Genomic DNA, 288,358 nt, shown 5'->3' on the forward strand with positions numbered 1-288,358 from the left:
GGATTGATGCTAATGAATGGATGGTGGTCTTCCAAAGCCAATGGGGCCAGGATGAGCATATAATCAGACCATTTGGTCTGTGCTTTACCATATCTTAAAATGTATAGTCTTTTCAAATCATAGGATAAATATGTAATTACTGCACAGTGTATCCAGACCAGCATAACCATTTTCAAGAAACATCATCTATTCATTTAAATCTAGGAAACTTCTTATTTATGAAGACTGATACTCTTGGTATGTCTGATAAACCAACAAGGGAAAAACGTGGATGTGCAGAAGGTAAAAGCTGCCCTACAATGGGGAGCCACCATCAAGCACCATCGAAAACATAGATGTTTAAGCTTTGCAGGTGTCCTAATGTTGACTAATCACAACATAATGAAAATTGACTAATGATGAATGACAATGCTACTTCTAGCACCCTATTTAAACAATTCAAGAAGCATTATCTATATGGTAGGTCCTTCATTGCTAAGTACCTACTATGTGCAAGGGAGCTAGCATTAGGTGAGAGGAATACATAAATGACAAATGTCATAAGCCTTGACCAAGAAGTTATAGTCTGATAGATGGTTATGGGAGGGGTGAGATAACATAGGTACAATAAAAGGTAGAACATGAAAAAGGCAAAGGAAATATCTAGACAGATGGCTATAAAACAACTGTAGGATATGGAGACATCATGCCTAATCTGGATCTTGAAGTCAGATATAAATTTCAGTAAATATAGATGTGGAGGGAAGACATTTAATACATGAGGATGACCTAGAAGAATATGCAGAAGTAGAAGATGGCAGGAGAGAACTGGAGAACAGATAATAGTTCATTTTGGCTGGAACACAGATTTTGTGAAAAAGATTAGTGCAAAATAAAACTTGAAAGGTATATGGGAGACAGACATACAAGGTCTTAAGTGCCAAGCTAAGGAATTTTAATTTTGTCCTTTGGCAATAGGGTGACAGTGTGAAATAGCAGAAAGAATACTGGATTTTAGGTTAAAGTACCTGGGTTCAAATTTCAGTTCTTTCCTTTATTACTCATGCGTCCTCAGACTTTTAACCTCTCTGGGCCTCAACTTCCTCATTTGTATAGCGAGGGATCTGGAACAAATGTTCTCTTATGACTTAATAAACTCTCAAAGGTTTTGAGATAAGCAATAATATTATCAGGTAGTCTGGCACAGGGCAGCTAAGTGATACAGTGGATAGAGGGCTGGGACTGGAGTCAGGAAGACCTGCACTCAAATCCAGCCTCAGACACTAGCTGTGCGACCCTGGGCAAATCACTTAACCCTGTTTGTCTCAATTTCTTCATTTGTAAAATGAGCTGGAAAAGGAAATGGCAAACCATTCCAGTATCTTTGCCAAGAAAACCTCAAATGGGGTCATGAAGAGTAGGACATGACTGAAACAACTGGAGAACAACAAGTGTAGTATAATGGATAAAGTACTGGATCTGGGTTGAAATCTTGCCTCAGACACTTACTAGCCACGTGACCATGGTCAGATCACTTAACTTCAGTATGCTCATCTAGGAGATGAGGCAGCTAGGCAGCACAGTGGATAGAGCCATGGGCCTAGAGTCAAGAAGACCTGAGTTCAAATCAGGTCTAAGTAGCTTCCTAGCTGTGGACTCTCAGCTACTAATTATCCTCTGTCTGCCTCACTTTCCTCAACTCTAAATTGCCCCTATCTCCAAAGGTTGTGGTGGGGATCAAATGAGATACTATTTGTGAAACACTTAGCACAATGCCTGGCACATAGTAACTACTTAATTAAGGCTCATTTCCTTCCTATAAAACTGAAAGATCATAACACTTGTGCAATCGGCCTTTGGATCGCTTTAAGAAAAGTTCTTTGCAAACCTTAAAGTGATAACAAATGTGAGTTGTTATTAGTAGAAAGATTATTTTGGCAGATTTTGAAGGATGTGTTGGAGAGTAGAAAAACTGGAGTTCAAGAAACCGTTTAGGAGAGGATATCACAAAAGTACAGATGAGAGGTAAAGAGGGCCTTAATGAGAATAATGGACCTTCCTTAGATAATCTACTTGCACTGCACTCTGGGAGGCTTACCATATCAATGCTGGATTTAGGGTGGATACATGAATATATGATCAGTTTTAGCCCATGGCAGCTCAGAGCTCCCAAGGTAAGCAATCCATCAGCCCTAGCCTCCCCAGGCAGCAGGAATTATAGGTGTGGGTCACTCTACCTAGCCTCATTAAATTTTTTTACAACCTTAGGAAATGCATTTTTAAAACCTATCTGTTGACCCAACTATTCTATAAATTGACTATATATTACAAACAGTGAAAAGGAAAATAGTTATCATTCGGAAAATAGTAAAAAGCTGTCAGGTTAAGTAATTGCCTGCAAATTCATGGCCTAATTATTTTTTTTCCTCAATCCTTTTTTTTTCAAAGAAAATTTTAATGCTGAGCTATTTAATTGATGAGGAGTGTCTAATCTGATGATCCTACATGAGCTTCAGTCTCCTGTAATCCTTGGCTCTACAAATTGCAGATATGAAGGAAAATGTCATATATGAAAGGAAAGCATTGACCTGGAGCTCTTTTCTCAATTTCATCTATAGTAGATGTCAAATTGTGGTACCTTATTCAACCTCCTTTTCAACTTGATTAAACAAGGAGCAAATATGTTATTACTGTGTAATGGTGACACAGCCATTCATCACAATGCAATTTGCAATCATGAAATACATTTGTTTATTTTAATAAAATAAAAGCTGCCATGGGAGTTACTAACCTGTTAATTAATATTCTATTAGGAACTTTCAGTGTTGCATTATTAATGTAATTCACAAATATCATTTGGAAAGGTTGGAAATAGTGATTCTTTTCTATAATAGATTGAATTCTGTCTTTTAGTATTAAGAGATTGGAATCACCAAGAAAAGGTGTCACCTATAGTCTTAACACACCTAGGAATGAAAGGATAAGAGCCACAACAATATATAAATTATTTAAGAAGCAAAATAATAATGAATAATAAATTATTAATTAATTTGCCAAGAGTAACTGGAAGTGGTCTATCTCCAGATGGAGCCCATGAAACAGATTTAAAAGTTGCATTATGGATGATACCACATGAACTCAACTAAGAAAATATTGACAAAGCAGTGCCAAACAAGTTGCCGTCATGCTGATGATTTGTTTATGTAAATAGGGAATCTTATGATAGTGATTCAAGATCTGGCCTGACCCTTGGAACACTGCAATATCCTTCTGATTGCTCTCCCCACCTAGAGTCCCTATTTACTCCAATCCACATTTCACACAGCTATCAAAGTAATCTTTCTAATGTGTAGGTCTGACCCCCTACTTGATAAACTCCATTGGTTCTCTGTTACCTCCATGATCAAATAGAAAACCCTCTGTTTTGCTTTTAAAGTTCTTCACAAACTGATTCCTTCTTACCTTCCCAGGCTTTTGACACCTTACACCATTTCATATACTCCATGATCCGGTGACACTGGCCTCCTGACTGTATATCAAGCACAATACTCTGTCTCCCAACTCTGAGCACTTTCATCAGTTGTCTGTCTGGACACCCCCATGTCTGGAATTCTCTCCTTCTTCCTCTCCATCTCCTAGCTTCCTTCAAGAATAAGTTAAAGTCTCAACCTTTTGGAAAAAAGCCTTTGCCACTTCCGCCTTAATCTTGGTTTCTTCCCTCTGAGGTTATCTCTGAAACTCACACTTCCTTAATACCCCTGGCTCTGAGACCTCTTCCCCTTTCTGATTGGGAAGATTGAGAGGTGGACATTGGGAAGCTCTTCCCAGATTCTCCATTTAAGCAAGGGGCCCAGTGTAGACACCTCATCTTTTCCAACCAGGCTGCAAGTCTTCATCATGCCTCCATACTGGGTACCACCCCCCCACTCCCAGCAGATGAGCTCCCCTTCAATTACTGTTATGCAAATACAAAGAGCAGTCTCTGTATTCACTTTTGCGTAATGATAAATATTAAAGAAGAATAAAATAGTGACTTGTCTTCAGTCTTTTCTATATGGATCCCATAAGGAGTGGGGGGAAAGAGACAGCAATGATAAGAGTAATGTCACTAAAACATAATTCTTTTTTAAATAATATTTTATTTTCCCCAATTACATGTAAAAACAATTTTAACATATTTTTTAATAGATTTTCAAATTCTATCCCTCCCTCCCACTTTTCCCACCTCCCCGAGATGCAGTCTCAGGTAAGCAATCTGATATAGGTCATACCTGACTAATACATAATCCCTTTTTCAAGTATTTCATTTTTTCCAATTATATGTAAAAACAATTTTTAACATTCATTTTTACAAAATTTTGGGTGCCAAATTTTTCTCCATCTTTCCCTTCACTCCTCTCTTCCAAAAACTGTAAGCAATTTGATATAGCTTGCATATGTGCAATCACATAAAACATATTTCCATATTAGTCACAATTGTGAAACAAGAAACAGACCAAAAGAGGAAAACCATGAAAAAAAAATAAAGTGAAAATAGTATGCATCTATCTACATTCAGAGACCATCAATTCTTTATCTGGATGTGGATAGTATTTTCCCCTTTGTAATTGTATTGGATAATTGTATTGCTGAGAAGAGCTAAGTCTTTACTGTGTACAGTGTTTTCTTGGTTCTGCTTATTTCACTTTGGATCAGTTCATGCAAGTCTTTTCATATTTTTCTGAAATTTGCCTGTTCATCATTTCTTATTGCACAATACTATCCCATTACATTCATATACCATAGCTTGTTTGCCATTTTCTAGTTTATGTGCATCCCCTTAATTTCCAATTTTTTGCCACACAAAAAGAGTTACTATAAATATTTTTACATGTAGGTCCTTTTCCCTTTTTTATCTCTCTGGGAAATAGACCTGGTATTGGTATTGCTATATCAAATGATAAGTACAGTTTGGTTGTCCTTTAGGAATAGCTAATACATAATTCTTAAAGGTTTTCAAAGGACCTTATGTACATCATCTCATTTGAACATCATGACAGCTCCATGAGGTGTCCCTTTTTTACAGATGGGGAAACTGAGGCTCAGAAAAGGAAAGTGCCTTGTCTGTGGCCAAACAACTCACAAATGCCAGAGATGAGATTTGAACCCAGGTATTCCTGATGCCAATTTCAGCAGTGTATCCATTAGGCCAAGTGTTACTTTTAACCTTCTGTTTGGTTTCAATATTAAAAATTATTATTGGAAGAAAAAAAAAAGGTCATGGCCAAAGAAGTCTTTTAAGCAATTGGGGCTATGAGTGATGTGGTAACAACCTGCTGATGTTACTATTGAATTGAGATTGAATCAGTCCATCAAAAACCCATATGCCAAAGGCACAAAGGGCCCAAATGTTTTTTATAGGAATGTCAAAGTTCTCTTGGTGCCAGTCTCCACCCAATGACAAAAATCTCTTCACTGAATCAGTGGGGTAGCTGATGTCCCCCCAGCTAACAAGTGCCTCGGCCACTGTGTGTCCAAAGGAAGTTTTAATCAAAAACCATTAAAACCAACACCCATCAATCTATTCTACAACAGAGTAATCCAGTAACCTAAAATGTGACAATGTCACAGACATTCATTTTCCCCAAAATTTGCTTACAACTCTAAGATAAAAACTCTTTTTCATAGAGGATCCTCTAAGAGACATTCCCCATTGGACCACCTTTGGCTGGCATGGAATGATATTCTAGAAGGGGCACAAGAAGAGGTAAGACAAAGACCTCCTCTTCAGAGACAGGAGCAAAGGAGGAGAGAATGGTAAGGGGCATGATTTTAAGAAGCTTTGAGATGGAGAAGAGTGGAAAAGTGGAAGTTAGGGAATGTCTTCCTCTGATAAGATGGAGAAGGGAATGGTAAGGGGATGAAGTTTCAAGAGAGTTTTTCAATAAAAGATCCATTTTGGTTTGGGTCCAGACCTATGTTTTCATTGGTGTAGGTAATTCCTAGCAAGAAAATTTCCTCTGCTAATGAAGACTGGCGCTAGGCTACCATCTCAAAGAGCTGCCTGAGACCCTAAGAGCTTATATGATTTGTCCAGAGTCAAACAAACAGAATGTGCCCAATGCAGGATTTGAACCCAATCAGAAAATAAAAGGACTGGCATGTGGGACTCAAGCAAAATAACATAATATAAATACGTAGTCAAGAAGCAGAATGGGATGGCAGCCAGAGAATCAACTTCGGTCAGGACAACCTGGAATCAACTCCTGCTGCTAACACACACTGGCCATGTGACTGGGCAAATCACTTAATGTCTCAGCATCCCCCCCCAAATCTCCCTCAGAATATGTAATAGATGCAGAACAGGTGCTGACCCACTTCTTCATCAAGGGTCCTGAAATCACATATCTTCTGTGGAGAGAGGGAATTGTAGTTTATCAGTTGTTACATTAATATGACTTCTAGTCATGTTCAGTAGCATGATAGAAGCAGAGGAAGTGGATGGGTGGGGTAACCCAGAGTTGGAGCTTGAAAAGGTATAAGCAGAAATAGGAGAATGAGGTTGAAGACAAGAGCAGAGGACAAAGGTACAGATAAACTGACTAAGTAGAACCAAAATTATGATGGAAGAAAAATGAGACTAAAGCAGGATGATAGACTAAGTCAAATGAAGCATGGAGAGTCTGGGTCTTGTGAGGTTTAGAGCTGGGAAGTTTACAGACATGGCTAAGGGGATATTAACATGAGATCTGCTGATAGAGCTGCATTTGTCCATGCAAAATGATATTTCAGTAACATCTCAGAGATAAATGAAAAGTTTAGAGGAGGATTGATCAGTGCCTATTAAAAATCATCACTGATCACCCATTGTGATGAAGCTCATACAACTGGAAGGAAGTTTCTGCCATCGATAGTGTCCCAAAGTCAAAGAGGAGCTCCATAAGCATCTTTTGCCTCCATCACTACCCCAGGTTCCTAACCCAACAAATTGTTCCAAGAAATAAGATGAGAAGGTCTCCAGGGCAAGCAGTACAGTATAACTGCCTGCAGATCTTTAATGAGAGGAAAGACAGCTCTCTTTCTCGATAGTTTTAAGTATGGTATGATGAACTGGATGACCTCTGGGGGTCTCTTCCAGCCTTCAAAATCAGTGAAGTTCTGGAAGAATAATGTATGTCTCCATGAGTTTGATGTAGCCCTCCTGAATGACTTTATTATTCTTTCTTTAAATTATGCATGACTTACTCTTCCAGTTGAATATCAATAGGGAAACAAATCTGAGCCTCCTTTTCCAGCGTTTCTAAGACAGGGACCTGTGCAGTGAATGAGTAGCTTAAAGGTTATAGAGGCTGAAACTGGGATTCCCCCCACCCTCTCCCCATCTTCTTTTAATGAATATTCATGAAGTCTGATTCCTATATATTGATTTTGACCTCTTCAATAAACTACTTTTTTCCATCTTAACTCAAACTTTCAAATCTTCAAAGAAAACTTGTTGTATAGCTGAGGTTTCTCAACTCTTACTCCTTTCTTTTAAGGAATCCTTTTGTTAATCACGTCTTGAGCATGTATTAGCTGCTGAAATGCATGATAACCACCTTTTCCAAGCCCTGTGTATGTGTGTGTTTAAAATTTATGGAATAAAACAAGCATTTCTATAACATAGTACAACAAAAATTATATATATAAGTATAATAAAAAGATGATTGCATATGAAACTGCAAATTTACTATGTACAACTTGCTATTTCTTCTAAATATACAAAGTTACCATGTAAATTTCTTTTTTTTTCTTTTTTTCCCTCCTTACACCCTAAAGATGGCCACAATTAGACATAGTTTTTAATAAATATATGTATATGTAAAATATAATAAATATGTAAATGTACACATACACATGTACATACACAAATATATATGTACACACATGCACATATATGTATACACACATAATATGTATGTGTGTAAATTTATTCTGTACATATTTCTATTTATCTTACTTTTTATCTGTCCTATTTATCTGTCCTTTATAGTTAATTTTGGTATTTATAATATATATGATCTATAATATATGTGTTCACTCAAAGTCATTCTTGAAACAATATTGCTGTTACAATGTTCTCATGGTTCTGCTCATTTCACTTTTCATTATTCCATGTAAATATTTCACGTTTTTCTAAGATCCTCGAGCTCATCATTTTTTATAGCATAGTAGTATTCCATCACAATCATATACCACAACTTGTTCAGCCATTCCCCAATTTTTGGGCATCCCTGCACTTTCTAGTTCCTTGCCACCACAAAGAGAATTGTTTTAAACATTTTAGAACATATAGGTTCTTTTCGTTTTTCCCTAATCATTTTGGAAATAGACCTAGCAGTGGTATTGCTAGGTCAAAGGGCATAGGTAATTTAATAACTCTTCAGGCATAATTCCAGATTACTCTCTGAAATGGTTGGATTAGTTCACAATTCTGCCAACAGTGAATTAATGTCTCAATTTTTCCATATCCCAGATTTTTAATGAAGCCATATTGAATCAAACATAACTTTTTTATTTGTCAAAATACTGTTGCCTTCAATGGAAGCTACTCACATATGCCTTGGATGCGAATAATGCTTGCACAAAAAGATTGGTAGTTTCCCTCCTTTCTTAGCATTGCTGAGTAAGTTACCTAAGTCTGAAAACAACTGATTTTATTTATAAACCTGGTTGTGTGATTTTTTTTCTCTATATAAATTTATTTATTTTCAGTTTTCAACATTTACTCCCACAAGATTTTTAATTCCAAATTTTCACCCCATCTTGCCCCTCCCCCCACCCCAAGATGGCATGCATTCTGAATACCCCTTCCCCCAGTCTGCCCTCCCTTCTATCTCCCCCCCACACTTCTTTTATCCCCTTCCCCTTCCACTTTCCTGCAGGGTAGGATAGATTTCTGTACCTTATTTCCTGTATTTCTTATTTCCCAGCTGCATGTGGAAACATTTTTTTTAAACATGTGTTTCTAAAACTCTGGGTTCCAAACTTTCTCCCTTCCTCCCACCCCACCCACCCTCACAGAAAAGGCAAGCAACTCAATACAGGCCATACATGTGCAGTTATGCCAAACACTTCCATAGTAGACATGTTGTGAAAAACTAACTCTATTTCCCTTAATCCTAACTTGCCCCCCCATCTATTCTATTCTTTCTTTTGACCCTGTCCCTCCTCAGAAGTACTTCCTTCTGATTACCCCTTTCCCAATCTGCCCTTCTCTCTGTCATTCCCCTGCTCTCTTGTCCCCTTCCCCCCCCTATTTTCCTGTAGGGTAAAACAGATTTCCATACCCAATTGAATGTGTATGTTATTCCCTCCTTAAGCCAAATCCTATGAGAATAAGATTCCCTCATTTCCTCTCACCTTCCCCTGTTTCCCCTCAACTGTAAGAACCCCTTCTTGTCTGTTTTGTGCGAGATAATGTACCCCATTCTACCTCTCCCTTTCTCCTCCTCCTAATACAATCCTCTCTCACCCCTTAATTTTATTCTCCAGATATCACCCCTTCATTTTCAACTCAGCCTGTGCCCTCTATTTATCTATCTATCTATCTATCTATCTATCTATCTATCTATCTATCTATCTATTCATACGTATAATTTTTTCCCTCCCACTACCCTAATACTGACAAAGGTCTCATGAGTTATAAATATCATCTTTCCATGCAGGAATGTAAACAGTTCAACCTTAATAAGTCTCTTATGATTTCTCTTTCCTGTTTACCTCTTCATGTTCCACTTGAGTCTTGTATTTGAAAGTCAAATTTTCTATTCAGCTCTGGTCTTTTCATCAAGAATGCTAGAAAGTCCTCTATTTCACAGAATGACCATTTTTTCCCCTGAAGGATTATACTCAGTTTTTCTGGGTAGGTGACTTTTGGTTGTAATCCCATCTCCTTTGCCCTCCAGAATATTATATTCCATGCTCTCTGGTCCCTTAATGTAAAAGCTGTTAAATCTTGTGTTATCCTGATTGTGTTACCACTATACTTGAATTATTTCTTTCCAGCAGCTTGTAATGTTTTCTCCTTGACCTGGGAACTCTGGAATTTGGCTACAATATTCCTAGGAGTTTTCCTTTGGGGATCTCTTTCAGGGGGAGATTGGTGGATTCTTTCAATGTCTATTTTGCCCTCTGGTTCTACTATATCAGGGCAGTTTTCCTTGATAATTTCTTGAAAGATGATGTCTAGGCTCTTTTTTTGATCATGGCTTTCAGATAGTCCAATAATTTAAAAATTCTCTCTCCTGGATCTATTTTCCAGGTCAGTTGTTTTTCCAATCAGATATTTCACATTATTTTCTAATTTTTCATTCGTTTGGATTTGTCCTACTGTGTCTTGATTTCTCATTAAGTCACTATCTTCCAATTGCTCTATTCTAATTTTTAAGGAAGTATTTTCTTCAGTAAGCTTTTGGACTTCCTTTTCCATTTGGCCAATTTTTCTTTTTAGGGCATTCTTCTCCTCATTGGCTTTTTGGACCTCTTTTGCCATTTGGGTTAGGCTATTTTTTAAGGTGTTATTTTCTTCAGTATTTTTTTGGGTCTCCTTTAGCAAGCTGTTGACTTGTTTTTCATGATTTTCTTGCATCACTTTCATTTCTCTTCCCAGTTTTTCCTCTACTTCTCTTACTTGCTTCTCAAAATCCCTTTTGAGCTCTTCCAAGGCCTGGAATGGATTCATATTTTTGTTGGAAGCTTTGGATGTGGATGCTTTGACTTTGTTGTCTTCTTCTGGTTGTATGTTTTCATCTTCTTTGTCACCAAAGTAAGATAATATAGTCTGACTCTTTTTGCGAGGTTTGCTCATGATCCCAGCCAACTACTTGAGTTTTAAACTCTTTGTTAAGGTAAGCATCTGCTTCCAATGTGGAGAATGTACTGTGCCAAGCTTCAGGGGTTTGTACAGTTGTTTTCAGAGACACTTCTAGGGACCTGTAAATTTTCAGTTCTTCCAAGGTGGTATGATAAGGGTCAAGGTGTTTACTCTTTTCCTGGCCTGTGCTCTGGTCAAGTGACCGGCCACAAGCAGTCTTTTCTCTCTTGGAATTGTGAGGACGGTTTTCTCTCCACCACCACTACAATCTCCACCATGCCAGCGCTCCTCCTCACTCCAGGACTACCACCTTGAACTGTGACCTAGATCCAAGCATGGGCAAAGTAAGATATTCCTGCCTCAGCACCAGCAAAGAGATCCCTGCAGTCCCCCTCTGATCAGCCACTTGATTCCCCCTCAGTCTGTGGCCAGAAGCTCAGAATGCAGCCACTGCCTCAGCACCCACACTCTGAGCTCAGTGCTCTGAAGCTGACTCTAACCTAGCTCCGCAGCAGCAGAAACAGACTTTTCCCACTGACCTTCTAAGTTGTCTTGGGTGTTTGTGGATTGAGGAGTCTGGAAACCACCACAGCTGCCTGTGATTTATTCCTCTGAGGCCTGCTCCAGGTTCACTACTGCCTGTGCGCCATTGCTGAACTGCGCTCTTCTACCATCCCATAGCGATATACTTTTCCGATCAACCATCCAGACTCTCTTGGGATGGAAATTTGTTTTACTCTGTCTTTTTGTGGGTTCTGCTACTTTAGAATTTTTTTAGAGACTTTTTTATGGGTATTTGGAGGGGTTTGGGGGAGACCTCAAGCAGGTCACTGCTTTCACGCTGCCATCTTGGCTCTGCCCCCCACAATGTGATTTGTGTACACAATCCTCAGACAGGAGTCGGGGACCTGGTTCTTACCTGAGAGATCTTGAACAAGTTATTTTATCTCCCTTGGCCTCAATTTCTTCGCCTGTAAAACAAGGAAGCTAAGACTGTTGTTATTCTGTGTCTGACTCTGTGGCCCCAGTTGGGGTCAGCAAAAATACGGGAGTGGTTTGCCACTTCCTTCTCCAGTTCATTTTGCAGATGAGGAAACTGAGGCAAACATAACCAAATGACTTGCCAAGGGTCACACCACTCGTAAGTGTCTAAGGCCAGATATGAACTCAGGTCTTCCTTACTCCAGGCCTCGTACCCTGCGCATGGCACCACCTAGCTGCCTCCAATGAGATGATCACTAAGACCATTCTAGTACCAAATCCTCTTAGTTGTATGTGTTCCCAACTCCAGTGGAGAAAGGACAAAGCATAAGACTTCTACAAGTTCACAATTCCACTGGTGATGAAGGGGAAAAGGCTGTAGGGGAAAAGGTACTTCAAATTTTTCCCCATATTCTACAGAAAGGTTTTCCCAGTCCTCTTAATTCTCATGTCTTCCTTGTTTTAATTATTTCCCTTTTTTTTCCTGTCTATAATTTGCACATCTTTGTTTTCTTGTCCCTGCCCCACATTAGACTGCGAGCTTGTTGAGGGCAGGGACTGTCTTGCCTCTCTTTTTTTTTAACCCCAGGGCTGAATACAGTGCCTGGCACACTGGGCATTTAACAAATATTTATTGAATGAATAGCATAATGCTTGCCACATAGCAGGCACTTAAGAAATGATTATTGATGAATTGATTGATTCATTCTGTGTGCTGATCCCTTAACCAATGTTTTTTCACAAATTTTCATAATCCAGGTACCTGACATTAAGTGTTGGTTTGTCTATTTTTAAAGAAGAAAATGTTTCAAGGACACCAACCAGAGCCAAACACCCACAAACCCAGAAAATTCACAAGTATTCATTAAGTGGCTACCCTCTGCAGTAACATGCTCTATTCTCGGTAATACAGTTTATGAAACTGCCCCATTCTTCTTTAGGACCATACATGCTTTTGACAGTAGAATTTGTCATTTTGATATAGAAAATCATGTTCTCCAGTTTTTTTCATTTGATTGAGACTCTTATAACATCAAAAAATTATAATTACAATAAAAAGTAAAATTTCTATTAGGAAAAAGCAACATAAAACTACCCAGAGGGTGTCAGCAGACTGTATCATGTGTCAACAATGATCTGTGGCCTGAGGGACATCATTCACAAAATGTAAGATCAGAAAACAAGGCAGACTAGTCAGGTAAAAGTGAAGTATGAAGACAATCAGCTTGAATGTAGTGATGGTGCCCTTGATTTTAAAAAAAGGACAAAAGGAAGGTTTCAGCATGTTGGGTAGATCCTCTAGGGAATTTATGGAAGGTCATAGACAAGAATTACATAGGATGAAAAAGCTTGGAAGAAAACAGTGAAGAGAGTTAAGCATATCATTGAGATAGATCATTGAACCACTTAAGAATTAAAAATAGAAATGGACATAATCTCAACAAGAGGGTGCTCCTAGGATTACAAATGCTCTGAGGATATAGAACTTGTCTTATCTTTATCTTGTATCTCTCACAGTATTTAGCACAGTACTAGGCACAGTATATAGAGCTGTTCTCACTCTTTGACCCCTTCTCCGTGTAGAGATTGATTAAACACAGAAAATGATTGGAACAGACCCAGAGGGAGTTAACTGATGCACATCTTGGCCAAGTGAAAGAAAAGAGAGAAATGCTCAAGAATATAAAGCGATAGGGCAAGATGGTGGTCAGGACAAAGAAGGAAAGAAGATATCAAGCATTTATTAAGTGCCTACTATGTGACAGGCACTTGGGCTAAGTCCTTTACAAATATTAGCTCATTTTATCTTCACAATAGTCCTGGGAGGTAGGCGACATTATTGTCCTCATCATCAGGTTAGAAAACTGAGGCAAATAGGTTAACTGACTAGCTCAGTATCACACAATTAGTAAGTGCCTGAGGCCAAATTTGAGCTCATATCTTCTTGACTCCATACCACCTAGCTGCCTCTACAAAGATAATGTTACTCAGTGTTTGATCTTCCCTTGCCTACCCTGACCTCCCAGCTCCACTAGTTATGAGCAAGTTAGAAGGAATTATCAGAATCAGTATAGCTACTGAACAGCAAGGAAAGAAGTAGATATGGAGAGAGGAGTAGAGGTTGCTACCTGCAACTATGACTAGCATTGAGAACTACCCTCTGTTCAAAAGTTTTCCACCTCCACTGTCTGCCATTTGACCTACCAATCACTGCCCCATGCCGCAATGAGTTGAACAGCATTTAAGAAATGTGTTTTAGTGCCTACATATTTTTGCTTTTTCCCAGGAGGAACAGGCCTGGTTAGATTAAAACAACTAAACTTGGGTTCTTTCTAAGAACTGTCTGGGGGTTGTTGAGTCTAGGGAAAACTGTAGGGACATAAACTGTACATCAGTTATATATTGTTTACTCTTTTATTAATACTATAAAAATATTAAATTGCTATATAGAATATTCAAGCATACTACTGTATGGTAAGGGTTGACTCGAGTCATATGACAGATTCAGTGAAATATAATAGATTCAGAGATGAAACAGGGTTTCCAATAAGTGAAGGTTCAAGAGATATATCCAATTGTATAAATCTATACTTATAAGTATTATATGCTAATTAAATATACATAATTACATACTGTATTATATACTAAATAGTATACTCCCTGACACTAAAGAGAGGTCTTACCATCCGAAGAGGGGCAGAGCTAGGCAGTAGAAGGCCACCCACTCTCTGAGAACACTTGAGAAGAAATGAATCATTTCCTTAGCCTTCCCTTTAGATCCCCATGGAAAATGTAACTGCCAGCATGAGTATTGGACTTCCTAGGGCCTCATCCTTTTTTGGTGAATAGAATTAGGTTAGCACCTAACAGTGTCACCAGCTGGTTAAAATATCAATCAAAAACTTATGGAATTAAATGGAAAATAGGAAGTGGGGTAAATTGAATGGATCATCTGTGGATCCAAACAAAACATTTACCAAATGTGTTCAGATAGAAACCTTTTTGTCTCTAAGAAACTACTCAAATGATAAATTCACTTTTCTAAAGACTTTTTGTAGAGATTTGACTTAAAAGTACAAGCAGATGGAGAAGCCGTATTACAAGGCTTTTTGCAACAGATGACGAGAGACTAAACTTATAATCAGAAAACCTGGTTTCAAGTTCCAGCCCTGCCATTTCCCAGCTCTGTGACCTTGGGTAAATCACTTAATCACTCTGACCTTAAGTTTCCTCATCTGAAAAAAAAAAAGGATACTAATATACACTATCTACCACACAGTTTCATTTGTGAGGACAAAACATGTGTGTGAAAGAATCTAATCAATTACATATTTTATAGGGTTCAGGACTCATATTCCTTCCTCCTTTTCTATATCTCCATCTCTACCTTCCCCCTAAATGTGAGTGTACCCCAAATATCCATCCCAGTCCTGCTCTTTTCTCTATATATTTTGTATTGGTGATCAGACCAGTTCCTGTGGGTGTAATCTGTCTTACCCTTACTGCTCCTAGATCTGTATATCTATTCCTGATCTGTCTCCAGAGCTTCCTTCCCACCTGACCAAGTGCCTATTGGGCATTTCAAACTCAACAAGGACTGTCTCAGTTTTATCTTCATAACCTCAATGCCTAGAACATAGGAGATAGTTTAAAAATACTTGATTGATTATGGAATAGAAGGAGACAGAAAAATAAAGAGTTCACAAACCCATAAATATATCACTAACTAGCTCTGTGACCTTGAGCATGCTACAGGACATCTCTGGACTTGTTTCTGCAGCTGCAAAATGAGGGAACCATTCTCAGATCTCCAAGTTTACTTCTAGTTCTAAAAATTTAGGTCAATGTAACAAACGTTTGTAAATGTCTACTGTGTCAGAACACTATGCTATATGACATACAAAGTTTAGATAAGACAGGGCTCCTACCCTCATTAAGCTTACCATTTTGATCCTAGAAAAATATTTCAAAACTGGGCTATGTCTTATAGTCAGATACAGGAGTTGGAGGGAGAAAATCCTTGACACGTAGCACTCTTTCCCATCATGGATAATAATTTTATCTACACCAACAACCAAGAAAAGGAGAATGAAGAAAGCTATACCCAGATCCACCTGATTTTATTCCTTGTTTTGGGTTGTTATGCAAGTGTTTTTAAACCACTTCATTATACATTTTCAAAAGTCACTTCAATGCTCTTGCTCACTGAACAGTTCTAGCTGGGCTATGTAAATGAGCTTTTTAAAAATTAAATTTCCCTCCTCAAACCACCCCACCTTATCAAAGAAGACAGAGCATCCAAGCACTATAGGAGATGTCTCCAACTTCCTATAATTTCTCTCTTGCACTCTTGCTATTGCTGATCCTTGGGCCAACCCAATAATTTTTATTCCAAATTCATACTAGATGCTTCATGAAACAACCTTGGAGAAACAATAGTTATGACTCAGAGTTATATTGCCATTTAGATTCTACAAAAAACTCATAGATGTTGTTATATGTGATATGCAAAAGGACTATTTGGAAAGTAATATTTCCCCCACTTAGTTGATGAGGACATACTACTAGTAAGTGGCTGATCTGAGTTCTTGACACAGGGCTTCTAAAACACAAGGCTGGAATTCTTTTTACTATGTCATACTCTCCCGTAACCTTGCAGAAGAGGGGAAAAACTTGTGACCACTGGCCATTGATTTGTAGTCCAATTTAAGTTCCTTCTCCTCCATAAATTTTCTTGAACCTGTCCTTAATACACTTTCCTCAGCTTTTTATTCCTCTGGATACATATAACACATGTTATAGGTACATGATTCAGCGCCTGATTATATGTAGAATCACAGAATCTCAAATGAAAAGGATTTCAGTGACCACGAAATTCAACTTATATCTGAACATATCCCTACCACCATCCTCAAAAGAGAGTGTTCAGACTTTGCTTGATGACTTCCAATGTTGTTGAACTCATATGCCAAGAGATTTTTGATATTGTTGGAAAGTTATTCCTTATATTAAGTCAAAATTTTCCACTTTTTAATTTCTTCCCATAGATCTGCCCTCTTGGACCAAAACAGATAACAAAACCCAAAACAATAATGACAACAACAACGATAAACAGACAAATTTAATCCCACTTCCACGTAACTCTTCCAATACAAAGAGACGTGTCATGCTCCTTCCCAAGTCTCCTCTTCCAGTTCTATAAGGAGTCATTATAAGGCATGACTTCCAGTTATACCATCATGTCTTCAAGTATATAAAGTCCTATCATGTGGAAGAAGATTTTTTTTTCTTGTTCATCTTGGCTCCAGAGGGAACAACAAGGAGCAATGGTTGTGGAAAGAATGATTAAGCATTGGTATAAGGAAAAACTCCCTAATAAGCAGAGCAGTTTATAAATTAAACAGGAAGACATGACTGCCTTATTACTAGCTATTTTCAAATGGATGCTAAAGACCACTTTATTAGAGATATGGAAGAGAAGATTCCTATTTAGATAACAGTAGGATGAGTTTATAGCTGACATCACTTCTAACTTGGAAATTCTGTGATTCTTGGCTTCTTTGAGGTCCTTATATCATCTATCTCCTCATTTGTTATTAGGGTTGAATTAGAAAATGAGGGCAAATGGCTTTGCAAACTTTAAACTGTTACTATTATCAGTTTCTTGAGTTCTGATTCTCATTGGCCATGTTTTGTTTTCCCCTTTCCAGAGATCCCAAACATCATCCTCTTTGGACAAGAAAACATTTGCAAAATGGGAGTTAGGTGGGTTCTTCCTCCTTTCCGTATTCACTATCATCAATTCCTTTCGCCTGAGCAATAGTCCCATAGGTACAACCTTCCTCCTGCCCTCAGCATTAGTAAAAACAAAACAAAACAAAAATGCTTTCAATATTCCCTAACATTCATTGCAAGGTTCAGCTTAGCTTTAGCAATTCTGGTTTTATTACCGGATCATGCCACTCACTGGTTATCCCCAGTTATTTGATTCTGCTTCCATGTTATGCACAATTCATTTTAAAATGTAAGTTGGTCAGGGAGTTCTCTGTTCATCCACATCAGTCTCCTTAGATAATCATTTCCTTTTTCTCTTTCTCACAAATAGTGTCTATATCATCAGAATTTTTTCTTTGATAATGTGTCATCCCATATGGGCCCACTTACCCTATAGAACATTAGTGTCTGGGATCCTACCTATTCTTTCACCTAAATCCATTAGTATGTAAGCTCCTTGAAGGCAGAGGCTGTTTTTGCCCTTCTTTGTATCCTTGGCATGTTGCACAGTGCCTGGCAAATAGTCAACATTTAATATGTTTATTTAATTTTTTTAATTTAATATTTAATTATTCATCTGAAATCTGTTCTTCCAAATCTAAGATCTACATTAGACGAAGCCCAGATTTCCCCTCCTAGTCTATGATGGATGCTTTCTTGCATGAGATTTTAAGGTCCTCAAGGGCAGGGACTACATCTTATACTTTTCTTTATCTTCCTATGGTACTTGACACATGGTGAGAAATCAGTCAATGTGTTCTTCGTTAACATGCCATTTACTTCTTCAAGGGGAGAAATATAAAGGAATCTAAAATATAAAATAAGCTGAAGTCTCCTAACAGGGTAAATAGCTTGAGGATTAGGGCTCTCCCTGTCCAGTACAACTACCACAGAAGCAATGACACCATTGGTGGGGTTCAGTTTCACAGACATTAAAATATATTCCATTCAGTCCTTCTGAGGGTGAGGCACTTAACAATACATGGATTTGTCAGCTGTAAGATGTTTTGTATTGATTCCAAAGAGCTTCCTGGATGAACTTGAAAGCCATTTGCTGAATGTGGGATTTTTGTAGGCCTGCAGTTGTCAATAAATGTGTTTTGCTGTAATTAATAACTATATGTGCTTGCACCTGTGGGGAAGGGGAAGCATCTTTCTAATTTCATGTTCAGCAATAAACATGAGCAACTGTCTGCATGATTCCTCTTTGATTCCAGATGCAAGCAGCATGGGATGCTGTGATCCGCACTGCTCTGTATTCCCTCGTTGCCCTTGGCCCAATTTATTTTTCTGCCCAGATAGGTAGAGAAGTCATTTTGTTTAGTTAATTCTGAATTGTTGAGAAAGATATGTTGGATCAAGGCCTGTCACTTTTTCACAAATCCTAAGGAGAGCTGGGCTTTGGGGTGGATTTGCCATGGCAGGAAGCATGATGTTAAGGGATTGCAGTAAATCGCTGAATTCTATGGACTGGGGAGATATCCTCACTTAAAGTGGGTAATGAGCACCAGAGCTATTGTGGAAGCAATTAATCCTAATCACTTATAAGACAATAAAATTTAATTATGGGTTCTTAGAAAACTAAAAACCTACCAATTATTGTTAATAGGCTTCTTTCTCGATTATAGATAGTGAGCCGAATTTGTTGAGGCTATTTTCCCAGCAGTTAATTTAAAAACTCTCACTTTATTTTTAGTTAAGGGTGCCTTGGTTGAACATTGCCTTGTAGTAACACAGGAGATAAGTCTTCTGCCCCAGCTTTAGATCCTTTAGGATAAGAATATCATCAGTTAAGAACCAAATTTGTGGACATACATTGGTATGATTGCTGTTCTTTGCTCTTGTTTGAGGCCTTAGATCTTTATTAACCATTCACAGAAGTCTATCCCTCTCATCTCTTAACTGCAGGGTGCCTATCTCTACATGGATTGTGAATATGTTGATTCCTGTGAGTACAAGTAACACAAAACACTTCAAAACTTATTCTGATTTTGTCAGAGCCTCTGGAAAGTAAACTGTATGTGAGTGGATTAGTCTTTCTGGGAACTTACAGATGATAAGTTTCCAGTGATTCCCCCTGGCCTCAGACAGTTAAGGTTGTTCATTTATAGGGGGGTTTTTTTGGGGGGAGGGGAGGTTGTTCACCATTGGCATACTGAAGAGATACTGTGGCCCTAATAAGGTATGTATAGCTATAGAATTCATTCTAGGTGCATGCTAAAGAACACTGGAAGGTATAAGAAATAGTAGCACAATCAAAGAAGAAATAGGGTCTGAAGACCCACTAATTTCCTCCCTTGAAAGGAAAACATCCTCCATCCACATAAGCACACGCTTCTGTGCACATAAGCCTTCTCTGACTGTTACACCTCTTGGTTATCATGATGCCAAATGGTATGAATTGACAATTTGGGTATAAAATGAAACAAACAGCATTCAAAGAAACCACTCCCTCTGGGGGTGAGGGGTAGAGAGGGAGAGGGAAAGGAGGTAGAGGGAGAGGGAGAGAAGAAGAGGAGGAGGAGGAGGGAAGATGGAGGAGGAGAAGGAAGAAGAGAAAGAAAAGAAAAGCAAGAAAGAGAAAGAAAGAATCCTATATGAAGTTAATATTCACTATATCGGTTGGAATTTGGCAGGTAACTGTCCATTCCTATTCTGTAGGAGTGCTCTGCCCTGCCTTCCACAAGAAATTCTTCTGGTTCATGAGAAAGGTATTAAATTAAGTCCAAAATCCAGAATATAGGATTAAATGCCTTCCTTGATCTGGGTCCAGCCTACCTTTTCAGCTCTCTCTCCTACTAGCCCTTCTGTGCCTCTGTTGATGTACCTATCATGTCCCAGGGTCCATTTTTTTTTAAATGCTACCAATACCTCAAGGATGAGTTCAAATATTTTCTCCCTTCTCTGAATTCTCATTGTCTTTTGTTTGTCCTTCTCTTTGGCACATCACATTCTCACATGTATTATGTTATGCGTGTATATCTCCCCAACTAGACAATAAACTCATTTAGGCAATGGGCCAGGTTTTATTCATCTTTGTATTGCAACTAGAATAGTTATACATAGTAAAGACTCAATAAATTAGTTATTAAATTGTAAGCTCCATTAAATAGAAACTCCTTGACAGTAGCAACTATATATTAATAAAGACTTTTTCCCTCTCCTAGTGCCTAGGACAATGTTTTATACATTGTCGTTCAGTCATTTTTTTCACTCATGCCAGACCCTCCACAACCCCATTTGGGGTTTTCTGGGCAAAGATACTAGCGTAGCTTGTCATTTCCTTCTCCAGCTCATTTTATAAATGAGAAAACTCAGGCAAACAGGTTTAAATGACTTTACCTGGGGTTACACAGTTAAGGTCAGACTTGAACTCAGGAAGATGAGTCTCCTTGACTCTAGGCCTGGAACTCTATCCACTGTACCACATACCTGCCCTTTGTACAGAGTAGGTGTTTATCAAATGTTTTGTTTCAACCAGGTGATGCATTGGGTAAAAGCTTCTGGACATGGAGTCAAGAAGACCCACATTCAAATTCAGCCTCATATACTTTCTAGCTATGTGACAATGGACAAGTCGCTTAATATTTCCTAACCTCTGTTTCCTTATCTGTAATACAGGGATAATAATAATATCTACCATACAAGTTTGTTGTGAGATCAAATAAGATAGCATAAATGCAGTGCTTTGCAAACCTTAAAATGCTTTCCAAATGTTACCTGTTTTATTATGATTATTGTCATTGTTGCTGTTGTAAGAAAGGCTTATTGAATGAACAAAAACTTGCATAACCACCCTATCATCACCAGTCTTAAATCTGTGAATAGAAAGAAGGGGATATATGTGGAGATCTGGTAGAGGTAGAAATGACAAGATTTGGCAACTGATTGAATGAGGAAGAACAAGGGATGAGAAACAATGCCAAGATTGTGAACCAGGATTACTAGAATAGGGACATCAACAGAAATCAGAAGTTTGGAAGAGGTTGGGTCAAGATGATGAGCTCTCAATGGATGGTTTGAAATGTCCAAATCATAGTTGCTTATGAGGATTATAATAAGCTCATTGAGGGCAGAGATTGTCTTTTTATTCATTGTATCCCCATTGCCTGGCATGTTGTAAGCACTTAATAAATGTTCATTGGATTGTATTGGGTTGAATTGGTACCCTTGGGAAAATCATGTCACCTCTCCAGATCTCAGTGTGTTTGTTTTTAAATGACTCAAGGACTCATAAGGACTTCTTCAGTATCAGTCTTTCCATCCTATGACCTGGATTGATACTTGACAGTTGGGTTGTTTAGCCATGACTGACTGCCCCATCCTTGAAGAGAACATCCAGAGACTATTGGTATCCTAGTGACAGAGCCTTCATATACTAAGTATCTCCAAGCATCTCCATTGCCATTCAGTTTTCCATGAAGCATCTTAGCGCCCCTCTCTAAGAGCATGGGTTAATGGCTTGAGACTTAGTATCAGGAAGACCTGGATCTGAATGTTACCACAGACACTTGCCTGCTGTGTGATACTAAGTCACTCAGTCTCCTAAAGCACTGAGGTGGTACAGCACACCCAGTGCTAGACCTGAAGTCAAGAGGACCTAAGTTCCAATTTCACCCTAGATACTTCTAGTAGGGACAACTAGGTGGCTCGGTGGATGCAGTTCCAGGCCTAGAATAATGGAGAGTTCAAATCTGACCTCAGACACTTCTATGGAAAAGTCATTTAACTCTGTTTGCCTCAGTTTTCTCATCTGGAAAATGAGCTGGAAAAGGAAATGGTAAACCACTCCAGAATTTTTGCCAAGAAAACCCCAAAATGAGGTCAGGAAGAGTCAGACACAATGAAAAAAATGACTAAACAATAACTTACTAGCCAGCTATGTGTCCTAGGCAAGTCACTGCTAGCCTCTGTCTGCTGAAGTTTCCTCATCTATAAAATTAGGATAATAATTGCACCTACCTCCCAGGATTGGTGAGGATAAAAGAAGATAACTTTTGTAAAGTGCTTTGCAAACTCTAAAACACTATAGAAATGCTAGCTGTTGTTAATAATTATGCCTATAAAATAGGAAAAATTGTAACCTTACCTGTTGTAAGGGTCAAGTGAGATAATTCATATGAAGCTCTTTGCAAACCTTCAGAACTATATGGATGTGAGCTATTATTATCATTGTCTGTGGTGGTCACCCTGGGACTCACAGCAGCTTTGGTGGGCCCCAGGAACCAGATCAGATAATCCTCAGGAGAAGTGAGCAGTTAATTTCTGTAATCACAGCAACAGCAGGAGCCACCATGTGAGTGAATTCACCCAGTGAAAAGTAAATTTTCCAGGGGCTTCCTCAGAGTCATAAAGGTCAATTGATTTTTGGTTTGTTCTGGTCTATCAAGCAGAGGAAGTTTAACCCTAGTTTGCACTAAATTTTTTAGGGGTCTTAGTTTTTAGTAATCTGAGCAAATTCCTGTGAACTGATGTGAAACTACATTATATTTCCCCTTTCAGCACTCAATATATTTTAATTAGGTGTTGGAATTGGTTTGTCGAACCTGGAGAATGACACAACATTTTATTCTCTGTTTAATTAGAAAACATTAAGAAGGGTTCTTAAGTAAAGCCTCCTGAATGGGAAGATTGAAACAAATCATACAGTCTAAATTATTCCATGTAAATTGCATTAGGCAGTGTCCTGTGTTTACATGGGTAAAGAGCTAAAAAGTATCAGTGGATAGCACCTGGCAAGCTAGTTGATTCACATTGCAGATCTTGGTGTCTACGGATGTTTTTATCTGTCATATAACATCACTCTTTCCGGTTTTGTACGGGAAGCAGAATCAACACATAGTTGGATTGGACTGAATAGCTCTCCTTCCATTTGTTCTTTCAAATGGAGGGATTAAAAGATTTTATTCCAGTTCCTGGAGGGGAATAAAGGTCCACACCAATCAGTGTTAAGCACCTGCAATATACAAGGTCCTGCCCTAGGTAAGAAAATAAAGACAAAATGAAATTCAGGGCCTTAGCCTCCAGCAGCTGATGGTCTATTGAAGTGGGGGGAATGCAAGATATAAACAGATAAATCCATCAATACTTGATCATTTGAGAAGAAAGGAGAGAATAGTAAGAACTAGGAAGATGAAGAAAAACATCTTACAGGAAATGGAATCTAAATTCAGCTTTAAAGGAAGTGAAGGATTCTAAGAAGTAAGTGTGAGTGAGAAGGGGGTGTATCCCAACCTATACAACGGCACTGAGGAAACCAGTTTCAGTCAACAAACAGCAAATAGGTCAGTTTTGATAGGACAAAAGTCTCTTTTGCAGAATAATGTGAAATGTTTAGGAAAACATTGAAACCAGACTATGAAGAGTTTTAAATGCACACAGAAAGGTGGTTAGTACTTTCTTGTACTCTGCATCCTGTAATGCACTCTTTCATAATGTTTCTGCATCTTTTTATCTTTTTTTAAGGGTGGCATATATGTTATAATCATTCTTTCCTTGACTTTATGAAGTCATATTTCCATCCTGACTGTTTAGCATATAGGAAATTATCTCTTTTGGGGCAGCCTGAGTCTTGGACTTTTTTCTCAGGGTTTCTGCCTCTGTTTTATTCGATGAACAAAGACTCTTTATGTAGTCTATGTGCTTCTTTGGCACAGCACAACTAAAACAAAGTAAGTAGTGAGTGGATATCCATCAGCTAAAGTTAATAACCAACAACTTTCTTTATTGAATCAAAGTTTTATGGGTTGTTGTGATTGTCGCTGTTCAGTGAAAGTTCAAAAATGGGGGAAGGGGGGGAGGGGAACTAATCTCAAGGCAAACAGAGGCTCATAGAAAGAATACTAATTGTCACTTACTGAGAATTTCCCCCCACATCTGCATCGATCCCAACAGCTGCAGGTACTTAAACTCTTGTTACTCAATTGCTGGAACTCTCCATTATGCACGATGGTGCCTGTAGGGACAATCAGCCCCAATTTTTCACAGTTCCCAGGGAGCCACTACAGGGCAGGACGCAGATTCTTCCCCTGAGACAATACCTGAGCTGTCCCCAGCAGGACAGGAGCTGGCATATCATAGTATGAGCCTGTAGGATTCATCACAGGTAATGATGCTTTCCCCCTCCTTTTCTTCTCTTTCTTTTAGAGCAAGAACAAAAAGGAAAAGAAATGAAAAAGGAATGAAAGGAGAGACATCGGGTTGAGCACATTCTTTAAAGCTGAGGGTCTCTCAAATGGCACGTAATGAAAGGTCTTCGAGGGTCTGATTATGTGTGTGTGAGCGTTTGTGGCACCTGTGTCTGTGGGTGTTTGGCACCAGCAACCAAATGGTAACGCTGGTGTATAATTATCAAGCATTTAGCTGTATTCAGCCCCGGTTTGTTACGCTGATAATTTCTACTTTCATTGTTCGAGAGGCTACAGACACTGTAGAAGCTGAGGTTCAAGTACCTGCAGCTGTGGGGTATAAATGACTGTTGTGGCTTTCTGGGTCTGGGGATTATTTTTTTTTAAGTTTCCAGTAGAAGCATTGTTTAAGGAGAAAGTTGACAAATGTACAGTTAAAATGCCTTAGTTCTCTTTCTTTCTAAAGCCGAAGAACCTCCCAATTCACAACTGGATCACTCCCTGTGTCCTCTTTCATCATATTGGTTAAGCATTTTTATTTGCTCCAAAAACTCTAATCTTTTCCTCCCATCTGCTAGGCTTGCTTGATTGCTATTAAGTACTCTGCATGAAGAAGTTCCCCAGGCTTCCTTTTCACTTATTGTCTCTATTCCCTCTTCACTGATTCGTAACAGACTCAGACGCTTCCAAATGCTTTGTTTGAAAAAAAAAATTAAATGTTCCAAATAGAGCAGAGCTATAACTGGGGTGGGACAACTGGGGCATTGTTGCTGGACACCAATTTTTGTGTGTGTGTGTGCTGGATCTGGGATTCCATTGGTATAGGGAACTCCTAATAGGAAAATTCCCTCTATGATTGCAGATTGACATTTTCTCTGCAACTTTTAGTCCTGAGGCAGCATGGAGTAGTAGATAGGGTTCTGCACTCAGGAAAACCTGGGTTGAAATCCGATTGTAAGCACTTGCTATCTGTGTGAAGTCATTCAATTTCTCTGGGCCTTGGTTTCCACATCTGTAAAATGAGGGGGTTGGACTTCACGGTCTCTCAGGTCCCTTCCAGCTCTGAATCTCTGAGAGTTGTCTGAGAACATGGAGACTTTAAGTGATTTGCTTGAGGTCACATAGGCATCTGAGGTGAGAGTAGAATCCAGGTCTTCCTGACTCCATGACCAGTTTTTTGGAGCTGCTCCCACCAGAGGTTAAACATATTTATCTCAAATTAGAACTGTAGGCTACTCCTCCTCCTAGGAGGGGGCCAGTGTCCTGGAATGCTTTTCTTCCCCATCAAGTTGCTTATGTTGGAGTTTCCTTTCTTCCACATAATTCTTTCTTCTTGTTCCAGGCATCAAAATTGCTAGTTATGGCTCTGGGACAGAATCCCAACAAACAAACAAACAATACTGTCCCTCCTTAACAGTTTCTCCACTCTTGTTCCTTTCTCGTAGTCTCTGAGATTCTTTCTAGTTCAATAAATATAATCCAGTGAAAGTATGATCCTTCTTCTACCCCAACTCTACTTTGACTATAGGCCACTAACCATCTCACATTCATCTGTTAATCTTTGAGCATACAGAGGGCAAAATTAGTGCTTTGGTGCAGGTAAATTGCTTTCAATTACATTTGTTTAATCGAATGGTGTGTTAACTGTTATCAGCTTTTACCATTGCTCAGTGGAGTGATTCCTGCTTATTCCACAAATATTTCTGTAGGTTTCAGACATGTTTGTCATGTGTTCTACAAATGTATATCAGTCTTCTTCCTCCTTTTTGTTAAGGAAGACTTAACCTTTCAACAGCTGCCTTAGAATGATGAGATATATTTAATTAATATTATATGAGTTTTGATGAGATATTGTCCAAATCTATTAGGGTTTTTCAACAGTTCAGAAAGAGTACTGTTGCATAGATGTTAATTACTTTAAACATGGTCTTCCTATTTAGCTTTGATTTCAAGATGTTAGTGTCTCTTAATATATCAGTCACAGTTTTATTTTTCATATATTTATATCCCCTGTCTTGCCTAGAGACCACAGTATTTTTAAGAATTGTCTTCATAAATTGGTTCAATTTGATCTTCATATTCAAACTCAGAGTCTTCAGTCTCTATCTTTCCTTGGCATATATTGAGAGCTTTACAATCCTGAAAATTACATTTTAGATTGTTGGGAAAGGATTCCATAAGATAAAGAAGCTGTTAAATGCATTTTTTGGTGAAGCCATATAGCTTGATGACGTTCGTGCGTATAAAGTTTGATAAGATGTTTTGGTCTATATGCTCTTTAATTTGGAAGTCACACTTAGTGGGAGAATGCATTCTTCATAAAGGTTACATAGCAAAAAAAAAGAGTTTTTAAAAAAATATCCCTATTGTAGTATAATGGTTTTGTTAGTTGTATTCATACCATCGAATTTGAAAAGGATTTTTCAAAGTCCTAGTGAAAGTGTGTCTTTGTTGTTTTTAAAAAGCATTTGAGCCACTGGAATCATTTTCTTTGGTTCAATATCTGGAGTTTGCATTAAGTGAAAAATGTTGGTAGCCTCAGGTCCTTTAACTTTCCCTCTTCAGTGTTTTCACAGCCTCAATTACAACACTTACTGCTTCTAATATAAGTTTAGAGATGAAGCTTATTTATTACAATTACCCTGCCCTGGTTGGCAATATATTGTTGTAGAACTTGGAGTTGAGGGTACTTGGCAGGAAGCAATATGGGGCCCTTGTCTATTGCTAGAAAGATTTTCTTTCCCTCTCAATCTTATTATGATCTAGTGCTGGCTCATGATGAAAATATTCATGTCATCAGTCCATTTCATACATATTCATGTTTTGTCCTCTTTAGTGGTCAGTGCCATCTGCACTGAAACATTTCCAGGATGTGGAGTATTGATGTTTTTGATTTGTTCTGGGCTATCTTGCCTTCTGGTGATGCTAGGGCTTGAAGGAGCACCATTAGCTCTGCTGCGTCTGTCGTAAGCTGAGCATCAAAACAGTTTCCAGTTAAGCCAGACAACAACTTTTTGCTGTCCCATGTATTTCTTTGTGTTCTTAGGGCAATCACATCACCCTGACTGGAGTATTGACTCAGTTAGACTTTCCAAGCTGCTGTACACATGAGAGTCCTCACTGTACATCACTCTGACCACCTTTCCCTATTCCCTTCACAACACAGACTTTGTTAGACTTTGAAGGATTTGTAACCATCATCCATCATCTTAATAATTATTATTATTAATTGGTTGTTCTTAACATTTTGATTAAAAACTCCAAAACTTGTAATAGACTATGAATTTATGGAAATAAGAGTAATAATAACTGTTATTATGTTATTTTTATATATTATTGACATGAAATTAATAGTATATTCAATAAATATAATAATAAACACAAAATACATACTATATAATATATCAAATAATATATAACATACTCTTATAAATTATCATAGCAATATAATATACGTAGAAATGGTATAAATACCATATTTATATATCTTCATTATTACTATTTTTCATTATATATATTACTATTAAATCAATGGTCTACTATAAGTTTTTGGTGTTTCTGTCATAATATTAAGAATAACCATTTAAAAATTTTGGTAATAGGGGCACTAGGTGGTGCAGTGAATAGAGCTCTGGCCTTAGAGTCAGAAGGACCTGAGTTCAAGTCCAGCCTCAGACACTTAACACTTACTAGCTGTGTGACCTTGGGCAAGTCACTTAACCCCGATCGCCTCACCAAAAAGCAAAAAAAAAAAAAATTGGTAACATAAAAACAACTAAATTTTGAGTAAGAAGAATAAATTTAAAGCCCTGCTTCACCATATATGATATATGTGATCCCATGTAAGTCACATAACTTTTACAAACTTCAGATTCTTCATCTAGAAAACAAAGGATAACAACACTTATACTATTGACCTCATGGATGGATATGAGGATAAAACAGGAAATGTTTGAAAAGTCCTAAGGCACTATAGGAAATTCAACCTCATCTAGACAAAGAATTATAGCATGGAGGGATGGAAGACTTGGCAATTACTTTCATTGCCAAACAGGAGTTCTGGGAACATCTGTTCCTAACCCTGTGTCCAGAACCCATTGCTCACAGGTGCAGGGGATTATTGGATGCATAGGCAAGAAGAGGCTATCCTTCCATATGTGCAAGACCCATAGGCTATGAAACTCTCTTCATGAAAAATGTTGTTATTTGTAAAGCTCTAACTAGGGCAGGGCAATCAGGACTTTATACAAGCATGCAAAAATGTAAAGATCACTGAGAACACTTGAATAGTTTAAAGCTATTAAGCTTAACATATCATCAGCAAGAAGAAATAGTTAAAATTGGAAGTTACTAGATGACCACTTCCTCCCCATAGCTGCCATGGTACAAGTGACGAGTGAACTTCACTCCTGCTCCGTCATCCAACTTGCCATGCTAGAAGGAACTTCTTGTATCTTGGTGTCTATTTTCTTCCATCTCCCCAGTGAATTTGTCTTAAGAGGCTGATTTCAGGATGGATTTCCTGCTACTTACCTCCAAAACACATCCAGGGACATACTGTGAAGGTTCTCCCAAGCATCACAAATGCTAGCTTTATTTCTACTTGTTATCTAGGCTAGAGAACCCTTATCCTGCTGTTACTCCTCCTTAATACTCTTGACTCCTTTATTCCAATTCCTGGTTTCATTCTCATTCTTGAATTCTCCCTCATTGGATGCTGAGACTCCAGTGACCTGTACCTACTCCCTATTGATCTCCTGTTAGGGTGCACCTTCCAGAGCAACAGAAGTATGTTGATCTACTGGTGTCCTATGAACCTCTTTTGTAGCAACATGGGTGGCCTTGCCACCATTGATATATAGCATATTAAATATCCTTGGAGATTTTAATGCTTGTCATCTCAGTTGCAAGAGAACTTTGAATGGAAGGCTTGAAGCTCTCCCCAAGGCACTACCGCTCTGAAGGGCAGAACTCCTAACAGATGCCATCAGCCTCTGCTCTCAGCTGGCAGCTACTCAAGGAGAAAGACACTGGCTCTTATGGCAGTTGGAACACATTCCCCAGCCTCAGGCCCAATAGTTCCAGCTGTCAGAAAGACATTTTGGATGATTGGAGGTCCTGGGCCAGATAAAATGTGCTTCTGACTCCAACACTATCAATTCCCTAGTGACAGTGCCAAATTTTCTCTGGTCATTCCTCTCTTAGTCGAGGCAGTGCCTATAATGGGTAACACCATTAATAATGAAAGAAAAAGGAGGCGGAGCCAAGATGGCAGAATGAAAGCAGTGACTTGCTTGAGCTCTCCCCCAAACCCCTCCAAATACCTATAAAAATGGATCTAAACAAATTTTAAAGCAACAGAACCCACAAAAAGACAGAGTGAAGCAAATTTCCAGCCCAAGACAATTTGGATGATTGATTAGAAAGGTATATCACACCAGGTGGGTAGAAGAGCTCAGTGTGGCATGGGGGCTTAGGCCACAGTGAACCTGGAACAGGCCTCAGAGGACTGAATCACGAGCAGCCGTGGTGGTTTCCAGACTTCTCAACCCACAAATGCCAAAGACAACTTAGAAGGTCAGTGGGAAAAGTCAGTTTCTGCGGTGAGAGAGGAGCTAGGTCTCAGAGCCAGTTCCTGAGCACAGAGAGTGGTGGCTGCATCCTGAGCTTCCGGCCCACAAACTGAGGGGGAATTGAGTGGCTGATCAGAGGGGGATTGCAGGGATCTCTCTGCCAGTGCTGAGGCAGGAATCTCTTGCTTTGCCCATGCTTGGATCTGAGTCACAGTTCTGGGCGGCAGTCCTGGGGCAAGGAGGAGTGCTGGCGTGTTGGATCTTGTAGTAGCTGTGCAGGGGAAACCTTCCTCATAGTTCTAGGAAAGAAAGGAGGGCTTGTGGTCACTAATAGACCAGAGCACAGGCCAGGAAAGCAGTAAACATCTCGCCCCTTATCATACCACCTTGCAAGAACTGAAAATTTACAGGTCCCTACAAGTATCTCTGAAAACAGCTACACAAACCCCTGAAGCTTGGGACAGTGCATTCTCCACGTTGGAAGCAGACGCTTACCTTAAAAAAGAGTTTAAAACTCAAGTAATTGGCCAGGATCATGAACAAGCAGCACAAAAAGAGTCAGACTATATTATCTTATTTTGGTGACAAAGAAGATCAAAACATACAACCAGAAGAAGACAACGAAGTCAAAGCTCCCACATCCAAAGCCTCCAAGAAAAACATGAATGAGTCCCAGGCCTTGGAAGACCTCAAAAGGGATTTTGAAAAGCAAGTAAGAGAAGTAGAGGAAAAACTGGGAATAGAAATGAGAGTGATGCAAGAAAATCATGAAAAACAAGTCAACAGCTTGCTAAAGGAGACCCCCCAAAAAACTGAAGAAAATAACATCTTAAAAAATAGCCTAACCTCAACAGCAAAAGAGGTCCAAAAAGCCAATGAGGAGAAGAATGCCCTAAAAAGAAAAATTGGCCAGATGGAAAAGGAAGTCCAAAAGATTACTGAAGAAAATACTTCCTTAAAAATTAGAATAGAGCAATTGGAAGATAGTGACTTTATGAAAAATCAAGACACTGTAAAACAAATCCAAAAGAATGAAAAAATAGAAGACAATATGAAATATCTCATTAAAAAAAACAACTGATCTGGAAAATAGATCCAGGGGAGAGAATTTAAAAATTATTGGACTATCTGAAAGCCATGATCAAAAAAAGAGCCTAGACATCATCTTTCAAGAAATTATCAAGGAAAACTGCCCTGATTAGTAGAACCAGAGGGCAAAATAGAAATTGAAAGAATCACCAATCTCCTCCTGAGATCCAAAGGAAAACTCCTAGGAATATTGTAGCCAAATTCCAGAGTTCCCAGTCAAGGAAAAATATTACAAGCTGCCAGAAGGAAACAATTCAAGTACTGTGAAACACAATCAGGATAACACAAGATTTAGCAGCTTCTACATTAAAGGACGCAGGGCATGGAATATATATTCCAGAGGGCAAAGGAGATAGGATTACAACCAAGAATCACCTACCCAGCAAAACTGAGTATAATCCTTCAGGGGAAAAAATGGTCATTCAGTGAAATAGAGGACTTTCAAGCATTCTTGATGAAAAGACCAGAGCTGAATAGAAAATTTGACTTTCAAATACAAGACTCAAGTGGAACATGAAGAGGTAAACAGGAAAGAGAAATCATAAGAGACTTATTAAGGTTGAACTGTTTACATTCCTGCATGGAAAGATGATATTTATAACTCATGAGACCTTTGTCAGTATTAGGGTAGTTGGAGGGAAAAAATTATATGTATGTATGTAGATAGATAGATAGATAGATAGATAGATAGATAGATAGATAGATAGATAGATAGAAGGCACAGGGTGAGTTGAAGATTAAGGGTCATATCTGGAGAATAAAATTAAGGGATGAGAGAGGATTATACTAGGAGAAGAAGAAAGGGAGAGGTAGAATGGGGTAAATTATCTCACAAAAAACAGAAAGAAAAGGTTCTTACAGTGGAGGGGAAATGAGGGAAGGTGAGAGGGAATGAGTGAATCTTATTCTCATAGGATTTGGCTTAAGGAGGGAATAACATACACATTCAATTGGGTATGGAAATCTGTCTTACCCTACAGGAAAATAGGGGGGAAGGGGACAAGAGAGCAGGGGGATGATAGAGAGGAGGGCAGATTGGGAAAGGGGTAATCAGAAGCAAACTTCTGAGGAGGGACAGGGTCAAAAGAAAGAATAGAATAAATGGGGGAGCAGGATAGGATTAAGGGAAATAGAGTTAGTTTTTCACAACTATGTCTACTATGGAAGTGTTTTACATAACTGTACATGTATAACCTATATTGAGCTGCTTGCCTTTTCAATGAGGGTGGTGGGGAGGGAGGAAGGGAGAAAATTTGGAACCCAAAGTTTTAAAAACACATGTTTAAAAAAAAGTTTTCATATGCAACTGGGAAATAAATACAAGAAATGGGGTACAGAAGTCTATCCTGATCTACAGGAAAATAGAAGTAGAAGGGGACAAGAGAAGTGGGGGAGAGATAGAAGAGAGGGCAGACTAAGGTAAAGGGTATTCAGAATGTATGCCATATTGGGGTGAGGGGAGGGGTGAGACAGAATGAAAATTTGGAACTCAAAATCTTATGGAAGTAAATGTTTAAAACTAAAAATAAATCAATTTATATTAAAAATCAAATGTTAAAAAAAATGAAAGAAAAAGAGAGAGCTCCCTAATGAGTGGGAGTGAAATAGCACTGAGCTTCAAATAAGGTTCTTTTAATGGATGTACTAGTGAAAGGGGAACCAACCCCATTCCTTACCCCTACCCTCAATCTTATTAAGTTTAGTCTCCAAAGTGAAGCTTGTCCACTGACCCTACCTTGCTAGTTCCTAGGCCAGTTGTTTTATACCTCTGACCCTGACTAGCCCTCCCATGGCTGACTTGGGGAACCCATGTAACTAAGAATGGCCTACTGTTTTCTGACCCCAACGAGAAACAGGCCAGGCAATTGTGGAAAGGACAGCATATATACTTTAGGTAAGTAGATCACAGCTGGGTCAGCTGCCCTAGCTAAGAGCAGGAAAGGCCTCAAGAATGGGAGTATAGGCAGAGGCCAAAGTAACAGTCACTTTCCTTTGACTCCTTTCCCCTAAACGTTCACCAGTAAAATAAACACACCAAAATCAAGGCTATCGAATATAGACATTGTTGGACTCAGGATGTTCTAGCAATATATTAGACATAGGGTTGACCCAATTGGCAGGTCTCCCTATGCAATTCTTTATCTCTCCTTTAATAATGGAAACAAGTCATGAGAACTTTAGGACAGGCACTTACCATTGACTCAGAAAGTCAATCAGAGACAGATCCAGATACAGTGAGTCCTTTTTTAAAGTAATTCTGAGCATTCAAGAACACCAGAACTCATGCTTTCTTGCATTTGGTGTCCTTGAGAAAGTTCCATCTTCTTAGAGAATATGAGGACCAAAGAAATGTATAACCAACCTGCCATAGCTAGAATACCAGCAGTAGCACCTCACTACTCAACTCTGCCTGCCTTCTCCATGAGAAAACCAGATCTTCTCCATAGAAATAGATCTATTTTGACAGAAATTTCCTATAACTTTATGTTCCTCACAGGAAAGGGAGAATAGAAGGTCTATAACACTATTATATTTGTTAAAATGTCTTAGATTAGATGATGGCATGATAACCACAGATGGGAATAAGGACAACTCTTTATCTTATCACTTAGAAATTTTGGTAGCTGCAGTGAACAGAGCACTGGCCCTGAAGTCAGGAGGACCTGAGTTCAAATCTGACCTCAGACCAAACACTTGATACTTACTAGCTGTGAGACCCTGGGCAAGTCACTTAACCCCAATTGCCTAAAAAAAAAAAAACCCTGAAATTTTGGTAGCACCAAATCTAACATTACATACATTATTAAATCTAAATTTAAATAGTCTGTCTCACTCAAGGATTCTGGGAAGCCGTATATCCGTAGAAGAAAAGTTCTTAGGACTGGGAAGCCTGAAGATTTACCACTATCTCCTATTCGCAATTTGGGGTAAATCAAAGTTCTCATATTGTAAGTATTACATCTAATGGTCTCCCAACTAAAGTTTTCCAATATCATTTGGATCTGTCTGCTCTCCCATTGCTCATTTCATCATTTCAACTCTTCTAATGGTCTCCAGTCTCACGTAGGAAGAAGAGAAATATCATTATATTATACATTTGTCTCTTGCTTTTCGAGATAAGGAAAGAAAACACCACTCTATTACACCACTTCTCCTGCCTGGTCTCCAACTTCCCTAGGGAAGTAAAGGTCATTCTATCACATCAGATCTCCCTGGCTCCAACCCACTTCTCAGTCTTCATTGCCCAGTCCCCTCTTCCTATTCTCAACTCAATTCCTCCCAAGTTCCATTCAAAAGCTACTCACTCCTTTCACTATGCTCTCTAGATTCCTGCTCCATAGGCAACAAAATTTCTTTCATCTTAAATCTTTTCCTTTCCCATATGTATATAGAGAGTTAATGGAGCCCTTCTGGGTCTCATTGAGACTGGGTTCCTACAGACAACTTAAACTCAGTATGACGAAAACTGAACTTGTTATCTTTCCTTCCAAGCCCTTCTTGCTTCAAAAATTCCATATTACTGTTGAGGTTACCACTATCCTCCCATTCACGTAGGCTCACAACCTCAACTATTTACACTCTCTATGTCTCTCTATCTCTCGCTCACTCACTCATTTCTTTTCTCTCTTCTTTTCCCCCACTATCTATTGCTAAGGTTTGTTGATTTTACCTTCCTAACATCTCTCAAATATGTTTTCTGATACTGCAACAACCTCAGTACAGGTTCTAATCACCTCCTATCTGGAATGTTCCAATAGCTCCTCTGTTGACCTCACTGCCATAAGTTTCTTCCCACTACAATCCACCTTTGATTCAACTGCCAAAATTGTCTTCCTAAAGTCTAGGTCTGACCATGTCACCACCCTACTCAAATAAAATCTAGTGGCTCCCTATCACTTCCAAGATCAAATATAAAATCCCTTGTTAGGTATTCATTGAAAACCTTCTTAGTTATTTAAAGCACTTCATAACCTGGGCCAACCCCACCTTTTCAGTAATCTTTTACCTTAAGCTTATGCACACACACACACACACACACACACTGATCCAGTAACTCTTTATTATTCCTCACGCAAAACACTCCATCTCCCAACTCCAACTGGCTATCTCTTATTCCTAGAATTCTCTTCTTCCTCATTTCTGCCTCCTAGATTCCCCAACTTCCTTCAAAATCTAGCAATATGCCACCTTCAACAGTAAGCTGTTCCCAATCCCCTTTAAAACTGATGCCTAGAGTAGATGTTTAATAAATGTTTATTAACCAATTGGAAGGTCCATAAAGACCTTGGTCTTTACCACAAGATTCTACAATCGTTTCTGGCAGTGACTAACACCTAAGTAAGGTTAACGGTGTTAGTGAGATTAGTTCCAATTACTTTTGGACCTAGAAGTTTATGGGCTAGATAATTACATGCTCCATACATATCCCAAAACTGGTATGGGATTTCTACCTTCTATTCTAAAATAAGTATTACATTCAAGACCCAGAGGGTGCTCTCCAAGATTGAGAACACTACCTGGGCCTGACTGGCCTGTCCCTTGAATGAAAACACACAAGGCATAAGTATAGATAGATAATGGAGAATAAAGTGATTTGTAGAGCTGTAAATATTTTGTTATATGTGTGAACTTAATTTGGTGGTTAATACATTAATACAGTAATACAATAGGTTTAGGATAAAACATCAGACCCCAAACCTCACTAATTAATAATAATAATAATAGTTAGTATTTATTTAGTGCTTTTAGATTTGCAAAGTGTTTTAACAAACACTTCATTTTATTCCCATAAAATCCTCGGGATGTAGTGCTATTACTCCCCTCATTTTATAGCTGAGGCAACTGAGATAAAGGTTAAGCAACTTGCCCAGGGTCTCACATAGCTAGCTAAGATTGAATTTTATCTCACTTCTTTCTAACTCCAGACCTAGTGCTCTATGTATGGCACCATCTAGCTGACTCAGCTAAAGCATGGAATCAAGGTATGGGCCTCTTCTGAGACACGAGGTGGTTGTTCATGTAAGCCTGGTAGAATCATGGAATCTTAGACATCATAACCCCAGAGGTCCTTTGCTCCCATTTAGAATTTATAACCCATTCATAATATCCCATCTTCTGCGTGAAGTATTTTCCTTTCCTCTTTATTCCCAGCACTTAGCACAGTGCCCGGCATTTAAGAAATGCTTGCTGGCTGACTGATTGACGCATCTTTCTTCAGACAAAAGGTGGATGCCCACTTGTTCAATGTGTTATATCAGGGATTCCTTTCAGCTTTGGGAATGGGCTAGGTGATTGTTCAAAGGTACTTGTAAACTCTAAAATTATGTAATAGGGTAAAAATGGTCATTCAGCCTCTGCCTGAAGAACACCAGCTCTTCTCATCCTCTCTGAAGTAGTTATCTCTTGGTACAGTAAGATTTCAACCCTTCTTCCTCCAGGACACTCCATGTCTGGAAAGGATTGAAAAGCAACACTTTTTAGTGGGTGGGGAGATGACTGAGAATAAGGATTGCCAAGGTAATTGGGGACTCTGAAATTTAGATTAACATAGTCAGAGGATCACGGTGTATTTTCTCTTACTCCTCTTCCAAGCTGTCAGTAAAGACTCCATGATATTGTGTTTCGGGGATGTTGACCTGATGGACTAACTAGACTGGTCAGAGACAGTATTATTGGCTTCTGGTTTGAGAATTTTATCTCCCCTTTGCTTAGCCTAGTGCCTACTTCCTCACTCTACTAGAAATGCTTCTAGGGCCATGGAATTAGAATACTAAGATCATGTGGACGAGAGAAAGTGAAATAAAAAAATAGAGAATTAAAACAACAGCCTCTGGGGCAGCTAGACGGTGCAGTGGATAGAGCACCGGCCCTGAAGTCAGGAGGACCTGAGTTCAAATCCGACCTCAGACCAAACACTTGACACTTACTAGCTGTGTGACCTTGGGCAAGTCACTTAATCCCAATTGCCTAAAACAAACAAACAAACAAAAAACAACAACCTCAAAGTCCATCATAATATCAGCGTAACTTTGAAATTGCCCAAAGTGCTGCTGTACTATTATGTAAAATGATGGCAAATCCTAACTTGTTACACTGTACTGCTGTTTAGCATATGTGGAGGGATACTTTATATGGTAATGGCCGGTTTAATAAGCACTGAATCAGGCAGAAGTTGGGTTCTATCGATTTCTGTGCCCTTGGTAAGTTTTTCTTTCTGGTTTCTAGTTTCTTTCTCTACAAAATGGTTATAAATGATACCACTTCCACCTATTGCACAGGGCTATTAGGAGAAATATAAGTGAAGTTTAAATTATTATATCTTTTGACTTATTTTTACATATATAACTTAGATTAATATGGTACAAGCTTATTTGAGGGCTAATGGCTATCTTAGAATGCGGATTGGTATAAACAGTAGCCAGCATAATGCATCCTCTGACGGTGATGATTTTTTTTTTGTTTCTATTTGCTATATATCATGTAAACCTTTGAATTTTCCTTTATAATCTACTTGTGTAATTAGAAATAATAGCAGCAGCAAAGAGGATAGTAGGGAAAAACAGGGTGCTATGTAACTCAGCACAACAATATTTTATCACAAGGATAACTAGCAGCTTGGGGAGTAAGCGAACAATCATTTGGAATAGACAACACAAATGTTTATGATCATTATTATTAACAACATTTTGCTCCTACCATGTACTGATCAGTATAGAGAATAAATAAGTGATTTGATCCTGGTCAAAGAAACTGATTTAGTATAAGATGGTAAAAAATACAAAGACACTCTTCTAACTTCTCTTCAATAGCATTTTATTTCAACGTTAACAATCAAAGCAGTTTTAATAATACAAAACGTTTAAAACCCCAAAAGACTGCCATGTGGAAAGGGTTTTTCTGCCCTTTCAGGTTAAGTAGGAGGAATGGAGGGAGACTTTAGGATTAAACAGTGTGTAAGTCACAACACAGCATGGGACTCACTAGGTACATGAAAGGTATAATCTCTAGGGACTGAAGCAGAACTTCAGAAGGATTCCAAAGAGCCGCTATGGCCAGGGAGGCTGAGAGCAGAGGGAAAACCTATAAATCTGTTGATTGCAAAAGAATATACTAGGCCAAGGTTAAAAACAAATAAACAAAAAAAACCCCAGATGCTTTATTTCTGCCAATGCCACCACAAAGGGGCTGCAAATTTGTGTCCTTTAAAGAAATCTATACTTTAAAGACCTCTTGTCACACACATTAAACTCAATACCTTGAAAAGAGATTGTGATATCACTAGATGTGGTAGGTAGGTGGAGAATGATTAGTGTGAGGAAGAAATATACCAACTTTGATATTCAGGAATGATGGAAAGGGACATAGAATAAAATTATATGCCAGGGAAATGAGGTTTGGGTAGCATACTCAATTTTTAACAGACCAAAGACACCTGAGTGTAGCAGAGGTTATTTAAAGATGATGATTCTCAGCCACAGTCTTCAAGTAGGAAAAAAAAAATAAGAGTTAAAAAGATGGAGCTACCCATGAGAAGCATTCTTTTCTCCAGTCATTATGCTACCAACGATTTGGGTTTGCCACATAATGAATATCAGCTGCCAAGGAGGGCGATGGACTGGATTCTGTGTGGACCCCAAATAAGGCATCACTCATGGGGCAGGCTCTCATGAAAAGCAAGAAGGAATTGCAAGGGCTTACTGTCCAAGGACCTGACGGAGTGACTGACAACTATCTAACTAAAAAGATCAAGCTTTTTAAGGACACAACCATGCAAACTGACATAACACAATTGGGACTAAAGAGAGTTCTCTGTCTGGGGATCAGTCTGGAATTCTCTGTGTCCATCAGAGAATGGACACATGGCTCTGAGATTTTACGAGGGTAGGCTGCTCTTTTATACAGTTTTGCCAGAACTGTATTGTCGATAGTGGAAAAGACTCTTGGAGTCCACACTACGAGATTTCTGTACGGCTTCAGCAAAGAGCTTGGTCACCTGGAAACAGACATAGGCAGGCACTTTAGTAACTCCAGCGACATGACAGGGGATGTTTAATGAAGTAAGACTGAAGCTGTCAGTGATACTGATCCAAATTTTTAAAGGGCCATGGAATGAAAGGTACTCAGATTTTTATTTGATTAGAATTTTCTCCTACATTTCAGAGTTCACCATGAATATCTATCCCCCCCCCTTCTACCTCACTCACCATAAGGATTCAAACTGGGTCAGAAAAAAAGTACAATATTATGGGTAGATGGTTTAATGAGTCTTGGGGGAAAAAATCTCCTCTCTGTGATAAATTAGGAACACTGTGTGCAAGTAAAACTAGACATACCTGACAAAATCATTTTCAGTGAACTGAACCTTGTAACGGGACTATGGTTTTGGCTCCAGTTATGACTAATGTAGTTTTTTAATGGTACTGTGCATCTAAAGTTTGTTTATTTCAACACACATCATCCTTTTGTATTTTATGAATTCTTTAAGGTTTGGTAGGCAGGTAGGCATAAGAAAAGGCACTGGAACTATTCTTTCATTGCTATGGGGAACTCTCAGCTGAGGAAATTTCCTTTACCAATTCAGATCAGTACCTTCTCTGCAACTTATAGTCTTAGAGAGCTTCTTAAAAGAGATTAAATTAATTGCCCAGGGTTAGTATGTATGATCAGAGGTGGGGACTAGACCCTGGCTTTGAAGCTTTCTCTAACTGGCAATCTACCAATCACCCAGTTTTGGCCTGAGCCCTTCATTGTTGGCATAATCGCTTCAAAGCCATATTTTAAAATGTCCTCACTGGCCTAAACACTGAGAAGACAGGAAACATATTTACATATATTTTATGATACATGTGATGAAAACATTTTAAAAGAATCATCATAATAAAATGGACACTTGGTCAAAAACAATGTGTTCTATTTGCAATATATTTATCCCAATGGTAAAACATACCTGGAAATTAGTGAGGAGAGCAATTCCACCGTCAACAGCTGTCCTTCGGATTACGTAATTATCATGGACAAACTTGGTGTTATTGTTGGGGAGGTTAATGACAAGGTCATGCTTCCCTCCTTTATCAACCTAGATAGGGAAAGAGAGGGGCAAGAAAATGAGAATCATAGAATGTCAGCACAGGAATGTTAGTACCTGAGAGCTAGACTACCTACTCAAGGGATCATAGTGTTTTAGGGTTGGAAAGGAATTTAAAAGGCATCTAGTCTAATGCCCTTGTTTGACAGATGAAAAAACAAAGGCTTAGAAAGATGAGCTGATTTTCCCAGGGCCCCACAGCTAAAAAGCCAGGCAACATTTCCCATGTGCCAGACACAGAGAGGAAGGACTGAAGCCTAACATTCTAAATTCTAGTTCAATGTTGTTGTGTTTTTTTTATATACCCCGGAAGATACAAGGGACCATGTTTACTTTGCATTTAGTCATAAATTTCCATGGCTAGCAGATTGACCTTTGAAATTAATTTCCAGGGGGGCCCTACTTCCATCCAGAGTCCTCAGTCTCTAACTAAAGGTTGGAATTATGTTTCTTTAAGAATGGTACTTTCATCCTTATGCTCCCAAAAGACACTCAAATGAAAGTTTGACAGGAGTTGCTTTCTGTTTAATGTGCTAATATTCTACAATCAAGTGATCAATAACTTGATGGACAATTCACTGTTTCCCAAGGATATTATTTCTCTCTGAGAAAAGGCCACTGCTCCCCTTTTTAGCATTAGCTTTGCTCCATTGCCTGCTAGTCCAGTGGCTCTTAGCAGATGGCATGAAGAAGCAAGTAACCTGATTTTGAATTAAACTCTCTATTTGTCTGCTCCCTTGATGCCACAGACTGAGACATTTAAATGTCAAATCATATGAAGTTGTGCTAATTATTGTTTGATAAAGTCCTAGCCAAGTGGCACATAGTATCCGGGGAAGGAAACTAAGGTGCAAATACGAAGCCATCCTTTTCTGCCTTTATTTAAGGATGATTTACAGGCTGACTTCTCCACGGCCCTTACTCAAAGCATATCACTCTGTGTACAAAATGGCAGCTCTTCAGCAGGCAGTAATAAAATTGTCTTACTGGATGTATATTCTTAACTAGGTGTGCTGTATCTCTGCCACAAAATTCCATTAACATGAATGGAAATGATACCTCTGAAGGCATGCACACTGATCTGGAAATAATACATCCTATAAAAATCTTACCCTCCCCTAGAGAATACCAATCCTTATAATCAAATGGCAAATAACATTATCACAGCACCTGCAACAATGGCTTATACAACATGGGAGTTCACATTGATACATAGGTGCATACCACTTTAACACATTGCTCAGAGAACAGGTAAACATGGAGAGGCCTGTGACATGCATCAATGGAGGGGTGTGTATATTGATGAGATCACACATCCAGTGATGTATATATCATTTGAATTTCACAAGCACTTTACAGATATTAACTCATTTGAGTCTTACCAAAACCCTGTGAGGAAAATAATAAACATGTTGTCATTTATGTATGAGGAAAGTGAATCCCAAAGGGCTGACAGGACTGGATCACAGAGCCAGTGAGTGTCAGGGGCAGGATTCCAACCCAGGTCATCTGTCTCTAAGCTGCCACATATTGTTGGGGTCTACATTCCTAAGTACACAACAAACATGATTCGATTCACAGTATGATCAAGTCCATAACTGAATAGGATGATTTATAACGAAACTTTATTTACCATGAAATATATGATATTTTAAAAATATTTAATTGGTGAGTTTTCCTCATTTAAAAAGGACCACTCTTCGATCATAAAGAGAAAGCTTCAGATCTTTAGAATGAATCCCAAATACTAATTCCCAGGCCTGACCTCTTCCTGTTTAGGTCTCTAAGAAAACCTTCCCCAACCACTCAAACTCGGCCCAATTCTTACTTTCTGATAGGAGAAAGGCTGGGGTTGTGTCCCTCTTGAGATGGCCACGCTACAGGGGTAGCTGGCACGTTGTTCGCGTTGAGCCAGTCTGAAGTCGCTTCTGTGGCATAGAGCTGCATTTGAAAATAAAGGAAACAGCTCAGACTAAGTATTACAGGTGATCGGTGAACTATTAAGGAGCCCAGATATGATGTGCTCTTAGTGCTAAAATTCTTGCGATTTAGTTACAAAGGGGAAATCCTATATAATCATTAAAAATTTGAGACGTAAGTGGTGATATACCCTAATGGTGCACCCCTAACGATTAGAGCTTTCTCCTGACAAACTCAGCCCTACTCTGATTCGTGTGTGTGTAGAAATCATATTTCTCTAACTCAAATCAAAATTAAATGCATAGACTTTTACAATAATAAGGAAAAATAGCTGGTATTTGTAAAGGCCTCTAAGTTGTGCAAAGTGCTTTCTATAAGTTATCTTATTTGAACCTTACAACATTCCTGAGGGCAATGCTATTATACCCATTTTACAGATATGGAAACTGAGGTCAAGAGTCAAGAGCAGTTAGTAAATGCTTGAGGTGGGTAGAAAAGCCAGGTGTTAACTGATTTCAGTTCCAGGGCTCTTTAAAGGAAAACCACAGTAAGCACTTTTGTAAAGTAATTGATCCTGTAATGAAGGAAGAAACCCCACTCCTTTCTAGGTCTATTCAGCAAGTTTGGATTTTTATAATGTGGGTTTCTTTAATGGAAGTCAGATGTACCAAATCCTCCAAGGGCTGTGGAACTTAGATTAAGTAGGACAGATATACCCTCTAAGTTCCTCATGAGTTATCTCTTATGGTTGTATAATAATTTGCATAAATTAATTAATCTCTCAGAAACTAGAACTATTCCTCTGTGTCAATATTTTCAAGGAACAAAATAACTGTCAGGATGTTCTAATACTAAAAATAGGCTGTTTATTAGTGTAGCTCAGGTCATCTCATTATCCTGAGGGTTTGCTACAACAATCTCTATAGACCATCCTAATTATTTTGTTGTAGTGAGATTTTGTTATAATGAATACACCATATTTTTAAAAAATCACATTCTCCATCTGTGGAGCAGAAAATGAAAGAAACTGCTTATCTCTTGATGGTGAAGTAACAAATGAAATAAGTGTTCGCAGCAGGGTAAGGGAAGGTGACTAGGGTCTTTTAGACTTTTAGGGTTTTATAGGCCTAGGTGATTTGAATGCTAGAGGAAGGTAAAGGCTGAGGATAAATGGAACAGTCACTACTGTTACAGCACAGTCAGAACAATAAAGAAAGCAATAAACAACCCAGATTCAGCTCTCCTCAGTTCTCCAGTTCCTCTCTCCCCCCCTGCTGATAGCACATAATCAGATCCTTTCATAATAGAGAGTGTTTTGGATAAGGAGCAGAGAAAGCTTTTGTTATTTGCTATGGAGAATTCATTGTAATCAGATCAACAAAGCACAGTTGCTGTGGGCCAGCCATGGAAATGCCTTTGCTCCAAAGAGCCTCTTTTTGTGATGGCATCCACTATAATGAGGCTTTGCTTGTAGCTGTAACATCTAGCAACCATTATTCCCTATGTAACCAAGAAAAGGAGAAGTTAAAAAACATATGGAAATGCATTGGAGTTTTATTATTATACCATGTTCACTTGTTTAAATATACGTTTCTGAAATTTTTCAGAGTTTTTAGTCTCCCAACTCTCATTTAGTTAAAGATAACTATTTTTAGAACTTAAAGGCTGCCCCTGCCATTTATTTGAATTTATTCAAGGTTGGGGCATACCAAGATGGTGGTACCAAAGCCCTTCTTCTCTCAGCTTGAAAGGGAATGGCTTGGCCCTGTTGCTTTTCCCTGAGGTTCTCATTACAGGCAGAAGCCAATGTTCTGGTTCCTGGCCAGATTTTCAGTGTTGAAAGAAAGGAGCTTGGAAAAAAATAAATTAAAATAATATACCTTGAAACCTTCATTATATAGTTGTTCAGCAACACCAAGGAATTGGGGACGGAAAGAATGCTGAAAAGAGATTTTAAAAATAAAAGTGACCTATAGCATATCTGAGCTCTCTAGTTCATTATATACAATATAAAGTTTCCCCATATTATCATAAAAGGTAGAGTGGCATAGTAGAAACAGAGACATCTTTGGAGTTATAAAGACAGGGGTTCAAATCATATCTCTGACACATTATGGCTATGTGACACAGTGAGAGTTTGTACCTCTCAGTGATCTTGGCAATTCTCTATGACCATAAGCTGCAGGGAAGTTCCCAGTCTATATTAGTGAGGGAGTTAGTTTCCTTACCCAAGAATTCCCTATGCCTATGAAATCATGCCTCCAGACCCAATCCCTGTAACTGTCATAAAAGTCAATGGCATACAATCCTTCATTATAATTTGTCATGCTATCTTTTCATTCAATGAGTCAACAAACATCTTTGTGCCAGACTCTGTGTACTCCATGTATATAGGTTAAAAAGACCAAAACCAAAATAGTCCTTATCCTCAAGGAATTTACCTTCTATTTAGGGGAAATAACCTTAATGCATATGTTTAAATTTTAAGTATGTACAATGTAAATACCACATCATTTTGGGAGGGGAAAGTGAGCATTAGCTTTAGCAATGGGGAGTATTGAGACAGGCCTCATGTGGGAAGTGGTACTTGAAGTAAGCTTTCAAAGAATTTAGGAATGACAAGAGACAGAAATGAGGAGATGATGCATCCTAATCTTGGGAGACAGCCTGTGCAAAGATATGGGAGCAAGAACTGGAATGCTATGACCAAACAATCACAGGTAGTATATGAAGGGGAATGAGGTTGAATAAGCCTAAGAAAGATGGACTGGAGCCAAGTGCCAAAGGGCTTAAAGGCCAAACAAAGCAGTTGGTATCTTATCCTAGGGGAAATAGGAAGCTTTCTGTAGCTTCTTGAGTAACAGAGTGACATGCTAAGGTATATACTTCAGAAATGGCAGCTGCATAGATGGTGGGCTGGAACAGGGATGGACTTGAATGAGAAAGAACCATTAGGATTACTGTTTTAATCTATGAAGATGACACAAATGACTCAACACCATATGATATCAGTTCTTTTCCAGAAGTTGGGAGGATTCGTTGACACCATCAAGGGTGTCTTGAGGCTACCATGGCCTTCTAGGTCCTTGGGTGCAGCTTTTAACTGAGTCTAAGTTTTACAGAACAAATCCTTTTATTAAGGGGATTTGTTCTGTGAAGTTTGGATTCAAAGGGCCACACCTGAGGACCTAGAGGGCCACATGTGGCCTCCCCACCCCTGGTCTAAACTAACAGATATAACCAGAGTATATATTCACTGGACAGGTAGTGTAGGCAGCAGTAAAGAAAAAGAAGAAAAGAAATATAGGAATCAAAACCATGACCACATCTCCTTCGTGCTCTCATGAAACGAGCAAAGCAAAATAAAAGGTGTTCCCATATAGGCAGGTATTTGTTCACATCCCACTTAAAAGTAGCTTCATGGAAAACCATACCATTTCAATTAAGGTATTTTAATTGGGTTCATTATCTAGGCCTCTATAACAAAATTCTTATACCTTTATAAATAGTCTGCTATCTCTCCATTTAAAAATTGATGTCTTTCACTTTTGTAAATTAAAAAAAAATAACAACTCAGAACTAAAATAGAGGGTCACAGATATTATAATGATCCATTTAAATCCTTGCCCTTACGGTACACTTCACATTTTCTCAGGGGAAGCCATTTAACCCCAACAACTAAGTTCTTCCTTGGCCCACATTACTCCAGGACTATCTTGTCCCTAGTTAAAGAAGATCTTAAAAGACATAGGTCAATGACTCTAAGGTTCAGCTTCAACTCAGCTTTGCTCTGCCCAGTTTACAGTAACCAACCTCATGCCTTACTCTCCCCTGACCAAGCTCAGTCCAGGTAACTGGGTGCCCCATGCCTGAGTCCTTACTGAGAACTCTAGGGGCCCCACCTTCTCTTCCTACTTCTGCCCTGGTTCTTTTTAACAGGGTTTGAAGTCCTACCCTGGAAACCTAATTCCCATTTATTCTCAGTTTCCAAGATGCTTACTTATATCTATTCCTCCTATTTTCTGACTCCTCTTATTCTGTACTTCCTCTATCATCTGAGAAATCTACCTGTTGGCTATGGCTAGACCCATGACACCTTCTGCCCACCTGTATAAACACCCTCCTACTGCCTACTTTTGGCATGCTTATATTACCTGCTCTCACCCTGGGAGGATGTTTGATTTGTGGGTCTTAGCCATCCCTGGCCTGGCCCCTCCTGCCTCTATTTATATCCTCATTATGACAGATAAGCTATTGTACTAGATTGAAAAGCAGGAAACCACATAGTAAAGATTTAAGCAAAATATTTCAATATTTTAGTAATGTTTATCAATTTTACCCTAAAAAATACCCCTCCTGATATTTACTTGTAAAGCCTTTTGAGGACAGCAAAGCTTAGAGAAAGAATCCCCATACTGTCTTCAGATCTAGCTTGCTTACAAACTCTGGAGCTTGTTCAATCCTTAATATGCTTCTTTATGTGATGAAAGACTTGACAAATTGGGTTTGGAAGGAAAGGTTAAAATAGGTGGGCTTCCAGAAAATAAATTAATACTGTATAGGACAATAGCTAGATTGCTATCTGTTTCCATTGAAGATACAGCACAACAAAGTAGGATTAAACCTGAAGCAGGAGGGATTTAGGTTAGATGTAAGAAAAATTTCCTAAGACAAAAAGCTGTTAGAGATACTGGAACAATTTAATGAAGGAGACAGTAGACTAATATTATCTAGAGAGATTTAAAGAATAGGGCAGAGAATTGTCTGTTTGGCAGTGTGGGATGGAGAAATAACATGAAATTCTGAAGACATGAGGCCTAATCCTGACTCTGTTATTATCTAGCTATGTGCCCTTAGGCAAGTAATCGGCTCTTGGTCCTCTCACCTATAAAATGAGGGTGAAGGGATAAGTGATCTCAAAAGTATTTTCCAGCTCTAAAACTTTAGGTCAGATAAAACTGGGGTCTGCAGACCCCAAAGGAGTCTGTGAACTTGGACTTTTTAGTGTTTTGATAACTATATGCCAATATCATTGGCTTCCTTTGCAATCCTTTGTGTTTTATGTTTAAAAATATATTATTCTGAGAAGCAATCCATAGGTTTCAAATCCATAGGCTGCCAAACAGGTCGATGGCACAAAAGTAGTTGGTTACCCCTCTGCTAGGTAGATGAGGATTCCTGAGATAATGCCAGTATAAAGAAAACACTGCCCAAGGACTTTGAAATGTTTTTGAAGTCCTCCTGGAATTTGAAATCTTGGTGTACCTCTAGCAAACAAGCATTATACTGCTCTCTAAGCCCTCCATATCACCTAGAAGACTGCTGAGTATGGAACAGGTGCTTAATAAGTGTTTGTTGATTTTGAGTTTTTAATTGAAAGCTAAATTGCATCTCTTGGGAGTTCCTCTGCTATAAAGACCCTGGCTGTTGATAATCTTCTGTAACCTCTAGGTGACAGGGGTGCTGGCTGCACTCAGAATCAAGTCATCTACCACCTCACTGTTACACATCTCTTCTGTGAAGAAGAAGTGGCCTGCCTACCATTCAAGCCATATTCTAGTCACAGATAATGGTATGCCCCTGGCAGAGGTCATCATGAAAAGCCTCTTGAAGTAACGTTAGGACAGGGGCTTTCTTTCTGCTTCTCCTTCCCTATTTTATAGTAACACAAGTGCATCTTCTAAGACCTCCAGACAACATCCAGAACCTCATTATGAAGCTGTTTCACTTCTGAACCCCAAGTGGAAAAGATAAATATCCAACATGACAGTATCGGCAGGTTCCCAGCCTGAGAATCACTCTGCCTTCTGGTCAAGGGTGTTGGCTTTCACAACTGCATTACAAACGTCTATCAAACATGTATTGAACACTTGTGACACATAAAACAGCCTTTCCACAAAACGAAATTACAGCTGTCAGCTGTAGCCCCAGATTTAAAAGCTGATTGAAAGTACCTGGTAAAGAACCATTCGTTACTAAAGGTGAAAAGTACAAGCTGATTTATTTGCTGGGAGGTTTTTGTTTTGTTTCATCTTTTTTTACACAAAGGAAAGGGAGTAATTTCATTTTTCAAATGAGATTGTTCACATTAATGTAACTGTTGGTTACATTTAAAAAAAACTAAGTGATCTTGCCCTAATAGTTGTGCAACAGTCATATAGGGCATTTCTGGACTGACAACTCCATGCTTGCCCTATTAATTCTGCATGGTGTACAAAAGGCTATTCATAACACACAATCACTTGGATTTGGGATTTTCAGATAAAATGCTTGCATTATGGTTCTGAGAAATGTAGCAACACGGATATCAGGATGATGCTATCTACTACACAGACATCACTAAATAGTGCAATGGTGGGGGTTGGGTTAATATAGAAAGCTCTTGATCTAAACTGGAATAAATTATTTATAGTCAAAGGACACTGTAGAAAAGCTGATAACAAGGACAATTTTCCCACTTACAACAATGCAATTAAATTTAATTGGGATGTAAGATATTATACTAAGGGGGCCAATGGTATTGAAGGAAACTTAGGGATAACTTTGTTGGCACATGCTTGCAAAATATCCTATGTGTTTAAAAAGACTTAGTAGATAATAATTTATATTCTCTCTCTAAAGGTGTTAGTGGCACAATGGATAAAACACTTGATATGGAGTCAAAATGGCCAACATGCAGGAGTGTGCTGGTGAATATTTAGCAAACATTTCTCCAAAAAGAAAAAAAAACATACACGCAACACATTCTTAAATTTAATCTGCATTATTAAAATTTTTCTCCATTACTTTCTTAAGCTTGGAGTCAGGAAGATCTGATTTCAAACCCAACCTTAGATACAGAGATAGCTGTGTGACCCTGGGCAAGTCACTTAACCTTGTCCACCTATTTCCTCAACTGTAAAAATGGGGATAATAGTACCTACCTCCTGGTGAGGATAATAATAGCACCTATCTCCCTTGTGAGGATAAGAAAAATGAGATGATAATTGTGACACACTTAGCACAGTCTCTGGCACACAGCAGGCTTTCTAAATGCTATTATTATTATTATTATTATTATTATTATTATTATTATTATTATTAAATTTAGACAATCAACAAAATAATATATGAAGGCCTGATTTGTAGCAGCTGCTGATACCAAGGTGTAAATGCTCATCCTGAAAATTTAGCACTTAGCTCCCGCAATGTAGGGAGCCAATTCCAGCACAGCACTGCTCAGACACTTACCAACTGTGTGACCCTGGGCAAGTCACATAACTTTTGTGTGCCTCAGTTTCCTCATATATAAAATGGAGATAATAATAGCATCTACCTCACAGCCTTGTTAGGGGGATCAAATATGCATTCATGTCTGTGTATATGTATATACATGTATGTATATGTATATGTCTGTGTACATGTATATACATGTATGTATATGTATATACATATATATACATATATAATGTGTATATAAATATATAGGTAAGTTATATATACATATACATATACAGTGCTTATAAACTATAAAGCAACATATAGAAATACAAGCTATTACATGCTGCTTCAACACTTACAGAGCCCTTTTTCCCCAACAATTATGTGAGACAGGTAGTTTTAATGATTTTATATATGAGGAAACTGGGGCTCAGGCAGCAAGTGGCTTGCCCAGGGTCACATGGCTAGAAAATATTAGAGCTGGAATTCGAAATCTATTCCTTTGACTTTAAGACAAGTGCTCTTTCTACTTCAGGGTGCTATCAAAACCCATGCATTCCTATCATTACAGATGAGGAATGGATCTTTCAAATGATTCAATCTAACTTTCTCATCTTATCAATGAAGAAACTGAGAACTTGAAAGATGAAGTATTTTGTCCAAGGTCACAGATCTAATAAGTGAAAGAGTCAAGATCCAGAGTCATGCCCCCTGCCTCTCCATTCCATGCTTTTCATATGATGCAATGTCAAAAATTGCCTCCTACTAAATATAATGAAAGCTGTAATTAAATTGGCAAGAACTTGGATTTCTGAAAGCTAAACTTTGCTGAGTTTATTTAGGAATCAGAAGCTTAAGGATTTCTTTCTTCTGTTCAATTGATGTTAGGATTTGTTTGGTGTTCCAGAAAACGTACCCTATAAGATTTCATCTTGGGGTAGAAGTTATAGGAGTGAGGACTGCACCATAGCTACTTTTCATTGAAACATATCCTAAAATAACTAGTGAACAGCAAAAGGACAGTTGATAGTTACGTGGCTATATTTTTGTTGAGACTATGAATAAAAATATTCAATACAATGACATAATAATAGCTAACATTATATAGTACTTTAAGGTATCCTTTCACATATTTGACTCTTCCTTCCTCTTTCATTTACCCTCTCCTCCCCCTTTCCCCAATCAATTAATCAACAAGCATTTAAGTGCTTTTAAGTACTCTGTGCCAGATACTCTGCTAGGCAATGATGATTCAAAAATAAAAATAAAAATCTATGTCTTCAAGGAAGTATGATACTCCTTATGCTACTGTTTTGATACAAGCAAAATAATACAGAGCCAAGACAACCCCATTTATTTTTGGAAGGAAGGAAGGAAGGAAGGAAGGAAGGAAGGAAGGAAGGAAGGAAGGAAGGAAGGAAGGAAGGAAGGAAGGAAGGAAGGAAGGAAGGAAAGAAGGAAGGAAGGAAGGAAGGAGGAAGGAAGGAAGGAAGGAAGGAAGGAAGGAAGGAAGGAAGGAAGGAAGGAAGGAAGGAAGGAAGGAAGGAAGGAAGGAAGGAAGGAATAGAAGGAAAGGAAGGAAGGAGGGAAGGAAGGGAGGGAGGGAAGGAGGAAGAAAAGGATGAAGAGATGAAGGTTTGTTCTTTTTAGCTCTTCATTATATCCTTAACTCTTAAATGGTTATCCTTAAAATAGTTACATTTCTATCCTACGTCCTTTTAAAGTCTTCCTTCATATGTTCATATGGCTTCACATGAAGTCAAGTAAGTCATATTCAACTAAATGGTAAAAACTGTAAAGTAATCTGAAATACAGAATGCCAATGATTTGGCCCATGATTACTAAAAGCTTAGGAAAAAAATTAAGATTGGTAGCCAATGATGTTATCACTGAGGCCGACAGCTGGTGATTTTATAGCTTATGGCTTCAAGACTAAGAATTGATCCAGGGGCAACTAGGTGGCACAGTGGATAGAGCACTGGCCCTGGAGTCAGGAGGACTTGAGTTCAAATCAGGCCTCAGACACTTAATACTGACTAGCTGCTGTGTGACCCTAGCTAAGTCACTTAACCCTGATTGCCTTGTAAAAAAAAAAAAGAATTGATCCAAATCACTGGAAAGGAAAGATTACTATATAATGTCAAAGAGAGACCATCCAACTACTATGGATGATGACTGGCATTCCCTGTCTCCAACATAGTATATGTTAGACGGGAAAAAAAGGCTCTGGTACTTCTCTATTAGTTTATAGTTGTGCGGATCAATTCTTTCATAAAATACAAGCGTCAACCTTTCGATATTTCTTTGCGTATTTTTTTCAAATGCTATGATTTAAAGATAAAACCACTGCTAGCAATGTATACATAGACATAAGGAGATTTCTTGCAATAACTCTTGTTTCTGCTGGCACATTGATTTGTTAATAAAATGGACTGGAAAGTAGGCCTTCCTTGGGAAGCCCCCTTTGAGCTTTTTTAAAGTTTAAGAAAACATATTTTTTTTTCTTTCTACAAAGAAAAATTCTGCTAAGTCAAATGGGAACTGGTATTTCAGTCAGTCACAAAAATACTTACTATGGCTCAGATTAGATATTGCCTCCCATTTCCCAGAAGCACTAGAACCAAATGGGGAACAATTTTATACATTACTACCCTTTTAAACTGATGCTTTAAAATGCTAGCACTAAGATTATTAGTTGTGAAGAACTGCTCTAGGGCTTTGTCTCCTTTGAAGGCTTATGGGCCTCACATTAAACTTTAAACCATAACTGGATGTTGGGCAAATTTTCTCATACTTGAGACTGAATAATATTTAAAACCTACTTGTGATGTGAAGCATCTAGCACAAGGTTTAAATTGTCTCTGAACTGCCATTAAAACTGGCAGTTACAAGCCTCTGCTTCAGCAGATCAGTCCCACCTTTCGGATACCTTTAAGACTAAAATATTAGACAGTAGTTTGGAGGAAATTAGATTTCAACCAATGCTTCACACATTATGCAAAGATAAGCCTCAAATGGATATATGACTTAGATATTTAAAATGACATAATAAACAAATTAGAGAAATATGGAAAAAATATTTCTCAGATCTATGGACAGAAGGAAAATTCATGACCAAGTAAGAGAAAGGATTAAAAGAAGTTAAAACAGATAATTTTGATTACCTAAAATGAATTTTTTTTGCCCAAACAAAGCCAATACTAAGATTAAAAGAGAGATAATTAACTAGGCAAAATAATCAGTTTGCAGCAAACTGATAAAGGCTTCACTTCCAAGATATACAAGTAATTAATTCAAATGTATAAGAATAGAAGGCATTCCCCAATTGATAAATGGTCTAAGAATATGAACAGGCAATTCTCAAGGGAAGAGACTAAGGCAAATGAAAATTAAAACAATTCTGAGATGCTACCTCACTCAAAAATGGCCCAGAAAGGGGAAAAGTTGACCAAAAAAAGGAAAATGATAAGTTTTGGAGGAGCTACAGGGAATCAGGCATGTTGGTAAACTGTTAGTGGTATTCACACCTGTGAATAGGTGCAACCATTCTAAAAAAGCAATTTGGAATTATTCAGAAAGAGTTACTAAACAATGCACGTCCCTTTGACCCAGCTATGCCATAATGGCCTATCCCCAAAAGATATCAAAGAAATAGGAAAAAAGTCCTATAGGTACAAAAACACTTATAAGAGTCTTTTTTGTAGTGGCGAAATGACAACTGGAAATTAAAGGGATGCCTATCATATGAGGTTTGGCTAAATAAATTGTGGTATATGAATATGATGAAATACTACTATGCTAAAAGAAATGAAGGAAAAAATGGTGTCATGGAGACATGGAAAAACTTATATGAAATGATACAGAGTGAAGTAAGCAGAAATACGATGATTTATATATCATAATATCAATACTATAAAAATTAACATAGACTGAAGAAGAATGAGATAAGCAGAACCAGAAGAACAATTTATATGACAATAGTTATTTGTAAAGACCAATGACTTGGAAAGCTGTAAGAACTATGATCAATGAAATGGCTGTCCATGAATACAGAGAACACATGATGAAACATATTACTTCCTGACTGACAGGTGATGGATTTAAGGTGCGAAAGAAGACGTGTATGTTTTTGTATACAGCCAATGCAGGACTTTGTTTTGTCTAACTAAGCATATTTGTTACAAGGGATTTGTTTTTCTTTTCTTCTTGTCAGTGGAGTTGGGGGGGGGAGGAAGAGATTTCTTTTAATTTAAAAAAATTTTTTAATAGAGAGGTGGGGGGAGGGGGCTCCAGGTGTGGATTGATGCATGTTCTTTCAGGTAAGGCTATTGTTATATTGTTAGTTTTGCATTCGTAGTTAATACAAGAGGACTTTCATGGGGTGCTATAATCTGACAATGTTTGCAATGTAAAAAAAAGTCAATAAAACTTTTTTTTTAAAGAAGAGCTATCCTAAGGTGTTCTCTTCTGATACTTCTCCCAAAGACTCCATTACTCTAGTCAGCCCCCTAAGTCTAGTTTGCTTATATAAAGACACCCTAATGAGACAATTTCTGTAATAATCACCTACTAGCTGGAAAATATCTGGTACTATTTTAATTATGTTTTTATTGATCTTTTATGTAACAATGCCGGGCATCATCTTATTAAAAGCACAGCAGGGCTATCATATCAATTGTTTTCATAGGACCCTAGTATTATCCAATCACAAAAATAAAGTAATTGACACTTAGGTTGCTAAATATATAGCAACCTTCAAAATATTTATAAGCAAAACAGACTACTGTATCTCTTAACATAAGCAATTATCTTTACATTAGGGGATCTTAACCTTTTGTATTCAGACCTTTTGGCAGTTAGATGAAGTCTATTAACACCTTTTTAGTACAATATTTTTGAAAATAAAATAAAATACAGAGAATTATAAAGGAAATCAATTATTGAAATAAAGATGTAATTTTTTCCCATGCAAGTTCTTAGACCTCCTGAAATCTACTCACAACTCCCTTGGGGGACAATGGACCACAGATTAAGAATCGATATTAGATATTGATTACTTTGCCCAAAGAAATACATTCAGATTCAAAATTACAAACCAAAAGAAGCCTTTTTCATTTTATAAGGTTTTCCATTTTTATTGCTTTTACAGATGTCTAGTGCCCTTGTTTTAGAATGTGTGTGTGGGGGGGGAGAATTCATATGCCTGTCCAGTTAAATTTCCCAGCAAGTAGAAATATAAGATATGTAAGGAGACACCTAGTCTCTAGTACCTCTAGTCCTGGGATGACATTATTTTGGGGATAAATACCCCCCTTTTTAGACATTTTCTTTCCCATGATTTTTTTCTGTGTTCTCTGATTCTATTGAAGAAAGTAAAAGAATCTTCATACTTCTACTTAAAAGTAAACAAAAGCTGACAGATAATCCACTAACAGCAAATATTTCATTTCATAAGTTCTCACTGTCTAAGTCAAATTCTAAACAATGGAACTTTCATTTTTCCTTCTCCAATCAATGGAATACCTTTTTACCCTTGCCAACTCTCTTACATATATGCAGACGGCCCCACAGGCACACTTACCTGGATCCCAATCAGAATGCCTTTTTGTGGTATCTTAAATCCTGTGGAAAGCATTGCCTTCAGGAAGGCTGTATGAATACTTTCACCAAAGCAAGCAACCTGTTTGGGGATAAGAGGAGATGATTAATATAATTTAACAATCTAAGATAATGTGCAGCAATAGCAGGAGAGAGATCACCAGGGGATTTGCTTAGGGAATCCCCATCAACCTTCCAATGGACCTGTAATTTCATCAGTGTAGACAAATTTTGGTAAGAAAACTACTTTTGCCAATGCATATCAACAACTTTTTTGCAATTTACAGTATTAGAGAGGTGTATGAGGCATACAAGTTTAAGTGAAAAAAATTTAAAAATTTAAAATTTAAAAATTAAAATTAAAAAATTAAAACAAACAAACAAAAAAGAGTTTAAGTGACAGGGTCAAATAGTCAGCAAAACATGTCCAAAACAGGACATGAAGCAAGGTTTTCTTGACTGATGTCTTTTTGACAAATTCTATGCCATGCTGCTTATGATATGAAGTACTATAATATAATGTATAACATAACATAAGATAATATAAAATAACATATGGAGAACATCCCATTTCATACCTCTTAAAAGAAAATAATCAATGAGAAGGAATAACATTTGGATTAGCCATATGTCTCTTTTATTTAGCTTAGGTAGCCTATGATTTCAGGGTCATGAGATGCAAATCCAGATACAACCATGACCAAAGCATCTTATATTTTGAATTAAGCAATAATAAATGAATAATCATTGATTTCTCTACTCAACAGTACACTACAAGTAAAGACTGCATTGTACAAGTGATTTATTTAGTCATAAACCATAGCCTCTCTGATTCACTCTGTAAGTATGTGGTCTGTGATCAAACATTAATATGATAATATACAAATAAAAGTAGTATTATCCCCATTAAATAATGCACAGATAAAGTGGCAATATAATTTCTGGCTAATCAGGTAAATAACATTAAATATTCCTTATGGAAAATTCTTCAGATGAAGTCAATTATTGAATATTCCATTGAAGTAGAAAAGGAGTTTGAGTTTTGTTTTTGTTTTTATTTTTAGGTGAATACGAGTCAAAATATCCTATTGCCAGTCCTGAATAACATAGAATTTTCTAAAACTAAACCCTAACTAGAATAAAAGTACACATTATCAATGGATACATAAATTTCTTCTTAGGTAACATTTCATATGTGCCACCTCCAAGGTATACTACATTGTAATTAAAAGCAAAAGGGACATTGTAAAGAACAAACATGATTCTGCACAAAATGGCAATTGGTCTGCTGTGCCCTTTATCTTCATCAGTGGTTCATCAACATTACTAAAGAATCCTGGGATCTAAATTTGTATTTTAAGCAAAAGATTTCCCAATACCAATGGCACATTTTCTAAACTCTCTGCCACTAGTATATGCAAACTTCCACTCAGCAATTAGCTAATCTTAACTAGACAAATGCTTAGGGACTGTTAAACTTTTTCTTCGGCTTTTGCATAAGCCCAAAACCAGTGACTTCAACAAAATCAACAATTGAACAAATATTTGCAAATTGTCTACCATGTACAAGACATTTTGCTTGAGATAAGATACAAAGATTGAAAGCAACATAGTTCCTGTGTTTGAGGACGGATACATGTACATGTGTACGTATGATACAAAGTAGGATGTGATAAAGTCAAAGAAGGAATCTAGAAAAGATGCTTTAAGTATAAGAAGGAAGAAATCACTTTGAAATTGTAGGATCAGGCCTTGGCTCATAAAGAAGGTAGCACTGAATCCAGAGCTTGAAGGAAGAAGAGGATCATAACACAAAGGGATATAGAGGAATCTGGTTCCAGAGTAACAGCCTACAGGAACACGCAGAGGCAAGAAAGGACAGGGCAAGACCAGGTAATAGCTAGTAGCCCAGTTTTACTTTAACATAGGGTGTATGAAAGGAAATAGAGAGAAATAAGATTGGAAAAGCAGGTTGAAGCCAGATTGGACAGGGTCTCACAAGCCAGAATAGGGAATCTGCTTTTCATTCCTCAGGCAATGAGAAAACCACTCAAAGCTTTTGTACAGGAAAGTGACATGGTCAGACATTAAGAAAATTATTTTGGCAGTAGTGTGAAGGATGAATTGGAGGGAAGGGATACTAAAGCCAAGGATATCTGTTAGGAATGTATTTCAATAGCTGAGGTGGGAGGTAGGTAATGAAGACTGAATGAGGGGGAATGACATTGCACGTAAAGTAGAGGATATGGATAAAAAAGATACTGCCACAGTAGATTAGATGTGGGATTTCAGGGAAGCCAAAGATAATTGCAAGGTTTTGAGCTTGACTGACTGGGAGAATAGTGATAACACCAATAGAGAGAGAGAATTGAAGAGGATGGGAAAGTTTACAAGGGAAGATGATAAGTTTAGTTTTGAACAGAGTGAATTTGATGTGCTAGTACAACACCTAGGTGGAGATGTCCAACCGACACTTCAAAATGCAGAACTACTGTTCAGGGAAGAAATCAATGTGGAAATAATATGTATAGATGTAATAATTCTTCAATTATGAGTGAATGGGATTATTAAAAAAATGTCGAGAGAAAAGAGAAGATAGGACCCATAGCAATGAAAAGAAATTGAATTATCAAAGCAATCAGACATAAAGGAGGAGGGAATATCAAGAAGCGAGTGGTCAATAGTATCAAATTCTGGAGAAAAGACAATTAGAATGGAGGACTGGGAAAAAAAATCATTTGTGTATGGCAGTTAAGAGGCAGTTACTTGGGAGATGACAATTTTGGAGGAGTAGTGGAGAGAGAATCTAAATCAGAGGGAGCAGAGAAGTGAGCAGGTGGGGAAGATGTGGGTGTGATACGTGTAAACTATTCTTTTTAAAAGTCTACTAGTGATAGGGAGGGAAGGTGTGGATAATAAACTAAGGAAGTAGGAGACAAAAGGGAAGGTTTTTATTGGATAGGGAAGGTCAGAAAATATTCATAGGAAGGTGAGACACAGAGACAGAAAGAGAGACAGAGATGGCAAGGAGGGTAAAGGACAGAGACAAAGAATAAGAACAGACAGGAGAAGAGAAAAATAGGAGAGAGAAAGTTTAAGAAAAGGAAGGCGAGAAAGAGGGAATATGAAGGAATAGTCAGTAAAACAAAGTCCTAGCAGAGATGGGTGAAGATAAGGTCAAGGGTAAAAATGGAGAGTTTAACCTTGACAAAGAGATCTCATTTTCAGAGGCCAAAGGAAAAGATGGAAAGATGGTTGCAGATGTAGTAAGGTTTTAAAGTATAAATTAGAATAGATAAAGAAGCCCACAACATATGGTTTCAATGAGTGAGGTCATCTGTGGCACTAAGAACTAAAGTTGGAGGCTTGAAAAGAGAAAAAGATTCCAGACTGGAGCTCGCAAGGAACTTCCGCAATAAAGCAGAAACAAGAAGCCCAGATCAATGGTCAGATTCCCCAGAAGGATTAGTACTGACAAGCATCTTACCATTAAGGAAAGTAAAATACAACTTCTTCACCAAGGGCAGAGGTTGATTCAATCCCAAACAAGACATGTGTGCACTGAAAATGTCTCTTTAAAGAATAATTGAGCTTTCACTAAACAAGACTTATTCTTATTTTAGCTGTGAGACAGACCTTCTGACATCTTACTTTGTGATACTTGTGAATATAGATCTTTCTAACTCATAAGAATGATCTCTTTTATGAATAAAATATTCTCCACTTCCATCTGCAAAAATTGGCTTCGTTTCTAACCCTTTCATTTTCTCATCAGCTCCAGAAATGTATGTCTGGAGGGAGCAAAGACATGAGGGTGTTTTCTTTGACCATTAAACTCTGAAAACAGATAGACCACTCCACAGAAAACAGCACTAATGGAAAACAGATCTTTCAACATATTGAAAACTGGGCTGATTGAATACAGACCTACTACTGTATTATCCCAAATACCAAGCTTAACCTGAAGAGCTCCTTCTTATACATAATGGAAACATGGAATGATATCATTAATTTTAAAGTTCAGTTTTCCCAGCCTATTAGTCTTCAGCAAAAATTAGATTGCATTTGGGGAAATGATTATAAAATGTAGCAAAGGGGCGAAAGCAATGACCCTCCATTCCACCTGACATGACTAGACTAACCATCTGTCTTTCCCTCACTGTCTCTATTTCATTGATTTCCTGCTTTATATCTTACTTATAACTATGCAGTCATAAAAATATCATGTATTTGATACAATTATTACTTTTCCTTTAGAAAATGTTTCATTCACACAAAGGGTAGGTAAATACCCACACTCCACAATTTGATGTTACCACTTTGACGTGCAGTGATGAGAATTTGAAGTTTGCAGCTAGTATGTCTGTCAAAGGCTAGATGATTCATAAAATATACTGACACTGGCATGTAGAGAACTTTCCAAAATATGACAGCATTTTCCGAAAAAAAAAAAAACCCAAAACATTTTATACTCAAAAAAAAAAAACCTCCCCCATCAAGGGGGAAAAAAAACACACAAAACGAAAAGAAAGAAAAAGAAAAACCCTCCAAAAGAGTCCCAATACAAGTAAAGGGGGACATCCAGTGGTCAGTCCCATTACATTGCTTTTTCAGATAAATCCTCCTGGGACTTGTTTGTACATGGATTTTTATAATCTGTTTTTAGGCTTCTGCATATATTAGTATACTACACTCAATTTATGTAGTTGAATATCCCTATTGTTAAATTCCTAATACTGTTAAGATGAATGTATTAGTGCAAAGGTAGCAAAAGTTTTTAGGACCTTATAATAAAGGTTCCATGAGCTTTCCTGGATAGCTTATAATAAATACTTAGAAAAATAAAATTTCATTGTGGTATCTAGAAGGGAATTAGAAATAGTATATTATCACATTGAAAAATAAGAGGTAAGAGAAATAATTTGGCCAAGCAAGTATAGGTATTAACCTTAAAGGAGTTTAAGAGTTATTCTGATTGCAATCAGCTTTTATGTTCTCTTCTTTTGTTTTTCAAACACATTACCAGATCATAAGATTATGTCTTTTAAATCTGGTTTATTAATAATGATGTTAATGATTATAATGATGATGATGATAATGATGGTGATAATAATAATGATAATAATAAGTCTAAAGATCATTAACTAAGTACCTCTCCAGTGGAAGCCATCTCACATCGAAGAATGGGGTCTGCATCTCTCAGTCGGGGCCAGGAGAACATTGGGGCCTAATGAAAAATAAGGAAAAAGAAAGATAAAAGGAAAACTAGTCATCTCCTACAAAATTTATTTGGGATGTAGTAGACACATCAGCATCTCACTGGGGAAGGCTACTGACCTGAAAGATTGCTATAAAATTCAGTTCCAAGAATTTCCTGCATTCTTAGCCAAAAAATATGGGTTAAATGATCACAAATTCTTTCAGTAATAGAGCCCCTGTGACCAGTCCATGCCAAAGTTTCTAATCTAGCCTACACAGAAATTTCTTCCAAACAGTGATTTAACGCAAAGTCTACTGGGCATCAAACTCCCAAGACAAAGAGTTCAAACATATTATTTTTTTCTTAGTAGGGCTTTTAAACATTCATCTCCACATTCTGATGATTTGGACTTGGAACAGGCAACCTTGCCAGAAATGGCTGTCTGTGAACTGACTTCTTAAACATTAAACAGTTGCTGACACCTCTTTAAAAGCTTCAGAAAACATTCTGTTTACAAATATTTCTGCCAAGAAGTTTCATGTGATATGAAGAGATGAGAGATTTTTTTTACTTTATCAGTGAAATTTACTTTGAAACCAAATATTTATTTCTTTTTTATGCCCATGTATATTGCCTATTTTCACCCTAAAAGCACCAAATTCAGGAACAATTTATTTTATTAATTCCACTCCTAATTACAGAACACTGGATATACCCCAGGGAACTCATTTAATATTTCTTAAGCTCAGTTACCTCAACTTCAGAACAGAAATGCCACTAGTAAGCATCCGCCCATCCCACTATGTTGCTGCTATAGCAACTGCTAAAGAGTAATTAGGAGATATTTTAAGTACATAATTGTAATAACAAAAACTTGTATTTCTAGAGCACTTTAGAGTTTACAAACTGCATTAATGTGTCATTAAATGCTAAATGATGACTAAGAAGTGAAAAGGAAAGGAAGGGCTCTTTTCAGAAGTATTGGTCATTTCTGTTAATGGTAAAATAGATACAGATAGAGATGTTAACCAAGAGATACACATATACATGTTAAGTATGTGTGTATTTGTCCACATCTCTAATTGAATTGGTATAGGAGAACTCCTAATGAGGATGCTCCCTTGACCAATACAGCACTTGTTCTGTAATTTATAATTTTGGAGAGTCATGTGGGATAATGAAATATAGCTTTCCCAGGTTCATATAAATAGTAAGTGTTAGAAGCAGAAGCTGAACTGTAATTGTCCTCTCTCCAAGGCTCTCTACCCTATATGTGTATAAATGGAAATATATACATATATATATACATATACATATATATAAATATGTTTATACTATATATATAATTCCACATTTCCTTAAGTTATTTATCTGTCATGAGCCACAATTATTCTGTCTTATCCATAATCCTTACACATATGCACACAGACACCCATATATATATATATATATATATATATATATATATATATATATATATATATATATATATATATATATATATATATACATATGTATGTATAGTATATACAGCAGGGAGAATACAAAGTTATAAAATTCATAAATCACATTCTCAAATAACAAAAGATATTTCAGGATTAAATCATTGCTCCCTCCCCAAAGAAATTTCACAATTTACTACTCATTGACAGACACAATAATTGAAGGGCTTTGTAACATAATTTGTAAGAAGAATATGCATCTTCACCTGAAATATGAATACTAAAACAGTGATGGTCTTTCTCTACTTATTACTGAAAGATTTCAACTGTCACTCTCAAGTATTTTATAACTTCTATAGTTATTCTGAAAGGAATTTCTCCTTCTAGCTCTTCCTGCTAGGTTTTGTTGGTTTTAATAATATATGTATGATGATAATTTATATGGATTTATCCTATATCCTGAAACTTTCTTGAAGTTTTTAGAGATTTCAATTAATTTTTGAGTTGACTTAAGGATTCTATAACTGCACCATTACATTATCCACAACATCCAATAATTCTGTTTCCTCTTTGCATGCTTATTCCCTCAATTACTATTTCTTGTCTTATTGCTTTATTTGACATTTATAGCACTATGAATAGTAGTAGTGATAATGGACAGCATTACTTTATCCTAGATCTTAATGGAAAAGCCTCAGATTTTTCTCTTACATATAATATTTGCTCTTGGATTTAGATAAATATTATTTGCTATATTAAGGAATGATTTCTAGAGTTTTTAATATAAATGAGCATAGTATTTTGTCAAAGCCTTTTCAGCAACCTTTAATATAAACATATGGTTTTTATCATGTATATTATTAACAAGATTTATTATATTTATATGATTAATGTTGAACCATTTCTACATTCTTTGTATAAACACAATATGGTCATAAGTGCATAATTTTCCTGATGTGTAAGCATAGCCTATTTGCTAATATTTTATTTAAAAATATTATATCAATGTTTATTAGGGATATTTGATATTTTATTAGGGATAGTTTTCTTTGTCTGTTTTGTCTCTCCTTGTTTTAGATATTAAGGCCAACAGTTATATTATCGAAAGATATCAGAAGGGTGCTTTCTCCTCTTATTTTTGCAGACAGCATATGTATGTGTGTGTCTGTATGTGTGTGTGTGTCTGTGGAATTAATTGTCCCTTAAATATTTGATAGGATTTATATGTGAATCGATCCAGTCCCAGAATTTTTTAAAGTATATTTATGGCTTGTTTAACTTATTTTTTCTGACATTGGGTTATTTAAATATTGTTAACAGGGTATATTATATTTTTTGTAGCTATTCATCTATTTCCTCTGAGATACCAGTTTTGTTAGCAGACAATTGGATGAAATTGTTTGATAATTTTTTTCCTAAATTGTGGTGAGTTCTCCTTTTTCATTTTTGATGTGAAAATTTTGCTTCTCCTCTCTTTTTAAATTAATTTAACTAAATGTGTATTTTATTGTTTATTAAAAGCTCCTTGTTTTACTTATCAATTCAGGGGTATTTTGCTTTTGATTTTATTAATTTCTTCTTTAGTTTTCATTATTTCTACTTTGTTATTTACTTAGGGATTTGTGGTTTGTTGTTCAAGTTTTAATTATATGCCTAATTAATGTGTTCTTTCTCTATTTTATTGGTGAAAGCATATAGAGATATAAATTTCCCCCTCAGAAATGCTTTAGTTGTATCCCACAACATATTGCTATGTTGTCATTTAGTATGTTGCCATGACAGTTGTTGTTTTTGTGAAATTCTCCATTTTTTCCTATAATTATTTGATTCATCAGTTTTTTTAATCATATTATTTCACCTCCAATTACATTCTAATTCTCCTGAAGGGATATTAATGATGTTACATTAACAATTTCTTGGTGTCCAATTTCTACACATTTCTTCTACCATGAAAACACAAGCATAAAAATCTTTGATTCACATATGTAAATTTTTGATTATAGGATAAGACATTGCATTGGACTGACAATTCCCACCCTATACTGTGAATCACCAATATTATCATCTGGTTTTTTCTTGACATCTGGGTCACTGTGAGAATGCAGTGCTCTACCTATTTTATAGAAGAAGTAAATGGCTCAAATAACCCTATAATGAGAATGGTCTAAACAGACTCTTAATCTGGCATCTTTATCTATTAGGTCTCCACTGAGATCAACTTTATCTTCAGTGACAAATTTCTTCTGTTCATTTGCCTGGTGTTACTAGTTAGTCAATTAGCATTTAGTAACTACCTACTATGTGCCAAGTACTAGGTTAAGCACTAGGGCTACAAAGAAATGCAAGAAATTGTTCCTGCCCTTAAAGAACTCATAGACTAATGAGAGAAACAACATGCAAACACCTATTTACAAACAAGATATAGACAGGATTAATTGGGGGTAGTCACAGTGGAAAGGCACTAAGACTGAAGAGGAATTGGACAGGCTTCTTATAGAAGATCACACACACACACACGTGTGTGTGTGTGTATATGTGTGTGTATGCATATATATACATGCATATATACATACACATACACATATGAATATATGTATATACATTATGCATTTTATATGTATCTTAAATTTACCTTAATAGCAACATAATCAGCAGGAATTATGGGGTTATTTAATGTAGGAAGATGTGTCTCATCAACGTTTTCTCCAATCATCACCTTCGTGGCCACATCAATGAAGTCCACTCCAAGAGTCTTGGACACAAAGGGGAATGATCGGGAAGCTCGCAAGTTACATTCTATCACCTGGAGATAAAGATTAAATTGAATGAGGTGATGAAAAAGGTAAGGACCACTCTATAGTAGTACATACCATTCATCACATAAGATATAGTCTGAAATGCCCTAGGATCATGAAGGATTGGAGAATAATTTCCCCAAAGTTTTAATATAGTCTAAATTAATGAAGGCTAACCTAGTTCCTATATCATATTTTTTTAAATGGCATTCAAATAGTCCTGCTTTTTTCTTGTAACTCAGTAGCACACCAATATGTTTGCTGACAGACAGCAATTTTAAAAACCTGTTATACCCTCAATTTACCACACTGTATGGACAGAGATCATACTTTCCTTACAAGTAACTCAGTATGCTTAACAAAGTCATGAATGACATATCAATGGCACAGAGCATATGATATCAAACAAGGCAGGTATTACGTGCTCAGCACCATCCCACACACAGAGACAAATAATTGTAGTAGTCTCAGTGACTCTCTGGTTGGTATCCGCAAAGAAATAGAATATCTGTGACACCCAAGCTGACCTGACCTAAAACTGCAGTTATAAGTAGTGTCTTCTCAAACAACAATAGCAATTCTTACCAGGACATCATTTCCTCTCACAAGAAACTGTACATTAAACGGCCCAGAGATGGAAAAGGCCTTTGCAATTTTTCTGGTGGCATCCTTTACCTAGGGTGAAGAGATAAAATAATGCCATAATGATATTAGTATATACATATATAGCATTAATAAAGCAAGTTAAATAAAGCATATTTCCTCAACATTTTAATTTCTACAACTGCCAACTTCCTGATAAATCTTATCTATGATGCTTTTTTTTTGTTATTGATAAAAATTAGGCACCGTGGCCAGTGGAAAAAATACATAATTTATCCATTATTACCTTTCCTCAATCACACAAGCAGCTATTTTTTCTAGATTCAATCTGATGGCTAGCAGAGGACTTTTCAGACTAGTGATCCCAGCAGCAAAAGATATGGACCAAACTCCTTCACAAAACCTAAAATTTCACCTGCTGAGAAGTGTAGGTCCTGAAATTACAGAGTACTAAAAAAAAAAAGGCAGGACAGCTTTCTTTTATGTTGCACCCCTGGGACAATTGCCCTGTCCCAGATGGGAGTTAAACTAAGATAGGTGGATTAGAGTGGGAAGGAAGCTGCATTCCTCTGTAGGAAGGCCCTAAGAGTCACATATATGTTGTGTGAATCTAGCTGAAAATCAGAGGTAGCCATGCCAGAAGAGCAAACTGATGAAAGGAGTCATGGGCTCTTCACATGTTTCCTTTTAGAGAGCAGTGCACCAATTTAACGAGAAGATGAAAGAAACAGGGACCTGTGGATCACTTCCAGGGACTGACTGAGCTCTGGAAGGTTTGGAAAATTAGTTAGAGTTTTTGGGATCATTATCCTGAAGCTGGGATATATTTGAAACAGGTGTGTTTTATGTAGTTCCATTGTTGTTTTGAGCTATTCCTCAATCTAATATTTCCAAGAGCCATGTGACTTCCATCGAAACAAAATATTTTAGAATGGAAGAAAAAGAAAGCAGGATTTTCTGAAATACAATACTAAGCAAACTAGATATAACAACTGAAAGATAATACTCAATGGATATTGGCTGTGAGAAATGCCTTACAAATCTAAATTATAGTTTGAAAATATTAATCTATAATTGTTTGTTACATATTGAATCAGAGTATTCATACTTGGGAAGGATTTTAAGACATCTAATAAAATTGAATTTATCTTTAAAAGGGGAGGAAGATAACTAGTTTTTTTCTTTGAAATGTCTTAAGAAATAAATGATCTTGAGAAATCAATTTGATGCAATGCATTCTACAGTAGTATCCATGAGTTATTTTTTTTAAAAGAAGTAGTCCTCAGTTAAATTATGTACAACATCTAGAGTATTTATAAAAAACATGGGCAAGAATTTTCACAGAATAAGAAGAGTAGAGGCCCTACAACTGTCCAGCAGAGGGACTACCTACATTGATTAAAGCATAATATCAATGTGTTTTGAATCATTACACATTCTGTAAAAATATATTGATATCTTTGCATTTGGTTTAAATCCTTGCATCATTGTATAATAATTATAACCTTTTCAATGGCTCCTTGACTGATGGTTTGTGTTGGCAGCATTAGAGTGGCATCTCCTGAATGGACCCCTGCATCTTCCACATGTTCAGAATGGCATGGGAAATAACCTACAAAAAAAAGAGAGGGAGATGGGAAAAAGAAATTAGTTAATCCCCAGTTCTAATAAGGAGAACACCTGCCCCAAAACAATGGATCAATCCTTTTGGTGATAACCCACTGAATGGAACAATGGTGGATATACAGAGTCATGATATGACTAATTGAGAAGTAAGTTTTCTTACTAGAGTGTGTATGTTATACAGAACCATAAATCTTAGTGGCTAGTACTCACTTCTGCTAAGTAATATGGAAATAACTTACACTATGAAAAGAATTCTGGAATTTCTCACTACTCTACAATCAAGGCATATTGGCCTCCTTGTTAACTCCTTACACATAATACTCATCTCCCATCTTTATGCTGGTTGTTCCTTCTTCACGTCTACCTTTTAGAATCTCTGATTTGTGCCAAGATTCATCTCAAAGGCTACTTCAAGGAGACCTTTTTCCTGGTGCCCTAGCTGCTTATGGTGTCTTTCCCTATAAAACAACCTTTCACCTACTCCAAATGTATTTGTATATACTATTGACAGACTTATTTACTCCTTTATTTGAATGTAAACTCCTTTAGGGCAGAGACTGTTTTCCCTTATAACCACAGTGCATAAATAAGCACTTAATAAATATTTGTTAATTGATTGACTTTAAAGTTCTGGTTAATGAATTGAAAGACTTGGGAGAGAGGTACTTTCAATAATTCTTTCAGTAAAGGTACTTCAAAAGGAAAAAGGGGGAAAGTGAGGAAAAGATGACTGGTAGAAAGTTTTGAACAGTAGGACTGAATTTTATGGGTAGTAGCTTATTTTTTTTTAACTGAGAGGAAGTATGATTTAGTCATGGACAAAGTTACACAATTACTGGCTATGTATTGCCAATATATTAGTAAAATTTGTGGGGATGAAAGTTCTGATGAAAACATGAAATGCTATATTCCACACTCAAAAGAAAGAAATGTAGTAAATGATATAGAAGAGTTACACTTTCTGTTAAGAAAGAATACACATTGTCATCCCAAATGTGAGAACAGAAATAAAAAACATTTGGAAGATAATGAAAGAGAAAGAGAAGCAACAATATTGTGGAAACTTGATTAGCCAGATTCAGGACTGGAATGATATTTTCCAAATACATAAAACTACCAAGGAACAGAAGCAAAAATGTAGTAAGAAAGGGGGAATTTTCAATGACTTAGACATCTGATGGAAGTCTCATTCTGCTCTCACTTTCAATGCAAGTTATCTCTTTCTCTGCAAGTCATAGTCCTGAAAATCTTCCTAGAGTCCTTAGAGAACAAATGACTTGCCTAAGGTCACACAGCTAGTATGTATCAAAGGTTGAACTTGAACCCAGTTCCGACTGGCTCTTATTCTGTATAGACCCAAAGGGAATGATCAGTGGGTAGAAATGATAGGGAAACATCCCTATAGGACTAAGAGAAAAATCTAACAAAGCTAGAACAATAAACTAGAACTAACAAAAATTAAATTGAATCAAATGTCATGCATTTAAGTTCCCCAAACTAAATGTGCCAGTTCAGGACAGGGAAGATTTGGCTTAACAGAGACATGATGTCCTATGAGAAAGGATGTTACGCTTGAAGTCAGAAAAGATCAAGGCTTGAATCCTGACATCAATATTCACTTTCGACCTCTGGCAAGTCCCCTCATCTCTCTTAACCCTGATTTCTTCATCCATAAAAACAGGATAATACTTACAATTCTGCACTTTACAGTTTTTTTGTAAGAAAATCAATTTGCAAATCTTTAAGTACTATATAATTGTAAATTGTTAACAGATTTCACAGGAAAAAAGATTGTGAGGGCTTAGTTGATGGCAGCCTCAATATAAGTCAACAATATAATAGGCATTCCAATAAACCTAATTTAATCTTGGAGTGCACTAGTGGTATTATAGTGGTATCCAGAATAAGGGAGGTCAGTCAAAGTCCTAGTGTGTATGGATTGGTAAAACCACATGTAGAATTTAATATGAGATTCTTTGTCATAAATTTTAAGAAGCTGATGATAAGCTAGAGCAAATAAATGAGATTAGCAAAGATAATGAAGAACTTAGAAACCATGACATACAGAGAACAGATTAAGCAAATGGCTATGTTAAGCCTGAAAACACAGACAATGAGTATAGGGAATACATCATAGCAGTGTTCAAATATTTTAAAGGGTATATATGGAAGCAATTTTTAATTTGTTTCATGTAGGACCAAAGAGCAGAACTAGAACTAATGGGTATAAATAACAGCGGGAATGGATTTTCAAATAATTATAGCTCTTCAAAATTTGAATGGGGTGCCCTGTGAGAGAACAAACTGAAAGTGTTTAAGCACAGGTAGGATGGTCACTTTTGAGGATATTATAAAAGGATTCCCATATGGAAAGAAAATGGCCTAGCCTCCAAATGCATTTTTATTTTCTCAGATGAAACAACATGCTCTACTTTTATGCATTCTCCAGAATTCTCATTTTTCTCCAAAGGCTGCATATAACTAGCAACAAATTTGAGTAGACAAAGATCTAATATAGTGCGGTAATTTTTATATCATTATCTTCATCTACCCTACCATAACCACTCTTTGCCTTTGCTAACCCAATCAAAGGAAGGATCAGAGAAACCTGCAGAGAAAAAGAGCAGAGGCTTCAATTGTAAACATCAGAGCTGTTGGGTATATTTAGAGCCTCCATTGAAATATGAAAGGAAAACTACAGAAAAAGGAAATGAAGGAGAATATATTTTAAAAGAACTCTAACAACAGGATGATAATTAATTCTGAAAATTTTCAAAGGAATTTCTAACAGGTAAAAAAAATAGGAAATATGGCATCTGTGACATCAGCTGAAATGCCAATTAATTAGTATTTTTAATTGTACTAAACTACTTTCCCACTGAGTTTTAAAAATCTGTTTTCCTAAATCTATCCATGAATTCTAATGCTTGTAAGGTTTCAACAATTTGAGATTAAAAAATAGGAGAGTGAGGGCAGAAATGTAGGAGGGAAGGCTTGGGTTCTTACTCTTCCTTCTTTGCCAACAGCATCCATTTCCACTTCTCGAGCTCCCTCAACAAATTTTGTCAACACAACTGGATGTTCCTGTCACAAGAACAAAACAGAAAATGAAATCTTGTAGCTGAAACTATGTAGAGTACCAAATGAGTGATGTAGCTTATGTGAATGCCAGCTGGGAGATCGTCAGGTAATAACTTAATTCTAAATATTTTACAATAAACGTCTTCTGCAAGAACATGAATATTTAAGGGTAGATAGTTATGCTAGAGACCTTTCTCGCTTTCTAGTGATAGGTGAACTAAAAATAAATTCTAAAATTGCATAAAACCTGAAAAAATATACATTTTTAATATGGAAAACTTCCAGCTTCCATGTCCATCAGAATCCCATCACTTAATCTACTGTTCTTGGTTCAGCTTCTGTCTGTCTCCCAAACATAGAATCTTAGAGCAGAAAGGGACCTCAGCAACCATCTAATCCAGCCTGAATAAGAATCTTTTTTTTTTTACAATTACCTCACTAAGTGGTTATCCAGCCTTTACTTGAAGACCTCTAGCAAGGAGAAAGTTACCTCCGAAGGCTGTCCATTCTAATTTTGGATATCTAACTCTTAACATATTTTTCTATAAAAGTAGCCTAAACCTTCTGTCTTTGTAACTTCTACCCATTTGATCTTAGTCCCACCATCTGGGGTCAAAAAGAAGCTAAATCTCTTTTCCATACGACAGCCCTTCAAATACTAGAAGATAATTATCATGTTTCTCCTAAGTATTTTCTTTATTAGGATAAACATTTGTAATTCCTTCAACTTTGGATCTTTTTTTTCAAATGAACTATTTACCAACTCTGTCTTGTACTTGTGAAGTCAGTGGAAAAATAGATATACTTTTGATGGTGGAGGTATTATTCTGAAATAGGAAAAAAACTCACTAATCACTAGAATGAACATTTGAAATAGCCCCTAAAAACTGACATGAGGTCTGTTCTCACTGCAAGGTAAACTGAGGTGAGTGTTACAGATCCTTCAATAATCTGAGTATAAGCCTTGAGCAAGGAGGGTTACGGCACTTGGATTCTCGATTACAGCAATGTGACTTAATGTTAGTCCCACAGAGAGCTCATGTAGGTTCTGTTTGGTAGATAAAAGGCCACAAGTTTGGGTCCTTAGTACAGAGGCCCAGTGAAATCTAATGTTCTTAGTGAGATGAAAGGTATCTAAGTATGAGTAGTTTAGGAGAGTCTGGAAATAAAATATTTACCTATATCATTCTCTTCTCTTCAAAAATGGAACATTATAAGAACTTGGGGTGAAAGGAACTTAAGGCGATAGACAGAATGGACCTTCTCTTTCCCCAAACTTTGGATTTGCTAAAGCTGACCACTGTAATCAATTCTACGTACCAGTTACCAGACTTCTAATCAGATCTGGATTGAAAACCCAGAGTGTTTATTTTATTTTATATTCCTTCCTTTTCCTCAAACGCCCAAAATCTCTACTACCAGAAAGTTCAATGAAGACAATAACCACTGTACAGAAGAGGTGTCTGCCTTCATTTGTATGGAAACCGTTCGCACTCTTCATTTCTCTTTGAAATGCCTCCGATTTCACTCTTCAGCTGCCTCCAAATTTCATTCACTTAACATCAAACTCTTCCCTGTGAATTTTTTTTTACCCCAACTAGCTTTTGAAAGCATTTAAAAGGAAAACACTACTTTCATCTTCTACAGAACAAGGTCTATAGATCAATAACCCCACTGGGTAAATCTTAAGCAGATAGCACCAAGGCAATACCAGTGGGAAAAAGAAAAACAAGCAGGCTGCAGAGGAAAGCAGTTGAGTTACCAGAAAATGGTACAAAACTTTATTAATTTACAAGTGCAGGAGGGCATCAAAAGAGAAAAAATCGATAAGCTGAGTGAGGGCATTTAGTATAAATCCACACTGCTGACAAAAGCAAAAGTACCTAGCCAGGTTTAAATTAAATTAATTAATTAATTACATTAAATTAAAAACCATAAAAGCCTTATTTTTTATTGAGTATCATGATTGAGATGGTTCAATGTAAGAAGCCCCAGTGCCCCTATTATTTGGCATCTAATCCATAAGCAGTTCAAGAGCTCTTAACCAGCCATATGCCTAGAGCTGCAAATAGGTAAATCTCTGTTTTGATTCTTTATGTGCTAAACTCCAGCTATCTGCCCTGAGAGGTCTACAAAAATCTAACCATAAATGCCTGTAGCTAAATCATCTCATTTGTATACAAAGGAGACTAATGGTCAGAATATACTTACCCAATAACATTATATTAAGAAAAAGAAAAGGGAAAAAAAAGAAATTGGGCTATAATTAATGAGAGGGTGGGAAAGAGATAAAAGTGATACCTGTGAGACCCTAGTTGCCTCTGCTAGAAATTTCTTCATCTCATCCTCAGAGAATACTACATTCATGGCAGACCCACTGTGAAATGGAAAAAAAAAAAGCAGGTTAGTTTCTTTTATGGCTTCAGAAGCAGAGCATGCAAGACGGGACTACTCTGATTCTCAGAACATTTCGAAGCAACCTCTGTAGTTCCAATCTCTTGTTTCAGCCTGGGCTGCAAAAGAGGGTTCTTGTCTCTAAAGTGAGTCATTATTCTACTTACTCACTGAGACAATCAACCTCAGTAAAATACTGAGGGGGAAAAAAGACCCTACTGAAGAATAAAAAGATAAGGCTCACAGCTCTCTGGTGTACCTACCCCAAGGCAGCCCTCTCTGATTCAGGTCTTCAAAGGGCGGAGTATGTCTACTTTATGTGGCAGGAGGTTCTCACTTTTTCAACAGGATTCGAAGCAGGACTTAATGTACCCCTAACCTGGCTTCATCAGAGCTCACCACTGGCTTCAGATTTATTCTAAGGTTGCCTGGTTATATTTGCCATCAATGCACTATCCAAAAGGATCCTTTTATTAGTTCTTTAGGCCCATCAGTCACTATAATAATGTGAAAAGCGTGCTATTTCTAAGGTGAAATTGAACCGTTAGACAAAATTTGTAAATATACAGTATTTGACTGGGGTTTGTTCAACTATGTCCTTCCTTCTGGGTATTTGAAAGAGTACTGTCTGAAAATGAGGAATTTACTCTAAAGTTAGAGGGTTTTGTGAGGTTTTTTGCTTGTTTATAATAAGAGAAAAATGAATCTGAAGGAAAAACAAGGGAGAAAAGATGAAGAGAGGGTAAAGGAAAAATGAATACAAGTAAGAAGTCAGCTTTACTTTCTGCTTGTTTTAAAAGACAGCAAAAGGGACTTTCAACTTCCTTTCCTCCAGCTACTTTCCCAACTTATTCCAGATTTCTGCAGAAAGTGCTTCCACTTTCTTATTTTCCAGATAAACCTTCAGGTGGCATGGGGTGGGGGTAGTTCCTAAAAATAACACTATTAGCTCTGTAAGAAAGTGAAGCAAACAAAAACTAGGTATGTGAGGAATAAATTGTGGCCAAAAGGGCAGATAAGAAAACATCAGCTTCTGCCATGTCTAAGCACCACGATCCTCACAAGGTAGGCACATCAATGAAAATGACATTTATATGCTGTGATTGCATAATAAAAGGTGAAGGACACTGCCCTACCCCCTCCCCAAAAAATAAGAGCAAAGATTCCTTCCCATTCTGTGTATTCTACTACCATAAGTTTTTTAAAGTCTTGAATTTACTTAAAATAATACTTCAAAGGGGTAGTAGTATGAACCTATAGTTTATAGAAAATCTCATTTAAATAAAAATACATTTTCCACCTCATTTGAAATTTTTCATTATTTTTAAAGGACCCTGTCTAAGATTCCATTTACATTTGCAAATCGTGTGCAGCAAATTTTGTTTCTCTTATCCAATGTTCACTGAATTAGTTCTTTACAAGTGTTAACATCTGAAGGGAGCAAGTGATAATTCACAACTTCTATATTAGTGAGTCAACTGACTTTCAAAGTTTAACTCTAAAAGATCTCCCTCCCCTCCCCCTTTTCATTGCATCTTTTTTTTCTTAAAATCAGAGCTTTAAAAAATCATCATTTAAACAAAAGGCACCCTAAGACAAGGCTGACAATAGGCAAAGATTTGCTGTTATGTCTGACTGTTGAAAAACAGATGCTTGCAAGAGAAATTTCCTATATTGATGGGGGGTTTTTTTCCTTTCCCTGTTTCCGAGTGTAAAATTTTCTTCCCTCAGCATGGCAAGGACACATTCTCAGTGATAGTGTGAGATCCAGAAACCCCAATTGCTTCGTGTTATCTTTTCCCAAGGATCCACTGAATGGCAGAATGTAGGCCCTCGACTTGCCTGAGATGATTGGGAGGTGCCCCACAAATATATAATTAATTAAACTACAGGGCTTTAGCACGATTCATGGAGCACACAGCTTTCTCACTCTCTTTTCTATTCTCTGTATCTGCTCTTTGGGATATTTTCTTTTTCAAGTGCACAACAAAACACAATTCATACTGATGATACGTTACCTCAAGACATAGGAAGGTCTCAGCAAGCAGGGGTAACCCACAGACTTTGCAAATTCAAGAGCTTCTTTCTAAAGGAGAGAAATGGCAAATCTTTCCATTAATAGCTAAAAATACATAGTATGGAACAATGCTGATTGATCAAGTAATAAACAAATTTATCTCTTTCATTCATGCAAAAAAGTACAATTAAAAACTAAAAAGGGCTTAAGCCCACAAAATCCATTTGTACTCCTAAATGCCAAATCTAACTCAGTATTGTTGTACTTGTGTTGAAAGAGAACTTATAAATTTCAATATAACCTTCTCTTTTTACAGAGGAGAAAACTGAGGCCCAGGGATTTGCCTAAGGTTAGGTAGCCAATTTATTTGCATAGTTAGGACTCGGGTCACTTGTGTGAAAAACCAAACTTTTCCACCACCCTTGCCAAACTTCAAGTCAACAATTGCCACCGTTTCCTTACAGCTGTTTGGAAGAAGGACAAAAGTGAAGACTATCCCACCTCTCCTCACTCAGCTATAACTGAACAATAGATTTCAGAAAAGAGCATTCCCAAATAGGTAGGTCATGGATAATCTCTCTTGATCTTCAGAACTGGCCGAGTTTGGGATGTAAGAAGGAGTAGTTTTGCTTCTACCTTTCGAGAAGGTAGAGCTGAGTAGGCCTAGATTATAGCAAGAAGGAATATAACCTAATTCACTTGAGTAGAACTAGTAGGTGAAGATTAATGTGTTCTGGGTTCCCTTCTCTTGACCTCATTTTTATTGTCTCTGTTGAACAAGATAGCAGAAGCTTGGCTCAACCTCACATCATTCTCTTCTTTTCTTGGCAGGCCAGGAGAATACTTTGCAGAAAACAAGAGCTTTCTCTGTCTCTGATTCTGTCTCTTTCTTTCTCTGCCTCTCTCTGTCTATCTGCCTCTTTATCTCTATATATTTCTCTGTCTCTGTCCCTCTATCTCTCCGTACCTCTTTCAGTCACTCTGTCTCTGTCTATCTCTCTCTCTTTGGTGAACAATGGTCCTTTCTGAGGCAACCTTATAGTAGGCCCTTTTGAGAGAGGGGCAGATTTAAATTGATAAACTGCCCTCTTATCCTTTTTTAAAAAATAACTGTGTTTCTTAACTTCTTTTATAGTTGTTACTGTTTCTATTTTTGTTAGTCATCACTTTTTATGTATTGGTGTGTTTGTGATGAAGTAGGAATTTCCCCTGATAGCACATGTGATTCAATGCCCCAGTTGAATATGTCTCATTCTTAAGCAATATTGAGTTTTCTGGAAGTACTATTGGCCACTCCACTAACAAGATCCTAAGAATATTGTCCCTCAACAGATCAGAGTGTTTACCTAACACTCATCACTCTACCTTTTTATTTTTTGCTATCTATAAGAGCTACCTAGAATGGAAAAAAAGTATGTGTCTTTTTAACTTTTCCTTTTCAAGACACCTCTTGACCAGTTACTATAGAAGTATCAAGACAGATAAACTAAGCTGTGAAGAGAGGATTCACTTGAAAGTTGCCTTTTTTCCATTACTTCTGGCAAATAATGGTTATAGGTTGATATTTTTCCTTTCAGAACACAGACCTCAAACATAATGCTTAATATTTAACAATAAGGTTTTCTTTAATCTTTTAAGGACATGTAATTTCTTCAATGAAAGCATACTTGACCCACTGATGTAGAACTTCAATTTTCTGTACCTTATTAGACAATTTCATGAGTTGCTATGGCCAAAAAATACAAAATAAAACAAAACAAAACAACCTGTCACCTGGTATCTAGTATTCTTGTGATAAGTTTCTTCTCATTCAGGAAGACTTGTCCTCTAGCAACAGATGGTCTGTTGCAGGATCAAGACTCAAAAGCAACAGGGTCTTGAAAGCTTTGCCAGAACTTGTGCTCACTGGGCATAGCCTTCAGGATCCCTGTGGTACCTCCCCACTATGAAGAGGAATTGGAAAATTACTCTAGTTAAAGCTATACATACACACACACACACACACACACACGTATGTACATATGTATGTATATATATATATATATATATGCACTCATGTGAATATGTATGTGTACACATAAGTGTGTGTACATATACATATATGTTTGTGTGTATACATACTATACATACATATATATGTGTGTGTGTGTGTGTGTATATATATATATATATATATATATATATATATATATATATATAGTTTTCCATATTGTATTCCCCTCCCCCCAGAGGTTTGTCGACAAATTTCAGGGGGATTATGAACTTGGATGGAAAAAACCACATTATATCTTTATTTTCACTTATCTATAATTGAAATTTATCATTTATTTAAATTATATTTTAAAAACCAACCTTACACTAAAAAGGTTAACAAATTCTGACCTAGTAGAATGTAAGCTCATTAAGGGCAGAGACTATTTCTTTTGCACATAGTTGGGGCTAAATAAATATCCCTTGAATTGAATAATAATAACTTATTTTTATATAATGCTTTGTTTACAAACTACCTTGCATATATATATGCCATGTGATAATGCGCAAACACTTTATAAATTAAAAATCACCATACTGCTGTTAATATTTTGATACTCTCATCCTAAAAAAAAAACCTTGTCAACATATAATCTTCTGACTTAAATGATGGAAATGTGGCAACCAAGATGTGAATCTACTCTACAAAATTTAGCCCACCTGCCTTGTGCTACACTCTCTTGAAAGGAGAAAGTTTGAAAGACATTTGCCATTGATTTTTCTTCTTACCAAAGTATTAACAGCCTTCCATGGTGCCTGAGCCACCTTCAGCTCATCCAGAACAGCAGAAAAGATGGAGCGATCCTCAGCCCTATCAATTTGTAGTGGGCTAGTGCCCATGATGTTGACTCCATTCTTGTGAAGTGGCACTGCCAAGTTATTTGGAATCTGTCCTCCAACGGAAATGATGCAGCCATTACATGCCTGAGGAAGAAGTTCACACAACAAGTCATTAGTAGAACTTCATTATGAATGGGCAACTGTTCTCAACTTGTATTAATGATGTTTAAATTTTCCTTGCTGGGAATGCCTAAATTAGTGATAATGATATTTACATTTATTCTATCATTGAATAATTGTAAGTACTCACATGTGCAGTGTTCTACAAAGGAAATTAAATATTTAGTGTCTGCTCTCCAAGAAACTATTTTCTAAAATATATACAACACTGACATGCAATTTAATCATAAATGTAATTTGTATCATTCACAGATGTGATAGAGCAGTTTGGGGACAGAGATCATTGCTGTCGTTGTCCAGTCATCTCGGTCATATCCAATTCTTTGTGACTCTATTTGGGCAAGGATACTGAAGTGGTTTACCATTTCCTTCTCCAGCTCATTTTACAGATGAGGAAACTGAGGAAAATAGGATTAAGTGACTTGCCCAGGGTCACACAGCTAGGAAGTGTCTGCAACTGGAACTCAGAAAGACTCTTTTTCTGGACTCCAGGCCCAGCACTGTACCACCTATCTGTCCCAGGGGGATCATACCAATCTACATTTTATTTCGCTTAGCTCAGCTGCACCTCATACTTAGATTGTTACTGTATTGTGCTCCTCTGACACCATGTATCTTGTCTCTCAAACCTCTACATTCTCCAAATCAAATACAAATTGATCTTCCTAGAAGACTAATACTGTCATGACATTCCAGTGCTCGAAAGTAATTAATGACTCAATCTTACTTACAGAAGTGTTTTCTAACCTTTCAAAGTATAAAAACCTCTTTTAAACATTGAAAACTGTAGACACATCACATGTTAGTAAATAATACTATTAGTATCTATTTATTGAGAAAATAAATGACAAGGAGCTTCAATGGGTTTGTTAACACTTAAATGAATTTCTATTTTACTTAATTCAAAAACATCTAAGTATATTTTCAAAAACAGTAATATATATACACATGCAAAGATATATTTATTACCATAGCCAACAGAAGGATATATGCTTACTTATTATACTGCCATTCTGTATGTTTGGTTGTAGGTAAATAAAGCTAAAATGACTATTTTTGGTACAGATATGGATTTATGAACCCCTTACAATAACTCTACAGAGACACAAAGGTCAATAGACAAGAGACTAGCTTATAGGATAAAGTAAAAAATTCTTAACCTGACATTCAAGGTCCACTCCAATCTATCCACCAATCTTCTGCTTCAGCCTTATCTCTTATGAAATCCTCCACACAAGCTCTCAACTTTAGTAAATTCAGTGTTCCTTAATATATGCATCCCTGTCTCCACGCTTTTGCTCATGTTTATGCCTCTTATAAGGTCAACGTCCATTCCTAACTACTCGTCTATATCATAGTCATCATCAAGACCAGGTCAAGTCCCAAATCTACTACATCTCTCACCTCCACAATGATCTCTCTGTCTCTCTGTCTCTCTGTCTCTGTCTCTCTGTCTCTCTCTCTGTCTCTCTCTCTGTCTCTCTCTCTCTCTCTCTCTCTCTCTCTCTCTCTATATATATATATATATATAATATATATGTATATGTATATGTATATGTATATAGGTGTATAGGTATATGTATATGTGTGTGTATATATGTACATATATACATATATACATACACACACACATATCTATCTATCTATCTATCTATCTATCTATCTATCTATCTATATATATATATATATATATATATATATATATATATATATATATATATATATATATCTCTTCTCTCTCTCTCTCTTCCCCCTTCCCCCTCCCCCTTATCGCCCTACCTCTCTCCACTTGCATGGCACTTTTATTAGCACACATTGAACATGTGTCGATTTCAATCAACAAATATTAACTAAGCATCTATTTTGTGTAGAGCACCTTCCAGGTCCTCAGAGAAATAATTTTACATACATCTTTAGGCATAAAAAGAAACAGACCACTCAAACTATTTGCTGAGTAAATTTTTTTTTCCATGGAAGCTGCTTAGATCAACTATACTTTATTCTAGAAAAATCTCTCAGGGAGCATGGAAGTAAGCAGAACTTAGAAGAGCTGTAACAGTTCAGAATTTCAGCTACATTTATAGCCCCAAAAAGTCCTCTGGTGGGTAAGGAGAGAAAGGACTGAGAGACTTGTTGAAAATATTTATTTGAAAATCAATTAATCCATGAATACAAAATGAAATCTGAAGTTCAGTGATAGTAGACTATATAAAATGTTATACAATTCAGCTCCAGACAATAGTAATAAGAGAAGTGGCATTATTGAATGAACCTTATAAGTACAATATAGGCCTTTTAAAATTTTCACATTAGTGAATTAATTTGAAGGCAGGTTCTCCTTTAGAGAGGTCTGGCCCTAGGTAAAATTGTGAATTAGAACAGTATGTCTTTTATTATATCCAAGCTGGACTTTTCCCAGCACACCTCTCTTATGATATATCTCTTAATCCAACACATATACAAATGCACACTATTCATCCTTTGGATGCTGTGTACTAACATTCTCTTAATACCTCCTCCAAAATCACATCTATTGTCAGGAAAAGATTTTACAATTCATGCAATTCATTCATGCCAAAGTATAAATGATTAGGAATTCAACATCCTTACTAACAATAAAGATAACGATGAAGGTCCATTCAACATGTACTGAAAAAAATGTCAGGCAAATGGAAGCAAAAGCTAGAGTAATCTAAATCATGATTCTGCACTATGGGTTTTAAATTATAGGTGAATGGTCTACTCTGGCGGCAAAAAGAATTAGCTGACCCTTTCTGATCACTACCTCATGTCTCAGCTGTGGGAGCTGTTCAGCACATCTGTTCTACACTGAACAGGAGCATTCCAAGGGCAAGGTAGCCTGTTCAACAAATAACTAGATGAACAATTAAATCCTCCCAAAACATTTTGCATGATGCCATCTTTGTACAATTGTTAACATTTATGTGACATATGCTACAAAAATAATCCTCAAGGTGTTGCTGCAATATTGAAAACATGAATATTCATGCAAAATGAGCATTCTTGGCAAGTACTTCTAGCATAAGGATTTTTAACCTTTTCTTGTGTGTCATGGATTCCTATTCTGGCAATCTAGTGAAGATTATGGATTCATTCCCGGAATAATGGTTTTAAAATCATAAAACAAAATAATTAGGATCACAAAGGAAATCAATTATGTGAAATAAAAATGTAATTTTCTTCCCATGCAAGTTTACAGTCTTAAATTAAGAACCATTATTCTTAAAGGTCTCATGAGGGATCAGTTTTTCACGGTTTTTATGGTATAAGGATTGGGATATTCAAAAGTATTCTTCTTAAGAGGTTAAATGTTGTTATATAACATGCATATGTATATTATTCAGTTATTCAGTCACGCCCAACTCTTTGTGGCCCTGTGGACCACAACGCATCAAAATTGTCCATGGGATTTTCTTGGCAAAGATACTGGAATAGTTTACCATTTCCTTCTCCAGTGGATTAAGGAAAAAGAGGTTAAGTGATTTGCCTAGGGTCACACAGCTAGTAAGTGTCTGAGGCTAGATTTGAACTCAGGTCTTCCTGACTCCAGGTCCAGGAGCACCTAACTGCGATAGACAGAGAGACAGAGAAAGACAGAGAGAGAGAGAGAGAGAGAGAGAGAGAGAGAGAGAGAGAGGAGAGAGAGAGACAGAGAGAGAGAGACAGAGAGACAGAGAGAGAGAGAGAGACGAGAGAGAGAGAGAGAGACAGAGAGAGAGAGAGAGAGAGATGTAGATATTGATGTATGAGAAAGAGTGCACACTTCTCTCCTTCATTATTTTTTTTTTTACCTCTTGGTGGTAGATGTCTAGGATCCTCTCGAGAGAAAGCTCTTCAAAGTAGAGTTTGTCACATTCATCAAAGTCTGTGCTCACTGTCTCGGGGTTGCAATTCACCACCACTGTCTTCTTGCCAAGTTGACGCAGGGTACGGATACTGGAGACAGCACACCAATCGAATTCCACACTGCTCCCTACAAAAACAAAGAGATTAACAAAAATAAGGGGTGGGGCAGAGGGGGGAAAGAGAATTGAAAAATATCAGTTAAGGAAAAATTCATGATTTGTCAGTCCAAGCTAAGGAATCTACCTGTCTTTACAATGGAATTTTGAGACATACAAAAGAGAGCTGCTCAAGTATATGTTCTATGTGATTTAAGAGTCTATGCTGAAGTTCTAATGCAATGTCTTATCACGGCACAGAGGTGACCAGGGTTTTAAAATACTATGACAGCAAGCTTAGCCTAAAGTAGGGAGCTATCAACACAAGAATTGCTGAAACTATATGAAGAATATAAGTATATAATTTTAGAGCTAAGGTGACTCTTAGAGATAACCTAGACCCACATCATCACATTGCTGATGATGAAAGAGGCCTAGAATTGTTCTGTCATTTTAAATATCCCTGGAAAGAGATGTATTATGGTTTTTTTAAATCAATTTAGTAAGAAGTTATTTTCTGCTAAAAGATAATCATTGGTATTGAACTTAAAGTCCAACTTTTAAGGAAAAAAAAGATTTGATACAATTTTGTAAAAAGTTTTTTTTTCCCAATATCGTCAGCAAATCAAATTTAAGGTACACTGAAATGACTATTAAAATGCATACAGGATGAAGTGAAATGATCATATGATTGTCAGTCCTGATCCATAATGCTTTCACTATCAATTTACAATTTTCAAGTACAGATATGCTGAACATGGGGAAAATCAAAATGAAACATGAAACACGATGGCAGTCTTGGATAAAACCAATGATAAATGTTCGTTGAATGAATAATTGATTTAGGGACAGCACTCTTTTTTTCTTTGAAAAATCCCTTAACTTCACAAAATAGCCATTCATATCTCCTGAACTGCTCAGTTGCATCTGTCTCATTGATGAATGTCTGTAGTAAACATTTGAAGGGCTTGACTGAATTGCCATTCAGAGGCAAAGATCAGAGAGTTGTGGACAACTGCTTCCTCAGGGCCAACAAGTACAATTTGGTGAGCATCTTTAGGATGAATTGGTAGAGATACAGGAGAATCTCATCTCCCTTGCACAATCACCCCATTCCCATTTCCCTTTATGTATCATAACTACATTTTGCTCCAAGTAGGATACAAACAAATGTTCATATGTGTGTGTGTGTGTGTGTGTGTGTGTGTGTGTGTGTGTATATACACACACACACACACACACACACACACACACACACATATATATGCATATATATGTAATATCTATGAATTTCATAGTGGATATTCAAAATCATAATTTCATCATATTTCCCTTCATAATTTTAAAATAACTTCTTGAATACTTGAAAAAACTTGTAGGTACTTCCTCTGCCTACACAGATGGCAGGCAACTTCTGCACACTTAGGAGATGGTTCCATTTTTCTCTATCAAATTAATTAAATTATTAATTAATTACTTAGTGGCCAACCTTCTGGATATGAGCAGAACATTTAACTTCACCTTTTGTTTTGTCTCTTAAACAATTGATAAGTGCTTATTAAGTGCTCTCACATGTCAAGTACTGTGCTAGGCTCTGGGGAGAACAGCACAATGAATGAAACAATCCTTACACACAGGAGACTACATTCTAATGTAGGAGGCAAGCACCTTTATAAGTATATTCAGAATAAATCAAGCTAACATAACTAAGGTCAAAATAGTTAACTTACAAGATTGTTCGGTACTTGAAGTTAACAGGATCAGGAAGAGCTTAATGTAGAAGATGGTGCCTGAGCTGTGTCTTAAAGGAAGTGAGGCAGAGGTGAACATGGAGTGTATTCTAGGCAAAGGTGATGGATAGTTGCATGTGTGAGAAACAGAAAGAAAGCCAGTTTGGCTGAAATATTAGGTAAAGGAAAGATGAGTTGGGACAAGGTGGTGAATATGCTCAATATAATACTACAAAGATTTGCTCAATATCCTTTGAACAAAGAAAAGAGGTTAAAATAATATAAATATTTTCACAACCTACCACCTAGCATAGTGTCTTATGGTGTATGTAATAGATACTTGTTCAATTAATATTACTGTTTCTCATAAAGTATCACTCTTGTGAGAGCTGGGTGGCATAGTGAATAGGATGTTGACTTGGAAGTAAGTCCTGAGTTTAAATTCTGCCTCAGATACTTAATAGCAGTGTGACTGTGGACAAGTCACTTCACCATTCTCAGTCCTATTTCTTCATACGCAAAACAGGAATATTAATAGCATCTACCTCATAAGGCTGTCGTGAAGATCAGATGAGATAATATATTTGAAGCATTTTGCAAACCTGAAAATGTTATATAAATGCTAGATTCACTTGGGGAGGAAGGGTTGTTTTTTTTTTTCTTATAGAGAAAAAATATACTTAATACTCAAAAAGTTTATTTGTTGTTAAATGATGTGAAATTTCAACTAAAAATCATTAAGTAGGATCCTTTAAGGATAAAAAGTAGTCACCATACTAGGGTAAAGACTAGCTCATACTTGTTCTTAGACGATGTGTAAAGCCATATACTAACAGATGTGGATCAAAGGACATTCTTAGGGAGGAAGAGAAAGTTTAACATATTGCCCAAACCTCCTGCATGGGGACTAGTTTCTAAATCAGTTCTATACATTGTCATTATATGGAAAATATAAACTTTACCTATGTGATAGGGTCCACAGCCCAGCACCATCATTCCATGATCATCAAAGTTTACATCATGTTCCTGAGGTTGAAAAACCAAAGTCATAATTAATGTACTCAGCAACTATCCCACATAATTAATTATGGCTATTTCTATGCACATATTAGTTTGAATTAATTAAATAAAGAAAAGCATTTGGATTCTGAAAAACTACCACTCCAATGTTTTATTTTTTCCCCTATATTGGACTCCAATTAGCAAACATTTATTAAGCACCTGCTAAATGGTGCACTCTGTCCTTGGCGTTACAGAATATAAATATAAAGAATGAAACAGTTCCAACTCACACAGTGCTGACTCTGTACTATATACACATGTATGTGTGTATGCATATATGTGTATATATATACATATGTATATTTATATGTGTTTATATACATACAAATACATGTAAAGTAATTAACTAGAAGGTAGTTTGAGAGGTAGGTCACTAGGAGTTGGTAGAATCGAAAAAGGCTTCATGTAGAATATGGCCCTTGAACTGACCCTTGAAAAAGAAGAGGAATTTCACCTCGGTGCAGGCGAAGGGAAAGTATATTCCCAGAAGGGGGTAAGGCTAGTGTGGATATGGAGTGCTTTGTGAAAGGAAAAGAGAGAAGGGCAGTTTGGCTGGATCACTGAGTGCAGGAAAGAATGAGACTAGAAAGACAGCTTAGGGTGGGCTGTGGCATCAAGTCCAGCCCTCTGTCCACTGTGTCATACTGCTTCTTTGTATGCAACCTCTTCTATTTCTAAGAACCATAATGTACTCAGTATTTAAACAGCTTTGTTCATTTCCATAATATTGGGCCTCATCTGGTTTTGTTGTTGATTTAACAAATCAGAAAGCCTATGAAACGCAGTAGATATATGTTAATGTAATTTTAAATGTTTTTTTCTCAGTCTCATTTGTGATTTCATATGTACTATTAAGATATTTTATCAACTTCGTCCAGATTAAAAAGGACGAAATCATGGATATATGATCACATTAGTCTAGTATATTTCCATTTTTGCTACCAACATCAGTAGATGGCCAAGGAGTGAACAGAGATCCATTGCTTCACATGATCTAGAGATGTAAGGAAACATGAACGTCATTTGGTCCAATTTTCTCATTATGGAGATCAGTAAACTAATGTCCAGAGACATGAAGTGCCTAAGGTTACATAGATGGTAAAAAAAAAAAAGCCAGGATTCAAAACTAAAACCTAACATATGAGGTCAGGTATAAGGCTTATAAGTCTTACCTGACCATTGTAAGTGACATAGAGGTAGTTTGTCACTGATGGATACTCTGCAGCTAATGTGTCAATCTGCAAAAACAAAAGAAGACAATCAATATGTTTGATAAACATATCCTTACTCTTAATAGTATTTATTTTAAAAAAGTTATTTACATTCATATTCCTTTATTTTCCTTTGCTACTAATTCCAAGGCAGCAAATGGCAACTGAAACTGAAATGTTTCTTATTAAGAGGGTAGCAGAGAAAATTATTGATAATTCCCCCAAATATAGAGTACTGCCTCATCAATAAATGCCCTGAGAATACAATCATCCCCATACATAAGTATGCTTGCATGTGCATGCACACACACACACACACACTATTGTGAAATCACTACAATTGTCCATCTGATCCATAGCAAGTGATGATTATGTCAACTGGTTATCAGCTACACTTGCCCGTTCAGTGACGTGAACCAGATGAACCAGCTAGTTATACAGTCTAAGCAAAAAGCACGCATATATAAAGGTGTTTTAGGTTTGAAGACTAGAGTCCTGCTTGGGTATTGGTAGTCATTGAAGTAATAAAGCATCAAAAGCCAAGACATAATAAGTCATGGGAGGAAAGAGTTTATATCATGGACCACGTTTGGTTAAGGACAAATAAATTCTTAGTTCAAGAAGCAGACACACACCCTCATGTAGAAAGGAATAGAAGGCAGAACTCATCAAGTTTGTAAGAAAGAGCCAAGTAAAGAGGAAGAAAGGTAATAAATGCTGAGTGAAAAATATTCAGCAGCTGGACTAGGGCCTAAGGGTATATATAGGCCCCCTGAGCCCACAATGGAACAGTCAATGATTTTTAAGGACAAAAACCAGCTGGTAGCACTTTAGTCAAGGTAGTCCTTAAACTAATGGCAAAAATTACAATGACATACCTATGAAAGTTCTTGCATGATCATCATGAATACCAGATGAACTCATTATGCTCAGCCCTATCACAATGAATACTAAATGAACCCATAATGATGGGACACTTAAAATAAAGTATTGCCCTGTAAAAAGTTACTATCAAGTGAGTTAGTTATTTTTTTCATGGGCTCTACACTGTAGGTCAGTAACAACAACAGGGTTTTTCAGGTCCCTCTATTTTATCAAAGGTATGGTATTTAGACACAGATCAGGCAGAAAAGATGAGAGCACTTTTACGTTTTTTTTTCTTGTTTTGGCTGAAGGAAGTAAGTGGCTGCTTTTAAATCTACCCTCTTTAAAAGTGGCATGAAATCAAATTTTATAGAACAAGGCTAATGACCATAGGAGACTAGTATATCAAGCATTTTCAGGCTTCAGGCAGGGTCATATCTAGAGTAGCCATTTCAAATGCTGACAAAGCCTCCTTTAAGCAGAAGCCTGTATTCTACAAGAAGAATACTATGAGAGAAAATAGCATTCTTTACCTGTTTAACCCAAGGGTGTATGTTTTTCTTTACCCTCAGCTGTCGGGTCTGGGCCTCAGTCAATCCAAGGCATTTTGAAATTTGCTTATCTGAGAATCCTATCTCCTTTGCCTTTTTCAGAGTTTCCTCTGGAATGGAGTCACTAGGATTTAATGCGAAAGAAAGGTTCAAAATTAGACTAAGAATAATGTACAATGTGACATTTCCTTCTTTCCAATGGCCCTACTTTTCCACCTTCAAATATGTTCCAAAACATAATATATTAAATAATCTCTCTCTGATAGACTTTATCTTCCCTTTGAGCTACTGTTAAATCTCTCACCTTTTTTTCATTACCGAGCCAGTGGTCTTTATCTGTCACTTTTACTTCCCTTCTTGCCTTCTGAAAACTTACTTCAATTCCTCATTACTCACTGAATCTATCTGCAAAATATCTCCTTTTTGCCAAATCCAATTACATTTTAAAAGTTATCTCCTTCTTCTTGTCAGCATTTAACTCTATTCATCTGGCATTCTCTTTTTAATTCAATTCATTTCAACTTATTAAGTCCAAGTGTCTGTTACACACCATGCTCAGTAATGGAGATACAAAGACAAGAAGAAAAGTAGTCTTTGCCCTCAAGGAACTTACATTCTATTTCTTAAAACTCCTCCTTTGACTTCTACAACACTGACTGTATCTGATTTTCCTACAACTTCTCTAACTGCTACTTTGTTGTATTCTTTGCTAATTCTTCTTCCTTTTTTTTGTTGTCTCTTCCCCAAGATACTTTCCTCACCCCTCTGCTCATTTCTTCCTACACCTGTCCCTCCAGGAATCTTATCCACTCACATATTTTCATCTATCACCATTATACTGTAAGGCCCAACTGCATTTGCCTTCTGACCTATTACTCTAATTTCAAATTTCCAAATACCCAAAATATATCTTGACCTAGAAGTTCCACTATTATCCTGGATTCAGTACATTAAAAACTGAACTCATTCTTTTTCTCCCCTCAGGAAACCAACTCTCTTTCCCAACTACCACTTTTCTATCAGCTTCCCACAGAAGGAACAATAGAACCATCTTTGATTCACCCTTCTTCACCCTGTCTAAACAATTATTAATTTTATTTTTATGGGTTATATAACAAAAAATCCAAGTCCTAATTTGTGGACAGCATTTCCAAAATATTCAAGACAAATTAAATTAAAACTACAAAAAGTAGATACCTCCTTAAAGAGTACTGTCACAAAATTAATAAAATCATAGGATTTAGAACTTGAAGGTATCTTAGATATCATATAATCCAGACCCCTACAGGTGAGAAAACTAAGGCCAACAGAAGCTATATAATTTGTCTAAGATCTGGCAGGTAGTGTGAGAATAAACATGGGGCAGCTAGGTGGTACAGTGGAGAGAGCTCCAGTCTTGGAGTCAGGAGGACCTGAATTCAAATCTGGCCTCAAACACTTGATACTTACTAGCTGTGTGACCCTGGGCAAGTCATTTAACCCCGATAGCCTCAGGAAAAAGAAAAGAGAAAGAGAAAAAGAATCAACATTTAAATCCAGATCCTTTGCCTTCAAATCCAGGAATCTTTCAATTTATCAACATAATTCTGTGAGCTTAAGTTTAAATGAACCAAGCCTATCTATCCTATTCTCTGATCTTCTTTATTTAATTCATTCATGTCTTGTATTTGGAGCTAAGATGGAAATTATGATTTTAAGAGGGATTTATTTCTGCTTTTTTTTTTAGTGTGAACACTGGTTTTATTTGTATAGTTATAACTCTTCTCTGTCAATACAGTCTCTATTACACTCCAATTCTCTAAATTTCCTGCTGCTTCTCTGATCAATGCTATAGGTTGCCCCAGAGAATTCAATTTCTCAAGAATTCTGTACCTTTTCCCCTTTGTCCTTTTCCTTGTTGAATAACAAAAGTGGCCAATCAATCACCAAGTCTTCAGTTTAGATTTACTATGTGACTAGTCCTCTTTTATGTGCTCTTGGAAAGAAATAAGATAAGACCCCTTCCTAAGGAGCATTGGGTTTTATTGGGGATGAAGACATAACCAGAACACAATCCATGACAACTTAGAAGGATATATAGAAGTTTATAAACAGCAAAATTACATGATTCAACAAACACTTAGTAAGTACCTACTAAATGAAAAGCACTAAGCTAGGTGTCGGTGAATTTTAGATAAGATATGGTTCCTGTGTTCAAGAAGCCTATTGGCTAAGTAGGAGACAAGACACAAGTACAGATAATAATACAAAATATGACGTCTCTAGGACAAAGTCATTTCTAAGCAGGGAGATCTAGGAAGGCTTCATTAGAGAGTGGCAAATGAGTCACACTTTTTAAAGAATATAACTCCATCAGTAAATAAGGAGAGTGTTGCAAAGAATAAGAAAAGAGTGGGATATGGGCTAGAATTGTTAAAGTTTAGTGGATGGATTGGGACTTTGAATAGATTATAAAGGAAGATTAGAGTCTGGATGGGTAGACAATAGAATGAAAGTTTTCCAAACAGGAAAAATGGTATGACCAAAGGTTTAGAAGTTGGAAAAATAAGCTGTGTTTAAGGGACAGTTAGGACAGATGCAAGGATCTGTGTTTCAAACAGAGTCATATCATCTTACAATAAGAAGGACTTTTAGAAGCAACCTGCAGAGAGGTGATACACTCAAAGTACAGAGAAAGACATACACTTTTGGACTTGGCTACTTTGTGGATTGATTTTCTATGACCATGATTATTTGTCAAAAGGATTTTGTGTGTGTGTGTGTGTGTGTGTGTGTGTGTGTGTGTGTGTGTATTTTAAAAGCAATCTGTATTAAATAGAAATTGATGGTTTCATATACAATCCTCTTTTTGTGCTCTGCTGTTTACATGGAAATGTTCATCTTGGAGTGTTTAAGCTGAGAGAAATATATAAAATTATTTTTTTAAAAAATAGGACTTAAGCTATATAAGGAAACAGTGTGATTATTTCCCTAGCACCTAGGACAGTGTCTTCTACAGAGTAGGCACTTAATAAATAAATATTATTATTGTTACTTGGGACAAGGTGAAGGCTGTTGTTGCCAAGATCAGTTACTGCTGATACTAAAGCTTTCAAGTGGATGTGAGGAGGATGGAATCCACTGGAACCTCAATTTTTCACTTGAGTTTATAAGTCAATAGTAACTGGATCCTACCACTGTTGCTATGAGGGCAAAAGGGATTTGAATCAAAGACTGTAAACTAGAAGCTTGTAAAGACAAACAAAAAAGGAATCACCTCCTCCGTTGCTACTTTAGGTATAAATCTTCTCTAGTCAACTTGTAACTGGGCCTTCACCCAAGTTTAGAGTAGTTTCAAATGAAAGGTTGGCTTGGTAGGGCTGGGCCAAAATTATTGAGGCTCTTGCTATCTCATGGCTTCTATTTACTTTTAATTTAGCAGGAGAAATAAAAAAGGAAAAGTTTCATGAGTACCTCTGTTTCTACCTTCATTGCCAAGAATATGTTTGCCTTTTCAATAAGCCAATTTTTAATGTGCAAGCAAGCATTAATCTAGAGAATGGAAATACTTAACAAACAAGGTACTATTCTATGTTGTAGGTTTTGAAAGGTGTTTTTTTTATACATACATCGAAGCCAGAGTTTTGCTAGTGCCTCAAAAATCCCATTAAAGTTTAAACATTTGAAAAAAAAGACATATTTGCTTTTATTCTTCAATTGTACTTAAACTGAAGCTCTCAGAAACAGACTAGTTATTGAAATACACTACCATATGCCAGTAAAGCCCTGATATACTTCTGACTCGCTGTAGAATAATACCATCTGCTAGAACATACCTTGTGACTTAAAAGTGAGGAAACACCATGTCTGAAAAGGTGAAAAAAATTACTAGGAAAAGGACTATGATGGGCATTTCTTAAACTCTAAAAGTAGAAATCCAATTTTATTTTGTCTATTTTGGTTCCTTCTTTCCACTGGCTCTTTCCTGTTGAAAGATGCCTTTCCTAATTGTTTAGAAGGCTTATTTTCTCCCAGGGTGCTGTGCTTACTCCATCTAACATCATAAATTCATCCTGTTAAAACAATATGTTAAATGCACTAACATTGTTGAAACAGCACTACCCTGTTGTGGGTTCAAGTTCCTGCTTTTCTATTTATTATGTGACATTAGACATTAGACATGCATGATAAAGACATTAGTCTGCTGAAGAAAAGATTTATGGAGGATGTGATAGTTATCTTCAAGTATCTGTCGAGCTATCATGAAGAATGATAAATGTTCTTGGCACCAAAGAACAGAAGTAAGAGCAATGTATAGAAGTTGAAGATACATAGATGTGATGATGCAAAGGAGTTTCCCAATAATTTAAGTCATAAAAAAGTAGATTGGGCAGTAATGAGTTCCCTTCATAAGAAGTCTTCAGTAGAAGGCTGACTCATTAGAGATGCTGTAGCAGAAATTCTTGTTCAGGTACACATCGTTATGTGGCCTTTGAGAGTTTTTCCAAACACAAAGTTATGTAAAGCCACCTAACGTTTCTAGATCTCAATTTACCCAACTGCAAAATGAAGAAGTAGATAGCCTCTAATGCTCCTTCCAGATCTTATAAAAACTATAAGAATAAGAGGATGCTAGCCTGCCTATTTCCATAGTAGTCCTACTATCCCAGCCCCAGAAGCTTCCCTGGGAATCCCAGGCATTAAGAGAGGAGATCAAAAGCCTCACAAGATAGAGAAAGGTCATTCAAAGCAGAGGAGGAAGCTGAGATTGCCTAAGTGTTAAGAGCTCCCAGATGTCCTATTCTCTAGCAATCCATAGGTTGAGAGGATTTGCATCTTCAGAGGTTAGTCACCTATAATTACTGAAAGGTTTTATTATGGTATAGTGGAACTATTTGTAATCTGTCAGCTATTATTGCAAGCCAACCTTGTTAGAGTTGATCTTACATTATCAGTTGTGTTTAGTTGGTTGTTGTCCTTCATTCTCAAAGAAGACCAAAATAATATCACTATGTTAGAGTCAAGTTACAATGGGTCTGACTATGGCTGATGAAACCAATAGGAGCTCGGAATGCTCCACTACATGTGGGGCACATATAGTACATGTGAACATGTGGGGTGGATTCTCCAAATGCGTGCATCTCGCATTTCTCCACTTCAATTCTGCTTTGTTCATAGAGCACAGCACCTTCTCTGATGAGGACATGCCATTTTGAGCAGTCCTGTGCCGCTGACTGCCATATCACACAACTGATTCCAAAGTTCTTAAGACAGACCTTGAGATTGTCCTGGTATTGCTTCTTCTAACCACCATGTGAACACTTGCCCTGTGTGAGTTCTTTATAATATAGTCTTTTAGGCAAGCATATATTTGGCATTGGAATATCTGACATTCAGTTAAAAGCCCTGAAATTGCATTTGGGCTGAAAAATGTGTATTTGTTCCTTCTCACATTTACCAGTGCTATTTTACTCTCTCCTTGAACATTCATGCCTCTTTTTTAAAACATCCCCAGCACATTAGACAAAGAAAAAATTGAAGTACTATATATACTGTTAGCAAAGACACTAATTTCTTTCAAAACTTAAGTTCTCACCCTATACAAATGAAAAACGAAAATATAGAAAAGGTAGAGAGTCAGAAATAGTCCTAAATCAAGGGTTCTTGATTTGGGGGTATGAATCTGGTTTTAAACACACACATATTTAATATATATTTTTAATGTTATACAGTTGATCATGTATAATTAATATATATGATAAAATAACATTCTAAAATATGTATTTGATATTCCATATGTATTTAAATATATTTAATTGTATTTCAGTAAAATTGGTTTCCTTTGTAATACTGTATGTTTATTTTATGTAGTTAAAAACATAATTCTGGGTCTATAGGCTTTACCAGATGGCCAAAAGGGCCCAAGCCACCAAAAAAAGGTTAAGAAGCCCTGTCCTAAAAAAATATTGGATTCAACAGTGCCACCTATGTCCAAGTCACATCCCCACCTCTATTTTCCCCTCATCTGGAGATGTTCTCTCCTAAACCCCAACAAACTCCCAGTATTCTACTGTCCCACCCTCTTCCCCTTTTCTTTTCAGACAAGAAGGGGATCTGAAAAGGTATTTTTTGTTGTGTTAGTGCTCCCTGGCATAATACAAATGAAAGAAATGCCTCCAGAAGACAACAGTGCTCATAACAAAGGAACTAATCAAAAGTTATGACAATTTAAGGATGAATGAAGTACCTAGAAGATTCCTCATATCATAATTTGTAGTTGATTATTCCCACCACCTCATTCTTTGTAGTAGCAAAAAACCAAAAACATAGTAGATGCCAATAAGCTATGAAGTCATTAAGCAGATTGTAGTACATAAATGTAATGGAATATTACTATACCTTAAGAAATTTGAAGACTATAGGAAAACATAAGAAAATTTATATGAATTGATATAAAATGAAGTACACAGAACCGGGAAAATAGCACACACAATGACTCCAAGTGTAAATGGAAAGAACAATGAAAACATAAATACTATCTAATTATAATAGCCAAATTTGATCCTAAAGACAAAAACGGCAAATGCAGCTCCCTCTCCTCTTTGTAGATGTGGGAGGCTATGAGTGTTGACTGCTTCATATTAGAGGAAGAATTGTAGCCTTCTAATTGGTGCCCTTGCTTTAAATCTTTCACTACTACCAAAATTGCCAGAGTAAATTTCTTTAAGAGTAGGACATACAAAAGGCATGTCATGCTCCTACTCAGTAAATTCCAATGGTTCCCTACTACCTTTTGAATCAAATACAAACTCCTCTATTTGGCATTTAAAGCTTTCACAGATTGGAACTTTTCTATCTTTAAAGACTCCTTACACGTTATTCTCCTCTGTTAACTGATGGACAGCAGATTCTATGATCTAATCATACTGTCCTATTTGCTATTCTTCCCATACAACAATCCATTCTCCAATCTCTGTTTCTTGGTCCAGACAAATGTATAGAACATGTTGTGCCCTGTGCCTAGAATTTTCTTCCTCTTCACCTCTACCTCTTGGAATTCCTGGTTGCTTTCAAGATTCAGATCAAATACCACTTATATATGATGCCCTTCCCAGTCTCCCCACCCCACTCTCCAGCTTCTAGGCTATTATGTTGCTACTCTGTACATATCTTACCTATTTGTGCCTTCTTTTCTTGTTAGAATATAAGCTCCTTGAGGAAAGAAACTATTTTTGCTTTTATCTTTCATCATATCTAAGCACAATGCCAGACAGTAAGTACTTCAAACACTTAATAAATTATAATTTTTTTATTAATTGAATTCCAACCCAACACAGATTTTAAAGGCTGCTATTATAGTTGCTTTCTTTAAGTATAGAATGAGTTACCATGACACAAAAATATACAACCATGTTACTTGTTACCTTAGATAGCTTAGTAAATATTCCACCAGCACTGTGAATATGAACACAAGTTCCAGATGAAAGATATTTCTCAATACTTCATTTATATACAATCTACTGTTCTAGGTTTTAATCTCTAAGCTTTCATGAAATGAAGCAAAGCAATTGATGTCCATTCCCTTGTCTCACAAAATAGATGCTGATGCTGACCCACAATACCAATTAGTGAAGGCACAGCCAAGCCAGATTTCCCCAACCCAATTCAGTGTTGCCTAAGTATGAGTGAAGGGACTTAATCCCAAGGAAATGAGTGAATTGTTTTTCTGTATATTTCACTCTCTTCTATCTGCCACTGAAAAACAGAGGGCTGGCAGTCATTTCATTACCGACAGAGGAAGAAAACTGGCGTCATTTGCAGCTTGTTCTGATATAAAATTTTATTTTGTATCCCATTATAATAAAATAAAAGAAGAGACAGTCTGAAGACATGATTCATTAGCCTTTGTCCAGTGACTTAAATAAGGTTAAGCCTCTTCATAGTCAGACATGGGATAAATAATCTTACACAGGTGTGAAACTAATGTTCCAATATGGAGAAGCAAATGCCTTATCTTCTTCACCAGCTTGAATTGGAAAGCCCTCCACTTTGCCTGTTCTAAAAAGGATCTAATCTTTAAAACAAGTGAACGCTAAATAAATAAATAAATAAAACAGCCTAGGTAAAAGCTGATTTGGGGACCATGAACTGGTTTTTTTTTTTGTTTAAATGAAATGTTCATTTTAGAACAATACAAAGCACGAAATAACAGAAAAACAGACGGAAACATAAGCCCTAAATTGTAAATGAATATTCCTCAGATGAATTGTGCTTTGAAGGCAAAACATATAGCATTGCATTCATATCAGAGTGCAAATTTTAGGACTATTGTTTCAAAGTGAAATGTTTTAAACTAATTGGGGTATACTTATCCAAGCACACATTGTATCAAGACACGTAAAATGTATTCACCTTATTTTTGATATACATTTATCTATATTGCAATGTCTTCACCTTGACCCTTAAATATATTCACAGACACAAGGCACACAAATATGTATATTTCCTTGTTCCATAGCCACCAAAGTTGCTACCTATTGATAACATATCTACTTTGATTCTCACCCCCCCCATCCCCACAGCTTTCCTTACTTCATAGTTCAAGGGCAAAATCTTCAAAGCTTGCACTCTCACCATTCCATGGCTGGATTTAAATAATAAAATGATAAAAGAACAAGCGGCTATGATTCCAGCCTCAAAAATCTTCTATTTCTCAATATATACCAACACAAAATGACAGTTTGAATTTTTAGAAGGGAAAAATGTTTTCAAACCAGACAATCAGACTTTTTACACCCTCTGCCATAATCATTTAATGGTTAGACAGTGTTGCTCAGCTCCTACGGAGCTCGCTCTCCAGTGAGCTCTATAGTTTATAAACAATACAAGCCTCTCCCCTCTTTCTCTCTTCAGTTTCCAATGTAGATCTTGTTGTTGTTTAAAATTCTACCCTGTCATCTTTGAAACTTCATCCACTCACACTTCTTCAATAATAAATGATAAAAGGAAATGGAATCAATTCCCCTTAATGAGGAAAGTTTCACCTGGCATAGAGGAGCTGGGGAAATCTATTAACTGACTTAAGAAATGCCTGCAGCATCACAATTACCAAGGGAGTTGGTATACTTCACACAGGCCTCTCTTCCACTTGACTGGCTTTTATCTGATACACCAACTCACAAGTAATACTAAACAAATTTCCTCCAGATTGCACCAGCTCTAATGTGAAAATGAGCACTCCACTTGGCCTACGATTATTGGACGGGTTTACAATTTGATTATTATACTGGGTTTTTTTTAAAATCCCCCCAAAGCCAGAAGTTGAGATAAACTCAGGGCCTGATGTTTAATAATGTTGTTTGCTTTAAAAAGAGAAGCAAGATATATGTGTGTATGTATCCCATATAGATATGTTAATATAGATGTAGATATTCTACCTCACTACCTCCTCACAAGCTTCTCCAAGAGATTTGAACTAGATTCACTGATTATTTCTGGCATTTCACAAGCTCTTGAATAAATGGCAATTACAATGATGAGATCAGTGTAAAAGTTGTTTATCTCCTTGTCTTTACTTTTAAGGAGACACATTGTTACTTCTTTCCCCAGAGAAATGCAAAAGATAACTGTCAAAGGCAGCAATAACATTTAGAGAGGCAGGAGACAGAAAGCTATGTGATTATAGTAAATCCCACCCTTTCCACTATCCCATTTTTTTTTTTTTGATGATACTATGGCTGTAGCTCTACAGCAGCAAAACAGCCATGGGAGGGGGGCAACATTCAGTCAATCATTTTGCTGTATCATGTATATGACACACCACATTAAGATATTTTTTAAAAAATGGTATCTGAATTTTTCACTATCCATTTGGGGTTATGGTTATTTGGGTTCATCAATTTAGCTTGCTCATAGATCCAAATGTTTAATTGAGCTATGGCAGGTGGTTTTTTTCCCTGAATCTATACACATAGAATATCCACATTACATTGATTCTGGGTTGAGGGAAGAGAAGCCCTAGGACCCATTACCTTTAAAGTAAATCAAGTTGATTTCTAAATACCAGTCTTAGATACTTGAGTCTTATTTAAAAAGAAAACAGCACTGGTTCTGAAATGAGCAATGCTCTTGTATGGTTAAAAATTTCACTTTGTACTTATTGTAGCCAGGTGCCTTGGACAAAGTAGGCACTCAATAATAAGTGATTGTTGAATTAAATTAACTTTGGTTATATTTTATCTCCTCACAAATAGAAGCGAAGTGCAAAAATGAAGATGAAGCAACAGAGAGTGACTCAAAAATAACTATTGTCTGTCCGTTCTAAAGTTCTCAAAACATTGCTACCACTGATCAGGAATCTGGCATCCATTGACCAGACTGAAAACTGAACTAAAGGGTAGATGACCACAAGACAAGTGGTCACTCACCATACCAGTATCCATGGAGATGAAAATATGCTTATAGCTAATTTCTGCATCTTCTCACTCCAGAATGAATGTGCTTTCCACTCTTCTATAAAGTTTATAAAACCGCCAAAGGAGTCCATGACCCAAAAAAAAGAGCCTTTACATAATCAATACTAATTGAATTCAATTGCAATGCTAATTGAAAGCAGCCACCAAATATTATTGGAGTGTAGCATAATGGATGAATCATGAAGGTCCATATTCAAATTCTGTCTCTGTGACCCTGGATAAACCTCAGAGTTCCAAGCTGCTCTCTAAGACACATACACCTTGGTGGAGGGGTTCCCCACACTAATGAGCATAAGCTCTTTTGAGAGTAAGGATTGCTTCGTCCTTTGTATTTGTATCCCCATGTACATAGAAAGTATTTAATAAATGCCTGTTGACTGATTAAATAATTATTGATGTCACAAGGTCAGAACTGGAAAAAAAAGTTTGTTTTTTGGTTTTTTAATCTACATAGTTAATAAAATCCTCAGGGGAGCAGCTAGGTGGTACAGTGGATAGAGCACCAGCCCTGAGTTCAAATTCGACCTCAGACACATAACACTTACTAGCTGTGGGACCCTGGGCAAGTCACTTAACCCCACTGCCTAGCCAAAAAATAAAATAAAATCCTCAGGTCTTTTCCAATAATCCATGTCACTTAATGCATTGAGTCTAGACTCAGGAGATAAAGTGGAATGTTTTATTGCACCTTAATATAAAACTATGATTGAATAGGGATTCTTTGATATTTTACATTTCATTGTTTCTGCTTCAGAATATCAAAAATCAACTTTAATTGTAGCTTTATACTTTTCTGAAGCTTCACTACAGTATGTTTTTAAATCAAGTCATGTTCCTACAAAGCTGTTTTCAAAATTTACCTTTTATAGTCCCAAGGACATTAGCAAGAGAAGGAATTCTCCATAAATAACTTTCTGTTGACTTCTAGAGGCCATTACTCAGAATCTTATTAAATTGCTTAGCTGAGGCCAACCAGCTGCATAACTGGTCCATAGTATTTTTCTGCAGAATGTAATCTGGTCAGGACTAAATTTTCCTAGCCCTTGAATGAAAAAGGTGAAGATGTTGTGAAGGTGAAAGAAAAAGGTGAAGATATGTCGTGGGTCGCAAAAGACACACTTAGCTCTTTCTAAGTGAGTCTAGAACATTCTTTAGAGTTGAATATTTGGTGACATGTTATGTTTGTTGCTGAAAGAATGACAATCTGTATGGCAATCCAATTTTCTCAGTTGTTTGGACATCTTCAAAGGAAAGGGGAGATCTAAGTGAAAATCAGTAAAAATACTAGTAATTATTCCTGCTCTCTGACATTAATGATACTCAGTTCAAAGGACAAATTGTGAGAACCACTCCATAGACTTCCTACAGTAAAAAATTCACTTGTTGCCTCAGCAAACAAGTGCTTACTATGTGCCAAGTGTTCTGGACCAGCAGTGGAGAACCTGAGGCTTCATGGCCACATGTGGCCCTCTAGGTCCTCAAATGTAGCCCTTTGACTGAATCCAAACCTCAAAGAACAAATCCCCTTAATAAAAGGATTTGTTCTGTAAAAGTTGGACTCAAAGGGCTGCACCCAAGGACCTAGAAGGCCACCCGTGGCCTCGAGGCTACAGGTTCCCCACCCCTGTTCTACACTGTTGAAGTAAATATGGTACAATTCAATTGATCCATAGACAAGGGGTCCAAAGCACTGTGCCTCATAAATTAGTTAATGAATTATTTGATTGATTAATACTGCTGTGTGAAAGAGGAAGTGTAGCATAGTGGCTTGGATTTAAGTGTTGTCTCCGATTTCTGTTGACTGTGTGACCTTGAGCAAGTGCCTTCATTTCTCAGTGTGCTGGACTAGACAGCTCTCTAAGACTCTAAGATGCAGAGAATATATTGGTATCCTTTTGTTTGATCTCTGTTTCTTTATCTGTATTTTTGGTCAATAATTAGAAGCTAAATCAAAATAACAAAATGCAATACTTTTTCAGGGAAGGTAATGTGGTGCAAGTTTAAATATTCTCCTTCAGAAGCACTTTTCCCAGAAATCGCAATAAAATTTAAATTTTCTCTCAAAAAAATATATTGGCTGAGGGAGTTTTCTTTACCCAGGTGTTCCCTATGCCATTTGAAATTATTCGCCACTATTCCTGTTGGTGAATGAAGACATATGTGGCAACTTTATGATATTTTTATATTTAACTTTTTGTTTGTGCACATTGGTCACGATAGCCTTCTTGAAAATTCTATTGTTGGTTGTCACTGCCCACAGGCCATGCCATAGAGTTGGTTCTCAGCTCCAGTGTAAATTCAATCCTTATCACTACCATTACATAGGCAGGGAAGGCTTAAACCCTTATAGTACTCTTTGGTTTCTCACTCTCATCTGCCCTACCCAGCAAATCAGTTATGAAGATATATTGATTCAATCTCCAAAACAGTTGGTTTCCTATGTATCATTTCATATACCTTCATATGTAACATATGGCTTCCTATGTAACATATGGCTTCATATGTAACAGTTGGTTTCCTATGTATCATTTCATACACCTTCATATGTAACATATGGCTTCCTATGTATCATTTCATATACCTTCATATGTAACATATGGCTTCCTATGTAACATATGGCTTTCTATGTATCATTTCATATACCTTCATATGTAACCTATGGCTTCATATGTATCATTTCATACACCTTCCTATGTAACATACGGCTTCCTATGTATCATTTCATACACCTTCCTATGTAACATATGGCTTCCTATGTATCATTTCATACACCTTCCTATGTAACATATGGCTTCCTATGTATCATTTCATACACCTTCCTATGTAACATATGGCTTCCTATGTATCATTTCATACACCTTCCTATGTAGCATATGGCTTCCTATGTATCATTTCATACACCTTCCTATGTAGCATATGGCTTCCTATGTATCATTTTCAGACTCCTGAGCTTCGTCGATAGCGTTCCTCTTCATCACAAGGTCCTTAACGATTTCGTGGTCTTTGCACCTTTACTCTATCTAACCCTGCTCTTAGGAAGGAAGCCAATTTCAATCATTTACAGTGAATTTGCATATGTTTTATTTCTCATTTATGTCTATTTAGGTCTTTTTTCTAATTGTGAAATAAAAGGCATTTTCTATTATTAAAAGAACTTCCAGAAGTCTTAAGAAATAGAAAAAGTAATTTAGGAGCTAAGTTCCTGCTGAAATTATTTTGCCCACCCAACTTTTAAGTATGACCAGTACTGCTTTAGGAACTAAAGTCACTCCTGCTTGTGTTAGCAGCTGGAGATAAAATAACTACTTTACTGAAAAGTAAAGAAGAGCCTTTTTATGGTTGATTGAACAAAGCCATTTTTAAAAATAAATTGTTAAAACAGGCATACATACCTTTAGGGAAGCTAGGTGGCATAATGAACAGTGCTAGGCCTAGAGTCAAGAAGACTTGAGTTCAAATCCAGCCTCTGGCACTTACTAGCTGCGTGACCCTGGGGAAATCACTTAACCTCTGTATGCCTCAGTTTCTTCAAATGAAAAATAGAGATAATAATAGAGCCTCTCTCAAAGGGTTGTTGTAAGAATCAAACAAGATAATATTTGTGTCTGACATATAGTAGTGACTTAACAGATGCTTGTTCCCTTCCCCTTGAAAATGTTAAATACTTATTTTAAAGGCAAATGGAAAGGACTTTCAATTAGGAAAGTCCTTGGACTTTATCCATGAGGGTATTAGAAAAGAGTATATATAGTATTTTTTAATTTTTGCTGTCACTGAGGTCAACAACTCATGCAGGAAAATAATGCTTAGGACTTGGCAGCTAAAGAGTAACTAGCATTTAGCTTCTTGATTTAAAACTCATTTCTCAAAAAAAAAAAAAAGAAGAAGCACTTTATGATGGTTAGAGAATAGAACTGAAGGAGGAAGCCCGAGGCTATACTCCCAGCTCTCCCCTGACTTATGACACATAAAGTGTATCATTAAACCTCTGTGACTCAGTTTTACCATTTGTAAAAATAGAATCATGGTATTTGTCACCTGTGTTATTTTTGCAATGTACTTGAAGATCAGTGGAAGAAGAATAGAACAATGAATACATAAATATATTTTCTTGTATTCTGGTATTTTTTTTTGCACAAGATTTGATCTCTATTCTACCAGCATGTAAGGTCCTTAAGGTCAAGGACCTTATCTTATTTATCTTTGTAATACCTACAGTGACTGGCATAGTATCACAAACTAAAATTAAAAATAAATTGTTTGTTGAATGAACATCATTTTTACATACTGATAGCCCTCCACAAAGAAAACCATCAGTTAAATAAATAAAACAATTAGTTTGGAAACAAAAGTATCAACACAGGCATAATCTATTCATTACTTGTGAATATTAGGTGAGACAGATGTATATAAGGCATATGTATAGCTTTGTATTTATTAAAGATACTTCATGCAGTAATATAGGGATGATATAAAGATGCCCATATTTTCATTAGTATAGGGAATTTCAAGGTAAAGATGCTCCATCAACCAATTCAAACTTTCATCTTCTCTGCCACTTATAGTCTTAGGAAGCTGGCCATGACATTCAAAAATCAGGTGAGTTTCCCAAGGTCATCTAGTCAGAATATGCCAGAGGCGAGGCTTGATGTCAGGTACTCCTGACTCCCAAGCCAGATCTTAGCCAAACTGCCTATAATCAGAGATGTTATAGTTAATGAATAAAAGCCACTCATTCTAGCTACACTCTGAATTTCTTGTCTACCAAATAGCATGCTGATCATCTTATTTATGTTACAATTCTAAATCCTCCACCACACTCTTCAGGACATGATATTATGATCAATATTGTCAAAGTCATATAAGAACCTTGATTTAAAAATAAAAAGAATTAGTGATATAGGAATATTATTGCTTTTGATATGCCATTTCCCATTTTCCCTGAGCCAATAAAACGCTACTAAGCAATTTTAAAAATTAGAGTCATGTAGGTTTGCTTGGAAACATACCACATCATCCCAAAAAATCTTAATCATTATTATCTGGCAAACAAAGGAAATCTTAAAAAGAAATATTTTTTGCATTGATGAGTTCATAGAAAAGCATGGAAATGCCAAGAATAACACCTCTGTTTCAAAGATTAGGAAAGAATGGATGCTTTGCATAATATCCCAGTCTAAGTATTTACTGAGGAGGCAAGTAGTGTTAGGAGAAGACTACTGAACCAAGTATCACAAAACCTCAGCTCTAGTCCTGGAACTACCACAAAGTAGCTGATGTGACCATGGACCTGTTATTTATCTCCTCTAGGGCTCAGTTTCCTTATCTGTAAAATAAGAGGATTATACTAGATCAGGGATTCTTAGCCTAGGATCCAGAGACCACTAAAAAGTATTTTGATAACTATATTTGAATATAACTGGTTTCCTTTGTAATCTTTTATATTTTATTTATTTTATGCATTCAAAAACCTTATCCTGAGAAGGGATGCACAGGCTTCACTAGATTGCCAAAGGAGTCTGTAACACACACACACACACACACACACACACACACACCACACACACACACACACACACACGAAGAAACCCTTGAAAGATTATCTCTAAATCTCTTCCTGTTCTGTGATTGTATAAAAGAATTTATGGATAAGAGAGTGAAAAAAAATGGTGAGTTATAATAAACAAATTTGTAACATCGTTTTCACCAAAGGAAAAAAATAATTTGTCCATAGCCTCGTGTTTATCCCTTTTAGTCTCTCATTACCCCAGTGAAATAAGAAAGGGACATTTTACGGGTATTAAAAGTGAGTTTCAGCAGTTAAATTATCAAAGGTCACACAATGACTATACTGTGGTCCTTCCGGAAGGCCCCATTCAAGCCATCGATCAATAGTTGCCTACAATGCACTACCCTGAGTGACCATGGCATGCTCACTGCTTCCCACTATTAATCAGCAAACTAATTTGATAAGTCAGAACAAACCAGCTGTAGATGTAAAGTTCTACATGCATGGTAATTATTGTAATCACACCAGCTTCTCCCCAAATCACATTCATATCAAATTTTGTTTTGTTTTGTTTTGTTTTGTTTTGTTTTGTTTTGTTTTTCTCAAGTAACAAACCAACTTCGTCTAATCTTAAGAGGCCATCTTTCTGGAACTAGAAGGGTTACAAAGTTCCTTTATAGTACTCCTGTGAGGAAATATTTACAAGTATTCACGGGCTCTCAGGATCTAGCACTGAAAATCAATTATATCTAACTGAGTGCTTCATTTTACAGATGAGGAAACTGAGAGCTGAACAGACAAAGTATTTTGCCTAGGGTCACAGAGTCAGTACATGCAAGAGTTGAGACTGCAGCCTGGTCCTCTGAGTACAGATCCAATGCTCTTTCCATCATACTCTGCCCTCTCTTCCTGTTTTACAGCTGAAGAGTCTTACAAAGGCTAAGTGACTTATCCAGAGTCATACACCCAGTAAATATTTCTCTAGAGCAGAAACTTTTTTTTTTTTGCCTTTCTTTGTATTCCTAGCACTTCAGCACAGTGCCTAGAACAACAAGCAGAGTTGCTGGAGCCAAAATTCAAACTTGTCTCAGACTCCAAGTCCAGCTCCCTACACACTACACTAACAGTGTCTAACTCAAATAGAAATAGATTCCGGCTGGTGCATACTGACTTAGAAAAACACAAATCAACATTATCTATGTTGTATCGTATCTGTATTTATTTTGTTAAAACGTTTCCCAATTACATTTTAAACTAGTGCAGTCACAACTCCTGAGTTTTGGCTTGCAGTGGGCCACAAGCTTGACAACTCTGCACTATACCATGTTATCTCTAAGAATAATCATTTTATTTCACTATGTTATGGAATTGCTTGTTTTATTCCATAAATTAAAAATAAAATTAAAAAAATAATTTGGGTTTATCCTTTGCATTTCTTATATCATCATCAATTTTACTATCATATAATTTTAATTTAATTTTACTTTTTTAAAATTTTGCTTTTGTCAGGTGGCTACCTTTTTCCAGAGAGCTTCAGTCAAATACAAGGCCCAGTATTTGTAATAAGTAATCATAAGAAATGAAAAGCCAATGAAAAATAACACACATCAGAAAAGCCAGTTTAATTCAAAGGAACGGCCCCAGCTAAGGTGATATTTACATTATTGCACCTGCTAGGGGTTTGAGGGCCTCTAGAAAATGCCTTCTGTTTACTAAGCTCAATTTAGCACTTGAATGCTCACGTGGGACCTCAAATTCATCCTCAAATTGTTTTTAAAACGATGGGTGCTGCTTGTGATTTTTAGTACTCACCCACAGACTTTGTCTACCACACTTCAAGCACAGATGCACAAAAGGAAGGGATGCTTGGAAAGGGTGTGGCCTTGCCTCACAGAATGGAGGCCTCTTTTGCTATGTGCTAAGCAGGAAGCATTAAAATGGAAGAAGCAGGTAGCTGTACAATCTAGGGATTCAATAGAATCCTGGACATAGGTATATGTTTAATGATTATTGCTTTATGTTTACACATAAAGAAACTATATACAGCTGCACCTTTGTACACTGTACCTGATCTCCAATTCCCAAAAGGTTCTCCCTTCTCCCTTCTCCCTTCTGCCTCTTGAAACCCCTAGTTCTTTTCAAGACTCAGTTTAAATTCCATTTTCTACAAAAGTGTTTTCCAAACTCCTCCAGATATTGGTGCCCCACCCAATCTGAAATTACTTGGTTTCTATCTTCTCTATATTTTGTATTTAATGATCAGAGTACATATTGTTTCGTGTCAGCAAAATGTACATTCTGGAGGCTGGGGACCATTTATTTTTTTACCTTTGCATCCAGAATACCTATCCCAAAAGCCGGGAACATGGGCAGATTTAATAAAGGCTTGTTGAATTGAAAAAAATTTCTTATGCAGAAACTAAAAGATAAACAGTTTCATACTTCTAATTGTTTTTATAAAATATTCTAGCATTAAAAATAGAAATAGTCTACTTTTTTACTCCTGATTTTGAAGACAACTGTTTTCTTTTAAAGGTCTTCTACCTCGTAAACACCAATAGCAATATGGCTCATCAAGAACAGCTCAAATACTGCCTACTATACTGGGCCTCCGACTACTAGTGCCTCACCTAAAAATTACTCTACATATATTTTGCTTATGTTTTCTGTATACTTCTACGTCAATATATTACCTCTTCCAACGGAATTCAAGTTCTCTGAGGGCATTGAATATTTCATTTTTGTCTTTATATGTCCAGAGCCCATCACAGCTGCTGGCATAGGCACTTAATAAATACTTGTTGACCGACTAATTTCCCTTCCTCCTTAAGGAGAGGAAAAGTAAGAGCTAATATGTACATAGTGATTTAAAGCTCGCACATCGGTTCACTTATATTATCTCATTTAATGGTCACAACAACCACAGAAGGTAGACATTACCTTCTCTATTTCACAGAACAAGAAACCAAGAGGTGAAGTGCCTGTGTCACCCAGGTAGCCTCACACAGGCCCATAGGATTTAGAGCAGGAAGAGATCATAGAGATCATTTTATACTAGGTCCTCATTTTACAGAAAAGCAAACTGAACCAGGTTCATGGACTCCAAATCCAATGCTCTTTCTACTACTGCATGCCATGCATATATCTCTTTGTATAATTAACAATAATAATAGTAGCATTTATACAGCACCTCTAGGTTTGTGGCATGCTTCACATATATTGTCTCAGGCGATCCTCACAATGATCCTGCAAGGTAGGTGCTATTAATATCTCCTTCTACAAATAGAAGAAACTGAGGTGAACAGAAGTTAAGAGTCTTTCCCAGGCTCATGCAGCTAGTAAGTGCCTGAGGGAAAATTTGAACTCAGGTCTTCCTGACTCCAAGTCCAGCATAGTTGTGGCATTATGTATGCTCCTATCCCTTATTTAATGCACATTGTACCCATTAAATAACTGGGTTTTTTAATTGAACTGAATTGAAATGGGCTCTGTATACAGTTCATCCAAATTTGCTCATCTCACAAACTTTACTGCATTTCATTTGATTTCCTGCCTGACTAGAACCCAGGTATGTGTCAACTGAGGAGTTCACTTCCCAGAGTTTGACTTGAATTTCCCAAATATAGTTGAACCCTTTTGTATGTATATCCTAGTATGATGGTACAGGGTGAATACCCAGTTTATGAACTATCCTCAAGTTCACTGTTATGAAGGGGATAAGGTAGGGCATGATTAATGTAGCCATTTATCCAATTCCATGTTCTACCAAGCTAAGTTATAACAAGGTCCTACTTCAATTTTAGAAGACAATGATTGATGAAAACATTTTGCATATTTTTTTTCATTCTACTACAATGGAACATGAAAAACATCATTTGCCCATAATCCTGTGGACAGATGTTTTGTTTTGTTCTTGTTTTTGCCAGACCAAATGAGAATTTGCCCATAAGCCCAAAGGAAAAGATAGGTAACAGTGAGGATGTTTTTAATTAAAAAAGAAATTCTAAATAATCTCATGTATACTTTATTTTGCAGCCATTTTAAGAGATATCTATGAGAAAGGAAGCATTGCATGAAAGTGAGTGCCTGTATGTAGTGGGCAGGTTGGGTGAATGGAATATTAGTGAATATGGACTGGAGATGGATAATTAATCAATAAGCATCTGTTAAGGACTTACTAAGTACAAGGCACTGTGCTAAGAGCTGGAATAGACCCAACCTAACTAGAGATGTAGAGCAAGGGCAGAGGTACAGCTTATACACATTTTGCAATCCCTGCTACAAGTTCTGGCAGACCTATGTTTTCTCAATTTTTTTACGTGGCTGATATAGGCTAGTATTAATAGATGTTTTGTATCAAGTATATAAATTCCAGTGCATATGCATTCTACTAACAGTCCTCCTATCACTTGGCTGCAAATCAATAGAAACTCTTAAAAAGCTGAAGAGATTCAATCTAAAATAGAAAAAAAAAAGCTGGGCTCCTAGGAAAATTAGCTAGTGTTACACTGCCTTAAAAATTTGGGGAACTGCCAAGAAAGGTCAACTTCTCTAACATGCCCTTGGGCAACAATAAACGAGTTAAGAGGAAAGTCAATGGTGTGAAGTGGGTAGAGATCTTTCTTCTTGAAGGTGCCAGAAGTTATGGTAACAGCTAAGGCTACCAGAATAGATACTGTTCAAGATGTGTGACTGGAAAAAAAAGTGTTACTTCTATGCTCATTTTGTGACATGTATGCAAACAGAGATCTAATGGGAGCAAACACTGCCTAGCCTGAATGCTGATCTATTATGCTAACACCTGCCTGCCTTGTCCAGTTAGTCTATAGAGAACTGTGATTGCATAGATCATCATGAGCATGGTTCATGTATCTGTCCTTCAAGAAAAGGGAATTTTTTACCATTATTTCCACTACTTCCCATAGGCATGCAGTACTCATCAGTTACTCTGTCACACTCAACATGTCCCAACATTTGTTTATTTTCCCACCCCGTATCCAGTGTGTGCCTTCTTGCATATCCCAAAGAGGCTCGCATTCCATTGGTGAACAAAAATCTGGCTTCCACTTTTGAATGTCTGTTTATATTCATAAAATAATAGCAAACAGATTTTCTGCCATTATCATAGGGTTGTATGATCATAGATTTGGAACTAGAAGGGACATTAGAAGGCCTTGAATCCAACTCCTTGTTTTACAGATAGGGAAACTAAGGTTAAGTGACTTAGCTAGGACCACAAAAATAGCAAGTGTCTGAGGTGGGATCTGAACTCAGGTCTGGCCTGATGCCAAGCCTGACCCCCTCTCCACCTTACGATGCTGCCTTTTCTCTTATATTCCCATTAGAGTCCCTTGAATTTGCTTGAATTCCATAATTTATCAACAGTTAAAGACTTCCAAAGTAGAAATTTGTGTATATTAGCCTACTTAGAAACAACTGATAATCTGATTATGGTACTCTTCTATAAAATTTGTATGATAATAGCACTGCCACTTCATAAGATTGTTGTAAGAATTGACTGAAATACTATGTGTAGAAAAACTTGGAAATTGTTAAAGCACAATATAAATGGCAGCTATTTTTTATTTTCTCTTTCTATCATAAGTGTACTCAGGACTTTTTGATTTAAAAGCAATACAATAAACCAGGAATCATCTTGATCATGAAGCTATTTTATGTCCTGAATCACTCGATGGTATTTGATTCAATTTGGCAAATATTTATTAAGTGTCTACTGTGTGCAAAGCACTGCACTTAGCTCAGAAGACATAACCATTAGAGGTTCTATTTTGGGTTTACTTGTAACTTTTATCCCTGAGCTTTAATAAACTCAGTAGCTAAACCAATTGTTGAAGATGCAAATTTCATATTATTATACTCATCATCTTGAAGTACTATGAATGCACATATAAAAGATTTTAATGTACTATTTATGTATCCCATTACGAATATAGAAAACCATCTGTTTTTGCAAGAATGACTGTCCCTGAAGATGGAGACTGAAAAATCTAAATAGCCAGCAAACAAATGCAACTCAGTATGGAGGTCAGAGGGAATTTATACAAGCTGTATAACAATGAATTTTCTTTTATTCCCTAAGGACCTTCCTCATTATCTTTAGACATTTATTTCTGCTTAGTTGGAATCTCTAGAATCTCAGCCTACCTTTTGATGATAACACAAGGTACTCAATTAAAAATGTGCAGTTTGCCCAAAAAGCAGAATTTGTATCAAATGAAGGTTTATTTCATAGCGAAATCTGTTTTCTCTCCTCCAGTTCCTTATCTAGTCCCATTCTGAATACTATAAGTTTCTAGCACCCTCATGTGGTTTAACTGCAGTACTTTCTGAAACATTCAAAATCTGGTACATGAAACTAGAAAGTGGTAGAATGGACTATAAGTCAACATGGTGTTTCTGCTGGCATCATAAACCAAGAAAGGAAACCTCAAGTCAGCAAAACTCAGAGACGAATTTATAGCCTTGATGCTCAATTTATTGCTATCTATTGTTCATTTTATGTGATCACTAGAAAAAATAAGAGATTTATATATAACTGCTTCTAAAATTATAGCTATTCTAAATCATGGAGAATAAGAAGCACAAATCTTCACAGCAAGACATAGACTTTTTAAATACCTGCCCAGGTTAAAAAGGGGAGAAGGGAAGCAATGTTTTGTTCAAAAAGGGAATCTTTTCATTGCCACACCTGTATCTATCTTAACTAGGCAATTAAGGGTTCAAAAATTGTGCTCTATTTACCAAATGGCTCAATAATTTGGGCTCTGGAATCTTTCTAAGGCCTTTGACAACTTCTTAAGTGGACTTTCTATATTACCTCAAATCAGCTAAGATCAACAAGAACAATGTATCCTGAGAGAATTATTTCTCTGTGTAAATATGCCACAAGGCTAGCAAAAGAGCTACTCTGTCACATCAGATGAAACAGTAGTTCAGTACAATGTTTGAGGGGAGAAGGTAAAGACACTAAGAAGAAACTGCACCTGTAACCAAAGGTAGCTATTTAAAACCTGTGTTTGAATTTTTGTCAGAGGTGCCCCCAAAAATGTCTCTCTATGCAAAAAAAAAAAGAGATTTAAACAAACTTCATTATTTAAGTAGCAATTGGCACTGTCTGGGTATTCCTGAAGGGGCACGAGGAGGGTACTAATGGACATCCCTGAACTGTAAATGGAATTTTAAAAATAATTGGCCTTGAAGTAGACAAAAATGTTAATGAATTCTAAGAGCAAGTGGTAAAATGTCTATTAATGGAAGCTGGAATGTGGCCCATTTACAAGCTGAAGCGAGCAGTCATGATTCTCTGAAATATTAGCAGACACAAAAGGATGTATTTGCTCTATAAGATATACTAAGGCATGAGGTATCATTAAAAGAGTTCTGGGAGAAGGATTAATGATAGGTAAGTCAATTTCTCCAAAGCAAGAAAATGATCTGCTCATTTGTAGAAGATGCATAAACTGCAACAAAACAATTTTACTAGCATATAAGTAAACAGATTAAAACTAGTTGGATTCTCTGTCACCAGGTATACGTATCTTATATATCATTTATATGTATGAATATATATATATATATGTGTGTGTGTGTGTGTGTGTGTGTATGTGTGTGTGTGTGTGTGTGTGTGTATATATTCAATAAAGCAAATGATGATGCCATAGAAGAGAGTCATCATCTATGTAGGGGCAAGGTTAAAAAATTATTAATGTATGATAAACCATTTCTTCCATGCTGAGAACAATTTAAAGGAGAAAAAAAAACTTCTCAATTATTTGGTGGCTACAGCTGCTGTTCTGAGGACCCAGCACAAGTTAGCTCAGTGCTGTTGGGTAATATGCCAAGACAAACTGGAGAGGCATCTGTGGTAGCCGGGAACAGTGTTGCCTTACCTGCTCAATCCCTTTAACTTCCTTTCCATGTTTATAATGTCACGCATCTTAAACAAGAACCATTTGTCAATGTATGTAAGCTTGACGATCTCATCCAGGGGCATATTGTCATCTATGGCCTGCCAAAGAGAAAAGAAGTGCATACTTTGACAAACACCTCACAAAAGTCTAGAAATCATCCCTTGCCATGTTATTTAGATACCCTGGCGCTATAACTTGAGCTATGAACCATGAAACTGACATCACTGAAGTTCCTTCCAATAAGCCCAAAGATTTTGTCAATTGCATCTACAAGTAGGATATAGTGAACTGGTTAAGTAAAGTAAATCCCAGAAGTGTATATACCTGGGGAAAGTGCTGTGAAAACAAGTTCTATCTCCCTAGCCTTATCCTCCTAAGCCCAGTATAAAGGGTCTGGAAAAGTCACTTGAAAAAAAAAAAAGCCAAAAGTATGCCACTCTCATCACTACTTAGAAACTGTGGGATCAAAATAATCATCTTCCAGTTTATTCTTTGATGAGATCTTCCTACATTATTCCTTCAGAGAGATGTACCATTAATTGAAAAAAGCTTTCATTTTATTTAAATTAATGATTCCTGCATCTGGAAAGGGTAGTTTGCAAAACCCTACATTAAACAAAATAATGAAAATTAATAAGACACATTTAAAGAACATTTCAAGATTTTATAACATACTTTCTCTTCAATAACCTTGGGAGGCTGAGGATCATCATCTCCATTTTATCAATGAGGAAACTGAGACTGAATAACTTGCTCAAGTTGACATAACTAATAGGCATAATAGAATGGATTTAAACCCAGATCTCCTAACTTTATAGCTCAGTTCAAATATCATTTCTAATATGACACCTTTCCTGATTTCTCCCTATTACTATTGCTACTGCTTTCCTAATCACCTTTATTGTTTTTGCTTATATATAAAATATACATATAATGTATTTTATGCATTTGTGTATATGTTTCCTCTACATAATGTAAGTTCTTTGAGGGCAGAGGCTGATTCATTTTTGTCTTTGTACTCTATGAAAGAAACTGGAATATTGTGGGCACTTAATAAATGGTTGCTGATTGATCAATTATGTGATATGAGCAAAATGAAAGACAAAGTAAGCAGAAATTGAAATCCATACTCTTCATATTTTTAAGCCTTTTTGATTAGATGTTGTTTTCAAACCTTGCTAAAGATGTTTAGTTTCTATTTTTATTGTTTTAAAAGAAATCTCTCCATATTCAGTAGGGAAAAAAACAATCCAATGTTATCCCAGATGCAATATATTATACTTTGATACAAGGTTTTGTTAATCCCCCAAGGAAAATGAAATACACATACTAATATAAATTATGCAATTTCTCTTCTATGCATGTATTTCTTTTCTTTATAGCTGCTTTTGAAAATACAAATTTGTGATACATCCAATCATTCTCTATCTTCCTTCACTTATTTCTACTATCAGAAATTACCATGGGGCAGCTAGTGGCACAGTTGATAAAGCATTGGTCCTAGGGTGAGGAGGCCCCGAGTACAAATCCAGCCTCAGACACTTACTAGCTGTATGACCCTGGGCAAGTCATTTAAACCTGATTGCCTACACACACACACACACACACACACACACACACAAATGACAATGAAAGTGAGTATTAGAAGGCAGAAAACATAATCCCCTTTTGACTAAAAGTTCTATTTAATAAGAACATTCCATTCTAGCTCTGATTGTTATATCACTCTGCTAATATTCTCCTTTTGTAATTTTGTCAATAATATTAGGTAAGTTCCTCAAAACTAAATACTTTTGAGTATATCCTGACAACTAATTAGTCAATCAATAAGCATTTAATAAGGGATTACAGTAAGTATTGGGAATATAAATAAAAAAGGAAAATATTCCTTGCCCTCAAGGAGTTTATATTCTAACAGACATGGTAATATCCTTTTCTTAAATGTTCAATCAGATGCTGACTGTGACAGGGTAAGTTAAATAGAACCTTGTGTTAGGATAGCACTCCTATAACTCTCATTGTAAATGACTGTGACACCACAGGTATTGGTAGGTCATTACAACTTGAGGAAGAATAGCCATTTGGTAAGTCCCAATCACTTTATCCAATAGAAGGTCAAATGCTAGCTAGGCCTTGCTCCTTTGTCTTCAGGCATCACTACCTTCTTGGCTCCAACTCACCACTGGCATGAAAGTGATTATCACCCCCAAACAATTCTGAGACTGCATTACTGTTTTCAAAATCAGAAACAATGCCCTATGTACCCTTAAACCAGGTGAGATGGTTGATCCAGTCATCTGGCAATATGACAGCAGCAGACAACTAGTCCATGAGCAAATTGCCCTTTCCTGAGACTCATGAAAGCCAGTGAAGATTTACCCACTCCCTTTACTCTTTTTTTCCCCTTTCAGTTTTTCTCTTCCCTTCAGCTTTCTCCAGGCCTTAAATTTTTTGTCAAAATCAACAAGTTGCTGGTAGCAGTAGAAATAAACAGTAATGAAGACCTCTAACAAACAGAAATAATCTCCTTCCTGTGGTGTTGCTGGCAGCCACTAATTTATACCATAGTCATATTCCCTTCTTGATAGAATGTCAGGTACTTTGCACAGGAGAAAGTCTCCACCCACCTACATAATTCTACAGAAGAATCCTCATGCTTTAAGTAGCTCTAGAAGGAGGATTACTTTTTACTTTTAGGTCCCCAGCCCATGAGACACCTTAGTTAACTCCCTGTTTTTAGGGATCCTTACCCATTCTCTTAAGATAGTCTAGGAGCAAGACTGCTGAGAATAAGAAAAACCACCTTTCCCTCCCTTTGAATGAAAGAATGGATGTATAAATATACTGGGTATTTACTGGGAAATGGTTTTGAGGGGATTGTGTTTGTTGCGTATTATAGTAGGGACTCCTTTCATATATGGGTTAGACTAGAGAGCTGTTTTAGTCCTTTCTAACTCTTAAATCTTGTAATTATGTGAAAGGAGGGCAGAAGGAAGAAAAAAAAAAGAAGATGAAATGAGGGCTTTGAGGAGTTACTTCTTATCCCAATGCCATTAATTATCTTAATTCTATAAAACCTTGACACAAGGTCAGCATAGTAACACATGGATCCACTTATTTAGTAAAAGACCATCCCTTCTCAGTTTCATTAAAAATTGAATGATTTCACATTTAAGACACCTAAAGAATAATAGAGGGAGGAATACAACTTACATGTAATTAAAAAAAAAACCTTATTTTTCTCCTTTTCTTATCCTCCCCAGGGGCTTATAAACTGACCAAAAACTGCCCCTGGATTCAAAACCACTTACAGTGTCTTTCAATTCCTACGAAGGTAAATTACAAAGGCTGACTCTTTAAAGAGGAAATTCATATTCTCATCACTTCAGCACTATGCACACATGGGCCACATACAATGGTAAATGGGAGCTTCAGAGCTCAAATGTGGCTTGATACTCTTCGAGGATTAATGTTCACTCTTTCTTAAATGTCAAAAAGCCATTCCGGGATTTCTGACCAAACAGATCCCAGCTGCCTGAGTCACTTTTTACAGAATCAGATGAGCTGAATTTCTAAACTACAAGCACAGTAAACATGAAAGAAGATTAATATGGCACCTGATTTGCATGAAAAGGAACTATAGGGTAAAAAGGAGAAAAATTTAACTTTTTGTTTGTTTGCTTCAACAGAATCAAAATTTCTAAAAGGATTCAGAATAAACATTTGGGGAAGACTTAAAGAGAAGAAAATTCTCCACTTTAAAACCATCCAAATAGGAGAGAACCTAATATATTCTTAAAAAGAGACAAAAACTGGAACTATACCAGAAATAAGGCAACAAGCAGAGCTTATTGGTACCGGATTTCTTTCTTTGCCTCATCTGCTACTTGTCAATGTTCCTAAGGAATCCAGACATAATATAGAAGGTCAGTTGGAGGGCAGCACCTTTTAAGTGGTGCCTTTAAATCGATCCTATTTTCTAAAATGCAATGCTGATTTTTTTCAATTTTAAGTAAAAGAATTGTCTGGAAAAATGAATAGTCAATAAAGGCATCTTTGCAAAACCATACACAAGTATTTATATATGCATGTTAACAAATTGGGGTCTACCTACTGCAAAGAAGAGGACATTTCCTTCTATGCAATGGTAACATTCCATTAAGGATAAGCAAAGTGAGTTTTCTATTTCTCTCTCTCTCTCTCTCTCTCTCTCTCTCTCTCTCTCTCTCCCTCTCTCTCTCTCTCTCTCTCTCTCTCTCTCTCTCTCTCTCTCTCTCTCTCTCTCTCTCTCTCTCTCTCTCTCTCTCTCTCTCTCTCTCTCTCTCTCTCCCTCCCTCCCTCCCTCCCTCCCTCCCCCCCCTTCCTTCCTCTCTCAGAATACTTGCTTTAAAGTATCAAATCCTGGTTTGGGAAACCACAAACATTAAAAAACAAAAACAGTGAAAAAATAATTTTCAATTCCCACCCTCCTCTTCCTTCATTACCTTCGCGATAGCATAGATACGTGTGCTAGATGGTTCCGCAAGCTCTGTTCTGAGATTTAGATTAGATGGCCAGTCTTTGTTCATTGGCAGACGGGAGGTAAAACCATCAACTGAAGGATGACACATTCTCAGAGCCTTCTGGAAACTCTCTTCAAAGGTACGACCAATAGCCATTACCTGTAATAAACACAAGTTTAAGGATTTCATGTTAATACAAAGACCTAACACAATTTTTCAGTTTTTTACTTAATCCCACAATCATTCATTAAATACCCACTACATCACAGCTGTTGAGCTAGGCACTGAGCATAAAAGGATGAAAAAAAAGCCTCTGTCTTCAAGGAGCTTCCATTCTATCGGGAAGATGCAATATTTAATGCACCCACTTTGCCAAGAGGGAGCAGGGAGTGGAATGGGGTTGGGGAGGGAAGATTTCAAGAGAAAAGAGCTTTGGAACAGCTACTGAGGAGAGCAAAAGTCCACCACAGAGAAATATTAGTGAGTTCAATTGGCAGGGTTATGTTATTATTATTATTATTATTATTATTTTTGCAGCTGTCTTCAGTAGCATGCAATTTGGGGCAGAAAAAAGGTAAGGATAACCTGGTCTTGGGATTTAGCAAAGCCTGGGTGGCTATCAGAGAAGAAGATAAGGAGCTTGTTTTGCACCTGATCAAGAAAAGGAGATCTCACTGAATGAATGAACCCCAAACCAATATGATTTTGAACAAAGGACAAAGGGTTCACTTTGGAGAGTTAGAAAAAAAAAATCAGTATGGGTGACACAGCTCCATTATATGGTTATGGCTCATCAGGGCAGGGTTAGCTCCTAGCTACCATGACTCTGTTATGAACTTTACTATGAAAAACTGTAAAATTGTGAAGCACAAGGAAGAACAATCTTTCTTCTATTTTGAAGGTATTTTCTTATATTTCTCCTCCCTGGTTATGTTTTTGTGATATATATTTGCATTGGAACAAAACCTTTTATTGCTTAGAAATTTAGATTTGCTTGCTAAAGACTATGGTTTTAAAGTAAGGTAGTATCTGAAGCCTATGAGTCCCTATACAGTAAGATTATCCTTGTCATTCTGATGTCTCTTTCAATAGAAATAACCAAGGAGAAATAACACATGGGCAAAGAAACAAAACTTTTTCTACACAATGATCTGCTAGTATATAAGACAGGCTGATTTTATTTATGGGTTTCAATTCATATTAATGGAACCTTTAGAAACAATCATTATTGAAATATTCAGACACTATGTTCGGAGACTATATTTCCCACGGCAAAATCAGTCTGGTAGCCTCAGTCATGTTTACAATTAATTGAAGATTGTTCAGAACAATTGCAGGGGAGGGAAGGGAAGGATTCTGCTTGAGACTACAGGAAGGCAAGAAATAATAGAGTAACCTTGTGTCAATCTAACTGTTTTAATCATATAGACATGGTCTTTGAATTTTTACACTAAAATAGCAAGCTGCTGATGAGCATTTGGTCTATGACTTAAAGAAAAGGTGATGGAAATACTGGCTCCATTAAAGTTCCATGCTTTCTTACACAGAACTAGCTTCCTGGGTTTATTTCTTTGAGCAATGTGTAAATTATTTAGAAAGGTTGGTGACTGTGACAATGGACAAGAGGTAAGGTCTACTAAGAAAAACAAAACAAAATAGCCTCTTAATGCAGTATGTTTTTTCATGGATTATTTATAGCTGCTAAGAATCTTGGGGATTTATCATGGTGGATAGTGTGTTGGTCCAACATTTCTCTTGCTCCCACCTTTCCAAAGATAAACTAGCAGAGCTAGATCCTGCAGTTAGACGTAAAACATGCCGAGTGTTCTCTCTGGTATGTCTCCAAAAGGAAATTACAGTATTTGTTGATATAGTATAGAGTTCATATTCAAGTACAGAAGGAGGAGGGGAGAGAAGTAACTGGAAATATGAGGAGTTGTATTTCTGCTCAACCTAAGGAAACACTTCCTAAACATCAGAGTTGCCCTAAAATTGAACAGGCTGTCTCATGAGACAGTTAAGCTCCCTTTCACTGGAGGATGTGAGGTAAAGGCTTGATGGTCTGTTTTCAGAGATGTTTTTTTTTAAAGGGGATTCCTGTTTAGATAGTGAGTGCATGAGGTAGCCTCTGAGCTATCTTCCAATTTTAAGACTTGATGCTCCTATGAATCTATGATCTGTTGGGAGGCAAAATAGTATAGTTTGAAAGATTGCTGGATGAAGAAACAGGAGCCATAGATTCTAGTTGCCACTCCATCCCTAATTAGCATGGGAAAGTCCCCAGTGCCTCTGAGTCTCTGTTTCCTCATATTATAAGCATGGATATTTATACAGAGCATCGTAAAAAATCTTAATGTGATTTGAAGCTACTGAAGCTATTAAAGGTAAAAACACCCGTAAGACTTTTGCAATATCCTGTATAAGACTGTAAATTTTGGAAAGCACATTAGAAACATTCTTATCTCCTTAAGAACAACTAGTTAAAGTGCTAAAGCTACTATTATCTCCATTTTATGGATAGGAAACTGAGGCTGAGAAAGTCCAAGTCCAGAATCAATGTAGTTATTAAGTAAATGAAGTGGAATTTGAACCTACGTCTTCCTTACTACAAATACAGTATTCTAGCTAATAATATTCCCCAGTCTGCCCAGAAAGTATGGTACGGGGAAAAGAGCACTGAATTTGGAGTTAGGGGCCTTAGTTTGAATTCTGGTTACCTGTGTAACCTTGGGCAAAACACATTTCTATGGAACTCAGTTTCTTTTCCTGTAAAATGAGGGGATTGAACTAAGATGATCTCTAAGGTTTCTCCCAGTTCCAACATTTTATATAATTCATTCAGATGCTTTTTAGGAACTCCTTAATTGTATGGAATCATACTAATTCAAATTTCACTGATTTCTCCTGATAAGGCTTTCAGACTGTTTGATTTTAAAAATTAAAATAAAAGCACAGAATGTCCCTTAACTTGTCACAGTGGTTGTGACATGAGACAGGTCGTAAGATGAGACAGTGTGTTCACAGATTTTCCAGCTAATCAAAGAAAGGGCTTGTAGCAGTCTGCTTGAAATGAAACACTTCATACATTACTTATGTGCTGCTATAAAATAAAGACATTTTTATAACTTTTATTAAAAATTTTACTAAGTTGTAATCTTCCATTGCTGAGGTGTGATTATAGAGCAAAGTAATGGTACAGGTTCTACAATCCACACACAAAATTGAGTCTGATTACTTTATCCTTGCTCTGTTTATAAGGGCATAGAGGCCCTTCAGAACAGGGGTTAAATGTGTATAACATAATCACAAGTATGCAATAATATATGAACATACAATTTTGGATAATTTGCCAAGGTTTGTGCTACTTAAGTTATTACTATTAGAATATAATGTTCATAAATTATATTCTACTTTCATAGCTGAGCTATTTTAAATGTCTGCATTAAAATTCCATTGATATGCATTTAATTTTTTGTCACTTATGTATGCATACATATATATCACCTATCTAAAATGATATAATACTGTAAATAGGGAAAGAAAAAAATAAAACCTAGGACTTAACAGAGATTAGAAATAATTTTAATTATAGCAAAAAGGCATTAATCTGAGCCTAGCTTTATTATAGTCTTCCGAGCCTTACTTCAAATGGCATTTTTTCATAATGCTGATGTACACACAAACAGAACTAGCATTTAATCAATATTTATACTATCATTTTAATAATTAGTCTTCGTAGAAAAAGCAATGTTGACAAAATAATGAGCTTTAAAGGCTCATGGAGTCAAAAGGGATCTTAGAGATTATCTAATCCAACTTCTTATTTAAAAATGAGGAAATGGGAGCCACTCAGAGAAGCCCCAAATCTAAAGTCATACCAGTTCTAAGCAGCAGAGCCTAGATTCCCACCCAGGTCCTCAGACTATAAATCCACTACTTCTGTCATCTCTCAGGCATCACAGGTCTTATTTACTTACTGCTAGAGAGGAGCATAACCAATGAATTTATGCATATTAACTACTGAAAATATGAGAATCTCAGTGGCATAAAAAAAACCCACTGGACTAGGAGTCAGGAGACTTTGGTACTAGCTATGGCTCTGTCACTAACCTGCTTTAAGACTTTACAGTCTTTATGTCCAAAGGGCTATAAAACCATGCATACCATTTGACCTAGCAATATCACTAAGTCTGAATCCCAAAAGAGATAAAACAAAAAGGAAAAGGACCTATACATACAAAAATATTTATAGCAGCTCTTTTCTAGGGACAAAGAATTAGAAACTGAGGGAATAGCCATCAACTGGGGAATGGCTACAGTCATGGTATGTGATGATGATGGAATACTATTCTAGAAATGAAGAGCAGGACACTCTCAGAAAAACCTGAAGAGACTTGCATGGGCTGATGCAAAATGAAATGTACTGTTTATTGTAAGATGATCAGCCGTATTGTAAGACGACCAGCTATGAATGACTTAGCTGTTCTTAGCATTTTAACGATCCAAGACAGCTCTGAAGGACTTAGGATGAAAAATGCTATCCATCCCCAGAGAAAGAACTGATGGTGTCTGAATACAGATTGAGGCATAGTTTTTTTTAGCTTCCTTTATTTTTCTCGAGGTATTTCTGTCTGTTTTCTTTCACAACATGACTATTTTGGATGTTTTGCATGACTTACAGACATTTAACCTATAACAAATTGCTGCTTCTCAATGAGGCTGGGTGGTGTGGGGTAGGAGGAAGTGAGAGAATTTGGAACTAAAGTTTCAAAAATGAATGTTAAAAATTGTTTTTACATGTAACTGAGGAAAATAAAATACTAAATTAAAACAACTGTAAAAAAAACTTTTTAAAAGACTTTACAGTTATTTAAACTGTATTTTATTTTAATTTAAATTATTCTTCAGTTTCCTCAACTGTCAAAATAGGAGGTTTTGATGAAATTGTCTATAAAATTCCTACCATCTCTAAAGTTCTACAGTTTTATGAGACCATTTTCTCTATAAGGTTTAAAATATATTATAATAATTTATAAATAGTTAGCACTAGGTTGCTCCTAAATGAATCATGGCTAAGGATTTTAAATCTGTAGTCTCTGAAATTGTTTCTTAATTATATTTTGATGGCTGCATTTTAATATAATTGATTTCCTTTATAATCCTAGTATTTTATTTTATGCATTTAAAATCATTATTCTCAGAAGGGATTCATAAGTTTCACAATAATCCCTAATAGGTCTATCACACACAAAAAGGTGAAGAATCTCAGTCACAGACCAAATAGATCTTAGGCAAGGTTAATTTTTACCTTGAAATTCCCTAATAATCACATTAATTTGGTTTATCAGAGGGGGAGAGAGGTAATGCAGTTAACAAAATATCCTCTATAGCTAATTATAAGTACTACAGTCCATGGAGTGCTGGATCTAGAGTCAGTAGGGCACCTCAGTTTCCTTAATTGTAAAATAGGGATAATAATAGCACCTAGCTCCCAGGTAGTTGTGAGGATTAAATGAGATAATGTTTGTAAAGTGCCATGCAAACCTTAAAGCACTATTTAAATGCTAGTTATTATCATCATTTTTTATATTTTGAAGAGATAAATGGCTAATTGACCAAATAAATTATTGCTTCATTTTTCTCCTTGAAAGGTCAATTAGAGTTGTCAATATTAATTATAGATGTACATAAATTTTCATCTTTGAGACACCTTTCTTCCCAAGTTCTGAATCCTGGGGAGAGACCCTACTGGGTCTGTGACAATGTTTGACTAAATAATTCTTGCTTCACAGTGAGAACTAAATGTTCTCTTACAAATAGTGATGGATACCTAACTGCTGTGGGTCTATGGACCGAGACTTCTTCCCTTATTTCTTAGCCTTTTTGTCCAACCAAAATTAACCCTATTTATCTGGTTCTGATCCTTATGTAAAAATATACAAGATTTGAACCATGTCCTTCTCTCCACCTTTAAAAGGCTTTCAAGTGAATGTGTTAACTAAAGAAATCTTGCCTAACTGAAATGATGATAGATAATGAATGTCAGCGAAAGTGAAAACCTCAGATAATGACCCAAAAGTGAACATCGTCTACATTCCCCATGACCTTTTGGTTTAAAAACCTTGGCTTTGGGCTTTATGAGAAGATGCACTTCTCATTGAATTTACACAATCTAGTTGTTTCATTTCTAGGTTAGAGTATTCTCCAGAGCTCCCTAAGTAAAACTGAGGACAAAGAATAAATGAAGGAGGAAGCAAGTCACTCACCTCTCCTACACTTTTCATAGAACTACCAATTCTGCTGGAGGTCCCATGAAAGCGGTCAAGATCCCAACGAGGAATTTTAGTAACCATGTAGTCCAGGCTAGGCTCAAAACAGGCTGAGGTCTTCCCAGATACAACATTCTTGATTTCTGGTAAGGGGATTCCTAGGGCAATTTTTGCAGCAATGAATGCCAGTGGATACCTAGAGGAGAGAGGTCAGGCAACATTTTGCTAAACTTTTGCTTAACCACTATGTATTAATAAAGCAATCCAAAATACAAGCCTATATTTCATAGAATCATTGTGTTGATTCCATGTCAGAGTTACAGATGATTCTGTGCTCTGTACAGCATTTCAGGAGACAAGTGTCAGATAATTTGAGCTACAATAAAGTATCTAGGCATAGTTCACATAAAATATTCACCTACTTAACCCAGTGTGCATTTTAACATTATGCATCTTCTCAACCCCAAGCAAACAGGTGCTCTATTTCTCTGACAAAGTGCTCATTTCTTAGTGATCCACTCTAAAATAAAAATTTCCAAGGTGTTCTGAAAAATATAGAATTGACTACACTTAGGGAGACAGGATAGCAAGAAAGAGCTATCGGATAAACAGCAGGCTGAAAGTGTGAAGTATGTGATGAGTGAGGCATATTCTATCTCTAAATCAACATCGAAGATAATTCTATATATGTATCTACCTAAGGAAACTTGCTACGCCTAAACCAATAGAAATTTTAACCTCCTCGGCTACATCAAAAACTATCTTTCTTAAGTGGGTGAGGAGCTGACAAGAACCACAGGTAGATCCAAAGAATTTGAGATCTGGAATGGCCATTACAGATCCTAGACCTTAGAGCCAAATGGGGCCATAGAAATTAGGTAGTTGGACTCCCTCAGTTTCCAGATGAGGAAACTGAAGATCAGCAAGGGAAAGCAAGTGGCCCAAAGCCACACATCTAGTAAATGACAAAGCCAGAATTAGAAGCCAGGTCTGTAAGGCCTTGCATATGGCAAGTGCTTAAGTACATGCTGATTGACTGATTGATTGAACTGAGCCCTGAATTCCTCCTACTATACTCCAGAGCATTTTATAGGCATGTATATATAAATGCTAAATGAGATCGATATTAACAACATCAGTGGGTAAAATTAATTTGCTTTCTAATCATACTTGTGCAAGTTGTTGACCTAAGATACCTGTCAACCTCATCCAGTTACTACAGCAATTTGGTTGGTTTTTTTGTTTTGTTTTGTTTTGTTTTTGACCTGTGGAAAAATACCCAGATCATTTGGTTTTGTAGGAGATTTGCTACCTCCCTCCCTGACAAAAAGGCATTGAATGCTAGGTTTCCATGATGTAATTTGTCTACATCTTGCCATAGGGCTTCCCAATCTATAAAAGTTGGTTAAGGACTGAAATTAAGGATTAATTTATACTTTTCAACAGCATCTGCAAGGCAGAATTAAGAAACAGATTTTGAGCAGACTGCTTTGACCACCCAGATTTTGATTAGCTTATGATTAGCTGACAAAGTGAGCTAGCTATGCCATTTGCTTCAATCTGGCATCAGACTCATTAATAACTGTGTCCTCAGGGTTCCACAGATGATCTACAGCCAACATACAGAAATGTAGAATATAGTTTGTAAATACAGCACAGTTTGTCCCTAGCAGTGAGTTTTCCATTTATATTCTGGAAATTGGGAACCTATCCTGATATAAACTCATTCTCATTAGTCCTAGACTTACCCTGTGGCCTTCGAGGCTAAGGCAGAGCTTCGAGATAGTCTCGCATTCACTTCAATGATGCAGTATTCCATGGAGGTAGGATGCAGGGCAAATTGGATGTTACATTCACCAACAATGCCCAAGTGACGGACGACATTGATCGAAGTCTGTCTAAGCATCTGAAACTCTGCATTGGAGAGGGTCTGGGCAGGAGCCACAACAACGGAATCACCTGTAGAGTCAAGAGGCATGCCTTAATTGAGGGCAGCTGCTGACAACCTGTATAACCTACTGCATAATCTGCCTTCGTGATACAAGACAGACATCAGTCCCAAGGCCCATCAAAGGAAAGCCTAAACAGATACTTCAAGGCACATCAAATTTGACTGCCTGGGGAATGCACAAACATCTTTGGAAAGATTTTACAATATTTCCATGTGGAGATAAACAATAACAAAAAGGGCCCACTGAAAACAACTTTAATTTGATATTCTCTCAATATCCATTGTGATCCAGTGGAAATTGTGGACCAGAAATGAGGATAACTGAATTCTAGTCTGCTCTCTGCCATTTATTACCTGTGTGACCCTGGGTCAGTCACTTAATCTTTCTGAGCCTCAGTTCTTTGAATTATAAAATGGAGGATAATAATACCTGTCTACCTTACATGCCTTACTAAACAAACATAATGTATTATTACTGTTACTTTGTCTGGCCAATAAGAATAGCTACTGGAAGAAAAAGGTATCATCTCATGACTTAAGACAATTTATGCTTACTCCCATTATACACATTTCTTTACCTGTATGGACTCCCATGGCATCAACATTTTCCATGCTACAGACTGTGACACAGTTGTCTGCTGAATCTCGTACAACTTCATATTCTATCTCTTTCCAGCCTGTTACTGATCTCTCCACCAGAATTTGGTTGGTCATGGCAAATGCCTAGAAATAAGAGTTTTTGAAAAGAATAAAGAAAACAAAGTCAAAATGTTTCTTAAAAATGACAAGATATGTGTTCTGGTTGTTGCAGTAGTGGTGGTGGTGGTTTTCTAACCCACTAGCTAGAGCTTTCATGAGGTTTGGCAGATGCCCTGGATTGAATCCTGGCCAGCATCAGCAGCCCAGTTAACAGTCACTCCCAACACTCAGGGAGGCACAGGGCGTCAGAAAAATCAGAGCAATGCTAGAAATAACATCAAGCCATGAATATGCTTGATTTATATTATTGAGAGTTGCCATTCAAATTGCTTATGTGGCATTAAATCAACCTAATTTTTAAAAAAGGAGAAAATAATTGAGCAATCAGGCATAGGGAAATGAAATTATTTCAGTAGTTAGGCTTCTATGAAACTGAAGAATATGACAAATATAAATAAATGTGGAAAAAGAAATCTGGAAACTCTAACTTCTCTAAAGAGCAGTTCCACTACTTCTGGAAGGACACAACACTAAGTAAAGGTTAGGTGATAGTGATAGGGAAGATGATGAGGAAAGTAGCAATCACAAACAGAAACACGTTTCAATCAAAAACACCCACAGTTTTAAAATTAGGAATTGCTATAGAAATATATAGCATGGTTGTTGTGCTGGTAAGTCAGCATTTTTGTACTACAGTGACATGTGTCTTTGGCTAATATAGCCTGAGTAGGCATATAAATTAGTGTAATTGCTATAATTATTTAAAGTTTACTAAGTAATCACAGTCAGCAAGAGACTGAACCAAAAAATATGTCAGTTAGGACATTTAACTCCTACAAATACAGGACATATCAAAATGTCCATTTCTCTTTGTCTGTAACAGAAAATGACAAGTTGGAATGGACCTTGAAGGTCATCTGGTCTAAGTTCAACTTAAAACATGTATTTAATTAAGAGTCAGAAAGGGAAATGAAAGCCTCGGTAGCGATGGCATTTATGTCCTGCAAGTCCCTGGGATCATTCAACCCAGAGAAGCATTAAGCTACAATTTTTTTTTTTCGTGAACCCTCTCCACACTTTTCCATTTATTTTGCACTTTTGCAAACAGCATGGCATAAAGTAAGCATTTAATATATGCTTGTTGATTGAGTGATACTACCACCAAAATCCATTAGATAACAGCTATTGACCATATGGTAGGATCAGTCTTTTAAAGGGGAAGCTTGAGTTTCCAGATGTATTTTTCAACATTTATCTGCACTTGTATATTCCAAGTTAACAGAAAGCACAAGAACTAAATGATTTTGCCTGCCCTTATCCTACCACTGATTTGCTTTTCTTCTTAAGTTAGGTTGACTTAGAACCTCTTCATTTAAATGGAAAATACTTGTAATGAAAAAAAAGAAAGCTTATCAAAAGATGGTTTGTAATGAAATGGAAACTCTATACTGGTGGTCTATAAGATTTCAGTCAATTCTCAAAGTAGCTCATCTATTTTTTGAAAAAAGTAGAGAAGCTCAGTTGAGAATCAATTAAATCGAATTATTTCAACAAATATTTATTGAGCACCTATTAGGTGCAGAGCACTACACTAGATTATTTATGCAAATATGGATGACAATGCCCCCTAGCCTCAAAGAGTTTACAATGAAAGTTTAAATAACAGTCAAAGTTCTTGCTACTACAACAGTAGTAAGTTGTCCCAAGGAAGTACATGATTAATTGTCAAATTACATATTCTTTAAGTGCTAAGGGGAGTTCAGAAGAAAGATAACATCTTAGGCATCTGAAGCCCTTCAAAACCTGGTGCCTTTCTACCTTTCCAATCTTCTTAAAATTCTCCTCCACATACACCATGATCTAATTATACTGGACTACTCCCTCAAACACTATATTCCATCTCCTGACTGCATGACCTTTCACTGGATATTCCCCCATACCTGAAATGCTCTCTTCCCTTCCCTCCTCCTCCTGACTTTCATGGTTCACTTCAAGACTTACACCAAATCTTACCTTTACTGTCTCCTAAATCATACTTTCCCTCTGAGATTACCTTCTATTTACACAGTTTATATTTTGTATTTATATAATTACATAATACAATTTGTATATTGTCTCTCTTATTAGAATGACACCTCCCTGAGGGCACAGCCCAAGTTTTTCTCTTTATTTGTATCCCTAGTGTTTAGCATAATGGCTGGCTTAATACATGCTTCTTAATTAACTGAATGACTTTAGACTACAAGTGGTAAGAGAGGACTTTCAAGACATAGGGTAGGAACTTGATCTTCAAGTATGAATAAAATTTGGGATAGGAAGAACAAAAATGGAAAGATGGAGAGGAAGGAAGAAACATGATTTTGTGGAGCTCTACACAGGTCTTTATCTTTACTAAAGGCAGTCCTATTTTTTTTAAGGCAATTAGGGTTAAGTGACTTGGCCAGGGTCATACAGCTAGTAAGTGTCAAGTGTTTGGTCTGAGGCCGAATTTCAGCGCAGGTCCTCCTGACTTCAGGGCCGGTGCTTTATCCACTGCGCCACCTAGCTGCTCCAAGGCAGTCCTATTTTCTATTGGATTGACTTAAATGTACCAAAATGGATTGAAACAATCTTTTTTGTGTTGTCTTTTTAGAAATTAAATGTCCCTAAAGACTAGAAGCTCTATATTTTCTATTTAAATCTCTATGATCATTGAACACGTGATTTCAGGTACATTTGTAGAGGGAAGCAGTTTATTGGTTTATCTAGAGAGGAAAGATTGACTTCCTTGTGCAATCATGAAAAAAAAATAGAAAAAACCTCATCTAGGGGCATGGCAAAAGAACAGAGGACAGCCCTGGGTAGAAAGGCAATAATCTTCATGTTTATTTCACAATTCATAATGCTTCACCCTCTCCTACAACTGACTACTAAATTCAATTCAGAACTGTTCAGAAAATTGGGTTGACATTAGTCAACCCAATTTTTACCCCAACCCTAGCCCTTATACTTGGGGACCTCAATTTGTATGCAGTGTCTTATCAAATAACTTCATAACTAATAACTAATTCTCAGATCCTGTAATTTCTACTTGTACTCCAATCCTGTCACACACAGAAATAGTCATACTCATGGTCTCCTCATTGCCTACAAGGATTTCCTGGCACAATCTTTAACTCTGAAGTTCCTCCATCTGACCATAATTCCTATCCATTCATCTTTATGTGTGTCTCATTATCTCCTCAGATGATTCTCCACTCTACCCACAATTTCCAGTCACTCTATCTCTTTCTGTTTTTTTTTTCCTCAAACCATCATCCCTACTCTGGACTTTCTGCTCTACAAAATCTTGACCCTACAGTTAATCATTTGAACTTCACATTGCCCTCTCTACCCTTAAAAATCTTGCCCCTCTCATTCTATCACATCTCATCCCTTTCCAAACTCTAACCCTGGATTATTCCCTCCATCCACTGTTTCTTCTCCTCCTGATATGTTGCAAAACACAGATGAAGTCACACAACATGCTGACTGAATCTGCAGCAAATTCATATTACGTGAAATAAACTGAGTACTCAATGATGTACACCACCTCTTTTATTCTATGGTTGATTCTCTATCCTCTCTTAACATTATCTCTCCCAAAGCTCTTTCCTCTAGCTGCCTGAATAGCTGACAATACTCTTTGCTCCAGTGTCTGAAAAAACAATAATTTTCCTTTCCAAAGCCAACCCTTCTTCTTATACACTCTTCCACCCCTTCATGCCCCTCCAGGAGCCTGCCCTTTCATTCACTCCCTCTCCCCACCTCATTTTAATCTCTCCTTATCCACTGGCTCCTTTCCTTCTGCTTGCAAACATGCCCAGATCAGCCCCATCCTTTAAGAAATCTCCATCAATCCTCTTACACTCTAGTTCTGTATGTCTCTCCTTTTGCACTGCTCAACTCCTAAGGAGGGAAAAGCTGTTAACATTGTTTACCTACACCGATTTTCTCAATTTCTCCTGACTTTTCAAACCCTTGTAATAAAATTTCTGAGCTCATTACTCAAATAAATCTGTTCTCTCCAATGTTGTAAGTGATCTCTTAACTGCCAAATTCATAGCTATTGTTCAGTTCTTGTCCTTCTTCTCTGTGAAATATTTGACACTTTTGACCACTGTGTTTTTCTAGACATCCTCTCCTCTGTAAGATTTCATAACACATCTCTTTCCTGCATGTCTGACCACTCTTCAGTCTTCTTATCTGGATATTCATTCATATGCCAGCCCTAAGCATTGGTACATCTCAAAGGTTTGTCCTAGACTCTCATCTCTTCTTTCTCTATTCTTTCTATGATTGCATCTACTCCCTTGGGTTCAATTATCATCTCCATACAGATGATATCAAAACCTATGCATCCAGCTCTAACCTGTCTGCTGAACTCTTTTCCCATGTACCTATTGCCTTTTGTATTTCTCTACTTGATGGTCCACAGGTGTCTCAAATTCACCATTTATAAAACAAGATCCATTATATGACTCTCCCCAAACCTTCCTCTTTTCCTATATTTCCAGTTTCTGTTCAAGGAACTACCACTGTTCCAATCATCTAAGTTTGGAATATTGACACTGTCATCAACTCTTCTGTCTCCCTCACCCATATCCAATCAGTTGCCAAGTCTTATGATTCTACTCCTTTGATATTTCTTATATCCATCTCTTTCTCTCCACTCACATGACCACCTCACTAGTCCAGGATCCAATCATTACTCACCTATATTAGTTCAACAGCCTCCTAATTACTTTCTATGCTTAGTCAATCCATACTTCACATAGCTGCCAAATCAATATTCCACAGCATGGTAGAGAGAAAAGTGACTCTGGGGTAAGAGTCACTGATGGGATTCAAATCCCATCTCTAACACTTGTCATCTCTGACACTGTCTGAATGACAGTTAGCCTATCTAGATCTCCATTTCCTCATCTATAAATGAGGGAATTGAGCTAGATGGCCTCTGGGGTACCCTTTAGTTCCATATATAGGGTTCTTTCTTGCTTCTCTTCTCAAGAAGCTCCAAGAACTTCCAGTATCTAGTATAAAAATGCAAACTCCTCCTTTTGGCATTTAAAGCCCTTTGCAACTGACTCTTCCCTATTTTTTCAGGATAAATGTGTATTACTCCCCTCTATACACTCTCTCTTCCAGCCAAACTGGCCTGCATACTGATCAACATAAACAAAAGTCCATCTTCTGTCTCTGTGCATGAATTGAACCACCTATCTGGAATGTGCTTCCTTCTCACCTTTGCCTCACAGAATCCCTCTCTTCCTCCAAGTCTCAGCTCAAATGCCACTGCCCACAGGAGGCCTTTCCTGATCCCCACAATTGCTCTCCTCTTGCCATCAGAATTTACATTTAATTTACTTTGTACATATTTTCAATTATACTTATGTGTACAAGTTCTTTCTCCCCAGTAGACTATGAGCTCCCACCCCTGAGGGCAGTAACTTCTTTTTTCTAGTCTTTCTATCCCCAGTGCTTAGTACATAGGATACTTTTAAAATGTTTGTTGAATGAATACATTGCAGAGAGAAATATTTCAATTGCTGGCAAATATGTACCATTAGTAATGATCATGTTAATTAATATTACTCGGCATTTCTAAAATGCAGAAAGCCTTAAACTCCTACAGATCCATAAGAAATTCTTTGGTTGAAATCCACAATTTCAGAATTTCAAAAAGTAAATATGAAACATTTATATTAGAATGTTTCCTTTTTCTTGCCATTTTAAAAATAAAATCTGAGTTGATGTATAAGTCTGTCACTGTGTTTGATTATTTGAATACATACAAACTTACTTAGCATCTGTTCCCCAGAAATATGATGGATAATTTAGTGTCATCTGGCTTATCCCTCACCCCAAAAGGCAGTAATGATGAAGTTCTTGGATGACTGGTGTTTGAGCTCTTTACTAAGACAACATAGCCCTAAAATAACCATCTGATGCAATTTCATGACAGGAATAAGAGTGTAACACAGCCACAATCCTGCTCAATTATGGTAGCTTCCAAGCTGTATGCTTACCCAACTATTGCTATTTTAATCAGGCAGTTAACCTCCATCGTTCTCACCACTCATTGGTATATATTTTAATTTTCATAAGGCTCTGCCACTACACACAGGGAAAGGAAAATGCATTCTATAAAGTGTTAGAGGGATGAATTTTGACAGAGAAATGGATTCTTATGAGCTTCTTGTTGACTCTCTCACTTTTGTGTATGGCAGTGAACAAATAAGCTCATTAACTTGTGCTTCTAAAAATTTATGCATATTTAGGCTCTGCCTTAACCTCACACCTGAATCACAAATATAACTGGGTTTAACTGTGTGACTCAATGATCCATAATGACAATTCAATTCAATTCAAAAATCATTATTTATTCTTAACTAGACAAAGCACTGAGATAGGCACTGGGAACACAGAAAGATACAAGATAGTCCCTGCTCTTAAGAAAACTACAATCTACTAATAGGGATGAAGGAAAGAGACATAAACAAGTAACCATAATACTCTGGAGAGCATAACAAGTGAAAATCTCTACTTCTCTTTAGGCAGCCACCATTCTTAAAGTCAAGTCACCAGGTTTTCAATCTTGGAGTCACCCTTGACTATTTACTCTCATTATCCCTACCCCGTAATTCAAGTCTTGTTAATTCTACCTCCAATCAAGATAAAAAACCCCTTTTTTATAAAGCTCCATAAAATCATGTTTCTTTCCTCCTTCCTCTCAAAATCATTTGCATCGGTCTCCTTCTCTCTAGTCATACCACAAAGTCCCTAGTTCAGACCCCAGTCAGTTCTCACCGGGGTCGTCCTCACAAATCTACCTACATAGTCTCTTCCCTCTCCATTCCCTACACAGCTGCCAAATGAATATTTTGAAATAGGACGTCTGGTTATATCATCTCCCTACTCAAGAAACTTTCCATCACCTTGAAGAGGCAATATAGGAGGTAAAACATCAACTCCTATGTTTTGGATTTGCAAGCTTGGTCTAGCCTATCCTTCCAGGATAATCATACATTATTCCCCTTCATATATGATGTTCCATCCAAACTGGCCTATTTGCTGTTTACTCTGTGTGTGTGTGTGTGTGTGTGTATGTATACACACACATATATATATGTATATATGTATGTATGTATATATGTATATATGTATGTATGTGTACATGCACACACATGTGTGTATACATACATATATGTATACATATATGTATATATTTCTTTGCCTTTTTCCAGTCACTCCCTCATGACTGCTATGTTTCTTTCTCCTCACCTCTTCTTGTTGAAGCTCTTAGCTATCCCTTCTAGGAGCAACTCAAGTATCATCTCCAAATCTTTCCAGACTTATCCAGTTGTTAGTTCCTCCGGCCCTACACTACAACTCGGAGGTTAGTACTTAGAATTCTTAATAAAGAACACACTCACACAAGTCAGTAAAGAGCTATTGACTAATAGCAATCACTATTTCCCTTTTGTGGGGATAAATTATACAATAACATCTAAATTAAACATCATGCACCTGGGAAATAGGTGTTTATTAACAGTGGATTTATTCAATTTACTGGGTATAGTCAAAACCATTACATTATTTCCAGAAAGAAAAGAAAACTACACCTTAAATTCTATCCAATCTTATCAATGCATGGTAAAGTATATTTATTAATGATTTGGGACATAATTTAGAAGCAAAAGAAGATAGAAATTAATTATAAGTTCATATTACTGAAGTTAACAGTATATATAATGAATACACTTTTAGAAAATATCAGAGTAATTAGATAAAAAAGGAAAAGATATCTATATGCATAGCTATAGTGATTTGGACAAAATGCAGAATTACTACTGAATGAAATATATATGGTTGGTAGCAGGTTCATCTTTAGACATACACACCTTTGTGCCAAGATCCAACAAGGTTTCCTTGTCTGGACAGATACCTGATCCTAATCCACCAAGGGCATAGGCAGAACGTATCATGACTGGGTAGCCAATCTTATCTGCTGCCTTTAAAGCATCATCAATCTGGAAACAAAGAATTGTAAAAGTCAACCAACATCAGCAGAAAAGACAACTGTAAGAGTTTGTTTAGTTCATGTGAATAAAATTTGAGGGGGTAAAGTTAAAATTGAACATGATTCAATAACATCCCCTTATCTCCTTACAATTTTAAAAATGTTTCACTGGCACTTTCAAGATATTAAAAGAAACAAAGGAAAGTTTCCTTGAATAGATCCTCTATTGCAGGTTTACAAAGTCATACAACATAATAAGGTATGGAGCTGCTGTGAGCTGCTCAATTGGAGGAAGCACCCACACAGACAAGACTTAAGTATCCACTTACGTCATGGATAATAGCAATAACAAATAACTTTAAGGTTTGAAAAGCATCTAGTATACACACTACCTTATTTGATTTGCATAAAACCCTTTTATCCTCATTTGATAGATGAGGAAACTGAGGCTGAGAAAGGTGAAGTGACTTGCCCAGAATCACAAACATTCAGACTTAAAGGAGGTTTTGAATTCAGATCTTCTTTTCTTGAGTTCAGAACTCAATCCAATATCACACACACACACACACACACACACACACACACACACACACACACAGCACGCATGCATGCACGCGCACATGCACAGAGTAACATGTTCATCTCTTGATGGTCATGCTTTTCAGCCATGGTGCATTATTAGACCACAAATGGGATGTAACCATACACTCCCTACCTGCCTGCTTTTCATTTTGAGGAGGGGAGATATAGTTAAAACTAATTTTAAAATAAAGAATGGATGGCAGCAGCTTCCTGAAGTATTCAACACACCTACCCTGGCAATACTCATTGACAGTTTTTCAGCCCTAAATATGCATGCTATCATTTAATTTTAGCAATATAGAATTTTACTGGTGCTCATCTTGATTGTGGGAGACTTCCTTTATCTATGTTATGGAAGTTGAATAAAAAATTATCTCATTGATAATTTGGTTAGACTCAGCGATCAGGTGGGATTAAGAAAACAGAAACTATCAGAAGGTTTACAGCAAACAAAACTTAACACTTATCAAAAATTAATAAAAGGTATAATGTTCATTTTAAAAATCTAATATATGAGTAACTCACAAAATAAAGCTTGCTTAATTGCATACCATGACCTATTTCCAAGATAGGTTTCATTCCAACACAATCATTTAAATGTCTTTGACCTTGCAAAATCTGCTATGCATTCACACATGCAGCACAAGTGAATGATTGCTACCTGTCATCTGGCAAGCAAGTGCCACACTGATTTTCAGACCAAAGAACTTGAGTTCTAGTGACACATATCATTGACCTACAGAGTAACCCGTAGTCTGTCACTTAATCTCTGCACTTATGTTTCTCCATCTGTAAAATTAATATAAGACTTGTCCCCAATATTTCTTACACGGATGCTACTGAAAAGACATGAGTTTCTTGGAGATTGAATATGTGTATATAAATATATGCTATATATGCATGTATGCATTGTGCATGTACATACACATGAGTTTAACCATTATCATTGTGCACCATGAGTAGTATCCCCACAACCCCAAAACAAATACTGGCACCATTTCCTCACCGTCTCAACTGCAAAGCTGGGGGCAATCTTTTCATTAATCTCATTCAGTTTGTCTGAGAAGAGTTGTCTGTCCTCAGTAGCCATGATAGATTCAACTGAAGTTCCCAGGACTTTTACACCATATTCTTTCAGCACTCCTCTTTTGAATAGCTCCACTCCTGCAGATGGGGCAAACACAAAGTGCTGTTTGGGGAATTTCAGATTAGCTGCTGACCTCTCCTTTAGCAAACCCAGCTATACAGTATTTTTTTTTCTAAAACTTAACTTCAAGAAGCCATAATGGCCTCTGGTGTGATAGCCTAAAGAAAACAACACTGATTTAAGTATCCTGGTCCTAACAAAATGACAACTATCGCTATCATCTATGCAAGTGGATTTATTTAAATAGGAATAATAATACTGTTGCTCACAAGGACATAAGCATTCAAGTGGTAAGAGAATTTTGAGATCTGAAAATAAATTCCTCCTAAAGGTTCCATTATTGTAACTCTTCTTTCCCATTGCCTCTCTGGCTTCACTCGTGAATTTATTATCTTATTATGCACAAAAGAAAAGGGTGATTCTCCATTGGAAAGCTATTCCTTTTGGAGTTTGCTCATAGTAAAAGGGCCTTTTTCTGACTTTTTTTCCTGGAGGTCCCAAAATGTACTTAAAGAATTGCCGAGGGTGGGCCTATAAATACCAACAGAATAACTATTTGTCTTAAAGTTTGGTTCTAATTCTATTCAACTCCTAGAAAAATTCTATATAATAAAATTTATGTCCTCAAGTTTTAGTTATAGATTACAGCATACTTAGCAAGAGATACATAAGTTCATCTCCTCCAAAAGTCAGACTCTTCCACTTTCCTGTAATCTATACCTATGACGCTTAATTTGACATACACTTTTTTTACATATGCACTTTAATGATTACTACATTTGCTACTACATAATTAGATAATTTTATTCTGTGCTATGGTTAAAATCAATAAATGACCATTCATTAGCACAGTTTGAATAGGAGGGAGTTTGTAGTCATAATATCATGGGCTTTTATAAGACTTTGAGATTTTAACTAGCCCATTCCCAGCATTCCAAAGCAAAGTGCCTCATTCTACCTCCCTACTCTCTTTATCACTACCATTTACTCACCCCTTAAGTAATCCTAGATAAATGTCTATATTGCTTAAAGATAGTCAATAAGCTTAGGTTGTAGTTTTCCACTAACCTATCATACATAGGCTTTGCTAAGCAATTTAGGCCTGCCTGGAGACTGTAAAACCAATCAATCAAAAAGTATTTATTAAGTGCCTATTATATGCCAGGTGCTGTTCTAGGTTTTGGGGATACAAATACAATGAATCAAACAATCTCAACTCCTAGAGAATTTTTACATTCTAAAATATTTAAAAATGGGTTTTAAGAGTGGCGGACTTGGGTTGTATTTATTTATCTGTGTCCATTTTATGTCCCTATACTACAATGTAATCTCCTTGAGAACAAGGATTATTTTATTTTTTTTCTTTATATTTACCTTGATTACCTTGAACATAATAGACATTTAATAATTGGATACTGAACTGATTTGGATTAGGTTCAAATCCCAGTTATTCACTTACTACCTGCATGACCTGAGCACACCACTAGGCCTCTTTTAGCTACAGTTTCTGCACCTTTAAAATGAAGGAACTGAACTGGATGGTCTCTAAGATGTTATGGTCTGTCGCTAAAGCAATAGGGGATACTCAAAGGACAGAAAACTTGGTTCAAATCTCAGATTATTCTTTATTCCTCTCCTAAAATTCCCAGTGGTAGCTGTGAAGAACAAAATGAAGGTCAAGTAAAGTATTTTCCTTCTTTATAGAAAGAAGGAAGCAGTGGGATTTGGAACAAAGAAAAAGGAGCAAGTAGAAATCCACTTGCCTTCCCTAGAGAAGACCAAGCATTCAATGGAACACACTAAACTTCCCATATTCTCTCTTTCTTTATGAAATTTACTATTTCTTTATGAAATAGGCCCAGTAACAGTTATCATTTCCATTTAAAAATATATTTTCTACTTCTTATAAGAAAGTTATCACAAAAATATAAAGTACAGTTGTTCATGGTTCAACTTCTAAGACATATCACCTGTTATATAGCAGACAAAAGCCTACTAGCCCAAAATATAATCGCTTCAAAGAACTCACCACAGTTGAGAGCTGTCTGGCCACCCATACCCAGAATCAATCCATCTGGTCTTTCGGCTTTTATAACCTCTGTAACAAACTGAGGAGTGATAGGAAGGAAGTAGACAGTATCAGCTTGCTTTAAGCCCACTTCATTGGTCTGGACAGAAGCAATGTTGGGGTTCATCAAGACAGTTTTCACACTTTCCTCCTGAAAAATAAAAAAGCTAAATTAAAACTCTGAGCACTAGTCCTTCCTTTCATAAGTCAACTTCAAAATTGCCAGACTCCAAGAAAAAAAAAATGAGGTAGAAAATGGAACTGTGCCCAACAGCTAGGCTGTTTGCCTCTCCACTATTTGGTAAACAAAACGACAATGTATGTATTTTAAATGAAAGCTGATGTGCTCTCTTTTTGCCTGCGGCACTAGGAATCTATTTCTAGTTGACCTTTTTTTTCTAGGCTTTCATCCCTTCTGGTAGTGCTATAAGAAAGAACATTATACAACTGTCTGTACACATTATCCAGAAAGAGAATGACCATATGGTTTAAAAGTACATACATACATACATGAAGATTTCCATTTTCATTGTCTCATTCCTAACATCTGGAAAGACCCTCAAGACAATCCATCACATAGGCAATGAAGGACAACATCCTTCTATGCCAGGATAGAGAGAACACTTAGCAAAACAAGCAGTGTGGTTCTCTTTCTCTCACTCAGTATATTTAAATTCTGATTTTTTTTTAATCAAAATTTTAAAATATATGATGTGTTGAAAGGAAGGATTATATATAGTCAAAGGATCATAGTTTTATAAATATAATGGAATTTAGAGGTAATCTTGTTCAACTACTCATTTTACAGATGAGGATGATAAGGCCCAGACAAACAAACAGCTTCCTCACCATTATAAGATAGTAAGTAATAAATTCAGAATCAGAACCTGAGTCTTATGACACCAACTCCAGGGTTCATTATACTGCATACACTGACTGCCCCCTAGTCCTTCAAATCTCCAGTCAATCAGCAAGCATTAAGTGCCCACTATGCTGGTTACTGTGCTACTCTTTAAGGATACAAAGAAAGGTAAAAGATAGTTCCTACTCTCATAACCCTCTGCCTATAGAATTTCTATCAATCTATTAATCCTTGAAAGTCTTTTCCACTTCCAAGTCTTTTTTCATGATTTCCCCAGTGCATGATAATTGTGTCCCCCCAAAAAAAACCACACCTCTCAGATCTACATATCATGTTATTCAGTACTACAGTTACTTGTTTCTGTATAAGATATGCTTTTAGACATGTAAACACATGAAGGCAGGGATTAGATTTTAGATAAACTTTAATACTTGATTATTGAATTTGCTGACTAGAATGCCATCCCCCTAACTAATAAGATGAAGGTGGGTTGTAACTCTTCAATTAAGATATGAAACTTGACACAGAAAAACACTAAATGCCTACAAGACACTCCAAGAATATTAACTCATTCTGAAGCCACTGAATACTACTGAATATTATACCCTGGCTTCCACTGTAAAAGAGAAGAGAATCTTTCATCATCTTCTTGAGTTTGCCAACTTTATCCTTAACTATCTAACTACTGGAAGAGGTGGCTATGTTTCCATGGACTTAAAACATAATTCAGAAAATGAATATAAAAATGTGAAAATAATAATAATAGCTAACATTTATATAGCACTTAATATGTGCCATACACTGTGCTAAGTGCTTTACAATTATTATTCCATTTGATCCTCACAACAATTTGGAAGATAGGTGCTATTATTATCTCCATTTTACAGATGAGGAAATTTAGGCAAATTCTAAGACCTAAGTACAAATCTGACGTCAAATACCTACTAGCTGCGTGACCCTGGGCAAGCCACATAACCTCTGTTTGCCTTAAGAGAAGGAAATGACAAAGCATTCAAGTGTCTTTGCCAAGAAAACCCCATGGACAATACTGGCATGCTGTGGTCCACTGGGTTACAGAGTCAGACACAACTGAATGACTGAACAATAACAACAACTTCCTGATTCCAGACTCACTGCTCTGTCCATTACACCATCTAGCTGCCTACATGTGAATTGGAAGAAACTTTGAAAAGATAAATTCAGTCATGAAGGATATAATTGATGGGTTGTGTTCTACTTCTTTTTAAGGGATGTCTGTTAGATTACAAAAATCTTTAGATAAAAATAATGTAAAAGACCCTTTGCATATCATACTTGATACTTGCTAACCTCCTTTATTCCACTATAGTCCTGAGCCTACTCACCTTTCCTATAAATAGAGCTCATTTTCTATAAACTGCATTACATCAACATGATGCCAGAGGCAAGGTCACATTGCCTTGAAAGGTTTGATTAGTAAAAGATCAGAACCAGCAAAGTAAATAAGATTTCCAAGGGACAAGTTAGCTAATCACTTGACTAAGGTTGGATATACAGTGAATGTCCAATGTTTTTCTTAAATACTGGAGGTACTAAGGAAGAGAGCAGAAGGAAAACACAGAAAAGATCTCCCAGGGTCAGTCAGAATTCAGTTGGCCACTTGATAATAAAAGGGCATTGTCTTGTTCTCCAAGTCATCCTCTTAACAAATACAGTTCTTCAAAGGCTAGGGAAAACTTCCAAAATCCTGTTTTGGAATAGGGAGATTAAAGATCATATATGACCACCCTCAGTAACAGCCAAATGTAGTAACTGCCTTGTGGAGTTGAGTGTCTGCCTTCAAAGCAGGAAGGATCCACTTTGCCTCTGTATCCTCAAGGAATATGCTATATTTCCATAAAGGAAAGTAATTAGATTATCCAAAACCAGTCTTCTGGAGAGCAAATATATAATAACTTCAAAATGGAAACATGGTTTTGCGATTGGTATCTTGCTGGGTGCTGCAGTCACTCAGAGGGGCTGCTAGTGGGAGGAAGAAAAGTTCTCCCTTTAGTTAGTACTAAAAATACCTGAGGCTCATATGTATGTACATACGCATATGTGTATGTGTATAGAAAATGTAAGTATGTATACATGTGTGGTATATATGTATACATACAAACATGTATGCATATGCATGTGTGTATGTTTACATTCATACATAAGAACTATCCAACTATCAGTAAGGCAAAAGAATGAAATTTATATTCCCTTTGATATGTTTAAATTGTGAGCAAATGACAATATTATGTGGCTGACAAGCCACAGAGACTAAATACACATGAATGTATAGATTACAAGTTGGTGCTGTAACCAAATAAAAGTTACAAGAAAGGTAACCTTACAGATACATGCTTATTTGAGAACAAGGACCATTCAACTGCATCTCCAAGTGAAAGGTTTGGAGATGCTCTCCTCCTAGTTCTGCAAAATTTTCTTTCCTCCTCTTATTTCTACAAAACTTATGAAAAATATTGGAATTTTGCTGCAGTTAACTTTCATAAACTGATCAGCTAGGTTGGCCTTCCTTGGGAATCTTTACTTCCCTTGCTAGTTCTGCTCTTAGTGCTAATCAGTCCATCCAGAGGGAGTGCTTGCTCTCTGTGACCTTTTCTCTCTTAATCATATGCATAATTTTTATTGTGCTGCATGGTAATTAGGCACAAATGGCAAGAAGTTCATATCAATGACTATAATTGCTGTTGTTATCACATAGCCAATCCAAGCAATTTCTAGGGTCAACTAGTCAAAGGGGAGAGGGAAACTGAACAGGACAGGAAGCTGCTCTCAGGTTCTTCTGAAGACACTTGAATCTGTAGTACAGAGTAATCCAGTTGGCTTGGCTTCTTTATTTCTATGGCAAGAAGCATGTCAACTTTGTAAGTTGTTGAGAGTAAGAATATGTCAGATAATGGTTCAAATATCAACTTGACCTAAAGTGAGGCAGCAACCTACCCTATATTATGAGAGCTTAACCCTGATTCACTTGTCTCAAAAACCCAACAAAGCTGATTTTTTCCTGCCCTCAGATGTCTATCCACATTCTCTACCCTTGTCATACCTGGAAGAGGCAAGGAAAAGAGAGCCTTAATCAAGAGAGTGACAAGCTGGCTCTTCAGTGAATGATACAGAAAACTGGAATTTTTCGTAAAGACAGTGCAAACAGCAAACACAAGATATACCTATGGCTATTTTTGTCTTGATCAGCCAGTTACAAATTTAGCAAGAACTAAGTTGAGTTTGGGCCTGTGCATCTTCCAGGGGGCCAGATTCCTTAGAGAAAACCCTGCTTTCAGACCACTTTCTCCTTCAATGCATCTTGAAAGATTTAGAGGTCATGATGGAATTACATAAATAAAATAGTGAGCTGGGGACACAATTCCAATTCTGTGAAAAATCCTTCTTGCTAAAGTTCTTCAATGTAAGGAGTACAATTTAGGGTATAAGACAAGTTAAAGAATAATGGAAAATAAATTTAGTTCCCATTCAAAATCAACAACTTTTTTTCTAAACATAAAGGTTCCAAAAGGAGACATATAATTTATTTTGGCTTTTGAAATAGTTCTAACTCTCTGAAACATAAAACATAGAAGAAACAACTAAGAAAACAATTATAAATTACTTTGTAACAGTTATGTTGTCATAACTTTTAAATAATGAAGTACTAATCAGGCTCATTCAAGGACACAAACTAGTGTTGATTAAGCATGATATTCGCTCACCTTCATGGCTTTTACAGCTTGAGATCCTGAGTAATCAAATTCGCCTGCCTGGCCAATGGACAGACCCCCAGATCCCAGGATAAGGACTTTGGAAACCTTTTTTAAAAAGATAATTATTGTTATCAGTTAGATGCATAGGAAGGATGGTAAACAAAAGGAAGAGAATCCAGTTATTTTCATTCATTCAGGTTCCTAAACTGAGAAAAAAAATTTAAGATATATAAATTCAGCTATCTTCCAATTCACTGTAGACTCAAAAGTTTAAGACATTTCCTTAACAAAAATTTAGTTTAAAGTGACTCATATTTTATACAAATTATTTATACCCTCTAGCCTTTTATCCATGGTTTCTTGTTACACTGATAAAAGAATCATGTAGGAAACTAGATATTCAAATACATAGGATACCAATATTGTATTATATTATTAATTATCTATTTGCTTTTTAGATAGAAAGATACCAAGTTATTAAATTTATGACACTAATGAAGACAAGATTTCACAGCAGAAGTCTTTCATTTGCCATTCTTTGCAGTATCTGAGTTAAACTCTATCTCAAATATCTGTACCTTTCTGCTGCTTATTAGGTAGTATGGGAATGTAAAAAACTCTAAGTGAAGCAAAATCCTACTCTCCATTAAAAGCTTTTACTTGCATGTACTCAACTACTTAGGTTGGGATGAAAAAATAAAAGACTTTTAATGTTAACATGAAATAAGAGAATTCTAATAAACATCATCAGAAGCAAATAAAACTCTTCTGTTGAAATTTTTATTGTTCATGATTTTGCCATTATTCTTCATACTTTTCATTTCAAAACCATTATTCTGTCATGAAAATCCATACAATAAAAACTAAAAACAAGTACATATATACTGACCTCAATTCTAGATGCTACTAGTGCAGGTTTGGGTAGAACTGATGGAACAGTGGTCCCTTTCCCCTTCTTTATCAGTGACAAAAAAGAATCAAATAGGTACTGTGAAATAAAATAAGCAAATAGTTGAGATTTCAAAATTGTCATACTTTTTTCAAATATTACAACAAAAACCTACCTCAACGTTCTACCACCCCACTAATGTCACAGTGAAAATAAGTTTCTCACAATCTATGAACATTCAAAATAATGTCTTCTGAGTACAGATGGGAGTTATTAATTTCTTCATTTTTTCTACTCCTTCAAATTCAATTTTTTGACCCAAAGATTTATGTTCTTTCCCTTGTTCACTCTGAAGTTACTATTGACTATGAGGTATGTAGGGGGAGGGGCGGGGGGAATCTGTATATATTTTTATTTCTAACAAATCAAAGAACTAGAGATTTTATTTTCTCAAACCTAACCAGAAACTTTACTTTTTTACTAGAAACTGGAAACTTTACTTTTACTAAACAGGAAAAGTTTCAGTCCCAGCGCTTAATTTACTAAACATTTGGAAGAACTAAAATGTAGATGTATAAGGAGGGTTAGTGTGCATCCTAAATACAACATTCCCAATTATTAATCAAGATAAATCTACTAGAAGGACATTTTCAAATTTAAGGTTGCATATAATAGCCCATGGCAGATTAAATAGGGAAGAATAATAGTTACAATTTAAGCTCTACTTTGTTTAGGTGTAAGTTAGGCAGTCAATATAATTCAATTCGGTTCAACAAGTATCTACTATCTTCAAGGCACTAGGATTACAAAGACAAAAACAACAGTCGCCACCCTCAAGGAGTTTACTTTCTATGTTACCTACTAATGATAATATGCATTTTCAGCAAATATTGAGGCAGAAGATTAATGCTAATGCCACAAAAGGCAATGCAAAGCAATCAGTTCATGAAGAGGACACAGGATTTTTCAGGCCCTTCCTCATTTCACAAAATTTCCCTTCTGAATATAATATTCCAGTTGACCTTGAAGAAGAATGGTCAGTGCAACAAAAAAAGCATACCATGACACAAGGGAAAGTCCAATTTCCCAGATATCTCTCAATAATGCCTAGAGAACTTTTTTCAAGCAAAAGATCTTTCTTCTGCATTTAACTAACAATGTACAAAAGTAATAACATTTAAATTAAAAACAAATCTCCTCTAAGCATTCCTTATGGTTCTTTTCTTAAAATGACTGAATAATATTTATGTGCACACATGCCCTCTCTCCTTCCCAGCACCCTCAATACCCTAACTTCTCCTGCTGCTGCTTATTCATCCTCAGTGGCTACACAACCAGTTGCCATAGGGATTTTTGTGAAGTCACAGATGGGGGATTAAAATTTCATTTCAGTTATGAGAACAAGAGAGAGCAAGAGGGAATTCATTTGCATAGCTCAACAATTGTAAACTTGAGAACTGAAATGTATTAGAATGATAATGTATTTCTACAAAAATAGCATCTGGTTTCCTAAGGACTTTCCCAATTTTTTTCAAAAAAGAAAACTTCCTCTATGACATTCAAAGAGAGATTTTAATACTAAACTTGTTAACCAAACACTTCCCAAATAGCTACACAAAGGCCTTGATGGTTGTTTTGGTTTCTTTATATTTCTTATAAACGTTCAATAATAAAAATCTACTTTAGTTAACAGAAATTATCCTTCTGACATACCTCTGTGTCTGTTGGCCCTGGACTGACTTCTGGGTGGAACTGGACAGTGAAGATTGGTTTGCTCTCATGCATAATTCCCTGAAAGAACAAGAAGAAGGAAAAATCAAGCTTTGCTAATGGCTTTTACTGGTATAAAAAAGTTCAAATAGAAAACTTAGAGGAACACTGCTCAAGAGACTATTCTAAACTAATAGTTAGTACTCTTTAACATCTGGACATCTTAGGAACTGGAATGTAGAAAATATTGGTCCTGACAGATGACAAATGGAGACAGAATTATCATGGGTAGTCTTCAGAAGCATTCTGATCTGGTCTAGGGCCCACTGGTCATCTTTAAGAAGATATTTTGATCTGTGGTTTTATCAACCCAAGACGAAGTTGCTTCCTAAAGTTTTTATCAGATGACCCAGTATAAGGACAAAAACTCAAGGCCTCCTTGAGTCCAAAGTGGGTCTTATATATGTGACCAGGTCATCCTAGACCTTCAACCTTTAATGATGGGTCAGAACTAGACTGACCTCCTAGTGTATACTGAATACCAATGTTACTCCTTAATCAATGCTATGAGCACAGTGACACCTCAGGCACAGGGACGCCAAAGGCATCAACTGATGATAAAAAGTAAAAAGAAAATATCTTTTAAAGAGTAGCTAACTGTGCCAAATGACCTATAAAATTGTTCCTAAAAAGAGAACATTTGCACAAGCAGGGGTGTATGTAAATGGAATAGCAGGGCAATATAAGCCCCCTGCTTCTCATCGCTTCCACGAAATGTTTAAAGAAAGTGCTTACTTCATTTGTTTCATCATTGACGTTCATAAACAGTGGTTTCCAGCCAGCAGGGAGGCTGCTGCTGTCCAATGCATATCCATGGTTCTGAGCAGTAATGAAGGCCTGTCTATTTGTGATATTCAACACTGGCTGGTTCTGCCCTCTTGAAAAGCAAAGGAAAGAAATAAATGAGAAAAAAGATAAGAAAGTGCAGAAATGCTTTGGTCAATAAGGTCATGAACAGGAAGTAAACAAGAAACTTTTGGTTTCAGTTGCTCAGTGAAATTGGCACTCAAGAGGAGTCACAAATTAATTGTTAATCCCATCCAAGCATTTTACCAACAAAAATCAATACTGGACACCTGATATTGTGCTTCACTTCTTTAATTGGACTTAGAGAAGGGAGAACTGCACTCTACATGATGTGGTTTAAAGTTATTCTCTGACTTTACAGAAACTGGCAAACATGTTAAGCTATTTACTCAAAGGCATCAAAAAAATTCACAAAGCAAGCATTAAAAGTTTTAAAAGGAAATAAAGAGAAAACTATGAAGCACATGAACTAGTTGTGAATAATTCTATGGAAGGAAAGAAGGAAGGAAGGAAGGAAGGAAGGAAGGAAGGAAGGAAGGAAGGAAGGAAGGAAGGAAGGAAGGAAGGAAGGAAGGAAGGAAGGAAGGAAGGGATCTTAGGCCAATACCCTCATTTCACATATAACGGAGCTTGAGGTCCAGGGAGGTTAAATAACTTTCCTGAGATCATGTAAGTAAGAAGTATCAGAGGCTAGATTTGAACTGAGATCCTCTGATTACAAACCTCATGATCTGTCCACTGTACCATATTACTGTTGATTAAATTAATATACTTTGGGGGCAAAAGAGTAAGTTCAAGTATATAAGGAACCACCAACTCAAGTTTCTCATGTTATTTTTCTTTTGAAAATGCTGCTAATATCCTGAATTCAAAGCAAATTTTCCAAAGAATATCATAAGACTATCATGAATAGCAATGATAATAATACTGTTATTGTCATTACTATTAATTACTGTTACCATACTATTGTAAGTACTATTAATTATTGTCATTACTCTATATTATGCATATATTATCTCATTTGAGTTACGTTCTACAGCTATTATTATCCTCATTTTACATGTGAGAAAACAGGCTCATTGAGGAAAAGGCTCAGAAGACCTCACTAGAGTGCCAGTCCTATCACTTCCCCCATTAATATGTAAGTGCAGGGGTCATTTTTGTGTTTTTATCTTTCTTTTGCACCACGATCACTCAACCTACTACCTGGCACATCAGGATAGGCACCAGACCTCTAATTTCATTTGTAAAGGGAATTCCCGAGTAAGTAAACTCCCTCTACCACTGCAAGATACCACCGTCTCTTCAACTTATAGTCTGGGGAGTTGTTCAAGCATTGAGAAGCTAAGTGACTTGCCCAGGGTCACTATGTGTCAAAGGCAAGACGTGAACCCAGGCCTTGTTAGTTTCAAGGCCAGCTCTTCATTTGTTATACCATGCTGCCCTTGTTTGTTGATTGATGGACAGATTGATAGAATGATTAATTGCATGACTTTGAAGAAATTACTTTACCTCTCTGGGATTCAGGTTTCTCATCTGTAAAGCACAGGACTAAGAAAGACAGTAACCTTTCCAGCTCTCAATATTTCATAATCCTAGGTTGAACTGAACTGGCCATTTATAGATAACAGCATTTTTCTGAAACTGGACTATCATTTACATTTTACATCATTGCCTTCCTTTTTTGGAAAGCAGAATTACTGGCTGTGCCTCTATCTCTAACTATTAAGAACTTGTTTAATTTCTGGGGAAGTAGATACAAATGGTAGCAAATGGGTCTTTGAGGAAAGGCTTCCTTTCCATGTACAAAATACATGGCCTCAGATATTCAGTCAGAGGCTGTGAATATGTAGACTGGCAGCACATGCCGCAGGTGATGTTAGCTCAGCTGTGTGCACCAGTATGCATTCTAACAGGATGAGCCATGGAACATTACAGCCATCTATGTATAATGCCCAAAGTGTTGTGTGGCAGGCTTTCTGAGGGTGTCCTGCTTGGCTCTCCAGAGGACTTGGGTGACTAACATGACTAAACCAAAAATGGAAAAAAGTTGTCTCTAGTCCCTTTGTTTTGAAACAGCTCTTGCCTACCTGTTGGCCATGGGCATTTTGTAGGTCTTGCCTCCAGCTGCTAATCCTGTTATTAAATTCCCTGTACTAATTCCAAACACAGGCTCTTTACGATCACTTTCCAAGATCTGTAAAGGAAAGACTGTTATTAGTTCCATATATTGATAACTCAGAAAGGCACTAATAGTAAAGCTTTTCTTCTCTATCAGTATAGGATGAACCCAATTATATAGAATGGCATTTCAATTAATTTGGCAAAACCTCTGGTTAACTGATGAACAGCAGATGCCCTTGACAAGTGACACTTTTCAAAGATTCAGAAAGCAGTAAAATACACTAAACACTAAAACTAAACCAAGCATAGTTTAATCCTTCTTGGTTGATGGTTTAAAATTTCATACTACTATGAGGAAAGGAAAAGGCCATCTCCACAGACATTTTCCCAAGAATCATTTTCCCAAAGTCACAAAATGAAGGATGAGTAGGCTAGAAAAGGGACCTAAAGGCCTGAATTTACAAACTAACTGCCTATTTTAAGCGTTAGGTTTCCTGTCTCGCACAACTTTCTAAAGAATAAGGTCATCTTCACGAATGTGAATTATCTTGTTCTAACACTGCAGATATAGAGGGCAGATGTAGACTGGGTAGATGAAGATTGGGTATCATCTGTCCTGATCCTATGGAATGGCCTGAAAGTTGCTTTTTTTTTTTTTGGCCTGAGGAACAGGTTCCATTATCTCTGGCACTCTCTCTCCTACTTGTTTCCCCAGTAGAATAATTTATCTTTGCTGCCTCTGAGAGATGCAAAGAATGTTTATGTTGAAACAAATAGTTTTTTTTAAAAAACCCAATGTTTAGGAAATTCTTCATAGCACTCTCATCACATATGACCCTCTGTCTACCAACCTACACACAGACTCCATGCACATTGTACCTTCTTGACATTCTGAATTAGAGGCTGTGCAAGAGCTGGGTTTCCAGGCCCTCCAGCTATTAAAAGTCCATCATATTCCATCTTGGTGAAATCATGATTCCAAGGAACTAAATGTACTTCCGCTCCTCTCTAGAAAAAGAAACATCAATGTTGAAAACTATGTTTACATGTAATTGGAAAAAATAAAATACTATTAAGTGAGAAAAATGAAAAAAAGAAAAAGAAAAGAGATAATGAGGAAGGGTTGTTTGAGATATATATATATATATATACTCCTTTTAAAAAGTGAGATAGCTGTGTTACCCTGGACAAGGCCTTTTTCAGACTCAGTTTCCTCATCTGGAAAATGGGGATAAAAATACCACCTACCTCACAGGGTTGTTGTGAGGATCAAATAGGGTAAATGTAAAGTGCTTTGCAAACCTTAAAGCATTATACTGTCATTTTTATTATCGCTACCCATCCACTCTCTTGAAAAAAATCAAGTCCACAATTCAAATAACAAGGAGCTTTGTTTTGCCAAATAAGAAATCATTTCTAAAAGTCATGGTATTTTATGTGATTCAAACAGTACCATTTAGGTAACAGAGAACTGAGAATATACTCCATTCAAGTTGGATCTTACAAAGCAAAAAATACATCTGTTTACAGATTTAAGAAGTAGTATGTGTACAAAAGCTCCATAATTAAGGTCATACTATACACAGGATATATTTATTATCCAGAATCAAGGAGGGTTAACAAAAAAATGAGAAATTTCTTTTCTGTATAGTTCATGCTGGCCTGCCCTGACCTTCCTTAACATTACCCTGTAGGTACCTTTTCTTCATTATCTGTTAATCAACTTTCTTCCCCAGCGTCTGACCACATTTTCTATGAAATGATGATTAATTTTGTCAGACTGATTTTGGATATGAGAATATAAATTCTTTGACATCAAAATAGATACAAAGTACATATTCACCGTTAAGTATATCCCAAGGTTAATAATGGGCTGCCAATAATTTGAGATGCTTTCGAATTAGTCTTTGGACAATGCTAATCTTAAGAAAGGAAAGGGGAAGGGGAAATTCTGTCATCACAGCAAATTGTTTCCTCAGGGAAAAATAATAACCACAGAATACCTCAAAAGGAAAAAAATACCACCCTCTAAAGAATTTGCAAGGATTGCCTGAATTTGGTAAGTCAAAATTAATATGAGAACTTTTATTAAGCCTGTGCTATCTCAAGACACTGTAACAGTAGAAGCACCAGGTCAGGGCATGCAAAGACAAGGCATATATAATGCAATCAAGGACTTTCTCTAGTTCTTTGGTGCCCACCTGGCATATCCCAGAGCATCATGGAATGGGACAGAAAGCATCCATTCACTTTCCAGTAAAGAAGAACAAGTATTCAATTGCTTTTTCTGTGCTGAGAGCTAGAGAGTTCTTTGACATCTACTAAGCAGGATTATAGGACCATATCTAGTCCAATCCCCTCATTTTATACATGAGGATATTGAAGCCCAGAGAGGGAAAGGGACTTGCCCACATTCATACAGACAATGAGTGAAGGAGTCTCTCCCATCCTTTGACTCCTTATCCAGCACTTTTTCTATTCTGTCTCCAGCAAAACTAAAATGAAAAGCTTTTCCCTTAGTGAACCAAAGAGCCAAGAGAAACCTACTACCCCCCAGAAGCATCCTCCGATGACCAAGGCAACAATTCTGTGATTGTCTTCAACCAAGCATCAAAAAACCCTCCAAAAAACAAAACTGTGAGAAATCCTCACTCCAAAGAAAAGAGGGAGGATGGGAATGACTTACCTTCACTAGTAAACGGATTACATTCTGCTTTATTCCACAGTCTACAGCAACCACTCTAATAGGATTCCCTTTGCCGTAGACCTTGACATCCTGCATTTTGAAATCAAGAAAGTTAGAGGGAAGCTACTATTGTGAGTGACACACCAATATCATAAACACATTTGGGGATGTTTTGCACTTAGACTGGTGGCAGATTGATTGCTAACTACTGGGGAGTGACTGGCAGTTAACAATCAATTTGCAAGAAAGGCTCAGCAAGTGCCACAGATTGAATCTTTTTTTATGAAATTTTTTTAAATGTACTTTGCTGTTTTATATATACTGTTGATTACAGTAATAACAATGATCCTTAAGAATTGGTTGTTTCCATAGTTAACGACCATCTTTCCCATGTTTTGCCTCATTAACAGCTAGCAGCAGTGGAATTTTCAAGTATTATTGTCTGATTCAGCACTAGACAGATGCGGTAATAGATACATCATGCCTTAAACACCACTTGATCCTCAGCTTGCAATAAAGATAGGATGTGGTAGAGCTGAGTGATTGTGTAATAAGTCTATGCAAAGATTCTGAAGTATAAAAAATCAGTATGAGATTACCTGTGGTCTCCCTAGGTTGTTTTGGAAAAACTGTGTTTAGAGGTCAGATTTCATAATGGGGTATCAAAAGCACTTCATAGTCATTAACTCAACTTTAAGTACTACTTTGACATTAGGGAAAAACAACTTGACCACAACTCAAAGTCAAAAATGGCAGAAATGGACAGAGGACATAAGGGTCTGAACTTCTCAATTTAATTCTTACTTTTAGCATTAAACTTCTTATACCTTTCCTGAGAGTTTTTCAGAACTTTCTAAATGACAACTATCTTTTAGTTGTGTGACAGGATGAAAGCTGAAATTTACTTGGCTGAAAAAGGCTTTCTACCTTTACAGAAATTTTTAAAAGTTAAGATGTTTATATGAAATCATAGACATTGGATATTGGAACTAGACAGGACAACTAATTGTACTTTAATAGGTCTATAATTTGGGCAGCTAGATGGCACAGTACATAGAGTGCTGATCCTGAAGTCAGGAAGATGAGTTTAAATCCGACCTCAGACACTTACTATCTTTGTAACCCTGGGTAAGTCACTTAACGATGTTTGCCTCCATTTCCTCATCCATAAAAGATGGAGAAGAAAATGGCAAACCAATCGAGGATCTTTGCCACAAAAATTCCAAATGGGGTCATGAAGAGTCAGACTCAACTGAAACAACCAAATAACAAGAGATCTATAATTTCATTAATCTGCATATTCCATCCTATGTTACAGTTTAAAACCTTTCTATGCCAACTCATTTATGTAACTCTTATTAATACCCTCCCATTAAGACTTTAATATAGTAGGGGAAGGGAAACAGGGCTAGGGAAGAGGTAAGTACCAAGAAGCTGGAACCTTGGTTTCCATCTCTTGATATTGCATGAACAGCGATGGACCACGCAGACAAGCTATCACCTGGTTATCACTCGTGTGGCTCTCTCACATCTTTGTCTGGGCAGACGTCTCTCTGATGATATCCTTTACACTACATCTGCACAGTTTTTGACTGGTAATATGTTGCAGCATCCTTGTACCCACATGCCTCACTATTGTCTTTCGGATGAGCTACAACTTGAATTCTTCAGAGACTGATGTGTTCCATAACTCATGGTCATATAGTATCACCAGCAAAAGTATGGTACAGTGAAAAAAGACTGGATTCAGAGTCACAGAATATAGATTTCAACCAAAGTTCTGCTACTTACACCTTATGTGACCCTGGCCAGGTCAACTACCCTTTCTGGGCCTCAGTTTCTTTAACTATAAAATGAGAGGTTTGATGCCTCTATGGTCCCTTCCAGTTCTAAATCTAATACTCTAAGAATTGTTAGTTAAGAATATTACATTTCACTTGAGCAAAAATCAAGATTTGTGTCTTAAATTGTCTTTCATTCTCTCCACTATGTTCTTCTCCCCAGCACTGCACTGTGAACCAGAGGTCCCCCTGAGGTCTCAAAAGCTATGCCAAGAGAATAAAATCTGACAAGGCTTTGAAAACAAGTATAGACTGATGACAGACTGTATGTCTGTTATTTTATTCCTCAGCCCGGTCACAGAAGCTTCTCATAGATCAAAAGACCTAGCACTGGAAGGGACATTCGAGGTCATCTAGTCCAATACCTCCACTTTCCAGATGAGGAATCTGAAGCCCAACGAGGCTGTGACTTACTCAGGTCTCACAGGCAGTAATAGAGATGGGATTAGAATCAAGCACCTCCCCATTTCAGCACACTGCCTCTTCTCATTCAGCTGGGCAGGGAGTAATGATTTTTTGGCCACCATAACTCTCAAAGAGTGTGCGTGTTATAAGGGGGTTGTGAATCTGTGTCAGTGGAGAAAATCTTCAAACCAAGCAAGCTGCAAATCTTTGAAGTCTCCAAGTATTTTTCCTTCCAACTTTTCTAAAATAAAATCTAATAAAAAAAAAAAAGACATACCAGACCTTCTTTCTCAGGGCAAATAAACTCCAGCTTGGCTGTGAGGAATCTCTCAAATCAGAAAACTCGAGGGGCTCAGTGAGGTTGTGCAGGTAACTTATCTAAAGGGATCACACTGCCTTCTACTGGCAGGTCTTAGATTTACAACCTCGTGCCGTAGAGCCCTTCAAAGAGACAATCCAAACTCAACTCAGACGACTCATCTTTGTCTCTTCCCTTCTGTGGTCTCCCCACATACAATCAATTGCCACCTGTGCCCTATTTTACTAACACTACATCTCTCAAACCTGTTTTCTATTTTCTACTGACACTGCCACCATCCCAGCTCAGGACCTCATCACATTTGGTTTGTACTAGAACCATAGGGTCAGTCATTCAATCAACAAGCATTTATTAAGCACCTACTATGTGCCAGTCACTGTGCTGCAGACACAACAAAGGCAAAAACAGTCTTTCTTCTCCAGGATCCCACAGTCTAATTAGTGAGAGGCAATATGCAAAATACTGTGTACAAACAAGGGGTATACAGGATAAATTGGAAGCAATCTCAAAGGGAATCTCACTAAGATTAAAGAGGACTAGGAAAGACTTCTAAAAGAAGGTAGGAGTTTAGCTGAGACTTGAAGGGGTTCAGCAAAGCTAGGAGGCAGAGATGAAGAGGGAAAGCATTCCAGGCATGGAGAACATCCAGGAAAAAGGCTCACATTCAGTAGATGTAGGTGAGGAATAGCAAAAGGGATCACAGAGTACATTGAGGGGAGTAAGGCACAAGAAAAGGAGAAAGGAGCCAATTATGAAGGACTTTAAAAGATACACAGAGGGTTTTATATCTGGTTCCAGATATAATAGGGAGCCACTGGCATTTATTGAATGGGGGAGAGGGTGACATGGTCAAATCTTTCCTTAGGAAAATCAACTTGACAGCTGAGTGGGCTGACAAGGGTCTGCACCAAGACGGTGTCAATGTTAGAGAGAAGGGGGCATGTCATGAAGATGAAAACAACAGGACCAAACCATTGATTGGATAAGGACGAGTGAGAAACAATGAGAAGTTGAGGATGATACCTAGATTGTGAGCCTATGTGACTGGGAGATTGATGGTACTCTGGACAGTAACAGGAAAATTAGGAAGAGGGAAAGGTTTGAGGCAAAGCATAAACTGTCTAAATAGGCACTTGGAGACACAAGACTGGAGGTCAGGAGACAGATTAGGGCTGGAAACGTATATCTGAGAGTCATCCACATTGAAATGATAACTGAAATTATGAGCGCTTATGAGATAACCAAATGAAATAAGGTAGCGGGAAAAGATCTAGATCTGGCAAAGCCTGAGAAAAGTTAATTGACTTGCACAAAGTCATTGCAGCAGCAAGAGGTACTGCTATGCATTCCATTCTTCACATAGCTGCCAGTCTTCTAAATAATGCACAGGTCTGATCATTTAATTTTCCAGTGCTAAAACCTTCTATACTTCCCTATTGCCTATAGGATGATAAAAGCATAGGATTGTAGATTTAAAGCTAGAAGGGAACTTAGAGGAAATTATAGCCAACTGCCTTACTTTACAAAGGAGGAAACTGAGTCCCAAAGGGGTTCAGTGACTGCCCAAGGTCATAAAGTAGTAAAGTCAACATTTAAACTGAGGTTGTCAGACTCCCAGGCAGCCTTCTTTCCACTGTGCCATGCTGCCTCACACATGTCTTAGTCTGACCTTTAAACATCTATTATCTGACTCTTCTTCCTTCCATGCACTTGTTCCAGTCATACTGAGTTATTGTGCCCTCTCCTCGTTATATACATTCATACTATCACTCCCTCACCCCACAATTAGGATATACACCCTCCACATCTCTGTCTATCACAAAAATTTTGTGAGGCCTATATCAGGCACTACTTCCTCAAAAAAACTGTCCTGATCTCCCTGCTGAAAACTCACATAGCACTCTGACTTCATCTGTCCATTACTTATATCCATTCTTCCTACCACAACATTATTTGTACACATGCTATATGCTCCTTCCCTCCATTAAATTATAAGCTCCCCTTCTTTATGCTAAGGAAGGGCCCAGCACAGTACCATGCTACACACAGGCACTTAACAGATATGTGTTGAATTTGATTGGATATGGTGCCGTAGCTTTCCTTATGATGTTATCTGGCATTCAAAAGGTGAGATGCATAATCCATAAATGGCCAAGAGGATGTTAACTATATTTACAGCAACCTGTTTGCCTCAACAACTTGTCTTTTTGACTCGGCAGAATGTTTCTTAATGTTAAGTATATTCAAAGTACTTGTCCTTAGAGTCAGGAGGCTGGATGGTTGCATTTCTCATCCCCAAGGGCAAAGCTTTCTGCTCCCTTATGACAGGACAAAGCCCACAGCAGTTGGAGACCCTGACTGTCTCTCCTCCAAGTCAGGTTCCTTCTGTGCTGCCATGAAACTGATTGGGCTATTTTTACTTTGATAATAACCCCTTTGGAAACAGGCCCCCTGGTACACCAGAATATTTCATAGCTGGAACTTTCATGAAGAGATGTTGTTCTCCATAATAATTCTAGTTGGTGCTGGGTGACAAACTAAATCATTTCACAGGTGAGGGGGAAAACATCCTTACTAAAGACCCCACAGAGTGGTTGCTGTCTAAGCTAGGTAGGGGGTATGAGCTTCAATGCAATCAGAATGAATTTTGTAACACACAAAGCCTCTATTTCATCACACACTTTAAGCTTATGAATAGAGAAGGCAGAAAATTTAAGAAAAAAATTTTAAATAAATTTAAATGTTAATAAATCCAGATTTTTACAATTTGAGACAAATACTCATGTATATTTCTGTGTAGCTATTCCTATCAGAATGTTATTGTTGTTCTTTATCTGTGATAATATCACTTCAATTAACTATTAAGATTGTAGGATCCCAAAGCCAGAGGTAGAAGGGACCTCAGAGGCCCCCTTATCCACCATCACCCCACTTTTACAGATAAGAAAACCAAGAGCCAGGGTCATAATGCTTTTATATTGATGATGGAAGCAGATGTATTGTCTGCAATGTTAAACTTAAAAAAAATAGACAAAATCAGGCCTTGAGGTGGACCAGGAAAAGGAAACAGGAGCTCTTCTCTTCCACCCACCCTGACTACTAGTGATCAGTTTGGGTGCTGGATATTAAAAGGGAATGGCTTACATGTGATAAAGAAAAGAAGGAAAGAGCAGGAAGAGAAAGGGAGCAACTTTGTCCTGACCTGAGTGTGAATCCTTGGAAGTCAGAAGATAATCAAAGCCAACCAAAGAAGTGGAGTCTCCCTACTAGTTCCTCCAGAGCACACAGCCCATCGATACAAATTTACCAGGCTCACGCACTGAATTATGGAGTCATTCTTACAGTATGGTTGTAAGAGCCCTTTGAGATTTTCCAGTCCAAAGCTCTCTAAGAAACTCAATCTCAGAGGTTGGATTAATATTTTTGAAACTCTTATGACCCAGGACAGAAATGGCATCTTTTTATGTTTGACATAGGAATTGTTCAGAATTAAAAGGGAACAAAGAGTGGTGTATAGTATGCGTAAATTGTAAGAACAAGTACTGGGTTTGAGGTGACAGGGTCACTGAAGACCTTCTAACAAGAGCCCTAGATAGCTTTCAGTGAATTTCTTTATTTTCACAGGAAAATCTTCAAATTCAATTCCCTTGTTAAAAATGATCTGATGAAATGAAGATCTGATAGGACTTACAGGACAAAAGAAGCACAGATAAGGACCTCAAGGTCCATCTAGTCTAATACTTTCATTTTACAGATGAGGCCCAGAAAAGCTAAGTGATTTCCTTAACGTCACACAGTGAGTGGCAGAGCCAGATAGCCATCAAGACTGCCTGCCACTTGTCCTGATAGTCATCAAATGAAACCAAATTTAATGAAGCTAATCTAATATGGCCAAAGTTTACTTTCTGAAATGGTATTGACCCACATAAGCAACTCACAAAATTCTTTAAATTAATCTAATTTTAACAGGTAAGTAGATACTCTATTCTAGCTAACAAAAGAACAATGAGTTATCATGAAATTATTTTTTCAAATGATTTAGTTTCCTTCAAATATTACTTTTTATTTAAAGGATACTATCCAATTCAATTCTAAAAATAATTATTAAGTTCCTACTATAGACCATTTGCTAGGAATATGAAAACAAAAATTAAAATAAAACCATTCCTGTCCTCAAGAATCTTACATTCTATTAATGACTAAAGGGATAAAACTTGTACGCAAGCAAAGACTCATTTGAGCAGAAGAGGGCACTAATGACTAGGGGATTAGAGAAGGTTTCTTGAAGGAATGGGCTCCTGAAAGTTCTCAAGGAACATGAAGGTTCTAAGAATTAGGGATCAGGAAAGTATGCATTCCAGGAATGGGGGCTGGAAGAAGGACCTTGTATATATATACAGAGTACAGGGAAATGAAACGTCAAATTGAGAGAACTAGAACTATATTTTGGATAGAATCTAAAGTGCATGAACAGGAATAATGTGAAGTAGAGGGGGAAAAGTAGACTGGAGACAGATCATGGAAAGCCCTAAGTGCCAGCCCAAGGCAAGAGGGAGCTACTAAAGATTTCTGAGGCAAGAATGACAGGGTCAGATTTTATTTTGGCAGCTAATTATCTGAAGGATGGACTAGAAATGGTCATTTAGGTTTTTACAGTAGGGTAGTTCTTCAAGGGAGACTAAGTGATTAAACATCCACCAGCATTTCTGGGCATCTAAATTTGGTCTACTACTTTTAAGGCCATAGTGATTCAACTCCAAGTGATTTTTTTCTCAAATCCCTTCAGTTTATTCATTTCCCTCTAAATTTCACATGTTAAATTGGTAGGCTGATTGATACATAAATAGATATATGAGAATGTGAACAATAAAATTCCTTCATCACCATAGGTCAGAATCCCATATTCCTCTTAAACCTGCAGTCTCTATTTCACTGGCCAGAGCTTTCTAGCTAACTGAACCAAAAAGTAAGCCCCTTGAACCATGCAGAAAGCCTAAAAGACACTACAATTCATTAGTATCTAGGAGGTAGCAGGCTGAGTGATGGGCTAAAACAGCTAATCACTCTTCGATCCCTGTTGTTGTCATTGTGTGGTCATTTTCAGTCACATCCTACTCTTCGTGACCCCATTGAGGGTTTTCTTGGCAAAGATGTCCTTCTCCAGTGTACTTTACAGATGAGAAGACTGAGGCAAACAGGGTTAAGTGAATTGCCCAGGGTCACGAAGCTAATAAAACGTCTGAGGTCAGATATGAACTCAGGAAGAGGAGTCTTCCTGACTCTAGGCCCAGCACTCTACGAATTGTGCCAGCTAGCCGCCCTTTAGTCCCTGACGCTCCATCAAAATAGGCAAAATAGGCAAGTCACGTAACCTTAGCTAATAGCTCAGGATCTTCACTATTTAAAGGATTTTGACAAGGAAGGCTGATGGAATATTTGATGGATATTTTTTCTTCAGAAACCACATAGTGAATTCCACAACACACACATATATGCATATAAACATATATGCACATGCTTTTATGTGTGTATATATGGTATATACCTATAGATATGTGTGTATATATGTGTATATAAATGTATGTGTTGTGGATATATATATACGCTTTCTCTCTCTTCATATATATGCATATACGTGTGTATACACACACACACACACACACACACACACACACACACACCCCTCTAGATTTCATTGGTGTGGGAAATATAGGTGCACAACACTCTCCAAGGATGCAGATCAGCAACTACTGTGCAATTGAGAGCCTTAGAGAGGAAGTTCTTAAACTTTTCGTGTGTCTTGGACCCCTCTGACAGGTTGGTAAAGCCTACAGACCCCATTTCAGAATAATATTTTTAAATGCATAAAGCAAATGTAGGATTATAAAGAAAACCAATCATACTGAAATATAGCTTTCAAAATATATTTAAACAATTTTGGAGACCTTAGGTCTTATTATAAGAAACCTTGTTGAGAGATTTGCCTAAGGCATGGAAAAGTTAAGTGGCCTGCCCAGGGTCACTCAGCCAATCCAGGCCAGAGGGCAGATTTCAGCCCAAGTTCTTCTAATTCTAAGGCTATCCCTCAATCCACTAAATCACAGCTGTCTCTTACAAATCTTTATATAAAAGTGGGGAGGGGGCAGGAGCAAATTACCTTCCTAATAGCTAAATTCTACAAAAGTATTAAGTCTATTGCCTGAATTCAACAAACACTGTTTGAAATAACGGTTAGTCCCAACCCCATACCCCCAAATAAACATACTCTGACTTTGCACTAATAAAGAAACTGCTTGGTCTTGTAGTGGTCTGATTTACATGGAATAACTGCTTGTTAGCAGATAGATTATCTGGCCTGATAATTATCACCACTGAGGAGAAGAGTAAGTTGTCAGATTTATTTATAAAACTGATTTTGACACTGATAAAATGAAGCTACAAACATAAAGAGACCACAAACTCACCCTTCATAGCTTTACAACCAGGGTAGTTGTGTTTTGGGGGAGTCTGGGGTAAAGGGGACACCTTTACAATCATTTCCCCTGGATATTCTCAGTAAAATTCTGCTCCATGACTATAGAATCCCTGGTGGATACAATAGTGGATACAATTCAAGTCCCGCTGCAAGACTGAAAGCAAATCAATTAACTTCTCTGCTCCCTATGCACATCTCTCAACAAAATTTCTTAACCTAGGGTCTCTAAGCTTGTTTTTTTTTAATATTTTAATAGCTATATTTCACTATAGTTGGTTTTCTTCATATTTCTCTCTTTTGTGCATTTAAAAACACTATTTTGAGATGATGGGGCCCACCAACTTGCCAAAAGGGTCCATGGCACACAAAGAGGCTAAGAACTCTCTTTCTAAGGCTCTAAATTGCAGATTCTACTGATCAGAAAGGACTGCCTTGATTCCTACACACAATCCTAGGAAAAGAAAATCTATCCTTCCTCTTAGGGGTGTTTTGTGGCATTGCAAAGCTGAGCCCTGAATACAAAATGTCTTCCATGCTTTGTGGTTTTGGAAGCTTTGGGTTCCACCTAACCTGACACAAAGCACTTTCAAACACTCAGGGTCAAGGATGGCTGTTTTGGAAAAGAGGGGATATTAAAAAGAAATGACTCAAATTAGTCCCACCAGTCTCAAAAAGAATATTTTTCTGAGCAATAGCTTTTTGAAATCTTTTTTTTGTAACATGTTTCTATTAGTGAACAACGAGCATGCCTTCATGCTTGTATGAATCACATCCTTCACAGTTTAGTGTTGGTCTTATGTGTTTATCTCTCGTTTGTTGTACACTATCAGTTTGCTTTCCCAAATCATGTCTTATATTCAGTCTACTTTAGCCTGTGATAACATAGCTTGTATCTTATTCCATCTCTCTTTAGCAACATATCAGAATGTTCTTGGTCGTTTTACTATCAGCAAAAGAGTAGGCCACAACCAGATTGGGAAGGTCAGATGAGCACAGGTAAGTTCAGAAGTTCATCTTCTTTAATTAAAAAATGGAAATGGAAATTTCTATTGGATCTCAAGTTTGTTGTAAGGGCAAGAGCTAGGGCTTAATATCATGTGCTTAATACTAGAGAACAGACCCTGGGAATGCTAAGTAATTCTGCCTGAGTCTCTGCCTTAAGATCTACTCATCTTAAGCTGTTTTGATTCTTTCATTTCTAGAACTGGCAAAAAGTAAAAAGCAAGAAGAAAAAATAGAGGGTTGTGGAAAGAGAAGAAAATAAATAGAACCTAACATTTCAATATCATTGGTTGGAAAAAAAGTCCATACTTTCAATGAATATCCCCCTTTGTTCTTATTTATTCAATTAATCAACAAAATTTTTTTTAAAAACTCAGAAACATTTATTAAATAGCAACTGTGTACTAGATCTGGTGTTGGTGCCGAGAATACAAAGATAAAAATGATACAGTCCCTGCCTTCATGGAACTCATATTAAGCTTTTGAAAACACAGTTTTTGGTGATTTGGATTTTTGGTCCTACCTTCTATTACTAACTCATGAGACTCAACTAATTTCTCTGTAGTCTAGCTTCTCAATCACTAAAAACTGATAAAATGTCTGTCTTGTAAACATCTCAAGAGATTTAATGAGGGCATATCTTTAAATTGTTCAGAATGTGTCGGGGGGGGAAAGGTGCAATACTAAACAATAACATAAGGATATGTCATCTTATTGTTCATCACTAGTGTAAAATGTTAATCAGTAAAGAAGGAATCCTTTTTTTCTCACTTGTCATTATTCTTTTTTCGTCTTCTTCACCGATAAATTGGCAATTGCCACTTCTTGCTGATGTCAAAATGTCCAGTTCTAACCATCTTCTAATTTATTATTTCTAAATTGTTGTGGGTTAGAAGAGCAGACAACTAAAAGGCTTTAAAGTAACATTGTGAGAAACTTCCTGTGATTCATGTCTATGAGCTTTAGTGGATTATTTTAGCTGCTGAAAGCTCATTTTGCTAATTTCCTGATTCTCTGCTGTGTTCTAGAAAGCTGAGGTGACCTGATAAATAAATGAGGTGCTACTATACCATGCAAGATAAGACTAAACGAAAGGAGCTAAATTTTCAAAATATCGAGGCGAAAGTCTCTCACCTTGGTTGAAACTTCAGCAATCAAGTTCTGCTTATTTGGATCCACAAACTCCACAGGCTGACCTTCAAATTCAATCTTTCCAAGCATGGTGCCCTGTCAAATTAAAGAATTAGACAGCTAGATGTGAGCAACAAAGAAGGTGCTGACAGGCTAAACTCACAGGGATTTGAACAGCTGCTCTGAGATTTAGACATCTTTATAATGGCTCAGTTTGTCTATGGAAGTTTCTTTACCCTCACAAACTTGAAAAATAAAAGGTTTACATACCACATTATTTGAAAAACTATGGAAAATATGGTTGGTTGATTTAGAGCTTCCTTGGAGTACCCAAATGATTCAAGTTTAAGTCTTAAGGTACTGAATTAGTAAAATTGGGAACACTACCCCATGCTTTTGAAGCCTGGAGAAAATGGTTAGTTTTTAGTTCAGGGGCTCCAAACCTGCCAATTGAGATGGAAAGGAAGTGGAAAGTTGGAAGAAGATGGACAAAATAGTGTCATCATTATAATGTCAGATTGAATTTAGTTGAGAACAAAGATTAAATACGATGTAATTCCTAAGTCCCAAGCCAAGGCATTAAAAATGTGCAATGTGGTCAATACGTGGAATATCAATTTGACATTACCTTCTTTCAATAAAGTGTTTGTTTGACCTCGAAGTTCTTCATACCCTTTTCCTATTTATCCAATAGAGAATTCTTTCTTCCTTTCAAGTAATACTATTCTTATTCTCCTTTTGGATTTGTTTATTTGCTGTTGTTAAAAGTCAATTTGGGTCTGCTTAAGAAACCTTTTCGTGAAAATGCCATGCTAATCTTAGTTGCCAAGATTTTACTTAGGGAGGAAAGTTAAGTACATTGCATGATTTTCCTTTCTCCTAGGAAATTATTGCATGGGAAGAAATAGAAGCAAGCCTTTATTCCCTCTCTGAGATAGTCACTTAGAGAAAAAGTCACTTGGGAATAAGTGGCTGGAGGTAGAAAAATCAGAATGTTAGTGGTTTTCAAATGAGTATTCAAAAATATGGGTTACTCCAGTCCTAGGGAGAGCTGCCTCATTGCTAGCTAGGGCAAAACTGATTACAAACCACCTTTCACCTCCACACTAGATTACTAAATAACATCATGCCCTGTGTTTACCTTCAGAGTCCAATTTAAAGAGTAAATGTTTATTTATGCATTCCTAATTTTGAAAAGCAGGTCTCACTCTTTGTTCCTAAAAGCACAATGAATGAAATAATAACCTACTTCTTCAACCTAAGATGGATGGAAGTAAAGGTTGCAGTATGCATTTGTATATAAACCAAGATCACTCAAGTTCCAATATAATTTGTATTACTGCCATTTTTCATGTCCTAAATTATTGGCTAAACACTAAAAACATACTTATTTCCGATGAAAATGAAGAATTTATCTCAAGTATTTATCTCAAGAAGCAGCCTTGTATACTGTTTTCCCAAAATCATTAGACCTTACTAAAGTCTATTTAACCTACAAAATCCAATGGTTGAACAGATTTTCACGAATGAATACTCCTACCTCTCCAGTCTTCCTGTCAGGCCTCTCTACTGCCTACCCCTGACATTAGACTGAGATTGGAAGCATGTTTTTATCCCAAACATTTGAGTTTCTTCCTGAATGTTAATTCTCATTAAAACCAAAGAAAAGGTAATTGAACTGAAGTGCCTAAAGGATAAATTGCTTTTAGATCACAGAGCATATGCATTCATTTTCTTGGCCAGTCCCTATTTCCTGACTGTGATATTGGAGTCACAAAATAATACAATGTTAAAGAAGAAAAGGGGACCTTAGAGGTCATCTGGCCCAACCCCTTATTTTATAAATAAGGAAAATGAGACCCAGGGAAGAAAATGGAGACTTTTCTAATATTATGAAATTAGTGAGACTGGAACCCAGATCTTTCTACTACATCCCCTAACATCCAATATGTTCTCTCAAGGGATACAAAAGATTTCTTTGATCAAAAAGAAATAAGTTCTATATTTGTATTTTTCAAGAGGTGCCATTTATATCAACTCTTTTTCTTCCTTGCAAGATTACAGTTTAATTAAAAGACTACAAATTCATTTTGTAAATGTATCTGTCACCATAAATATGGTTGTAGAGGTAGAGGGCATATTAATAAATGGCTCCTATTTTGCTTTCGAGTGGGATACAAACAAAAAATAATTCTAAGGAATTAATCTCATTTCACAAGTAGGAAGCAAATTATGGAAAGCGAGTATCCTGAAAGCAAGGATATGAGGTTAGACAACACAAGGTTGAGGCCAAGGAACCCAGACTGCCTTGTGAGTCATTTGGCTTTTAAGACATGCTTTTCTTAAAGGGGAATCCTGAGTCATAATAATCCAAGGGCAAATTGGTTGCCAGGATTGTTATCAATAAACTCATTTTATTTGGAGCTACTTGATCACTGATCATTTTATAAAAAAGAGGAAATCCTTCGATATTTCAACAAATTAACATCAGACTGGCTTCTTCCTAGGAAACCTCCTCAACTAACATCATCCTCATGCCATCCATTCCCTTCCTTTGCACTCAAACAGAATTTCCATATTCTGTTTTTGCTGCATTATCTTGCCTTTGCTGATATTCTCCATTGGTTTTATGTATGCCCTATCACCTAATAGGATTACGCATGCACTCTTTGGGAGCAAGGATCATGCTTTCTACTGGCCTTGTATCCCCCGCAGCAGTGTGCATAGACTGGACACTCAATACAAACTTGTTGAATGAATTAACCTCAAGCACATTCAGTAATAAGCATACTCTCCAAGTCTTCAACCTTGTGAACTAAGCTAGAATCAATAATAGAATAAAAATCTGAGTCTAGAAAAAAAGTTAAATTGACCAGATTCACACCTCTACATAATATAAAATAGGTGTCTTTCGTTTTCTCAGGCATTAGAAGAAAAAGTAAGTAAGGCAAGACCTACAGATTTGGGGAAAAGGGTGCACAGAGCAGGTGGGAGAGGGAGTGAGGGCTGTACCTTGTCCCGAATTATTTTAGTCAGCATTCTTGTGTCTACTCCATAAAGTGCTGGCACCTGGAAGAAGCAGAAAATTACAGTGAAAATGAAGTGCCATGACTATCATGAGGAACTGGCACACAGAATGTATCACATTCTTCTGCCAACTTAACTGCATCTATCCTCCTGCCCTATTAAATTGTTTTCCAGCCTTTTATTCTGCAAAGGTTACTATCATGGTACGGCACAGGAGGTTGGTCCTCTAACTTTGTACTGCGTCTTTTTTCCCCAGATCTCTATCTCACTATGCAGTAAGTTAGAATGCACCTATGTTTGGTTTCATTACTGTCTTTCCTAACTCAGAATATAATTTAAATAATTTGCTTAAAACTCATATTTGAAAATTGGGACTCAAAATTTTGTGTATAAGTTTATATAATATATAAGTTTATACTTTGAACCACGAGCCCTTTATATGGAGCATTTCAAAACTATGCCATATGTACTCAGTTATCAGCTTCATTCTTCTTACTATCCTAATCCCCCTCTCATGAGAACTTGCACTTTGCCCTTGGGATGCTGGGCTCTGATGGGTGAGCTTTCATTTCATCTTGCCCAGAATTGGGCCTAAATGTCACTTCCTGACCATTTCTAAATCATGCCACATGTAGAACCCCGCCCCCTTTGTAGTTCCCCTCTGTGTGTTCCCCCATGAGGATGCAAGCTCCTTGAAGGCAGCATGTCTTGCTCATTTGTGTTTGTATCCCAGACACTTAGCACAATACCTAACAGTCAATTTTTAATAAATGCTTTATTAAATATATTAAATAGAATTCACTTCACTGTACCAAAATTTCTTTTGTATATTAGACAGGCTTGGATAAGGATAGAAGAGCAAAGACAAACAAAACAATAGCTAATAAAAGATATACATATATGTATGTTAATATGTGCATATACAAGTATATATAACATATATTGTGTGTATGCCATAAAAATGAAATGTAGGAATATATTAGCCCATGTATATGTGTATACACATGTATATATCATATATGCATATGAGTGTATATATAATCTTCTACTAAAGTCCTACCCCAATCTTTTATTACATGGAAATGACTCTAGGTCCTTAAAGGTTATACCAGGGAAACAAAAGTCCCACCAGATCCCATCTATCTGAGAAGTCTTCAAGTCCCAGTGGGTAAACTGTAACAATTGGAAATGAATAATTTACCTCAAAGACTTGACTGTTCTGAATCGGTGTATACTTTCTCTGTCTTACACTATGAACACTGACCAGTCATTGGCCTTAAACCAACAGAAGATTCCATATCAAATTTCTTACCTTTTCTTCTTGTAGCCACTGGCCTAGACTCTTAGTAGCCAGCCAATGATTGTATTCTCACTATAATTGAGCACCAGCAGACCAGCCACCTGCAAAGAGAAAAGTAAGGTTGTTTGAATCAATTGATGCAGTTGTGAGTTTCCTTCATATAAGTCAGTTTCCATAGGAATGACTTTCTTTATAACTTCAACTATGGGTCCAAACACAAATTAAATAAGCGTAACAGAAAATGCTTTGAGCTGCGGTGAAAACATACTCAGTAGCATTCTGTTGAAATAACTTCATAGTAATTATTTTGCTTTATTCTATAATTCCATATAGCCCTCTGACAATAAAAATTTTTAAGAGAATAAACTCTTCAAAACAATATGATACAATTGTGTCTTCCAGTGGCATTACTATTTTTAAAGAACTAGTGGACACAGCAAACTTCAGCCGTAAAGCAAATGACAAGCATGTTCCTTACCAAGTTCCTATCAGCAGTTTTTCCACAGTAATTCCAAGGACTGGCTTTCTATTCTGGTATCTCCAAACACTCACCCTTTAGTAACTATATTTCTGTCCCTAAATTCTAATCTCCTAACTAGGTTTCTGGTATTGGCTGATCTCTCTGATTCACATCTGCCCAGATCTCCAACTTTGATATTACCTGATGCCTATCCCTCCATCCCCTTTGCTTAATCCTGCAAGAGTTCTCCAGCACCTAGCACAATTTTCTAAACACAGTAGATATTTAACAAATGTTCACTGAATTTCTTGAATTGAATAGGATTGAGTCTAGCACAAGGTATAAATTTTATGCTACATTACTAAAAATCTGTCAGGGATCTTTTTTTTTTTTAAGATCACAGTCTAAACAAGTTCTGTGTAGCTCAAATGAGAAACAGGGTGAATTTGGGCAACATAGACAACTATTCTAATAACTGAGGTCAAAATTATTCTCATGTAGAAAAACAATTTTCATATTCATGGAAAAACAAATTTAAACCCTAAAATTACATGCTTCACTTTGCCTGAGAATCTTACTATCAAATTCACGACCATTACCTTAATGCCATCAGACTCTAAATATTTGCTTAGTCCCATTTCATCCAGTGCAGCAGTGTCTGGAGCACCACCATTTCCCACTATCGGATTGGCCATTGTAAGAATCTGTCCTCGGTAGGCAGGGTCTGTAATAGCTTCAGGGTACCTAGGTGAATACAACGAGATGTTATGGACAGAAAGGAGCCTATTTACAACAGTTGTGAGTCACTAAAATTATTGCAAATTGGTGAAATGTATGATGCTAGATATTTTAAAGTCCAGGTCCCTGTCCTACCTAATCTTAAATAGATTTTAGATTGCCATAGAAATTTACTCATAGGATTACAAATTGAGGGGAGACGGGTCCACAAATATAAAAGTACTTTCCCGGGATCTTTCTGTAGCATTCTCTCTTTTTTTTTTTGTATTGATACATGAGAATGCATAAAACATTTCTTGAACTAAACAGAAAAACATCATGCTATAACAGAAAGAGCAATGAGTGGAGGTCAGAAAGGGCAAGTTCTAATCCTTGCTATTCCACTTACAAGTCAAACCCCTCTGAGCCTCACTTTATTAACTGAAAAATGGGATACAGAAGTCTTGTCCTGCTTGCCTAACGTGTTGTTACAAAGATAGACTAAGATTAACAAGATAATACAGGTGAACGTATTTTGGCAAGATTACTTTGCAAATATAAGCCATCATTAAAGCAAAAATAAAAAAGCTTTAATCTTTTCAAGGTTTTTTTGTTTGCATTTCCCCTTTAAAAAAAAAAAAGCCTTCTCTCTCTCTGTTTTGCTTAGAAAATGAAAAGGACCTACACTTTGCACAGCCTACCAGATATAAAAAGTCCAAATCGATGCTTCTGTTGTAATTTGATATTCTTATGAAAATATTATTTGTCACAAAGTTGGAAAGTTATTTTTTAGTGTTTAAAAACAAGTACATAAGTTATAAAAATATTGGTGATTTATATACCTTTTTCTTTTCTTGAGTATGAACGATGTTCTCAAAATAATGCACAGATATAACTAATAGAAGTTAATTCTGCAATACCTATTTTGAATTTTCTTGGAACTCCCAGAATATATAAGCACATACAAAATTACCAAATACTACAGACAGATAGATTGATAGATAGATGTGTGTATGTATACATGCAATATCAATATTAAATTTTATCCCCCACATACATGATCTATTCGGGGCTTTTTAAAGTGTGGGTCGTGACCCCATATGGGTTGCTGAAAAGTTTGGTAACAGTAAAAGGTTTCTGAACATGCAACAACCAAAAATTAATTAAAAATCAAACACATAATGAATCCAAGGTATTTCAGACAGCGCTTGCCCATGTTGCATCATGCAACTTCACTGCAGCCTCTGTTCTGAACACAAAGCATGTATACTTTTCGTTGCACATGCCCTCAGACCAGGCAATGCCAACAAACATTGCTGAAACTCAAAAAGGGGTCATGAGTGGAAAAAGTTTAAGAAGTCCTAAATTCTATTTCATTCATGTAGCTTTTCCCATAAGTTTTCATTTTCTATACAAAGGCAAGTGACCAAAGGAACCATAATTAATTTAATGATCCATTTGTAATTTTACTATATTGGCCATGTATATTTAGATATGCATGGCTTAACCTCTGAGATAAGCATATGCTATGGCAGAACCAGGTCTGATAAGTGTGCACATTCCTGGGCTACACAAGAGGTAATATGATGTAGTTGTTGATAGAGAGCTAGCCTGAGAGCCAGAAGACCTGGGTTCAAGTCCTACCTATGACACATACTGGCTATGTAATCTCAGGAAAGTAACAGCCTCTCTCAACTACGCTACTTACTCTCTAAGATTGTAAGTTCCAGAGAAGGCACCAGCCTGAATTCCTAGAGGAAGTTTCCTTATCTAGCAGTTTCCTGTACCAATAAAATCTCAGGTCTAGTCTCTATATAAAAAGATGAACCAAGAGGTAATTAAGACCCATTCCTAGAGATTAAGAGACTGAAGTCCCAGCATGTAAAATGACTTGCCCGATTTCATAGTGGTTTAAGTGGCAGAGCTTGAATTTGAATATTGGATCTGCTTCTTTATTCACCATACTTTACACTGAATCCCACTGCCTCTTCAACTTATGTAAAGTGAATCTTGTTCTTAGGATAACAGAGTCAACAACTCAGACACCACAAAAGAAAGTTCATTCTCAAATTTATTCACAAATTCCTCAAACTCATTTGGAAGAGATCCCTAATAGAAGTATTTCATTCAATATAATATTTAGGTTTTCAGCTCTTATTTGCCCCAGATTTCTACTTTTTTGTAGTTTTTCCCCAAGATCAGTTGCCCTAGATCAATGGCCTTCCAAGTTTCAACTTAAGGTTCCTTCATCAGTTCCTTTGACATGTGCTTCCAAGTCATCCTCCACTAGTGATTATCATATTCAAGAACACAGAATTATATAATTGAAGAGCCAGACTATCCATTCAAGGACACATATTCAAATCACTCATTTTACAGATGAAGAAACTGAGTGTCAGAAATGTTATATTATTTACCCAGGGTCACATAGGTAAAACCCAAATGTTCTGACTTTTGGTTTCATGCTGTCTGTTTGAACTATGACTCTGGATATGGATTGTCCAGGGCTGATATAATGAGAGGGTGGTGTTAAGCACCTAACTCTCTCCTCACTGGATCTTCCTAATATCATACTCAATTTTTGTTTTATGTACAGCACTACAATGGGAGGGGGAAAAAGCTGAATTTATTTTTCTCTGATATGCCCTCTTCTCCTAAAGACTAAAAACCAAGAAATGCATTGAGTAGCACAAGCATCATGGATCTCAGCTAATTCCTCCTGCTTAGGATATATATTTATTACCAAAAGATGAAAGACTGAATAATGCCCTGAGCTGGTTTCTAGTCTCAGCTCTGCCATTAAATAGTTGTATGATTTTGGGCAAGTCACTTAACTTTTATAGGTTTCAGTAACCTCATCTATAAAATGAGAGAAATGGAACGGATAATCTCTAAAGTCCCTTCTGGCTCTAAGTCAATGGTTCTGAGAGCCTATCTGAATGCCACTCAATGCAGTCCTTTCAGCAGAAGATGAGGATCTTCGACCAATTTTTAAAACCCCTCTAGACTTTAACATCAAAAGAAGATGTATCTTTAACAAATAAATCTTACTCCCCACCCCTTTCTCCTCCAGCTCTCCTTAACAGAACTAGCCATTCCTTCTGAACAAACTCTTAACTCTCATCCGTAAATGAATAAATATAGCTTGTGCTAAGGAACTGCTGTGTTGAAGGAAAATTAATCCATCAGGTCCTGTTTGACTTTTGTGATGTGACAAGATTTATTACCTATAATCTATCACAGGGAAGAAAACTCTAATGCCCTCCATCATTCTGATCTATATTAAACAGTTGTTTGTTGGCAGGTATATTAACACAGCTAGTAATTAGTGCTGTCGAAAAGCTTAAATAATTGCCTTGTGAAGCAAAACTTTGCAAACAGATTTCATACACTGTAATTTAACATTCTCACCAGTGGAACTATTTAAAAACCCATCTAGTGCTCTTTATTTTACATAGGCAGCTAAGAGTTTGGGGGAGAGTGTGCATTAATAAAATAATGGAATCTCAGCCAATTCCTTGGACATCAGTTAACTCAATACCTCTTTACCTTTCTGGGCTCAACTGGAAGCTCTCTAGAGAAATTATCAAGTATTTTTATAGAAAAGGTGGCCCTCCCTTTTCTTATGAAAAAAAGATTTTAGAAATAGTTGTTCTAAACATATTTTAAAGAATAATGATGAATCGTATAATCATAGGATTTCAGAGTCATCTAGACTAGACATTCTTAATCTGGGGTCCATGAATTGTTTTTCTTCTACTATTTTATAACTGTATTTCAATGTAATTGGTTTCCTTTGTAATTCTATAAATTTTATTTCATGCATTTAAAAGCCTTATTCTGACAAGCAGTCCATAGGTTTCAGTCTGCCAAAGGCTCCATGATGTAAAAGAGATATCAATCCCTCAATTTAATCCAGCCCTTTCATTTTACAGATGAGGACAACGAGGACTGAAGAAGTAAAAAGACTCACTTGAAGTCACACGAGTAGTTTGTGGCAGAACTAGGACTAGGACCCAGAATTCCTGACTCCCAGACAATCAGGATAGGACTGATTGTGTGGTTTCTCTAGCACCTCTGTCTTGGACTATTATGTTTCTGGTAACATTTCAAATGTTGAGTAGGTTTTATAAATATTGAGATCCAAACACTCACTTTAAAAAAAAAAACCTTGGTGACAAACATTATGGTGATTCTTTCATTTAAATCAGTATTGTGCCTTTTAAAAGGCATCAACATTAGACATTCTCTCTTTCAATGACAACTAATAATAGTATTAATATGTAATAGCAGTAGTAATAGTAAAAATATGTAATAATATTAAGAGTATGAATGCTATGCTCTGTGTAATTTCATCTTTCCTATTTAATCATAAGATTATAAGAAATAGCCAGGAAATCAATGATTTCTTCAGTCTTTGGGATTGTGCTAATAGAGTATGACTTTAAAAATCCTATTCACAAATAAAGCAGCTACAAATATAGTAGAAAGAACAGTGGATTTGGAGTTAGAAACCACAATTCTAAACCTTGGTTTAGAACTCATTACCTATGTGACCTTGTGAAAAATCTCTTTACTTCTTTGGGCCTCAGTTTCCTCATCTATAAAATCAAACACCTGGACAAGATGAATCACAGTTCCTACCTCATCTAAAGGCTACGATACCATGATCCTACTAACTTGCACTAGTAAAAGTTTTTTCTCGGGAACCAAAAGAGAGATGTGTATTCTGATGTCCTTCCTTATTTTATTATTCTCTAATCAGATTCACACACCATCAGGAGTGGGTGATCTAACAGAGAGAGACACATTCTCCGTTTTTCCAACCTAGGTCGTCAGAGTTGTTTACCCTTTGGAGAAGCTACCTGGCAGTAGAAAGGGCAAATAGCAAACTATCATTGCTATGTCTCAGTGGTCTCTTTCTTAATTATATATATGCCTGAGGCTTGCTACCATGGCAAAACCAAATGCACCTATATCCTAAATTAGTGAATAATCTTCCCTCCTATCCTATCTAAGATTAACCTAGTGCCCTTAAGTATAAGTGGAATGAGAACAGGGGTTAAGCATTACTCACCCCGCCAGGCCAGTGTTGAAAACAACTTCACCAGCAACAGATGATGGATGACCAAAGGAGTAACCTTTCATCTTGGTTCCATCTTCTAGCACAATATGTGCTGTCTGAGCCTAGAAAAACAAGCTACATGAATCTCGGCAACAGAGAAAAAAATTTATACAATGGCAGGCAATGAGAAGCCTGAACATACTGAAAGATTAAATAATATGGCACTGCTCAATGTATGACCACCCAACTATTAACATCTGGGGATATACTCCTGCTTGTTCTTATTCTTCTCAAATGAATGACTTTTTGTCACAGACAGGTGTTCCAGTTCCCTCTGGAAAGGAACAGTATAGAATGTTGACGAACCAACTGTATAAGGATTATTCATAATGGATATTGAGAGGTCTGAAATTCTTGAATTAAGTGACATCAGTTATTATTCTCACTATTCCTTACTTTCTATCAGCATAGTTTTAGGAATTATTTATTCATAGGTTTGTTAAATATATATATATATATATATATATATATATGTGTGTGTGTGTGTGTGTGTGTGTGTATATATATATAATACATATATATGTATGTATATATATATGTATATATATTCTGAACTGCCCCATGGAGCTTCTCTGCTACTATGGACCTTTATCAAAAAAAAGGACCACATATATCAAATTGCATGCCATCTTGGGGAGGGAGAGGGAGAAAAATTTAAATGCAAAAGGAAGTGATTGTTGATAAATCAAAATAAATTAATGAAAAAAAGGACCACAAAGCCAAAAGACAAACACCACTGGGTTTTTAGAAATTTTGCAAGTCAAGTATTTATTGAGTGCCTTTGACATGTGAGACACTGTAATAGGCACCATAATGAATTGAAATGTTTAGAAATGAGAGCTAACAGTACATTAAAGGCACTGCCAGTCTACTTCTTTAAAAGCAGTGAAAGATGTAGAACTGTGCTCACATCCTACTTTAGTCTATGTTTTGGAACTCAAAGGGAATCCTCAACATTATGGAAAGTGTGGGATCTATTAAGTCAATCAATCACCTACCCACTCACTTAAAGTGACTGACAAGAAACTCTAATCATGATACCTTTATCAGGAGAGAGCCTCTCCTTTGAATTAATTAAGCAATCAAATGTATTAAGCTAATGTTTACCAATAAACTTCTTCTAAAAGATAGAAAGCCGGTTCTAAATCTAACATTACTCCAGTAGCAAGCCAGGAGAGCCTGGTTCTAGCTAAGCCCCTGAGAATCACTTGTGGGCATGCAGTGGTAGGTGAGAGGAGCAAGGGAGGAAAGCAGCCTCACACTCGTCTCCCACCCCTTGACTAGAGGAGGACCTCATGAACTTCAGAGGTGGGAAAATTTGGACAGTTATGTCTAAATATCCAGGGTCTGTGCATCCCAGGCAATCTCCTCACAGTGGCCTATTATCTCTATGCTTTTTGGTCCTCTGCCAGTGCCATATCATACAGTAAATCAATGTTTCCCCCTTCCTATCTCAAGCTGACACCCCTGAAGTCCCATCCATTCTTTCCCTCTCTGGAACCCTTTTCCTCACCACCACTTTCCACTCTCATAACCAACTCTCTCTGCCTGAGAGTTGGAGCATGATAGGTAAGCAACGGCAAGCCTACAGGGATTCAAGCCAGACTCTCTCTAGGAGGAGCCACCCCTTTTCCTGGAACACTTGCACCTGACTAGGGCCAAGAAACACCTCCCCACCCCGAATGAATTTGCCAGACTTCTGAGTTAGAATTCAGACTATTAAACTCGCCTTTTATTCTCTCAAACTTGCATGTGGCACACACGAAGCCATCTTACTTTTCTCCTAGAAAACTAATTAGAAAAGTTAAGATCCTTCTGTAAAGGTTCAATAACCTACAAAATGAAAGAAAAAATAGCGACCTGATAGAGTCACTTCTTTGTCAAATGATATTATCATAGACTTAGAGCTGGAAGGGACATGAGAGATCATCTGATCCAACCCCCCTCATTTCCCTAATGAGCAAAGTGAAGAACAGAGAGGCTGAATAATCTGTCAGGTTAATACTGGCAGAGCTAGGAATCCCATTCAGCCAGTGCCCTTCCCACTTATTATATCAGGTCGATGCTCAACACAGGAGCTGCAAGTTCCTGTCTTTTAGTGGAATGCTTTGCATACTCTGGCACCAGAGAATTAGCTGTGAGAAGCTGACATTTTGTTTGTTTTAGCATTTTTATCTCTGAAGTGAAATTTCATCTATCTGCAGCCTTATGACAAGTATTCAAAAATCTCAAATTTGGTTCTTTATCTTCTGCTGTTTAGCTTCTTATGCCTATACCCAAAGTGACTTTAGTTGATTCAAAAGAAAAAAAAACATCAATTAGTTACTTGTACATAAATTGAGACACAGAGAAAAGATGCAGTAACTAATTAATAGACACCTATTTAACTCCATTCAAATATGGTTCCAAGGAGACCATCTTTTCTTGGTTGTTTTTTTCCAAAATGATGACGTGCTTGCCCTTTACCATATTTAAACATAACCTTTCCTTTTTCTAATTCAAAACATTGACTTCTGGTTTTATGGAGCAATGACAAAGTTAATTTGGATCAAAAACTCATCACATTTATGGAGTGAGCAGTATCACATACACACACACACACACACACACACACACATCAGTGGTTGACAAATATCAAGCTTGTGGATTTGAAGATTAAGATGCTAACACATCGCTCCCTTGTAAATATGATAATAATTGGTTTTTCTGCACTCTTTTACAAACATTATATCATTTGAGTCTCAATAAACACTCACAAGATACATATTACAGGTGTTTTATCTCCCTTTTACAGATAAGAAAACATCCTCAAAGAAACTAAGTGTCACAAATGTCAGTGAGGATTAAGACCCAGGTTCCACCTGCCTCCAAATTCAGCACCCGTTCCTCTATGGTACTCTTCCTCTGTATTGAAAGATCGAGTATTTCTTACTTTAGAGAGATACAGAATTCAACTCTCTGCCATTCAGAAAAGAGAAGCAAAGAAAATGTTTCTTAAACATTATAGAAAAACTAACTTTAGTAGAACCTGAAAAAAAGGCTGTTTAACTGATAAGATCTGGGAAAAGAAAATACAAAAGAGCTGTTGTGGTTGGTTTTCCTATACAAGTTTGCCCAGCTTATTCTGAGTACCATCTGCTTCAAGTACTATTTTAATTTATAAGTCATCTTTTTCCCTTCTGTACCCCCAATATAAAAAACTCAGAATTGAATATCCTTATTTTAAGCACCATCTAATCTTGTAAAGAAGATGAAAATTATGTGTTGAATGAAGCTGATTTTTGTTAGCCCTTCTATAACCTTGCATATCCTCCTCTCTCCAGTGGACTGGTTTCTTACTTTCCATCTACTGAAGATATATTTGAGGAGACATTTACTGTTGCCTGAAATAGTCTTGGAGATTGTGTTCAATATGTCTTTTGGCTCCTCTAATTACATTTTTGCTCGTTTCTGGGGCTTTTTATAGATCTCCCAATCCTCCTCCCTACTACACATTATATTTTTACAAGCCTTCTGTTTATTGCCTACACTACTCTTTACATTCCTCTTAAATGCATTGGCCTCCAATGGCTTTGAAATGATGAGTGTCAACTGGGTTGTCTAAGGATTGATGGAAGAACTCTGTACAATGAACTATTACATGGAATCTCTTCTTCTAGCTAACAGTCCCAAAGTGCCATTTCATTCTGAAGTGATTCCCCACCCCAAATCACCTTGTTATCATCATAAGACACTTTCACAGCCTTGGTAATAATATATTCTAATACAAAAAAAGCCTTCAACACAGAAACTAGATCATAGCATTACGTTATTTTCCAAGTGCTCAGTGCTAAGCATTTTGGTGCCTTAAAAGCTAAAACCACTATGGATAGAAGGGCACATACTTCATTGGTGCACTGAATAGGTTAAGTCAAAGCTCTGGAGAAAGACAAAATAAATTTAAGTACCAAGATCTTGCATGAAATCCAAAGGTCCTAGAAAGTTAGTACTTGAGTACTAAAAATGAATAAATCAGGATTTTTGCCATTCATTCTAGATATACTAAAATTTGAGGGATCAGAAGCATCTCAAATTTGTGAGGCTGGCACTTGCCCACTGCCTCTTGGAAAATTGTACCATTTCTTACAGGAAGGTGGAAAATTTTTTCTATATCTAATTTGAATCCTTCTGCTTAGATTTAGAGAGATTTATTTTGGGTTTTCCTTTCTTGATATGGAAAGCAGTTTGTTGCTCTTCTTCCACCTATTAATACCTCCACATGCAATGTTAGCAGGCAGCTAGTGAGGTATTGCTTTCCTCTAGCTCAAGAAGCAATTTTTTAATACTTCATCCTATTTTTCTCCTTGTGACCTTTTCCTAATTCTTAAAAAAAAAAAAGCTTTTATCAAAACAAGCAAACAAAAACCAAGCATATTAAAGGTTCTAGATTAGGCTACAGAGGACCTTAGTTCAAATCCCAATTCTGACGTCTGTTACTCCCAGAGGGACTGTAGGCAAGTTCCTTAACTTCTGTTTTCTGGCCTAAGTCTTCTCATCTGTAAAATGAAGGAGTTGGACTTGATGACCTCTAAGGTCCCTTTCTACTCTGACCTTATGATCCTAAAGTCCATGTATGATAGCAATCATGTGTCAGCATCATGTTACTAACTGCAAGCATAATCATTATTTTCCACACCCTTAACTACAGGATCCCAGAGTCTCTAAGTTGGAAAAGGCCTTAGAAGTCCAATCCACTCATGAACAGGAAGTCATCTAGTCTCCTATTTAAAAGGAAGTCTTCTATTTAAAAGGAATTCATTCTATTTTTGGATAATTCTAATTATTAGGAATTATTTTTCCTTATATGAAACCTAAAGGTCTTCATTACTTTTACCCACAGTTCCTACTTTTGCCCTCTAGACCAGAAAGAACAAATTGACCCCCTCTTCCATGTTAACAGCCCATCAAAAACTTGCAGAAAGCTAAAATCCTTCCCCCATGTCTTCACATCTTCAGGATAAATATATCAGGCTCCTTCAAACAATTCTCACATGGCTATATCTTAAAGTCCCTCACATCTTGGTTGTCTTCATTATTAATGTCTTTCTTGAAATGTGGTGTCCAAAACTGAACACAATACTCCAAATGTGGTCTGACCAGGACAGAATAAAGCAGAGTTATGACTTTCTTAGTGGTAAAAGGAGGAACAATAATAAATCTAACATCATGTTTAATGCAGCTTACATTCACATTACCTTTTCTTAGTTGCAATGTCACATTGTTGATTCATACTGACTTTTCAGGTCTCTAAACCCTCATATCTTTTTTTTTAAATAAACAGTTACACAAAACTCTCCAATCTTACACTTGTGAAGTTGACCAATTAAATCCAAATATAAGATGTTGCTTGGTTTGGTTTGGTTTTTTGGTTTTTTTTTTTGGTCTGAAACTATTATTTCAACAGAACAAGGCTATCTTGGTGTGGAAATGCCCTCCATGTATGAAGATCAGCTACTCTTATGCAACATATAATCTTAGAGAGTTGCCTAGTGACACTAAAAAGTTGAGTGATTTGTCCATGGTGATACAGTTAACACATATAAGAAGAAATTTATCTCTATTAAGTGTCAGTTTCTTAGATTAAGTCAATCATTCTTTGACTCAGTCATAAAATGTGTTAGCTATCTGTCCTAGCAGTATCCAGTATATGACTTTATCTAAGTCATCAATAAACGCGTTACACATCATGGATACCTAGGCATTCCACTAGAAACTTTCACTCAAATAGACATTAATGACTATTCTGGGTTCAGTCATTCTATTCTTTCCAAATATACCTAAATACAGTTTTGTTTAACCCAGATTTATCAATTTTTCCATAAGAATAACATAAGATCTTTTGCTGACTGCTTACTAAGATCTAGTTTAACTATATCTAAAACAGTCTCATGATCAATCAGTGTAAAAACCCTATCCAAAAAGAAAAATAAGGTTAATCTGGCATGACCTGTTTTTGATGAAATAATACTAAAGTTTTGTGATCACTTCTTCATTTTTTAGAACTCTAATAAACACCCCTTTTATAATATGTACTAGGTTTTGTGTCAGGAATGGATGTTAGGTTCATTAACCCATAATTGGATAGCTCTCTTCTCCTTTCTCATGAATACTGGAAGAACAATTGCCCTTCTTCAATACTTCAAGTAGTGCTGAACCTTCCTATTCTCCACAATCTTCCAAAGATTATTGACAACAGCTCAGAAATCAAATCTACCAGTACACTAAAATGTAGTTCATCTGAGTCTAGTGATCTGAATCAACTCTCTATTTTTCTTATTTCTTTGTCTTTTCCAATTCAAAGACAATTTTTCTTGGCAGTGAAAACAGAAGCTAAATAAGAGTTGATCATACATCTGTCTGTCATCTGTTACTATCATCCCATCTACCCAATCAGGGATCTTTATCCTTATTTTCACCCTCCATAAAGTCTGTTCTTTCCCCCTAGCAAGCAGGCATCTTTCCTTTCTTTGAACTCATCATAGAAATTTTTGGTCACATCCACTTTCATGCCCAACTTTGTATTATGTTAGTTTGGATTGTCTGTTTGTTTTTTAGCTTGTCCACTCTTCTACTAGACTGTAAATTTTTTGAAGGCAAGAATCATATCTCAATCTTTGTATCGCCCTCAATGCATGGCACAGTGCCTGACACATAGCAGTCACTTAATGTTTGCAGGCTGACTTGGACCTATGGAAGTACTGCAGTATACTACCCTGAAAAATCTTTTTTGTTAATTTTATTTTGTTTTAAGAAATGTTTCATATCTTGGAGTATGGAGTCATTATAAGTAGACAAGAAACTCAAGTTGTTCAACATACAAATTCTGACCACTAACATTTAGTGACCTCCTTTCTCTTATGTCCCTGACAATGTGAAGTTGATGCCACTTTATGTCATTTTTAACTTTTCATTCAAATGGTATGATTTGGGTCACTGGGTCAAAATGCTCTGTTACCTCCTTATTGTTAAGCAATATCTCTGGGTCAGCTGGTTTATTATTAGCATTCTCTCCCTCCCCCCATCTAGGCAAAATAAAGGTTAGTTCTGTATAGCTGTCCCATGGCACATAAAATGAAATATGGACTTGAGATGGGACTACTTGGCAAATATTGTCTAGCAGGTACCACTCAAAACAAAAACAAAAACGTTCTTTACCTAAAGTTTCAATAAAACAATTCTACTATAATCCTTTCTCTCTTTGGGGGAAAAGGAAGATAACTGGGTTCAGATTCTATATAACACATTCTCATTCTTTTTTTCCCTTTACCCTTCATCTAAAATACATGCCAAGCAATACTCTGTCAACAGTCAATTTGTTTCTTCCCTTTGTTAATGCAGTCTATCAGTTTCCCCATTATGCTGATATATCAATTCCACATTTTTCACATTGTAAAATAATAACTGCCAGAAGACATTTGCTTTAGTTTTGACTCAGTTTCAAGATAAGGCATTGGAACCATCTCCTGATCATTTTGTAACATGAAGGAGATGTTTACAGCCAAAGAGAAAAAAAGAAAAATAATATTTTAAAGATATCAGTTGTGAGAAATCAGTCCTTTACTATCCAAAGACATAGACTGGTGCTGCATATGTGGTTAATCATCAGTTAAACTTATTAATGGTTTTTGCCGGGGAGCAATAAAATTTTAAAAATATTATTTGCTTATACAACATGTTTTTACTTAAGTTTTAAAATGATATTTCAGCCATTCTGGATATAAACAGTATAACAAATGAAAGAGTTGTTAGTGCTGTCTCACTCCACAAATTGTCTAGGGCAGAGACCATTTCAATTTTGCAGCGAGGTGGCCCAGTGGGAACAGCAGTGGCCCTGGAGTCAGGAAGACCTAAGTTCAAATACAGCTTCAGTTACTTACAAGCTCTGTAACCCTAGGCAAATTAGTTAAACTCTCTAAGCTTCAGTTTCTTCATCTCTAAAATGGGGATAATAGTGAGTTGGGGATTTCTAACTCCCAGGGTTGTTGTGAGGACAAAATGAGGTCATATTTGTAAAGTTCTTTGCAAACCTTAAAAATCTATATAAATGCTAGCTGCTGTTATGGCAATGATTTGTATCCTCAGGGCTTAGCACAGTGCCTGGAACATAGTAGGCACTTAATAAAAGTTGATTGATTGATTATGACGATGATGATTTGCATCCCTAGCACCTAACACAGTGCCTGGAACATAGCATACACCTAATAAACGCTGGTTGATGGATGTACTTTGATGAAAGAGAAGCTTTAGAGCTATACAGTTTTTAGCATCCTGCTCTTCTACTCAGAATTTATACCTAGACCCTACTCAATGACAGAGAAGACAATATCCCATCATTAACAGATGCAAAACATTAATCTAAGCTGAACCAGTCTACTTTTCTGATTAAATTAGTTTCTTTAAGTATTTTGGGTCCTTATCTTTCCTCTTTCAGGGAAAGTAAGTAAAGATTTTGATTTAAAAGAGTCCTACATGGGTTTCAGCCAGTATGCATCAGTAAAATTAATTAAATCATAGTGGATTATATCAACAAATAACTTTATTATGAATTCTACTTAATTACATCTATAAGAACTTGAACTTAAGTTTTATTAGAGACTAGAGGTTCTTCACTTTTTTGTACCATGGACTCCTTTGACAGAAGTCTGGTGAGGTCTATAGACTCCTCAGGACAATGTTTTAATGCATACGATAAAATGCATAGGATTACAAAGGAAACCAATTATATTGAAATATGGCTCTCAAAAAATGTCTTAACAAGTTCATGGACCACAAGCAAGAATTCCTGTCTTAAATCATAACTTCAGTTCAGATAACCTGCCCACACGGAGGCAAGAGTTGATTACAGATTCTGAAATCCCCAACTCACTAGCTGTGTGACCCTGGGCAAGTCACTTAACCCCAATTGCCTTGCAAAAAAAAAAGTTTCAGAGACCAGATTCTGAAATCCCCTAGCCAGTGTGCACAAGAATGAAAAGTCAGGCTATTACAGGTTCCCCTGTGAGTTGGTCTACCTGGCCCTTATACTGCAGGAGCCATGCAAACTAAACACAATCCTGAAGCAATTCTGCAACCTTCAAAACTCTTGAGGTAAATGTGAAATTTGTTCAGGTTTTGCCCAGATAAATGGGATTCCCAAGGGCACTCAGAGTCCGGATGGGTCAATCCCTGAGGAATTTGGATACCACTTCTGCTATTCATGGCACCAATTCCATATGGAACTTTCCAATATGAGCAAAATCTCTAGGGAGTATTAGAATGGTCTTCCTTCTCTAAAGTACCCCTTAGAATTTCAGACTGTTCCATGTCAAATTTTCTAAAGGGCAATAAGACCCAGAAAAATTTCCACAGGCCCACTGCCAGAAGACCAGCTGCAGGTATCCAACCACTTCACAGGGGCAATGAGGTAATAATAACAATAGCAGTAGTAATAATGATAACTCACATTGATATATTATTGACATTGCTAGGATGGTTTTTTTTCACAGTTTACAAAGTGAGGTAAGTAGTACAAATATAACAAATACAAATATAACAAACATGTGCTAAGTGTCATTAACTAGAGATCATGGTGCTCATTTAGCTAATACATTGCCTCTGACTTCAAAGAGTTTAGGAGAGGGATGAGACACTAATACAGACCCTACAATACAGTGCTAGGTGGTGCAGTGGCCAAGTTTGAACTTGATGCCAGAAATGCCTGAGTCCAAAACCTGCCTCAGACCCTTAGTAGTTGTGTGACACTGGGCAAGTCATTTAATCTCTCAGCTTTATTTTCCTCATCTGTAAGATGGGGATAACAATAACACCAACTCATAGGGTTATTGTGTGGATCAAATGAGATAATATATGTAAAGTACTTTGCAAGCCTTAAAGTCCTATATAAATGCTAGACATTATTATTACAATACATGATATACGGTGTGGATTACAGAGCAGAAGCAATGATGTGAGGTGTGAGCTGTGAGGATTGCTCCCAATTGGGAATATCAGGAAGAGTTCTTGCAAGGGATGGCATTTAGGTAGAGGAAAAAGGAGAAGGAAAGGCATTTTAGAGTTGATAAACAAGATAGATTAGGTAATTAGTAGTCATGATATTAGCTAATTATATACAAGTATTTAACTGATTTTAAGTATTAGAGAAATAAATGAGTTGCCTCCAGGGGCTGTTAATACTAAATGGTGCTTACTTTCATCAGGGGATTTAGGGGAGAGTCATTCATTAGGATAAAGATTTTATACACCTCATAATTCTGGAAAATGTATTACAAAGTACTTAAACCTTCTGCTCTTCCATGCACATCTGATTGCTTCTTTTACTTTTTTTTCTTTACTTTGAACTTCCAATTGCACAGTAAATAGAGAGAGGTCAGGAAGACCTGAGTTCAAATCCTGCCTCAGCTTCTTACTAGTCTGTGACCCTGGGCAACCCCTCTTATCCTCAATTTCTTCACTTGTAAAATGGAGATAAGAGATCCTACTTCACAAAGTTGTTGTGAAGATCAAGTAAAATAACACATATGTAAAGTTCTTTAAAAAACTTAAAATGCTATATTATTATTATTATTATTATTATTATTATTATTATTACTTCTATCTCAGAAATGCCCCATTTTTATGACCCTGGGTAGACAAGAGTGGAGGAAACTTCTTTTCACTTATTCTCTAGTGAAAAATTTACTGACTGGCATGCCCTTGCATTCTGTGCTTGTAAATATCTGTAAAATTGGAGGCTTTTATGCATTTAAAATATCTTTGTTCCAAGAATAACATTATGAATTTTTTTTATTTAAAATAATGCCAATATAGTCTAAAAGGCCGTTGGTCAGTTTGTTTTAGAATGATTTGTAATGTTTCAAATGTCAAACATTGAGAAGATTTCTTCTTTTTCCTCTAAGATATTAGAAAAAGACACCACTATATTTATATAGAGCATTCCTTCCACCCAAGTGAAAGCTTTGGTGTACTTTTATTTTTCCAAAAAAAAAAAATAATAATAAAATGCCAAGCAAAACATTAGTGATTGACTGATTGATTTTTTATCCCCACTAAAATCATTGCTCAGAACTATGGAACCAGAGTAAATAGGTCAGAATAGTCCCCAGGAGCATGCTTAGTTTGAGAACAGGTTGAAGCTATGTCTTTTCAAAGTATTTTGTGGCATAGGAGCCATGCAACCACTCTGACTGGGATTTATGGCTAAGTCCACCTTCAGAAGCCTTGAAAATGCATCCCTAATGCTAGTCTCACCTCATTCAGAGAGTGCAGGTTCTAGAAGTCAAGCAATTATGAAGCATTTTGAAACTGTCTAGACTGTATACCTATGGTAGGTAAGCTTTTACTAGCATGTTTGCTTAATAATCATTAGCAAGATGCTCATTTATCTTTATTCATTTAATCATAAGCCTATTCTTAAATTGAGGGTATCAGTAGTTTATTTTGAACTCTCTCTGTCCTTTGAACCCTTTGCTTCAAAAGTATGGGAGGCAGTAAAGTCAGAATGAAAACTGTTAGTGAAAGCTAAAATCTACTAAGTTAGACTTTTGTATACCTGTGTCTGCTCAGAATTACATGAAAATTGAAGCAATGTGTCACATCTTGTTACAAGTAGATGCCACGTGCCTGCTTCTTTACTGAACTATGCAACCTCAAATATCTCTGTAAGATCATCTTTGCAGAACTCATGATAGCCAAATGTGTTGGGCCCTCTTGGTTCCTCGGCCTATAAGCACTTTCTTAAGACGCACAAAAAAAAACCCAACAACAACAAGAAGAAGAAGCCTAATCCATAAAAGGTCTCATCAAGTACATGAGTGACTAGTCCTCCAGTAAGATTCAAGAGACACTATGAACATAGAATTCTGATCATTACAAGCCTAGCTATGGCTACGTGAATAGCAAACACACACATACACACTGACACACTGACAGACACTCCCCTCCACTATAGTGAAAAATTGTCAATTTACTTTCTTTGACAATTTTAACATCCCAATCAGGTTGATGATACAACCAATCCAATGTGTTCAGAAATGCATAAAACCCCCTCAAAAATTAATACAGCCTCCTCTGAGAAAAGAGCTGGGGAGAGAGGGTGTCTATTCAAGGCAGACACACAGACAGCCCATCTCTCCTTGGGCAAGTGGCTGCACCTATTTTACACATCTGTAAAATGGGAATAATGGCACAGTCACCACTTAAAGGGTATGAAAATTAGCCAATAAAACCGTGACAATTCCCTTTATAATATAAAGCTGCTAGCCAGTTATAGCAATAAATTCTACATAAGAGCTGAAGATAAAAAAAAAACTGCTTTTACAATAAGCCCCTTAAGCTAGTTGTGGAAATGAAACTGATTTACTCTGGGAACTTTGACTGTGTCACTGTTGAATCATTTATCTATGCAAACGATTTGTCTGCTAGAAAAACTAGAGGTCCATTTCTCCCAATGCCTGAAGCTACACATACATTTGATTTCAGGCCTTCCTGATGTTCCTAAGCTGTAAGTTCTCTTCAATATTCGTCCTCTATGAAACCGAGTAAGTCTGAACCAGGCTTTAAATGTAGGAGGCTTAAAGCTAGAATGTATTTCACATAATGATTCCACAGCTAGTATGCAATAAATTCAAATCATGACATGTTTTTATTGGTAAGTAAAATCTTATTTTCACTCTCCAAGTTAAGCTATAAAAATATGGACAGTTTAGACTCTCTAGAACCTAAGCCCATTTTTTATAGCTTAAGAATATTTAATGATGTTTCATTTTAGTTACAGTGCTTTTCACTAAAGGATTTCAAAGTACCTAACGGCAGTAACCAATTAAACCTTACAACATCTTAAGTTAATATTAACTCATTATTAGTTAAATTTAAACCAGAATACAAATATGTGATAAATTTCGAAGTCTGTGTTCTGACTGTTCAGGTGTCAAGGCTGAGTAGGATTCATAGGTGCTGTTTATTTCTTTTTCATAAATTATAGCATTGGGGCATCTAGGTGGCACAGTGGATAGAGCACTGGCCCTTGAGTCAGGGGACCTGAGTTCAAATCCAGGCTCAGACATATCACACTGGCTGTGTGACCCTGGGTAAGTCACTTAACCCCATCGCCTAACAAAAAGAAAAAAAAATGAAGGAAACTTTTGAAGAGTAATACAGACTTTCTCAAAACAGAACTTGCACATGTCCATCTAAAGTATCTGTTTTACAACAGTGGATTACTTCACAGATCATATTGTCTCATGGATCAACAAAGATAATACAGACAAAGCATTTTTTGTTGCTGTCCACTTGTTGGGCCAGTCTTGTCTGACTCTTTGTGGATGCCATTTAGGGTTTTCTTGGCAAAGACACTGGAGTGGTTTGCCATTTCCTTGTCCAGCACGCAAAGCATTTAGTAGACCTTAAAATGTTATTTTACTAAGGATAAGGTCAAGATTTATGATTTCATTAGTATAGGAAACTTCCAGATAAGGAGATTGCAATCCATGTAGATTTGCACTTTCTCTGCAATTTATATAATCTTTGAGAATTGAACAGAAAACTGAGAGCCTAAGGAACTTGTCCAAGAACAACTTACAAAGTTGTCTGTATCAGAAGCAGCATTTCCTGGCACAAGCCCAGCTCTATTTACTATCCCATGCTGCCTCTAACTCTATAAAGATCAGATAGTTTAATTATTATCACTTGACAGGACTGTTAGGCTTTGTAAACCAGGAAAGACTATTTAAATATATGTCATTACCACTTCATTTTTTATTATCATCATTAGTTACCTTATTTGGGATTGTAATGTGCTTTCTTTTCACGTGGCTTTGGATATACTATGGGTGTCGTCATCTCCTGTAAAATACAACTATATAAAATCCTAATATAACACTGTGAACCTTGAAAACATATGGAAATAGCACCAATCAGCACCAATATCATAGAGAGGTTTCACTGTGTCACATTTTTTTTTATTTGCACGTCTTAGAATATAGCAAGAATAAGAAGTAACAGAGGGTCCAAATACTACATCAGAATCCCTGAAATGTTCCTTCCACATTCTAAATCTGTTGATCCAGGGATATTAAAAATAAACAAAGGGAAGACCTTCAGAACATAAATTAGATGCATGTGCAAGTTATGGATAAATATGCCCAAGAACACCATATTATGAGGTACAAAGGGGTTGTGATCCACATCTATGGAGGGACCACCCACACATGGGTGAAACAGGAAGATTCACCAAAGTACTGATTACAAAGCTGCCACAATCTAGCTGAATGACAGAGATTGGCAATATTTGTTAAAGTTGTCCACTCCATAGCTAAAAGTACCTGTGAAAAGGTGAATTATGACAACTATGTACCACAACTACATGGATAGTACTCAGGATCTGTCTTGTGTTCAAATCCTGCCTCAGACAATTATTAATTGTGTAATCTGGGCAAATCATTTAGTATTATTATGAGGATCAAATGAGGATTTATATATACATAAAATAGTATAGCACCTGTATAGTATATAAAAAGCTTTTCAAATTTTAAAGTACTATATAAAGGTTAGTTAATATTATTATTATTATGCCTCAGTTTCAAACAACAGGTGCATTTACTTGGGGATCTCTAAGGATAAAAAAATCTACAAAATGAAATATTTATCTGAGAAATATCTATCTGAGGAGAATAAACTAAGACTCAGCAAGATATGGAGAAGTTAAGGGGATACCAATTTTTTTTTGCCTAGAAGTTTTCTGGTTTAACAATAATACTGGTCAACAATTACAAAAGCATGAGGGGAATAGAATTGCAACCTGTCAAGGGTGTTTTCAAGGGAGTAAGAAGGCTAGGGAGAATGACCTACTCTTTTCCCAAAGTAATTAGGATTCTCAATTGGTTACTTTTTCCTTTCAAAATAACATGGAATTTTAAATATTAACCTTTTGGGACTTTCCAAAGACTACCTTCCTTATGATTAGTAAGGCAAAAACTGATATTTGGAAGGTGCAATCTTAACTTTAGAGGTTAATGTCAAGGTATATAATCAGGCCTTTCCACCATGACATGGTCTCTTGACATGGCTATGAAAAATAATTTGGCTAACATATGTATCTGAACCAGTATGGCACTTTGTTCTCAGAGTGAAAACATTAATACAGGCAAGGATCATCATGACATTGTAAATAATCTGAGTATTCAGAAGAACACTTGACAATTCTAGGAAATTATAACATTATTTAGAAAAATAATTACTACCAAATATATAAATATTACACTATTAAGGGAATATATAATAAAAAGAACAAAGTAGAGTGCTGATCAATTCCTTCCAAAAATCAGAAAATATACTATTCTTAAGATTTAATTTTAATTATTGATGGTATTAATGAGTTCTTATGGCTAAGTAAATGAGTAAAGACTCTAGCACGTTGGGTGGACCTCAGTGGTGAACTTCTGGAAGGACATATATGGGACTGGCAGGCTTGTATAGGTTATGATCTGCATTACTGGAGACAATACCCAGGTGGATGACATGCCAGATCGATCCATTTGAGCAGCTGTACACAATATTTTGAGATTGCTTCAAAGTGCTTTCACATGCATTATCTCATTTGACCTTCCCCTTAGCCCTGTTAAGCAAAGTGGACAAGGCCAGGTCTCTATTTTCATTTCACAAGGGAAAAAACTAAGTCTCAAAAAGATTAAGTGATTTGTTCAAGGTCGCATGGCTAAGAAATCAGCCAATCCAGGCTTAACATCTAGGTCTTCTGATTCTAGTACTCCTAGATCTTTCTACTCTGCCCCATGATAATTCACCTCATGCAATAATGGATGTTAAATATTTTCAGCACTAACAGAAAAGCTCACATATCTGGCATTCTTCTCTATTTCATGGTCGTTGGTCAGTCTTATCCTTGATATCACCTTCATTTTAGGTATATTTCCCCCTTGGCATTCTTTTCTCTAGCCTCACTACAAGTGAAATATGGCAAGTTCAGTTGGCAGGACCCCAATCTATAAACATTAGCCATGAACACACAAGTGAAAAAGCAGTTATGAAAGAACAAGGGTGTAGTTTGCTGTCGTCAAAACCCACCCTTGGCCCCTTTTGTCAAAGGGGGTGGATAGCTGACCTCAGAAGACTCAGAGGAAATGCCCAATAGTTGCTAACTGGCAGGACAAGCCTCACAGACTCCCACTGTACATTTCACACACCATTCAGTACTGTACTAGCTTCAGGTCAAACATCTCTTTCTCTACAGCTCTCACTGCCCTTTATTAATCAACACATGTCATCACTTTGCACCACTAGCATCTCCTAGGTATAGGGTTTTTGTCCTTCTCAAAATGCTAAGAGGACTTAGAAAGAGGTCGGTTAGAAATGCAGGTGGGGCAAGCAGGGGGATAGAACTCTGCAGCAAAATGAATCAATAATAGCAGGAGTCCCATTGGACACCAGTCAAATATTTTAATTAACTATTTCGGAAGTCCAAGGACTCCTATTTTTCATGCCTGGCTTTTCTCCAGAAATTCAGGTCAGACTTGATTGAGTGTGAGTAATGACTTTTCCAGCCAGCAATGATGCCTTATTTCTCCTACAAATTTGTCATTCTTAGCTATGAACTGTGGTATACACTTAACACATCTGCCAATGGGAGGAATCAGAACTGCTTTCTCCCAAAGTTCATCTGTAGAACTGTAATAAACACCAAAAGCATATTTTTATTGGACTGGATATAAATAGCATTGACTGGGACCCAAGATATGTGGATTCTGGTCTCAATTCCATCTATATGGCCCTCTACATTCAATCAACCAACAGCATTGCTTAAGCACCAGTTGTGTGCCAGGAACTCCACTGGGAATACAAAATGAAATGAAAAATTTGTGAGGACAATAACCTGAATTGTATTCTTAGATTTACACATTCTCCCCCAAAGAGTATAAATCCAGGATATTATTACTTTCATTAAGCTCCCTTCTCTGAGATGGGTATGTCAGTCTGTCAATAAGTATTTATTAAGTGCTAGGGCTAAGGGCTGAGGATACGGAGAAAGGTAAAAATAAGGTCCCTGCCTTCTGGGAGCTCATATTCTCCTGAGAAGTATATTTATACATAAAGTTTTCTATTCTTTATTCCCGTACGCATATCCATCCTATGGTTGGGGAAATACCTTCCTGATATAGCCTCTTCTATTTCACTGAAATAGAATCCAAACAAATTAATTACTCTAGTGTTTCTAAATCCACTGTTATAATTTCTCTTGAGACTTGTGTTCCCAAGAACCTCTTCTGGTGAAGTCTGCCAAGCTTTCATAGCTGGGGCTGTTAACCCCTAAATGGAACCCCCAGACATTAGGTATTACAAAATGACTTAGCTAATGGCACGTACAACTGGTGTATACCCATGTGGACCTCATTTCTCTCTTCTTTCTCTTCTCCTTTCTTCTTATCCCTCCTCATTTTTTCCTAATCATCCTTTCTCCCTCACTTATAAGTCTTAGGCCTGTTGGTAGTACCTGGTAGCATCTACATTCATTGCGTATTTAGTCAGCCCTGTGGTATTCATGGTACTCATGGTGAGAAGAGTTACTGACCCCAACCCACCCCCAAGGCCTGACCAAACTGAAACTATAGAGGCTAGACAATTAGTTGGTAATTTTTAAAAATAAATATAATGATTATGCCTATTACAGACAAAATAATATAACACAAATTAGAATCTACTGCTTTTAAGCTGATGAACAGCTCAGGCATTTTTGTAGTAAGACTACTTTACCACTGAGAATTTGTACTACTTAGTCAAGATTCACTTTTTAAAATGTTATTTTGTCTACTTAAATTTTTCATTCACTGTTAATAACCTTCATTTGCAATTACCACTGTCATTTCAGACCAATTTAGTGATAAGCTTCTTCATACATTAATACAAAACTAAAAAAGAAAATCAGCACTACTGTTGACATTTCGTGACTCATGGGGTCATAGAATTAAAGCTGGAAAAGACTTTAGAGGCTGCTGAGTTTAATCCTCTCATTTTATAAAAAAGGAAACTGAGGCACAGTGAGGTTAACTAAATTGTCTAGGGTTACATAGCTAGTAAATGTCTGAGGCAGGACTAGAAGCCGGGTTTCTGGTCAACTCCAGTATCCTGATGGTTTAATATTACAATTTTTTACTATATCTCTCAATTATAATATACTACTGGAACAATGTTAACTGCTCTTTGCCTCAATTTCTTAGTCAATAAAGTGGAAATGATATATTTGATATAGTTGAAGATGCTAGTAGGAGAAAAGTAAAGATAATTTCTCCAAGTTGGATTGCTAATATCAAATGAGCCTTAGAGGGAAAAAAATTCAGTGAGCTTATTCAGATTTAGGGCATGAAAATCAGTTAGCAGACTATCTTCTCATGCAGCAGCCTACTTTTTTTTTTTTGGACTAGACCTGTGATTTCATTGGTGGAGGAAACACCCAATGTGGAAAATCCCTCCACCAGTGCAGATAAATGCCTACACTGCCACCTGTAGCTTTAAAAGGTTACCTGGGATAAACCCTAAGAGATTAAATCAGTTGCCTAGAGTCATGCAGCCAGTATGTCAGGGAAAGGACTTGTTCCTATAACATCTAACTCTGAGGTTGGCTCCCCATCAACCACATCATAATGCTTTTCCTAGTTCTCTAAATTTTAGCAGTACTTTTTGGGTTCAAAGAGAAGTTTGGTCAGCTGCCAAACCTTCATCATAAAAATTATGCCTATGTCTTCTGTATCCACCAAGAATTACAAACTTTTGCCTTCTGTGAAATTCACTCTGGAATTTTCAAACTCAAAATGTGGATTGTTGCATTATGTAGTTCTACAGTCAAGCAAACAATAAATCAGTAGTTAGGTACTCAATTCAGATCCATTACCTCTTATTGATGATTCTATGTTGCCTACTACAAGGATTAAACTATATTGTATTGGAAGAACAAATAAGGAAACATTACCTTAACACTCAGCAGCCTGATGCCAATTCTTGACACTTTCCATTGTTGTTGAGCAGTTCCACTGCAAAACCCAGTTTTCAGTGCCTTTACCACTTTGTAAGCTGTCAAAATCCTTGTCATTTTGAAGGTGAAGATTGCAACTAAAACTGAACAGAATTGGACGGATTTTAAGGGACTTAGTTATGAAACTTTTCAATTAACGTGAAACAAAATTTAGGGGTAAGGAGGTGCAGTCTTATGGTTAAGCCTGACTGCACATTCAGTCTCCGTTGAATTCCTATTCATTCTGCCATTAAATGTCTTTAGCCATAGCTCCTCCTTCTCTCCAACCCCTCCTCCTGATGTAACTTCCTGAGATGCTCCATGGCCATGAAACACAAATTGCATCACTTCAAATACCAACTTCTCTTACTGAAAATACGCAAGCATTGTAAAAAACAAGTCACCTTCAGAAACTGCTTATGCAGCCTAATAAGAATGACGCAAAGACACAGGAAAGTCTTAAGAATAACATATAACTCAGATGTTAGTAACACCTAAATGACATTAAAAGGTGAAAGACCTTTCTATAGAGAGGAATATTGCCTAGTTTCCTACTGATTAAATTTTGAGTGTTCAAAAAAACTTGAAGTCTTATGATCATATGAGGAGTATAAGAAATTGGTAGCCAAACACAGTATCACTTGATAAATTCATATTAAAGGAAAAGCAACCTTTTATTTTCAAAGAAAATAAAATTAAGTATTTTGCACATGTATGTATGCATATATACATACATATACACACACACACACACACACACCCATATGTGTAATACATCAATGTATGATATAGGGTGTTTATATATATGAAAGAGATTTAGAAAAAGTGACAGATTTTATTTATTAATATATTACCATCTGTTTTTGCTGTACCTTATATAATCTTATATTCTAAAGTGAAATCAACTGATATTTACTTAAAGGATACAAATAATAAATAATCACCAAAAATGAGCCAACACAAATGGAAGAGTCATCTTGTCCTGTCTTTCCTGTGAGCCCCTTGTGCTCTCAAAAATCAATGATTTCATCAGTGTAAGCGATGACCTTCCAACAACATAGCTCAAAACCTCTCTAACCATTGGTAGATGGTCCTCAAAGGAAATTCTGACCACAGAAGTCGTTGCCTGATGGCTAATCTTCTGGTGATTAGCTACTCCAATCTTAAGTAGGCTAGACTCCTACTTGAAAAAGACTTTGGGCTATACTGGGATAGCCTTTGAGAGGTTACAGTCACCTCCATAGCATAATGAGGCATCCTAGTTGGACAGTACTGTAAATCTCTTAAATTACTTTCAAAAATATAAGAAGCAAAGGATGCATTGACTGCTATTCCTTAATCAAGGCTCTGTTGGCTATTAACTTATAACTATCTAGAAAACTTTCCACTTTTGACAATTTGTGTTTTCACCCAAACTGGACTTGATCTACTTCTTATTAGAGGCATAATAGAGGGTTGGTCTTGGAGTCAAGAAACTGAGTTTAAATTACTTCTCAGACAATATCTATGTAACCCTGGGCAAAGCACTTTGTATCTCTTGGCCTGTTTCTTCAAAGTAAGAACAATAGCATCTGTAGTAATTGTCTCATAGAATTGTTGTGAGGCTTAAATAAGATAATGTATGTAAAAGCAGTCTGCAAACATTAAAGCATTATACAATGTAGAATGGAGGTATGGAAAAAAATATGAGGTATAATGTTTGTATTATTATTACAAGCTTTATAATACATTTATTGGGTTGTCTACTATTTTCAATAATTTTGGAGGTTGGAGTCTTAACAAAGGGGATCTCTGGTGTCATTTGCTTGCAGGAGTACAAAATTCTAAATTCAAAAGCGTTCATTTAATCAGGCAATTAAAAGTATTAAACACCTTTGTGAAAAAGACTATACCAGGTGCTGGATGAAAGTTACTGCTCTCAAGGAACTTGCAATCTATTAGTGTGAATGTACCACATAAACAAATAATTATGGCATAAAACAGAATGTAATAATCAATCAAAGAGCATTGAGTATGCCCCTTCTCTGTGCTACTTGTTGGAGAAACAGAGACAAAGGGGAAACAGATGTTGCCCTTAAGGGACTTTCATTCTATCAAAAATAGCCTAAGAGGGGTAGGCACAAGGGCAAGAAAGATCTTGGGATAAAAAAATTAGATCCTGCCAGAGGGATCAGTGAAGGTTTTATGGAAGAGTTAGCATTTAAGTTAAGCCTGAAAAGATGTTTATGATTTAGCTGCTAAAGATGAGGAATCAGGGGTAACAAAGGAAGTATACTCCAGGCATCGGGAATGATGTGAACAAATACACAGAGACTAGAAAATGTGAGGATATCACTTATGCCTAATTGTCTAGGATGGTGTTTAAGTGGTATGGAAATTCCCACCATCAATACAGATTAAAATTCATCTGTAATTTAAAGTTTTTTGCCTTTGGCACTGACACATTACATGACTTGCTGATGGTCGCTCAATTATTGTACATAAGCCATAGATCTTGAACTTAGAACTTTGTAACTCCAAGGCCAGCTCTCTATCCACTATACATAGCATGCTATTTATATAAAGAAATCTTTAATATAAAAGGAAACTTGTAGGATTGAATTTAAAATTCTACTGTGGTATGAATAATCAACCTATAATCAATGTAGTTCATAAACTGATTTTTTAAATAACAAGCTAACCCTATATTTGTAATTTTAAATAAGCATTGTGGATATGTTGTCCTGTTAACTTTCTAATAATTTTCCTCCCTCCATTACTCAGCAAACATTCAATCTTATCTGTAAAATGTCTTGGGAATTTGGAAGTTCTGATATTTTCCTCTAATGTCACCAATTTCAAACTGAGTTAGAATAACAGATTTGGTAAGACATAGGGGAATAGTGAAGACAAGAATCTTTTTAAAATGTACAAGGAGTGAGTACATCCCACCACATGCCTATCTCCAGTTCTGTGTAGAATGGAAATGTGGAAAGAATACAAGGAAGATGTATAAGGGAAAGTTCTGGTTTGGCTTGGTGCCAGAAATGATTACTTTATCAAGAGACCAGGTATGTTCTAGATCTTGTCATCCAAATAATCAAATTCCTAAGATGTGATATCTGGGAAGTCATCAAATTAGTCTCAAACAGCAAACGGAGATGGGCGTATTTCAATATATGACACAGAGCATTGAAACGACTAACTTCTATTATCCACCTAATGACAGAATTTTGGTGCAGGATAATTGCCACATTCTGCTCAAACTTAGAACTTAAAATGTACCCCAAATATCCAAGCACACTTTTTGGGTTGGATGGGTCAAGCCTGGGATTTGGGGCTACTGACCCATTATGGGTACCTTCCTACTCCTGGCTGCCTATGACATGCAAGCTCCCATGTAATAGACAGCAAGAAGTTAGAATCAACATAGACCAGCTAAGGAGCAGAGGTGAGCTCCACCACAGGCCTTGGCTTCATTCTCTGTCTTTGTCTTTTCCTTAAACATGATTTAAACAATGTTCTTGCATTACACAAGTGTGTGTCTAACCCTGCTCCTAGAAGATGATCAAATAGGGTGATGATCCAAACTTGGTTCAGGGACAGAGATATCAAGCCTATCTACTACATAGCTTGGGAATTATCTAATTCCCTGGCTTTAAACTGCAAGCAGAAATTTAGACATGAGTCCATGGTGAACCTTAAAATATTATGCTCTAAGACAGCTAAGTGGCTGAGTAGATAGACTTGGAGCCTGGAAGAATACAGTTCAAATCTTGCCTCAGATACTTATTAGTTGTATGACCATCAGTAAGTCATCTAACCTCTCTGTGCCTCAGTTCCCTCATCTGTAAAATGGGGATAATAACTACCTACTTGATTGAGTTGTAGCAAAGATTAAATGAGATGATATATGTAAATGAACTTTTTTTTAATGTCCCAAAACCTATCTAAGCCCAGGAAATTTGGTATACTAATGAGGTCCCAATTTAGTGAGTTATCTATAGGTTTTTGGTCCCCAGAACAGAATATGACAGTAGGAAAAAAGTTTAAAAAATAATAATGTCTTCAGGAAAGTTGTGCAAATGGTAGGGTTTGAGACTTAAACAGGGACTATTTTGAAAAAAATTTAAAAAATGGTCAGACTTATGATGTCAATGGTATAGAGATCTCTCAGTAATAAAATTCTGATTTTTAATACAGATCTGTACCTGTTGTAGCCTTAGAGAGTCACCTAGATAACTGAGAGGTTAAGTGATTCATCCAGGGTCACTTTGACAGTATGCATCAGAGACAGAGCTTGAACCCAGTTGTTCCTGCCTAGCAATGCCATGCTACCTCTCATGGTAAAAATATAAAAACAATATGGTGGATATATTCAGATATGAATAATTAGATAAGGATTAAGATCAAAAAATTAAAAATTAAAAAAAATATTTAAGGGAGGAAATCTACAAAATGGCAGATGAGGCATGTGGCAATAAAAGATGACTATTGAATCAATGTCAACCTGGAGGAAAATATCTAGTGACATGTTAAACAAATTTGTCCTTGGCCCTCTTTTTTCCAACATTTTTGTCAATTATTTGAAAGCATGAGTTAGTCTATCAAATTAAAAAAATTTAATAGTAATAAATACAAAATCCTACACAGGAATTAACAAAATAAATTGTGTAAGTTCAAGGATGGGTGAGGTACGAAGAGACAATAGTTCCAGCTGAAAAAAATTCTGGGGTTTAACTGGCCTGCAAACTTCATGTGAGTCAATGGTATAACAAGGTAGCCCAAAAAGCTAATTTGATCTGAGCAGCTTGTTGGTAATGAAGGAGGTAACATAGTCCTGCTATATTTTACCCTAGTCAGATTCGTTATGAAGTATTGTATCAAACACCAGAATTTAGGCATGACAGTGGCACACAGAGCTGCATAAAAAAGAAAGAAATCATGATGGTCAAGAGGACTTAAACTATGCTATACCATTGGATAAACGAACTCAAGGTGTTTAGAGTGGCGAAAGGAACATTTAAAAGGAACATTACAAATAAAATATTACAAGGGTTGTCATGTATAAGAAGGATTTTGTTTGTTTTGTTTAGACTTTTGGGGGTAGAATCAGGAGTAATGGATGAAAGTTACTGCAAAACAGATGTTGGTTTGCTAAAGAAAAAAATAAATTTCTTAATAATTGAAGGATTCCAAAAGTGGAAGATACTAACTCAATAGGCAGTGAGTTTCTCATTACAAGAAGTTATAAGTTGAATGCTGGCTGACTACCTCTCAAAGTTGCTGTAGAAAAGATTTCTGCTCAGGTTGAACAAGATCACTTCAAGGCTCAGATTCTATGGATGTTAATACCAGACAAGCTGAGTATTTAGTAGAAATGCTACAAAATCTTTGAGAGGTACTTGGCTCCACCATGGCAATAGGAATGACTAATACCTCTCTAACAATGGTCTGCATTAACATAGCTCAATTCCCACTCTGCTTCCTCCCAAGGATATAGATGGTAGCAACATAAGCACAAATAGTAACTCAAAATAAAAAAAAACATACTTAGGAAATCGATGAATTTGAAATGCATACTCTATATTAAATAGGTCATTAGAGGTCTCTACTCCCACAAGCAACTCACAAAAAAATTACTTGTAAATGTTTTCTTATGGATTTAGCCATTCTTTTCCATTAAGGCACATTTATCTTAGTTATTACTGTTTATTGCACTGGGCTGTTTTCCTTTATGGAATACTAGAAATTGAATTAACAGCTAAAGACTGCTCAGTCTTTCTGGAATTAGAAATATCCTAATGCCTTGCTCTTTAATTCTGGGAACATGGAAGTCAATGTGAAATCCTTTTCATTATATATTATGAAATAAGAAAAATATGAAAAATAGTATAATAAGGTGATACTTGCATGACAGAAATATAATAATTTATTTTCTATATATAGGATAACAATTTAATAAATTTGCCATCTAGATTATATATTCACCACTGTACAGGTTTAATTTCTCTAAGAATTGCAGCCTGTAGACATATCTCTGCATTGAGAGTCTATCAGCAGCTTGTGGTTTATATGTCCACACCATGTGACCTTGGGTAAGTCACTTGACTCCTCTATACTTAACCTTTCTCTGCTTAATTGCTTCATCAATCAAATAGGAATAATTATGGTATTCATTCATTTACTTTATGGCGATATCATAAGAGTTAACAATGGATGACTCTAAGTCACAAAGAACATAAAAATGCTATTAATATTGAAGGAACAAACCTCTTCAATGATGTAAGAATCAAATAGGTAAGAATCATTGCTGACTGACAGTGTAAGAACTTGTTTCAAAGAATTCTGACCATTCCATATTTCACATGGAATATATGGAAATGGAAGCAAGAAAAGACCTGATGGTGATTGGGAAGAAGGGGAACCAACTCAACACAGATAATGGGAAATCAGTAGCTATAGATTCTAGGGCCAAGATTAAATTAAAGGCAGTAAATGCCTGCCTCTTTAAGGAGACTGAAGTTGCTAGCTTCCCTCCAGATAAAAAGTCCTAGCAGATGTTTCGCTTGTCAGATTCTGAATTTAAAACAAAACAAAGTTGGGCACCATAGCCTCTGCCCACATAACTCCTCTCTAAGAGGACATAAATTATACTGTTAGGTCAACATAGGAGAAATGTTAGGCCAGAAGAAAGTTTAAAAGGGCATCTTCAAAAGGCCCAAGTTCAAAGTGCAATTTAAGAAGAAGTGGTAAAGTGGCAACACAAAAACACCTCAGACGGAAAGAACAACAGCAACAGCAACAATAAAAATCCCTCTACTCAAAATGTCCCACACAGCACCACAGTTAGGTGTTGTGATCGAGTGCTGAACTTGGAGTCATGAAGACCTAGGTTCCAAATCCTGCTTCAGACACAAACTGTGTGACCTTGGGTAAGTCATTTTATTTCCTAGCTTAAATTTCCTGAAGTTGATGCCCTCTAAGGTATACAAAGGTCTAGCTATAAACCTGTGGTCCTGTGAACAGAGTATCCATTCACTGCAGTTGGCCTGGAGTCAGGAAGACCTGAGTAGAAATCCAGCCTCAGACATTTACTAGCTGTGTGACCCATACTTAATCTCTGTCTGCCTCAGTTTCCTCAACTGTTAAATAGGTATAATAATAGCACCTACTTCACAGGATTGTTGTGAAGATCAAATAAGATAATTATAAAAAGTGCTTAGCAGAGTACCTGACACATAATAGGTGCTGTATAAATGTTTATTTTCTTATTCTTCCATTCATTTAACAAACTTTTTTATCTGTCTGCTATGTGATATGCACTGCCTAGGAACTAAAGGAGATACAAAAATAAATGAGATGCAGTTGCTGACTCTAATTATCCTACAATCTAGTCAAGAAGTAGGAATACCATAAATGTCTCTGACTTCATTAGTATATACAACATCAAAAAGTTATAATAATGAAAATGTTGATTCAGAAGGATATTAATTGTCTGGAAAGGACAATCAGAAGAAAAGGGAGGTGGGATGGCCTTAGACATCTATCAAGGATATAACTTATTCTGCAGACCCAGAAACTAGGAGGATGGTAGAAAGACTTATCATAGGCATTACAACCAAGAGAAGACTGTCATGGCCTTTGACCAAATTACCAATACTAAAAAAGAAATAAGAGCTATACTTTTGTAATACAGGTGAATTAGATTATTGGGTGACTTGAGACTTCACTTAGTATCTTTGGGAAACCAATAAAAATCAAGTAGCAGATCTCAAAGTATCAGTGGCAATTTTGAAATGCAGAAAGCCAAGGAACCAACTAAGAAAAGGTCTTTCTCACTGACATGAAGGCAGTGCTGCGGAAGTCAGAAAAGCAAACTGGAAAGGAGGTCTGCTGAAAAGGGAATTCTATAAAGCAGTAGCTTTCCACTCATGTAATAGAAGTTAAAATCCTATGTCCGACACTTGTTATATTGCATGAAATTCACTTCATCACTCTGGATCCCAGTTTTTTCATCTACAAAATGAAGAGGTTGGACACTAATGTCTGGACACATTACATAACAGTCCATGGAGTGTCTACATCTGAAAAGGAAAAAGAAGAAAACATCAAAAGACAAACATATTTAGAAAGTAATTGGGAGGGAGGGAGATAATCATAATATCAATTTGAAAACACAAAAGAAAGAAATGGGTTACTGGATGAAGTTAGAATATGTTTCTAAATAAAACATTGGGGTGGAGTAGAAAGAGTTCTGAAATACAAAGCCAGAAAACCTGGATTTAAGTCCTGCTTCCACCACTTATTCTACCTGGGTGACCTGTTTTAACACTAAAATTCATTTTGATTATCTGCAAATTGCAGGGATCAGACTAGATTTAGAACTGGAAGAGCCTCAGAGATTCTCAAGTTCAACCCCACATTTTACAAATGAGGGAACTGAGGCACAGGGAGGGCTAAATAACTTGCCCAAGGTTATATAGCTAGGAAGCAGGTGACTACTATGGTGCCTTCCAACTCTGATATTCTGCAATTACTGATTTTTCTAAGTAGTTTAAATTTGTAATGTAAAATGACAAACCCAATAGGTTAAGAGGAAGTGACCAATATAACTAATCTTAATCCAATAGGGTTAGGTATATGTCCTAGATCAAATAAAAGCAGTATACACAATTGCCAGAGTGGCAGAGCCAACAAAATGTCAGAGTGAGACATTCTTCCAGCCCAAGACAACACAGGAGATTGGAAAGAAAGATCTATGATACCAGGTAAGAAACTGTCCAGGAGCCCACACTGATGAAATACCAGTGGTGAGACTAAGTCATGAACACAAAAGCAGCAGCTCCAGAAGTTCTCAAGACAGAGACGATAACACCACCTTGGAAGCACCCCCAGAACTGGCTCTGAAAATAGCAGTGTGAAAAAACCTAAAAATGGAGATAGAGTCTCCCCCTGCCCCCACCACAGTGGGAACAGAGCTCAACCTTAACATTTGATTCCAAATCAAAAACAATGTGGAAAAATAGGCAAAAAAAAAAAGAAGAAGAAGAAGCTGATTATAAAAAGCTACTATGGTGAAAAGGAAGAACAAGACACAAACTCAGAAAAAGACAATGAAGTCAAAACAGCCAGAAGCAAAGCCTCAAAGAAAAATATGAATTGCACATAAGCACAAGAAAAATTCCTAGGAGAGCTAAAAAAAATCATTTTCAAAATAAATTAGAGTGGTAGAGGAAAAATTAGGTAAAGAAATGAAAGCAAAAGAAGAAAATTATGAAAAGACAATTAGCAGCTTGGTAGAAGAGGCACACACAAAAAAATTGAAGAAAATAACACTTTTAAAATAGACATGGTCAAATAAAAAAAAAGATGTACAAAAATTCACTGATTATAATAACTCTTTAAAAAGCAGAATTAGTCAAATGGAAAAAGAGGCACAAAAGCTCAGTGAAAAATTAGAAATGGGTAAGTGGAAGCTAATGACTCCATGAGACATCAAGAAACAATAAAACAAAGTCAAAAGAAAGAAGAAGGAAAAAAAGAAAAGAAATGTTAAATATCTCATTGGAAAAATAACTGATCTGGAAAGCAAATTGAGAAGAGAGAATTTAAGAGTTATTGGATTACCTGAAACCCACGATCAAAAAAAAGAGCCTAGACATAACAGTTCAAGAAATTATTGAGGAAAATACTCTGATATTCTAGAACCCGAGGATAAAATAGAAATTGAAAGGATTTACTGATTAACATCTGAAAAAGATCCCAAAATGAAACCTCCCCCAGAATATTATAGCCAAATTCCAGAGCTCCTGGGTCAAAAATAAAATATTTCAAGAAGCAAGAAAGAAATCATTCAAATACCATGGAGCCAAGTCAGGATCACACAAGATTTAGCAGCTACCATATTAAAAGAGCAGAGGGCTTGGAATATGATATTCTGGAAGACAAAGGAGCTAGGGTTGCAATTAAGAACAATTTACCTAGCAAAACTGAGTATAATCCTGTAAGGGGAAAAATGGATATTTAATGAAATAGCATTCCTGATGAAAAGACCAGAGGTGAATATAAATTTGACTTTCAAACACAATTCCCAGGGATTCTTTATCAATGAATTGCTGTCAACTTAGAAGGTAATAATAAATGATGATCCTTAGCACTAAGTTTTGGACTGTTTCATAAATAACCTAAATGATAAATTCAAGCTCATACTCATTAAGTTTGCAAAAGACACTAAGCTTGGGATATGCTCATGGCATGATGAGAGAAGAAGTGGCAGTATCTTAGGAAGCTAGATCAGAATTTTAAAACTATTTCAGTAAACAGAAGAGCAAAAAAGCATAAATAAATAAGCTCAATAAAGATAAGTGAGTTAGAATTAGGGTTTTTATACATAGGAAAGAAAAACATTACATAGATACACTGTGGAAAAAAGATGAGCTACCTGCAAATTTTAGCATGAAATAATCTCTAGGAATTAAACTGACCAAAGTCATCATTTTAAAGCTGTAGTTAACAAAAGTGCATCACTAGGATGCATAACAGTCATATAGAGTGTAACACTGGCAGGTGTTAAAGACAGAAACTTAAAGATGATTAAAGTGGTAGAAAAATATGAGGTATGATGAAGGAAAATGGAACTATTCATTGTGAAGAACACTGAAGGATGATTTAATAAAAAAAAAATCTTCATGTATATGAAGGGCTCTTAATCAAAGGATAGTGTCCAGATGTTTCTCATTTATGCTATGCTGAGGACAAAAAAAAAAAGGAAGGAGAGAAAAAACTTGCATTAGAAAGAACAATATATAGTTTAAAAAGTCAGAACTTTGGAAAAGGTCAGTAAGACAGACTAAAATCTATAGTTTTCTTGAAAAAAAAATAATAGAAAGCTTTCTTTTAAGCTATCAGATGCTAATATGCAGGTTTCTTGTCACTATGATTCTTTTTTCTAGCATAGTTTATACAGTGATCATCATGCAAAGAGGTGTTGAAGTGTTGCTTTTTTGATCAAATGGATCATGCTATATGATTAAATTGAACTGTGGTCATGCCTACAAGTAGGGGAGGACGAGGTAGAAGATCCTTTAACCTCCCATCTGACCTTCAGGGTCAATGATTCAATAGAGACAGTGATTTCTGCAGCCTAAAGGCACACTTGGGATCAATAGAGAACAAGTCAAAGCTACAGTCAATGAAACTCAAAATGAGGCATGGGGAGTGGGGGGTTGGGTGGTGTATCAGACTTAAAATGTTGACTCTGTGTTCAAAAAGGGGGAAAAAATGTAAGAAAATAATAAGTAGGGCTTATTGTTTTTCCAGAAACTTTGTTGATAGAACTAAAGGCTATAGAATCTCTCCTGACTATATTGTCCTTCTGACTGATAGACTAGTTCTGATCAACCAAATCAGTGCTTATTGGTCCATTTTACTAATTAAATCTACTTCTACCTCAGATACTAATAATTAAACAGGAAAACAAGTACAAATGAGAAAAACATATTTTCAGCTTTGAAGTGGCTATTGATAAGGAACCAACTAAAGAGTTTTATTTTTATTTTCTAAATTCTCACCACATAAGCAAGGAAATAGAAGATATAGGCTAAACATTAATTTAAAAAGAGATAAATAATTATGTGAATTAAGGCTTTTTAGAAAGAAATTACAGAAATAAAAGACCACCAGTTACTTCATTCCAAAAAGAAGTAATTTTAAGAAACATGAAGTTATTAGAGAGTATAAGGAATCAACAATTACAAACTAGTCACTTTAATATTAACTAAACTTTGTTAATTTAGCTTGAAAAATACAATGACCTGCTTATTAGGAAACCGCTCACTCCCATGAGAAAAAATGATTTCTAAGTAGGATTTTAAAATTCAACATTAGCTTTTTTTGTGTTCAGTGACCATCAATTCCTTGTTCCAGTCCAACGCAAAGAACAGAACAAACAGGACTTGTTTTCTTCACTTTCACAAAGTGCAAACACAAATAATTAGGCAAGGCTTCGTAGGTGGCCATTGAACAGGAGGAGGGGTTATCCGATAGTAATCCTCAGGTCATGTGCCACAAGGGAAAAATATTGGAATCTCTCTAAATTAAATACAGCATGTTCGCAAGTTGTGTAAGAAATGTTCTTTGAAGATGCCGACTTCAGGAGGATAAAGGGCAACAGGTTACAGGGGAATGACATTGTTTGAAAAATGTTTAACGTAAACCAGGATCCTCCACCCAGTTTTATGACAATACTTGCCACAACGTATCTGATTTCTGCCATGGTCATCTAACCCACAGTGAACCTGGCACAGTCAGCCCATTCCCTATTCTAACGGTCCATCCGGCCTCCATTTTAAAACTTTTTTAAAAGCATAGCCACTATGCATTATTTTTAACGTCATGTAAGTTATAAATTCCTATGAATGGAACACACAGCTCACCATTCATCCAGGTTTACAGACTTCTGTCCTGAGGTTGGGTTTGAAAAAGCAGAACTCCAGCAGCCCCAGAAACTTAGAGTTTAGGTCAATGCAAGACAAGGCTGCATTAAAATTTTTCCATTTCAGAGACCAATGGTTTAAGAAGAAATACAACATATGGGAGAGAAAGAAGAAGAAGGAAATGAAGCCAACTTATCTTTTGTTAGTCCTGGACTCTGAAATTAAGAATAATGGGTAGTAAAGGACCAATATGGCTTTCCAGTGCTAGCATACTCGTGTGTGTTGAGGAATTAAGTTCTTTCTCATGTATTGTCTGTCTTTGTTTCATATACTTACTGTATTAGACCCAACAGAGGTCATCCTGAGATGACTGGGATTGGGGGGAGGAAGCAATGCTGTTTGTTGGCTGAACTTATAATTGGGGAGGTGATTATTTCTTAAGATTCAGAGAATATTTTCTTGAACTTTTTTTAAAACGTACATGAAAGTTAGGGATTTAGTAAACAGTAGAAGACTTAAAAGCCTTGTTGTAATTTAAAAACTTAAATTTTAAAAGTTAGCAAACTGGGGAAAAAAATTCAATTTGAGCGGGTGGTGCAAGTGTCTTAAAATGAAAAGCTACACTGCAAATGTAAAGCAGTTAGGGAAATAAAACTATGCAAGGCCCTAGAGAAGACATGATGTCACTATAGTCACTGTGATGATATAGAATATATGGAAAAGAGGTAGGACTTCCAGGTCTGAAGAATCCCTCTTTCTATTCCAGGTGATAACTCTATTCCTAGGATTATTAAAGGTTCTTTCAAAGAAAGTTTCATGCCAGAAGTGTTCAGTTTTAGGTGACATTTAATAGCCTCTTTATTTGTCACCTTACTGGTTTTTTTCATATTCAACAAGATTCCCTAAATCATAGCTTCCATTTATTAAAAATAAGGATGCCTGGTTTTCAATGATCTACATGGTGACTATTGTGAACACTCTAGATTAAAATAATCCCACTGCTCTAGCAGAACTGATGTCTAAATATGCAGAAATGCCATAATCAGTGAAGAGTGAACTTTGATTTTTAAACAAATCTTAAGTGAAAAAAAAATGGCTTGCTTTCAGAGACTTTGTTCTTTTTCTGTTTTTACATTATTACATGAAGGAAAATGCTTTTAAGAGGAATGCATTGATACCAAAATTTAATGAGTACTCTGCTCACCACAGAGATTCTTAGCTTCAAAAGGCAGCATGGTGTAATGGGCAAAAGGCCAACCTTGAAGCCACTAAGACCTAAGGTCAAAATCCCGTCTCTAACATATACTAACTGGGTCACGCATTTAATGTCACAATGCCTCAGATAATTCTTTACACTAAAGATGAATCATTTATTTGCACTGGTAAAAGGAATTTCTATACTCAGAGTCCCTTACACCAAAGAAATCAAAGGTCTGGGTGCCAAAAATATACTGCACACACACAAAAATTATGTATATATGTCTAACATAAATTATCTATCTATACATATATGTATGTATATATGTTACATATATATGCATGTATATAAATCTTCACCTAAGAATTCACCTGAAGGTAGCATAGTTCAGTTTATAATATAAGTAATCTTAGGGGAGAAAATGAAAACAAATTATTTCTCTCAAATGTAAATCAAATAAGAGCCCCAACAGTCTCCCAGTATTGTGTTCATTTGGATTACACTGCTAGGAAAGAAATTGCTTTCCACAGTACTGTATAACAACGTCCTTTTGAATTCCGAGATTAGGATAAATGAAAATGTCTACTGTTGTATACAGGCTTTCCAATACTAACCCTGATCATATTAAAAGGCAAATTGAAATATTGCAGTGGAGCTCATAAACACTGATTTAAAACAGAGGGAAGCCATTTCTAATGAGGTAAAATAAGGGTCTTAAATGGTTCATTTTTTTTAAATTGCCTTTCCAACTAACACTCTCCTCAGAGGCCAGAACCAATTTCAACAAAGATCAGTTGCCTTTTCTTTTAAAAAAAGGTATTTGTTTTCCTTAACGATATTTATATTAAAATATTTAAAGAAACATTAAGTTTCTGGTATAAATTATCAAAAGCCAATACATTGGAAAGTTAAGTCGAGCTCCAGAGCAGCAGCCTAGGAGCTAAGGTTTACAAATGGTCATTCCTGCTTTCCTGTTTCACCATCTAATGCTGTGGGAAGTAATGGCACTGAAGGAGAGCCTGTCAGATGGAAGAGGCCTGGCAATGGACAGGGAGGAGACAGGTTTTTTGTGAGTCCCTTTCACCATCACTACTTTCGGAGCCACAGCATTTGTCTGGGACACCCAAGTATCTTACTGCTCCTCCCCTACCTACTTCCTCCAAGTTGCCTTCCTCTCATGTGTGTCCCAGTGATTCCCCCAGGGGTCTTACATAGGACATAAAAGAAGGAATACACAGAGTAAGGACCACATAAAATGGAGATAGACCAATGGGAGAGGGGTAATAAAGAGAGATGTTCCTCATATGCCTTAAAGTCTGCTTATGGTTTAAAATGGCCCTAATTGGCTCTGCTTTTACATAAATCCCTCAACCTTTGTGCACCGAAGTTTTTGCGCTTATAAAATGGACATAATCATGGAGTTATGAGGAATAGTTGCCAAAAACAGTGAAATATTTAGCTAACACAAATCCACATACAAACTTAATGAGAAATTTAACATAGCTTATATGAATACTCTCTCCTTATCTACATTCTAGCATTCCCCCCTTCTTTGATACCAGTAGCCCACTGATCTTTCCACCAACTCCTTTACATTTATTGTTTTTACCAATCAACATGATAAGGTTTTTTTCCTATTATTTTCCTGCACAAATTAGTACTTTATTATAAAAGTGCATAATATTGTTTATAATATTTCCTGTTTCTCTGTTTTTCCAGCCTTTCTAGAGAGTAAGCTTTATCTGCATAGGCCCTATGTTTGAGATTATTGTTGAATACTATGGCTCCTAGCACAGTGCAAAACATGTGGCAGGTATTCCATTTTTCAGTTGACTCATTAAATAAATAAAAATTTTAAACACATATACATACTCCACACCAGTCTTCTCTTTCTCATTCCTAGTTAAAGCTATAAGTTACATGGGCAGCTCAGTGGTATAGGGAATAGTACCCTGGATTCTGAGTGAATTTGAATAATGCCTGTGCCATTAACTAAAGGCATAACTCATGGCTAGTCACTTAATTTATCAGTAAAATGAGGGGGGGTTGAACTTAATGGCCTCTAAGTTCCCAGCTCTAAATGTATGACCTGTGATATAATTAAGCTTCAAACTGAGAGTCAAAATTTTTGGAAAACTTACTTATGCTTCAGGTTAGCATAGTCAGAGGAAAAAATTCTGCATTCCTATTCTTAGCCTAAAAACTGCCTCACGTAGTGACCTTAATCAAGTCACATAATACTTCCTTCAATCTCTCCATCCATAAAGTGAGAATAATACTACATGGGTCAAATATAAGTGCTTCACTTTTTCCCAAATGTGACTTGAATAAAGCCTGAATGTAGCTTCTAATCAATGGAATTTTTTTTTTATTTCTCTCCATCTTTGCCTCCCCACCCCCAGTCCCCATCATCCAGAGTGATCTCATTTAAGGCTTGGAAGCATATACAGTTTTCAGAGGCAGCTTTCTTTTGGACCAATATGATAACAGTTCAGTCTTTCCCATCTGATAGATTTTTAAGGAGGCTTGACAGAAGTAATTATTTTGAAAATTTAAACTCAAGAAAAATCAGTTTTAAAATAAAGTAGAAATTAACTTTTCAAAAAATTAAAAAGAGGGGAAATTTTTAATTTAAAAAATGAGAAGTTTAGGACTTTGATTTAGATCAATAAAAATGTTGCTATGCCATTACATCTGACCTCCCTATACGCAAATTCTGGTGCTGAATTCATTTTTTCCTAACATGAGAGAGAATCAAAGAATAATATAACAGCATGAATAACACCAGCTTTATCCTACCCTGATGATTTTCCAAATCCAACGAATACCCAGAATTGAAGTAATTTGCAAAGTGTAAGCTTGCTAGTTTAAAAAAAAATTATCCTCACTCAATTTAGTATAATTATTACTTGCATAGGACTGCTGATGTTCAAAGTATTCTGCGTGCTTTTATTCATAGTTGCAATATATGGTAGACCTTTTATAATTTTGAATTGCTACATATTTGAAATACATGTGCAAGTTAGAGAATAATCTTTGAATAATATAGTAATCAATTTATTAATGTTCACGGGATGACTGATAGAAATACTTTTTTAAAAAAGAAAAATACTGAAATAAACAACCTTCTTTGAACCTCATGGTGACATGGATTAGGTGGAAGAGATGTGGGAAGATGATTGTTCCATTTATCACTAACTCTCTTAACTTTCTTAACTTAGGTAAATGGCCCAGCAAATAAACTATGAAGCTAGGCAAGTCGGTAGCTACAGAAACATTAAAGAAAGGACATATTGTATGAAATAAAACACAAAGGTATTACCACGCATAAAGGGCAGTTGACTGAATGAGCAATTATTTAGATGGTACAAAGATGCCAACCTTAAAAAAAATCGCCCCAGGATGATCACGAAGTATTTAGCCAACTAGGTACTTTTACAGATTCCATTGCTTGTCATAGTTATGCTATTTTTATATGGATCATATTTGGGAATTTTTCTTGCCCACTACCACAAGCTTACCATGTTACTCAACAAGTTACTTAACCTGACATAATTCCTTAACCTATCAAAAATAATAATAATAATGTCTGATGAGAAAATCCATAAAAAGATTCTCTCTAAGGATTTTGCTGCAATTATTTCACAGACCCACAAAAGTCCTGAAGCACAGCAGAAACAATGCTTTAAGAGACAGGAGAAAAGAAAGTTTATAATACTGATTTATATTATTGGTTTATAATATTGATTCAATTGGTGAAATGAGGTTTATAATATTGGTTTATAATACTGATTCAATTGGGGAAATGAGGAAGTAGGATGACTTAGGTAGCAAGGTCATTTCAGGCCTTCCGGGAAGGGAAGAAGTGAAAAGCAATCTAGTTTTACCACTTCAAGCACTGGGTTTTTCAAGTTAGGCAAGGGTATAACTGGCCCTGGTACAAGCAGATATGACAGGAACTTTTCTGCAGCTCATAGCTATAAGAAGCACACTTTTTAAGCATTATAAGAAAGGATACCAACACTCAGAACCTGAAAGCTATTTTTAAGGGACCTCTAAGTTCCCCTCCAGCTCCAATATTCTATGACCCTATGTTAATTGCAGAAAGAAAAATTACAGGGAGAATTATTTCACTTCTCTTCCTTATAGTATGGTATGTGTAAAAAGGCACAGATAGAAACTGTAAAGACCCAGGTACTAGTTCCAGCTGTATTCCTAACTAGCAGTATCCTCTCTGGGCCTCAGTTTCCACATTTTAAAAAGGAAGAAATTGGATTAAATGGTCTAAATCTCTTCCAGCTTGTAATATTATGCCTTTGGGACACCTTTCCTAAAAGAGGAAAGAAGAGTCTGACTCCCTCTTTGCCATTTACAGTCTACAGGGATTTGGGGATTATAAAATCACAGAGCTGAAGGGGTCTCCTTCTCCTCTCCTGATTTTTTATGTCCAAGGAAACTGAGGACAAGAAAACTTAAGTAATATACTCAGGAGTATTTTGAAGAAGGATAGATCTATAGAATATATTATATACACATACATCATAGTATAAGATTAGTGATAAACTTTTTTGTAATAACCTTTTAAAATACCAAATTAATTAAAAAATTCATTTGAATAAATATTCAAATCATTACCTCCTTTTCATTTAGAAGATCACTGCATGATAAATCTAAAGCTCAAAATGGTTCCTCCTTTGGGAGATAGTATATAACATACCCAGCCATTTCATCATGTATCATTTGGATTTACTCTAATTGAGTTACATTCTACTAGAGAAAGCACCAGGCTAGGATGCAGGACAGCTGAAATCTTAGCCCCATTATTGATCTGCTGTGTGATCTTGAGTTATTTTTTATTCCCGATACCAGACTGTCCTTATCAGAAAGATGAGGACAATAATAGGAGCTTTCTTCCCACTTTGGAAAGCAGCTGTGGTGTACAGAAAAAAAGACATTTTATTTGGAATATCAGCTCTGCCACTTTTTAAGATCACCTTGGGCAAATCACTTCATCCTTCTGTTCTCCATTGCCCTAATCTACTGCACCACTAACATCCCATGTCTATAGATTATCTCCATTAATCTTGGTAGATATTCTAAAGTGTATGGTAGTGTAGTTTGGTGTATAAGGTGATATTGCAAGGGTCTTAGGTTTCATATACTTCATTTCCATCTTGAGATTAGAATATTTAAAGTAATGTTTTTGAAAATAATTTCAACATCATTTGCAAAAACTGAAGGATTAATTTTCCATTTGGGCCTAAAATAAATGACATATGGGATGAGTGGTACAGTAGACAGAGTGCCCCAGCTTGAAGTCAGGAAGACCTGAGTTCAAATCCAACTTCAGACACTTACTAGTTGTATGACCCTGGGTGAGTCACTTAACTTCTATTTGCTTCAGTTTTCTCTTCTATAAAATGAGGTTAATAATATCACCAACCTCACAAGGTTGTTGTGAGAATCAGATGGAATTTCTGTAAAGTGCTTAGCACAGTGACTGGAATGTGATAAACATTGTATAAATGTTAGTCATTATTAAAATGCTTTTTGTATGTTCTCTCACTGAAGGCTTATAACAACTCTAGGAAGTAGGTAGAACAGATATTTATTATCCCCATTTTATAATTAGGACAATGGAGAACAGAAGAATTAAGTGATGCTTTACAAATGTACGTTTGTAATGTTATTTTCTTCCATGCCCCCAAAGGAGATGACCCTAATACTCCAGGCTATCTCCTATCCCACACAACTTCCTTCTGGCCAGAAGAGAATCACAAAGAAAGGTCGAAATTAGAGCCAGATGATTCAGGCTAAAAAGTTGATTTTGATATCTGCATTAACCCTGTCAGTTGTTTACACTGATCAGGTTAACCAGGTAAATGATGAATATACATTTAATATAATCCACAGAGCCTATATATAAATCATACCAATGTTATCCTTTATTTCTCTACCCTATTTGTCTATAGATCAAAATTCTAAAGAAAAAACATAGTGAGGGACTAATTCATGACAACAATGTAATTTGAAAGTGATGATAAATACAAAATACTCTTTATAAAGGTTATATATAACAATATACTAAATTTCATAAATAAAATCTTAGATAAGTAAATTTATAAATATAGACTATAATATATAACTTTTGCTAGACAATATATAACTTCTATTTCTTCCCATCAGCACTACAAAAATCCTGACTAATGCACTGAGAGAAAAGTAAAGGCTCATACCCAAATGATATTAAAGTTATAAGGCACTATCAGTCACGAGCAAGAAAATTTCTCAAGAAGTCATCATTAGAAGCCAATGAATTACTCCGCTCACCACCGTTCCTTCTTTTCCAAATCTTGCATAGAAGCAGCTAAGAAAAGATGAGCCACATCAAAATCAAAGCAAATAGACTTTTGACTGTTAAAGCTTATACATAGTTTGGCTGGAAACCAGATTGCCATGTCCAGTCCCAAGTTAGCAAAGTCGTTTTTTTTTTTTAAGGAAGTTATTCTTTTCTTCAGGCTGGAATACCCTGCACTATGTCTGGAAAAATAACAACTCCACTACCTTGAAACTGGATTCCGTGTTTCTCCCAGACTTAACGTAAGACACTTATCTCAAGCAGAAGAAAAGAAAAGGCTTCAAAGTCCAAGCAACAGGTCATATTCTAATACCAATAAGATTAGAGGCCTCCCTGTATCAGCTGACTTAAGAAAGATTATTGGGGGGGGGAATTATTACATTTACCAGCTATTTAGCTAAATCACAAACTTTCCAAAATAACGAACTTCTTTCCTGAACCAAAAAAAAAAACAAAAAAAAAGTTTCAATAAATTCCAAAATCAGAGATGAATTTAAGAATGTAAAAGTTGGATGGGATCTTATGATGATGTAGGCCTACAGTATCATTTTCCAGGTGAGGAAACCAAGGTTCAGAGAGGTGGGGGATTTTGGCCAAGGTCACACAGCTAATGTGCAACTTTGGAGACAAAGCCCGGGTTTTCCAATTCACAGTCCCACATTCTTTCCATCTCACTGCAGTGTTTCACAAGACCAGTTCAATCTGATAAAAACATGAAATGTACCTTACTTTCATTGAAGCACACAACACTGTTGAACTAAACCAGACTCAGCGAATAAATTTTACCTGAAGTTGTTCAGGAATCAGATTCCAGGCTTTCAATTCCTCTATGCTTTTGATTTCAGTCTCTAACTACACTCATAAATAATTTTCATTTATGATGAGAGAAAAAATTCAAATAATTATTTTTTAAATGGGGTTGAGAAGTATACCTGCGATTCCATTAGTATAGGAAAGTTCTGGTGAGAAGGCTTCTTCTACCAATGTGGGTTGTCACTTGCCTCGGTGACACATATTCTTAGAGAGTTTGCCAGGGGCACTGAGAGTTAACTTATCCATAGCAATACAATCAATATGTGTCAGAAACAAGACTTGGGCCCAGGTCTTCCTAACTCCAAGACCATCTCTCTATCCATTATATCATGCTGCTTATTTTTAATAGCCTAATATTATCTAGCAAAAATAAAACTAACAATATTTACTCATATGAGTATATTTGAATTATGTAATATTTTTTTCTGAAGAGTTCCAGGCAATAAGAACTCCAGGAAGTATTGTATCTTCTCCATGCAAACATACATCTTTGTTGGTAACTTTATTTTCTTCCCAGCCAATTGATTACACCATGTTTTAAAAAATGATGATGGAGAGAGTAGCTGTGTGCTCCCAGAAGACTACCACAAATCAAAGTATGGAGTCCTAGCCTCAGCTTTGACATGAATTTGTTGTCTGGGTAAGTCACTTAACTTTTCCAGGCATCTTTTTTCCTAAGGAAATTGTGAGAAATTAATGTTCACAAAAAGACTGATTCTTGGCTGTGAAATTTACTGCATCAAACATGGTAAGGACTTGGCCAAAACATTTCAAAAGCACTTCAAACTCAATCTTTCCACTATTACCCTTCTAATGACTTCGTTTTATACAGTTTGGAATTCCCTTTGGCTGTGGACAAGTGAACAGGACTTGATATGTGGACTGGATCCCTGGCTCTGCCACAGCCTCTTGCTGTCCTTGGCCAAATCAATTAACCTCCTTGAGCCCCAGATTTGTAAAAAACTGGGCAAACCCCTACTACTACTGAATGCACAGGGACATGTAAGGATTAATGAGACCGATAATACTAATCTGTTAAGTACTTTGAGCTTCTCAGAAAGGAGTGCCAAAGAACCCTAAGAAAATTAAACATTGCACAAATTAATACTCTGTGTTGACAGCCTCATCAAAAATACCAAGAAATGATTAAAGTCAGTACTCATGTATCATTTGATTCCTTGGAATAGATACATACTTCTCTCAGGAGTTTTAGTTTGGTAGTGAGGTGGCTTCCTAAAGTTATTCAGTCCCAAGAGACAGAACTAACTTAGGGTGAATAGATCATTGCTCTGGGGTACCAACATCTGGTAGGTTCATTACTCCATGGTGAGTGAGTATTCTTCCTCTGGCAACCACCATCCTAGCACCTCCCCTGGAAGTCCTCCATTGGCTATTGCACCACATTACGCAGGCAGAGCTACACCCTCACCCTCTTCTGCCTGCACCCTGGCTCATCCTCCACTTTGCACAAGCACTGCCCTCCCACGTCCCTTGTAGGACTGGTCTCAGCTGCATTCCCCTATCCTGTCCTGCACTGCTGTGCCCTGCCTCCAATTGTTTTTGCCCCAGGTACTGGCAGAGTGGAAAGAATACTGGCTCTTGAGTCAGAGGATCTGGATTAAAATTCTGCCTTTGAGTCTTACTCATTTTGTGATGGTAGACAAATTGCTTAACCTCTACAGGCCTCAGCTCCTGCATCCATAAAAAGGCTGGATTAGATGATCCCTGTGGCCCCTTCTCCTCTAGAGCTATGATCCTGTGACTTTATATAATTCCTAATTACAACTCTGTCTGCACCATACATTTTATGTCAGATCAATGTAGTGAACCAATATTTGCCAAATACAAGAAGTTCTCTTTTTATTTAAGTAGTTAAAAACTAAAAATACCACTACATGTAAAGCAAATTGAATGCAAAAGGTGATAAACACAAACATTCCAGTGTCTTCTAGCCTACAAAAGGTCATCTAAGACAGTACTCCCTAATAAAGACACTTGCACATTTTCACACCACAGAAATAGTGACCTGAGGAACGATTCTAAGAACTTGCTGTTTTTCAAGGGTTAATACCACTTACGTGTCCTTGGACTCCTCTAAGTCAACACAGTCAATCAATCAGCATTTCAATGATTTCTACATTTCCTCTGACACTCTCCAGAGGAGTGGGAGAAAACCCTTGCAAAACGCACTTTCTTTGTTTGTTATTCTGGACAAAGCTGATAACAAGGTGCAGCTGTTGTACAGAGTGTACAGCTGGTGGAGGCTGGCCATTGGTTGAACTTGGTGAGAGATGCACAGCAGCCAGAGATCTGCCTGGGGCTGAAGACAGCTCTGCCCTGTAAATTGGGCAGCAAATTCTGCTCCAGTGCGTGCATATCATTATACAACATTGTGTGCTAAGAGAACAGTTTGATTGACCAACAAAAAGTCTCAAGGGGAGAGAGATTAAAATCTCACAGCTCAGCTGAAATAGTTATGCAGCCTTCTAACCTGACAAGTTCACCTCTGTCCATCTTAGTAAAGATTTTTCTGATCTAGCAGAAGGAGCCCCTGAAGGCACCAGCATCTCCAGAGACCACTATAGCCCCAGGAGGTTCAAGGCCTACAGCGATGCTGGAGGCCTCACAATTCCTACTGGTTAAACTGCTTCCTACAACTCCAGCCCTTCATCAGGCCCTGTGCTTGTATTTAATTGCTCTTTTGCTATATAATGAATTTTTGGTATGAGGTGGGGGGAGGTACTTGATTCTGTGTCAAATGGATATAAAGCAAATTTTTTTGTCTTTCTCCCTTCAATTCAAATTTGAAGCTGAGATAATCAGAAGTGTGGGATTATCCCCATAAGACAATACATTTTACCCAGGATGATTGAAGTAAGCCTTGAAAGACAGGAAATACCAACCTGTGTTAAAATATTCCATTTAAAACAGCTGTATTTCATAACGGATAAATAAAATAGCAGAATTCATTCTAGGAAACTAAAGATGTATATGCATATACATATACATACATATATACATTTTTTTTATCTGAACCTATGATTTCATCTGTACAGAGAGATCCAGGAAAGGAAATTCCTTCTACTAAGGCAGATTAGCAACTGTTCTAGAACTTAAGTCTTAAAAGAGTTACCTGGGGCACTGACAAGTTAAGTGACTTGCTCAGGGTCACACAGCCAATATGTGTGAGATGTGTGAAGGATGGGACTTGAACCCAGGTCTTTATGTTTCTGAGGCTGGCTCTCCAGATCTCATGCAATGCTACCTCAGATGTACAAATATACATAATGTACACATGCATCCATGTGGATGTGTGGGTGTCTGGATATGTATATATGTATGTATGCATGTACGTATGTGTGTGTATGTATATGTACATATGTATGCATGCATGTGTGTATACATACAAAATTAATATGGACGAAATTGACCCCTAACCCTCACAACCTTTATGAGACGGTCCAGGACGTCTCCACAAGGAAATTACCTAGCTAGTACATTATTGACGTATGTTAAAAAAAAACTGTCTGGGCAGGGTAAATGTACTTCTACTGTGGGAGATTCAGATTTTCAAAATTAAAAAAAAAATACCACTCTGCAGTGCTTTCTGTATACAAGCTATACCCCATAGTATGCTGGTACTCAGGGCCACAGAATACCACTTGGTTAAATAGTTGTCTTATTCTCATGTCCCAAATCCCCACAGAATGTCCCACAACTTACCCCTAAAGCAAAGATTTAACTATGTCGCCCCAACTCTGGCTCTCTCTTGCCTCTAGGATAAAACATAAAATCCTCAGACTGACAACTAAGGCCCTCCACAATCCAGTTCTGAGTTATTCCTCTTCTTCCTTCCCTTCCCTTCCCACTTTCCTTCACACACTCAAACTGCCATCTAGCTATATTCAATGTTGTTGTAGAATGGGCCTGATTCAGGCCAATCTCCTGGTAGTTTAGGTCCAATAGCAGAATGAAATGAGACATTTGTATGTCATTCAGCAGTTAACAAAAGCTTTGCCATAGCATACAGCATTTAGCTTCTCTAGATGTGACCCCTTTGCCTCCATACAGAAATGTGTCTGATCTGCAGGGCAGAGGGTGTTAATTTGGTGGGCCTTGAGATATCCACCAAGTCAGAAGAGGTCTGACTGTGGGTGGGTGTACTTTTTTATACATGTAGCTAAGACGCCCAAAGAAAACTAAATTCCAGGGGCAATGGACATTGAACCAGAGACTTCTGGAACAAACAAGCCTTAGGGACAGCTCCCTTGAATTTTAGGGGAAGAACTAGCCTAAACTAGATCGCAGGTAGTCAGGTACCTTCATTTCCCACCCACTCCCCATCCCCACTTTTCAGCTCCCTTTTGTGTGTTGTCTCCCCGACTCCATCCCATTAAAATGTAAGCTCCTTAAGGGCAGGGACTGTCTTTTTTTCTTCTGTTTATATCCCCAGTGCTTAGAATGGCATCTGGCATATGGTAAATGCTTAATAAATGCTTATTTCTTTCCTTACTCTAGGTCTAGTTCATTGTCCATTGGTAGGGTATATCTAAGATAGATGTAGTGATGAACTAACTCAGTGGGTTGCAAATACATCCCCTTTTCTCCTCTGACACTGCCAGTATTCTGGTACAGGCCCTTCTTAACTCAGTGCAATAAATATTGCTATATATAATATATAGCACAAATAATATCACTACAATAGCCTGCTTGTGGGTCTGCCTGTCTCAAGCCTCCAAACCATCTCCAATCCAATCACAGTCTGATCCATTCTCCATTCAACCACCAAAGCAATTTTCCTAAAATGAAGATCTGACCATGTCACACCCACCCCTCCCCCACAATAACTCCAGTGGCTTCCTATCGCCTCCAGGAACAAATACAAAATGCTCTGTTTGGCATTCAAAGCCCTTCATTATCTAGCTTCCCATTTCCCCTTCCAATCTTCTTATACCTTCCTCCCTTCCAAGTACTCTTTGATCCAGTCTGACCTCTTTGGACAAGACATTCCATCTCTGAGCTCTGGGCATTTTCTCTCGCTGTCCCTCATGTCTGGAATGCTCTCGCTCTTCATCTTTACCTTCTAACTTCCCTAGCTTCTTTCAAGTCCCAACTAAAATCCCATCTTCTACAGGAAGCCCTTCCCAACCCCTGTAAATTACACTGCTTTCTCTCTATCAATTATGTCCTATTTAACCTGTCTATAACTTGTTTGTACATATTTGTTTGTTTATTGTCTCCCCCATTGGATTGTAAGCTCCTTGAGGGCAAGGACATCTTTTGTCTCTTTTTGTATCCCCAGCACTTAACACAGAGACTGGTACATAGTAGGCACTTAATAAATATTTATTGACTAACTTATTGATACATCATTGTAATATAATGTAATTCTGTCAAGAGGCTACAACTGATAGCTGCTACGCTGTTTCTTTTTTAATGGCATTTGGGTCACATGTAATTTTGAATCTTCTAAGATCAGTGCCCAATGGTCCACTATTATTATTCAATCAGTAAATGAACATTTAGTAAGCACCTAAATCACAGAGAAAATATTGGTATTAAAGAAATGATGGGCTTTTGGAACATAAAACAGCTTAAAATCATTGAAATCAATGTGCAATTTACCAAAATCAATTCAATCCAAATTACTCCTACTTAACTCTGGACCCAGATTTTTAACCATTATATTCTGCCTATCCACAACATTCTTAAACTGGCTAACTAGGTCAATAGGTAGACCCACCCAATTGTATTTCATAATCTGAGCACTGTGCATTTCTCATCCACTTTGTTTTTCTAATGTGGATGTTTAAATGATATCTTTCAAATAATTATAGCTTTCACTAACGTGGTTTATTGTGTTCCAGAGTTTGATACATACAGCACAAGGCCACATGTGAAAAGGAGCACTTAAAAAGAACCTTGGAATCAATAGGAAAGACTTTTTGTTGTTTGGACTTCCCATAAACATTCTCCACAGAGCTAGTGTGAATACTAAAGATGAACATATGCCACCCTATTTTTTGTGTCACCTGACATTTATACTTAGCAACTCACAGAACTAAGTTAGCTTCCCACTCACATCTGCCATATAATCTTCTATTTTTAATGTGTGTGTGTGTGACAGAGAGAGAGAGAGAGAGAGAGAGAGAGAGACAGAGACAGAGACAGAGACAGAGAGAGAGAGACAGAGAGAGAGAGACAGACAGACACTCTTTGTGGAAGGCCTTTATAGATAAATTCCTCTAAGAAAAATTGATGATTCTTAATCAGCAAACAATAAACATTTAAGACATTTCCTATAAATTTCTTTGTAAAGATGTGATCTGGTATAGAAAAAATAAGCCTACAAAAGTCTACTGGTTCTCTCTTAAATTTTAATCAAGGGTACCTAGAATGGAAGCAGAGGTAAATGTAAATTAAATAAAACAAATCTTGTGACAAAAAATCATTTGAATGTATATGACACATACATGATTATACAGTTTCTGTTTAATTGTCTCCAAAAAACAATCATGGAATTGTTGGAAGGGATCTCAGAGACCATCTGGTCCAATCAGTACGGACCTAAGTAAGAATCTTTTCTTTGATGTAGCAAAGAAAGAGTCACCTCACCTTTTACAGAGTTCTCCAGTGATGGGTAAGTCTACTTCTATATGGCATAGTGGATAAAGAATTCCACTTGGAATCCAGAAGACCTAGATTCAAATCTCACTGCTAATGCTAGCTATGTAACCATGGATAAGTTCCTTGCCCCCTCTGAAAATCATGTTCCTCATCAGTAAGAAGAGAATAATAGTATACATAGTATCTACCTTACATGGCTGCTGGAAGACTAAAATGAGACAAAGCATGCAAAACACTTTTCAAACTTTAAAGTGCTACGCACTCAAATATTTAGATGTATCTGAGATCCATTGACTGGTGCATTCTCTCCAATGATGCACATCACAACCCATCTATACGTGCCCATCCTATGCAAATCTTTTCTACATCCTTCCATGAGTTTGAGTTTGCAACAAAAGGGTCCTCCACAAAATGCTACAAGTCATCCTTACTTTCACCAAACATTTACCTCTCTTCCTTGCTATGTGACCAACCCATCTTCATTTTCAATAATGTATTTACCCAATATCAAAAATACTTTATAAATGACAGTTGTTATTATTATTATTATTATTATTATTATTATTATTATTTGGATAGCTCTGTTAGGAATGTTCTTCTTACATCAAGCCTAAATTTGACTTTTTGCTACTTCTACCTATTGCTCCTAATTCAACCCTTTGGTTTCAAGTAGATCAACTATAATCCACTCCTACACCATAGAGCTTCAAATACATGAAGAAAATGATCACATCTTCCCTAAAGCTGCTCTTTTCCAGGCTAAACATTGACAGTTCCTTCAACTGATCCTTATATGGCAAGAATTGGAGGCCCTTAATGATTCTGACTTTTTCTTTTTTAAATGGAAAGTGTCAGGGAGATTAGTGTGCATCACGAGATAAGTGAAAAAAAAATGTTTTCTTTTCTTTTTTTTTAATTTATGGAATAAAACAAGCATTTCTATAACACAGTATATAATAAAAAAAGATGACTGCACATGAAACTGAAAATCTATTATGTACAACTTGCTATTACTTACAAATATACAATTAAGTTATCACGCAAATTTCTTTTATTCTTTTTTTCTTCCTTATCCCCACCCTTGCCCTAGAGATGGCTACCATTACATACACACACACACACACACACACACACACACACACACACACACACACACACACACATATACACGGGTGGGGCAGGGAGGGAGAGAGAGAGAAAGTAAAATTATGCAATACATACTTCTGTTTATCAGTTCTTTCTCTAGATGCAGATGCTGCAGATGCTATATCCTTTATAGTTAATTTGGATGTTTGTAATAGTCAAAATGACATTGGGGCAGCTAGGTGGCACAGTGGATAGAGCATTGGCCCTGGAGTCAGGAGCACCTGAGTTCAAATCTGGCTTCAAACACATAACACTGTAACTGTGTGACTCTGGGCAAGTCACTTACCCCCAATTGCCTCACAAAAAAAAAATACAGATTTATTCCATCAAAGTCATTCTTAAAAGAATATTGTGATTACTGTATACAACGTTCTCTTGGTTCTGCTAACCTCGCTCTTCTTTCATGCAAGTCTTTCCATGTTTTTCTAAAATCAAAAAAAAAAAAGAAACAAAATAAATACAAAATACTTTCTTTTCAATACATTCTAAGACATTCCCTTTCCTTTAGGGTATGTCTGCATCAGAGGTGGGAGGATACTGGTAGTCAGAGGCCATGGGACCATAACAAAAACACTTGCATTTTGAAAATTATGTTCCACTTTCCATCCATAACTTGATAAGATCTGGTTCAGGTTTTGAATAGAAATTGGGAAGGAGGCATGGGGGTGAAGGATGCTTCATGGCTCCAGATACAGCAGGAATACCAAATGCATGTTTCTGAGGCAACTATAATGGCAAATGTTTGCTTCTAGATCTTTTAGGTCTCTTTCACTTTTGAGATAACAAAGCATTCAGCAACAGTGCTAAGGATAAATTTGTGCCAGGAGAGAACTTTGCAGGTGTCCTAAAGGTCCCCAAAACCAATAGCACTTGCATATGCTTTTATTCACATTGCCTTAAAGGAGGGTTCCTGAGCTTCATGCTCTGAAATCAAGGCTTCTAAAGAGGGAAGGAAGAGTCTCTGGGAAATGTCAACTTCAGGGTTGCCTAAAAACTATAAAGAGAGGACTTGAAGATCCAGATAAAGAGAAAAGGGAGAGTTCCAAGAAAGCATTAGTCTCTAGGGTTGAATGTATAACATTCCCAACTACTGGTGGATCAGCAAAGGATGAAGCCAGGATAGGAAGAGACAAAATATCTGGAAGTTGATCTCCACTATTACCATGAGTTATTTCAAAAGCCAGTCTGATACTTAAGGGATTTCCTTCTAGAAACCTGGAGTTGATGCCCCCATTGGGGGAGTCCAAGCCCAATATCATAAGGCACCTAGCCTATATGGGTTTCTAGGGTAAAAACAAAACTCAACAAAATGTTAGATTATACTTATACTTCCCTGCCAAGGGATCCCAAGTCCTTAGGGTAGTGCTATAAAGCAACAGGTCTTTATAGGTTCCTGTGGTGAATGTAGAATGTCAGAAGATTGCCACTCTAACATGTCTGAATTAATTTCCCTTCCCACAGAAATCTAAACCACAGTATTTCATTATGAGTTGGGAGTGGGGAGAGTTTCAGGAAAGTCTATTTAGAGCCCTAAGGAAAGGTAGAACTCTCAAGAGAAAATAGAAAGTACTCTCACTTGTTTAGGTAATATTGTGATTCCATTATATCAAGGTCTGTGAACTTTAAAAATATACATACAGATATATATACATATATATATACATATATGTATACATATATATACACATATATATATTCTGATAATTGTATTTCAAATAATTGGTTCCCTTTGTTAACTTATACACTTTTATTTATTTAAAAGACATGATTATGAGAGGAGATCCATAGGCTTCACCAAATTGTTAAATGGGTCTATGACACAAAAAAAGGTTAAGAACTCCAGCTTTTGGCCATGCTCCATATTTTGGCCGTTATAATCAGGAGCCAGCAGGATACCCCATTGAGGGAAGGACCCTGCATATTCAGAGATTATGAAGGCAGACATTGGAATAGCCTTTAGCTTTTGCTCAACATTCCAAGAGGAGCAGAAGGGAAAATTCTAAGAGAGAAAAGATGCCAGAAGTTGCCTGAGCTCTCCCCAGTTTCCTTCAGAAACATTAAATCAAGCCTTTAAAAAGATTTAACCTAGAAGGACTTCAGGAAAGGTCTGTCTCACTTGGGTAAAAGGGGAGCACAGCACAGTGCAGATGGTGTCAGAGCAAGCCAGCAGGAAGCTCTTAGCCACAGCATAAATCAACAACCAAGACCCCTCAGTCCTGGCTCAGCAGACTAGTCACACAGCAGGCCAGCTATGAGGCCTCCAGCCCCAGCACAGAAGCAAACTGCCAGCCCTGGAACCCAGGCAAAACAGGTGTACATAAACCAGGCAACCCAAGTTCAAGGGGCAAGCTATGAGCCCAGGACGCTCAGGAGACACAGAAAACCAGTGACCAGGCCCCTGACTCCCAGCCCAAGAAGCTTGGATCAGTGCCCCTTGTGCCCCAGGAGCAAAACTCAACTTTAAAAGTCATGAAATAAGCTAAAAATGAGCAAAAGTGAGGGGGGAAAGCCTTGGTTATACAACACTATAGAATGGCAACAGGGAAGAGCAAAACATAAACTCAGAAGAGGACACTAGTGTCTAGATGCCTACATGTGAAGCCTCAAAGTGATATCTTAATTGGTCTCAAGCCCAAAGAGCCTTCTTAGGTGAGCTCAAAAAGGATTTTGGAAATCAACTCAGACAGATAGAAGAAAAGTTGAGAAAAGAAATAAGAGTTATGCAAGAGAGAGTCAAAAACTTGGAAAAGAAAGGATTAAAAATTGACTGAAGAAATAAATTCATTAAAAATACAATTGGCCAAATGGAAGAAGAAAATCCACTGAAGAAAACAACTCCTTTAAAAGTAGAATTGGGAACAGCTAGGTGACACAGTGGAGAGAGCACCAGCCCTGCAGTCAGGAGGACCTGATTTCAAACCTGGCCTCTGACATGACGCTTACTAGCTATGTGATCCTGGGCAAGTCACTTATCCCCAATTACTTCACCAAAAAAAAAAAAGCAGAATTGGCCAAATGGAAAAGGAGGTACAAAGGCTAACTGGAAAATTGCCTTAAAAATTAGAACTAGGCAAGTAGAAGCTAACAACCATATGACACATCAAGAATCAGTGAAACAAAATCAAAAGAATAGAAAAATAGAAGAAAATATAAAATACCTCACTAGAAAAACAATTGACCTGGAAAGTAAATTCAAGAAAGATAATTTAAGAATTATCAGGGGGAAGCTAGGTGGCGCAACAGATAGAGCTCCAGCCTCAGAGTCAGGAGGACCTGAGTTCAAATGTGGCCTTAGACACTTGACACTTACTAGCTGTGTGACCCCAGGCAAGTCACTTAACCTCGTTTGCCTCACCAAAAAAAAAAATTTATCGGATTACCTGAAAGCCATGATAAAAAAAAAAAAATAAAAGAGCCTGGATAGCATCTTTCAAGAAATTATCAAGGAAAACTGCCCAGATATCATATAACCAGAGGATAAAATAATCATTGAAAGAAGCCACCAATCACCTCCTGAAAGAGATCTCAAAATAAAAACTCCAAGGACTATTGCAGCCAAATTCCAGAATTATCAGGTCAAGGAGAAAATACTGTAAGCAGCCAGAAAGAAACAATTCAAATATCAAGGAGCAACAATCAGGACTACACAAAACCTGCAGCTGCTACATTAAAGGATCAGAGGATTTGGAATATGATATTCTGGTGGCAAAGGAGCTTGGATTACAACAAAGAATCAAATACCCAGCAAAACTGAGCATAATCTCTCAGGAGAAAAGATGGATATTCAATGAAATAGGGAACTTTTTCAAACTTTCCTGATGAAATATAAGACCCAAAAGAAACATAAAAAGGTAAACAGAAAAGAAAAAAATGCTATTCAACAAAATGTTTACATCCCTACAAGGGAAGATGATACTTGTAACTCTTGAGAACTACATCTCTCTATCAGGGCAGTTAGAAGAGTATACATAGTCAGAGGGTGTGGGTATAAATTGACTCTGATGTGATGATATAAAAAATATAGGGGGTAAAAAAAAGGATTGTACCAGGAGAAAACGAAAGGGGGAGGCAGAATGTGGTAAATAACATCACATGAAGAGGCACAAAAGACCTATCATAGTAGAGGGAAAGAAGGGAGGGGGTGAGCATTGTTTGAACTTTTTTCTCATTAGATTTGGCTGAAATAGATAATAACATATACCCTCAGCTAGATAAAGACATTTATCTTACCATAAAGGGAAGTAGGAGAGGAAAGGGGAAAGAAAAGGGAAGGGGGAGATAGAAGGAAAGGTAGATTGAGGGAGGTGATGGTCAGAAGCAAATACTGGAAAGGAGGGACAGGGTAAAAGGAGAAAGAACCACATAAACAGGAGAGAAACTAGGATGGAGGGAAATACTGTGGATGTGAATGGGATGAACTCTACCATAAAACAGAGGTGGACAGCAGAGTGGATTAAAAACCAGAAACCTATAATATGTTGTTTACAAGAAACACATGTGAAGCAGAGAGATACACACAGAGTAAAGGTAAAAGGATAGAGCAGAATATATTATGCTTCAGTTGAAGTATAAAAAGCAAGGGTTGCAAATCTGATCTCAGACAAAGCAAAGGCAAGAAAAAATCTAATTAAAAGAGATAAGGAAGGAAACTATATCTTGCTAAATGGTACCATAGACAATAAAGTAATATCAGTACAAAACATATATGCACCAAGTGGCATAGCACCCAAATTATTAGAAGAGAAGTTAGGTGAGTTACAGGAAGAAATAGCAAAGGCAGAAGGTGCAGCTAGGTGGTGCAGTGGATAGAGCACTGGTCCTGAAGTCAGGAGGACCTGAGTTCAAATGCGGCCTCAGATACATAACACTCATTAGCTGTGTGACCCTGGGCAAGTCACTTAACCCCATTGCCTAGCGCCCCCCCCAAAAAAACTATACTAGAGGTGGACCTCAACCTCTCCCCTCTCAGCACTAGATAAATCTAACCACAAAATAAACAAGAAAGAAGTTAAGGAGGTAAACAGAATTTTAGAAAAGGTAGGGGCAGCTAGGTGGTGCAGTAAATAGAGCACCAGCCCTGGATTCAGAAGGACCTGAGTTCAAATTTGGCCTCAGACACATAACACTTACTAGCTGTGTGACCCTGGGCAAGTCACTTAGTCCCATTGCCTAGCCAAAAAGAAAGAAAGAAAGAAAGAAAGAAAGAAAGAAAGAAAGAAAGAAAGAAAGAAGAAGAAAGGAAGGAAGAAGGAAGGAAGGAAGAAGGAAGGAAGAAGAAGGAAGGAAAAGAAAGAAAGGAAGGAAGAAGAAAGAAAGAAAGAAAGAAAGAAAGAAAGAAAGAAAGAAAGAAAGAAGAAAGAAAGAAAGAAAGAAAGAAAGAAAGAAAGAAAGAAAGAAAGAAAGAAAATAGAAAAGAAAAGAAAGGAAAAGAAAGAAAAAAAGAAAAGTTAGATATGATAGACCTCTGGAGAAAAGTAAATGAGGATATGAAGGAATATGCCTTTTTCTCAGTGGTACAAGGCACCAACACAAAAACTGACCATGTATTAGGGCATAAAAACCTCAAAATCAAATGCAGAAAGGAAGAAATATAAAATGCATCCATTTCAGATCATGATACAATGAAAATTATGTAAAAATTATGTAATAAAGGGCTACAGAAAGATAGACTAAAAATTAATTGAAAATAAATTATCTAATTCTAAAGAATGAGTGGGTCAAACAATAAATCAGAAACAATCAATCATTTCATCAAAGAGAACAACAATAATTAAACAACACATCAAAATTTATGGGATGCATCCAAAGAAGTTCTTAGGGGAAATTCTATATCTCTAAATGCTTACATGAATAAAATAGAGAAAGGGAGACCAATTAATTGGGCATGCCACTAAAAATGCCAGGAAAAGAACAAATGAAAAAAACATTTAAATACCAAATTAAAAATTCTGAAAATCAAAGGCAAGATTAATAAAACTGAAAGCAAAAAAATTATTGAACTAATAAATAAAACTAAGAGCTGGTTTTATGAAAAAAAAACAATAAAATAGATAAACCTTTGGTTAATTTGATTAGAAAAAAAGAAAGAAGGAAACCAAATTACCAGTATCATAAACAAAAAAGATAAATTTACCACCAACGAAGAGGAAATTCAAGCAATAATTAGGGGCTATTTTTCCCAACTGTATGCCAATAAATCTGACAATCTAAGTGAAATGAATGAATATTTACAAAAATGTAAATTGCCCAGATTAACAGAAGAGGGAATAAAATACTTAAATAAGCCCATTTTAGAAAAAGAAATTGAACAAGCTATCAATGAACTCCCTAAGAAAAAAATCTGCAAGGCCAGATGGATTTACAAGTGAATTCTACCAAACATTTAAAGAACAATCAATTCCAATACCATATAAACTATTTGGGAAAATATGCAAAGAAGAAGTCTACCAAATTCCTTTTATGACACAATTATGGTGCTGATACCTAAACCAGGAAGAACCAAAACAGAGAAAGAAAGTTACGGACCAATTCCCCTAATGAATATTGATGCAAAAATTTTAAATAAAGTATTAGCAAAGACTTTATAGCAATTTATCATGAGAGCAGTACACTATAATCAAGTGGGATTTATACCAAGAATGCTGGGCTGGTTCAATATTAGGAAAACTATCAGCATAATTGACTATATCTATAACAAAACCAACAGAAATCATATGATTATTTTAATAAACACAGAAAAAAGTTTTTGACAAAATAGAGCACCCATTCCTATTAAAAACACTAGAGAATTTTCCTTAACTTGATAAGCAGTATCTATCTAAACCATCAGGAAGCATTATACATAATAGGGATAAGCTAAAAGATCAGGGGTGAAACAAGGATGTCCATTATCACCACTATTATTCAATATTGTACCAGAAATGTTAGCTTTAGCAGTAAGAGAAGAAAAGGAAATTGATGGAATTAGAATAGGCAATGAGGAAACAAAACTATTATTCTTTTCAGATGATATAATGGTATACATAGAGAATCCTAGAGAGTCAACTAAAAAAATACTTGAAACAATTAACAACTTGAAACAATTAGCAAAGCTTCAGGATATAAAATAAACCCACATAAGTCATCAGCATTTCTATGTATTACCAAGAAAGCCCAGCACCAAGAGATAGAAGGAAAAATTCCATTTTAAATAACAGTAAACAAAATAAAATATTTGGGAGTCTACCTGCCAAGACAAACCCAGGAACTATATGGACACAATTACAAAATACTTTTCACATAAAGTCAGATCTAAACAACTGGAAAAAATATCAATTGCTCATGATTAGGCAGAGCTAATATAATAAAAATGACAATTTTACCTAAATTAATTTACTTATTTAATGCCATACCAATCAACCTACCAAAAGTATTTTATGGAGCTAGAAAAAATAATAACAAAACTCTTCTGGAAGAACAAAAGGTCAGTAATACCAATGGAGTTAATGAAAAAATGCAAAGGAAGGTGGCCTGGCCATAACAGATCTAAAACTATGCTATAAAAAGGCAATCATCAAAATTATTTGGCACTGGCTAAGTCACCATTACTGGGAAAACTGGAAAACAGTATGACAGAAATTAGACTCAGACCAACATCTCACATCCTATACAAAGATAAGGTCAAAACAGGCACATGATTTAGACACAAAGGGTGATACCATAAGCAACTTAGGAGAGCAAGGAATAGTTCACCTGTCAGATCTATGGAGAACAGAAGAATTTATGAGCAAACAAGAGATAGAGAATATTATGAAATACAAAATGGATAATTTTGATTACATTAAATTACCAAGGTTTTGCACAAACAAAGCCAATGCAACCAAGATTAGAAGGGAAGTAGAAAGCTAGGAAACAATGTCTTACAGCCAGCATTTCTGATAAAGGACTCATTTCTCAAACGTATAGAGAACTGAATAAAATTTATAAGAATACAAATCATTCCCCAATTGATAGATGGTCAAAGGATATGAACAGGTAGTTTTAAGATGAAGAAATTAAAGCTACCTATAATCATATGAAAAAAATGCTCTAAATCACTGTTGATTAGAGAAATGCAAATTAAAACAACTCTGAGATACCACCTCACACTTATCAGATTGACTGATATGTCAGAAAAGGAAAATGATAAATGTTAGAGAAGATGTAGGAAAATTGGAACACTAACACATTGTTGGTGGAGTTGTGAATTGATCCAACCATTCTGGAGAGCAATTTGGAACTATGCCCAAAAGGCTACAAAACTGTGCATACCCTTTTGATCCAGCAATACCACTACTAGGTCTGTATCCCAGAGATCATAAAAAAGGGGAAAGGACCCACATGTATAAAAACATTTATAGCAGCTTTTTTGTGGTGGCAAAGAATTGGAAATTGAGGGGATGCCCATTAACTAAGAAAGGGCTGAACAAGCTGTAGTATATGAATGTAATGGAATACTATTGTGCTATGAGAAATGATGAGCAGGCAGACTTCAGAAAAACCTGGAAAGATTTACATGAACTGATGTTGAATGAAGTGAGCAGAACCAGGAGAACATTGCACACAGCAACAGCAACACTGTCTGATAATCAACTATACAATTCTTCTCAGCAATACAACGATCCAAGATAATTCCAAAACACTAGTGATGGAAAATGCTATCCACATTCAAAGAAAGAACTATGGAGTCTGAATGCAGATTGAAGAATACTATTTTCACTTTTTTTGTTTTTTTTTCTTTCTCATGGTTTTTCCTTTTTGTTTTGATTATTCTTTCACAGCATGATGAATGTGGAAATATGTTTAACGTGATTGTACATGTATAACCTATATCAGATTAAATCTTGCTGCCTTGGGGAGGAGGCAGGGAAGGGAGAAAAATTTGGAAGTCAAAATCTTGTAAAAATCAATGTTGAAAACTACCTTTACATATAATTGGGAAAAAATAAAATACTAATAAGTAGGGGGGGGAACAGAATGCTTTGAGCTGTATAACTTCATTATAGAGTACAGCTGACCTAGAAGAAAACAGCTAAGCAAAAGCAGTCTTGACCACGTGGGACAAACCCTTACAGGAAGGGACTCAAGCAATGTCATCCATCATGCCACCTGCACTTATACACATGGATGAAGGACATTCTAGCTGGCATTATTTATTTCCACAGGGATAAGCAGAAAGGCTGTTCACCCTCTCACCACTGTTGCCCTGGGAAAGAGAAAGATGGATTTTAAAAAGAGGATGTTATTGGTATAACAGGGAAGCTGGTCCTGGTGAGGAGGAAGAAAGCAGGCAGTAAGGCAGCAGCTGTGGTCAATAGCCCTGGAAAAAAAGAACACTAGATTTTCACGGGGGTAACTAGGTTTTCTCTTGCTAGTGTCTGGAAACTACTGTACCTCTGATCACACTGTGTATACAAAAATCTCAGAAAAGAGAAGGAACTTAAGCACAGTGGGGCAGCAAGGCTAAAAGGGGGCAGGTGTTCCTGGGTAATTTCCAGTTTACATTTGTTAATGTGTTTCCCTTGAGGGACTTCCTATGCCTGGCCATGCTGCTGAGTTGAAGCAGTAGAAATCTGAAGAACTTGACTGTGGGGAAGCTGTATCACAAAATCAGTGGAAACTTTGTCCTTGAACACCTTGGGGCATCTATAACAAAAGTCAGGCTACCATGCTATGAAGGGAATTGGTCAACAAACTGGCTTGTTTTGCTCTTATCTATCCCCAACACCTAGCACAGTGTTTTAAGCATAGTAGGTCCTTGATAAATGTTTATTGAATTGAATTATAGCATATAAAATGCAGCATATTGAATGACAGAAAGGGACAGGGTTATTTACCTAACCTCATCCTTCAAATTAGACAAATTTTCTTATTATTGGTGAACTAGGAGTTAGGAGGGGCAAGAAGAAGAGGAGGAGAAGGAGGATAAAGAGGAAAAGAAGGAAATTAAGGTAGTTAACAGTTTCATCTTTGAGATACTTTTCAGATTGATTTTATGGTATTTTTCCATTTTCTTTTTTGTGTAGAAATGCATGTAACTATCTTACTAAACTATAAGTTCCTTACAAAACTATACTTTATCTTACTGTACTATAAGTTGAAGATAGGTACTATGCCTGCCTTTCTTGTATGTCTAAAACGCTGTCCAACAAATGCCTGATACTCAAGAAGAATTTGTTGTTGAACAGGTGAACAATGTTTCTAGAATAAACTATTTGTGATACAATGTAAAAAGTAAATCGACATAAGACTTCAATTTACTCAAAAACCTAAAATTATTTTTCCTGACATATTTTAATTTAATACAATAATTAAGTATCCCTTTTATTCTGATTGTTTTTCAAGTCTAGGTGAATAACGTTGAGTTAATAAGGTTCAATTTACAATGTACCAACATAGTATCATCAGACGAAATGCAATAAAATAGTCAATTAGCTTGGGCTTTCAGACCCAAGGACTAAATGAAATCAGTTTACAGACAAACACTTTAAGAAATGTGTAAGTGTTAGAAATACAAGGTCTATGTAATATCTTTTTCCCCATTTTATGCCACAATTCAATTGCAGCCATTCTAAATTCAATTTCATCAAAATTTGTCAATTACATTTCATTATTAAACAGAACTACATTATTTCAGATTCTGTGACAATCAAAAATGGTGACTGTAGGGGCAGCTAGGTGGCACAGTGGATAGAGCCCTGAAGTCTGGAGGACCTGAGTTCAAATCTGGCCTCAGACCAAACACTTGACACTTACTAGCTGTGTGACCCTGGGCAAGTCACTTAACCCCAATTGCCTTAAAAAGTGGAAAAAAAATGTAAAAAAATGGTGACTGTAAATAAGAAAGTCAACTAGGTCTCATGACTAGCAAAAATGAAATATGTGTTGGCTGTGAGAAGATAATGATAAAAATAATACTAATAAAATAGAATAAAAATAATAAAAATCATTACCAGAAATTTTTTTGATTATACCTAAAACCTAGTTGTGAAATGATAAAAGAAGTCACATTTTACATTTTTAAAACTACCTAAGACTTTATGAAGATCTTGTGCAGGTCATAGGTCTATTACCATAGGTCTTCAAATTATCATCAGACTCCCTTGACTGTCTGTCAAGTTCCCCTTACAGAGGCATGCCAGAAAGAATAAGGAGAGCTCAGAAAGTGTTGCTAATGCTACAGCTGTCTATGATCTTCCACACAAAGTCATCACCCACAGCTACCACTGACCACATGAGTAATCCTAGTCTTACCTTTTGGCATATACAACCTTCCAGTGAAATCAAAATCCCAGAGCTGCATTGCTGTTATGAAGAGTCTTACTTGATATTCTCCTTCCAAAATAATCGTACAAATAACTCTAAAGCCAAGGTATAAGGAACATTAGTCTAAAAGGCAATTTTATCTCCAGGCATCCTCAGTGTTATCTCCAGGCAATTCCTTCTTTAAGCCTACTGGCAAAAGTTACCACCTTCATATTTTCATAGCTTAACCTCCCTCCTTCCAGATTATGGTAACAGATACAGGAGTTGGTGGCCACCACACATACATATCAGTATTAAAAGGAAAACTTTTTTTTAAATGGTTCTATAATTTCATTGGTAAAAGGAATTTCTGTTAAAGAAATTTGCATCAATGCAGATAACTAACCATTCTATAACTTATAGTGTGAAAGAGTTTCCTGGGGTCCTAAGAAGTTGAGTGATTTGCAACAGATCACACCACCAGTATATCAGAAGTAGGTCATGAACCCAAATTTTTCTGACTGAGGATCTCTATGCACTAAGTCACATTGCCATCTTTTTTTTATTTTTTGCTAGGCAATGGGGTTAAGTGACTCAAGTGACTTGCCTAGGGTCACACAGCTCTTAAGTGTCAAGTGTCTGAGGTCAGATTTGAACTCAGGTCCTCTTGAATCCAGGGCCGGTACTCTATCTACTATGCCACCTACCTGCCCCAACATTGCCATCTTTACATGTGTTAATGTCTCTGCAACACTTTCACACAATAGCATTGCATGGAATCATTTCAGGTGATTTACATTATTGTCCATTTTAGGATACAGCCTTGGTTTTACAGTTTTCCCATCAATAAATATGGCGGAAAATAGAGTGGATAGAGTCTATTATGTTATTTCCACCTTGGAAATAGTGTTCTGAATATTATTAATACTACAGTTGAGGTTGAGAAGTACTCCCAAAACACACTAGAGAAGATTCAGTGTCAGTCAGCTAGCACATCCAATATTTCAAAAGGAATTTTTGGCAGGTATCATTTAGAGGTGGCAGATCTATGATTAGAAAGATCAAAAAGATGGCAGGTCAGTTCTAGAGCAAGCCAATAACCCTGTATACAGAAAAGATGCGAAGCCTCTATTACTCAGGGCTCAAGATTGAGACAGACAATAAGCAAGTCCTCAATTACATATAAAAGTTCAAAAGAAATTTTAAAAAAAACTATAGTCAAAGCATTCCCCCAATAAATGTACTTGCTTCCTTTATTCCTTGCACTTTTAAAAATTGCTCAACTATTAACAGGCACAAATTCCAGTCCCACAACTTACCTTTAAATATTTAAACACTGATATTTCTCCATAGCTTATCACTACTTCAAAGTACACAAGTTTAAGAAATTCCTATTCAAATAAGTATCACCTCCTTTAGGAAACGAATACTGAATTTTATATCCTTCTGGGTTGTAGGGGTCTGTGCTTAAATTGTATGACATTTTCTCATACTATTTTATCCCTTACCTAAAACAAATAATAAAGTTCCCAACTGTTTTCTTTTTCTTAAAATTACAAACTTTATTATATTGTCTTCTGATTAGATCTGAATCAGGTAAAATGAAAAGCTTTTAAGATTTCCAGACAACATACTATCTTTTTCTTTCTTACAGAATTTCAGAACTATCACAGAAAACAAATCTTTTCTTTTTCAAAAATTTTATGACAGGAGCCTATTGTAAAGCTGTCATCAATAAAATTAACACATCAAGGTTTCTTCAAAGATGACATGGCTCAGTTGAAACTGTCAATCCAAAGGGATTATGTTCATGAGGATCTGTGCCCAATTTTGATGTCCAAATATTGACATAATTTTTAAAAAACAACTTCATGATGTTTGTACAAATCTGTAACTTGCAATAACTAGAGGTGGTTAAACATTCTAATCATCTGGGGTCAAATTCATATTTATAAAGATTTTTCCCAGATTACATGTGTATATGCCTACATATATGTTCACATTATGTAGACATATTATGCATGTAGAGATCTCATCACCAAATTCTGTTGAGGATGATGAATTTTTTAGAAGCTCTTGAAGACCATCTACCAAGATATAAAGGGGCTGCAATCTACATCATGGAGGGGGGTACTCACATTGAAGAAATCACAGATCTCTGAAGTATCAACGCATTTGTAATTGTGTACATATAACATATATTATTGTGTATATGTAATCAATAAGCATCTATTAAATGCCTACTATGTGGCAAACACTATAGTATGTTCCAGAAATACAAAAACAAAAATGAAACATTCCCTGACCTCATAAAGCTTATGTTCTAACAGGAAAAGCAACAAATACATATATTAGTACATACAAAATACAATCATATACATACACACATTAAGACATATACTACTTAACAGTGCCCCACGCAAAGTCATCTCACTATAATGTCATTAGTACATTACAGTCAATTCATACTCTAATATCATTGAAGTGAGCACTCAGGTATCACACAACATAGTTCTTACAGAACTAATAACCCTGAAATGCCTAGCATTCTGTTTTTGTAGATCTAGTTTAAAACATTAGGCAGGGTAAGCCTAATACATATACACATGTTAGGAATATGAAAAAAAAACAATACTAATGTTATTTTGTGACTTGTGGACTATAGGATTGATTCAAGAAGGACCTTGGTTTAATTAGGTGTTTAAGGTATATCTCATGCTTTACTTGCTTTTCCATGAAGCATACCTTGGAATCTTTTTTCAAAACAGAATACTAGATCGGAAAGAGAACTGGTTTGACCAAGTATGGACTTTCTTATATGTCACCAGAATACCAGCTAATGACTACTGGGGAAAACATTTAGCAAATTCACAACCTGGAGTCCTGTTTATAATTCCATTGTCATAGCTAATCAGTATTTGAGTAAGATGTTTTATCCTGATTAAAAAGCCACTGATATGTCCTTGAGTAAATTGAAATAGATTTGAATTCCACAAATTTTGCATTTCAAAGCAGAGATGATGCCTTTTCCTAATATTAACACACAATCCATGAATAAAGTTCTGTCTACACTAACAAAGTATTATTTTTCACAACTCAAGTGTAAACTGAGCTCTGAATTATTAATATTGTGCTGCTACTAGCAGCTGTAGATACTTTAAAACATGTCCAACGAAACCTTGTGAAGCAGGTAGAGGTGTGGAGGGAACAAGTATTTAAGCAGATACTGTCTGGTACTGTACTAATCACTTTACAAATATTATTTCATTTGATGATTTGATTTTGAGTACTGCCAGCTCTGTTCCAAGATCCTTAGCAATTTTTGAACAAACCAAAAAACCCTACTCAGAGCTACCTGGGGAAGTTAGTAGTGCCACTAATAGATGATCTCCCAGTTTCAGAAACGTGCTTCAGCGTAACAATGTACGAATGTATTTTAAGGATAGTTTTGAGAGTTACTACGGAGTAGGCAGTCATTTGTCTTTCTAAAATAAGTTTGCTTTAAGCAGAAGAAGGATGATATAATTATGCAGAGCCCCACCTCCTTCAAAGGTGCCCTTCCTCCCTTTCCCAGCATGGCTGGAAATATGGCTGAAAAGGAAGTCTGTTTTAATCAATCACTCCAGGGCTGGCAATGTGCCCAAACAACATGTGTGTGCACATGGGGAGGTTCTTTACATGCTTGCTTTTTGCCATTAAAACATCGCTTTTTTTCCACCTCACAGAAAATTTGTACGTGTATTCAGAGAAATTGTATGACCTCAGTGGCAGAACCCAGGGGCCAAGGTCACCTGTCTATCATGAATGTATCATTTAAATGATGCTGGGAATGAACAAGGCGCAGCCAGTACAGGATAACCCAGGTCACTTAGTTCAATTCAGCACTTCTCCATCTGGTTAAATGGGTGCTATTAAAAGTAGCCTTTTCTCTTCTCCCCCAAAAAGTTTTCCTTTTAGAGGAAAAAAGATAAACTTTTTAATAGTCTCAACTGATCTATACAGTAGCAAGTTGATAACAGTAATAATAATAATAGCTACTAATATTTATATAACACTTTCAGGTTTGCAAAGCACTTAACACATATTCTTTCATCCTCACCAAAACCCTGTGAGGCAGGTGCTATTATTATCCCCATTTTGTGAATGAGGAAACTGAGGCTGAGACAGGTTAAGTGACTTGCCCAGGTAACACAGCTAGTAAATATCTAAGGCAGGTTTTAAGTTCAGATCTTCCTACCTTTACATCCATTCTATCACCTAGCTGCCCTTCAGTTTACTGAGGAAAATAATACAGCCTTTTTTTTAAAAAATGAATTAGATAACATGGTGTAGTGGATAATGAGCTGGCCTTGACAGTAGAAAGACCCTGGACAAGTCACAACCATTCAGTGGCCCAGGCAACTCTGCAAGACTCTAAGCTGCAAAGAAATTGGAGATGTTCATTGGCAGAAGGAGCTTGATGATGTAAATGATCCCTAAATCAATGAAATCACAAACCCAGTCCAAATATCGATATCTATCTATATAACATATCTCTATCTATAATATATATGATTGATAGATAGATATAAAATGATTGCAGAGCTATTCATAATACCTAGAATCTATTAGGTGATCTCTCAGGAGATGTGGAGAACACATTAAAAGGGGGAGAGGGTTTCTCCATTTGTACCTTATTACCTATTTTACAAAAGGCAGAGGGAAAGGGGTCTCCTCTTAAAAAGGAGCTTTGTTTGAGGGTGAGTAGGTTCTAGCATTTAGACTGACATTGCTTCCAACTGTAATGATGTATGCCAACATTCCAAAGGATCTGTAATGTTAATAATGTAAGTTTTCTGGCTAAAGATCGCAATACATTCATGATTGCCTATCCTAGGCAATTTGTCCATGTCCTTCTATAAATCACATCAATTCTAAATGTATCTAATTTTAATTAGTTACTATAAAGGGGGCCTACACATAAATTGCAAATGCAGTTCAGCTAAATACCAATCCCCAATTCAAGATCAGTTTTTTAAACTTCTGACCTAAGTTTAAAACCTAGAAATACGCAAGCACTCCTTTCATACATTAGGGTTTTCTCTGAACTCTCAAGATTCCTTCTACATGAATTATTTCCCTTTCTGGACAACCTATCATTCTTCTGTTCTCAGAAGTGGCCCCCCACTCATTATATAATTGAAACTTCAGAAACTAGAATAGGTATTTTCTTGCCCTCTGGTCATGTTTGTTATGCATTTGTCTTACCAACTTAATTAGCTCCTTCCCCTCCCACTGAGGTGACCAATTTAACTCAATGCTAACTGAGACACTACTCCCAGCTGTGCCTTCGAATCATAGGCAGACACTCGGCAACACACCAGTGAGCCATCACAGTTATCAGAGTGTAGAATGACTGACTGCAGCTTGAATATTGCATTCCATAGACAAAGAAATTCCCAGGTTTGTCTCTAGGATTTGGAATTCCGGGTCAGGCATGTATGATTGAATAGAAGCATCCCACTCTAGGTATTATTCTGAAGTGCTCTGAATGCAGTCCTTTCCCATTGCAGAGCAGAGGCAACTAGTTCTTAAATAATGCTTTACACACCCCCACCTACCCATTCCCACCCCACCTCCCCCCAAAAAAGCATTTTAAATTAACATCAAAGAAAAGTTTCTTGTTAAATGGTAGAGTCATTTTGTACTCTAAGTATAAGAGTCGACAAGATATCTACCAGTGACCTGCAAACCTAAGGGATTTTTGTTATCTTTCCTGGCAAGCCTAGAGATCTCCAATTTAAAAAAGCCATTCATACCTATTAGTTCACATTTGACAAAGTTTCTCTCACAAGTCATCACTAATCGACCCCCTCCCTATGAGGAACCCTGCCTGGATAGGAACACTGAGAGGAAGCAAGGAACTAATTTCAGCTTTAGCTTTGTTTCAAAGTAAGAAAACTACGCACTGTCCCATGACTAATTAAACGAGTTTTCTAAATATGAGACCATTCATTTAAGTAGCATAAGTTTCTCTCTCCTTCAGCATAATTTTAAAATCTGTTCTTTTTTTTGATGACCACCGTCTCACTGTCTCTCAACTAATGCCAAGGTTCTGTACAAATTAACTTTTTTTCTTTAAATCTGGCGATAGGACAGACTATGCCCCTTCCAATTATAAAATACTGAAACACATTATAATCCAAGGGAAAAGATTTAATTAAGCACTCCATGGTTCATTTTGATCTAGTGGTAACTAGTGGAATATTGACACTTTTAAACCCAGGAAATCTAAAATGATGACCATGACATAGTTTTAATCATTAACCAAACTAGATAAGAATATGTCAAAACTGGGTGATACATCTTAGGATTGCAAATAGCCTGTCAGTTTCTGAACTCTTTAAAAAATGTCCCAATAGAAATCACTCAGAGGTCCCCTTATACTTCTGCTGACCTGAGTAACTTAAAGCTGATCATTTAACTATGCAATATGATTTTTTTCCTCACCTTTCAAGAGGAGAAAATTATCCTGCCACCTGCAAATGCAAGCAAATACAATATTCTGTAGAGTATTACAGTGCTTAGGGGAAAGACAGAACACGATTACCGCAGTTTAATATGCATGTGTGCTTATATCTTAACATTCAGATCATCCACAACATTTCAGAAGTTCCAACTAATGTAATGGCCGAATTATCATTTTGTTCCCAAATCCTTTTTGGTTGGGGACTGAAAACAAGTTATGCAAGCCATCTGTTCAAAGTACATTCTAGAATAAACCCTCCCCATAAGTGACCCTTTTTTATAACTGAAAAGTTACCAGAAAATCTGTATTTTTTTTGTTTTCCTCAATCATTAGCCCCCAGCACCACCCCACCCTCTCCATCAAACACCCATGCATAACCTCCCTGAATTTGAACAAATACTTGGATGCAAGTCCCCAACAGCTACTGACTGGTTTGTCTCATTAAAATGTTCTCAATTGATTACTCTTTTTGTTTGTTTTTCAGCAGGCATAGAATGATAAGCACTGGCAAAATAGAAATTCTAAAATAACCACTTAAATCACTTGACAATTGGGGAACCATTACACAATGCTAACTACTACAGGAGCTAACTGCAAGCAAAAAAAAAATCTCTGTTCAAAACTATATCCTGAATTATCTGTTTTACAGACATTCTCCCTCTTTTTTCACCCATACCACAATCCTTTATGGCTCAAGTGTTTCTAGTTATAATCCTATTTATAACTTTCTTGCACTTGCTTCTCTATCAATCCCAAACGAGGTAATTCACCTTATCACTTCGACCTAATTAACTCCTCATCAACAATACTATGGGCTCTTCGTAGCCACTGTTGGCTACCTAAGGGAGTCTATTAGGCATATTTGTTCTATTAAGCATAATGAAAAGTTTTTGGGAAAGATTTTTTTTATTATTTATCAAGTGTATTTAAAGGACAAAAGGATAAGGATTGAACTGTCTTCATACTAGAGCTAGAGAAGGGTAAATATCTCCTGCACCAATTGGGCATGGACAAGAGTCAAGTTTTGATACAAACAATTCATTCACCTCTCACACCTGAACAGGATCAATAGCATTTGGCTCCATGGCCCTGGCATTTTGCCTTTATGCCTTACAACTATATATTAAAATCAAAGGTTACATTCTATTTGGGAAAACTGATTTCATTGGTGCATGTGGAACTCCCAGATGACGAAGCACCTTATAGCAATACAGTCATCACCTTCTCTGTAACTTATAGAGCTAGGTCTCAATCAGTGCAAAAAATTAATCCTAAAATTATTCTAATTCACACAAAGTTATAATTATAAGCAAAATATGGCAAATGGTTCCAGCCCAATGGAAATACGCGATGAAAATTCAAATAATGCCACCACTTCACGGGATTCATTACTTCACTAATCAGTATCTAGCTGTAGTCTTAGAAAGCCCTCTAGAATATTGAGAAGATAAGTCATAGAATCATATATTTACGGCTGAAAGGGACCTTAGAGACCATCAAATCCAACCTCTTCATTTGAGGAAACTGAGGCTTAGACAGCTAATGTAACCAGGATTATGTAATTAGTAAGTATCAAATTCAGAACTTCCTCTTCTAAATTTAGTACATTATCTACTATGCTACCCAGCTTGCCCAAGGTCACATATCTAATATATGTCAAAGGTACTACTGTACCAAGAAATCAGCGGGCGAGACCCAGATGTAATTTAAAATGTGGATTTATTAGGGCACGGCTGCAAGGGGTATGCACATCCAAATCAAGCAACCCTGATCAGGGGTCAAGCTAGGGTTTATATGGAAAAGAGCATGGGAAAGAAATGCCAGGAACACTGATGAGGTAATCCAAAGGTGCAGGTGTCTTTGGGGGCTATGGATAGGAAAGTACAGGGAGTATACCGGACAGGGAGGGGGATGGATCTTTGGACTCTGGCAGGAGGAACCCCTCTCCCTCTGTCTTGATGAGAGAATGCTCTGCAACAAGGGAAAGCTTTCTCACAACACAGGAACTTACTAAGGAATTGGGAGGCTTCCAGAGACATGATCTGAGGGCTGGGGCCTGAGCAGCCCAGCTCTGTGTAGCTGTACCAGGGAGAGAGATAAGGGTCGTGCTGAGGCCCATGCATGAATACGTGCTAGGCACAGTGTCCTTGGGCTCGGGAGTGTTTATCAGAGACAGTGTGTCTGAGACTAGGGAGAAATTGGGGCACAAGTACAAGCACAAGCACCCGAGCACCCCATCATTACAGGTCAGAGATCACACAAACCAGACCAGGTGTCCTGGTCTCTGGTATAAACATAATTATCTAAAGCAATTATATCGTAAGCTTTCTTATCCATTTGCGTTGGAGGTACGGGCTATGCTGAGCTATGCAAGAATACATTTCACTATTGTTTAGATTTAGGAGGAAAGAGGTCTGGGGCAAGATTAAGCACCAACTTTTGCTTTCCATGGCTTAAAGGGCCCTACTACCTAAATGGCAAAATAATGTTCTGCATTACAGTACGACTTGAACTCAAGTCTTCCTGGCCTCAGCCTGCACTCTAAACACTATACCATGCTGGCTCTCACACAGCAATGAAGATCAATAATCACAAAGTACAAAATACATACAAGGTAATTTCTGTAAGAAGATTTCAAGGAAGGGAAGGTATGTGGATCAAGAGCAGGCCTCATGCTAGAGGCGGCACTTGAGCTGAGTTCTGAAGAAAGCTAGAGATTTTAAGAGATGAAGCCAAGGAGGGAGGGCATCCCGGGTATGGGGATGAAATGAGAGATAATATTATATAGCACTTCAGGGATTACAAATTGGAACATTGTGTGAGCAGCACCAAGAAAGCCGATTTGGCTAGACTGCAGAATGTGGGAAGGGGAATAATACATAATAAGACCGAAAGGTTAGGTTGGATCCAGGTTGTGAAGAACTGTGAATGCTAAAAAGGAGAGTGTGTATTTGATCCTGGAAGAAGCCACTGTAGTTTATTGAGCAGGGGGGTCACATAGTCAGACATGCACTTTAAGAAAATCACTTGGGCTACTGTGCGGCCAATCGGTGAGGGGAGAGTCTTGCAGCAAATCAGCAAATTAGGATGCTATTATAATAATCAAGGAAAGAAGTGATAAGGGCATGAACTGGAAGAAGGTAGGGTGAGGAGAGATAAAGGAATGGTCCTAAGAGTTAGAAATATTAGGAAAACAAGTTATGGGGAATACATACACTGTCAGATATAGTCACCACAATGCCTATTTTTTACCTGTTTTCCTTTATTACATGGTTAGAGAATGAGGGGCAGGAGGAATATCTACAAAGAAATTACATATATAATCAAAAGGCATCAATGAACTTATTTTTAAAGTAAGTAATTTGTTAAGCAATTGTCACAGGCATGTCTAGACCAGAGAAGTCAGTACCCTGATCAGCTGCATGATGAGTCCATTAATAAAGCAGCAAGAAGCAACAGAAGGAAAAGCAAGTTTGTGGAAAGCTTGGCATGAGCCCCAGTTAAGCCAGATCATCCCAAGAACATTTAAAGATGAAACTGGAGGGAAGATGAGCCTCCAAGGTTATGTTCACCCAAAACTGATCCACCAATTCCTTTAATTATGAATAAATGTATCCAAAAGGCTGGTTGACAGCAAGGCATGAAACAGATAAAAATGCAAATGGCTATTGGGTCTTCCCTTCTCTTTCCTTGGCTGGTGGAGGCACAGTGGTAGAGAAGGACACAGCAAGGGCACAGTTAAAAATTGCTAAAAGTGTGTGGATTCTTAGGCCATCTAAAAATAGTAATTTGATGGTTGGTAGTCAAAGCATAATCTTTTTCTAAGGGCAATCAAATGGTTCTACTACTCAAACAGCTGGTAATTTAACTATATCCACATTACCATTCTTGCTATCAGTGAAAAGAAATGGAAAGACAGCTCACAGGGTTTTCATTGGAAGGGTAAGCAAAGAAGGTATAGTGTTGTCTCATTATACAAGCAAAGGAAATTTAAAAAATGTAATTTCATGAGATGTTTGGTTTTCTTTCCTGGCAATGCTCATGATAAGTGCAAGCAAATTGAGTAGTTAGATGATGAGGAAAATCCAAGTTCAAATCTTACATACCTGTGTGGCAGCCTGCACAAGTCACTTAACCTCTCTCACCCTTATCTGCAAATTGGGAATATATCAGCACCTGACTCACAAGGTTGTTGTGAGAATGAAATGAAATAACATATATAAAGTGCTTTTTAAATCTTAAAGTTCTATAAAAATGCTAGCTATTTATTTATCAGATATATGGCTGCAGAGGAAGAACTAAAGAAGTTCTATGAAAAACTTAACGAGATGAGAAAGAGACAAAAATAAAGTTAAACAATGAATGTCATTATTGACTGTATCGTGTGGACTAGAAAATCAATCAACGAGCTTAATTTATCATGCACCTGTTATATGCCAGACATTGTGGTATACAAGTTCTTTGTGTATAAATATGCAGAATAAAACAATCCTTATTATCAAGGAACTTAGAATATTCTAACAGGGGAGACAACACATATAAGTATATGCAGAATAAATAAAGAAAATAAATACAAATAAATTAAAAAATAGGTTTGCACTAATCTTGGGGGATTAAGAAAGATTTCCTTTAGACATAAAGTGGTGCTTAAGATAAGTCCTGAAAGAAAAAAAGGGAGAGCACAATAGCTAACAGTTAGGTGGATTCAGATGTAGTTGAAAGACTGGACTCAAAAGATAATCACTGACGGCTGATATGAACCTTAAAAAAATGACGCTAGTAGATTCCTTTGGGAGCTATCCCCTGTACTCATGTGTACTATCCGTGATACTGGGCAAGTCACTTAAACACTGTTTTCCTCAGTTTCCTCAACTGTAAAATGGAGAAAATAATGGCAACTACCTTGCAGGATTGTTGTGAGGATCAAATGAGATAATATCTGTAAAAATAACTTAGCATAATGCCTAGGACATGGCAGTTGTTATATAAATGCTTATTCCCTTTCCCTCACCTTCCCCATTTAATGTTTTTATTAACAATGTGGAGGAGGTCATAGATAACATGTAAAATTTATGGATGATAAATCAGGAAGACATTGTTAACACACTGTTTGAGAGTTGGGAGACAAAAAGATCTCAACAAGGTAAACTATCAAGTCTAAGCCAGTCATACTAGATATAAATGTAAAATCTTAACACAGGTTCAAAAAATTGACTTCACAAGCATATGATGGGAGATGAGAGACTAGATGGTTTATCAGAAAAAAATCTGGGATCACAAAGTCAATATGAGTGATCAGTGTGAGATGGCAGCCAAAAAGATAATGTAATTTGTATCAACAGCATAGTTTCTAGAATGAGAGAGGTGATTATTCTGCTATACTCTCCCTAGTCAGTCACCATACAGAATATCATGTTTAGTTCTGGGTGCGATGGTTTAGGAAGGAAAGGCAATAGTTTAGCCAAAATAGGGTGAGCAGGATGGCAAAATTCAATTCAGCAAGCACTTATTAAATATCAATTATGTTCAGGGTACTGTACTAGGTCCTGGGGATATAGAGATGAGTCAAACAGTTTCTGCATTGATGGAGCTTGAATTCTACATGAACACATGTAAGTAAAAATAAAATAAAGACAAGGTCACTTGGGTGTGGGAGGTGGAGAGAGCTATAGCAACTGGGGAAATTGGGAAAGGGCTTAGGTAGGAGACAAAGGTCAGTAGGTAGTGCATTATAGACATTGAAAATAGCATGTACAAAGGCACTGAGGTGAGAGATACAATATCATGCCCAGAGAACAAGTAGGCCAGTTTGGCTAAAATACAGAGCTCATGAAATGGAGGAATGTGAAATGTCTGAAAAGAGAGACTACAGCCAGATAAAGACTTTAACCTACCAATGGGCTAGCTTTTATTTACTCCTAGAAGAAATAGGAGCAGTGAAGCTTTGCTAAGGGGAAGAGCATGATCATGCCTGTGCTTTAGGAATATTAATCTGGCAGTGGTACGGGGGATAGATAAGAAAGGTAAGAAATTGAAACCACGAAGTCTAATTAAGAAGTTATTATAATATTCTAGGCAAGAAGTGATAAAAGCCTAAACTGGTTAGGTGGACAAGAGAACTGAGGTATATGTTGAAGACACTGAAGAGATAGAATAGATAAGATCTGGCAATTGTTGGGATATTGGGCTTCTGAACTGGGGTTAAGAAAGAATAAATAACTGAGGCGCATACCCAGGTTGCAAGCCTGAGTGAACAGAAGAATGATTGAAACCTCAAAATAAAAAGTAAGATCAAAGGAAGGAGAAATTTAAGGGGAAAGACCAAACAGAGGTCTCAAGACCCAGAAAGGCCTCCAGTGAACTGAGATCCTCTATGATGGATTTACAGAAATGCACGTGCAATAGTCACACCAAATAAGAAGTCACTGAAAATTTTTAACCAGCACTGATGGTGGGAGAATTCATACAAGTGAGATCAGAGATACAATAAGGCCTTTAAGAATGGTGAGAAAATACCCCATCCAAAATCACAGCAGGGAGCAGAGCCTAGACCTGACACAAAACATCAATTCAGGAACCAAGACTAGAGATAAAAGTAAATGTAAGAGAAGCCACCAACCACTATAAAGAATTATTATAGACCCAGAGATACTACGAAAAAGGGGTTCTGAGAAACAAAAGAATTGGAAGAATAAATAAATTAGAAAAGAAAGTTATAAGCTTTGCCTAAGTAATAGGCTCCCTAAAAAATCAGAATTGGTCAAACATAAATCAATGACTCCATGAGACTACAAGAAATATCAAATTTTAAAAATAGAAAAAAATATTGCATCTCTCTATCAAAAAAAACTATTACTAGCCTCCCTAAATTTTTTTAAAATTCATGTATATTTTATTTCAAAATGTCATATGAAAACTGTAAACATCTATTAGAACCAGAGGACAAAGTATAGACTAGAAAGAACAGAAAATATAATAGAAGGAATCTAGTGATCACGTCTTGAAAGAAACCTCCAAAGGAAAAGTCCTAAGTCATAGCTACAATCCAGAGCTTCCACATCAAAGAAAAAATATTGCAATTAATCATTCAGTAAACGTTTATTAAGCACCTACTATGTGCCAGGCACAGTGCTAAGCACTAGGAATACCAAAAGAGGCAAAAGACAGTCCCTGCCCAAAAAGAAAGAGTTCAAATACAAAGAAACCACAGTCAGCATCACACGAGACATGGTTGCTTTTGCTATATATGAATGTATGTTGAAATTCAGTATTCCAAAATTCAAAGTTCTGGGCTTACAATAACTTATTCTGTAAAGCTGGGCAAATAACATTGGAGGAGTGGAAGAGGGAAATGTGCTTTTAATGGAATAGAAGAGAACACTGAAGCACTCCTGATGACAACACCAGAACTGAACTCAAACTCTGAAATGCAAACCCAAGAGTCCCAGAGACACCTAAAAAAGCTAAATTTATTTGAGCGATTGAAGGGTACTATATTGTGATTTAGTATTGACGTTCTAATAGAAGGAGGCGAAAGTTCACAGACCTCAGGAAGTACCCCTGAGGGTACTTTTTTCTTCTTGTCTGCTCATTTCGCTCTGTATCAGGTCATGTAAGACTTCCTGGTTTTTATTTTTAAAAAATCCCTTTTATATTTTTACAGTGCAATAATCAATTGTATTCATATGCCATAATTTGTTCAGCCATTAACCAATAGATGGGCATGCCCTTAGCTTCAATGGTTTTTTCTTTCTTTTTTCTTTTTTTAACCTCTACCTCTTGGGATCTTTAATGGTCTTCAAAGGGTATTGAGGGAGTTGAATAAGAAAAACAGAGGACCTGGAGATGTATTTGTTCTTTTCTGAAGGTTTTAAGAAAGGAAAAAAGAAGGGCAAAAGAAAGATACTAATATAAAAAATAGGAAGAAGGAAGTATAATTTGCTATTTCTCATAATTGGGATGTGTCAGAAGAAGAGTATAGACCCATGGAGGAAAGGTTGGGGAGTGCAGGCATCAAATGAATCTCATTCTTAAATGAAAATGAAAAGGAAGGATTGAATAGAGAAAGAGAGAGAGAAAGAGACACAGAGAGAGACAGAGTTTGTTATAGAAATACAGCAAACTCAACAGGGAAAGAGACTAGGATAGGAATAAAGATGGTTAAGAAATACAATAATGCCAAGGACAGTATAGTCAAAACCAAAACACACTTCAGCTTCAGAGGGTAGATTTTGAAGGTAGGGATTTAAAAAAAAAAAGGGAAAAAACCTTGAAATTAAGGGCATGCCCATCTATTGAGTAATGGCTGAATAAATTATGGTATATTATTATTGCACTGTAAGAAATATAAGAGATGGTTTTAGAAAAACAATGAAGTCTTATATCAATTGACACAGAATGAAGTGAGCAGAACAAGAAGGAAAAAAAAGACCGGGGTTCATATCTTAGGGTCTGCGAACTTTTTTATTTTAATTTTTATAAGTGTATTGCAAAATAATTATGTTCTTCTGTAATCCTGTATATTTTACTTTATGCTTTTAAAAACATTATTCTGGGAAGGCATCCATAGGTTTCAGAATACCAAAGAGGTTCATGATACAAAAAAGTATTATCCCTGATTTAGATGATCACATTATAAATAAAAAGCATCTTGAAAGGCTTAAGAACTCTGAACATAGAGCAATGATCGACAACAACTCTACAGGAAGGATGATGAAACCTGTTACCCATTTCATGATAAAAATATGACATACTCAAGGTGCAGAGACACACATTTCAGAATGCGGACATTGTGTAGTTTTTTTTCTTTGCCATGCTTATTAGTTAGAAATTTTTTTTTCCTTTTATTTTTAATTTGGGTAAGAGGATGGGGGGAGATGGGCTAGCAATAGTGCTGCCAAAATAAGGGAAAAAAAGAGGAAAAATGGTCATTGAAACATTTTTAATGTATAGAAGAAAATAGAAGCAAATTCAAAAGAAAGTACAGAAATGTGGACAGTTTTGAAAGCTATGTGTAAATTTATTATTATGTACCCTTAAAAAAACAAATATGAAAAAGAAAGTCAATTTCACATACAATCCTCCATTTATGTTCTACTCCATGTGATCTTTTGAGAGATTTTTCCAGTTTAGAACAAAGTAAATTAAAATTTTAAGAATATATGCATACACATGGGCACACACAGATAGATAACCTTTATTAGATCACATGAATTTTTATTTTTTATCTAAAATATTTTCATGCCTTATAGGAAGTATGTATTTGTAATCACTAGAATTTAGTACTGGAATCTTGGAGATCCCAGCAATAGAAGATTTAGTCAATGACAAGGTCTTTAAAATGTTTTTGACTGAAAATGCCTGGAATTTTATGGTAGTCATATCTCACAGCTGAAATACAAGAGAACTGAACTGACAGAAAGCAATAAATATTCAGTAAAATGGGAATGGAAAAAAATCAGTTAAAATGAAGTCAAATAAATTTATATTTTATCTATCCCTTTCCATAATTCTAACCTAGCTTCTATTAGTATAAAGGAAAATGCATTTCTTTGCGCATTGCACATATTAACTGAGTAGTGAAGAATATTCAAAATGTTCAATGAAATTATCTTTTCAGGCCTCCTTTGCTTTTATAAGGATGATGGTGAGTTGAGTCAAAATTTGGTTTCTACTTTTGTTTTTCAACTGATATCAATGCTAAGATTGAGGCAGAGCTTCAAAAACAGTAATTTTGACAACCAAGAGAGCGTGACCAAACTGCATCAGTCTCACTAACAGTCTAAGGATGGTACCGAAGGACCTTTGGCTGTTAATGGTATGGAAAAAGACAGGGAGATTCCACTTACCTCAATTATGTAGGCTATTCTCTAGGCACAGTCTTGAAGAGCATTTTTTTTATCCTGCCCTTTATATCCTGTAGACTCTAGCCAGATTCTACTACCAGGTGTTCCCCAAACTTTGCTTCCATGCATTGGATAAGCCCATCCCTATGACTGAAATCCTACTCCCTCCTCATCCCAACCTTTCAAAAGAATTATTTTCTTCCAAAGCTAAATTCATTTGCTAAGTTTTTTTTTCATATATCCTCCCCTAATCTCCAAGCTAAAAGTGTTCTTTTCCTCCAAATTTGCATACAACACAATGGATCTCTTCTTTACTTTCATCCCACTCTACATCATTGCACTTCTGCATACACATTGTGTTACATTATCTTATATTCACAGTTCCTAGCATAGTACTGAATTGAATTGGACTAGATCCAAAGCAGAATGGAAATCAGTCCTTGGCTCCCTGTAATTCTTGTTCTACAATTATATATGCATTGTTTCAATGATCATCCCTGAGATAATGAATTCTACATCTATATCTCTAGTTCTGTCCTCCTAAATAAGCCTGAATCCCATGTCTGTGCTTCAGGATTTCTTCACTTAGATGCCTCATTACCATCTCAAAACCAAACACATTCAAAGTAAAATTTGTGTTCTTCATCCCAAAATCAGCTCCTTCTCTCAATGTTTCTATCAATAGTGCCACCATTTTTTCCCATCAACTAAACTAGAAAATTTAATCATCTCTGACTAAATTTCCCTCTCCATTTCTCATATCCAATCAACCACCAGGTCCCATCATTTTTTCCTATAAATGTCTTGTATAAACTGTCTATTCTTTCCTCTCCTTTATCACTTCTACTACCCTGTCTATGGGACCATGGACAAATCAGGTAATCTCTCTGGGTCTCAGTTTTCTCATCTATAAAATGAGGGACCTCTGAAGTTCTTTCTAACTCAAGATCTATGGTTTATGAAGTAGAATCCTGGACTACACTCTCATTACCTCAGGCCACTATTGGTACAAATTCTTAACTAATCTCCCTCCCTGCCAATAACATCTTGTATCTGCTACCTTAAATATCCATCTATTTATTCAACAAATATTTTTAACATTTTTTATGTGCAAAGCACTGTGCTAGGTGGTATGGGATATATAATGATTAATAACATAATTTTTGTTTTTCAAGAAATATGTAGTCTAAATAGGGGGTATAAAAAAGATACATAGATAAGTGACCTCTAAGTATTTCACAGACTATCAGATTTGAAAAGATTTCATTTCAACTAACCTATACCTGAATAACTATATGGCATGCTTGTTATATTCCTCCTTGTTTTATATCATCCTGTTACAGATATGATCATCACGCCATCTATGTCTTTATCCAATATGCAGTGCTTTCAGTGATCTCAAACTGCTTGCTGCTGCAAAAGCCCATTTAATGGTGATCTCTTAGTGATATGCTATCACATGAATCACTGAACACCATGTTGTTGTTGTTGTCTCTTGAGCATTTATATATTTATTTTTCATGGTCTTCCCCAAAGACTAACTGGAAATATTTAAAGACCAATAGAGTACATGAGAATTTGGGGGCCCTTAAATCTAGTCATTACTCAGAAATTTCAGGATTATGAAATGGGATCAGGTATTAACAGTCATTGAACTTCTACACCTGGATGCCCCACAGGCATCGCAAACTCACTAGTATCTAATAGGACTCACATGGCTCCCAAAACCAATCCCTCTTCGTAACTTTCCTATTTTTGCCTTGGGCATCGCCATCCTTCCAGTAACCCAGGTACACAACTTCGAAATCCTCAACTCCACTTTCCCTCATGAACTTCTATTCCTCCCTCACACACACACATATCAGTCAGCTGATCTTATCTATTCTACATTTGAAATATTTCTCACATCTGTCTGCTCTTCACTTAGACAGCCACAAACTTAGTTCAGGTCCTCTTTACTGCTCACTGGTTTATTACAATAACCTCCTAATTGATCTCCTTGCCTCCAAATCCCCCAAACCCTCACCAACCTATTCTTTATACAACTGTCAAACTGATGAGCCTAAACAAAGATTTGACACATACTCAAAAATCTTCAATGGCTCTTTAGGATCTTTAAGATAAAATAAAAAATTCTTAAAATTCTTCATGATCTGACCCATATATGCCTTTCCAGTCATTTCACATTACTCACCTGCATATATTTATCTCTTCAGTCTCTTCTCCTCCCCTCTCCTCTTTCTCCCCCTCTTCCTCTCTCCCCTCTCCCCTCTTTCCCTCCCTCCCTATATACACCATGAATCATGAATTCTGAAGAACTAAATACAAATGCCCTCTCAGCCATTCAAACCTTTCAACCATGCTTCACCATGCTGCCAATTTTACATTTGGAATTCCTTCCTTCACCATAGCACACTAGCCCTGAGGCTACTTCCTAACCTGGCAAAATAGGCCTGGGGAATAGCTGGCAGCTCTGTGATACACAGCTATTCCTTCCTTCCCAGCATCTTCAACCTCTGACAGAGAATGATTGATGATCAGGGTCGGAGAGGAAGTAGGACACACAATAACCACTCAATAAACACCTGCTGATTGATTGGATGTGAAACAGTAATCTGAGATTAGTGATATATAACCTGTCCTGCAAACGGTATCCTCTAAATACCTTCAATTTTCTTGTCACTTGTACGTTAGACTCAAGTTCAGAAAGCTATAGACATTCTGAGTACAATAGTGAACCAACAGATTATGGTGACTATTCTACTATACCTAATAGTCATTAGGGTTTCAGAAAGAGTGACTATTTTGAGAATTTATGTGATAAACCATTTGGCTGCAGACAGCAAAAGTACAATGAAATAATGTCATATGCAATTTTCCCCACAGAACATTTACTCTAAAATATTGCAACAAGGGACTTTTTTTTTCAGTTGTATACCATCTAGGCCAGAATTTCCCAACCTAACCTGTGTTGTGAACTGGCACAATAATGTGAGATATAGATTGGATGCCCCCAAGCTATCACCAGTAATTCCAATGCATTAATTAAATTCCACAAAACACACCTGGGTCATAACATCATTCTTCTGTCTAAGAATGATGTTGGGGAGGGTGGAACAGAGGTATAAGGTCCCCATTTGGGGAAGGACCCCAAAACACCACTCTGGAGGAGAATATAAAGACCACAGGCTCACTCCTGGCCAGGCACCTAATGGAGCTGGTAGCAGAATAGTCATGGTCAAGGGAAGTCACCTCAAGTGTCCCGGCAAAGGAGGCATATCATGTGATAGTTTGCTATTTTAAGTAATTACTCTTGCTATAGAAAGCTGGGGTCAGTATCAGGAAAACCTGAGTTCAACAAAATTAATAATAATAACAAGAAGGTGCTAAACTCAGTTGCTACTGTCTGTTAATGGAATGAAAGTGCCGTCAGTACCTCTCAAGTTCAAGCTCTATCCCACCCTTTATAGTTTAAGTAGAGTGGCTCTCTTCAGAAACCAGGAAGAATGGAACTAGAGGTAGGAGAAACAGGAAGCAGGGAGATGGAAAAGGAATCAGGGGTAGGTTTTTTTTTAAATTTATTTTAATTTTGGGCTTTAAAAGTGAAGTTTTTTGGTAGCAAAATATTTGTGGATGAGTGGTTCAGTGGACAGAGCATGGGCTTAGAATCAGAAAGACTCATCTTCCATGAGTTCAAATCTGGTCTCAGATACTTACTAGCTACGTGATCCCTGGGCAAGTCACTTCACCCTGTTTACTTCAGTTTTCTCATCTGTAAAATGAGCTGAAGAAGGAGTCGGCAGACCACATCTTTACCAAAAAAACTCTCAATGGGGTCACAGAGTCAGACGCGACTGACTCAACCACAAAAATTTGCCATAAATGTTCTTCAAAATCTATTTGCCTAAGGTTTTTTTTTTAATCTCTTAACAGGAATGAGAATACCTATAAACCCCAGTAGAATTGTATGGGGATTTGTGCAAATTCCTGAGATTCCCCAGAAGGCATAATTAGAAGTTAGAGTCTTAGTTCCTCTGTGTTTGCAAATAGACAATCCCAGCCATACCTCCCCCTATTCCTGCAATACCCATGCAAAAGGAGGAGCTAAGACAACTCCTTTCAAGCAGTCCAAAATTGGTCTCATGCCCAGATATGATAGCCAGTCCCACAGTGGTAAATAAGTAAGAAGCCCCCTTGCAGGGCAGTTATGTGGCGCAGTAGACAGAGCGCTGGCCCTGGAATCACGGGGACCTGAGTTCAAATCCAGCCTCAGACACTTACTAGCTAGCTGTGTGACCCTGAGCAAGTCACTTAACCCCTATTGCCTCCAAAATTTTTTTAAAACTGTGCACCGACGGCACAGCCATTGTGCTACAGCCATGCCTAGTGACTTGAGGCACGTTCACCCTCTCCACCATTATCCTCTTCAGAAATGCACTTCAGAAATGCCCTTGCCCAAAAATCTTTCTTCCAATACTGTTATCTTAGTTCCTCACATAAATGTCCTTTTCTTCCCCTTTCTGAAAATAAAATGCCCACATATGAAAGAGGCAATACCTTACGTGGATAACAGTTTCTGTTATTTCTGTGTAAGTGACTCATCAGTTCTGGTCAAATTCTGCTTCAGTACTGACCACGCTTGGTCAACGAGTGAACTGGACAGAACAAGTTCCTTGTCCAGCTTCCTAAATAGTCCATAAGAGAATAGGCCGCAACACAAGGAGTTTTCATGAAAAAAGAGGCTAAAGGAAAATGAAGGCTATCCAATGACTTCTAGGGCACATCCACAAGTGACTTAGAGCTGATCACAATACATACATCTGAAACAGAAGTTAAAACATCGGGGATTCAGAGCGATTCAAATGGCTGACTCACTAACACTTGCTTAAGTGTGACTTCTTTATCTAATACGGACTCTAGGCACCTGAAAGACTCACTTCCTGTCAACCAGTTCCCTCCCAGGTATGAATCCCTTGGTTCTCAGTGCTCCACAGACACGCTGGTGCGCTGGTTTTTCTGCTTTACTTGTACCCAGCTTCCTCCACTCCAGCTAGTGATGGTACTTTCAGATGGACAGGGACTGACTTCACCACCTTCCTCAGGTAGGACACTGACTACAGAGAAAATTCAACCACTATCCAGAAAATAGAAGCTTCCTAGAAAGGCAGCACAAAGGCCTTAGGCTCTGAAGAAGGGTGAGACAAGAAGCACCCAAAGGGAGAAAAGCATGCAAAAAGGGAAATGGCAAGTTGTAGACAGTGAGCGGCTTCCAATTCACAATTCTGCCTATCACAAGGTAGTCTCCGCAACACACAAGGTCTGTTTACACCGGTGTGGTCCCCAGCGAGAACAATGGACGAGCTCCACTGATCATAAGGCCAGTAAAGCTCTCTGGTCTATTCTCTGTAACACACCCACTTTGGAATTTGTGCACTGAGGGCACAGCCATTGTGCTACAGCCATGCCCAGTGACCTGAGGCACGTTCACCCTCTCCACCACTATCCTCTTCAGAAATGCACTGGAGCCTGTGCAACAGCATGTTTTCTGAGGCCCTCTCCCAACACAAAGAGAAGGACAAAAGGTCCTAGATAAAGGCTATCAACTTGGGGAAAGAGGGGCTGCATTTCAAGATAACTGTGTTCTGAGAATCCAGGATCTGTCCAAGTACAGACCTAAGCTATGCAACACAGAGATGGAGACAACTGACTGCCTTTATCACAGATGAAATGTCATGCTTTTCCACTATTTGCAGTTATTTCTCTGTATTAATGCTGCCTTGCTCTTTTCCAGGATCATATAGCTCCTCCTCTACCTAACCTTTCATGGGGATCCTAGAATCTGTGCTACATTGGCTTATCACCAGAAAATGTAGATTTTGGTGTTCTCTTCTAATTCATTGCTCTGACTAACAGGATAACATGCCATCTCCTTCTGGTGCTTGCACTGGCGACAAAGGAAATCAGGATGAAGTCTGATAGACTCAGGAAGAAACAGCTGACATCCACCAGAATCTGTTAGGTTTATTTGAGCAAAATAACTTCAACCATCCAGCCAAGGAAATTCTGTCATTGCTGAGTGAATAGCACCCCCTGGTTGGCTGTGATAAAGACAGCCAGCAGGAACTGAGGAATAATCATGGCTAAACAGAAAATAGAAGAAATGTGTTATTTCCATTTCACAGATTTGAATTCTAACTAGACTGGATGTTGGGATTTCAGGAAGATACAATAAATTTACAAACATGGGTTCGTATTTTCTTCAATTATCTTTATTAAAAATGGGAATTTTAGAAAATAATCTTCAGGAGATATTTTCTATTACTTCAAACTTGCCATAAATACCCTCTATTCTGAATTTTAATCCAATAAATGAGCACAAGTTGAATGAAGCAGCTACACGTGGACACTTCTCAAGATTTCAAGATGAAATACACACACAAAAAATAAGTAAAATAACATCTAGACATCTAGATTATGCTTGGTTAATCAAAATGTTGAGAACTTCAACCAACTAGACCACAGATATAAATACAGAAAACTGAGCAGGCTTTAGGCAGGGCGGGAAAGAGCTGTCACAAAACCCATGAACATTCTCCTTTAGGAGAAGCCTGAAATCATGCTCACATTTGAATATTTGTTATGATAAAAAAAAAATTTCCCCCTCTTTTTTATGGCAAGGACTACATAGCTGTCCTCTAACTCCCAGAAATGTAGCTAGTAGGAGTCTGGGTAATTTAAATAACCCCACCTGTTGCCCCCAGGAAGACTCATATTAAGTTTAGAAAGATACGAAAACAAGTAACAGTGCACTGGTACACTCCTACAGTACTGAAGAGCATTCACCAAGATAGAAGGCAGATGGTACAGTATGTAGAGTCCTAGTTTCTCTTATCTGTGAAATGAGAATAATAATAATAGCACCAACATTACAGTGATGTGAGGATCAAATGAGATGATATTTATAAAGCACCTTGCAAAACTTAAAGCACTACATAAATGCTATCTATTATAATAATTATTATTGTTCCTAATATAATAAATAGTTTAAGATGATGGTAACAAGGAGAAGGCTGAGGTGCCTCTGGAAGAGAATTACCCAGCTAGGCCTGGTGTCGGGCAGAGATCTACTTAAGAAAAGAAAGCATTCATGTGTTCCTCTCTCTCTCTCTCTCTCTCTCTCTCTCTCTCTCTCTCTCTCTCTCTCTCTCTCTCTCTCTCATCTCTCCTCTCTTCTTTCTCTCTCTTCTCTCTTCTCTCTCTCTTGTTTCTTCTCTGTTCTTTCTCTCTTCTCTCTCTTCTCTCCTCTTTCTCTCTCCTCTCTTCTCTCTCTCTCTTGTCTCTTCTCACTTCTTTCTCTCTCTTCTCTCTCCTCTCTTCTCTCTCTTCTCTCTCTCTCGTCTCTTCTCTCTTCCCTCTCTCTTGTCTCTTCTTGCTTCTTTCTCTCTCTTCTCTCTCCTCTCTTCTCTCTCTTCTCTCTCTCTTCTCTCTTCTTTCTCTTCTCTCTTCTTTCTCTCTCTTCTCTCTCATCTCTTCTCTCTCTCATCTCTTCTCTCTCTCACTTCTTTCTCTCCCTTCTCTCTTCTTTCTCTCTCTTCTCTCTCATCTCTTCTCTCTCTCATCTCTTCTCTCTCTCTCTTCTTTCTCTCCCTTCTCTCTCCTCTCCTCTCTTCTCTCTCTCTCTCTCTCTCATCTCTTCTCTCTTCCCTCTCTCTTGTCTCTTCTTGCTTCTTTCTCTCTTCTCTCTCCTCTCTTCTCTCTCTCTCTCTCTTCTCTCTCTCTTCTTTCTCTCCTCTCTCTTCTCTTCTCTCTTCTTTCTCTCTCTTCTCTCTCATCTCTTGTCTTCTTTCTCTCTCTTCTCTTCTCTCTCTCTCTTGTCTGTTTTCTCTTCTCTCTCCTCTCTTCTCTCTTCTTTCTCTCTCTTCTATCTCTCCTCTCTCTCTCTCTCTCTCTCTCTCCTCTCTCCTCTCTCTCTCTCTCTCTTCTCTTCTTTCTCTCTCTTCTCTCTCCTGTCTCTCTCTCTCCCTACAGTAGCAACATGGTGACCATTGCAAAGCTGGGGCATTTTTATGTCAAAAGACTAGTGCCACCTGGAAAGTAGCCATTTTGGAGAATGGCCAGAGTAAACGATGTCAATGCCACCTTCTTGAAACTGCACTGAACTGCAGAAAGAGCTACATCAAGAAGAAACGCCAAAATATCACCTGCTGAAATCTGTCCAGAATTGTAGGAGGAGCTTCCCACTGCAACACCTGGGCATATGGCCTAGTGCATAACTATGTGACTAAACTCTAGATGACTCTGTCAGGGAAGTTACTCATTGGCAAATATATTCATTTTCTAAAAGTTCTATTTTTTAATTTCATTTAATTTCATTTTTTCTTCTGATTTCATCACCCTGACTAACAGGATAACATGCCATCTTCTTCTGGTGCTTGCACTGGCAACAAAGGAGATCGGGATGAAGTCTGATAGACTCAAGAAGAAACGGCAGATATCCATCAGAATCCATTAGATTTATTTGAGCAAAATAACTCCAACCACCCAGCCAAGGGAACTCTGTCATTGCTGAGTGAATAGCACCAAAAAGAACATTTCTATATACGAAATATGGTAAATTCTATTTTGCCTCCTTCAGTCTTCCCAAAAACCTTTTCTTATTTGAGTTTTAAGAAATCTGGCATTACAGCAGCAGATGGTAATGACCCATTAGGAAATGTCATATAGGAGTTTCCCAAATCCCCCATATCTTATAGGGTCCCTTCAAGTCACTTAAGAGTTTCTCATACAAAGTATAAAATTAAGGTTATTGATTCAATAAGCTTAGTTAATTGATTTTTCTCGGTTTTAACACAGCAAATAAGAAGCAGTGAAGTTAGGACATAGGGGAATGTTGCTAAAAAAAAAATACAGTAACAAGGACCACTGACAATGGAAAAGAAGACAGAACAAATACCAATTAGAAAAGCACAAAAGAGTGTGAGCATTTAGAATGGGAGCAAACCCCCACAATCTCAATAGCCCCTGAGAATATTAACTGTATTACAGAATAATATGTTGTTTATTATTCCTCATAATAACCCTGAGTCATCAAGACAAGTTTAAATTATGTTCTGGGCAATCTGTTTTTCGAGGCAGGAGGTGTGTGATGCATTTTAGAAAGATTTCCATTGAAAAAGTTAAAATTTAAAGCAAGCTTTGGCTCTTGAGAGATGAGCTTCAGTTAATTGGAAAGTTCTCTAATAGACAACACCTTATTCCTTAATAATGCTGAGCAAATGAGATAATACTTTATTATTGTATAGTCTTAGGGCTATTTCCCAACAATAAAAAGCATAATATTATTCAGCCTTGTGGAAGCATAGATCACTGAGATCCCACTTGCATTATAAAAAAGTATGTTTGTCCTGGAAGATATATGTTCTGGTTTCCTTCAGAGTTCTCTTTCTCTCTTGAATTGAATAGCTAATCATTCTGCCTTGAATAAAAGGCTTCATCAATTTCAAGGAGGGTTAGAATACTAGCTAGATCAATAGAAGGCATTTAATGTCTCAATGAAAGTCATGTCTTGTTTGTAGTAACCAAGCTAGGAGTGGGAAAGTCTTTTCATTAACCAAATCAAGAGAGACATTGGTTTACTGTTGACCAGTGAAAAGAGTGTTTCTACAGACATAACAGTTGTGAAGGCAAATCTTCTCCAAGGTCATGTGCTAATATTGACATTGATATCTTTGCTTAGTGATTCTAAAAATACAAATGGAGATTATATATTTCTTTGTTTTATCTTTACTGTGGAATTCTTCCATCTTGTGTCTCATGATTACTATAACATGTAAACAGGAAACTCTTTTTCTGATTAAGCAGGAGAAATTACTGATCAGGACAAATTTAACTCAAATTCAAGAATAGTAATTTTCTTCCACAAAATCCTAAGAAAAGTCCTGCTCACATATTTTTTTTGTCCTGGCTTGCGATTTCATTAGAGTGTTGAACTGGTAAGGAAATTCCCTCTACCAACATACATTTCATACCATCAACTGTTCTGCAAGTTAGCCTTGAGGGAATTGTCCTAGGCCACTAAGAGATTAAGTGACTTGCCAACCAGTCACACAATCATATAGGACAAAGACTGGACTGGATTCCAATGTTTTCTGACCCTATTCACTATATCAAGGTGACTCACTGTTCACAATAAAGGATTTAATTGTTATTGTTGTTGTTTTTTTTTAATCAGAACTATGATGTCATTGGTGTTAGAAACTTCCAGTATGGAGCTTTCTTACTGATTCATATTGGGATCTTCTGTGAAATGTATAGTTTTAGGATCAATTTAGAATTGACTCTGAAGACTATGCCATTCTGCCACTTAGGATTTAAATAGAATCTAAAAATTAACTTATCATACAGGAGCGTATGAGATAATCAAAAAACCTCAAGGCCCTATAAAACCTAAAAAATAATAATAATAATTAATAGAACTCTACCACTGCTCAACATGGATTGTTTCCTATTTCTTGTTTCTTTCTCCCTAGTTTGTTTTGGGGTTTTTTTGGTCTCTTTTCTTGACTGCATTTGTTTCTTCCTAATGCCTAATAACGAATAACAATGATTGCCACAACCCCAAGGGAGCTTGGGATTTGATGGTTAACTATAGCAGTAGTATCCAGGTGGCCAGAATCAGTCTACTGTCCAATAACTAGCCTAGCTAAGAACAGAAAACCTTATTACCACCAAGAGGTTAAATAGGCCAGAAAAAAAACTGGCATTAAGGACTAAGTAGAAGGTTGTAGCATCTGGGACTTAGGCAAGAGCAGCAGAAGACAACAAGCATAGTCTTATTTATTGCTTAAGTCCTTAGCCAGGAGGGGACCTGAATTCAAGAACTTTATGACTTGGGTGTTAAAGTAAGAAGCTTGTACAATATGATACCCAAGGTCTCTCCCAGCTCTGATGTTCCACTGACTGTGGTTCTAGGTGCTAACACACAGGCCAAGTAATTAACTCAGAAATCAAAGCTGCTCTTGTGAACCAGATACATTCCAATAGGAATAAAAAATGCATTTAGTTTTTCAAAGCAAAGAGATTATTTCAAGAAGTAGTTCAACAGGTCAGAAGCAATCATAGAGCAGGTCAAAGAAATGTGGACCAGTTAGATACAAATGAAGGGAAGGAGAAGGAAAGGGGGAAGAAAATAAATATTTACATAGAGCTACTACATATGAGGCATTGTGCTAAGCACTTTTTATAAGTATTATCTCATTTCATAATCATTTTGACGATTTCATTTGATCCTCACAATAATTCTGCAAGATATGTGTTGTTATTATCCCCATTTTACAGTTGAGGAAACTGAAGCAGAGGTTAACTGACTTGCCCAGGGTCACAGCCAGCAAATGTCTGAAGTAGGATCTGAACTCTATCCACTGTGCTACCTAGCTGCCTTTGCAAGTAAAGGTGCAATTTGAAGGTGCTAGACTATCTAAGGCTCTTTCTAGTCTTTAATATGACTTAATTACTGGGCTGTGGCAGTGATATGCCTCCAGGGTTATCAAAACAGTAATCTATTTTATTTATGTTTGCACAGGTGTACAAGGAATTATTTTGGAATCCTTCCATAGTGGAATTATTCCATATTCTCTCTTTGAGTAGCTCACCACCTCATTTGTAGATTTCTGAACCAATGGCTGTAGTTTCAAAAAGTTTAGCAGTTTTGTGACTTCTTTTAGCAATAATCTTCAGTATGAGAGCAGAAGTGAGAAGACAGTAGGGGTTACTTAGGGTTAGGTGATGAAAAGGCAAGTATAGTAAAAGGTCAAGGGAATAAGAGATGCTAGGGAGTTAACAAAAGCTTTGAATTAGCTGAGTATGGAATCCAGACTGGCTCAAGAAGCAAATGAAACCTAAGGGACACTGAGGGACTATGACAGCAGGAAGAAATAAATGGAATACAAGCCTCAATGAGGGCAAAGAGCAGATTCAGTAGAAGTAAGAGAGTGAGACTGGCATGAGAAAAAGGTTGTGATAAGAGAGGAAATTTTCAGAAAAGAAGGCTCATTATCAACTTCACGAGGCCCAATACTTTTGTGCTGCAAATACAATACAAGCATTGAAATCACCAAAACTCATCTTCTCATTCTATGGCATTCCATCAATAGCAACTGACAGCATAACATATAATAACAATTTTATGTCTACTAACAATTCTAATTTAAGGAGATATTTACAAATCAATGTCGTATTTTGTCCTCCCTCTAATCCTAACTCTAAAGTCATGAGCCTGGGACTGATCTCATACAATTCTAATATAAGAAGGCAAGCTTATGTTGTCCACAAAGCAAAACCAAAGCCACCTTTTCATGGATCACCTTCTAATTGGTCAGTTTAAAAGAAAATGAGGCCAAAAACTTCTCTCACTAAAAGTTATAACACTGATAATATCTACGTAACGTACAATGTTATAATGCTGATTTTTTTCCAGTACAGACCTGTGATTTCTTCAGGTTAAGAAGCTCCTTGTGAAGAAATTTCCTTTATCAATGCAGATCAGCACATTTTCTGCAATATATAGTCTGAAAGACTTTCCTGGGTCCTGGGAGATTAATTGTGACCCAGGGTCACAAAGCCAGTATGTGTCAGGGGCAAGATTTGAACTCAGGTTTTCTTAACCTGAGAGTAGCTCTCTAACACAGCATGCTTTCTTTCAGGTTGATTTCAAATCATACATTATACAAGTTCATACATTAATTTCTATAGGTATCTCAAAAACCATATGTTCCTATTGGTCAAATAACAAGTAACAAGAAATTTGGAGATATGAAAACAAAATAAAAAGTTCATATTAATGGAAAAATATCTGTGTTTCTCTTTGACCAAAAAAAAAAAAATTTGCATGGAAGCCCTTGGTTTATAGTCTACTGAATAAAGCAACACTGATTTCTCAAGATCCAAGGTGGAGAAGTTCAAGGCTAATGATTGTAATTCAGATATCTACTGGTAGAATAATTATGAATTGAGCCCAGCCCAGGCAAAATTTATGAATGGCGCTACTATTGGCCTACCTGTGTTATCACCAATGAGTATAAAACTTCACCTTACAGTAATCCCCAGTCATGAGCCTTTGTGAGAAGCAAGTGGACTTCTGACCTATATATCCTTGTATTTTGGAGACATTAAACCTCTGTTTGCAGATTATGAACCAATAAAACACATTAATCTTTAAGATTATCAAACCTTTACCCTCTACGTTTAGTATTATTGCAGTGAAAAGACTCAGTTGTGGGTCTGAGTGGAAAAGTTCAGTTTGTTCCCACATTTTCCTTAAGCCAGAGTTCTTAACTAAGTTGGATAAGAAGCTTACCTATGACATGACATTCAATCTTTCATAAGAACTTCTGAGAAATCTTTGAAAAGATGTGTAGAAAAAAAATAACGGGCATATAGAGAAGGAGAGATTAAAAAAAAACAATGCTGAAGCATATACATTTTTTTTTCTGGTCCAGACCTGTGATTTCATTGATGTGGAAAATTTCTAGTGTTAAAAATCCATCCACTGTTAGAACTCAAAATTTATCTGTAATTTACAGATAACCAAAAAGTTGTAGCTACATCTATGCCACAAGAGCCAGCACAGAGCAGTGAGTAGACAGCTGATGTTGGAGTCAGATCTAAGTTCAAGTCCTGACTTTGACATATGTTGGCTGTGCGACCCCAGATGAGTCTCTTAACCATCCAGTGCCCCAGACAATTCTCTAAGACTAAGTTGAAGAAAACATATCGATCTGTATTGGTAGAAGTCCTCACCAGGGACTCTATATACGAGTTAAATCACAGATCTGGTCCCCTCAAAAAATGCATATATAGCTATATATTTCATATGACTACATGTATGTTTTGACAGAGGATATTTTAAGATATATATGTATATCTTTAAAACTATTCATACAACTGACAAAGAAGAAAAAACCTTTGGCATCAAAGAGAGAAGGAAGGAATGAACAAATGAACTAGAATTCAGAGAGGTTGGGAAAGGCTTCTTAAAAGATGGGATTTTAGTTGAGACTTAAAGGATGTTAAAGGAGTTAATAGGTAGAGTTGAGAACAGCAAGCATTCCAGGCATGAGGGACAGCCCAAGAAAACACTACCATTATACCAATCTTCATTTCTACTTGTATTGAACTACTGTAACTAATCTTCTTATAGTCACTTTCTCCCTCTTCTAATCTACCTATGACATCATCATCAGATTAATCTCCTTCATGTACAAATCTAAGCAGGTAATTCCCCTCCTTAAAATCCTTTAGTTGCTCCCAATCACTTACCAAATAGTGTACAAACTCCTTAGCCTAACATTCAAATCCTTCCCCAATCTAGCACCTTATTAGCTTCACAATCTTCCATCAGATTACATTCCTCCATGTGTGATATGCTCCAGCCATAATGGATTGTTTGTCATCCCTTATATAAATCCAGGATTCCTGTGTGTGTTCGCTCAGACTATTCCCTTCTCATGATATGGCCTCCTCCTATGTCCCACATCTCAACCTTTTAAAATCGCACCCATCTTTCAAAGTTATGAGCAAATACTACCTTATTCATAAAGCCCCAGTCAGAAATGACTTTCTTCTAATCTCACACAATACTTAATATATCTCTATTATCGTCTTATTATATTTTATTCCATACCATCACCCTGTGTGTTAGCTTTCTCTTCCAGCATTGTGTCATCTGCAAATATGATGATCATTCATCTATGCCTTTATCCAAGTAAATGAGTTATAAAATGGCAAACAGCATAGGGCTGAACAGATAACCTTAAGGTCTATTACAGATCTCTTTCTAGGTTGACATCAAATCATTAATGACTACTTCAATGTCAAGCCATTCAACTTGTATTATCTAACCTATATCTCTCCAACTTTTGCACAATAGCATGAGATATTTTGTTAAATGCTTTGCTAAAATCTTAGAAAACTTTATCTACTTGTATTCCTCTGATAATAACCCTATCAAAAAAGGAGATGAAATTAGTATGGCATGACATATTCTTGATGAAGCCACTCTTTGTGAGGAAGATCACTCTTTGTGACTCCTGCTCCATTTTCTAAATGTTCACTAACATGTTCTGGAATTTCGGGAATAAGTCAAGCTAACTAGTCTGTAGTTGGATGACTCCATCTTCTTCCCTCTTTTGAAAATCAGGATAATATTTGCCATTCTTGAATACTATAGTACCCTTCCTATTTTCCATAATTTTTGAGAGATCATTCACAGTAGCATAGTAATCACATTTACCCTACTTCTTCTACTCTCATAACCTTCCTGATATGTTGCTCCACTCCGTTCTCTTCTTCCAAACTGAGCAGCTCCCATCCTGGGGCCACACTCTACTGACTGGTGAATATTAACCATATCTAGCCCAGGTCCTCTAGCTTCCACATTGCAACTCTGTTCACTTAATTGGTGAAAGTTCCTAATATCTAGCTTGGCCCTACCTATCATTCTGCATTCTGGCCATCTTCCTGCCGTGCTTCCTAGTTAGTCCTACTCCACTCCCCACAACCACAACACACACTTTCTACCTATGTCTCTGATGACAGGCATCAAATGAATACTACCATTTCTGGAAAAAAAATGTCAACCAAAGAATTGTCCTTTGGTTCCACTCACCATCTCTGTAACTTTCCAAATCAAAGCACCCCACCCCCCCGGCCATCATTTCCTTTAATGGATTGTCTTCCCCTATTAGAATGTAACCTGGAGATCTGGGACTACCTTGCATTTCAAATTGTGTATCCCTACTGGTTAGCACAATACATAGCACAAAATAAGTGCTTAAAAATCCTTTCTCATTCATTCATTAATCCATATTCTGGCATGTGATTTATCTGGTCCTCTTGACATGAACTTATCAAGAACAATTGTGTGCCTTCTTACTTTATCTCAATTTATCTTACGTTTTGACTCCCTATCAGTCATCAGTTCTATCCTACCCAGAGAAAGCAGATGAAAAGAATTGAGGAGCTCAGCCTTCTCTCATTCCTCCATCATGATCAGTCCATCCATCCTAAGCAGTAATCCCTTACTTTATCCTCTTCTTTCTAACACTATAGATTTTTAAAATAAGCCCTTTTTGTTTTCCTTTGCATTCCATACCATCCTATCTGTGGCTTTGCATTCTGAACTTTTGTACCCCTGACACCATTCTTACAGGATCATGCTATACTTTATATCCATCCACCCTTACTTGCCTTTGTTTCGACTTTCCATATGTGCCATTTTAAAATCTAAGGTGGTATCTTTGGTATCTTTAGATATAACCTGTTTTCTTCATCATCATTGTTTCTTTGTATCTTTAGAATTTTTTCCTTGAGAATTTTCATCTCCACTGTGGAATTTTAGACCATACGTAATCCTAACTATTCTCTTCCTGAAGGTTTTCAAACCTACTTTCCCAAAAGCTAGGCTGAACTTTAGACTATGCCTGACTGTCCTCTTCTCTATCACAAATTCTAAGATGAAATCATCACTTTCCCTCAAGGTTCTTATCATTTTCACCCTAGCAACCAGTTCCTCCTATCTGGTGAAAATCAGATTAAAGATTAAAGCAAGAAATTATTAACTACTTTTCTTTGGTCAGATGGCGAGCTCCAGTAGCTAACTGGGTAACTGAAATTTCCCATGCTTCAGTGTCAAGTTTTCATAAGCTCTTTTCCAAATTCTTTATTTATACCCTCTTTATAAAAAGTCTGTGGCAGAGGTGTGAAACATGCAGCCCCTGCACCACAACACTCCCAAGTATGGCCTAAACTAGATTAAAATATAATTGGTTAATATTTAACAAAATAAAAATATAATAGAACATAGATAATGTTAATGTGTAGTTTTCTAAGTCAATATATGGCTCACTGGAATCCTTATGTATGGTTTGGCCCTGTTTCTATTTGAGTCTGATACCACTTGTCTACAGTATGATCCAAATGCAATAAGACTCTGTTCCTATCTCCACTGATCTTTGCCAAAATAATTTCCACCATGTTTTCTCCCTCTACTGACTGCATTTCATCACATGAATCTTTCTTCTTTTTATACAGTGCTGCATATCCCACCCTCCTTTATCTATCCTGGACCTTCAGAATGAGCTGTATCCAAATGCCCTTCATATTCTGGTCCTGCTTCTCATCCCAGAAATTCTCAACAATATCGAATCAAATTTTCCTCTTCGCTTTAGGATTTCTGATTTATCTTATTTGTTACTTATGCCTTGTGCATTTGTATATTTAGACACAGGCTTTATCAGTGGGATTTTTTTCTTGCATTTTGTTCCCAGTGAATTTCTGGGTGTCTCTACTTCTTCTTCCCATATTGTAGCAACTCTCTACAATACCTACCTTGGTGAATATATGTAAATTGTTTCTCTCCCCTTTCCTTTCCGTTTTCATATAACCCTTTGAATTAGTCTTGTAAGATGCAAAGAGCATTCTCACATTTATACAAGGCTTTGTAATGTGTAATCTTTGTGTGGCCAGAAACCTAACATTCCTATATCTTATGTCATGGTCCAATAATCTAAATCCCATTCTCAGACATCATCTTATTAATTAGGTCCTCTAACTACAAGCCCAGGGATCTTTCCACTGAACCATGCTGGCTCTAAGCCTCTTTCTCTTAGGCCTGTGTGATCCTAGGGACACAGAGATGCTGCTGCACTATGCAGCTAGTGAATAGGGAGAAAGTGTTTCCTCCCTGATTCTCAAGGAAATGCAAAATTTTAACCTTCATTTATGATATCCAGAATGGAATAAAACCAGACTTGGTATATCAGCAGGCGGTAGAATATCAGATGCCAAATAAAATACAACTGAATTCATAGGATGGGATCCTCTTAAAGCTCATTAAGTTCTGGAACTCACCCTTTACTCAACACACGCTTCAATGACTAATCCTTCAAAAATCATGATAAAGATGTCTCCCCCTCCCAAAAAAAGGGAAGGTTAGAACCTGCTGCTGCCAGATGGCTCCCAGAGAATGGTAAACAAGCTGTCTTCACGAGTGGACACACACCAAGCTCTGCACTACTGTGCCAGGCAGTGACCCGTCAATGTGTCACTCAGCACAGAAGAAAGCACGGTGGTATATTCAGGCACCAAGAACACAGCTTCTCCCTGAACAACAGGCAGCTGGTCTGGAGCACAGCCAGAGAGGGATACAACCATTGGTGGAAAAAAAAATCTTTTCCTTTTGACAGCCAAGGAGAAGGAAGTTGCTTATACACTGAAGAAAAAACTATGCTTGAAAACATCCAATGAAAATGAGTGAATGAACACACATTATTACTGTTCAAAATCTCTGTTTATAATATTCTGCAAGTGCTTGGCCGTCACCCAAATTATGCCCTGAATAGACAAGAATTTTTATTCCATTTCCTCTCACAAAAAAAGTATAGAAAGAAAATGGTAAATGCAAGAATAGCATAACACAAGATGACATATCATGACATAACATGACATGATATAACATGTAAGAGGAGGTATATGTTATAATTATTTTCATGAGAATTAGCCCACTCCCATTTGTATTTGCTCATGTTTGCCTCTTAAATATCAGGAGGGGATAGAGGAGACAATGTGTATCTTTTTGTATTCCTGAAATCTTTATCAGCCACAAGAGTTTAGGTAAAAGATTGGCCCATTGGTTTATTATCACATCCAGGTTATAATTAGAGGAGGGAGGAGGAAATGAAGGAAAATATGTGTGTGTGTGTGTGTGTGTGTGTGTGTGTGTGTGTGTGTGTGTGAGAGAGAGAGAGAGAGAGAGAGAGAGAGAGAGAGAGAGAGACAGAGACACAGAGACAGAGAGACAGAGACAGACACAGACACAGAGACAGATAGAGACAGAGAGGAGGAGGAGGAGGAGGAGGAGAAGAAGAAGGAGGAGGAGGAGGAGGAGGAGGAAGAAGAGAAGGAGAAGGAGGAGAAGAAGGAGAAGAAGGAGGAGGAGGAGGAGGAGGAGAAAGAGAAGGAGAAGGAGAAGGAGAAGGAGAAGGAGAAGGAGAAGGAGAAGGAGAAGGAGAAGGAGAAGGAGAAGGAGAAGGAGAAGGAGAAGGAGAAGGAGAAGGAGAAGGAGAAGGAGTAGGAGAAGGAGAAGGAGAAGAAGGAGGAGGAGGAGGAGGAGAAGGAGAAGAAGAAGGAGAGGAGGAGGAGAAGAAGAAGAAGAAGAAGAAGAAGAAGAAGAAGAAGAAGAAGAAGAAGAAGAAAATATGCAACAATATTTATTCCATGGTTCATCTTTTCTTTGTTCAAGCAAGAATGTTATTTAATAATTCTGTCTCCATCAGCTTGTCAAAGGGCCTCAAGCTCACAAAGACACTGAAGTGTCATGTCCCCACAAAGCTTCCTAAGCTAAATGTCTGCATTATATCACACAAAGAAAAAAATCTCAGATAACCAGAATTTTCTCTTTCTCAAGAATTATCTGCGCCATCTAGTGGCAATTTCTAGTAAAACCGTCAAAAAGTTTTGCATTAAATCTAAAATGTGCTGCCCCTTACCCCCTTCAAATAAAATTTCCAACAAAATTGCACATGCCCCTAAAAAAAGAGGATAATTTGAACTGATCTACTTTCCTCCAAAAAAAAGGAAACTGAAGTTGAAATTGTGTAAGTCATGGTTAGTTTTTAACACTGACCAAAAGAATAGAGAATCAAAATTATGTGCTTACTGAAGTTAAGAACTCAATCTCATCTTTGTCATGCTGTTCAAAAGGATAAAAATTCAAATTAAGGAAAAGAAATGCTATTTAAACGCTTTTTAAAAGAATAGTTATAGTAGCATATTTCCTATTAATGCATATTACAAATTGTAAAGTACATATGCTGAGTTTAAGGAAGTCATTTGCCCCTATATGACTCAGTTTCTCCATTTTCTCTGTAAAATAATTATAATAGCTCTCATGTATATGTAACTAGAAGCCTAAACCAAAGTTCCAAGTTTGTGGGGCCCACTGACACAGAGGATCAAGGAGCTATAGCTGACATTATATGCAGTAGGCACCCTGCCACTCATAAGGGTAGAGGCCCTAACTTTCCCACCCTGCCCCCTGAGTGAGATCAGACAATCAGACACAGGTTTGTGGATCCCAGGTTAAGAAGTCCTGGATCAGAGGTGTCATCCCAACATAGCTCTCCTGGTTCCATCTGCAGAAGCAACTACTAAACCATTCTCACCATAATCTACCCGCTATTATCATCTAGAAATCAGCACCTGCTCAGCCTCCTACACCAATGAGGGCCCAGATAGGTAAGGGCCACCACTACTAAGGAATAAGGACATGACATTGCCAACACCACAGCCCTTGCCTTGATCAGAGCCCTGGGCCCTGCCTCCATCTCTACCACCTGCCTCTGATTTCTGTCTTTACCCTGTGCATCCTGCTTCCGCTCTGAATATAGACCACCCACTCCCTGGCCTCTATCTTTTTATCAATGGGGAACACAACCACTCACTCTGTCTTTGACTAGGAACCATCTCCAGTGCTCCAGATATCATCCCTCTTCCTCCTTGCCCTCCCCCACCAATTCCGTTTCATATTGTTACTTTCAGCCTCCTGACCAGCTATACCTTCACCTGTTCCTGCCTAATGTGAGTCAGACCTCCTGAGTCTCAGAGAACACAGCATCACCAGCTACCAGAAGATTGGACCTGGAGGAAAGATCTTAAAAGCTCTAATCAGCTGATTCGCTCAGCCCATCTCTCTCCAACCAGTTACTCAACCTGGGCAAATCCCTCAATGGTTATTATACTCTCTTCCTATATTCTGTTCTCATTCCAGTTATTCTGAATACCATGTTGTCAATGTAGAAACCTCATTGTCCATCTCCCATTGTCTGCTCCCTTATTTCTATCACCTTCAAAACGATTACCTTAATGTCCGACTCCAAATCTTCTACTATATTTCCTGGAATACCTGTTACATAAATAGCAACCTTACTTTGCTTTCATCTTAAAACTTTTCCTTCTTCACTCCTTCCACCTTCTAGCATTCATCAAGATTTAACTGCCTCTTGATGGCACTTTGTCTCTGAACACCCTTTTCAGTACTAGTTGCAAGTGTGCTCCTATTTCAGATTCATGGATTCATTGTGTGAGGGAGTTATGGGGAAGACTTAGAGTATTCTTTGCTCCCCATTGCAGTCTCCAGACTCTTGACTCCAGACTCCTACCACTGTAACTCAAAATCTCTCCTCATAGTTTAAGGCACTATTCAAATGTGTCAACCAATCAAGATTCTTGTAACTACTATCTATGGACTCCCAAGACATTCTCCTTCCTTTTTTTAATGATGTCAATGCCTAATTCCATCATTCTCTCTACCCCAAGTCCTCCCTTCATACTAGGAGACATAGAGATAGATAGATAGATAGACATTCCCTCAAATACTTCCCAGTACCTGAAGTTAATCCATTCCCGTGACCTACTCTACTTCACCTCAGCTACACATAGAGATTGTCATAATCTTGATCTTGCCATTACCCATAGGTTCTACTTCCATGTTCATAAACACTGAAATTTCTTTTTCTGATCTGATCAAATTCTTTTATCATTCTACCTTTTTCTCTTCTTTATGACCCCCCCCATTAGAATGTGGGGTCCTTGAGGGCAGGGATGGTGTTTTAGCCTTTTTCATATTTTAAGCACTTTGTACAGTTCCTGGAAAGTCATAAACACTTAATAAATGCTTTTTGGTTGACTGGGGAAAGATGGTGCAGCAAAGTGACCATATGCTCCCCAGGACTAGAACTAGATGGTCTCTTCAATGACATGACCATTCTGGCCATCATTACCATTGACCTCAATCATACATCTGTGTAAAGAGCTTTTCTAATGCCTCCCAGAAGTAAGTGGGGGTAATGGATCAATAAAGCCTTGGGGAAAGTAGGACATGTAAGCCCACACTCATTTTTGACCTTCTGTTACAAGCATTAGAAAAGCTTGTTACATCTCCATTATTATTAAACTAGCACTGGCAGTCTCAAGGACTGAAATAGAAGAAAGGGGAGTGAAGTGGCTGTTCCAGCTGAATCCTGCCCAAGATTAGGGCCTTCTCCTACCATGACCTTTCTGACCACCATTACTCTCAACCCTCGAGTCCTTTCCTCTCATCATCTAGGTACTCTAATCAATTAGTACTCCTATTTTGTGGTTATCAAGCTCCCACCTCTTCCTCTCCTAATCTTTGTGATTCACTAATTCATGTACAGGGCCAAAATCTCTTTTCCCACACTCTCATTCATCTCTATCCTTTTCAGGCCCTTCCCTACTCAGTCGGTAATCTTCTCTCTCTTCCACTATGTTCTCTGCAATCCCTACTGTGTCATTAACAAACTCTTCTTCCTTCTAGATTTCTTTCTCATATATTCTTTCCATCTTCTTGTGCTCACAGGGAGGTTTTTAGACTTTTTCTGGGAGATGCTTCAGTGTTGGCTACCCTCTGCCGTATTGGACACCCCTTCTGTCATAGTATCCTAGCACATTAGGATGGGAAGATGAGTTAGCGTATTCCTTGCTCCCCTTATCATCCCTGCTTCTAGTGAAATGAGTCACTGAGGGGCTAGTACTGTGTGAAGGTGAAAAATCTTGTATGTGGTCTGCCTCCTAACGGGCCCAATAGGTATACGCAGGCTGTGGGGATTTCAACTGGGATTCTTTCTGCTTAGAAAGGGAAAGGGAGGAGAGCAGAGACCCTCTCATGTTCCACAATGACAACTATTACTACACATGAATAGAATGAAATATTGTGCTATAAGAAACAATAACTGTGATGAATATCAAAACGCTTGAGAAGACTTATACGAACTAATGCAAAATTAAGTAAATAGAATCAGGAAGGCAATATTCATAATGGCTACAACAATGTGGTTGGAAAGACAAACTATAAAACAATAAAAACTGAATACCATGAAGTTATAATGATCAAGTTTGGCCCTAAAAAAGGGACATGAGATTGAATCTCTTCATTTCTTTGCAGAATTATGGGACTTTAAGTATAGAACTACACAAAAATTAATATTTTTTGACATGTCTGTTAGTTTTGCTGAACGTTTTCCCCCTTTGCCTTGTTTTCATTCTACATTAGGAAGGACATTTCCAAAAGGGAAAAAGAAATATACAGAGAAATACATTGGGAAATGTAGGTGATATAAAGGTGATAGGGAAGGGAACAACCAATTATTAAGGACCTACTATGTATCAAACACCATGCTAAGTACTTTACAAATGTTATCTCATTTGATCCTCATAACCACCTTGTAAGATGGGTGGCATTACCCATTTTACAGCTGAGCAAACTGAGGCAGACAGATATTAAGTCACTTGCCTATACACCTAGTAAGTATCTGAAGGTGGATTTGAACTCATCTTCCTGACTTGAGCGGCAGCACCCATTCACTACTCCATCTATTTACCTCTAAAACAAGATTTCAACAAACAAAATAAATGTTTGTCGAACTGAATTGAATTGACTGAATCGAATTGTTTTCCAAAATATGTTCCACAGAACTCTAGGATTCCACATAATGTGAATAGGTTTCCATGAGAAAATTATGCTTCTCGTTATTGATTTATTACTGATAAAACAGCCAAGGTGCAGTAGCCTTGGGAAACAGAGGTCATAAGATTAAAATGACTCTCTGTGACCCCAAATTCTTCCACTATTTGAAGATCCCTCGCTTCACCATCCTACTGCCTCCCTAAAACAATACTCCTCATTGTCCCCTGAAGTCTCACAATTTTCTTTCTTCCCAAAATATTTTCCTTCCACCTCAGTGACCAGGATTTATTCTCTACAAATCAATTTAACAATCATTTTATTAAGGACTTACTACATACCTTACTAAGTGTTGGGACAAAAACAAAAAAGTAGCTGATCTTATATTTCTTTAGGGAGAAACATGTACACAAAGAACTGCAAAATAAGAATAAATAAATTTGGGAGGCCAGAGGAGACCTAAGGCTGTGGGGAGCCAGAAAGGCCTCTAACAGAAGGTGGCCCTTGAGATCATCCTTGAGTAGAGAGAGGAGTTCCAAGAAGTGGAGATGAAGGAACAGAGTTTCCAGGCATGGAAATAGACTGTGCAAAAAGGCAGAGAGGGCACAAGTAGGCCAGTTTGGCTGGACCAAAAGGCATATGAAAGGGAGCCACAGATAAACAGCCCCAAAAGATGGGTTGGAGCCAGACAGTGAAGAACTTTAAATGTCTAATTGAAGAGGTCTTGTGTTATCTCTACAGGCAACAGGAAGGCACTGAAGCTTCTTGAGAAGGGAAATGACATGGTCTAGAACATGTACTTTAGGTACGTGGGGAGAGAGGATTCTGGGAAGATGGTGAAGCAGGTCAGAAAATTTCAAGCTCTCAAGATTTTCTTCCACAAAAGGGATAAAATAGCACCTCTGGGCAAACATAGAGCCATGAAAACAAATAACAATAGGGGCAGAAAAGGTGTCCTTCTGAGACAATTGGAGATCTGAAGAAAAATACTGGACAAGATTTCCTCCCTGTGAAGGCTAGGGTCACCTTCTACAACAAGCAGCAAGCTGCTTAAGCAAGCTTCAAGCCCTGGGATTGGTTGGTTTGGGAGGCTGCCTTGGTCCCAGCCACAGGAACTTTTATCCGAGGACTGTGAGGGGAGTTGTGTGTCTGACCTTGGGAAGATAGAGGGAACTGCTGCTGACAAAGAACGTGAGACCAAGCGGTACTACTGAGACATGGTGGGGGCGAGAAGGAACCAGCACACGCCTAGTGAGTGCAGAAGCAGTGGCAGTGCAGATGCCTCTGCTGGGGGCACTTACAGGAGGCTGGAGGTCTTGGTTTAAGTTCAAGGTCAACAGGGTGGACTGAAAAGGCTTAGAGGCACCATCCCCCATATCCCAGGACTAGAGGTGATTATAAAAACTAAATTATTACCCAAAAAATGCACAGGCAAAGGAGAAAGAATTCAACCACAGAGAGCTATTATGGGAATAGAGAAGATCGGGGATCTGTCTTCAGAGGAGCATACTGAAGCAAAGAAACCCTCCTCTACCCCATAGAGCAATGTCAAATGGTCACCTGTCCAAAAAGAACTCATTGAAGAAATTAAAAAAGACTTTAAAAATCAAATGAGAGAGACTGAGGAAAAACTAAAAAAGAAAAGTAAGAATAACACAAGAAAAATAAGATCAGAATCTTCTACATAAAAGAAAGTCAACCAATTAGAAAAGGAGATCCAGAATCTTAAGAAAGAAAATGAATCCTTGAAAATCAGAATTGGGCAAGGGGAAGCCAGTAAAGTTATAAGAGATGAAGAAATCTATAGATAGATGTGTGTGTGTGTGTGTGTGTGTGTGTATATATGTGTATATATATATACACATATATATATACATATATATATACACACACACATACACACACACACATATAGAATGAAAAAATAGAGAATATGAAACAGCTCATGAGAAAAACAACAAATCTAGAGAACAGATCAAAAAGAGAAAACATAAGAATAATTTGACTACGTGAAAGTTCTGATCAAAAAAAGAATATTGATACAATAATACAAAAAATAATTAAAGAAAATTGTCTTGAAGAATTAGAACAAAGGGGAAAATAGAAATAGGAAAAAAAAGCCACTGATCAGTACCTGAAAGAGATCCTATGAGGAAAACTCACAGGAATGTTATAGTCAAATTTCGAAACCCCCAAACCAAGGACAAAATATTGCCAGCAACAAGAAAAAAAAAACAATTTGCATAGAGTGGTATCACAATTAGAATCACACAAGACCTAGCAGTGACAACACTAAAACATCACAGGTCTTGGAACACTGTATATAGAAGAGCAAAAGAACTGGGCTTCTGGCTGAAAATATCATACCCAGCAAAGGTACAACAATTTATCAGTTTTCAGTCAGTCAACAAACATTTATTAAGTGCATGCTATGTCCCAGGCACTGTGCTAAGCTGCTGGGGATACAAAGAAAGGCAAAAGGACAGTCCTTCTTCTCAAAGAGCTCACAGCCTAATGGAGAAGACAACATGCAAACAATTACATACAAACAAATTATATGACGGAGAAGTTGGAAATAATCATCAGACAGAAAGTATTAGCATTAAAGAAGATCAAGAAAGGGCTTCCTGTAAATGGTGAGATTTTAGCTGGGATCTGAAGAAAGCCAAGGGAGCCAGGAGTTGGTAATGAAGAGAGAGACCTTTCCAGGGATCAGTGACAGTCAGTGAAAATAACTGGAGTCAGGAAATGGAACGTCTCAGTCAAGCAATGGCAACGAGGTCAGTGTCAACTGCTTCATAAAGTATTTTTTGAGGAGTAGAGGAACGCATAGAGTGTATAAGATTTAAGAGGACTGGAAAGGTAAAGGAGACTAAAACTGTTCTGTCACCAAATTGATTTGGGGAATACAATCTAGTCCAAATCATTTTTCAGATGAAATATCTGAGGTCCAAGAAGGCTGACATCACCAATGTTGCAGTGGTAGTCCTCTGGAAAGTATTATTTCTACTATATCTAAGGTTTTTGTTAGCATGCCCCAGATTCAAAATATATCGTTGCCAAAGCATCAAAATTAAAAGCATTTGACTCTTGATGATTCTGTCAGTAGCCATCTAAACTTCAAAAAGGGGCCCTAGGGCAGCAATGGAAAGAAACTGAAATAACCGCCTATTTCATTCCCTGTGAAGTAGAGGAGAGACACAGCAGTTAACTAAACTGCAGTGAGGCCATGTGTTTCCATTTTCTATATTAGAAAGAAAATAAATTGCCCAGTAACTATAAAAAAAATCGCAATGTTTACTCACCATATCTTTTCTCAATGACAAATTAACATCCCAGTCTAGGCACTGAAAATAACAGTTTAGAAACATGATGGGAAGTGATCAGAAAAGAGAAAACATAGAGACTGTCAACAATATTTTAATACTTCATCGGAACTGTTAGCTCACAGCTGGGAATATTCTCTCCCTTGGTACAGGGCATAGCCCATCCGCTCCTTCCGCTATGTGATTATTGTCTGTTGCAGCACTGAATCATCTCTTTTTTCTGTTTATTTATTGTCTGAATAATATGCCTTATGCCCTGGAAGGGAAAGGGAAAGGGGACTGTTTCCCTCAGCAGGCTAGTAGGTGGCTGGGCAATGCAACAAACGACTTACTATGAGCTACTCACTATGAGAGCTGAGGCCCCAAGTCAGGCTCAAACTTCTATAAGAGTTTTAGAAAACTGTTTCAAACCAGTTCAACTTTAGCTGGAAATGATGAAATAAGGTCAATATTCTTTTTTTCTGTTTCCAATTTCTGGCACAGATAACTTATCTGAATATTTCAAGTTGAAGTGGTAAACATAAAATGTCTTCTCATTGCCATTTTTTTACTCTTTTGATGTTGATTTGACTTTCACTCTTACTGGTAAATAGTTTAACTATGCACATTTACAGGTAATTCTGAAAAGACTCCCATGTCAGAAACTAACCATTTCCTATTCACTAATATATAGTCATTTTCATTGTTTATAATAGCTTTTGGTGCTTTCTATGTTCAGCACATTCTGAGTCTTTTCTTGAATTAAGCATCCATGATATACAAGTATGAGGCTTCTGATTACCCTGAAATAGCTTTGCACCTTTCATTTCTTAAGCCTCAATCACATTTTCAGATACTTATTTTGCACTATCTTCTCCTACACACACCTTTGCATCAAAGTCACTAAGTATCAAAGCATATGTTCATTTAGTTTAGGAGATCTTAAATTCTTTACAAAAGTTACTCTCTTCATCCTTTGCAGCAGATCTTCATGGAATTACTGTAACTTATGATTAACATGAGCACTGCAAGGTATGATGATCAAGTCCCCCATTACATGATATTTCTAGCTGTCTTTGTATTCTTCTAGGAGGTCAATACTTGAAGCATTAAAGTCCAAAACATTTTGTGGGACTGCTAAACATGCCTCAACTTTCCACGGCACTAACTACCTCAAGATCCACGTTTTTGGGCCTGACAGGGCATGTCTTTGTCTCATCCTCCTTTCAATAGTCATCTTCTTCAAGAAGAATATACCTGCAGAAATCCTATCCTATGACCACCCATTGCTGAGTGCTCTTGGATTCCTAAGGTATCCACTGCCAAAAAGTCTATCTCTCAGGATAGCTAGTTGGTCATTGTGGCTAAGGGAAAGAAACACAGTAGAAGAGGCAGTCAGGGGCAGAAGTTTAGGTTTAAACATATTAGGTAACACAAACACACACACACACACACACACGTGAGAAGTCTAAGACAGAGTCTCTAAAGGGTTGTCACTCATTTAGCAGATAAGAAAAGAAAGAGCCCCAGATGATGAAGTCACTTCCTATAATGTCTCCTGAATGCAGCACTCTTCTTGGATCAGTGATTAATCCTCTATAATGCAGCCCCACCACCCTGCTGCAGTTAGGGTGACCAAAAGACTTCTGCATCATTCCCAAGTCTTTCAGTGCTGAAAACATTAAAGTAGCTAGGGAGCTCAGTTCAGATGGATTATAACCCAAGCTCCATGGGTTATGCTCAGTTGTATTCTGGTAAATATTTAACAAAGGGATCAAACCACCTCCCCCTACCCCCACTTCCAAAAAAATATGCATGACACAATTTTAAATTCAGTCTGCATTAGTAACATTTTCTCCATCACTTTCTTAAGTCTAGACAACCAACAAAATAATAAATCAAGCCCTGGTTTGTACCACTTGCTGATTTCCTAGATGGAAATTCTCACATTGAAAATTTAGTATCAGACTATCTTGAGTAGATTCAAGCTGGCTCCAGTACACCCCTGCTCATGCTCTAATCCATTCACAGGTTCAAAAGGAAAACCTAGAACGTTGCCCATGATGAAGAGCTAGAAGTCTCTTTTGTCTAGAACCAAGCATACTGGAAGGTGAATAATGTGAAAACTAGAAAGATAAGTTAAAGCCAGACTGTGAAAATCCTTAACTGCCACAGTGAGGAGTTTATATTTTTCCCTAAAGGAATTAAGGAGCACCACAGCCACTGAAAACAAAACAAAACAAAAAAATGTGTCAGTGGATTTTCTCAGGTCTTAAAGGGTAGAAATACAATTGACTTACCTAATAAATTTGCTTTAACACATTTTTATTTAAAAATCATCCAGTTTATGCTGCTAAAAATTATTCAAGCAAACAAAAATAGTGAGAGAATACAGCAATGCAAATGAAAAGATTACTAAAGGGAGGTCAAACTGAGTAAATTAAGGTCCCAGAGAGTAGATAATGTTAACAAGCATTTATTAAGTGTCTACTATGTGCCAGGCACTATGCTAAGGGCTATGGATACAAAGACAAAAATAGTCCCCACCCTCAGGGAGTTCACAATCTGAAACATTTCCCCTTTTACAGCTGGGAAACAGAGGACTATTAGGAAAAAAAATAGAATATACACAGTCAGGGATGGTCACTATCAGGTAATTTTGTTAATTGTGTTTCTTTATATCTCTGAAAAGTTCAGTCTGGAAGGGAGTGATGTGCCTGCCATAAAGACAAATGGCATCAACAAGGTATATCTTTTTTTTTTAATTACATATGTGCACATATATTATATATCTACTCCTATATATACAATATATGCATATATACATACACAGTGTCTCAAGAGTCTCAGTGCAGTTTTAAGCTTTAATAATTTCAAACATATAAGTGCTACAAACTTATAAAAATAATTAAATATTATTTAAATTATTAAAACATTAATATGTTTCGTATCAAAATTAAATGTAACCCTTGGCTCAAAACTCATTTGTCTCTCCTCATTGGTGAAGATCAATGCTCCACACCTGCCTGAAAGCAGAGGTAATAAGAGTTAGATAGAAGAGACTTCCTGGTCTTCTGGGTTTCAACTTCAAGAGTGAAGTCATGCATTCCAGGCTCTTCAGGTCCCTGAAGGAAGAAAGACTTTGGGAAGAATCTGACATAAAAAGGAGCCAACACTTTGATCATGGCCCTATCCCCAGTTTATTACTAAAAACTAGCTAAAAACTTTTATCAGCTGCAGCTCGGTGAATGAAAACATTGCACTTTTTCCTCTCTCTCTTTTTTATTTATTTATTTATTTTGGTTAGGCAATGGGGTTAAGTGTCTTGCCCAGAGTCACACAGCTAGTGAATGTTATGTGTCTGAGGCCAGATTTGAACTCAGGTCCTCCTGCCTCCAGGGCCAGTGCTCTATCCACTGCACCACCTAGCTGCCCCTCTTTTTTTATTTTTTTTAAGAGAGAGAGAGAGAGAGAGAGAGAGAGAGAGAGAGAGAGGCAATCAGGGTTAAGTGACTTGCCCAGGGACACACAGTAAGTGTCAAGTGTCTGAGGTTGGATTTGAACTCAGGTCCTCCTAACTCCAAGGCCAGAGCTCTATCCACTGTGCCACTTACCTGCCCTATTGCATTGTTAATCCTAGCCTCAAGATCACTCAAAGAACAAGATCATAATGTATACATGACACCTTTCAAGTGATCCCACAAAAAAAAGTCTAAGGCAGATGGATCAGGTGACTGAGATGGCCAAGCAAAAGGATTTCCTCTATCAATCAACTAGCCTGAAAAAGTGTCATCCAGAAAATCACATATGCTATGAATAATGACAGCATGTCCCATCTTGTTTAAAATCAAAATTAAAAATTTACCATTCAAATTAATGAAACTAAACAATTGTAAAACAAACTTAAATAGTTAGACTTTTACTTGGTTTTTGTAAGCTTATAGCATTTACATTTCTAAAGTTATTAAAGCTTAAAACAGTACTAAGACTTTTGGGACACCCTGTATATATTTAATATATGTGTGTATACAAATATACACACATGAATAAACCAGGTTTGAGGAAAACAAACAACAAAGAAGCATGTTCAGCACAGATCCAGTGAGACCCAATTGCAATGATTTCCCACCAGGTCGTTCTGTCGCTGAATTTGTCACACACCTGTACTAAACTATTGATGTATTTTTTTAAGAACTAGGACACATCCCCATGGTCTATAACAGTCAGACAAACTGATTCAGTGGCCTAATTCCATTTTCAAGATTTGAACATCCTGTATTACATTGGTGCCCACTGTGCATCTCCCTTCCTTTTCACTGCTGCCAAGCTCTTCTCCATTTGGCTTTTTAAAAATTGGCATGTATGGCTTAGAGCACAAGCATCTGTGAAGGTAAATTCACTATCCAAATACCTCCATGCATAAAGCCACATTTTCAAGAATCTGAAAAAGACAGATTAGGCTCAGCTAAAAAGTCCAACCAAGGTTCCATCCTGAGCCCCTCTCCTTTTCTCTCTAAACCTTTTTACTTGATGTTCTCACTCATTCCCATAGGTTCAATTATCATCTCTAGTCAGACTATTTGCAGATCTATATCCAGTCCTACCCTGTCTTCCTAAGCTCTCAGTAGGTATCACCAACTGCCTGTTGAAATCTCTAATTTTACATACTATAGGCATCTCAAACTTAACATGTCCAAAACAGAATTTATTCTCTTCCTCCAAAATTCACCCTTCTTCTTCTAGGATTCCCTATTACTATCAAGGGTAGCAGCATCATTCCAATCACTCATATGAGTTTGCTCTCAATCACCAACTGGAGGAACTAGGGATAGGAGATGGGTATGTGGAATAGTTTGAATGGTCCCTTGTGTGGTTTGCCCTTCCTTCTAAAAGAGGACCATGACATCAGGGAGGTGATGACATGACTTGCAATTGACTTTGATTTGAGTGAGGGAGGGCTGTGCAAAGTCACCAGCCTCACTTTCTCCTCCAGAACCATCTGGGTCCAGTGGCCAAATATTGATCAGAATGACTGAAGATGGCCTAGGATTCAGTGGGAGATCCTGGCCTTTTTAAGCTAAGTTTTAAGCTAACTCTTTTCTAGTTTTCACTATGAGTGAGGCAATACCCATTCAAGGAATAGGCCTCTTTGAGAAGACATCAGGATCAAAGGGAAAACATCCCCTACCCCAAACCCAATAGTAGAAGGCCTCACTAAAGTGAACTCTCCTTTGGAGAAAGTCAATCCAAATACCAGTAGAGGAAAGGAGTAAGGAAAACTAGCAATAACACCCTGAGATTAGTCTCCAGGCTACTAAGTTAGCAACTATTCCTGAAATGCCACTGTGGTTGCCTGAGACAGAAGTTCCTCAAGACAGGTTACCTATTTATGGTCAAGTGAACAAAAGGTTTTCCTAAGGACTACCAAAAAATAAATTACTCAGTACACTCTTTTTAAGCTATTCTGCTAAATGGGTAGTTAGTTCGCACTACAGTTTCTTCCTTAAATCCAGAACCTCTGTTCTTGCTATATGGCAGCCAGGAGAAAGACAAAGAGAGAGAAAGAAAAAGAGAGACAGAGGCAGAGACAGAGACAGAGAGAGACAGAGATCCAACTCCACCATGCTGTCTTTTCCTCCCAGAAGAAAATGGAATGGAATGGAAAGAACATTGCTCTGAAAGTCAGGACAGCAGAGCTCATACCCTGATCCTGCCTCTAAATAGCTAAACCTAACACGATCTTGAACAAGTCAGTTACACTCTTTGGGTCTGTTTCTTCAAATATATGTGTTATAGCTGCAGTTAGTTAGCTTTGCATTATTAGCCAGTCATGATTACTGCTTAAGATTGATTGCTTGTTCAATGGCTAAGTACTTTTAAACTGTGCATGTGTTGTCCTGTATGTGGTGAAGCATGGTGTCACTGCAGTATCTTCCCAGCTGATGTTTGTTTCTTTTAGTTTCAATGGTCTGGATGGCTGGTTACCTAGGACTCCAGGAAAATCATTCTTGTTTTTGTAAAGCACTGATATTTGTGTGTATACCCCTATAGTTATAGATTTTTGGAACTGCCCCAGGTGATCTTTGAAAGGGACTGCAAAGAGTTTCAGCTCAGAGGAGGAATGTAATAAATTTCCCAAAACCCATTGACATAGGACTCTCCTCATTGGTAGAGATGAATGCCTTGTCCTGTACGAGGAGTGGTGGAGTTGGAGAAAGCAGAAGAGTTCCTCGGTCTTCCTCAGGACTCTTCAGCCTTCAAATCACTTCAGGTAGTTCTGTCTTCCAGCTTCAAGAGGCCTAATGAATTTGAAGAAAAGACTCTGGGAAGACATCAAAGGAACTGGAAGTCTCCATCATGTCCCCACCTTCCTACACTAGCAACTGTGAGAAATTTCCCCTTGTGTGAGATCTAGAACTCTTTCTCTTGGTTGAGTTATTATTATATCTCTCCCAACAGGAGAGTTCCTTCACTCTGCATTGTCTAGGAGGAGAGAGAAAGAGGGAGAGAGAGCAAGCCTTGGATGCAGATCTTGGGGTCTTCCTTCTCAATAATGAGAAATCATGATCAAAAGTTAGACTGAACCCTATCATATCTCTATATAGTCCTAGCCCATAACCCCTCCCTCTGAGAGCACAGTGGTCTCTAGCCTCAATCTCCTACTTTCCCTTCTGGAAGGAATTAAAGTCTCACTAGCAGAAGGCTAGCGAGAGAAGAATCTAGAGATGTCACTCTGTCTCCCTTAGAGCCACAAACACAGCAACACCCCCATGCTGCAGGTGAGAGGACAGCCACTCACAACCTACAAAGCCTCTCCTCATGGGGTCTTATTACATATAGAGATTTGCACTGACATTACAGGCCTTCCAATATCAAATATAAAATCCTCAGTTGCACTCCTATAGACCCCTTCTCCCATTGGTGAGTTCTTCCAGGAAGCTTCATTCTGGGTAAGGGTCCAGAAGAACCATCCCTAACTCATACTGCTTCTACTCTCATACCTCCATCCCCACTTTTTAGCTCACCTTTTATATGTTGTCTTGTTCAAATGAGGTTCAAATGAGGTATCAATAGATCCATGCTCTACTGATGCAGCTTCTCCCAACAGTGATGTAGATTGGAGCCTACCTAGGCCTGTTCATCTTCAGTTTCTCTACCCATAAATCCTCCCATAAAGGTCCACTCAAAATTCTGGGAATGTACATGTAGGCTGAGTCTCTTTTTTCTCTCATCCTCATTATATAACTAATACACATTACATTTTTGGTCATATACTTTTAGGTATCATTTATAAGGCTTCCTGTATGAATTCATCATTTATATCTCTCTTTTAATCTCTACCTTTGAGTGACTCAAAATTTTGATTTTCCAAAGATTGTGGTGTTCCATGATTCATAGCCCCTAACCTCACTGGATCCATTCTTCTCTGCTAGCTATTACCCTTTATCTCTCCTCCCTTTTACAGATAAACTGCTTGAGAAGGTCATCTAAATAGGTATCTCCCCATCCTTCCTTTTCATTCTCTTCATAACTCTTCAGTTTGACTTCTGACCCACATCATTCAAATGAAACTGCTCTCTCCAAAATGACCAGTGATGTCCTACTTGACAAATGTAGTGGCCTTTTCTCAATCTTCATCCTTCTTAACCTCTCTGCAGCTTTTCACTCTATCCATCACCATCTTCTCCTGAATGATTTCCTTTCTTTATTTTTTCATGATACTCTTCTCTTTCTTGGTTTTCCTCCTATCTACCTGATCACTCATTTTCAGGCTCCTTTCCTAAAACTTCATCTAGGGCTCAGGAGGGGGGGGGAACCTGCGGCCTTGAGGTCACATGTGGGCCCTCTAGGTTCTCAGGTGCAGCCTTTTGACTGAGTCCAAATTTTACAGAACAAATTCTTTCAATAAAATGATTTTACATATAATATTTATATAATTTATATAATAAAAGTTGACTTTTTAATAAAAGGATTTGTAAAAAAGGCTGCACCCAAGGATCTAGAGGTCCACATGTGGACTCAAGTCCTCAGGTTCCCCACCTCTGATCTAGGTCATGCCCACTAAAAATGGGTGACCCCCAAGGCTCTTTCATGGACTCTCTTCTCTTCTCTCTTATACTATTTTCCTTGGTAATCTTATCAGCTCCTAATAGATTCCTCTATGCTGGTAATTCTCTGATCTACATATTCAGCTCTAACTTCTTTCCTGACCTTCATTCTCATATCTCCAATTGCTTGTTAGACATTTCAAAATGGATGTCCCAAAGACATCTGAAACTCTAAGTGTCAAAAACTGAACTCATTATCTTTTCCTCCAAACTTTCTCCTCTTCCAAACTTCCTTATTTTGTCTGAGGATACCACCATCCCCCCCAATCACCCAAACTTATAACCTAGGTATCACCCTTGATTCCTCACTCTTTCACCTGCTATATACATCAATTACCAAGCTCTGACAATTCTACCCTAGTAACATCTCTCATATATGCCCCTTCTCTTTTCTGACACTGTTTTCACTGTGGTGCAGGCCTTCATCACTTCACCCCTGGATTATTATTACATTAGCCTTGCCTCAAATCCAGTTCATCCTCTACTCATCTATCAATGTAATCTTCATAAAGTGCATATCTGGCCATGTCACACCCCTATTCAATAAACTCTAGTTGGCTACCTATCATTTCCAACATCAAATATAAAATCCTCAGTTGCATTCCTATAGACCCTTTCTCCCATTGGTGAGTTCTTCCAAGAAGCTTCATGCTAGGGAAGGGTTCTAACTCATACCCCTTCTATCCTCCCACCTCCATTCCCACTTTTTAGTTCACCTTTTACATGTTGTCTTTTCCCCATTAGAATGTAAGCTCTCTGAGATCAAAAACTTTTCTTTTTCTTATACTTTCATCCTCAGTGCTTAGAAATATGCCTAGCACATAGTAAGCTCTTAATAGATGCTTGTTGACCTTTCATCACTTGGCCCTTCCTACCTTTCCAGTCTTCTTATACCTTACTCCCTTCCACATCATCTGCAATCCAACAACATTAGCCTCCTAGCTATTCCTCACACAAAATACTTTATTTCCCAACTTCACTGGCTGACCCCATATTGGGAATTCTCTTCCCTCTCATCTCTGCCTCTTGGCTTCCCTGACTTTCTTTAACCCTCATAAAACTCACTTTCTCCAAGAAGCCCTTCCCAATCTTACTTGATCTTAGAACCACCCCTCTGAGATTATCTTCAATTTATTGTGTATATATCTTGTTTATACATAGTTTTCATGTTGTCTCCCCCACTAGATTGTGAGCTTCTTGAAATCAGGAACTTTTCTTTTACTTTCTTTGTATCCCCAGTGCTGAGCACAGATCCTAGTATATAGTGGGCATTTAATAAATGTTTATTTTAATTCTGTTGCCAGCTCTCATTGTCTATCTTTAGTATGTGTTCAAGATATATAGATATAGCTACAGCTATAAATACAAACACATATAAATACACACAGCTCTATGGGTTATAACTCCAGCTACATATCATGGGATCATGGTCTGGATAACGACAATTTTTCATCCATTTTGTTTTTCCTGAGTGAGTAGTTGGGCCTAAATAGTTTTGTGTGATTTTGGATCTCATTTAGATGGGTCTAAAATATTCTGGGGCTTGATGCAATCAGAGGACAATGTTATCTGCAAAAAAGGAATATCTAGAAAACCTCACCATCTAAAAGGCAATTTAGCCTGGACTAGGCACATCTTCCAGGTCAGTTGCAAACACTTTTAATGTATAAATCTCTCTGTTTTATATCTCTCTTGATATTAATCATCAAAAGATCACCAAATTCACCTCTATTTTTAAGCCTACCTATGAATCTTATATGATCTTAACATAAACATGGGTCACACCTTGTTGGAGGATACTGCTTTCAAGGTGACATTTTGCTCTACTGAATCAAATTATTTTTGATCAACAATCCAAATACCACCTTGTGTATTTGCTGAACCTGTCACTCATGCGACTATAAAAACACGATATGCTATGGAATATTGTTTTCCAAAAGTATACCCATTCTCCATTCATAATATTATCAAGTATGTCCATGATATGTGTGTGTGTGTGTATGTGTGTGTGTGTATACATATGTTATTCACATAAAGATTTTTTTAGAAGAAAGCAGGCATATGACCTTTTTCTGGTAGTAATAACATCTGTGATTTTTTTTTATCAGTATCTTACCTTCTCTCAAATAACTTGAGACCTGATCCCTCAATACCCTCAAAATTATGACACCTCTAACACTGACCTTCTCTACACGTACTTGATCTGATCTAGCTATTCTTTCCTACCTTTAATTTTCTTCAATTCTATTTGTACTTCCTCATGGTACACATCAAAACCATGATATTAAAGGGTAAATGGACCATCATTAATGGAGAAAATGGTTTAGAATTGGTTTATTTCTGAATTTTGTATATGCAGTGCCTGACATATAGGAAACACTTAATTTAATGTTTATGGATTGATCACAGAAATCTTGACAAGCGGGTTTTTTTCCCGTTTTAGGAGTTTTTTGTTTCTTGTTTTGTTTTGTTTTTTGCTATGTCATCTCATTCTTTTTTTCTTTCTTCTAATTTGACATTGATACTGATCTATATTCTAATCAATGATTAGAACACACTAATAGCTGATTCAGAAATTACTCCAACATCAATAACTAATTCATTTACTATGTGTTAAAATATTGTCAGTTTCATTTTTTGTTATTATAACAGGGATTAGCTCATGTGCATAGAACCTCTGATAGTGTCTCCCCATGTAAAGGAGGCTGACGAGCCTACTTTTGAAAGAGCGATGATGACACATAATAGCAGTACCTAAAAGAGATGTTGGAGCACATAACTGGTTCTGATCTGCTAACCATATGATTAAAAGAAGACTTTCTGATTGGTTGTAGAACTGGTACTAGGAGCACCTTAAAAAGGTCTTGCCTGGTCTCCCTTGGCCATTTACTCTTCAGCTGCCCTACCCTTGGTTTAACTTCTTCACTGATAGGGTTTGGTGAGAGACAGTGCTGGAATGGAAGAGACTTTGGACACTCCTCAGTGAGGCTAATGTAGCCTCATAAAAAGAGGCCCTGATTCTTTGTTTTCCTCAGTGTTGGTTCTTTCATTTTAGGTAAAGACTAATCTGGAGACTCCAATATTATGAGTTTCAAAAGGTCAGGAAAGGGAGCTTCCGGGATTCCTGGAGTTGGTGTCCATGCCAGGTTTTTGTAGCCAGATCAGCACTGATGTACTGAGGAGAAAAAGTGACCTTTGAGACCTTTCCAAGAGGTAGCTGAGACAAGGACTCATTTATTAGTCATGTTGCATCTGGACATGAACTTGGTGGGACCAATGCTAAGTAGAACCTGTGCTAATAGTTCACCTATTAGCCCCAGAGACTAAGGTGGAATAAGGGAGAATTTCCCCACAAGGTATTGGAGGAAATTGTTTTTACTTTTGTACTTGTTATATCCCTTTGCTAATTGATGTTAAGCCCTTAAATAGAACTGGGAATGCTAGTCAGTCACTGGTACCTAACAATGGGAGGAACACAACCAATTAGTGCTTAAGCTTATGGCATTAGAGAAGCTATATCTTAAACATCCCAGGTAACCTAGAACTTCAACGGGGAAATGTAGTTGCCTTGCTCCCAGAGATTGCGACCAGAATATACTTACTACAAGATGTTATTCAGTGTTTGTTATTTCCATTTCAATCTATCTTATTATCCCCTTGAAGAGAGTATTCATGATATATAGACATGAGACTTCCACACATAAGCCTTTGATCTCTTTTATTGGCCTGATTACATAGTAGGTGCTTATCTACCTTGTTAACTTGAACTGATCCTGGGTCATTTCCTAGATATTTTTTTGCTGATTTCCCATATGGGCATCTTTGTACTAAAGTTACCAAGTATTAAAGTATATGTTATTTTAATTGGGAGAGTCTCATCTGATTTATTTTAGAATGTGTCTACTTATTTATTCATCATTTGTAACAGATGCCAGCTATCATACTAGATAGATAGACAGATAGATAGATAGATAGATAGATAGATAGAGGAAAAGCATTTAGTTAAGCACTTTCTATGTTCCAGAAACTGTGCTAGAAATATAGATGCAAGCAAAAACGATGGCCCTTACTCTCAAAATCTTATAATCTAATAGAGGAAGACAAACACTTGGAGAACTGGAAAAAAGGGCATGAGTTTGCCTGAGGAGGTATAGAAGGGAGAGTGAGCTGAGGTGAAAATGAAGTAAATATGGCTATGGTCCTAAAATGGCAGTCAGGAAAAGGAAGCCACCAATCAGAAGAGCAGGGCCTCAGGCAAAAGTTATTTAGCTACACCTTCTTCAGATTACACTAATAGTGAACATGATGTCAAGATTGATATGATTCATTCCCTATAGTACTATGTCCCCTTGGTGGTCAATAGACAAGAAGCTTATGATCAGAGTCACAGGACCATCTATGAGATCATCTAATCCAAACTATACTTGACTAAGAATACCACCTGCAATATCAATATGGTCAACTAGCTTCTATTGATGGAGAACCCATCTTGAGCATTCTCATTCCACTACTTGACAGTTGTAATTATTAGGAAGGAAGTTTCTCCATATATAAACTGTGATCTAGTACTATTAAAAAAAAAAAGGCAGCTCTGGGTTTGTAGGTACACAGGTTCAATATTGAAGACTCATCAATAATTAATTAACACTTTATATGGGGGCAGTTAGGTGGCACAGTGGATAGAGCTCTGGCCTTGGAGTCAGGAGGACCTGAGTTCAAATTTGGCCTCAGACACTTGACCCTTACTAGCTGTGTGACCCTGGGCAAGTCACTTAACCCTGATTGCCTCACCAAAACAGCAAAAACAAACAAACAAACAAAAAAACACTTCATGTGGCTCAGTTCTAGCTCTTGTCTATATATATTTAGTTCTCTGGCAAAAATAAGGTTAATAAGGTATAAAACATAGAATAAGCTTACTACCAAAGAAAGGAAAACTGAAAAGACATACCTGAGCCTATAGGCAGTCAATAATATTTTCTCTTCTAGTGAGGCCCATCTGACCTATATAGTCATTGCAAGGTTATAATGCCAGAGGTTGAGTCCCCATCCCAAGGTGGGAAAAATTTGGGGGTATTAAGAAGTTGACCACACTCCCCAAAACTTGCAGTCCATGACACAGTATCAATGCGTCCTGACCAAACATTACCTATATATCTATTCTTCCCCTTGATGATGTCTCAGTAGAAAAGTATGCCCCAGGTTTTTGAGGAAAATGTTTTATTGCTACTTTTCTATGTATTTTTTTCGTACATGCCTTAGCTTTGAATCACTTATGTCCTCTGACTCCATAGTAAAAGTAAAGACATCACTAGAGACTCAAGAACTATGGTTCTGAGTGGATAAAGACCTAGAGACTTTCTTGAAACTGAAGTAGCCTTGCCTGAGAAACCCACATGCAAGTTTTGTAGGGGAAAAAAAAGGTACTGTGAAGTTCCACTTTAATTTCAATTCAATATGCTTTCCTAGGTGCTAAGGATACAAATATAAAAATGACACAGTCCCTAACCTCATGGAGCTTATATTAGGGATCTTATCAGGTAGTTAACTCTGACTGAAGACTGGTTACCTTTTCCTATTATTTTCTCCAACTGCTATGGACACAAGTTTTGAGGTTCAGCCTTAGGCTGTAATAAAAGAAAAGGAGCTAGGTCCTCTAACAATGCAGCCATGAACACTAGCAAAATGCCCACCAAGGTCAACATTCTCCATCCCACATTGGCTGATCAGCATTTAAACATTTTAGCATTATTCCTGCACAGAATTCCTAATACCCTTTAGGTAGGTAGGCCCATTTAAACTGCAAGGTTTTTTACAACTTGATAAAGTTTCAGAACTTTCACAAATTTCTACTACTCCTGCCTAACCTAACATCTCTCTATCCACTCACCTGAACTCCAACCCCTTACAGGAAATGGGGTGTTAGGTGAGAAAAGAGTGGCACCAAAATCAGAGAGAATGAAATTTAAATTAATGTAGCCATCAGGCAGATAGGAAAGTTAAGGTTTTCTTTTTCATTTTTAAGTTACTGGAAGGCCTATGGCTCTTGCAATAAAATTTAAGAGATTGGAGAGGTGTTTTTCCCCACTTCTCAGTCAGAGAAACAAAACAACAATGGTGGCGTAGTTTCTTCAGAAATGATGGGTTTGTGGAGAAGATGCTCTCAGTCTCTACCAAAAATTTAGGTACACTCGAGGTTTATAGAGAAATGGACATTTTCCAATTTCAATTGCAAAAGTGTTGCATTTTTAGCTAACTACAATACTTCAATACTTAAAATACTTCAAGGTGTGCCATCACTATGAATACACCCTTCACTGATATAGAGCAGAATTCCTCTGTTCCTTGGTAGACAATTCTTCATGAGTCTGTAGTTTAAAAAAATGCTTTGTAAGTTCTGATGATGAACACAGATAAGGTGGTCTTCAGATGAGATACAGAACCCATCCCTGGGCTTATCTTAGAAGCCTTTTTTGCATGGTAGGACCTGTCAGAATTGGCACCGCACAAGCACTGGCTCTGAAAACTCAAGAGAAGGACTTCAATGGGATGTTTTCAACCATGGTTAGAAATCTCTCTTTTCTCCCCCAATAAAGTAAAATTATGTATTGACTAAGGCTTCTAACCAAGTACATCTCTAAGCATTAATGTACAAGGGAAAAAAACTGATGCCTTTATACATCTTTATTCAACTTTCTATGCTCACCATCTTTTAAATCTCCCAAGGAAACCCCAGCACACCTGCTTTTAACGTAACAGCAGCACTTACCCAGCAGGTACATTTAGAGGGAGCAATCTATCAGAATACTAATAACAAGCCTGACAAGGAAGGAAAAAAATCTTGCCAGTCACCATAGGAACTGTTGTCTCCAGGATATTAAAACGGTGTACCATAGTGTGTATTGGTGTATGTCTGTTTACAACCTTGTTTCCACCACAGGCAATAGCTGCTGTCAATCCATAAGTTTTGTACCATGTGTATAGTCGAAAACTGCCTTAGAGTAACACTGCACAGGAATGCTGGGCTAATGACATGGTGATATCAAACACAAACTTGGATAACTCTTACCTACTTTTCACTTAGCCTAAAGAAGTTGTAGAATCATCTCACAGAAGATGATTCATGTGAGGGAAGCAAAGATAAAATATTTCAAATTGGGATTATTTTTTTCAGAATGAATTTTTAGTATTAGAGCTGGTCAGGTCAGCTTACCTCTTGCCATGGGACATAATTTCTGTCACTGGACAAATTTCCCAATGCCACTGGTTTATAGAAGTGTACATATGAGAGAACAAAGAAGACATGAGAGGCTTTAGTTCTCCCCACACACACCCACTTTAATACACATTAGGCTTTTTTATGTGTGACTCTCCCCACCCCCACCATTAATGACAATAAAAGTTGTAAAACCTTAAGATCAGATATAAGTAGAATCCCAGAATCACTAGTAGTTTGTCATCATATTAGTTAGGAGAATCCTGACCATTTCCAAACTATACCACCTTCAGTCTCGTCATCTTGCTCATCCTCTTCATCTGCCTTCCATTTGGACTCTGTTCCCTGAGATGCTGGGCCCTTATTGGTGAACTTTTGCCTTAAATTTCTTGGAACCATGTTTCATCACTTCCTGGTCATTTCTAAAGCATGAGTCCACACACATCTCC

General features: G+C 37.0%; 1 protein-coding gene across 1 annotated transcript; it reads right to left on the minus strand.

The window, feature by feature from the left end:
- Positions 1–38,154: 38,154 nt before the first annotated feature.
- CPS1 (carbamoyl-phosphate synthase 1) lies at positions 38,155–189,802 on the minus strand. The gene is given in 41 exon segments (XM_021008717.1): positions 38,155–39,351; positions 40,306–40,415; positions 40,418–40,434; positions 42,272–42,384; positions 44,244–44,303; positions 55,145–55,243; positions 60,314–60,388; positions 64,436–64,606; positions 65,184–65,273; positions 66,707–66,798; positions 66,801–66,813; positions 69,834–69,911; positions 72,210–72,285; positions 74,321–74,388; positions 77,080–77,274; positions 81,123–81,304; positions 83,965–84,028; positions 85,237–85,302; positions 86,673–86,814; positions 110,564–110,682; positions 115,069–115,245; positions 121,353–121,551; positions 123,104–123,314; positions 123,885–124,029; positions 131,928–132,056; positions 133,635–133,792; positions 135,805–135,994; positions 140,446–140,541; positions 141,326–141,424; positions 143,039–143,116; positions 143,831–143,972; positions 145,993–146,099; positions 146,906–147,034; positions 148,713–148,802; positions 159,889–159,981; positions 162,898–162,954; positions 164,225–164,283; positions 164,286–164,313; positions 165,272–165,416; positions 170,467–170,576; positions 189,527–189,802. Coding segments are annotated over 41 exon segments (4,491 nt in total). The 5' UTR covers positions 189,647–189,802; the 3' UTR covers positions 38,155–39,252.
- Positions 189,803–288,358: the final 98,556 nt, after the last annotated feature.

Source organism: Phascolarctos cinereus, unplaced genomic scaffold (assembly GCF_003287225.1).
Source record: "Phascolarctos cinereus isolate Bilbo 61053 unplaced genomic scaffold, phaCin_HiC Scaffold_7;HRSCAF=346, whole genome shotgun sequence".
NCBI classification, from domain to species: Eukaryota; Metazoa; Chordata; class Mammalia; order Diprotodontia; family Phascolarctidae; genus Phascolarctos; species Phascolarctos cinereus.